Below are 252,179 nucleotides of genomic sequence, written 5' to 3' on the forward strand. Positions count from 1 at the left end.
ATCAGAGACTTGGGCAGGGCATCAGCTAAAACCATGCTTTGACTGGTCAGCTTAGGGCTTTGGGGGTCCCTTCTGGAAATCTGCCGATGTCCTTGGTCCTAGGCCACCCAGAACTCAGACTCGAAGGAACTTCAGAAGGACTCTTGATGTCAGAATGGGTTAGTTCAGCATCTATCTTGTGATCAGCAGTTTGTACTCCAGGATAGAACAGGGACCCAGGCTCCTTAGGGACCCCAGATTGGGCAATCCTCACCAGCACAGCAGGACAAGGCAGGTGGCCCAGGGATCTGTGACTGTCACAGACACAGGCATGCCTCCTCTGAGCTCTGGCTCCTGTCTGCAGATTGTGGTTCTCACAACCACTCGCTTCCTCTGACGGCATCAGAGACCATCGAGGAGCCACCTTGCCCAAGTTCCTGTTTCTAGGGTAGCAGTGGCTGCCTCCGTATGATCCCAGAGCAGGAGGTTCTTCTCCGGCTTTGTGGCTTGGTCCGGGTCTGAGAGAAATGAGCAGGGGTTTCCCATGCTGGCCTGACCATAGTAATCACTGAAGCAACTTAATTTTAGTACTACTGTTTCTGGGATCCTTTCATGCCTTCTGAATTTAGGTTGTCAGAGGAGAAGCCTAGGAATTAAACTTTAAATATTCCAAGAGAATCCTTTGGTAAGTTTGGGAAGCATTGCCTTCCCACACTTTACTTTTTTGTGGTGCTGGGGATGGAACCCAGGACTTCATGCATGCTAGGCAAGTGCTCTACCGTGGAGCTGCATCCCCAGCCCTAAACTATAGATTCTGCCTCAGTTGGTCTGAAGTGGGGCTCAAATTTTGGCATTTTTCTTTCTTTTTGTGGTACTGAGTATAGAACTCAGGAATATTCTACCACTAAGTTACATCCCAAGCCCTTTTGATTTTTTGAGGCAGGGCCTCACCAAGTTGCCCAAGCTAGGCTTGGAATTTATATTCTGATGCTTCAGCTTTCTGAGTAGCTAGGATTGCAAGTGTACGACACTGTGTGCAGCAAGATTTTGCATTTCTTTCTCCCTCCTTCCTTTTTTCCTTCTCTCCCCCTTTATCTTCTTCTTTTCTCCATCTCTTTTCTCTTTATAAGTAATTTAGATGGGCACGGTGGCGCACACCTGTGATCCCAGCGGCTCGGGAGGCTGAGGCAAGAGGATCACGAGTTCAAAGCCAGCCTCAGCAATATTGAGGCACTAAGCAACTCAGTGAGACTCTGTCTCTAAGTAAAATATAACAAAAGGGCTGGAGATGTGGCTCAGTGGTCAAGTGCCCAAGTTCAATCCCCAGTACAAGAAAAAAAAATTTTTTTTATTTGGCAGTACTGAGGATTAAACCCAGGGGTGCTCTACCACTGAGCTACACCCTCTGCTCTTTGATCCTTTTTAGTTTTTTGAGACAGGGTCTCACTAATTGGTCCGGGTTGACTCTGAACTTGCAATCCTCCTACACCAGCCTCCGGAGTACCTGGGATCATAGGACAGGGATCAATGCTCCTTAGGGAGCCACTGTGCTCACTTGAGATATTGCATTTCTAGCAAGCTTCCAAGATGATATCCATTGTGCTGGTCTGGGAATTACACTTTAAAAAGCAAGATCTGGGAGCTGAGGCTATACCTCAGTGGTAGTTCTACCACCAAAGTACTTAACATATTTAAGGTCCTGGGTTTATTCTCCAGTGGGAAAATTCCCCTGGGTTCCATCCCCAGTATTGGGTGGAAATATCAACAGTATTTCTCAAAGTATGGTTCCAGATCAGCAGCCTCAGCATCACCTGGGAATTTGTTAGACATGCAAATCCTCAGTTCCCATCAGATCTACTGAATCAGAAATGCTGAGGTCAGGGCCCAGGAATGTTGCTTTTAAAAATTTTTTTTTTTTCATTTGTAGATGGACACAATACCTTTATTTTTATGTGGTACTGAGGATTGAACCCAGTGCCTCACATATGCAAGACAAGCCTCTTCCACGGAGCCACAACACCACTCTCCCCCGAATGTTTTCAAAAGTACTTTAGGTGATTCTGATGCATGTCTTAGCTTGAGGATCTGTGGTGTAGGATAAAGGATCTGACAGAACTACACTGCCCACAGATCATTAAAATTTAATGCAGCCACCTGCTGCCTCCCCCTCAAGGGGCCTGATACTCCTGGAGACAGCTGCTCTTTAACTCAAAAACTTGCATTGTACTGAAATGCTCTTAATCTAGTTCAGACTCTGCAGCCTTATCTGGTTCCTTGCCAGTAAGAGCTCACTTCTGCTGTTTTCTGCTGATCCCTTGCTCCCAGGGAAGGCTGGTTTGATATGTATCAAACCAGGGACTTGGTAACAGAGCTCAAAGGGTCAGAGGAGAGGAGCATCCTGTTTTTGGTAATGGGACTGAATCCAGTGGTGTTTAACCACTGAACCACATCCCTAGCCCTCTTTATTTTTTTAGACAAGGTCTCAGTAAGTTTCTGAGGCTGGCTTTGAACTCATGAACCCCCCCCCCGCCCCCACAAAGTCGCTAGGATTAGAGGTGTGTGCCACCATGCCTGGCTTATCCTTTTTAATAAACTAGTAAACACCTTTCCTGAGTTCTGTGAGCCATCAAAACAAATGGCCAAGCCTGAGGAGACAGCTGTGTGAATCAGATTTGTACCCTAGTTGTACAGAGGTGTGAGTAACAACATGGGATTTACTACTTCCAACTGGCATGTGAAGTGGGGGGTGCTTGTGGGACTATAGGGTCTGCACTAACTTTAGATAGTGTTCTAATTGAATTGTAAGATACCTAGTTGGTGTCCAAACTGTTAAGAGAATTAGTTGGTATAGGGAAAAACCCCACAAATTTGTCACAGAAGTGTTGAATGGAGTAAAGGGAACTTTCCCATATAGTCAATTATTAGTTTCGTGACCATTTGTAAACTAACTCTGGGCCCGTTTCTGTATCCATTTCATTGGGTCAACAGAAGGCAACTTATTGGAAGGTGCTAAGGGCCTTGCCTATTAAAGGTGTCAATGAAAGGCTGAAGAAAACATAAAAATGCATTGATTCTGGAAGAACTAGAAACTACTTTTTCAAGCTAGGTGACTTTGGTCAAATCACTCAACTTTTCTGAATTGTTCCTTGTCTGTAAAACAGATGCTCCCACTTTGCAGGGCTGCCATGAGAACTTGATGAAGTATGTGAGCCTTTCTTTCCTTTGTTTGGTGCTGGGTTCAAACACAGGGCCTCACACATGTTAAGAATGCATTTTACCACAGCACCACACCCTCCAAATCCCCCTTTTCCATCATTCATTCGATTCATTTATTCAGAGACAGGGTCTTGCTAAGTTGCTCAGACTGGTCTTGAACTCGTGATCTTCCTTCCTCAGTCTTCTGAGGAGTGTGACTACATGCAGGCATGCACCACTGAACCTGGCCTGAAATTATTCTTGATGGATGCAAATTCAGCCATTTATGGAGGGACACAGCCTAGTCTCTTAGAGAACCCCAGAAAAGTGGTTGCAGATTATTACCTGATGGGTGGGATCCAGCAACTCCACACACATGGCAGAGCCAAGATGTGGAATGCCTTTCCCAGACCTCAACTCCTCCTCCATCAACAACAGCATTGTCAGGTGGACTTGGATTTAGTCTAGGCTACGCTTACTAGCTGTATGACCTTGGACAAATTATCCTGAAGCTTCATTTCTTCCCTATAAATGGACAGTGTTACTGGGTGGGATAAGTGATCACAAATGTGAAAATGTAGAGCATAGAACCAGGACACAGTATTCAGCCACTCCCTGAGCCCCAGTGAGTGGCTTGAGAAAAATAACACCAGCAATCGGGTAACAATGAGACATATACAGCTTTATTTAATAATTTGTAAAAAGTTGTACTCTGGCAGAGTGATGCATTCCTTATCTTGGCAGAAAGCAAACAATGTGTCTGAAAAGTCTCTTCTCAAGATTCGGAACTGTGTAACCCTGAGCTTGCATCTCCTGCTTCTGAGAGCTGGGCTCCTGTTTATGGCATGGATTTCCACAGTTATCTCACCCTCCTCCCAGCAGTGACCCCCTTGCTGACAGCAGATGGAGGCTACAATTTTACCTGGATATGACTGCCCTTATAGACTGGCCCCTCCCCCCTCTATAAAAAGGGAGTTCATAGGATTAAGAATCTTTCTCAGAAGTGGGTTCTATATCCATTTAGTTTGGCTTCCATGAGTCTGCTGAAATCATGGCTACAATTACTCAACATGAAATTGTGTTAATGGTCATTGCTCTTGCCCCTTTCATGTCCTCACCATATTTTTCGGCCATACCTCTCCCTTTTTTTGGGACTGAGGAATGGAGAACCACTCTCCACCACAGACTTGGGAGGCACTTCTTGTAGATGTGTAGATGTCTGATAAATGGTAACAGATGCTCAGCGACAGCAGAGCGGAGGCCTGGCATTTTGTTTTCCACCTTTCTGTGCTAAGATCTAGTAATTAAGTCACTGCTTTGGAGTAAACTCCCTGTTGTATTAGAACCTCATTGATCATGGGCTCCTAGTAGGATATATCCCTCCCTTTTCTCTATAGGATGCATATGTGAATCCACTTGGACAAAGGGAGGTGGCTGGCCCCTTTGCCTCCTCTCTATGTGACAGGCAACATTTCTACCATTGGTCACAATCAATCACTGGTACAAACAGTAATTATGCTTTTCCACATTCCTCAGAGCTGCTCTCTTCAGAAATCACTCTGCAAATCTTGTTGACCAATTTGGAACCAGATGAGAATCTAGTGGCTTTCCCCACTTAAATATCTGTTCTGCACGCTTTCCTCAAAAACACCATTGGGAATGCAAAAAAAAAAAAGTCCCTTTTTCTTTTTTTGCAGAAGCGCCACAAGGAAGCATGTCTAAAATCACAGAACTATGCACACACAAACACAGACACACGTGCTCGCACACACATGGAGTTGGGATAGAAGAATCTTATCAGATACATCGTTAGGGGAACATAGGAAAAAGCTGGCAAGAGAAGATGTGGAGATCAGATCAGCTAAAGATGCTGGAATGTTACAGTAATGGCATGAATGTGGTTCTTGGAAGATACAAAAAAAGGGTAGGTGGGCAGAGAATGATAAATCCAGATTACTAGGAGAGGTTCAGTGGCCATGCATGAGTTAAAGATAGAGGAGGCCAGTTTACGGGATGAAATGTTATATTATGGAGTGTCGTCTGAAGAAGGGTAGACTTGCATGGTCCGGGGAGGAGAAATTGCTTAGCAGGACACCTCCATGGTCTGGTGTCTGTCCAGGGCATCAGGGGACTCACAGGATTCTTGAGTTCCATCTGACTGATTGCTGGTGACAGACCGGCTGAAGGGACTTTCTCCAGAGCCAATGCTACTCGAGGTTGAGTGGGTTCGGGATCGGGCGAGCCGGGTCATGCTGGCAGATGGTACTGTAACAAAGAACCAAGAGGACTAGAAGATGGAGCCCTAGTTAAGCTCAGCTAATTTACATGTTTCACCAAAGGCTTTATGTTTAGCTTTCCCAACCCACTTACAATGACACCCAGGACAAGATATAGCCATCCCCACTCTCTAGTATTTGCTCTAGATTAGTGACTGAATGCAAGGCTGCTTTAATTCTCTGGGTTTGGCTGGAATAGCTCTTCTAGTCAGTAGAAGAAAGGGAAGCCCTAAGACCAGAGTAGAGATTCTTAGCTGTGCCCACACAGTTCAGTGATTAGGAGGGAGGCTTTGGGAAAGCCAAAACCTGCAGTACATGCAGACTAAATCAAAAGAAAAGAAAGACAGACCACACATATATGAAGGTGTTTCACAAACACAGTGCAAGCCCGATACAACGAGACTACCATCCGTGTCCACAGGCTACCCTGGCTATCTAGAGTGTGTGGAAGGCATGGTGGAGGCCAGAATAGGTGGGACAGGAACTGATCTCTATACAGATTGCCTCAGAGGAAAGAGCTCTGGGGATGTTTAATTCAGACTCCTGTTCTGCCTTGCTTTGACCTGAATATTCTTTTTTTTTTATATATACATATGTTTTTTAGTTGTAGTTGGACACAATACCTTTATTTCACTTATTTATTTTTATGTGGTGCTGAGGATTGAACCCAGGATCTCGAACTTGCAAGGCGAGCACTCTACCGCTGGGCCCCAGCCCCAGCCCTGACCTGAATGTTCTTCTATTTTGGCCTGGGACAGGACCTTCCCTACCTCTCAGCCTCAGGCACCAGCCTCCACCCGGCTGTCATTTCAATACTGGAGTCAAAAGATACCATTACCTGTGGAGTTCTCTTGGCATAGGTACTAACATTTCTACCTAGAGTCAAGGCTATCCCTTCAATTCCCATGTCTGGAGGTTACCTCAAAGATTAGTAGTAGGTGGCGGAAGAGGGGCCCTGCCTATCAAGTTTCAGTTGCTGCTGTGACTTGGATTTAGAAAGATGAGAGGAGGCCTAGGCATTATAACTGGATCCTTTCTTCCTCCTGGAGCACCAGGGCAGGATTAGTAGGCTAAACTCTTGGAGCACAATGAGCCACGTTCTATCAGGCTCTCACTGCACAGAAAAATTGCGGACATGCTGCAGGCAGCCAATGCAGCCAGGAGAGCATGGCGGGGAGCGGGTAGGGCCAGCACAGAGGAAGGTACCTGACTCGGTGCTGAGATGACTGAGCTGCACATACGGGACTGGAAGCAGGATGGACACAGGAAGAGGAAGGTTAGTGATCTAGAGTGCGAAGTAGCAACCCTGGCTGCCTAGTAGACAGAATACTCTGAGCAAGGGATCAGTTTATTTTATGGTCCCAGAGAAGAGGAGAGGTTGAGTGTCACTTTAGAATCATCTTGGATGTCATTTCTCTCAATTAGACAAACTATTCTCCCCTCCATTCTACATAGTCACCCTACTTTGGATCAGAAATGAGCTACAAGATCAGCTGTTTCTTAGGAATGGATAAGAATAGGTTACTAAGTTAGGCCCTCCCAGTGAGCTAGAGGGCCATGGATGTGGGCTCGGTTGGTAGCGACTCACAGATGGGACGACACAGCAACTCTAGACAAGACACACACGGTCTGCCTGGTGGGTACAGGGCTCTACCCAGGTCTAGTTGATGAGAGCAGCTGCCCAGGCAGCTCATGAATGGCCATTTCCACAGATACCAAAGATGGGGAAAAAAAAATATCACCTGATTGGGTAAAGAGCTCTATATCTGGGAGCAAGTGTGCATTTTTTTGCAACAAGGCTCAGGGGTCTCACAATACATGAGACCAGGACAGCAGCATATGATATGGACACATCCTTCACTTGCTTTAAGATACTCTGCAAGTTCATCTCTTGTGGTGGAACAGATTTCATTGAGGACACTACCCTTTTCTTCTGGAGTCTCACTTCTGTTTCTCTAGGCCAGTTATTAACCAGCTGAGTTCAAATGCAAATTGTAACTTCTGATTAATGACTGGGACAGGCTAAGCTTCGGTGGTTAAAAGTGTGGGCTCTGCAGTAAGACTGCCAAGGTCTGAACCATGGCTCTGCAGCTGCACTGTTATGCTGGGAATGTGCTTAGCTTCTTTGATCCTCAGTTTCCTCTTCTATAAAATGGGACTAATAACAGAACTTACCTCTTAGGTTAAGCGTATATACTGCCTGATAAATGTGCTTAATAAGTGCATTATTATATATGTGCAGATATGTATATATATGCACAAATGAATGTTCCACAAACGTTTCAGTTTCTGCTTTAGTCAATGCTGGCTAGCCCAGAGGATGTACCCTAAGAATTATGGCCTCCCGATCAAACTGACCCATCTTACATAAATCTTCACTAGACAGAAAGTTGTGTACTACTCACTGTAGCCCATTCCCTGCAAAAAGTACTTGAAGGCCTCTGTGAGCTTCCCGGGCTGGGGGATAAAACAAAAACACATTATTTTTTTCACAGGCAGAGAGGCAGAACAGAATGGGTGCTTTTTTTTCTTAAAAAACAAAATTTCTTACCTGAACTACTTGGGGCAGTCCCCCACAGTCTGCCATCTAGAAGAGGAAAAATATGTAAGTCAGCTGGGACTTACATTTGAGGGAAATGCTCTAAACATCCCAGTCCGTTCAAACAGGACAATATTGAATTTTGGATTCTTCAACTGTTTATAGGTTTACATCTCCTCAATGTACTTTTTTAAAAACATTTTTTAGTTGTCAATGTCTTTAATTAATTTATTTATATGTGGTGCTAAGGATCAAAAACCCAGGGCCTCACACATGCCAGGCAAGAGCTCTACTGCTGAGCCCCAGCCCCAACCTTCAATGTACTCTTTATAAAGATGGAAATGCTAGATAGAAATTGGAAAGAATTACTCAGTCCTTAATTATCCCAAGAAGCTGGATCTGGCTTTCTGGCTCATGGCAGGGTGAAAGAATAAGCTACTAAACTTTCAACCCTGTTCTCCCTCTACCTGAAGAATGTTACTTATGGAGTACTCAAATAGGGTGACCTTGACTTCTCAGTGCTTTGTGATTCTGAAGTCCCCATTCAACTCTATATACTGTTTTCAGGGGAGTTCCTGATCAAAAGCAGAAGCTGAATCCCACCAATTCATTTGGTGCCACTGTTCTCTCTAGCAGGATATGGTGTGGTTGCTTTTTACTTTATAAGCCTTAACACCAGTTATTCTTACAGGCTGGCTAGTATACATCAGAACTACTTGTTGATTCTTGGGCTGGGGTTGTGGCTCAGCAGTAGAGCGCTTGCCTAGCACGTGTGGGGCCCTGGGTTCGATCCTCAGCACCACATAAAAATAAATAAATAGGGTTGGGGATGTGGCTCAAGTGGTAGCGCGCTCGCCTGGAATGCGTGCGGCCCGGGTTCGATCCTCAGCACCACGTACAAACAAAGATGTTGTGTCCGCCAAGTACCAAAAAATAAATATTAAAAAAAAAAAAATTCTCTCTCCCTCTCTCTCTCACTCTTTAATAAATAAATAAATAAATAAATAAAGGTATTGTGTCCAACTACAACTAAAAAATAAATATTAAAAAAGCAAATAAACTCTGATTCTTGGGGTTAGGGTTTAGCTTAGTAGTAGAATACTTCCTTGCATGTGCAAGGTCCTAGGTTCAAATCCCAGCACCACTTAAAACAAAAACAAAAGCCCTCAGATTCTTGGGTTCCTGCCCTAGAGATTCTGACTGAATAGGTCTGGGTAAGGTTTAAGAACCAGAATTTCTAATAAGCTCTTGGAGATTCCACGAGTCTGTTCACAGGGCATAATGGCTACATAGGAGCTTAGGCTTTCTCTTCCAGTTGTTGTACACTTTCAGACACTGTAGGACACAGGCTGACTGGCCTTTATTTATTTATTTTTTTTGGTGGTGTTGGGGATTGAACTCAGGGCCTTGTACATGTGAGGCAAGCACTCTACCAACTGATCTATATCCCCAGCCAACCTTTTTGTTTTTTAAAAGGGACATGAACCCCGGGGTTTAACTGACACATTAAAACTTTCTTAACAAGAAACAAGTCTCCTCAAAATTCCAGGCATAAGATGAGAAACAAACATTCAATTTGACAAATAAATATAAAATAGACCACCAAACTGGCATAAACTAAATTTTCATGAAGTTTTTTTTTTTTTTTTGAGAGAGAGAGAGAGAGAGAGAGAGAGTGTTAGAGTTTTTTTTCAATATTTATTTTTCAGTTTTTCGGCGGACACAACATCTTTGTTTGTATGTGGTGCTGAGAATTGAACCCGGGCCTCACGCATGCCAGGCGAGCACGCTACCGCTTGAGCCACATCCCCAGCCCCAATTTTCATGAAGTTTAGAAGCTGAAAACTGAACAGAACCATAAAACAGTTCCTATATGCAAGGAGAAGATACTGGATGTAACTAATTCTAAGAGTGATACCCATATCAAACTGCTTGAGAATCAGAGTTCAGTCAGCCATAGGAGCTATCCACTCTGCCCCATGCTGTAGCAGATGGGCATATTTGCCCAGAAATAATCTTATCTTTGGCTATTTCAGAGTTCATTTGGTGCTGTTAAATATTGATTCTAATTTGAAACCACAAACTTTTCATTCATATTTTAGACAAGCCCATCAAGATCTGGAACCAAGAACAGTCTGAGTTTGGGCACTTCAAAGCATTAACCTCATGGTCTGTTTCTAGAAACTATGGGCTACTTCTGGTGACAATGCTTCCCTTTTAAGCACATTTCAAAGACAAACGGAAGAAGGTAAAGATCTTTCAGACTGAAAACAGCAGTAAGCAAAGAAGATCAGCATTTAACTCTCCAGTAGTCCAGGTAGCAGATTAGCTACCTATTAACAGAGGTTTGGGGAAAACTGGTTGAGATAATGCTAGGATGGAACTCTTAACTGAGATACATTTGAAATGTGGAGAAACTTGATATTGTCCTTAGAAATTTAGTAAGAGTCACTTTCTACTTGTTCTAAGAGAAAGAAAATACATCCACTCTCACTACTATAAAAATTGTAATTGGAAGCTTCCTTACCTATTCAGCAAGATTTAACATGTGTAGAATATTTCCATCTATTACCTTAATTCTCATAACACAATAATGCTTATGAAATTTTTAAGGCATGGAAAAACGTTTATGTCATAAATGTGAAGAAAACAGATATAGGACAACAAACATCCTCTTATTTAATTTTTTTTTTTGGTGTGTGTGTGTGTGTGTGTGTGTGCGCGCATGGTATAAGGGACTATATCCAGAAGTCCTCTATCACTGAGCCACACCACCAGTCCTTTCTTTTGACACAGGGCCTCACTAAGTTGCCCAGGCTGGCCTTGAACTTGTGATCCTCCTGCTTCAGCCTGGAGTTGCTGGGATTATAGGTGTGTGCATTGTGCCTGGCTCCCCCTGCATCCCCGCCATCAGTATGGGAATGGAACCAGAAGCACTCTGACACCAAGTTATAAACCCAGCTTCCTTTTCTTTCTTGTTTATTTATTTATTTATATTTATTTTTGAGGTCTTTTTGAACTCAGGGGCACCTGACCACTGAACCGCATCCCCAGCCCTATTTTGTATTTTATTTAGAGATAGGGTCTCACTGAGTTGTTTAACACCTTGCTTTTTGCTGAGGCGGGCGTTTAACTTGTAATCCTCCTGCCTTAGCCTCCTGAATTGCTGGGATTACAGGTTTTTCTTGTTTATTTTGAGACAGGTTCTCACTAAGTTCCTAAGGTTGACCTCAACTTGTGATCCTCCAGCCTCAGCTTCAGAGTAGCTGGGATTATAGGCATGAGCCATTGTGCCTGCTAAATATACTCTGATCTTAATGATAAAAAACATATAGCAAAGAGATACCAATATTTTACCAGAGGCAGTTCCCTGTGGGCAGCAGACTTATGAAAAATTAAAAAAAAATTAGTACTGGGGATTGAACTCAGGGGTACTCCACTGAGCTATATATATCCAGTCCTTTTTATTTATTTATTTATTTTTTTAAAAAGAGAGAGTGAAGAGAGGAGAGAGAGAGAGAATTTTAATATTTATTTTTTTTTTAGTTATTGGAGGATACAACATCTTTGTTTGTATGTGGTGCTGAGGATCGAACCCGGGCTGCACGCATGCCAGGCGAGCGCACTACCGCTTGAGCCACATCCCCAGCCCTAGTCCTTTTTATTTTGAGACAGAGTCTCATTAAGTTGTCTGGGCTGGTCTTGAATTTGCAATCCTCCTACCTCAGATTCCTGAGTTGCTGGAATTACAGTATGCACCATTGTGCCCAGCTATTTTTCAATTTTCTGCAATGAGAATGTGTATATGTGTATATATGTAAGTGTACACATACATATTTTTTTGGAAGGGAGGGGGATACTTGTGATCGAACCCAGGGCCTCATATATGCTAAGCACACAATTTACTACCGAGCTACACTACACCCCCAGCCCCACAATTAGAATATATATTGAGGGAAAAAAAAGAAAAAAAAAAAAAAAAGAAAGAAGAGAGCATTAGAAACTAATAGAAAAAGAAGTTTTACCTCTTTTTGGGCAATGGTTCTAGCAAACATACTAAAATTTGAAGTATGTATAATCTACTCACAAGTTGTTGGCAGTGAAGGAAGAAGATATATTACCTTTAGCAAAGTTGTATTTATAGGGTTGAGACGAGAATTGCATTCAACCTAAAAAAAAGGCAGGCGGGGAGAAAACAATTTTATGAATGGCTTTAAAAAGAAATAGTTTGGCATGAGAATGATCTTGCAAGACCAATCACTCAGTTTGGCTACTGGAAGATATATATGATAAATTTCATTTTTTAGATTTTGCAGTGCTGGTTATTGAACCCAGGACCTTGTATGTACTAAGCAAGTGCTCTACCACTGAAAATAACAACCTTGGCCAATATGATGTATTTTATGTGATAAATTTTATATCTGAACAGATCTAAAACTCTGGCTAATTTCATTTTCTGAATCTGATACAAGTAGAAACAACTATATACTGAATCTAAAGATTTTTTTTATTGGCTACACAGCCTGAGGGCAGGGTATCTTACTTATTTGTGAACTGGCTCGCTCCTCCTGGGATCTCTTTGATGCCTTCCCAGCAAAACTGGCCATAATGACTGAGCCCTGTGTACCTCCCCTGGCTCTGCTTTTCACTCCTCTGTGGGGCCCTGGTATAGTGGGTCTGCCATTCCTTATAATCTGACTATGGTTCTCTAGTCCAAAGCTCAACTCCTCTGTGATCTTTCTCTCATAGCATTCATTACAATGTAGTATTAAAGCCTGGTATATTTACATATTTGGCATCTTGTACCCTTATACCCATGAAGCCAAGAACCTTAAAAAAAAAAAAAATGCTCTGGGGAGGAGAGTGTCTCTGGGTTCAGTGATTCTTTTTTTGGTGGGGGAGGGGCGGTTTAGGATTGAACCCAGTGGCTTTGTGCGTGCTAAGCTCATGCTCCATCATTTAGCTACACATCTCCAGCCCCACAGGTTCAGCAGTGTTTTTCTGGGGGTGTGGCATGTGGGGGTTTTGGGGATCCAACCCAGGTCCAGCACACGCTAGGCAAGAGCTCTACCACTGAGCTACATACCAGCCCTCAGAAGTGTTTTATGGCTAATTTGATCAACTGAATCTCTCCTTTACATGTCTGCAAAGAATACACACATAAAATCTGTGCTAAGAGTTTAGAATTCAGTGGGGTGAAAAAATATAGTACAAAGCAAAATGAAATCACTTTAAAAATTTTTATAACTTAGTTGAGTGGACAGTGAAAGACAATAAGAATTTCTACAAATAAATAGCAGAAGTTGGTGTCTGAAGGCTTCCACAGTTCCAGAAAACGTGAATGTACAGAGCCCAAGTGGGTCACAGAGGCAAGTGTGAAGGGAGGATGCCCACTGAAGCAAGGCTGGGAGCAGGCTGGAGCTCTGAAGAAAGCAAGAGGCCACAGGTTTCGAAGGTGACAGGATGTGAGTTGTTTCAAGAGAGTAGCTGTCTATATAACAGACTGCAGAGGCAGTTAGCCACTTAGGGAATTAAAATCACCTAGGCAAGAACCAGTAACTGGATTCAGCTGAACTTTTGATCTGGGGACTGCTGATGGGAAGGTATACAAAACTCTTCTAAAATCAGGGAATGATCTAAATGCCAGGACCACTGAGTCAGAGTTTGCACAAGTTTACTATGAATATGTATTAACTTAGAAGTTAATATTTAGAAACTGAATTCCTCACAGTGAGGCACAGTGCTAAGAATATAGTGGATATGCTATAAATATTTTCTGGAAAAATTAACAAGTCTGATTTTAATCTAATAAACCATGTTTTCCTTGGCTCACTAGTTTGTAATTTCTATAATATTATAAGATGTCTTAGTATCTGGTAGGTCACTGATCATCTTTTTGTGTGCATGCTAGGGACTGAACCCATGGCCTCACTCAGGCAAGTGTGGTACTACTGGGCTACAACTCAGCCTCTAATTGTTAGTTGCTGACATGTTTACTCTTCCAACTCCCCAAATACAGAGATTCCATCTTATTTTCTCCATAGCATTGAGCAAATAGGAGGTGCTCAAAAATGATACTGAATGAATAAATGAGCTGGCAAATCCTGCCTAGGTTTTGCAGAGTTTCTCATTGCTCTTCTTCATTGGAAATCCCACTACTTGTGGGCTAAAATGCTCTGGCAGGGGAGACAGGTTTGAGTGAATAGAAGAGTTATCTAAGCTGTGCTATAGCTGTGACTCCTGAAGTTCTTCTCTATAGATGCTGGGAAGTGAAAAATCAGAAAGAAGAGATCTTATTTATGTGGCTACTTTATAATCTTGAAAAATAATTGAAAATATTGCAGTTAAATCCAACTTTTTTTTTTTTGAGACAGGTCTTGCTATGTTACTCAGCCTGACTTTGAACTCTCAATCCTTCTGCTTTGGCTTTCTGAGTAGTAGGAATTACAGGTATGCACAAATGCATCTGGCTCCACACAATTTTCGAAAGACAAATAACTTCAGATCTAAGATTCATGGAAATACTCCCTCAATACTGATTCTGGGTATTTTCTTTAAAAAAATCCTATTTTCCTGTTTTAAGTTCATATACTTTCATGGCATGCATCACCATCACCTTTATAGACAGAAAAGCCTGACCTTTACAGAACTACTTTTTGATGAACTGGAATCGTTATCATATGTCTGGGGAACTTTTTAGGGGAAAGGTTGGGAGTTGAGGGTTATTGCCTCTATGCACAAGCTATTTTATACCAGATACAGAAAGTTTTACAGAGAAGTTGAGAGAAGGAAACATATTGTATTTTCATATCTATCTAACCCTACAAACACTACCCTACCCCCAAATCTTCTCTCCATGTCTATACTTTTTCCCTGTGGGGGGTGGGAGGGGTGGTACTGGGTATTGAACACAGGGGCACTTAACCATTGAGCCACATCCCCAGCCCATTTTATTTTTTATTTTGAGACAGGGTCTCACTGAGTTGCTTAGAGCCTCGCTAAGTTGCTAAGGCTGGCTGTGAAGTTCCGATCTTCCTGCCTCAGCCTCCTGAGCCTCTGGGATTACAAACATGCACCACCATGCCTGGCTCCTGTGCTTCTAATTAGTTATCAGACTCCATTTCCAAAGAGCCTTACTCTTTAACACTTTGTCCTAGATACAGAAGAAGTGAAGAATGCCAAAGAAAATCAACTAATTTCACATAGGTACTTAGTTAAGTTAAACAAGGAAAAGATATAATGGTTATAAAAAACTGTCAACTTGGGGCTGGGGATGTGGCTCAAGTGGTAGCAGGCTCGCCTGGCATGTGTGCGGCCCGGGTTCGATTCTCAGCACCACGTACAAAGATGTTGTGTCCGCCGATAACTAAAAAATAAATATTAAAATTCTCTCTCTCTTTAAAAAAAAAAAACAAAAAAAAACTGTCAACTTTATTTGTAAATAAACAAACGCAAATTAAACAGTGAGATGCCATTTTAAAAAATATTTATTTTTTAGTGTTGTACACAATACCTTTATTTTGTTTATTTATTTTCATGTGGTGCTGAGGATGGAACCCAGGGCCTCGCACATGCTAGGCAAGTGCTCTACCGCTGAGCCACAAACCCAGCCAAGAGATGCCATTTTTAACCGATCAAATCAACAACATATATATATATATAAAAAATCAGTGGTGGGCAGTGTAGTGAAACAGGCTAGTGACAATAAATTGGAGCAATTTTTTTTGGAAAGGAATCTGACAAAATATATTGAAAAACTTATAAATGTTTATAATTTTTTAATATTTATTTTTTAGTTGTAGATGGACACAATATATTTTATTTTACTTTATTTCTTATTTGGTGCTGAGGATCAAACCCAGGGCCTCGCACGTGCTAGGCGAGCACTCTACCGCTGAGCCACAACCTCAGTCCAAATGTTTATAATTTTTGACACATTAATTTCACTTCTGAAAATGTATCCCAAGGAAATAACCAAAGAGTCAAAGATTTTATAAGCAACATTTCAACTGCAACATTAACTGTGATGTAAAGTCAAAAATAATCAATAGGAGAATAAAGTTAAATAAATAATGTACATTAACAAGACAGAATGTTATACAAACATACTGACTTTATAATATGGAAAAATGTTACCAACAGTGTTAAGTAGCCAGGCATGGTGGTGTACTCCTCTAGTGCCAGCTACTCAGGAGGCTGAGTCAGGAGGAATCCAAGTTTGAGGATAGTCTGGGCAACTTACCAAAACCCTGTCTCAAAATAAAATAAAAAGGGCTGTGGTAGAGCACTTGCCTAGTACACACAAGGCCCTGGATTCAATCTGCAGTACCTCAAAAAAGAAAAAAAAAAGTTGTCAAGTAGTTAGGTTCTAAATCTCATATATTGAATATAGTTCGGGTCTATGTTAAAGACAAAGATAACCATTTGTGTAATGGGATCATGATTTTCCCCATTCTATTTTTAAAATTTTTAAATATTTTCTAAATAAGTATATATCACTATTATCAGTATACTACGTGCTTGACAAGAAGGTAGAAAAAAAGCACACAGGCTCTTGGCAGCCTTCCAGCCTGTTGGATTTATGGTGGTAATCTATTGCAGATGCAAAGCTGAGGTTGTCAGAAATCTGACAACAAATAAGTGGTGTTTCATTGTACTATTTGCCACAAAGTGAAATGCAAAAAGCAATTGAGGGCCACAATGATCCCATCTGATGAAACCTAGTGAGTGATGACCAATTACTTTTCCAAAATGTCTAACAAAGAGCAAACCCTGGCATGTGCAGCCAGAAAATAACATAAGCTAATCTTTATCAATTTTTCTGGTATGCAATAAACATTTTATTACATCTGAATATCATCTTCCTCACAACATCAAGACACACTTACCACAGCCTCAACAGCAGGTGAATTGTCTCCTACCACCAATAAAGTAGAACACCTAGGTACAGAAGGAGAGAGCAAATAATCACATACACTGCACCGAACACTGAATTAAACATAATAGGCAAAGATGCTAAGCAATTCAATGGGGAAACTGAGGGACTTACTTTAATGTTTTTAATCTGTTATCATTTTGGCCCAGTATGGGTCTTTCAATCTCTAGGTCTCTGCGTCTAGAAAAACAAAACAGGATCAGTGCATTTTTGAAGTAAAAATCATGACAACTCAGGTTATTTTGTAGTCATGAAAATCAAAGCATTATCAAGGACTGTGAAAACTCTTTCCTTCACACCTGAGCAGCAGTGGTATCCTGAGTGGCAGCATGAGGAACTTGGTGGGATGCTAAACAGTGACCAAGTCCTAAGTGTTTAATTTTCCAACTAGTTTATAGGAATAAATTTCTTAAGAGAAGGGAATGACTTACACTTTTGTGTGTGTGGAGGATTCTTCTTGTAACACTTTAGCACAGGCCTTTATCTTTCTGATTTCAACTAAAAACAGGGATGTTTTAGAGACCAGGTTTAAGACCTGGCTTTGCTCCCTACTGGTTGTGTAACTCTGGGAAAAACCTTTTCCAGGTTTCCAGAAAGCTAGGAGTTAACACTCACTTTGGAGAAGCTGTTCCCAAGATAAGAACTAGTGCTTTCCCCTCACCCTGCCTGTGACCGGGGGAGATGGGACAGTGGATTTTGAAATACACAAACAAGAGAACTGAGTAGCATCTACATGTTACTCCTAATTGACGACAAGACATCAGCCAAGACCAACTAAAAGGTCCAAGTCTTCTCTCCTTTTTCTTCCCTACATGTATTTTCCTGTGCTACTTCACAACATTTGTGTGCTTCTGTCTGTGTACTAACTTAGGTTCCATATACGTCAAAACATCTTGAAACTACAACTGGTATTTGAACATGTCCCAAATGTCTTCCAGTTTACTCAATGTTCCTCAAAGCTTTTTTCACATCTGCCTGAAAGCACTTCCTTTTCTACTGAAACAGCATGGAGTCGACCCCATCACAAAATTATGGGAGAAGTCATTTATTTTTCCTTCCCCCTCTCTTAAAAGTCCATTATCCCTTTAGACCTGTTCTATGATTAAGTGAAGGAATGGGACAACAACTGTACCCATTATAGGAACCCAGGAAGAGCTGTAGGTTTTCTTGGTTGATATCTTGGGCAATATGTAGTCTGTATGTTTGAATCAAGTCCAGGTTGGCCTGCAATTCTTCCTAGAACAAGTGAAAGAAGACACAAGTAACTTTCTGAGCTACAGAACAAGCCCATTTATTTGGTTTGCATTTTCAATACCAAAAGCCAGCTCTCACTATCCATAATGAGAACTGGGGTGAGGCCTGGGAACTACTAATACACTGCTAGGACGAATGGCTAAAATCTTTTCATTTGCCTCAGTGTAGTGTGGTGTCATATTCTCTGTCAGAAGGGGGAACCAAAGAACCTATTATGGATTCAAGTGCTAGCTGGGAAACTAGGTCATCTAATCATTCCGAACCCTAATTTCCTTATTTGTGTGTTTATGTTCTGTTGTTTCTCATAAAAAGAAAGCTGGGTATAGTGATGCATGCCAGTAATCCCAGTTACTCAACAGGCTGAGGCAATAAGATGCAAGTTCAAGGTTCATCCAGGCAACTCAGTGAGACCCTGTTTCAAAATTAATAAAAATGGCTGGGAGCCAGGCAGAGTGGTGCACACCTATAATTCCAGAGTCTCGGAGGCTGAGGCAGGAGGATGGCAAGTTCAGGATCAACCTCAGCAACTTCATGAGACCTGTCTCAAAATAAAAAATAAAAAAGACTGGGGATATGGCAACCCCTGGGTTCAATCCCTAGTACCAAAAAAGTGATGGTGATGTAGCTTGGCTTGCTTAGCCATGTGGGAAACTCTGAGTTTGAACCTGGTACTGCAAAATAAAACAAAACAAAACATTTATCTAAGTGCTTAGCAATATAAATAATTAGTGAAGGAATGGAACAGCAACTGTACCCATTATAGGAACTCAGGAAGAGCTGTAGGTAAAATAAAAAAATGCTTATTTTCTCCCCACCTACCACTTTCTTCCAGATGCATTTAGAATTAGCTATACAGACTGCAATTTAGAACACATCACCCCTGGTTTTATTGTTCTCTCTCCACTCCAGGCACCTCACAGCTCTATTTTGTTCTTGCTCATTTAGTTCATCTCCCCTTCATGGGTCACTTCACTTTTCCCTTTGAAAAGAGGTCTGGGGTCTCCCACTAGCCAGTGACCTCTCCCCCGAACCCAACAATTATGCGCATGATGCTACTTCCTCTGTAGACTTCAGATTCTTCATCATTTCATGGGACTAAACAAAGTAATTTCTAAGGTTCTTAGGTTCTTTGTAGCAATAATAGTTCATGATTTTTTTCTTTTTTGGAAACTTGTGTTTCTATGAAGCCTTTCCCAGACCCTCCCTGCTGGCTCTAAAGATGTTTGGTAAAGCACAGATGTTGTCAAACATTAACAGATGGCATGCTACTTATAGGGGACAGGTGGCGGGAGACACTGTTTTCTCTCATCTCTCCAAATGCTAAGAACCATATTGGTACTGAATTAATGCCTCCCCATAAGACTGGCCTTTGTAGGGCTATATGCATCTCAGACTACCCTATGTTATCTGCAAGGATAACTTTAAGGTATCTCTTCTTTCTTGACACATAATTAGGCTTCACATGCAAGCCAATGAACCCAGTTCTGACTGCATAGGCACTTACCTGCCCAAAGTGATGAGCCAAAATAATATCCACAACATTGGTTGTCAAACCTGAGAGCTAGAAAGATTAAAAACTCTGTTAAGGGAATAAGCACATGTAAAAATTTACCAAGCTGTCCACTTAGGGTTAGTATATTTTACTGTACATATGTTCATATGTTATCCTCCCTTAATGACAATTCAGTGCATACATTTTAATAAGATGGTGGTTTCAAAGAAACACAAGAAAAAGAAATGAGTTAAAAAAAAACAAACCCAGAAAAAGACCCCCCAAACAACAACAACAACAACAAAAAACAACCTAAGTTGCCCTTCCAGGGTAATAATAGAACTTGCTTTGAAATGGGGCTGGGGCTGGGTTTGTTGGAGCTAATACCTATTGTTCCAGCTACTTGGGATGCTGAGACAGGTAGATCACTGAGCCAAGGAGTTAAGAGAACAGCCCAGGCAACATAGCCAGACCTCAACTCAAAATAAAAAGAAACGCAAGAAGGCTGGAAGAAACACTAGCTAGTCCTTCTCTGAAAACTTGAGATCTGGAACTCATGGGTATTTGCTACTTCATTCCTGCCTAAGGTTCTACATTTACATTGGATTGATAAAGGACAAGAATCAACTTACAACTACTCCCAAACCATCCAAGAGTCAAAAGCGAATTTTTTTCTTCCCTCCAGTTTAGCTATCTTTATTTCAGGGAGTGGGAGGAAATGGGCTAAATTTACAAAATGTTCCTACATTTTTGAACATTTTCTCCCAATTCTCTCCATTTCAAAATGATGCACCTCATGGTCTAATAAACACAGCAATCTGTGTAAACCTGTAGACTGTTAGTCTATTTTCAGAGAAACTTCCAACTCAAATTATGTTGCTGATTCCCCTTTCAGCCTTCTTTCTTGTTTTTTTTGGTGAAATTTCTACTATAGTCTTAGATCATCAGTAAACTGATTTGGGGATAGGTGGTAAGGGAGACAGACTGGACAGGTGAACAGGATCACATAGTCCCAGAAAGATTAATAAGTAAGTTCTGAAATCTTCATGTGGGTAATCAGCAATCCACAGATTATAAATTAAAGATAATCAGAATTAGTAACCAATCTTTCTAACTCGTAAGTATTCATAAAAGTTAATAAATCTGCAGAGTTTTATGGGAATTTTATCAGGTTGACATTGAGAATGTTCAGGTAAGTGCTGATACACCTATATACTTGATAGGAACTAGAACAAATTTTTACATAAATCAGGCTGTGAGAAAGAATTTCTCAGCATCATTAATATATTTCATCCAAAGCTAGGAAATGTATTGCTTCTCCAGAACTAAAATGTAGGCAGGGATGGTCTGCTGGTAGGTAGAATATTTTTAAATAATTATAAAAGTAATATAGCTTATTATAGAAAATTAGGAAAATAGAGAATATGAAAGAAAATTTATAATATTAACAGAAAAAGACATAAGCACTAGTAACATTTTCCCTCTTATGCATATATGCATTTAACAAAATGGGAATAATATCATATGGTTTTATGTCCATTTTTTTATTTAACATGAGAAATTTTCTTAAAAAGCTGAATAACAACATTATTATTGTTGTTATTATTATTATTATTATTATTATTATTATTATTATTATAGGGATTGTACCTAGGGGTGCTTTACCACTGAGCTACATTCCCAATCCTTTTTATTTTTTGAGTTTATTTTTTAGTTTGAGTTATATTCTGGGGATGTGGCTCAGTGGTTAACCACCCCTGGTACCAAAAAAAAAATAAATAAATAAAATAGGACAAGGAAGTGCTCTAAGGAGCTGGTAATCATCTGTATACATGATTGGTGGTGATTACATATGTAAACTTTAACAAAGTTAAAGAATATACTTTAACAAAGTTAAAGAATATACTTTAAATTTCTTGTCTTTAATTGTGTATCTAGCTCAATGAAAAAAAAAAAAAATAAGCTGTTTTTAGAAAGTTCCAAGAGATGAGCAGATGGCACTTACTTTGGAAGCTGCCCAGTCAATCCAGCCTTTAGCACATGGGTCAACGTTAATGAGCACAAGGCCTTCCACTAACTCAGGATGATTGAGCTGAAGGGTGACACAAACACAAGAGTATGAAACTTCCACTTTTAAAACATCTGGGACAAAGTTAGCTAATACATTTTTTCTTTTTCTACAGTGGTGGGAAAAGAATCCAGGGTTTTGTGCAAGATAGGCAAGCGCTCTGCCACTAAGTTATAAATCCAGCTATAGCTGATTTAAATCATGCTATAATGCCTTGTATTTGAAAGTATCACTCCAGAGAGGTACTCAGGAAAATACATGGAAAATAGCTCTTGAAATCTGACTTAGCATCTGGAAACCAGTTTCTAAAAATGCTACTGAATGATCTTTGCCACAATTTATAAGGAACACAGGTTTTCTGTTTTTACAGCAGAGGACAGCACAATGTAGTTATTCAACTCATGATAGGTTTTCCTTGCTGGGCAAATGCCCTTGAAACCTCTTGGTACAGGCTTGGATGGGTTGTTTCATACTCATCTAAAATGTGATGAGTTGTTTCCAACAGGGGCTTCTGAAGTTCTTCATGAAATCCCCAGAATAGGTCATGCCATCCCCAAAGACTCCTATGACCAGGAGCCATTTCAGAAAAGTTCCTTAAAAAGGAACACTTCCCTACAAACTCAAAACTCCCCAGTTTACTTTTTCCTTCTGAGTAGGCTCATTGTAGAGTCTGACGAACAGAGAAATTATAAAAAGCAGAAAACAAAATCTTGTATTATTTGCCATACATCAACGCCTGTTAATATTTTGGTAATTTCCTTCCAGTCCTTTCCTCAACTTATGATAAATTTTATGAAACTTTGTGTGTGTGTGTGTGTGTGGTGGTGGTGGTGGTGTGGTGCTAGGGACTAGAACCCAGGGCCTTGTGCATGCAAAGCAAGCACTCTACCAACTGAGCTATATCCCCAGTCCATGTAACTTGTATTCTAACTTTTCTGTTACATTATAGCATATGAAAATCACAGGGCTGGGGCTGCTGCTCAGTGGCAAAGCACTTGCCTAGCATGTGTGAGGCACTGTGATTCACTCCTAGCACCACATAAAACAAAACAAAACAAAACAAAAAAATAAATAAAGGCATTCTATCCATCTACAACTACAAAAAAATAAAAAGAAAATAACGTGTCATTATAAGCTCTTCTTAAACTTGATTTTAATGGCTATAAAAATTTTATCATAAGCTGCTTCTAGGACTTTTTACAGATGAGATACTGCTCTCATTTAGGTTTTTTGATGTTCTACAAGTACAAAGCAAGGCTTTATTCAAACCTGGACCTGGAGATATCATTTACAGAAAAACTAACACAAGACCCAGAACACTGCCTGGTCATTTAACACAGCAGTAATAGCTGTGATCCAGGCAGTGTCTCAAGGGCATTGAGACTAATCCTCCATGTACTTACTGCAAATCTGCTGAGGATGTAGGCTCCAGCTCCAACTCCAATCCCAATGATGCTTTTCAGACTGTAAATGGAAGAGACGGACAAATGACAAACGGACAGTCAACTTCATTAGCAGGTAGCATTGTGTATGGAAATAATAATTCTGGATTCATATTTGGGTTCTGATACTATCTGTGAGAATTTGGGCAAAAATTTTCAACTTTTTGAGCCTTAGTTTCCTTTTTAACTTGCAATCCTCTTGCCTTAGCTTCCCAATGTGTGCACCACTGCATCAGGCTCGAGGCTTTTTTTTTTAGTTTTATGATTATACACAGTTGTTGGATTCCTCCCAACAAACTCATTCATGCATGGAAATTGACTTTAATTCATCATCCCTCACCTTTCCCTCCTCTTTTCCCCGGTCTCCTCCCTCCCCTCTCTCATTCTCCTTTCTCTGCTCTACTAGACTTCCTTTTGCTCATCTATTAATTTATATTTGATTGGTTCCTTAGGTCATCCTTTCTTTTTTTTAAAATATTTATTTTTTTAGTTGTAGGTGGACACAATATCTTTATTTTACATTTATGTGGTGCTGAGGATCGAACCCAGTGCCTCATGCATGGTAGGAAAGCACTCTACCACTGAGCCACAACCCCAGCTGCCCTCCACCCCTTTTTAAATATTTGTCAATAGACATTTTATTTTTATTTATTTATATGTGATGCTGAGAATCGAATCCACTACCTCACACACGCAAGGCAAGTGCTCTAACACTGAGCCACAACCCTAGTCCCCTGATCCCTACCTTTCCTTTATTTTAATCTAGCTTCTGCAGATGAGAGAAAACATTCTAACTTTGAGTGTCTGAGTTTGGTTTATTTTATTTAGCACGATATTCTCCATTTCCATCCATTTATCAGCAAATGCCATAATTTTATTCTTTTTTCTGACTGAGTAAAACTCCATTGTATATATCAACACAATTTCTTAATCCGTTCATTTGTTGTCGGGCAGCTGGCTACTGTGAATTGTACTGCTATAAACATTGAGGTGGCTGTATTGCTGTAGCATGCTGGTTTTAGATCTTCTGGGAAAACAAAAAGTGGGATACGTGGTTCCATCCCTAGTTTTCTGAGGAATCTCCATACTGCTTTCCAGAATGGTTGTACTAGTCTGCAGTCCCATCAACAATGTGCAAAGTGCACCTTTTCTCCACAACCTTGCCGGCATTTATTGTCATTCATATTTCTTTTTTTTTTTTTTAAAGAGAGAGTGAGAGAGGAGAGAGAGAATTTTTTTAATATTTATTTTTTAGTTATCAGCGGACACAACATCTTTGTTTGTACGTGGTGCTGAGAATCGAACCCTGGCTGCATGCATGCCAGGCGAGCGCGCTACCACTTGAGCCACATCCCCAGCCCCATGTCATTCATATTTCAAGGAAGTTTTTAATGGTTAAGTGAGATATGACTGAACCTTGCACGACATCCTCACTGTCCTACCACCTCAATATCTAACCCATCAGCAAATCCTATGAAGTGTATACCAAGAATATTTCCATTTATTAGTGTCCATTTCAGTCTATCCTCCAACAGCACTTAGTACCAAGCTATCATTATCTCTTGGCAGAACTACTGTTACAGTCCAAACTATTACAGCAAGAGTAATTCTTTGAAACATTTTTTAAACAGCTTTAATGATGTATATACAATTCACATATCAGGGTGATTACTTTAAAACAGTAAATTGTATATCACTCCTCTGATTAAAATCCTTCAGTTTCTTTGCTTTACACTTAAGAATAAAATTATAAATCCTTACCTGATCTGTTAGACCTATGTAATCTGGCCTTTATCTATTTCTGGAATTTCACTGTGTCTTTCTTCCACTTGCTCTTATAATTCTTCTTCTTGTCTGGAATCCTCTTGCTCTGGCACACTATCTAGATAGCTCCTTTTTACTTCTTGGGTTTCAGCTTACATGACTTTTCTTAGGCATTTCCTGACTGGCCTTGTTTATGAGGATCCTACCCTTCTCTTTATAACAATACCTCCACTGGCTTCTATTTATTGTTGTTTAGTGCTAGGGATTAAACCCAGGCAGGGCCTTGGGACAGGGTAAGCAAGTGCTCTACCACTGAGCTATAAAAGCTCTGTTCATTCCACTTTTATGACACTTTATTAGAATTATCTATTTACATGTTAACTACCCCCCCACAACTAATCTCCATGAAGATAGGGGTATTCTGTTTGCTCATCATTGTATTAGCTGAAATAGAAACAAAGTAGAAAGTAAAGACATACAAAAAAGAATGTGAAGGGGCTAGGTGTATTGCTCAATGTAGAGCATTTGTCTAACATGCATGAGGCCCTGGGTTCCATCCTTGGCACCACAAAATGAATGAATAAATGGATGAATGAATAGATAAATAAATAAATAGTTAAAGGCTGTATGATGAACCTACCTTAAGTGGGTAAGAACAGGAAGCAGCATTTCAGCCAGCTCATCCATTGTGGGATACTGGTACCTGAAATCCAGAAGGAAAACTCCTGAATTAGAAAGCACCCACACAGTTCCCAGTTACTAGAAAAGCAAACATAATGCAGTAGTCTTAGAGAAACACATTTCAAAGGAGGTGAGGTGCCTGGAAATGACTGCAGCATATTGTATAATTCTCTATGACTGCTATGCTAAGAAAAAAGTAAAAGAATCCACATGTTAACAGGGCATGGTGGCACACACTTGTAATCCCAGTGACTTGAGAAGCTTATGCAGGAGGATCACAAGTGAGGCCAGTATCAGCTACTTATGAGGCCCTATATCAAAACAAAAATGGGGATATATAACTCAGTGTTAGAGTGCCCCAAGTTTCAATCCCTAGTACCAAAAAAGGAATCCACATGTTTCTGGCACTAGAGGAAGCCACATGTAAACAACTGGCAATATAGCCGGGTGTGGTAGCTCATGCCTGTAATCCCAGCAGCTTGGGAAACAGACAGGAGGACCACAAGTTCAAAGCCAGCCTCAGCAAAAGTGAGGTGCTAAGCAACTCAGTGATACTCTGTCTCTAAATAAATACAAAGTAGGGTTGGGGGTGCGGCTCTGTGGCCAAGTGCCCCTGAGTGCAATCCCTGGTACCAAAGGGGAAACAAACAAACAAACAAACAAACAAAAAAAAACTGGCAATATGGTCCTCTCTTATGATATTATTTTCAAATTCCTAATAATCATTCAATGGGATCTAAGCTCAGTTAACTTCGAGCAGTAAGAGTCAATTCAGGAAGTAGCTCTGAATTTAAGTAGCCATAATGTGCTGCTTATATTCAGGTCATTAAATGCAAAGGTAAACAAAACTTTTCTGGGTCTAGGCATACAGTTATAAATCTTGGGCTCCTCAGTTATGAGTATTTGTTTCACTTAGGCATAGAATAACATTAACTGCTTTTCATGATATGAACCATCTGATCTTAAAATGGTCAGGCAAGTCCAGGAACAGACCCAGAGCAGGTCTCCAAGAAAATTAAGGAGCAAGATACAGAGATGAAAGAGATCTTAAGATAATTTCCAATATGAGATGAAATCTGCTCTTCTGCCTCTGCTTGAATACTCTAAGGGATGATATGTTCTAAAACCATTTGTACACAAAACAAAAAAAGAGGACTGGATCAAAACCACTGGGTGTCAACAAGATCACTAGCTGGTTTGCATTTGAGATACAAAAGTACTTGGAAATAGTCAATACAGATTCTGGAGCCGGATGGACTGGGTTCAAGTCCTAGCCATGCTATCTCATTTATTATGCAACCTTAGCCAAGTTACTAATTTTTCTGGGCCCCAGTTTCCTCACCTGTAAAATGGGAATAAAAGTAAAACTATCCCAGAGGGTTGGGAGGATCAAGTGAGTTAATAAACATAAGTTATCCAAAGCAGCGTGTGGAACACTGGGTTCTACACAAGTGCTAGCGATCAGTTGTTTGCAATGTCTACTTCATGGCAGTCACTGGCCAAAGGCAGTGCTGGAGATGCAGAGAGGGGAAGAATAAGCACTTCACAGTGTGTACTCCCACTCCCTTTCCCAAGGTCCTCCAACTGGGCACGCTGTCAGGGAACACTGTGACCCCACCATGCAAAGCAGGCACCTCCATCTGTCAAGGCAGCTCTAAGAGTAACTGGCTACATGGATTTCCAATTTCTACCACTAGACAAGGAGCTAAGACTGGGCAAGTGCTCCCAGGGAAGCTCAGAGGGATCTGAGGTTGTACCTGGATAGTTGGGAGTTTCAAGGACAGACACAAAAATGACAAATTTAAAATAGATGAGGAAGGGGACAGATAAACAGTGATAAGTGGGTTTTTCAGACACTTATGCCTTATGATTATAGGTAAGCAGGTTCCTGCCATGGAGAATTATTCCTGAACATGAGAAAACATGCAGTTTCCCTCAAGAGACTATAAATACAGTTCTTTTAGATCAATGTGAAAAAAACATGAAGACAGTGGGTTAGGAGTATAACCTTAGGCTGTCATAAAATCAATGGGAAAGAAGCATACATTCTGCTCCCACTAGAACTCAGTCATTTGCTTTTCTGAGTGTATGTCTTGCAAAAGGTCTTGCCTATGGCCTTACCCTGTTGGAAAAGAGGGTGCACCTTCCTGCTGGCCTGGGGCATCCACATGACAGACAGCAAAGTGCTGGGTGATCTCTTGCATATCTTCAAAGTTAAAGAACGTGTTGAAACAAGATTTATCTGCGAGATAAAAATCCCTGTGAATCACATACTCTTTATTTCTCTCCAATTTTTTTCTCCTCAGTCAATGTTATATCAGTATTCTTTTTCATTTTCTTTTAATCACATTCCACTAAAGTGAGGTGTCTGAACAAACCATCTAATTCAAGCTGCCCTAAAGGGTGAACAGGAGACATCTCGATGATTTGAGAACAAGTAATTCTGAAGCCCACACAATATCTACAAAAAGGAGATGTGGAGAGATGCTGGTTTCATGGTGTTGCACCCAATAATCTCATATACACAGTGCTGTTGTTTTTCATGCACCTTATTCCCCTGTCTGATAAAGAGACACTGACTATACCCCAAGAGCCTGGCTAAAGTGAGTATTTTGAGCTGCTTACATTTACCATATGGGAGGAGTTAGCTTCATGCCAAAATTGCTTGGGTGCTAGGGGATGAGTGTTCTGCTGCTTCGATTTCTACCCTCTTAGTATGACAGCTTAAATCATTTCTCATGCTGGTGGCTACAAAAGCCCTACCAGTGGAAGAAGAATGGAAAAAAAACACATTTATATAGACTGTACCTGTGACTAGAGCTGAATCTTATATTACTGGTTGAATATTCCTTATCTAAAATGCTTGGGACCAGAAGTGTTTCAGATTTTAGAATATTTTCACATAAATGTAATAATCTTGGGAGTAGGACCCAAGTATAAACATGAAATTCATTTGTCACTAATAACAAGCTGTAGAAAGAACACATTTATTAATTTGCTGAAATGCCTACAACCAAGTTAAGTTCAAAGTCTAGATTTTCTAACCTGAAACATGAAAAACATCAAAGTACAGACTTAAAAAATAAATGTTCTTCTTTCATTGCACTCTCTTCAATCCTTAAGCAGCTAGGACACAAAAGCATATATAATTCCAGTATTCTCCAAAAAACATCCCTCTGCACACTTCACAGGAACCTGAACCTCCCATTGATGAAAATAACAATACAGAGGGAAGGTTAAGACAGAGGGGGAAAAAAATCTCTGCTCTATTAGAATATTTTTGTTTATACAATGGTTAAGTATTATGATGAAGAGGAAAGGTATAAAATAAATACATACGGTTCAGCCCAATGTCATGATAGGTCAGGATGACTGGTCTGTTTCCCTTTGGTAAACCTCTTATAGTGACATGGACCATACCATGAGTTGTTTCTATGTCATGTTCCTGTAACAAGAGAACATAAATATAAGGTCTCAGGAAAGGTAAAATGAACTTTCCAGTTTGCACACGTTTCACAATACCTGCTTCCCTGCCATTTCCTATTAGCTGGGGCAGGACACATTAATGAACTATAAGCATACCAGAAAGATACTGTATTACACATGGTATTTGTATTTTCTAATCCTTCAAACAGATAAGCAAACAAATAAGTAGAATACATTTACATTTGCAATTGGTTATGGGAAAGAGATCAGCAAGTTGGAGAAGGAGCCAAGTAAGACTTGGTGGAAGAAAAGTTAAGGAAACACTGATATGAAGAAACTGGTGGATTAAAAAGTCAGAGGCTTCAAAGCTTCTGAACACATGTTCAGCTATGGGTAACTTCAGTAGAGACCTATGGGTGTATCTACCTAGAATCTCTGTCATTTCTTGGGTGCTGTCCTTCTGTGTCCTCTGCATGTTGAAGGAAGATTCTTAGATACCACGTTTGTAGAACACAACTTTTGGCCATAATTTCTCCTCCCATAGAAATTTGTAATTAGGATTAAGAAATTTCATCCTCAGCTTGGTTCTTTTCTTGAAAAGATAAGTAAATGTGGGAGCTTTTAGGAGGCATTTCCACCATGCTAAATCCTGGTTCTTGCTTCTGTATGTGCTCTGCAATATTGAGGCATCCCTGGATTGCCTCTGGTTTAAGCCAGATTGGATGTTTCCTAGATCCCAGAGGATAATAATCAAGGCAATGAGTAAAGTTTAAGATGTAGCCAGAGCAGAGCTCCAGATTGAAATAAGCTGGAAAGGGAAGTAATCAGTGCTGCTGGGAAAGGACGCAGCACTAAGAATAATGGGATAGAGTAGAGCATGGTGGCTCACACCTGTAATCCCAACGACTGACTCATAAGGCTGAGGCAGGGGAATCACAGGTTTGAAGCCAGCCTCAGCAACTTATTGGGATTCTGTTTCAAAATAAAAAGGACTAGGGATATAGGGCAGTGGTGGGGCAACCCTGTGTTCAATCTCCCATGCTGCTGGGATTGGGGGAGGGGAAGAATGATGGGATGGAAAAGAAAAAGACTACTGAAAAGTTAAGTCATATTTATTCTAGTCTTTTCCAACTTTTATTTCTCAAAAAAAAATAATAATATCATGCCTAACCCAGTGAAATTCCACTGATAAAGTCTGCATCTATCTCAGAAAGTTTTATATTAGATAAGATTAACTTTGTCAATAAGAATACCAACAAACGCAAATGGCTTCCAGCTTAATTTCCTATCTAATAATGAACCTCATCAGAGCTTTGGCTTCTTCTCTGATGTGGGAAATGGAAGACAATTTCAGGCTAAGTTGATATCAGTATATCTCAAATCACTGGCCTCAAGGTCAAATAGAAAATAACTCTATCAAATCAAGCCATGTGTGACTTAATATGTCTGTGACTCTGTTACTGATCCCTCCTATTCAAGGCTTGAGTAAGGGAAAAAATGAAGGACAGAATCATATACAGTGAACTGGCTAAGCAATAAAGCCTAGGGTTTGGATAGGAGGAATATAAAGACACAAATCCCTGTTTACTGTATGAGTGTCTCTCTTATAGTAATGCTAGAGCCATTGAGGGAACTGCTCCAGGTTTATTCATTACTTATTTACTAAACTCTTACTATATGAAAGAACCTGGACTGAGCTCTGAGAATAAAACAGCAAACCAAAGATATGCGACTCCCACTTCTACAGATATTAGGAGGCAGGCAATGAATACACAAATCACCAATCCATAATAATGTCTTGTGATAAGTGCTATGAAAAAAATTTAGAAAATTAAGAAAGACATTAACTTCACTAAGCAGTCAGGAAAGTACAAATTAAATTCAATGAGATGTTGTCAAATACACATACATTCTACACAGAATGTAGAAAAATAACAACTCACATATACATATACATATTGGTAGGTATATACATATTGGTAGGTATGTACACTAGAACAATTACCCTGGAGAACACATCTGGTAATTTTTAATGAAGTTAAGAAGTGCCTACCCTACAGCAATCTTACCTTCAGGTATAAACTAAAGAAATTCTCAAACATGGTCACATACAAAAAGTCATATACAGAGATGTACTTTGCAATCTTGCTTATGTAAAAAAAAAAAAAAATTTGAAAAACAGGTGGGCATGGTGGTACATGCCTATAACCCCATACACTCTTTCTGGGAGGGGGAGGAGGAGGATTGCAATTTTGTGGTCAAGTTGTGCAATTTAGCAAGACCTTGGCTCAGAATAAAAAAATATAAAGCGGGGCTAGGTTTGTGCTTCAGCAATACAATGCTCCCCTAGCACCTGCAAGGCACTGGGTTCGATCCTCAGCACCACATAAAAATAAATAAAAAAAGGTAGTGTGTCTAAATGCAACTAAAAAAATTTAAAAAATAAACAAAGGACTGAGGATGTAGCTGAGTAGTAGAGTGTCCCTGGATTCAATCCTCAGTGACACGGTTGGTGGAGAAGAAAACAGCCCACATATCTATCAACAAGGAAATTGATAAATGAATTATGATATATTTACATAATGAAGTATAAATAAAAATGAATGAACTAATAGTATAAGCATTAACACACAAAAAATCTTGAAAACACATGCCAAGTAAGAGCAAGAGGCAGAGGATGTATATGTATTATATACCAGTTATGCAGTTATTCTGAAAAGCAGAACTATATATCATATATGTTCACAGACATATATTTAAAGTATAAAATCTTGGAGAAAGAATGGACACTAACTTTAGGACTTCATTTCTTTCTGGAAGGTGATGAATTCTGAAAGTGAACTCAAGACAACTTCTCCGTTTTGTTTCTGAAGGTTTATGCCCAAACCTTCAGTAGAGTCCTGCTTGAATATTTCAGATTGGCCTCAGCTGTGCGACTAACAATTGAGGGAAACACTAATTTATATTTTGGTTTTAAGCAGAGGACCTCCCCGAGGCAAGGGAATTGGTGACAGTGTGTCTCTGTGTGTGGAGTGAATGGTGAGGTGTCAAAGAAAGCCAGGAAAAAGATGAGGAAAAAGGAGATAAAACAGGTGGGATAAAAGTGAACACTTTTAAAAAATAGATGAGGGAATAGGGCAAGGTAACTACTTTTCATCATTCATAATTTAGATGAAATTCAGAGTTAAAACTAGCTCCTTAGAAAATCAACCTTCTAGGGAGATCTCAGTCCCTACCTCCACATAATATGGCTTCAAATTATTAAACAACCCAAGTATCAAAGAGCCAAGAAGCTGGGTGTGGTGGCGCACGCTTGTAATCCCAGCGGCTCCTGAGGCTGAGACAGGAGGATCATGAGTTCAAAGTCAGCCTCAGCAAAAGTGAGGCACTAAGCAACTCCCTCTCTATATATAAAATACAAAATAGGGCTGGGGATGTGGCTCAGTGGTAGAGTGCCCGAGTTTAACCCCTGGTGCCCCTGCCGCTGCACCCCCCACCAAAAAAAAAAAAAAAAAAAAAAAAAAAAGGAGCCAAGAGTCCTAAGATCTGCTGTTGCTCTTTCTGGAGCAGTTCTTCATTGCTTCATTGCCAAAGTCTCATAATGTTCCTCTTCATTTTCAAAAGTATGGAAATTAAATGTTCTGAGCAGAATAAAGAATGAAGATAAAGGAGGCACTCACCTCCCCGGGGATTTTTACACTCGTCCTTCTCAAACCTGTTCGTGAACAGCCTGTACAAGATGCCATCTGGAGATGAGGTGCAGAGACCTGGGCTATGAGGCTGATTCAATGGTCGGGCCACTGCAGGGAGTGAGTTGTCGCCACCTTTCTGCTTTAGTCAACTATCATCTGTCTTACAGGCTTTCTCTAGTTACATCATCCCCTGCCCCAGGATTCTAGAGTGTGACCCCACAATGAGCCTGTACTCAAAGGGCGTAGCCCAAGGTAGCACCTCGCAGGCTCTAGTTACCTTCGCCAAGGCTGTGTGCTTTGTGAATATGATCCTTTTATTCTCCAGGCTAATAAACAACCTGAAATCATATAGGCCCATAACATACATCTCTCTCCTCACTGAAAGATGTAGTCTTTTTTTTCCAGTTGTAGATGGACATAATACCTTTATTTTTTAATTTATGTGGTGCTGAGGATCAAACCCAGAGCCTCACATGTGGTAGGCAAGCACTTCATCCTTGAGCCACAATCCCAGCCCAGAAAAATGTAATCTTAATCAGTATCCTAAGAATTTAGGAGTTTAGAATTTGGGTGGATATTGCCATTATTTGAGAATATCTAACTTTTCACTTTTTTTTTTTCTTGAGTTCTCTTCCTTCAGCTAAATGTACTGTTATCAACATGATACATTTTGACCTGTCATATACCTCAACACTTGGTTAAATGATGATCACTTCATGTCTGTTACAACTTCTTTTCCTGAGCCAGTTTGAAATAATTCAGATAAACTTGTAAGATTTTATCAGTATAAAGTTTTATTCTGTTTCCAATAAGTAGGATACAGTTTGAGTCTTAGGTACAGTTTTCATTATTATATTATTATTATTATTATTTTGGTGTTGGAGATCAAACCCTGAACCTCAATGAATTACACACTTGCCTGATATATCAATATGAAGGACTTTTTTGATAAAATACCCCCACTTCTTTACTCCTGTGTGCAGGTATGAAGTTCATCTGCACAATCTCTTTTAATCTCATGGTAAAATAATCTGCCAATTACTCAGCCTTCTGCCTATCAGTAGAACACATTTTCCTTTTTCAAGTTTTCTAATTCATTCTCCCTGACTCTAGCCTCAACTTTTCTGCCCCTGACTTCTTATACCTTTCAGCCTAGTTCAATCAACACTTTTAGACATCTACTTTTACTTTACAACCACCTACAATTCTCAGGCTTCTCATATATCACACTCTTCATTTGAAAACCTCTTTTGTAATATATGTTAATCTAAAATCTGCCTTTTTCTCCATTAAAACCAACTCCTAGTTGGGTATGCGGCTCAGTGATAGAATATGCCTGGCATATGTAAAACCCTGTTTGATCCCCAGCACCACAAAAACAAAAAGGATAAAACCAAAATAACTCCAAGCCCAGCACAGCAGTGCACTCCTGTAATGCTAACTACTTGGGTGCCCAAGGCAAGAGAATTGAAAGTTTGAGGCCAACCTCAGCAACTTATTGAGAATCCTGTTCCTCCTGTCTCAGCTACCCAAGCTGCTAGGAATACAAGTATGTGCCACCCACCACACCCAGCCCTCAGGTGCCTTTAAAAAAAGGGATGCCAAGAGACCCTTTGCACTCTTGCCCCTCCCATACTCTCCTTGGGAGTTTTTACTTTCTGAATCTTAACCTCCTCTTTAATCAATTTCTGCTTACTTATCTTGGTGTTTGCAGTGTTCATTCTTCAACTCCTTGGAACATGGACCCAAACCTGATTCCTACTGGTAACATCTATAGGTAGCAGGGTTATAAGCAACTTTTATTTTCATGCTTTTCTGAATTTTTTAAATTTGTGTTTGATTGTTCTCAAGGTTTTTTTTTTTTTTTAAGCAATATATCATATTCACAGAGAAGCTACAGCATCAAGGACATACTTAAATGGACAGTGAACAGCCTGTTGATTCACTGTGTCATTCGGCTCTTCTTTCTCATCAATTCTAAGTATGTCACTTTGAGCCATTCTCCTTCCCTCACTACTCATGTCCATATTATAACTGTTTTTTTTTTTTTTTAAAATCAGAGGAGCTATAAAACAACAATACCACTAAGGACGATCAAAAAACCAAGAAAAAGGCACACTTTTAATTAAATTATTATTGAAAAAAATTAATGTAGTTGATTAGTAAAGAAAAAAACAGAGGGAGAGACTGGGGATGTAGCTCAGACGTAGGTGGCTTGCCTAGAATGCACAAGACCTTGGATTCAATCCTCAGTACCAAACACACACACAGATACACTCACACAAAAACCAGAGGGGAAAAAAGGCAGTTTAAATTCAAGTTGTGAGCTTAGTGGTTAACTTCCTGTGATAATTTCCTGGGGCCATCATCAAAGATTCCTTAAAAATTTTCCTTAGGCAAGGCAAAGACATCAAGGAAGCCCTGGTTAGGATGCTTCAGTTCACCCAATGACATAGCTGTGCTAGTGGACAACACCAATACCAGGGAAATGTTTTTCCATTTGGTGACAATGGTGGTTTTATATTTGTTCTGCTTTGTCTCCAAGAATGCCCAAGGATGTCTAGGAAACTCCAGGCAAACTGGGCCATTCTAAACTAGACTTCTCACATCACAGTTCCTATGTCCTTGTTCTTCTATCAGCCTGTTGCTAGACTCTGACCCAGCTGCCCCTTGTCTCTAGGACATCCCATAAGCCTTTAACAAGGAGATGGACAAGAACGGCAACAGAAGAACACTCATAAGCACCAGAAGGAGGAAAAGAGAACAGTCTTTGGCTTATTTCTTCTTCTTTTTGTACTGGGGTGCTTTGCCACTGAGATACATCTAATCCTTTTCATTATTTATTTTGAGAGAGGGTCTTGCTAAGTTGTTGAACCTGGCCTCAAACTTGCAATCCTCCTACCTCAGCCTCCTGAATTGGAATTACAGGCACCACCATGCCTGGCTTCTTCTTTATAAACTAAAGAATCTATACATTCATAACTAGTGACAAACAAGACAGTGACAAACACTTGCCATCATTTTATCTTAATAGAAGAACTGAACTAAAAGGTATAATTCACAGAAAGAATTTTTGTCAGGCTATTTTTAGTCCTTAATAGTCAACTCTATTTTACTTATATTTATAATTATGTGTGGAAAAAAGTCTCAAAGGATATAATCAAAATACTATTACATTAACATTTTCTTATTTATTTTGCAGTGAACATATATGATTTTTTAAAATTCTTATTTTTGGAGGAGAGATACTGAATTTAATGAAAAGCAATGCTTCCACACTTTCAGATAGGTTTACACATATGTTATTTCTGGAGTACCTCATCCTGAATCTTATTGTCATCCTGTCTCAAATGATCTCCTTATAGACAAATTCTATCAAATATCAAACACAATTGATTCAACCTAGGAGTCAACCATAAATGAATTAAAAACTACTAAACCCAAAAACTACCTAAACCCAAACCTAATTTTTTTTTTTTTAGTAAAGAAGCCATTATCTATAAATAATCACCTAACAGCACTAGACTGATTATGTTATATATACAAAGTCTCAAGTAGTTACACCAAGGGTGTTTGGAACTGGGATTCTGAAATCTACAACAATATTATGAGTATGCCCCTTCCACAATGAATCTCATCTGTTCTACCAAGGAAGCCTAGCTTTAAAGACAATTTAACTCTTAATAACATCTCAGCTAGGGACACACACATAGGTGAGAAAGAAAGCTATTGGGTTCAGGAAGAATGATATTTTTCAATTCCAACCACTCAATGGCAAATTATGAACCCTGATTCTCAATTTCCTTACCTTGAAAAAAAGGATAATAAAAACTACCTCACAGGGCTGGGGTTGTGGCTCAGTGGTAGAGCTCTTGCCTAGCATGCATGAGGCACTGGGTTCAATCCTCAGCACCACATAAAAATAAAATAATGATACTGTATCCACCTAAAACTAAAAAACAAATATTAAAAAAGAAAAGCCTACCTCATAATATTGCTTTAAGGACTGGAGAAACTATATGTTTAGCAGGTAATCCATAGTAGGTACCCAATAAATTATCTTGTTATAACTGGTTTGCCTATGCAATAGTTATCAGTTCTTCCTTTTGATGCTAACAATATAGAGGTTCTAAGGTACTTAACATAAAATACATACTTGAAAATACTATTTGTCTATGGGTATACAGGATGGGTAGAATACTAGAAGCAAGGAATTTGGTTTCTCAGAACCCTCATTACTACTTTTTCCTTTGAGTCTACTTCATGTCACTACTATGATGTCTATCCCAGAAGTGGGAAGGACAAGCTGCCTAGGCTTACAAGGTTCCCATTTCTATCAGGATCAGTTAACAGATAAAGCAGGTAAATTGAGAACTGCTGGTTCATTTTACTGATTTTCAAATTGGCAATAGAGCTACAGGCAAAAGTAGACTAAGAAGAACTTTATCATAGGAAAATACTAACGAGTCAGGTTGAATTCTGCATTTTCAAACACAAAACCAAGAAAAATGTTCATTCTGTACTGATAAAAATTTGCCTTTTTCTTTTAGGAGAAGAATTTGCTGTTGAGAAACCTCTCCTCCAAACTTGCCCATGCTCTACCTTCTCTGCACTCAGGTGACAACATGCCATCTGCCAGCTGTGACAAATGAGATTTCCAATATCATTCGAGGAAAGGAGATCTTAATCACAAAGAGACAGCTCAATCCACTAACCTACAGTCATAACAAAGCTACCTGGCAGGCAATTTTTGAACATGATAGCAAATCATTTTAAATAAACTTGATCGAAATGACCAAAAGAACATTAAAGAGTCACGATTAGCTATGGAAAGAGATCCACTTCTACAAGACCACCACCACAGGAAGAGAGGCACTGCAGAGATCCTGTACAGAGCCTCTTTGTGCTTGTACAGTCCTTACCTGACAGTCAAAGTCCTGGAAGTTTCGTGTACCATTCTGTCAACAGAAGGCAGAAAACAGAGTCAGTTTCCTCATGTGGTTCCCCAAATGTGCAGCAAATTCAGTTCACAGTGAAAGCAGTGCATGTGCAGTTTCCTGGTTGCCATCAACCTAAAATGGTTTTCACTGAAAGCTTCAGAAGCAGGGTGGGTTACTGACTTGCGCTAGTACCAGCTATGTCTTCAGAAGTGAGATTATGCCTTGGATGGATTACTGTGAAGATAAAGGGAAGCAGAATAGTTTCCCAGCAAAGCTTGGAACTTCATGCCTTCCTACTGAAGGAAGCAGTGAGAATTTGTGGGAAGTTACCTGGGAAGAAAGGCCTTAGATGCCAACCTTGAGAGGGATGAAGGAGAGGAAGAGCCAAGGTACCCAGGTCTAGGAATTAAAGAAAGGATTAGGAAGAGGACAAGGCCATGAACGGATCAGAAATGGAAGACTTAAAATCTAACAAAGAAGTAAAACAATGTCACTGAAGAAGGGAAAGAAAGAGAATAGGGCTCCTAACACCCTGGCATATCTATTGCATCCTATGGAACTGGAGATAGGAAAAAAAAAAAAGAAAAAAAAAAAAAAAGGACAAATCACTGAAACATATAAAAAGCAGAACTTAGACAAAAGATTCAAGGAAAATTCCCCAAATTTCTAAAAAGAGATTATATGATAGTAATATCTGATTGAGGAAAAGAAATCAATGGTGATGACTCAGGCATTTCTGCGGCATTTCAGATGCCGGAGTTGCAAGAGTATGATATCAGAGTACAAAAAGGGTAACAAGTAATATATTAGGGAAGAAAAAACACTTTTACTTGATTTTTTTCATAAAGTATAATTCCCTCCCTGAGAAGCCTCTCATTATTTAGAAATTGTTTTATCATGACATGTTTATTCTGTCTCTACAACAGCTTCCAGAGGTATGGAACTGCTAATAAGTACCTTTCCAAGAGCTGCCCCTCCAGAGAATCTCTAGATATGTGATTCTGAGAGAATACTAAGTAGTATCATCCTCTTCCAGAAGCTCCTCATAGAAGCAGTTCTTCCTGATCCTACACTGCTGGCAGGACAAAACAGAGCACAGTGGGTACAAACAACTAAAGAATCTAACTGTCCTCCCCAGGAGAGGAACTCAAAGAACCAGCTGGGATGATCTGGAGTTGCACTATCCAATAAGGCAGCCACCAGCCACATGTACAATTTAAGTTTAAAATTAAAAGTTCGGTTCCCCCTGCATTAGCCACCTGTGGAATTCTCATATAACTAGACAGCACAAATACAGAACTCTTGCATTACTGTGGAAACTTCTATTGAAAAAAACTGATCTAGAGAACAAAAACTTCTAAAGGATTAAGGTTTTTCTTAGGGTAGCAGTAAGTCACTGTAGATCACCAATAACAGAAAGACTGTAAATGTCATTAAGAAATAGGCAAAGCAGTGGTAGAGATGGCTAGTCTGAAGTATTATCCTTTTATTTTCTTTTTTGCATTACTGGGGATTGAACCCAGGGCTTCATGAATGCTAGATAGGTACTCTACCACTGAGCTAGATCCCGAGCCCCTAAAGCATTATTCTTGACACAAAACCAGACTCAGAGAAAGAAAGTCTGATGTAGTACAGATGGGGCTGGGTAGCACACTCCAAGGAATGATGTTATTGGTGAAAAGAATCATAGTGTTCTACAGCTCCCATTAGTCCCATAAAATGTCTGAGAGCTTCTTCAGAGAAGTCATTGTGTTTAATTTCCAGTTTAGACTACGAGAAACTGAAGGAAGGGCCTGCTCATGGACTATGGTAGATTGTTTCAGTACGATATAAATGACTACTAGGTGAGTTTTTAGTTCCTGATTCAACTCGTACCTTCCTCCAAATAAAGTACAAGGCCACTATAAATCAGGTGCCTGATGTAGCTTTCTAAAATAAGCCAATATAAAAAAGTAAACATTTTAAAAGATTTTTATTAAACATTTATTGAGGAATTTTTGTTAAGACTTTGGGTTAAGGGCTGGTGTTATAGCTCAGTGGTAGAGTGCCTGCCTAGCATGTGTGAGGCATTGGTTCAATTCTCAGCACCACATATAAATACATTAAATAAAGGCCATCAATAACTAAAAAAAATTAAAAAAAAAAAGACTTTGGGTTAAGAACAAAACAAAACAGGGGCTGGGGTTGTGGCTCAGAGTAAAAGCGCTTGCATAGCATATGTGAGGCACTTAGTTCAATCCTCAGCACCACATAAAAACTAAATAAAGGTATTGTGTCCACCTACAACTAAAGAAAAAATGTTTTGTTTTTTTTTTTTAAAAGAACAAAACAACTTACTGGGCCTAATGCTGGTGCTGCATGCCTGTAATCTCAACAGCTCAGGAGGCTGAGCCAGGATGATTGCAAGTTTGAAGCCAGCCTCAGCAACTTAGGGACACCCTAAGCAACTCAGCAAGACCCTGTCTCAAAATAAAATATAAACAGGGCTGAGAATGTGGCTCAATGGTTAAACGCCCCAAGATTCAATCCCCAGTACCCTAAAACAAACAAAAAAATTTTACTGCATTCCAGTTTAAGTGAAAAAAAAATAGTAGGGTACTAAATGGTCTTTATAATTTGATCTCAACTACATCAGATTGTGCATTAAAAAGACTAGAAGAATCCAGGAGTGCTGGGGCAAGCCTAAAATCCCAGCAACTTGGGAGGCTGAAGCAGGAAGAACTCAAGTTCAAGGCTAGCCTAGGCAACATGAAATCATGTCTCAAAACAAAAAAATAAAGCTGGGCACACAGATACATGCCTGTAATCCCAGCAACTTCGGAGATTGAGGCTGGTGTATCACATGTTTGAGGCCAATTTGGCAATTTAGCAAAACCCTCAGCAATTTTGCAAGACTGTGTCTCAAATAAAAAAATAAAAAGGACTGGAGATGTAGCTCAGTGGTAAAGTGCCCAAGGGTTCAATCCCCAGTCCTGGGGACAGGGGGATACTAAAACATTAACAATAGCAACTCTATCTGCAATTGAGAGATTACATTTTTCTACATGACCATGTATTTCCCCTTTTGTAATTAGAAAACTAGAAAAAATATTAATAGTATGGTTTAAAAACATGTTTGCAATTTAGCATTTTATAACATGAGATTTAAAGATTTACTTAATCTTTTGAGGACTAATTTATAATGATGTCCAAACAGATTATATTGGGGCTTCAATCTTACAGGATTCCCAAAGGTTCCTTTGGGGATTATTCAGAAAGATAAAAGAAAATGACTCTAGTCTGAACTGAAATTTTGGTCAGAGATTCTGATGAGCTCTTTGGGAAGCAGCTGGCATTGTATGCATGAATTCCTCTTCTTCACAAACATGTGATCACAGTCATGAAGCATTTTAGTGAGGCAGGAGCCTCTTAGATGAGCACAAAGGGAAATGCCAAAAGCAGAAAAAAGCAATTCCTTCCAGAAACACTAGGTATCTTGTTTGTCAACTACCTGGCAAAAAGAAAAAAAAAATTATGTGATCATAACCTAATGTATATAGCTAGACTCCCAGATAAAAGATACTAATAACTGGGAAAGAAACTAACTCTTGCTTTTTATTTTGCTTGAAAATAAAAAGAAATAAGAATGGCTGGGGATGTGGCTCAGTGATTAAATGCTCCTGGGTTTAATCCCTGGGACAACAAAACAAAATAACAGAATAATTTGGAGGAAAAACAACAACAAAAATATATCAAGAAAAAAAGACTGATTATCACTGAAAATTGCACTCAAGGTAGAGGCCAGTTAAGGGGTACATTTTCTGGTGGAGCCTCAGTGCCAAATGCAGCTCAAGAAGGTAAATTAAGAGCTGGGATGGGGGAGCGGGCTCAGTGGTAGAGCGCTTGCCTCTCACGTGTGAGACCTTGGGTTCGATCCTCAGCACCACATAAAAATAAATAAACAAAATAAACATATTGAAAAAAAAAAGAGCTGGGATCATAACTCAGTGGTACTTTATCTCAGCATCACAAAAAGAAAAAATGCAAAGTAAAAGCAGGTAATTTTCTCAATACAAGCCTAGAAAGTAAGCAAATGGCAACTAAGACCCAGGTGCAGCCCTATAATTCCAGGGACTTGGGAGACCAAGGCAGGAGGATTGCAAATTCAGGGCTAGTCTCAGCAACTGAGTAGGGCCCTAGGTAACTTATTGAGACCTTGCCTCAAAATAAAATAAAAAGGGCTGGGGTGTGGCTCCGTGGCAGTGCACTCATATAATAAGCACAGAACCCTGTTACCCAGCATCCCACACACACGCACAGCATACTGTGCTAATATTATACGTCACTAATCCCTGCATTAAAATTTCCTTGAGCACCTTGCTAGATCATGGCTAAGGCTTAGGCTCTTACCAGTCTCCTTCTGCCTCTTGAAACGGGTTTTGAGAATCATATGGTCTTGTCACAGAGGCATTACTACTTGCTGAGGAAGTAACTTTTGCTCCAGTCCCATCTAGGTCATTTCAGACAACAGATATGACAGTTACCCCTTAGCGCACTAAGGGATTCCCGCTCTGTAATCCATACCAAATATAGTACCTCAGGAATATTCTATGATGAAAATGTTGATAAATCTGTTTTTCATCGCAGATACTACTTTTTATTTTTTTTGGTGGCGCTGGGGATTGAGCCCAGGGTCTCATGTATGCTAGGCAAATACTTTGCTACTAAGCTATATGTTTAGCCTCCACTCCTCCTCCTTCTTCTCTTTTTTAAAAAAGTGACCATGGTATAAATCTTTCTTCTGTCTCTATTGCCCAGGAGGTTACAAAAATATTGATCTCAGGGTCCCCCTTCTTTTGATTCTAATATCCTCCTCTTGCAGTAGGATTTACCTTACTTTCTACTGTAATAACCAAAATAGAGTAAATGAGTTGTTTCCATTCTTTCTAGTAGGTATTTATTCCCCTTCCTGACTTTCTTCACTTCTTCAGAAGACAACTAGGACTTCCTATTTGTTTTTTCATGCCTGACATTTGGCTTTCACCAGGTTCCACAGTATCTACACTAACAGGAGGCAGGAGGAGGCAGGGAAAATGAAGCATGGTCAGCTCTCTTGCTTGTTACAGATCTGCTGGGTGAGGCCTGAACAGCCTGCAACAAAGGAAGCATGAAAGATGCAGGTTCTAGTTCCAGCTTCACCACCTTAACAGACACTAGCTTTGGACAAATCAAATAACCTCTAGGAGCCTCATTTTAAAATGGAATTAAAAATGCTTCAATACTTACTTCCTAAGAGGTTAGGGCATTAATAGATGTAGAAAAATACTCTGAAAAGAGTTAAATGCTATTTTTAAAAATTCATTTCACACATCTGAGCCATTTCTGCATACCAAACAATGTAAGTACTGGTAGTTGCTTTTTTTTTTTTATCACTGAAACCAAAACAAGAATGGCAAAAATCACCCACTTCTTGACAATTCTGAGCTATAGACAAAATTACAGGCATACTAAAATAAAATGGGAAAAATACCAACAGATGACAAGAGACAAGTTAACATAATCCTCACTTAAAGCTATTTTGAGAATGCTTCCTTAGTCATCTCAGGACAAATTTCTCCATAATAGGTTGGGTCTAGATTTTCTTCAGCTCCCTAAGCCTGGAAGAATATAGCAATGTCTTTGGCTAAGAGTATTTATAAGGACAATGGACAGAAAGAAATAATACACATTTCTAGGCTTCTCCTTAAAGAGGGCAAAGCACAAAAGTGATGCCCAAATACCTCCAGGATCAGCATAGTGGGAAGGGCTCAGGTTTCAGAAGAGAAAAGATGGTTTCAGTCCCAGCTCCCCACTTCCTGGCCAGGCAAGGCAGCCTTTCAGTTAGATTTTTCATCTGCTAAGTGATAATACTGTCTACTTCAAAGGGATACTCTAAGAATTAAGAGAGAGAATGTATATAAAGCACCTGGCACATGAAAAGTGCTTAATTAATAAATGAAAAATGGCAGGTGAGGCATAAAACACAAAAAACCACCACCAGAAAAGAAACAAAACAACAACAACAAAAAACCGTTAAGGTATCTACTCCTATTCAATCTGGAGATTTTTCTCCTATACCAGTGGTTCTCAAGCAGATTTTTAACTCCTTACAGGACATTTTGACAATAACTGCAGATATTTTTGGTTGTCAGCATTAAGAGTGCGATTGGCATCTAGCGAGGACGTCAAAGGTACTGCTAAACATCCTCTACTGAAAAGCACAGTTCGTGGCTTTTGGTAGAAAGTAAGGTAAATCCAAGCTGGGCATGGTGGCACATGCCTGTAATCAGAGACTCAGGAGGCTGAAGCAGGAGAATCATGCATTTGAGGTCAGCCTCAGCAATTTAGCAAGACCTTCAGCAGCTGAGTAAGACTGTGGCTCAAAATTAAAAACAAAAAGGGACTGGGGGGCTGGGGATACTGCTCAGTTGGTAGAGTGCTTGCCTCATATACACAAGGTCCTGGGTTCAATCCCGAGGAACACACACACACACACACACAGGGACTAAAGATGTAGTTCAGCGGTAAAACACCTCTAGGTTTAATCCCCAACCCCCACCCCCAACCAAAAAAACAAGTAAGGTAAACCTTACGGTAATTTCAGGTTTCCTTTCCTACTAATGACTGAATATTTAATCAGTGGGGAAGGAGAAGGATGTTAGAATGGGAAGACAGAACCTTGGGATCAACATTTTTGTTACTCTATTACTTATCATCTGATCCAAAACAACAGAGTCAAGACTGAGAAATTCTGTTACATAGTCAAATGGACAAGAGGCATTTTCCTCATTATACTTTTTATGACATATGCAAAAACACCCACTTGCTGGGCAAAGACAGCAGCATTCATGAGGCAGGCCCAAGGCTAATGGGGGTGGGATTCTTTGTTTGGGCCTTCTAAAGGGGACTCCTGTCTATCTACCTGCTTAGCAGGAGCAGGGGAGTTCTCATGAATAGTATTGGGACAGGAGAGAGGGGGCAAGATGGAGTGTGGGAAGTGGGTAAAAACAGTACAAGGATATAGAAAGGAGCTAAAAGATGTTAGAAATGAAACATTGCTTGGTTTCTATCTACTTTGGGCTGCCATAACAAAATCCCATATACTGGAAGGCTTAACACATCATAAACTTATTTTCTTGAAAATTCAAGAGTAAGGTTCAAGCAAGGTTCTGTTTTCAATGAGGGCTTTTCCTGGTTTACAAACAGCTGCCTTCTCACAGTATCCTCATATAGCAGGGGTGTATAATTCATATAATTCAGGCACATTGCTTTGGGGACAGCCCTTCACATACACAAAAATATGGTACTTCAAAGAGAGTTTTCTGGAAACAGGAGGGGAATTCGTAGGAAAAGCCAAGGGGGGTTAAAAAAATATGCACCTTGCCAAAGGAGAGAGTAAGAAGTTTGGTAAAAGATAAAGGAAAAGGTGGAAGTAGGGACAGAAGAGGTCACAAGGATGAAAGTGGGGCTAGCAGGATTCAATAAAAAATTAGTAAACACATAATAAGTCAGGAGCCCTGGGAGTTTTGAAAGGCTTTGGTCTCAGCAGAAGAAGATAATAAGCAACAGCATCTTCTGGTGGCCCCCCACACTTACCCACCTTATCCATATTCTCCATCAATTTTTTTCCTCAAAAGGATGACAAGAAAACATTCACACTATGCTATAAGAGTATTTTAATAGGAGACAATGACAATAAGCCAAAAGAATAGGGTGGAAAAGAAAGAATTTCCAATACACTTTCTGAACAAGAGGGACCAGCGTGTCTGAACTTTTTGGTACCTCATATCACAGCATTCCACTTGTTGGGTCCAATGGCTGTCAACTCTGCTGGTCATGATGAAGTTCTCTAACACTAACATAAAAATGAGGTACATTATTAACATCTATGCATCCTTGATGAAAACTGTGATTTTGACAGAAAGGTCACATCACAGACTTGACAAACTTCAGGAAGAGGACTGCAGCCTGTGTATATCACCAGCCATGCGTGTATAATGTTCCTTATAGAAATTGAAAGTCACGGCACTTGGACTGTAAGTCAAATACCACCCGCATGTTTCCAACTTCACTGTATTATTTTTCTCTTGACTTCTCTATTTGTAAAATAGGAAAATCTCAAAGATAACTTGATTGAATTTGACCCATGGACACAAAAATAAGGAAGAAAAGGGAAAGACATTAAAGAGCAGGTTAAGAAATATACTTTAAGAAGCATTCCCTCCAATAAAAGTCAAGTTTAATGTTTAAGTTATTTACTACTCAGATGATACAGAAAATGAACCAACAGGAGAATAAAAGTCTTATATGTGTTTTAATGAGAACAGAGTTATCTTTACCTTATCATTTAGAAGTGGCTTGATCTCTGTGAGTTGAACATCCTGAAGTTCATCCATGAGGATAGATGAGACAGAGGCGTCTCAAGAATAAGTCAGTAACCCTGAAACAAGGGAGAAATAAAAAAGGTTTAAGCCAGGAACTAGAAACACAATGGCCATCCTATAGCATCCATTCAAGTATTAGAGCTTACTCTGCATATATCACACATTGCTCAAGGTGCTAAAGACACAGGGAAGGCAGATAAGACTGCAATCTCCCCTGACTCTTGTTTCCTAGTAGTCACACCCTTGTATAATCCCTTCCATTGAGTATGGGTGGAATCTATGTCTTGCTTTTAACCAACCAAATATGGGAAAGTGATGGGAATGTACATGAGTACCTGTACATGGCTACATTACATAATTTTTTTAAAAAATTTATGTTTTAGTTGTAGTTGGACACAACACCTTCATTCTATCTACTTCTATGTGGTGCTGAAGATCAAACCCAGGGCCTCCCATGCACTAGCGAGTGCTCTACTGCTGAGCCACAACCCCAGCCCGCTACATAATATTTTAACATGTGTTTTGCTGAGAGACACTTGTCCTTTTAGCTTTGAAGAAGTAAGCTGACGTGTTCTGAGAACTACATGGCAAGGAACTGAGGGTAGCCTCCTGCTGAAAGAGAGCAAGAAACCAAGACCCTCAGTCTAACAATTTGTAAGTCTGGATACTACCAACAACTCTAAGAACCTGGAAATATATCCTTTCTCAGTTGTGCCTCAGATGAGAGACCAGCACTGATTGACACCTTGATGGCAGCCTTGCAGAAGACTCAGCCAACCTGATCCACAGAAAATAGGAGATAATAAATATATATTGGGCTGGGGATGTGACTCAAGTGGTAATGCACTCACTTGGCATGCGTGCGGCCCGGGTTTGATCCTCAGCACCACATACAAACAAAGATGTTGTATCCGCCGAAAACTAAAAAATACATATTAAAAAATTCTCTCTTTCTCTCTCTCTCTTTAATAAATAAATAAAATAAATATATATTATTTAGGCTGCTAAGTTGGTGGTTTTATTTTTATGAAGCAACGGATAATTAATATAGCTTTGCCCTCAGGGAGTGTATATTTTAGTTTTTAAAGAGGGGTCAGTAAGGGAACAACATACTCAGAATTATGCTTCTGGAAATAATATGGAGGATGGATTAACAGGGGGCCAAAATTTGAAGGTTAATGTTGTAGGATAAGACTGTGAATTAGGAATGGCAATGGGAATGAAGAGGGAAATTAACCAAGGCTGAGCACAATGACCCTTCGGGGAATAACAGCAGTGGATAAAGATTCGGCCTCCCAGATGGCTTCCTATGAGCCCATGATCTTTGACTCCTGATATTTACACTCATGTATAATCTCCCACCCAAATAAATTAGAGATGGCCTGTATAACTAATAGAATATGGTAGAAGCAACAACTGTGACTTTCAAAGCTATATTATGAAGGCATTATAATGTCTTGAGCCACTGTCTCACTGTGACATCCAGCACATTGTAAAGACACTCCAATAGCTGTCTGGAGGTCCCTGTAGAGAAGACCTAACATGTTGGTACCAATCTGCCACCCAGGTGAGTGATCCATTTTGCAAATGGATCCTCCAGTCCCAGTCAAAGAGTTCAGAAGACTATAGCCCCAGAGACTTCTGACTGTAACAATATGAGTGACTCTAAGCCAAAACTGCCCTACCAAACCTGTTTCCAAATTCCTGATCATGAGAGATAATAAATAATTTTGTTTTAAAGTGATTTATTATGAATGAATAGATAACCGACAGAGAGAGGGAACAGATTAAGGAGTTCGGAAAGAGGAGGGAAGTTAAAGGGAACATGCAGAATAATCAGCCAGAAATCTTTCCTCCATCTCACTGCAGAGGAAGCTGTGGGGACAGGCTGCAGACACTGGATACTATAGACAGTAATTCCCACACAGACTTCAAAGCTCAAGGCTTCATGTGTTTTGCCTTGGCCCTAAGCCATCAAAAGGGAAAAATGCTAATTCAACATTTATTGAGAACCTACTGCGCAGAGCACTATGGAAAATATGAAGAAAGTTCCTGCCTTATTTAGGAGCTTACTAAAGAGTAGAGATAATAGCTATCCATAAAATGATAAAAAGAAAAGACTTAAGAGTTCAAAGGATAACTAATTACTTCTAAATGGTGTGAATCAAAAGAGCCTTCAAAAGATATTAGTCTACTATAGATATTCAACTTATGATGGGGTTATATTCTGATAAACCCACTGTAAACTGAAAATAGTATAAGTCAAAAATGCATTTCAGATAGGCATGATGGTGCATGCCTGTAATCCTCATTTCTCAGGAGGCTGAGACAGGAGGATGCCGAGTTCAAAGCCAGCCTCAGCAAAAGTGAGATGCTAAGCAACTCAGTGAGACCCTGTCTCTAAAAAGACAAAATAGGGCTGGGGATATAGCTCAGTGGTCCAGTGTCCCCAAGTTCAATCCCTGGTACCCCACCCCGCAAGATGCATTTCATACTCCTAGCCTACTAAACACCACATGGTAGCAACGTGGTACAACACGGAGTGTCATCTGTTGACCCTTATGATCACATGGCTGACTAGGAGCTATGGCTTGCTGTCTCTGCCCAGCATGACAAGAGAGTATCACCAGAAAAAGATAAAAATTCAAAATCCACAGGGTATGGCTCAGTGGCAGAGCACCTGCCTAGTATGCGTGAGGCCCTCCCTGGGTTGAATCCCAGGACTGAAATTTAAAATTTGGCCTAACTGGAATCTATTCATTTTGTGCTTATTAATCACAATAAACTGTGTACTGCTTTACATTCGGATTTCACTACTAATCAATTATTTAAAGTGGCAATTTTAAAGTTTTTTTCCTCTATTTTAAAAGCAATATACTCTCTTTAGAAAATGTAGAAATCATAGAATAACGAAAAGATGTTTTATTCACAATTCTTCCATCTAAAGACAATCATTTAGTCTATTTCCATTTGTTCTTTTTTTTACATATAACACGGTGATCTCCTGAAAATTTTTTTCCAACCCACCTTGCTTTATTCTTTAAAAATTCACTCCTGGGAAAACAGGCACTCTAGAGATGTTTGTTATTCAAATATAACTCCATAGTGGGTGGGTCTATGAAGGAGCCTCAGGGCCAGAGGAAAGCCTAAGGTGCCTTCAGGTCCAGAGTGAATGGCATTCACTTAGTGTTCCCAGCTTTTTAAGATGAAGAATAATGTAATGTTTGTGCCAACAAACACTTAAAGACACAAATTAAATGAGAAGCCTGTCTCTATCAGCTGGGCTCAATGCAGACTAATGCAAGAATTCTGGGTAGGACAGTAAGCTGCTCCAGGGTGACTTAGGAATTGGCAACAGGACAGTAGACATTCACCTTACACATTCTAGGGGACCTAATGCATTCTTCTGGAGAAACAAATTTTTCTTGGCTTTCATTGCCTTAAGTCTTTGCCAATGAGCAGTTTTATAACATCTATAAGAAAACTAGATCACATGGTGGAAAACTCCATCTCCAGATCTCTTAGCTGCACAGACTGGCTCCCTCCTGGGGATCTGCGGCCTGCAGTTCTAGCCATCTGCATGATAGAATCACTGTCAGGTTCTACCCTGGCATAATGGCTGCTAATATTTTCAAAAGACTAGTAGGGATTTTTTAAACTATAGTAGACAATAAAATGTTGACTCTCTTTCCTAGTCTCATGAAGAAGAGAGAGAATAGACAAGTAAAAATCCAGCATGCCTAAACTGAAGGAAAGGGGGAAAGGAGGCCACCAACTCTGACAGGAATTTTCTAGGCATCTCACGTTTAATCCTCATAACAATTCTCTCAGAAAGACATCTTCATTTCTTACTTTATAAATGAGAAACTTAGAGAAGTTTTCCAAAATCCTACATGTAAGGAACAGGGCAAGAATTCAAACATCTTTGCTTTCCTCACTGTACCATAATGTCCTGCATGGAAACCTGGAGAAGTTCCTTCCGGTCCACCCACACTGTGGCCCCCCCTTCAAGTAAAGGCAACAGATGCCTAAAGCAATCCTATACATACCAACAATGACTCAGGCCTTGGAAACAGAGGTCTGAGTCATCACACCAGGATAGGAACCCTCACCATCTCATCAGTTAGCTAAGGGCAAGGAGAACATGGGAATGAATGAGAAGAGAAAGAGAAAGGAAATTCCAGCTATGACTTGGTAACCAGTTTCAGAAGCAAGGGCTGATTCTCACTTGTTAGAACTCAAATGTACAGACAACCTGGCATGCGTGCAGCCCGGGTTCGATCTTCAGCACCACATACAAACAAAGATGTTGTGTCCACTGAGAACTAAAATAATAAATATTAAAAAATTCTCTCTCTCTCTCTCTCTCTCTCTTTAAAAAAAAAAAAAGAAAGTCTAATATGTGACTTCATTGCAGAGGAGTGGAGATCATCTGAGATGAGGAGATGAAGAACTGAAAGGCTTAATTATTAGCAATCATCTTTAATAGAGATAGTAAGAATGGGGTAGAGAAAATTTCTATTAATTTTTATCCTGCTTTCTTCCAAAAAGAATTTCAGTAAACCACACAGGATTTTAAAAGACTCAACCTTTTAAAAGACAGAAAATATACTGGAAAGACTGAATAGTTAGTACAAACCTAGCTGAAGCTGGGTGTGGTGGCATATGCCCGTAATCCCACTGATTTGGGAGGCTGAGGCAGGAGGCTTGCAAATTTGAGGCCAGTCTCAGCAACTTATTGAGATCATATCTCAAGATAAAAATGGCTGGGGATGTAGCTCAGTGGTAAAGTACCCCTGGGTTCAACCCTCAGTACCAAAAAAACAAAAGGGGGGAAAAAAAAGAAACCTAGCTATAGGGAACAGGCTACTAGAATTAAAATGTATAAGGAAAAGAAGGGGATGGAAGTGTAGTTCCGTGGTAGAACACCAGCTTCGCATATACAAGGCCCTGGGTTGGATCCCCAGCAATACCCAAACAAACAAACAACAACACACACACAAAAAAAAAAAAAAAAAAAAAAAAAGAAAAAGAAAAAGAAAGAAAGAAGAAAGGAGACTAAGGTTGATAAAAACAGTACAAGGTCAGAAAAGATTCAAATTTTTAAGTAGAACAAGTAGGAGACAAAGAAAAACGTTCAGAGACACTGGAGGAAAAGCAGAAAGCTAATGTCAAAGAAGTCAATAGAGAAGAGATTCACAGAAGGGAAGGAAGACTATCAAATGTTTAAGAGAAAGGAGGATAATAAAGGCTAAGAAGGGACCATTAACTTCATATAGATTTTAATTGTAGGTGGTCATCATACCTTTATTTTATTTTAATGTGGTGCTAAGAATTGAACCCAGTGCATACACATGCCAGGCAAGCACTCTACCACTGAGCTACAACCTCAGTCCAGGACCATTAACTTTTGACAATGAAAGTCAATGGTATTAAAACCTAGGGACGGGGACTGGGTTGTGGCTCAGTGGTAGAGCGCTTACCTGGCATGTGTGAGGCCCTGGGTTCGATCCCTAGCACCACATATAAATAAAGAAATAAAGTAAAAGATCCACTGGCAACTAAAAAATATTAAAAAAACAAAAACAAAAACAAAAACCTAGGGAGGGCTGGAGTCATGGCTCAGTAGTAGAGCATTGCCTGGCATTGTGAGGCCCTGGGTTCAATCCTCAGCACTGCATATAAATAAATAAATGATCCACTGACAACTTAAAAAATTGAGAATTACTTCCCCATGCTGAAAAGCCTGTCACCATGTGGATCACCTTTCAGAAATACAGAAACAGGCATTTCTCAACTGAAGTGCAAGTTACTAGGAGAGTTACCAGAGGTTTTTGTTTGTGCCTATACTAAGGTTCATCCCAGGGGCGTTCTAACTCTGAACTATTTTGTAATTTTGAAATGGGGGTCTTACTAAGTTGTCCAGGCTATTCTCAAACTTGTAATCCTGCTGCATTGACCCTGGAGTAGCTGGGATTACAGGTGTATACCACTACAACTAGCCAACACCAGTGTTCTTTGACACATAGAGGGCAATTATGGGAGGGCTTTTAAAGATTATCAAGACCAGTGACTTTTAAGTTTTCTACCAAACCTGAAATATACAATAGAAAAAAAAAAAAGATAGGGTCTCTGCTGAAATGGTATTAAGACCACCAGGCTTTGCAGAAACACTTTAAAGTCTAATGACATGTGGCTAGCGGAATAACTCAGTGGTAAAGAGCATGCCTAACATGTAGGAGATGTGGTACAATCCCCTGTACCACAAAAACCAGTCTAATAATATAGAGTATAAGTCTTTGTTCATTCATAGAAAACACATGCCTTGAGATGCATATATTCCTTCAGTTATAGAAAGGGCCCATAAATACATTAGAAGGGAACTCTAGCCCAATATGGGCCCCTACCCAGCTACCTGACACTGGGCAAAGCATTTTCCCTTTCTGAGCATCAGTTTATCTATAAAGGGAAGAGATTGGGCAAGATGACCATTTTGGGTCATTGATAAGGTTAAAATTCTGTATAACTCAAAAGCTCCCTATAAATGTAGTACTTTACATTCTTCCCCAGGGTGAGCATTCTTCCTTGCCACCTCATATGGGCCTCTACTGAAATCCTAAGAGTTCATACAGTTATCAACTTGGTGAAGTTCAATGGCTTGCTGAAGGTCACTTGGCAAATCAGTAAGAGGGTGCACTTGGCCTGACTCCAGGAACATAAGAGTCTCACTCTTCACTGTGTCCATTTAGGGAAAGTTCACTGAGATAATTAGTGCTTAAAAACATTGCTGTTTTCAAAAAAGAGAAGAATATTAAGAAGGTATTGGCTTTCTAAACTACAAACCATCTTTATAGCTTTCTCCCATGGTGAAGGTAATTTGTTACCTTTGGCTTTTCCAAGATGTTCAGACACCAGGCAACTAGTTTGTATTCTAGAGACAGAGTCAGTCAATTTTGGTTTTGACAAGATGGCAGACAAACCACCCAAACAGAAAAAAAGTGCAGCAAACAAGGAAGATACACCAGGGAAGAACAAGCTGAAAGGGGTCAGGTGGAGCCAGTCATGAAGCAATTATGACTAAAAAGAGTTATAGGAAGTGGCAGGACACCAGCAAGGCAGACAGTCAGCAAGCAGTCCTCTTTTTTTTTTTCAACCTATCAACATTGGCTAAATAAGTAGACATGATAGCACTTTACAATTCACAAACACTTTCACATCTAACAGCTCACTGGATTATCACAGTGATACCATGAAAAACACTGAGGCAGCAGTACCATCACCCAAAAAAGCTAAGGCTTAATAACTGAAATGGGCCAGGTGCTGTGGCACACACCTGTAATCCCAGAGGCTCAGGAGGCTGAGACAGGAGGATTGTGAGTTAGAGCCAGCCTCAGCAAAAGGAAGGAGCTAAGCAACTCAGTGAGACCCTGTCTCTAAATAAAATACAAAATAGGGCTGGGGATGTAGCTCAGTGGTCGAGTGCCCCTGTATTCAATTCCCAGTACCTCCTACCCCGCCCCCCTGCCACACACAAAGAAATGAAATGGACTGACCAAACACCACAACTCATAAATGGACACAGCCAGAACCAAAACCAAGTCTTCTGATCTCAAATGTTCACTTTTATATCACACTGCCTCCCCAAAGAGAGCAGGGGTGAAAGGAAGAGAAATTCAACAGACAATCCTGCTACCCATTTGCTATGAGGACCTCTTTATTTCTGGTTCTAAATTACACTGAATAGCTACCATCAGGCTGTAGGCTCTAAAATTAAATCCCGACACATAGTGAGTAACAAGAAAACACAGATTTGGGCCAGGAGTGGTGGCACGTGCCTGTAGCCCTAGTTATTTGGGAGGATGAGGCAGGATGATCCCTTGAGCTTATGAGCTCAAGACTAGTCTCCACAACATAGTGAGACCCTGTAAGGAAAAAAGAAAGAGAAGAAGGAGAAGAAGAAAAGGAAAAGGGAAAGAAAGAACAAGTGAGCAGCATGAATTTGAACTCAAGTTCAACTGAGTGGGGAAGACAGTCTATAAACAAGTCACTACAGTTCACAGTTACACATGAGTCTATGAGTTGGACGAATTTAAAGGCAATTTCTCAGCATCAGCATCACTGCCACCTTAGACCAAATCATTCCCCATAATCTCTCATACTGGGGATTGGACTCAGAGAATTGCACATGCTAGGTAAGCACCAAGCTATACCCCTACCCCATTTTCTAATTTTATTTTGAGATAGTTCTTACCAAGTTTACCCAGGTTGGCCCTGAACTTGTGAACCTTCCTCCTCAATCTCTTGAGTAGCTGTGATTCCAGGTGTGCACCACCGTGCCCAACCAGATCACTCTTTGTTGGGGGTGAGGAAAAGCTGTCTTGTATGCTGCAGAATGTTTAGCAGCATCCATGGCCACCACAACTAGAGGTCAATAGCACCTTCCCCCAACAGCAGTGACACCTGAAAATGTCTCCAAACAATGCCAAATGTATTCTGTGGGCACAATGATCCCACAGTGCTCTAAGGCTTACTGAGGTTTAGGATAAAGATCAGTCAATGCAGGCTGTGGGTGCTGAAAATTTCATGGAAGAGGTAATACTTGAACTGTACCTTAAAGGACAGATTAAAATCCCTATTGGTGAAGATAAGAGAAGAATAAAAAAAGGAATTCTGCTAAATGCAATGGTGCATGCCTGCACTTCCAGTGACATGGGAAGCTAAGGCAGGAGGATTGCAAGTTCAAATCCAGCCTCATCAACTTAGCAAGGCCCTGAGCAACTGAGACTCTATCTCTAAAAAAAAAAAGGAGGAATCCAAGGAAGAGAGGATAACTTAAAGCATAAGATCTGCTGGAAAATATTCCATTTCGGCAAGAACAGAGGAAATAGAAGATAAAGCTAAAAATGACAATTTGAGGTAGCTCAAAAATACCTATCCAGGGCTGGGGATGTGGCTCAAGTGGCAACGCGCTCGCCTGGCATGCGCAGGGCGCTGGGTTCGATCCTCAGCACCACATAAAAATAAAGATGTTGTGTCCACCGAAAACTGAAAAATAAATATTAAAAAAATACCTATCCATCTGCTAATTTACAAAATATACACACATAATGAGATAGATAACAATATGAGATGCCACACAGATGTTTAAGAGTACTCACATCACACTAGTGGCATTTCCATATATTCTACCTTCTCAAGAAGACAGAAAGCTGACAGAGTCACATTATGTCTTACACTGCGTTCAGTGCTTAGAACATATTCTGAGGTAAATGAAGCTTGGACCCAGTGCAGAGGAAAAATGGAGAACCAAGGGATGTCAGGAGGTTTAAAACAAAGGTGAGAATGAAGAAAGGGTATGTTTTAAATAGCTGGAAGGGAGAATAGGACATTCCAACTAAGGATACTGGGGCTGGGAAAGAAATATACATAACATATTGAGACAACACCAAGAACAATGTAGTTGGAAGAGAAGACAAGCTGCAAAAGTAGGCTGGGTTAGACTGGGTTAGGCTGGGCACGGTGGCACATGCCTGTAATCCCAGCAGTTCAGGAGTCTGAGGCAGGAGGATCACAAATTCAAAGCCAGCCTTAGCAAAAGTGAGGTGCTAAGCAACTCAGTGAGACCCTGTCTCTAAAAAAAACACAAAATAGGGTTGGGGATGTGGCTCAGTGGTTGAGTACCCCTGAGCTCAATCCCTAGTACCCCCCCTCCCCAAAAAAGTAGGTTGGATCAGAACACAGGGCACCTGAATCAGACTTTACCAGGCAAACAACTACTTATGGTGTCTTAAAGTTATCTTAGCAACACTCAGAAAGTATACAGTGGTCTACTGTTTCATCCTCTGTTGAGGAAAAGAGACCGGCACCTTTAAGCCATTTTCCTAAATTCATATAGTCTGCTAGCATTTGGACTCCCAGCTTGGGCTCTGAAAGATATTCCAGAGTTTGGGCTAGATTCCATTCTCCAGTCTATAAGAATCACAATATCTGATGACCTAGCTCTTAAGCTTTGTCAAGGTTAAAGTCTGAATTAATCTAATCATATATCTATTGACTTAAGCATCCCTTCAAGTGTCTAGGGTAATGGATGTTGGTTCCATTGCCGTCTCCTGGGGGCCCTTAGGAAAGCAAAACACCTCAGGAGACTCCCAGGAAGTTGGATAAACAAAACAAAGCACGCAGCTCCATGGAAGAAACAATGACTTTTTAAAATACAAATTCACTCAGATTTTTGACTGAATAAAGGAAAGTCTTGGTACCTCTTTAACAGAAGAAATACTCTCAGAGACTCTATGCCCTACCTACCTAAACAAAGGTGGGGAAATGGTCAAAGGCAGCTGCTAAGACATGCCCACAGAGCCCATTATAACAGGAAACAGCCCTGTTCCTCCTCAGGCTTGATAAAGACCATCCATGTCCCATACTACAGGCCCACCTCCCTGTTGTGTCACGCCAAGGTTCCAGAAAGGCAGTAAATGGGTGGTCTGCAGAATCTGAATCTGTGAGAACAAAGCAACACCCATCAAGGGGCCTTCTTGTTAATCCTAGTCAACTAAAGCTTTAACACTGGGGTCTTATGTAAGTACCTTTAGCAGTAGAAGCTCAATTTTCTGCCTTCTGCCCTTGAAGGATATAGCTCAGGACACTAGGAAAGCTACTGCTGGCAAGACCCTGGCACAGGCTTTTGGATGGGCTCCGGGTTCCCACAAGCTATAGGGCATAATCCCTGGAAACAATTTGTTCTTTTAGACAGTCTGAATGAGGTAAAGGACAAATAAGAGCCCTAAAATGCAATACTTAATACTCACACTAGCCAAGTTTATTGAGTGCACACACTTTGTGAGGTACCATAAGCACTTTATCTATTCATTATTTCACTTTATTTCCCAACACTCTTATCAATGAGGTACTGTAATCCTCCCCATTTTACAGAAAAGGAAACTGAGGCTTGGAAAGGTTTTGTTATTTGCCAGCTAGCAAGCAACAAAGCAATATCTGAACATGCAGTCTGCACCCATACCTTAGACAGTCCTCTAATAAACAATTCTTCCCACTTGATGCCAGCTGATCAAATGAATACTTCTTGTACTTATTTTTTTTTCAGATTTGGTTTCTGAACTTTACCAGAATCTTAATGATTAAAGAATTTTAAAAATTGGGGCCTGGGTTGTGGCTCAATGGTAGAGCGCTTGCCGAGCATGCGTGAGGCACTGGGTTCAATCCCTGGCACCACATAAAAATAAAGAAATAAAATAAAGGTATTGTGTCCATTTACAACTAAAAAAAAATTAAAAAAAAAGAATTTTGAAAATTGAAAAGCACCAAAGTTTGGGTAATATTATTATTACTTTAGTACCAGAGATGAGGACCTATCTGGAGGTATGAAAAAAGCAACCTACCCTGTGACTATCTGACTATCTATCACCCAAAATTAGATTTTAGTCAACACTCTAGTAAAACCATCCCAACATAGTGACTTAAAAGAAGCAACATCTTCAAAAGTTGAAGAAGGCAGAAAGAGCCCTGCTCCCATAGTTTTCTGACTGCAGGGATAGAGACAAAAGCTTGATCTTTCTCTTCTCTCTGTCCAGTATTATAATTTCACGGGCTGGGGCTGGGACTCATCGGTAGCGCACTTGCCTGGCATGTGTGAGGCACTGGATTTGATTCTCAGCACCACATATTAATAAATAAAATAAAGGTTTATCAACAACTAAAAAAAAATTTAAAAAATAATAATTTAGGGGCTGGGGATGTGGCTCAAGCGGTAGCGCGCTCGCCTGGCATGCGTGCGGCCCGGGTTCGATCCTCAGCACCACATACAAACAAAGATGTTGTGTCCGCCAAGAGCTAAAAAATGAATATTAAAAAAAAAAAAAAGTCCCTTTCCTGCTGGGCGCAGTGGCTCATGCCTGTAATCCCAGTGATTTGGGAGGCTGAGGCAGGAGGATTGCAAGTTCAAAACCAGCCTCAGCAAAAAGAAGGTGCTAAGCAATTCAGTGAGACCCTGTCTCTAAATAAAATACAAAATAGGGCTGAGGATGTGGCTCAGTGGTTGAGTGCCCCTGAGTTCAATCCCTAGTACCAAAAAAAAAAAAAAAAGTAGCCGGTCGAGGTGACACAAATCGGTAATCCTAGTGGCTCCAGGGGCTGAGGCACTAAGCAACTCAGTGAGAACCATCGAATCCCAGGGTCTTAAGTATGCTAGGCAAAAGCCTGACCACTGGACTATACTCCAGCCCTATTCAACTTTTATCCATGAGTTGAAACTTCAGACTTAAAGACAGAAGCATGGTAAGGATAAAAGTGTCATTTTAAATAAATTGTGTCTGTTTTCAAAGCAAGTGACATTTCTGGAAAGATGTCAATTGTGAATTAAAGGAAAAGTGTGACATAATTTCAAACCTTATTATCTTTAGAAATACAAAGCAACTTCATACTGTGTTGGATTTATGAGTTTGTAGGCCATCAATCACACTAATAGCACCCTAAAAATGATTGCTATTACACCAAAATTTGAGATAGCATCATCTTCTTTTTCTTTTTTCCTTTACCTGGGATTGAACCTAGGACCTTGTGCATGCTATGCAAGTATTCTACTAAGTGTTCTACTAAGCTATCTAAGTTTTTATATATATACTACTAAGCTATATATATATATGTGTAAACATACACACACACATTTTTTTAGTTGTAGATGGACACAATACTTTTTATTTATTTATTTTTATGTGGTGTTGAGGATCAAACCCAGTGCCTCATACTTGCTAGGCAAGTGCTCTATCACTGAGCCACAATTCCAGCCCCTAAGCTATATATTTTGAGACAGGGTTTCACTGAGTTGCCAAGGCCGACCTCAAACTTGTGATCCTCCTGTGCCACTAAAATAGCATTTTTTAAAAATATATACTGCAAAACATTTAAAAAAAATCCTAACAAGTAATAAAATCAAGTATGAAAAGGGAATTTATTCTTCATCAACTGAAAAGTCCAGACTGCAGACTATGGGTAAGAGGATTATACGAATATGAATATAGCCCAAACCTGGGGAAAGCCATCCCCTATTTAGAAAATTAATCTTCATTTACTGTATAAAGTCTCTGGGGAAGACAGTAAGTAGCACCTCCACACAAAAAGCTAGGGATAATAATGGCTTCATCTCATGTTCTATCCATATCCAGGGAAAGCACAGACTCCATATTACATGGCTCCACATAAAGTTAAACAGCATGGCCTGTTTGGTACTGTAATTAGAGTTTATACAGAATTAAATGCAGCATGCAAAGAAGTCGTATTTCCTCTAAAATGCACTCCCTTCAGCCATAACAACAAATATTTACTTAGAGCTAATAATATGTCAAACTCAGCCAAGTAATGTTGGAAATATTATAGAATTTTGAGTCAACTATATCCAGAACTTTACATGTGTTAAGCACACACTCTACCACTGAGTTATTCTCCAGGTCAAGACCACTTTTTTTTTTTTTTGGTACCGGGCCATAGCCCCAGCCCTACTTTGTATTTTGTTTAGAGATAGGGTCTCATTGAGTTGTTCAGAGCTTCATTTTTGCTGAGGCTGGCTTTGAACTCACAATCCTCCTGCCTCCTGAGCCACTGGGATTACAGGCATGCACCAATATGCCAGTAAGACCACTCATTTTTATATAAGCATTTAAAACATCTTTTATATATCAATTAACTTCACATGAATAAATAAGAGAAAAAACTAGTGGAAAATTGTAAATATTATGACTACAATATAATTAGTACTGTAATTAAAAACAAAAAATTTCCTTTACCTAAGAAAGCCCTGAAACCTGGCAAATACTTATACTCAATCGAGGTAAAATTTTCAAACACTCTTTTAAGTGGGCGGGTGGGGGCTGTGGTCTAAGCCTGTCTTTCTGAATAGATAATTCAACCTCCTTTCTGCATTAAACCTAAAATATTATTAATCTTTGGACTTCAGAATCCTTCTTGACACACCTCTTCCTTTCATTATGTCTGTTTTTTGTTTTTTAATTTCAAAATCTTCCATCTTTCCTATTATCCTCAGTTCTTGTCTGGATTTGCTCATTCATTCATCACTTACCTTACCAAGTGCCTATTATCAGCCAAATGTCCATTATCAGAGAGCTAGACACTGGTCCTTGCTCTTAGGAAACTCAACTAAAGTTGCAATCTGTGATCTTAATCACCAGACTGCAAGCTTTAGCAAAGGCTTTGTATTTCCAGAAGCTAGCAGCATCTGGCATATAGCACTCTAAAAATGCTTGTTGTATGACTAGATTACTTTAGCAAGCTCTTTTTATAATCCATAAATATTTTAGTATGTATCCTCAAAATGGACTCTTACTTTTTAAAACACAAGTGCAATATGTGCACACAATGCAAAAATAGCACAGAAAGGTATAAGGTAAAAAGTGAATTTCCCAATTTCCTAAATTCTGTTTCCAGAAGTGACTACTATCTTATGTATCTTTTCAGAATGCTCCCATGTTAGTATAACACACACACACACACACACACTTTTGAAACAAGTTCTTTGACAGTTTCTGACTATAGTTTTTCAACCTTCTAATCCAGTAGTTCTCGAAGTTTGGTCCTTGGATCATTAGCATCATCTGGGAACCTGTGTGAACTGCACATTCTCAGGTCCCACTCCAGAGCTGTTGAATCAGAAACTCTGGGGGAGGAGTTGTCCGGATTTCTGATGCACACTGACACTGCTCTAATACAGTTATGCCAATTTTTTTGAACTGTCCTACATATGGCAGGCATTGCTATCTTGTCTGTTTATCACTCCTGATTCCAAATGCTTTCCTCTTCTTTTTGACTGAATCTGGACCTATCAATCTATCAAGCCCAGAAAGTCTTGGTTCTTTTCCAAAGTGGTCACTATCACAGCTCACACTAATCCTTCTTGGCCCCTTCCCTAAACTATCACGACACACATAGTGCCTCACCATACAACTTAACAATTAGCTTTATATCTTTGATGTCAGAGAACAGTTCTTTACTCTTCTCCAACAGGCCATAAGCTCCTTGAAGACATGAACCGTATTTTTGTATCTCTTTCCCTACCCCTGAACTGAAGACAAAATGAATTCTTTTTTTTTTTTTTTTTGGTGTGTGTGATACTCAGGATTCAATATAGGACCTTGTTCGTGCGAGGCAAGTGCTCTATCACTGAGCTATAGCCCCACCACTCAAAATTTTATTTTGAGACAGGGTCTTGCTTAGTTGTTCAGGTGGGCCTTGAACTTAAAATCCTCCTGTCTCAGCTGAGTAGCTGGTATTACAGATATGTGCCACCATGCCTGGCACATAAATGGAATTTTAATAGACCTGCTGGTTAATGAATTCCCCAAGATAAGAAATGCTGGTAAATCTTTTTTGTTTGTTTGTGGTGCTTAGGATCAAATCCAGGGCCTCATGCATGTTAGTCAAGCGCACTATCACTGAAGTACATTGGTAAAATTTTTTTTTTAATCTTTTTTTTTTTTTTGAGAGAGAGAGAGAGAGAGAGAGAGAGAGAGAATTTTAATATTTATTTTTTTAGTTTTCGGTGGACACAACATCTTTGTTTGTATGTGGTGCTGAGGATTGAACCCGGGCTGCACAACGTGCCAAGCGAGCGCGCTACCGCTTGAGCTACATCCCCAGCCCCGATTGGTAAATTTTTAATAGATAAAAATTATGAAATTTTAAGCTGTAGTCCCAGTTCTATAGCATTGGATAAATTCAGTTCTCAGGATGATGTTTATGAAAGTGTCAGGGTTGGACTCAATACTTATTTTCAGTTTGAATAATATATGATTTTATAAAATGTCTCATGTAGGAATACCTTAATCTGTTATTCTCTCATAATGCTTTGCATAGAATACTAACAGGACAATTTTTAGACGTGACTTGTTAAATGCAGTTAGACAGTTAGATGCAGTGTTTCTCAGTTAGCTAGTAAACTCTTTCAATAGGAAAAATATTTTACTCAACTGAAACTAGCACCATACATAATATTAGCTTAAGGCCTGGTCTGGTAGCACATACCAGTAATCCCAGCAGCACCATGTCTCAAAATTAAAGAAGGGCTCAGGGAGTAGCTTGCCTAACACACGTGAGGCAAACCCCAAAATCACAAAATAAAACAAACAAACAAAAAACAGCTCAATATATCTGCAGAAAATTATATGGAAAAAATCTTTAAGCTTCATTTTAGTAGAGAACCTATGCATATATCTGCTGCCTCCCAAAGGGTCCTTCTGAATATTTATTACAAATACCATGCATTGATATACAGTAAAAAACTGCTTTTATTCTGATATCACCAGGGTTAGTCAGTCACATAAGGCAAAAGAATGTGACAAATGTATATCACACGTACTAAGTAATAAACTGAAAAGGCAGTAAGCCTTAGACCATCCTCCTGCAACATGTAAATAAAAATGGCTCTGTAGGCTTAAGCAGCATATACCAACTTAAACTATTGGGCATAAACAGGCTTCTTGATACAAGACCCTTATTTGCAAATTTTCAGAAACATCAGGGTGGACTGAGGCCTTTGAGAGGTGAGTGATGATGAGAAGTTGAATCTAACAGGAGACACAGCAAAGAGAAACTGAAGGGCAAGATGAAGAACAGAAGGGCAACAAGAGACCATAACCCTTTGAGTGATGAAAAGAAGCAATGGAAATACACTGATTTTACCACTAGTCCACTAGAAGCCAGGCATCTGGGGTTGCAAAGACAATCCCTGATCTCAAGGAGCTAATAGTCCTAAGGGTAAGACCTGGCGTATACCCTACTGTGTGTGCTTAATGCTAATTGGGAAAATCAAGCAGGTAAGGCTTCACAAAGAAGGGAGTGATTTAGTGTAGTCTTTGAAATGTGGAGGAGGATTTGCTAAGGGAGAAAAAGGCAGTTTGAGCTAGTTATTTTGAGGGCAAAACATTCACATATTTTTACAGCTGTTCATTTGGGACTTCAAATCAAGGGCTTCTTAGATGCGGCACCACTGTCAGTGATCTTTCTCCCCTTCACATTATCTTAAATACTGAAATGTTAAAGCCCAACATTGGAGCAGAACCAGAAGTCCCAGAGTGAGGTGAGCGCTCGCCAAATCTGCTCTGTCACCTCCAAGGCCAGCTAGCCCAGCTACCCCATTCCTGCTTTCCTGGCAGCTAGGAAAAGAAGGCTAATTATACTCACTAGAAGAGATAGGCTGAGGGAAAAATCTGGATGCAGGCAAGCAAGGAATACCCTGTTCTGCCACAAAGCCACCATAGGAGAGCTTTCCTACCTCCCAAGTCATGAGGAACCTAGTTTACCTGTGACAATGTGGCCAGCCATGCAGCGGGTGGGGAAGGAGAGATTTCATGAAAAGGAAAGGGGAAGCACTGTATTAGGAAGTGCTGAGGTATTAAGTGAGATGATCTTAATAAAATGCTTAGCAAGATCCCTGACACACAGCAAGTACTGGATGGATGTCAGCTCTTATTAATACCACATTTTATTACAGTAACACCTCAACTGTACTCCGACAATAAGATATTCTTCCTGCAGCCCACTTTATGACGTTTAAGAGCAACTCCGCTAAACACATGACAAGTGTTTTTTCGAAAATATTTAAAGGCTTGGGATCAAATTCCATCTCCACTGGCCTTAAGAGCCTAAGCACCTGAGTTCGGCAACCATCCCTGCCACTGGTCAGCCCCGTGACCTTGGATACAGCACTTCACCAATTGGTGCCTCAGTTTCCTCGGCTGTGAAGTGCGGCTAAGGAGCCCTCTCCCCGCAGGGCGGTCGTGGGGTCCCAGCAGTGGCCATCCCCTGCTGCTTCGGGGCAGCACAGGACAGGGCAAGCCAGGCCCCTCTTCCGTACCCCCCCCCCCGCCCCCGGCTCTAGGGCGGCCGGAGCAGATGGATGCCCAGTCCGGGGAGACTGCCGAGCTCTGCCGCCTGCAGAACGCGAGCAAGAAATGGGGTGGCCCTGCAGGGGTCCCTGGGACTGTGGGTGTCGGAAGAAGGCTCGACCCGAGTCGTTCACACGCTGTCGTCCCCGGGCAGGGCGCGGGGAGCCGCGGCGGGAGGGCGGGCTGACCCGGGGAGGGGCGGAGAGTAGGGGGCCGTAGTTGGACGGCTGGCATTGCGGACCCCGGGCCCTGTCGACGGCGACCGGAGCCGAGGGCAGGGAGAAGGAGCGACGCCCCCGCATGCCGCGCCGCACGCCGGGGGCGGGTAGGGCTGAGGCGCTCACTCACCTGAGGCGCGGACGCCGCGGTCAGTGCAGCAGTAAGCAGCAGCGGCAGCGGTGAGGGGTGGGAGGAGGAGCGCGGCGGGCGCGCAGGCGCACTGAGGATGCTAGGGCTGCGCAGGCGCACTACGCTCGCCTGCCTCGGGAACTACCAAGGAGATGGCGACTGAGGCGGGAGGGGCTGGCGGCGCCATACAGGGTGTAGTTTTTCTTGCTGCGGAGTCTCCTCCGAGAAATCTGAGGGGCTGAGAGGGAGGGGTGTGGAATGCTGTGTCTGCACAACCTCCTCCCCTTCCTCTGAGTCACATCCTTATGAAATCCCTAAGATCCACGCGTGCCTCTTTTAAGGAGGCTTGAGGCCGTACCCAAGGTCACAAGGCCCCCAGCACAGTGCGTGGCTTGTGGAAGGGGCTTGGTAAATTTTTGTGAATGAACAGTTATCTTCAAAACTAGAATTCGAGACTCGCGGCTCCTAATTCCCAATCCTCTTTTACATACCCTCTAGAACTACCAGTCACACTATGTTTTTTTGAGTGCAACATGAGAGATGGATTTTTTGTTTTCCAGAATCACTGCACACATTAAACTTAATAACCCAACAATTTAAATAACGCTAAAATGCACAGGACATAATCCCTCTCCCTTAGGAGTTTTATTCGTTGATCTATTATTTCTTTTAATGTTATGTATCTGGGACTAGAGACTATTCTCTGAACTAAATGACGGCAAATGGAATAAAAACAACCAAATCTTTCAGAGGCAGTGATATTGCTATTCATCACGCACAATTCCTGAACCAAATTTGGATAAAGGAAAAACTGATTTTTGAGCACAACTCTTTATTATACACTTAGGTTTGATCATTAACATTTACTGAGTGCCAAGTTGGCTGTACTTAGCCCTCCACTGCCCATATGTCTATGGTTATATTATTAAACCATGCCTGAGTTCATTTATAATGACAAAAAAAAAAAAAAAAAATAGAAACCACCTCATAAATTTATGATAAGGACTAAATGATGCTTAGTGCTCAATAAGTATTATTTTTCTGGGTTTTATTTAGCTGTTGAAGATAAAAATCACACTTCCAATCCTTCAGTTTGAACAAGTACTCATAACAAAATACACAATATAAAAAGTAAACTAGAGGAGGTGTGATTACCTTTGGAAGTGATCTATCCTCATTTTATAGGTGAGGACGTTTAGGATAAAAGTTGAGGATTCACTTCAAGCTCTGTATTCTTACCATTACACTACTCTGCTTCTGCAGGAGTGGGTAATCAGCACCATTCTTTTCATTGTGAAGTTAGTTTTCCTTGAGGTTGAAATTTCCCTTCTTGTTCTACTATGGACAACATAATCCATTCTTAAATCTTCAATAACTAGACATCTCTATTATTAATTATCTCTATTCCAGACTTCTCTACTCAGTTTTCCCCCTTTATGTCTGACAAGACTAGTTGAATTCTCCATTTGGTATCCCAAATTGAACCACTAGGTTTTCCATCTCATGCTCTACCCACTTGTTCAAGCCTTCATCCTCAGGAGCAAACTGATAACCAATGTTCTAAATCTGTTACTTAATCTAATCCTTACAGTATCCCTGTAATATAGATTCTGTCCTTCTCCTGACCTTACAGGTAAGAGGTTAAATAGCTTTTTCCCAATAAGATAGGAAGTGGCAGAGTTGGCTTTTAACACAAAGGCTCCATGTCTGCCATGTTCCAGACACCATAAGTTGCAGACAGTTCTGCCCCACTCATTCACTGTCAACACCCAACGCAAGCTGTTATTTCTCACCTCTACTACTTCAGTAGCTTAAGTGATCTTTCATATCCACACCTTGCTTGCTTCTATTATTAGTTCTGGCCTGGCTCAATGGTACACACCTATAATTCCAGCAACTTGGGAGGCTATTTTTTTTTTAATTATTATTATTTTGCTTTTACTTTTTTTTTTTAAACTAATACTTAAACACTTTTATTAGACATAACTGGCTTTTTCTTTTTTAAAGAGAGAGAATTTTAATATTTATTTTTTAGTTTTCGGCGGACACAACACCCGTGTTAGGCGAGTGCTCTACCACTGAGCAACAATCCCAGCCCTGAGGCTCCTACTTTCTTGAGACATTGAGGCAGAAAGATCAGATCACAAGTCTGAGGCCAGCCTGCATAGTTTAGTGAGACCCTGTCTCAAAATAAAATTAAAAGGGCTAAGGATCTAACTTGGTGATAGAATGTTTATGTAGCATGCATAAGGCACTAGGTTCAATTCTCAATACCATAGAAAAGAAAAAAATGCTGCTTTTGCCTAGAATACTTGCCCAGTTTAATGTCTTTAACCTTTCCAAGGTAGCTATATCATCTCTCTGTGTTCCTGGACTGGGGACATAGGTTGGTAGAGTGTTTGCCTTGTATGTACAAGGCCCTAGGTTCAATCCCCAGCACCACACACACAAAAAAAAACCCCCCCCAAAAAACCAAAAAAACACCACTTTCCTTGTTTCCAGTACAATGCGCATGAAGGAATTTCCCTATGTTCTTTGTACTCTCCCCAGTGCCTAGAAGTGTTTAAAAAACAAACAGAGGGCAAGGTGAGGAGATATCACCTCTCCCCAATGGGTGTTTAATATCTAATATTTTGACTGAATGTCTAAATGTATAGGTTTTTGTCCCATTAGTGGGATGAAAATTTTTTAAAAAATTAAAAATAAATTAGCTATTTTATTGGTAATAAGTTCTGAGGCATATTTTCATACTACTACTCACTTCTCTTTGATAAAGAATCTTATTTTCTGGGCTGGGGTTGTGGCTCAGTGGTAGAGCATTTACCAAGCATGTTTGAGGCACTGGGTTCGATTCTCAGCACTGCATATAAATAAATAAAATAAAGGTCCATCAGTAACTAAAAAATATTTTTTAATATTTTCTATTAAGCATTCTTCGCCTTTAATCATTTTTAGAGACTGGGGCATAGCTCCATAGTGGAGCACACTGTTAGCATGCACAAAGCCTGTGGGCATAATGCTCAGCACTACAAAAACAATATTTTAAAAATACACTCAAAACATATATAAAGACAGGAAATTTTTTAATTTTTTATAATTTTATAGTTTATTCATAAATACAAAGAACTACTGGGAAACAGGGGGTGCAGCTTGGTGGTAAAGCACACTTGCCTAGCATGGATGAGGCCCTGAATTTGATCCCCAGCACAGAAAAAAAAAAAAAATTAAAAGTAGCACTTAGTTCCTCTTGCCATGAATTCAATGCTTAGTATATCAACTCAATATTAAAAACTAAAGTGCACTCAAGACATAAAAAATGACTAGTATTTTCTTTTAATTGGACATTTTGTGAAGTGATGTATGTATCCCCATGATGAAAACAATGCTCAATGCTCTTCTATCTAAAATCCCCTTCATAGCCATACCTTGAAAACCAACCTGACCCCTTTATGACCAGAACCCAACTTGGCCCCTAAAATGTTTCATTAAACTTGGCCCTAAAAAACTTTGGTTTCAAAAGCTGAAATCTTCATACTATGAAGGATATTTAAAAGAATGGGCCACTGGTTTTGAAGTCTACTTCAAAAAGGAAGTTTCAAACATTTTGCATATTCCTGGAAAAAAATGTGTTTCTAATTTTCTTTTGGATGCATGAATTCTATCATTCAGAAAAAAGTCAAAGTTCTCTACAGTCAGCTAGCCAGTTATCCTCCATAGCAACAGAGCTGTCCAGCTCAGACTGCTGTGCAGCTGCCACATACTGGGGCACTCTTCCCAATCCTCTCCTTTGAGTGTCTTCTGGCAAAAAAGCTGGGCAAGATCACTGACAAGATCCAGAGCAATGTGTGGTAGATGGCTTCTGTAGGTGAATTTTAAGCAGTTTTCGAGCAGGTGAAGTATCTATCTGTTGCATGCTTCTCTTCTCTGCAGAGGAAATGAGACAAAACTAAATCTCAATTGAATTTACATAAAGTTTATTGAAGAACTAAGGGTGTAATTCAGTGGTGGAATACTGGCCTAGTACTCGTGAGGCCCTGAGTTTACTGCAAAAAACAAACAAAAAACCAAACAAGCAAAAAGCAAAAAAAAAGTGTGAACACTGTTAGACAGTGAATGACATTACAATGACAACTCAGTTCATGGGGATTTAATTCTCAGTCTACTGTTCTGCGGAATTTACATCTAGAAATTTCCCATCAACAACCAGGCACAGGGGCACACACCTATAATCCCAACTACTGTTGAAATATGAAAGGCTGAGGAGGAGGATTGTAAGTTCAAGGATAGCCTAACATATTGAGACTCAAACATAAAAAGCCAGAGGACGTTGAGACGTGGAGCAAGAGCTCAGTGGCAGAGCTCTTGCCTAGCATGTGTGAACCAGTGGGTCTGATCCTCAGCACCACATAACAATAAATAAATAAAATAAAAGTATTGTGTTCATCTACAACTAAAAAAATAAAAAGTTGGGGGCTGGGGCTGAGTGATAGAGCGCTCGCTTGACATGCGGGAGGCACTGGGTTGGATCCTCAGCACCACATAAAAATAAAAAATAAAGGTATTGTGTCTACCTACAACTTAAAAAAAAAAGTTGGGCACAGTAGTGCATGCCTATAATTCCAAGTGACTCAGGAGGTTGAGGCAGGAGGATTCAAGGCCAACCTCAGCAAATTAGCAAGACACTGTCTGGAAACAAAAATAAAAAGGACTTGGGGAGTCTGTGGTTGGAGCTCAGTGGTAGAGTGCTTGCTTAGCATGTGTGTGGCACTGTGTTTGATCCTCAGCACCACATAAAACTAACTAACTAAATAAAAGGTATTGTGTCCATCTGCAACTAGGAAAAAATAAAAATTCAGTGTGGTGGCTCACACCTGTAATCCCAGAGGCTTGGGAGGCTAAGGCAGGGGGATTACAAGTTCAAAGCCAGCCTCAGCAATTTAGCAAGTCCCTAAGCAACTGAGCGAGAACTTGTCTCTAAATAATATATTAAAAGGGCTAGAAATAGGGCTCAGTGGTAAAGCACCCTGGGTTCAATCCCTAGTACCTAAATTTTAAAGGGTGGTGGGAGTGGTATGGCTCAGTAGTAGAGTACCCTGGTTAAATCCCCAGTATAACAAAAAAAAAAGAAAGAAATTTCCCATCAACATATTATTTATTGTGGGGAGAAAAACAAATCCCCTGATATAGGTCATACCTCAGGACCACATGCTTTGTAGGGCAGTTTGCATCCCAAAGGCCATCAGATATAGAAGAGCCTAAGCTCCAGTCCCCTGGAGACACTTACCAAGCTGTGCTGACACCTTCTGGAGGCACTGGGTACTTTCGTCCATAAACGTTTGCAGCTGTTTTACTGATCCTTGCAGCTCATCCATCTGCAGACAAAAGACAAGACAGAGCTGCAGAGCTCCGTGGCTTCTCTGATATTCCTCCAACCTCCCTGGGAGGCTCCTGCTCAGCTTTGAGCCTGCTAGTCTTTCAGCCTGGAATGCTTATGCTAGACAGTTTCTATTGACGCCTCCTGAGCCATTCCCTACTTTTCTCCAGCCTGCTCTGTGCCTTCCCAGGCTGACCCCTATGACCACTAAAAACAGGTCTGAGGCTGACACCTATGATCTCTACCAACAGGATGCCACATCCTCTAGTTTCTGGTTGGGTGTAGTTATAAGGGAGCCCTAGTGGGAGGGAGCTCAATGAAGCCAGGGTATTTATTACCCAGGATTGTTCCCAGAAAGGTCATCTTGAGTTGGCTGAATCCCTCAAGCCTTGAGGTCATAGCTCTCTCAAAGTATGTGTTGTCCTCTCCTCAGATGCCACAGTAACTATTCCTCCCTTCAGGCCAACAGGTAGGATGAGCTCAGCTACCTCTAAGCTACGGGTTACTCCACTAGCCCTTGTGGTTCTGTGGTACCCTCATCTTTATCCATAGTTGCATTGAAATAAGGTTTTGGAAATTCCTCAAACTACCTTATTTCAAATGCCCATCTGCTTCCTGTTGATACTAGAACTGACAAAACACTGTTCTCCCAAATGTCCTCATGGCTCACTTTCTCATTCCTTCAAGTTTCTGTTAAACTGGCACCTTGGTGGGGCCTTTGATAAGTGCTTTATGTGAAAAACAACCTGAAACCTTTTCTGTACTCTCTATCACCCTTACCCTGCTTTATTAGCACTTACCCATATATTTACTTTTTATTATTATTTTTTTAATTGTCTATGGTGCTAGGGATGGAACCCAGGGCCTTGTGTCTACAAGGCAAGCACTCTACCAACTGAGCTATATCCCCAGCCCTCTATATTTATTTCCAAGGATGATGCTATAGTTGGATTTTGAATGTCCCCCAAAGGCTCATATGTTAAAGCCTTGGTCACCAGCTTGTGGTGCTACTGGGAGGTAGTGGAGGTACTGGGAGGGAGCTTGAAGGGATACTGGGTGTGTGCCCTTGAAGGGTTACTGGGACTCAGGCCCCTTCCTCTTGCACTTCCCAGCCACCACAATGTAAGCAGCCTCTCTGTCATGTGTTCCACCATGGTGTACTGTGCCACAACAGGCCCCAAACAATAGGGCCATGCAACCATGGCCTGAAATGTTCAAAACCGAATCAAACTAAATCTTTCCTTCTTGTAAGTTGATTATTTTCAGGGATTTTGTCACAGCGATGGAAAGTTGACTAATAGATAACTAGCAGCAAAGCTAGAAAGCTCAATCAAGTAAGACTGAGCCAACTCACCACCAGCTCCATACGATCAAATACTTTGTTTTGGTTCTGTAATATTTTCTGATAGTCAGGTTTTGTGTTAAGAACTTCACTCTGAGAAGACCCAAGATATGTTGTAGGTTCTACTTTGACTTCAGTAATTTCGGTTTCAGCTGATTCTCTAAAACAACCAAAAAAGAAAAGATTTTCAAGGAATTTTACAGTCACTTTCTGGAAAAGATATCAAAGATTATTTCTGAAAAAACCTACCACAAGGTCAAATCAATATTTTTCTACCCCACTCTAGGTATGGGATCTCTCTCTCTCTCTCTTTTTTTTGGTAGTAGCAACTGAACCCAGAGGCATTCTACCCCTGCGCTACATCCCAGTCCTTTTATTTATTTATTTATTTATTGTTTTGAGAAAGGGTCTCACTAAGTTATTTAGGCTGGCTTCAAACTTGTGATCTCTTGCCTCAGGCTCCTGAACAGCTAGGAGTACAAGTATGTGCCACCATGCCCAGATGTCCTTTTTCTTTTGCAGTAGTGGGATCAAACCCAGGGCCTTGCACACGGTTAGCCAAATACTCCACACTGAGCTACACTGCCAGCTTCCAGTACAGGCTGTCTTCACAAGGGGCTCTGAAACAACTGTTCTGTATTAAAGTTTTTATACCACTAGACTCTGGGAAATGCTAAAAGTTTTAGGTCGGTTAACTCCACTGAACAGTAAGTATGTATATGAACAAAAAGGGCTATCATTGGAGTAAAGGGAAGCCAAAGTCTGCTACCCTAAAGTCAATGTCTATAACATTTACCAAAAAAATGCTGATCTACCTTGAAAACTGATGGAAACCTTTTCAAAACTATCACTACAATTTACTGAGTGCTTTGTAGATGCCAAATGTTGCTAGTCACTTTCCATTTAACATAACAACCCAATGAGAGGTAATATCCCTGTTTTCAAATGAGGAACCCCAGACTCCAAGAGAATGACCTGCCTGAGGTCACAAATTTAAGTAGTCAGACTGCTTCTAGAAGCATTTCTCTTAAACTATAAACTTTGCCACAGAAGTTTTTATTCTGAAACTGCCATCTTATATAGAGTCTATCCTCAGAAATAGAATAGGTGTTGGGTAAATAAAGTAACTGATAACCCCCACTCCTTGGATTAGAAAAGTTTTTCAAACCATTTTCCTCAAAGCCCCTCTCTACTGAGAGGCCACTTTTGCAATTATAGAGTCTTGGCTAACATTTTATAATTGGCTTTCTAGCTAACACTACTGGAGGGGGAAAAAAAAGCTTAAACTTACTTATTTAGATGCTCAATTAAATAAAAATTCAGCACTTTCCCACTTTCAAGATCCAGACAAAGACCTGGATCTTTCTTTCCTCCTCTAACACTCCCCTTGCATGTTTCTGTGTCTCCATGAAAGCCCTTCAGGATGCATACCTGCATCTCAAAGTCCATGTGCTCACTCAGGTCTCTTGACTACTGTACTTGGCCCAGACCCAGGTGGACAGGTGCAAAGCAGAGATGTGCCTGTCTCCCTAAGGATGTGAAACCACAGCCAAAGTCACAGGACAGAGACAATTCTGTTCTGAGACTAAAAATAGTGATGCCAACTTTTCCTTCCTTCTCTGCCACACTCTGCTTATGTCAGAGAGTACTAATAACACACTTTTACAGAGTTTTGATGCGTTTACTGAACTGTGAGAAAGGATTCACCATTCAATTTGTGCTAAAAGAACTGAAATAAATGCAAATCAAATTCCACACGTAAAAAGATAGCTTCCTGTTTACAGATCTAACCTGGACATGGCTTCTGGTAGTACTGCTTTCTGGTAGCGCAGCAAAAGCTGATCCCAAGTCTGACTTTCTAAAGAAAATCTACACAATCGGGGAGAAAAAAAATCTGTTAATTTTGATCATCTCATTCATAATCACTCAGGGCAACAATAAGTACCTTAGGAATATAATCTGGTTATAAAATGTGAATAAAAAAGTCATTAAAGGATTAGAAAGCTAAACTGATCAGAGGATATTAATTTAATCAAATAAAACAAGAGTTCTTAAAATGAAATTAATATCCTTATATTCCCCAGACTCCTTCCTATGAAATTAGCCATCAGTAGAGCCATAAACTTTTCAATATGCAGCCTTTTAATTTTTATTGTTGATATATTAGTACTGAGCACCATGTTTACAATTCATTTTCCCCAGGATTATATTCCCCAGATGAAGAATTAATTTAGACTTTCCCAAATAAGTTTCACTCATTTTTACTTACTTTGTTATATACTCCTTCATCTCAGTCACTGACTTCTCCAGAGACAAATCTGATGCTTTTCTGGAATACAGATAGGATTATGAGATTAACATGAATCTTTCAAGAAATACTTGTTTTTAATATGATGTCCTATATAATTTCTTTGCAGTGCTGGGGATTGAACACAGGGCTTTACACTTGCTAGGCAAGCACTCTACCCCTAAGCTACATCCCCAGTCCCTACATAATTTTAGTGGCATAAAAACATTCCTAACTTTTTATCTTTCACCAAATATTTGTTTTTGAACTTATATCTCACTGGTATGTGTGTGTGTGTGTTTACGGTACTGGGATTGAACCTGGGGGCCTTCTACCATGAGCTTCATCCCTAGTCCCTTTTTAAATTTTTTTATTATGAGACAGGGTCTCACTAAATTGCCAAAGCTGGCCTGAAACTTGCAATCCTCTTGCCTTAGCCTTCTGAGTTGCTGGGATTATAGGCATGTACCACCATGCCTGGATCTGTCTCACTTTTGTCTCTTTATATTCCATTTCTCTCATCCATTGCAATTCACACCATGGCCAAATTAACTTTTCTAAAAATAGTCCTTTAATTTTTTTGCCTTGCTTAAAAACTCTGTGATTAGCTGGGTTCAGACATAACTACGGGTGGCATATATCTGTTTTTGTTTATTAATTTTTATGTTGTGTTGAGGATCGAACCCAGTGTCTCACATGTGGAAAGCAAGTGCTCTGCCACTGAGCCACAACCCTAGCCTCAGATTATAGGTGGCATATACCTATAATCCCAACAATTTGGTAGGCTGAGGCAGGAGGATCACAAATTTCAGGCGAGCCTAGGCTTAATCCCCAGTATCATATTTGAACCTCTGTGACTACACAGCTTACAGAAGAAAAGCCTGAACTCTTAAAATTGGCACTTAGGGTTATCTGTTTTGGCTCCACGCAATTCATCAATTTTGATTCCTACTGTTATTCAATGGCTCAGCTAAGTTGATTAATTCTAACAGAAAGAAAGCTGGCACTAAAAATGCCAAAATATTGTAGATGCTCTTGGTACTCTGCCTGGCAAAGACAATTAGTACCACATTCCTGTGTTTCTGCCTAGGCCTGGGAAACTCATAAGATGCAGTAGCCTGTGCTTAAATATATTAAAAGAGATGCTGTGTTGAGCTAAAATAGCTTTCATTTCCTGATTAGAAATGTCAATCCTAAGGACCTATGGAAAAGTAGACCTTCATGAAATCCAAACTTAAAGTTCATGATGTAAGTCTAAGTGCTTGGCTTGTTGCAGAGCACAGTTAGCAGGTTGGGGATAACCTTGAACCTGAAGAACTACCAATTTTGGAGGTGGAACTTTTAAATTTATGCTAATATTCTTGCTTGTCAAGATCCAAAGAACATGATTTTCTTTCATCTCACCTGACTAGCAAAGATCTGAATTGAGCTTTTTTCATCTTTCCATGACTGGTTCCTACTCATCATTCAGTCTTACATGTTTTAGTCCAGAGGTCAAATCATTAGAGAATTTCTCTGAACATTCTACCTTAAGTTGCTCACATCCTAAAGTCATATTTTTTTAATTTTCTTTTTTTTATATTTATTTTTTTAGTTGTAATTGGACACAATACACTTATTTTATTTATTTATGTTTATGTGGTGCTGAGGATTGAACCCAGGGCATTGCACATGCTAGGCGAGCGCTCTATTGCTGAGCCACAAGCCCAGCCCCAATATTTTTTAACTTTCTTGATCATCACTATCTGAAATCACATTTTCTCTGTATTTGACTGTCTCCTTTATTACCATGTATGATTAAAAGATTATTGTTAGGCTTATTTATCATTGTATCCCCAATACTTGAAAGATCCTGATACATACGAAAATGCTATATAAATGTTTGTTGAAGGAATAAACAACTGTTTAGTAATAATGAAAAGTCCTAATTCAGTTATAATTTAGGACAGAGGGGAATTGCTCTTACTCTTTTGAATCTTCAAAACATTTTTGTAGAGTTCCATCACTTTCCAGTCTGTCAGCAAAATGTTTCAACTCCTCAGAAAGAGAAGATGCTAGAGAGAGTAAAATGATGTCATAAAATAGAAAGAATATAAATTTTCACAATGAGCTAACAAAGATACTTAAGGTGTTCTTAGGTCTAGAAAACACCTTCTAGTGTTCTGTTACATTCTGGCCCTCTCATTCACTCAAAAAAAGTGGTCCAAGTATGCAGAAAAATGTTGTCTATTTTCTCTACTATATATAGAAAAAATGAAAGATAACTTTTTCATGTCATTTTTAAGTGGTTTTATACTTGACTAGTGAAAAAGGAGTTAAACAGGTATATAAGTACTGATAACTTCATTTTTTTCAAGAGACATGAACTCCTGGCTCTAGAAGGAAAAGCATTACAGAAGTCAGGAAATAGGCAAGAGTGTAATGAGAGATAATGATGGCAAATAAAAAAAATACATGCACACAGGAAGAGGTGGCACATGCTTATCTACAATCCCAATGACTTGAAAGGGTAAGGCATTAAGATCCCAAATTTGAGACCCTCTCAACAACTTAGTGAGACCCTGTCTCAAAATAAAAAATTAAAAGGGTTGGGGATATAGGCTCAGTGGTTAAGCTACCCTGGGTTCAATCCAAACAAACAAACAAACAAACAAAAACAAACATGTGCTCAAGGTAAAAACAGGTCTCTGCTAGACTTGAAAGAGCCTACTGTAACACTCAGATGAAGAAAGTGAAGGGGAAATGTTAATTATCCATCAAGCTAACCCGGATGTGTCTACTCTAATTATGGTGCAATTCTGAGATAAACAATCTCTGCTGACAGGTAAATCTGAGTATTTTCTAGGTCTTTTTAAAAATGAAGTACCAGGTTCAAAGCTCACTCATCTATTCTTAGTAACTTACCTTTTGCTCTAAAACTTTCAAGACTGAAGCCTTTAGTGTTCCTTAGGAAAGGTTCAAGTTTCTGTACCGAGAACTAAAAAAGAAAAGTTTTTTTCAGTACAACAACAAAAAAATTTCCAGGCCAGTCCTATAGCTTTGTAATGTTTAATAAATATAAACTAAATATGATTTAATTTTTTTTCACCTAAGACTTTTCATATAAACAGAATAAGTCAGGAATAAAACACTTTGTTGCTCAGACTACACATTTTAACTCAGAAAAAAAAAATGTCATTTAATTCACACAAATTATTTGCTTCTCTAAACTGCCATAAGCACCAGTGAACCATAGCATAAACAATATAATTAGGGGCTGAGGTTGTGGCTCAGAGGAAGAGTGCTCGCTTAGCATGCTTGAGGCACTGGGTTCAATCCTCAGCACCACATAAAAATAAAATAAAGGTATTATGTCCACCCACAACTAAAAAATAAATATTAAAAAAAATTAAACAACAAAACTATATGACATATATCATATATTGGTTTAGCATGTAATCATACCTCCAATGTTTGTAATAACTTCAATTTTTACCTCTACCCACTTTAAATTCCCATCACTTGCTGTCCATGGGCAAAAGATACTGTACTGGGGAAATCTGTTGCTGCTCAGTTAGTACAGCAGCAACAGTGAGACTAGTAGAGAATTTGGTCCAAAAAGAACATGCTGCTGGGGTTAAATCTGGCTTTTACATTAATCTCAACCTGAGGAAAACATCTTTTAATCAGTTCATTGTGTACTAATATCTCTCTTTTTTTTTTTTTTTTTTTTAAATATTTTATTTTTTAGTTTTCGGCAGACACAACATCTTTGTGTGTATGTGGTGCTGAGGATCGAACCCGGGCCGCACGCATGCCAGGCGAGCGCGCTACCACTTGAGCCACATCCCCAGCCCGTACTAATATCTCTGAAGTTGGAAAAATAACAGTTGAAACAACAAAAAAGTTGAAAGCATTTCCCAATCCCAAGAATCTCACCTGAAAACTTGAAAGCAGGAGAGCACCAAGCCGTTTGCTTTCTGCTAAGTCAACACTGATGGACCTGCTGAGCTCTAAGATAAAATATCACCACATTTAAGGAAATGCATACTTACACAGCCAGCAAAGTAAACAAAATAAAAATTTCCTCCCTTGATGCAATCCAAGTTAAAGCAAGAAGGAGCCTTCTCTGATAAAGGGAGAATTCTAATTCTTCCAGAATCCCAGAGGAATGAAGTTTTCCTATTTGTATATCCAAACTTAAAAAAAGTTTTAAGAATCTTTCTTAGGTATTACATTAAACTTTTATTTTGTTAAACAAGGTAGATATAAAATAACTTTTTATAATTCATATTCACCAAAGAAAGCAGATGAGAACCTTTGAGCATTTTTATATGACAGGCACTACAAGGTGCTTTAAAGACATTAAGAGTCTTTTTATAAATTCCACAAGCTCCATTTTAGAAATGGGGAAACTGAAGTGATTTGTCTGAAATCAGAGACTGGAGGAGTCATGATTCAAACCCAAATCTAACACCAAAATCAGTGTTTTACCCACTAGGTACCATGCTGCCTCCCTAAAATGACCTACTCAACATGAAGAGCTAACACCTATTGAACACTTGCTATATAAAAAGCATTTTATTAAATGCTATGTACACCTCATTAAACTTAGAGGCAAGTATCTTATCAATTCCATCTAATGAAAGATGATGCTAAGGAACAAAGCAGGATAACAGATAATTTACTCAAGGTCACATAGTGAGTTATGAGACCACATTGACTGGATGCTTTCCATAATTATGCCATTGATTCCTCAACTGCAAAATATAGATATTATTGATTTTAATTATTTCCATTTAAAAATAATTATATAGAGCTGAGGATATAGCTCAGTTGGTAGAGTGCTTGCCTTGCATGTATAAGGCCCTGGGTTCAATCCCCAGCACCACAAAATAAATAAATAAATAAAAACAATTATATAGCTGAGTGTGGTGGTGTACACCTATAATCCCAGTGATTCAGGAGGCTGAGGCAGGAGGATTGAAAGTTGAAGGCCAGCCTCAGCAACTTAGCAGGACCCTGTCTCAAAATTTAAAAAAAGACTGAGGATGTAGCCCAGTGGTAAAGTGCCCCTGGGTTCAAGTCCCAGTACCAAAACAAAACAAAACAATTTATATAGCCAAGGATGACTGCTTTGAGAATTATGAGAGCTACATGTCTTTTTGCCCTCCAGCTTTAGCTTGCCATTTTTTAAAATCCTCAAGACTCCTCTCTTGATTCTTACTGTTGTTAGTCAAGAAAAATAGGATTCTTTCTGCCTGTAACCAAGGAAACCTGGCAGATGGCCAGGAACAACCAGATAATAAGCAATCTTATTACATTGGTGATTTCCTGTTATACAGAGTTTTAAGTCTAAAAATGCTCTGGAATTAAATGAAGTTAGGGGTAATCCTAAGGAACTACTAATGTTTTCTTGGCACATCTAGGGAATAAAGTACATGGGCATTGAGTTGGCAGCAATTTTCTGATGTGTTAAATGGCTGTTTTTATGCAGTTTCCGTCTATAAATCAGACCACTTGGATGGTAGTTATCTTTATTTATTTATTTATTTTTTCTGTACTGGGAATTGAACCCAGGATGTTCTACCACTTAGCTACATTCCTACCCTTTACTTATTATTTTGAGACAGAGTTTCACTAAGTTGCCAAGGATGGCCTCAAACTTGCCATCCTCCTGCCTTGGCTGAGATTTTAAGTGTGCCACCACGCCTGGCTAGAGGGTGATATCTTAAAGTAATTATAATAGCTTATCATTTGAGATATTACTCCATTCCAAGTACATGTGTACTATGTTATACATCAACTGATTTAGTTCTCATACAGCCCTGTAAGATAGGTATTATTTCACTCCCAGTTTATTGGCAAGGACCTTAAGGCAAAGGAGGTTAAGTAATTTGCTCAATTTCATACTAGATTTTCCATATTATATTCTATATTTTGATGCTCAGATATAAATTCACACAAAACAACATTCAAATATGGTATCCTTAAGAACTACATTTTCATTTATTCTTTTTTTTTTTTTTTCGTGTAGGGGATTGAGTCCAACACCTCATGCTCCTTAGCGAACACTTCACCACTGAGCTACACCTCAGTCCAGTCTAGATATTTTTATGTGTATCTTCACTTTTGAGTTTTTTCCTAGTTATAAAGGCTAAAATCAGGTATTAACCCATCCAACTTCTGTTCCACTTTAGGTATGAGGCGAAAGCTACAGGAAAAACTCTTTAATGCCTATCATCTGAGCAGGGGATAAGTGTTGAATAATTAGCAATCAATTAGAATATGCACATGGTGGATCATATGACATAAACATCAATAACACTGAATACTTAATAGGTCTGACATGAGAATTTATAAACATAGAACATCCTTACACAGTAGGTATTATTGTCTCCATTTTATAGGTGAGGAACTGAGGCTCAAAAAGGTGAAGTGATTTGCTCAAAGTCACATAGCTAAAAAGAAGCAAAGTCAAGTCTATTCTGTTATACTTTGTCATTCCTGTCCTTCCTCACTGCCTCTTATCTGAGCTGGAACCTGTTTTATGTACATAGCACCCCACCTGTGATGCCCTGATGGAAGGGAGGCAGTGACTTCCGTCGGTTTATTTCATTCATACTTGCTCGCCGCCAGGACTGTCTCCTGTCTCGATGATGGACAGACTGTTCTTGAGTGGACAAATGAAGGGACCTCAGCTGAAGTCCTTCCTGGTAGCTGACATCAGAACTTTCCCCTTTTTCTGGGCTAGAGCCAAGGTGAATTCTTTCCTTTGCTTGAGTCATCTCCAAGGAGACAGATGATTTAGTAAACACTTCCACAGGGTTGAAACTTGATTGCAATTGATGATCATGTATCTTAGACGTCACTGGTTTCTCTTCTAGCATTTGTTATAAAAAAGTCAAAATACAAAATCAAACCCACCACAACTAAGTATATGAGCAAAAAGATGGAAAAAGAAAACCTGCCCCTACACAGAGGCATATGCCTGTGGTCCCAACTATTTGAGCAGCTATTTGGGAGCCTGAGGCAGGAGGATCAACTGAGCCCAGGAGTTTGGGCCAGCCTGAGCACAGCAAGATGCAAGAAGATGAAAGAAGAAGGAAGAGGGAAGAGGGAGGAGGAGGAAGAGAAAGAGAAGAAGGAGGTGTGTGTGGAGAAAAGAAAAGGAGGAAAATGCACTCAGATCATGGAAACACTGAGGAAGCATTTCTGCAAATACATGAATGTGACAATAAATCAACCAGTATCCAGGAAACAATTAGGTAATAGCTCAGAAGCCTGAACTCAAGGCAAGAGGCCTTGGACTTTCTCAATACTCACCTTTTATGATGTCTGATTCAGTCACTGAAGTCATCCTAGGTAGAAAACTCTGAAAAACAGGAAAACAAAGTGATCTGTTCCTTTACATTTCAGGTCTAGTGTCATTGGGGCTTTTCTACCCTAGAATAGACCTGTGCTTCCCATCCTCTTTGAATTGCCTTCACCCACCTCCTGCACAGAGTATAAAGAATAGGTCATTGCTCTCTATTCTGAACTTATACAGAATTTATTGCTAGAAATACACATATTTCTCTATCTTCCACTAGCTAAAACTTTGTTTAAGTAGTCCCTAATTCCTTAATTCAGTTGATAGCATTAGGACCTACTTGGTCTTCCAAACTAGAAAAACCACATTATCCTTTATTCCTTACTCTTAGCTTTCCAAAAGGCATATCAGTTCTACCAGGTCTCTAAATCGTTCCTCCATTGCCACCATTACTAGTTTAGTTTTTTAAAAATTTTTAGTTGTAGATGGACACAATATCCTTTTTAAAATATATTTTTTAGTTGTAGGTGGACACAATACCTTTATCTTATGTGGTACTGAGGATCAAACCCAGTACTTCACATGTGCTAGGCAAGCGATCTTCTACTGAGCCACAATCCCAGCCCCACAACATCTTTTTTATTTATTTTTATGTGGTGCTTAAGATCAAACCCATATGCTAGGCAAGTGCTCTACCACTGAGCAACAACCCCAGTCCCTACTAGTTTAAGTCTCACAATTTCTGCTCTCTCGCCACCTCATTATCAGTTTCTTCACTGTTTTTTTTTTTCTGCATTCAACAATGCTCCAGTGCAATCCATTCTTTAAAACAACTGCAGAAAATTTTCCCACCTTGCATTCAACAACTTTCAATAAACTAGTCCCAGCTTAACCGGTTGGGATCTCTGTGATACCCTTTCCCTGTAGCACTTTTGAATCTTTGCACATATCTGTCCTTTCTGTATAACATTCATCCTTCCCAACCTCACTTAAATATGAAGCCACTTCTGCTGTGAGATTTGGTGGCCACATCCCTTGGTCTCTAGTCCTGGCTGTAAAGTTTGTTAACATATCTGTCTCCCCGGTGTCTGTCACAGACAACTGACTTAAAGAGGGCAGGGACACAGCTGAGAGAACATCTCTTCATCGTTCATGCTACTAGCAGCCATCTGGATGTGGAGGTGCTTGGTAAAGAGAAATGAACAGATGCCGAGAGACAACGTGGGAAAGGCAACACAACAAGGAAGGGTCCTTCAAAATCTAAATCCTCACCCTCCTTATGACTTATCACACAGACCAAGCTAGGACAACAGCACCAATTTGTCACCTAAGCTCTTCCGATCCGCTAGGACCTGTGCCATGAAAGCGCTTTACTCACTTCATGGTCCCGCTTCATCCCTCCCCCAACTTTGGGTGCTAGTACACACTCCACTTTGAAGAGTGGGGAACGAAGGTTCGGAGGGGGCGGAAAGCCTGCCCCAGCTGTCCCGCAGCCAGCCCCTGCGCGCCCCCCGGTCTCCTTTTTTATGTGTATCTTCACTTTTGAGTCCATATTTCAGGACTCTAGGCCTCGGCCCTGCCCGAGCGGGAGGCGCACCAGCCCTCGGGTTTCTTTACTTCCAGAGAAGGTCGCAGCGCCCGGAGGCTCCCAGTCTCGAGCAGCGACAGCGGTGGGCTGGCTGCACACAGAGGCTGGGAAGGGGATAAGCAGGGGAGAGGTGTGCGACTTCCTGACCTCGGTGCGACGCCCATGCAGCTCGGAGCCTCCGTTCCTGAAACACCGGCCACGGGTTACTCAGTCCGCGGCCCTATCTCAGCCCTGGACCCCGGAGCCACTGAGGCGGGTCTTCTCAGGTGCATCTCCGCGCGCGGTCCGCAGTCAACGTCATGGTTGCCACTTCCGAAGCTTCCCGCCAACCAACGGCGCAAGCGCGGCCGACAGGCTCTCGCGCGCAGGGAACGCCCTTCTGCGGCTTAGCGCATGCGTGCTGCGGCGTCGACGCTGTTGCCCGCCCCGCCCCCTGTCCAAGTCCTTCCTTTCTGTTCCGACTGCTTACGTCACCACATCACCATCTCGCCCGGTGACAAGCTCTGGAGTCCCCTCCTAGACGTTCCAGTTTAAGGTGTCCTTTTTGCGCCCGACCGTCCCAGAACCCTTCTTTGATGGGGAAACAGGTCCAGATAGATACTTGAGGAAGGCAGGCAGCGCATGAGAGAGCATCAGTTGTCATGTGCTCGTCGCTAGGCCATGGTCTCCCCTCCTTTTTTTTTTTTTTAACCTTTATTTTATGTATTTTTGTGTAGTGCTGAGAGTCTAACCCAGTGCCTCACACCACTGAGCCACAACCCCCCCAATTCCCCCTCTCTTTATCCCCTATCTCCAAAAGCTCTCTCTCCAGGGAGAATTGGAGCTCTGAGCTTGGTTTGCCCCAGCCTATCCCGCTCCTGTTCTTGGGGCCCCTTCAAGTATTTGGCAAAGTTGGAGAACTCTTCTTTTCACCCCCATCCCAGGCTACCCCTCCCCAAACCCCTTCCAACTCTTCTGCCCACCTGGTGAGATGTCTTCTTTGTTCAAGCTGTGCTTTTTGTGTTGGAAGCCATTCCCTGCTCTTCCTAGCAAAATTCCCCAATTTTAAGCCTCATCTAAAGAACCATCTCTCTCAGAGCCTTCTCTGTGCTCCAGATGTCCCTTCTGAGCTCCAGGATCCCAACCAGTGCCTGCTCCACTATCCCTGTTGGTCTGGAAGGCTCCAGAAAGCAGGCTGCTTCCTCAGCACCCAATGTAGTGCCATCAAAATGTCCCCTTTGATGAATGCAGTCCTTTCTTTTAGATCTAAAACCTGCAAATGTTGAATTAAGAGCAGTTCACAAGGCCTGAAAAAGGAGTGGGTAAAGGCAACAGAAGCATGACTGGCCATCCTTCCATAGCAGGTGTGGCCATTAGTCAATGGTCTCAGTGGAACCAACCAGGACAGGCCATCCTGGGACATACTGAGAATATTGCCTCATGGAATCCAGAGCCAGAACATCCTCTATGTCTTTTCTGTGCTCAGAATTCTCCCATGGCTCCCTCCTGTCCACAGGATGTATAAAAATCCTTTCTCTATAAAGGCACTGTGTGATCTGACGCAGCCTCTTCTTTCATCATTCCCCATTCCATAGACACCAAGCTTGTTTAATTTCTCTAGTTCTTCTCTGCTTTCTTTTCTTTCTTTCTTTTCTTTTCTTTTATTTGGTGGGGGGGTAGTACTGGGGATTGAACTCAGTAGCCACTGAGCCACATCCCCAGTGTTATTTTGTATTTTATTTAGAGACTCACTAAGTTGCTTAGTGCCTTGAAGTTGCTGAGGCTGGCTTTGAACTCATGATACTCCTGCCTCAGCCTCCCAAGCTGCTGGGATTACAGGTGTGTGCCACCACGCCTGGCACTGCTCTGCTTTCTTTTGCAGGACTGGGGATTGAAGTTGGGGCCTCATACTGATGAACCCAACCTAATTCCATTTTAAGATTGGAAGTCATCTCATCTTGTCACAAAGTTATGAAAAGCTCATTTCTGTTTTACCATAAAATACTAAGATTTCTATTTGGCCTGACAATCTGATGTTTAAATTTGTTTGAAATTCCTGTGTGTACCCTGAACTCACTCATGCCTGGCTCTCCTTGACCAGATAACAACCCTCCTAAAACCTCAGCAGCACCTCATAAATTCTAATGTTGGAATCTCAATGTACTCCCTACCTTGAAATGTTAAGCCACGTAGATCATTAACCTGCTATCTGCCTTTGTATTTTGCTTGCCAGATCCTGTTAACTGTAAGTTCCCAAGACACCTCCCTTTGTAACTCTTTGTGCTATAAAACCTTTTACAGGGGCTGGGGATGTGGCTCAAGCAGTAGCATGCTCGCCTGGCATGCGTGCAGCCCGGGTTCGATTCTTAGCACCACATACAAACAAAGATGTTATGTCTGCCGAAAACTAAAAAAAAATAAATAAATATAAAACAAAAATAAATAAATAAAAAGTAAAACCTTTTACCTGGAGAGCTGGGGGTTGATCTCTAGCCCGTCTTTGGGAGAGACAGTCGCTGGCCAGTTCACAAAAGCTGTTTTGTGAACACAATCCAAGCTTGCTTTAATTTGATTTAAAATTAGAGTCAGTGGGCTTTTGTTTGCATTGTGGTTCAACAATACATGCTTGGCAAAGTACCACTGAGCTACATTCTTAGCACTTTTAAAATTTTAGCTTGAGATAAGGTCTTGCAACTTTGCTCAGGCTGGCTCAAACATGTGATCCTTTGCCTCAGCTTCTTGAGTAGTTGTCTGCTCTTTATACTGGGCTTTCATACACGCTGTTCCTCCCTCTGTACCATCTCCCCTTAGTCTTTTGCTTGTATTGTAGTCCAACACCATCCCCTTCATCTGGTCAGCATCTCAACCTTAGTGTCAGTTCAGATTTCCCTTCCTTTGTGAAGACTTTCCTGGTTCCCCTGGGCTCCCCAACCCCTTGACATTAGATATCTTGTTTTCTAGACCCATCTAGTGTGTCCTCAGTGCCTGGTACAGGCCTGGCTGTCATTAACCCCTTATAAAAGAAGAGATCTCTCAAATATTATGTGATATTCAGCTTCCAAGATGGCCTAAGTGATTCATTTCCTGGTGTTTATGCCCTTGTACTGTCCCTTCCCACACTAAAATGATATGGTTTGTATAGCCCCTGCAGCTCTCAACAATATTGTAGAAGCTGGGCATAGTGCGACATACCTATAGTCCCAAACATCCTGTTTCAAGATAAACTGAAAAGGGTTGGGGATGCAGTTGAGTGAAGCTAGCTGCCATGTTTTTGACTATACACCAGCAGGTCTATGGAGAGGTCTGCCTGTTGAGGACCTGAGGCCTCTTGCCCATAGCTAGCACTGACTTGTTAGGTATGTGAATTAGCCACCTTTCAAATCGCCCTTGCAGCCCTTGTCAGGCATTTAGACAACTGCAGCCACGGTTGGATGGTATGAATCGTGGTACAGTGTTTGTTAGCATGTGTGAGGTTCCATCGTCAGCATCAAAATAAATAAACAAAGTGTGAATAACTGCAGCCTAATTGACATCTGACTGCAGCCTCCAGAGACCCTGAAGCAGAACAACCCAGCTCCCAAATTCCTGACCTACAGCATCTGTGAGAGGTAAAAGATTTTTAGAGATAATTAATTACAGGACAATGTCTTAATTGTCCTCTCTCTCTCTTTTTTTTTTTTTAACCATAATAAATTCTTTTAAGTCTTTTGCAGAAAAGCTTAATCCTGTTTTTCTTCTCCAAGTGGAAAGAATCCTAACTCTACAAGAAATGTTCTGCATTTCTTACTGGTCATAACGCACCTCCTGGGAGACACTGAATCAGCCATGTAAGCAGCTTGAACTCCTGGTGGTCCCTCCCAAGTGACTCCTAGTATTCCCGTCTTCCCAGGCAAATGCAGGTGGGGTGGAGTCATGTTTCAAACCTGCTGCCCCACCCCCACCCTGCTAGAGAAATCAGAGAGGAAGCCAAGTCATAGCAACTGTTCATATGACATACTTTATTTCCAATCTACAACCATTAAAAACGTTTTGTAAGTTTACACTGTACAATTATTCTCATGTCTGAAATAAGACACGGGGGTGGGGGGGCAGGGAGAGCTGGTGGATTGGACTGCAGTTGTCCTAGCACCCAATCCATCCTGGGAAGGAGCCTTTTGAAGACAAAAGAGAGGAGGAGAGAACAGTGGAAAGGACAGGTGGACAGTTGGCCCAAGGATGCCCTTGGTCCCTTCCCTCCCCGGGGGCCTTTCCCTGGGGGTCTCCCAGGACCCACAGCTGCAGGACCCTCACCAGGCTGAGTAGGAAGGGGGCTTCACAGTATTGGCAGGAGCTGGGGAGGGACCAGGATGAAGAGGAAGGACAGCTTCTGGCTTTCTTCCCCAGGTGTCGGGATTTGGAGCTTTTTTGGCACTATCTATAATAAGGTCTTCCTAGGGTTGGGAGGAAGAGGAGGAGCTGGAGACTTAGGATTTTTTTCTTGTAGAGTTAGGATTCTCTCCTCTTGGAGAGAGACCATCTGGCCTATGGTGAGGTTCCCAAGGGACAAACTAACAGGGTCCTTTGCCTCTTGCCTCTCCAGGACTTCCACCCTTGCCTGCTGCCACTGCCCAGACAGCCTTTTGTAAAACCCAGGCAAATGGGAGAGGGTGAGCAGGGCTGGCACTGAGCCAGGGACAGGAACGGGAAAACTGCATGTCCTCCCCAGCCCACCAGCTTCCTAGGAGCAGAGACACCAATGGTTGTTTTTGTTGTTGTAGTTTTACCGGGGGGGGGGGGGGGGGGGGGGGGGGGGGGGGGGGGGGGCGCTGCAGTTTTACGGGGGGGGGGGGGGGGGGGGGCGGCGGCGCTGCAGGGGCTCCGGTTCTTTGCCAGCTCCAGTCCATTCCAGCCTGCACTCACTGCTAGCCTGGGCCAGCAGTTGGCCTTGTGCATATGGGAATGACCTGGAAAACTCTTTCAAATCCTAACTTGCTGTTACTTGCCTGGGAAGTTCTAATTCAGTATCCCCCGGGTGGGGCCCAAAATTTGCACTTCTGCCCAGTTCCCTGGTGATGCTCCTGCTACTGGAACACAATTTGAGAGCTAGTGGTCTGGAATGGTGCCCCCAGTCACCTTATCCTTGGCAACCTGGTACCTCCAGGCAGGACCATGGCAGGCAAGGTCCAGCCATAGAGGCACCAAAGGGTCTGGAAAGATCCTGGGAATGGATTTTTGGTGAGCCCCCCTGTGCAGAGAAGTAAACTAAGGCACAGAGATCAGTGGCGGAGCTTTGGAGGGTGCTCTGGGGCCCATAGGGTCATCCTAATGCTCATGAGAAGACCGTAAGACTGAGAAGGTTAGAGAAATTAAGAAATCAGCCCAGATTTAGGCTAGGTTTCCAGACGGCTAGCTGAGATGCTTCTTCATGGGAGTGGTTTAGGTGGCTTCAGAATGGAGTGTTAACAAGGCAGCCAGGTTCAGACTGCCTCACCCTTTCAGGAGAGTTAGAGGAAACCAAAGTTCCTTCCCTGTGGGTCTGGAGTCCAGAGAGCTGGTGAAGGGCAGAGAGTGCAGGGAGCAGGGCCAGTGGGATAGCCAAGGGGGAGAGAAGGGTCTCAGGATGGGGAGGAAGGAGTGGGCAGGGCAGGTGGTGGAGAAGCCTTGAGGAGGGTCTCAGGCCTGGCATTATGTCCTCGGTCGCCTTTGGATCTTGGGTCTATGGATTCTGCACATTGGGAGTGTAATCCAAAGGTTCTTCCAGGGTAAACTATTCTGGAGGTGACGATACCCAGGGTTAGAAAAAAATGGTTAGACAAACAGATGTACAGATGACCAGAGAGAGGGAAAGAAGAACCGAGTCAGACTGAATCTGTCTTACAACCAGGGCCATCCAGGAGGGGGATCCAAGTCCACATCCACCATAGCCCCCCAGTGAAAAGTGCCGGGAGGCTGCAGAGAGAGAGAGAAGATAGTGTGGCTCAAGGGGGAGACTGGGGGATATCCTTCTGGACTTTGGGGTTGCTGGGGTGGGGTGAACCCAATGGGAAGGGCTGGCAGGGCTGGTGCTGCCTGATACATGAGGGCAAGGGGTCCCCTCTGGGGTGAGGAAACAAAACAAGCATGGAATGCAGGACACCAGATCTGAGAGCAAATATTGAAGTTGGGAGATGACAGGGGCACTCCCCTGATAGGAGGGAACATGAGCTTGACGGGCAGGGAGGGCTTCATTGAGGTTGTAAGAAATCCGTAGGAGGAACAGTGCTGTGTGTGGGGGGGGGAGATGTCCCGGGAGGGCTGAGAGCTGGCACGGCAATAAACCTGGGGCCCAGAGGAGGAAAACCTGGCCATGGGCCAAAGACTCTCCATCTGCTGGAAGGAATCAGCTTGGGGGGGAGTGGGGGAGGCGGACGGGTGGGGGTCTTTGGAAGATGAGAAATGAGAGGATGAGTGAGAGGATGGAAGCAAGTACACCAAGCCCAGAGAGAGAAAGGGGCTCAGCCAAGATCATGAAAGGCACAGAGGTGCCTCATCAGGGATACAGGGCCTGCTGGCAGTCAGCCCAGGACCTGGTCTTGGCTCTGCCTCTGGTGTGCTGTGAGGCCCGGGGTGAGCTACTCCCTTCTGTGGGCCCGATTTCCTCACCTAAAAATCAAAAAGCCTAAGACAAAGGACTAATATGGTAGGATTCCACCTCCATGAGGTTCTGAGAGTAGGCTGACCCAAGGAGGAAGAAAGGAGACTAGATGACCAGGGGCTGGGGAAAGCAGGGAGGATGGGAACTAGTGTTTAGAGGATACAGAATTATAGTTTGGGATGATGAAAAAGTTCTGAAATGGCTGGGAGTGAGGATTACACAACACTGTGTGCATACTAAAAGCCACTAAAAATAAAGTGAAAGTAGCCAATTACGATATGTATATTTTGCCACAATTAAAAAAATAAGTGAGGAGGTTGGTACAGATTCACATGTAGTCTCCTTTTTATTTATTAAAAACAACGAACAGATGAGGTGGTGTCATCCCCAGCACCAGGGCACTGAGGGGCTGACCTGGGAACAATGAGTGTGGTCAAACCATTTACATTAGTATAGAACCTCGCACTTTTCCAGGTAGACCTGCAGGCACAGTGTTGTATTTGGTCCTCTCTACAGCCACAAGAGGTAGGCCATTATCCCCATTTTATAGCTGGGGAAACTGAGGCATAGGCTAGTCACATGATTGAGCCAAGGTCATCCAAGTTGGTGGCAGTTTGTTATTTTTTTTAACAATAGTCTCCTGGAAAACATCCTTGCATCTTAGCTTAACTTGTAAAAACACTAAGTGGCTCCATGGCCTTTGAAGAGAGGACATATATATATAAAATTAGTAGCAGAAGAATTGCTTGCTTGCCATGATTGGATGATGAAAGTTACAAAATCATATGATTTTTTTTTTCTTTTTGCTATGGCTGTAAATTAACACAAGAGTAATGGGAATTAAATCAGGCAGATATGAAGAATACATTATCTTGCCTTTTGATTTTCTATTTTTTGCTGTCTCATTAAATGTGTATGACTAAGGGGCTGGGGTTGTGGCTCAGTGGTAGAGCGCTTGCCAAGCATGTGTGCTGGGTTCAATCCTCAGCACCACTTATAAATAAATAAAAATAAAGTTCTATCAACAAGGTAAAAAAATTATTAAAAAATGTATAAGATTGTTCATTGTTTCTGAATTTTTTGGAAATCTTCAGGATAATTAGACCAAAGCAGAGTCTCATGAAGGACCAGGTTCTGTAAGGCCCAGCTTGGCACTCAGTACTCTTTTTAAGAATATAGTGTTACAGGCTGGACATGGTGGTGCTTGCCTGTCATCCCAGCAGCTCAGGATGCTGAGGCAGGAGGATCACAAGTTTGGGGCCAGGCTTAGAAACTTAGAAAGATGCTGCCTCAAAATGTAATAAATAAATAAATAAATAAAAAGAGCTGGGGAGGTGGCTAGGTGGCGGAGGGCCCTTAGGTTCACTCCCCATTACTGCAAAAATAAAATAAAATAATATAACATTGTAATTACTGATGAAAAGAATGATGGCCTAATGGTCAGGCTGTGGCCAGGAGTGCTTGGGATCCCCTGGGGACTGGCTAAGCATGCAGATTCTTGTCTCAGAAGGCTGAAGTGGAGTTGAGGAATTTGCATCTTGCACATGCCCTCAAAGGATTCCAATGCAGGGGTCCTCGGAACACCCTCTGGAACACATGTCCGGTGATGGGGTAGACGTGTTGGTGGCATTTTGGTGAACATGCTATGGCATGTTCTGGGTGTCCTAAACCTTGCCAGTGCTCCCAGTGACACAGTGGGTTTGCATAGCCATCAGGACAGAGTGGGGCTAGGGGATCCACTAGACCAAAGTTCTTGTCTAAACTTGCTGGCTTCCCAGGTGGGTGCTCTGGAATGCGGCCTGTACCTCAGTTTCTGTCCTCTGGAAAGTTGTCTTTGAGAGACCTAAAGGAGATGGGGAAGAGGAAAGTGATCTCCAAATAGTAAAGTGCTCATGGTGGGATGTATAGGGGACTGTTGTCATTATTAGTGAAGAGGTAGAGGGACTTGGTGGCTGATAAGGCTGGAGCAGGGAGACACCCTGGATGGGCAGGGAGAGGGAGGAAGAGCGTTGACATTATCCGGGCAAAAGAGGCTGGGTGATAAATCCATGAAAAGTACCTGAGAGCAGGTATGATGGCTCCCTACCAGCATCAGGGTGTAAGAGGATCAAGTCTATGGGCCCTCAGCGTTGTCACCTGGAGGCCAGATAACAGAAGAGCATTCCTTTGGGGGCCAAGCGATAGGGCTCTTTTTTTGTGGTCATAGACAGCAAGACCTCTTGGAGGCCAGCTTTTGGTGAAGAAGGACTGGGAGAAAGGGTTGGTAGGACTGGGAACTGAATTTCGATGACTTGTGCGTGATCCCGGCCTTAGAGCCAATGCACCAAAGTGGTTTGATTTATTTTCATTTCAAGTACAGTCACCGCTGCCTCCAGGAGGGTCTAATTTGGCTCTGGGAAGAGGTCAGACACAGGAAATGTGAAGTCACCCAGTTTGGGGTCAATCATGGAGTTGGTCCCACACCTCCCCCAACTAACTGATGTCAACCCATGCACCCACATCAGGCAGTCTGTAGGAGATTAGGACCCCAGGGTTCCTTGGGACTTTGGTTGAAAAGAGAGGAAATGGGGCAAAGGAGGAAGAAAGCTAAGGGAGGAGGAGGAGGAGGAGGAGGAAGCAGGTAGGAGTAAAGGGTAGATGGGAACAGGAAGGGGAAGAAAGGGAAGAAGGGCAGCATTCCTTCCTGGCACCCCAATCCTCCAGGGGAGCCCCCACTTGTGGGTCAGGCAGTTTTCTGCTTTGGGAATGTTACCAAGACATAAAAAAGGCATTTGAAGAAACAAACTTAGAAATTACATTCCAAAAGAGTAGAGAGTTTTTACAAACCAACCCTCCCACCCCCAAAAAGAAAACAACCAGTTACCAAGTAAAATGCTAAAAATGAAACCAAACCAGTATTTACACATAACACTTTAACCCCACCAAGCCCCATGTCCAGAGGCTTCTGAGGAACAGTGACGAGTGGCCTTGCACAGTGGCATGCAAGGAGTGGAAACTGGGACTTCACTGAAAACCAAGACCTGGAGCCTCCAACACCCGCTGGGGGCTGGGGGCGGGGGTTAGATGCCCAGACAACGAAGATGGCACGACAATCTCAGATGAGAACGATGGTAAGGCTGAGCGGCCCGTAGGCCCTGGGGTGAATTCAGGTCTCATGGGGATTTTTCCCCAAGGCTGAGAGCGCAGCCTCCCTGGCCCTCTTCAGCTCGGGAGGTGGCAAAAGGCCTCTGGTGGCTTGTGGCCTGGTGTGAATCCTCTCACTGCAGATAACCTTAGAGGGGCCTCCTGATCTCTTGAGTGGGAGGGTCGGCATCTCAGGGGGGAAAAGCCCCACGGCTCCATGGCCTGCCCCTGATGTGCTGCCAATAGGGAATGGGGGTGAAGAACTAAGTGGTCCAGATGACCCTGAAAGGGTAGGCTGGGAACCAGCAGGAGGGAGTACAGAGGCATCTGCTGAGTCCAGGGTCGGGGGAAAACCTGCAAAGCTGTTGGCTTTTCCGATGGGGAATTGTGTAGACGAGCCAACCCAAACTGTGATGTAACTCTGGGTCCCCAGTCAGTGAGAGTGGGGCTGTACATCTGTGTGTGTAGGGGGTGGGCATGTGCACAACCAAAATGGCACCAAGGGAGAGACCACATGAGACCTTCCTCAAGGGACTGCAATGAGCTACGTTCAGTCCATCTGACGGTGCGGGCAGCTGCCATGGGCATGGGAAAGGGCAGGCGGTGGATCCAAGGCTGGGAGAAGAGCCGTGAGAGGCCATAAGGCTGAGGAGACAGGCTGGTGAAAAGGCTGGCAGGTTGGTGAGAACTGAGGCAGGCGAGCAGACACTCTCAGATCCATGTGCAAAACGGCAGTAAACAACATTCTTGAAGTCCATCCTGTTTTCCTGCGAGTTCTCACTTAGGGAACTTGGAGGGATTTCTGTGCTCTTAATAGAGCTGTCGTAATCCATGTTTGTCTCATTACAGAAGGTTTCAGAGACAGGAGGAAAAGGAGAAGGGAAAGGGAGAATGCCAGGGGAGTGGTGACAACAGTCTGGCCCACCACCCCATCCAGAGCATTTACAGACTGACCTCTGGGGGCTGGGCAAGGACCAGGTGCTGGAAAGTAGTGCTCTGGGCTAAGGGTCAGCAGTGTTGGGGGAGCAAGCTACAGGGCACCAGGTCTGGTGAGGGGCCCTCCTTAACTGACCAGGAGACCAGAGCGTGGCTGCTGAGCCACCCGGTCCACACTGGGGACTCCATGCCTGTCCATGGTGTTACAAGTCCCACATTGTCCCAGTGGCAAGAACACGTGTCAATCTCCAATAAATTACCTTAAGGACTTTGGGGTCAATTAAATTATTAAAATAAAGTAAACCACCTTAAATATTTATAGTACGAAAAATTCAAATAAACAATCTAGGCAAGAAATGTGTTCCTGGGCTCCAGTCTACCGTGAATTCTCCTTGGCCTGATGTGACCAATTGGGAGTCTCCTGTTGGGAGTCTCCTTGCCCTCCACCAGCTGCAGATGTAAACACAGAGGAGGTGTAGTCTCCTCCAGGGTGCTGGGGAAAGAGGCCCCAGGTCAAGGCATGGGCATGTAGGCATTTTTTTTTTTTATGCACCAGTTCTTAAGACTGACTCTACCTATTTCTGTCTTCATGGAGTCTCCCAAAAGGTTCCCCCCACCCCCATCACTTTGACAAGGGAGGAAATTCCAATGGCTCCCTGACCTGAGCCCTACTCATTCCCACTGTCTCCCAGTTCTTACTGCTCCAGGTATGAGCAAGGAGATCCAAGGCTCCAGGACTCTGAGCATATTCTTGGCCCTGGTTACGGCCCTATCATACCCCTAGAATCCCAGCAATCCAGAGCAGCAGGGCCAGGAGGAGGGGATGGTGGCTAGCCCAGCTCTGCCAGGAACCCAAGGTGGGCCCTAGAGCAGAGCCCATTTTCTCAGTGGTATCTCCTCCCCGTGAAGGGTTACGTGGTCAACAGGGAACATCTCTGTGAGTCCCCTTCCATGAAGCATGACCAGAGGTGCATCTCTTCCTGGGCTCTTCTGAGAAGTGGGTATGGGTGGATCCAGGCAAGGGTCTCCTTTAGGACCCAGGGGTTGGTCCCAATGGAGCTCTCTGCGGATGCTTCTAAGGCCCAGTTTTGGTCTGTCTCCCACTCAGTGCCTTCCCTTGGGAGTCAGAGATCACCACCCACTGGTCAGCAGGAGACCCGCTTTACCTTGATGTGAAAGCTCTTCTCTGGCAGTGGTATAGCTGCTGTCCCTCCAGGGCATGGCCCCTTGCCTCTCCACCTCCCAGGAACTGGGCTGGTCGAGGCAGGGAGCCGGGCTGCTCTGTCACTCACTGGCAGGGGCCACCCTTTCCTCCATGCCCCAGCCAGACTCAGAGGGATGCAGCCTGCACTTGGAAGGAGAGTGGCGGAGAGCAGAGCGGGACGGCCTGGCAAAGCAGGAGGCAAGAGACTGGGCACTGCAGTCACAGACAGCATCCTAAGAGGAGGGAAAGAAGAGGTCAGGAGTCAGGAAGTATGGACAGCTACCACTGGGTGACCAGCCAGGCATGGAATTGGACTCAGCCACGCCCACAGACCAGTTCCCAGGGGCTGCACTCCCTCTCTGGAGCCATTTTTCCGTTTTCCTCCCTTTTGGACAGTAATGGATATTCATTCTAATGTGATCCAGAAGATACAGAGAAAAAAGTGAATGTTGTCAAAGTCCTGCAACGTCAAAAATAAATTCTCAACACACTGCATATATATACTGACTTCATCACCTACATCCTATTTTGCAATTGCAAAACATGAACATTTTTTTTTTGCCACTATGTATGTCCTAGATCTCTTTTAACCGCTGTATACTATTCTGTATTTTTTTTTTTTTTTTTTGGTGCTGGGGATTGAACCCAGGGCCTTTGCATGAGAGGCAAGCACTCTTCCAACTGAGCTATATCCCTAGCCCCAGCTGTACACTATTCTGCTAAATAGAAATAATTTTTAAAAAATGTCTTAGTTGCCAATGGACCTTTATTTATTTACTTATATGCAGTGTGAGAATTGAACCCGGTGCCTCACAGAGGCCAGGCAAGTTCTCTATCACTGAGCTTTAATCCATCCCTGAATAGAAATAATTTATATAATCAATTCACTTTTTTCTTTGGTGATGCTGGGGGTTGAACCCAGAGCTTTGGGCATTCTAGACAAGCACTCTATCACTGAACAACTTCCCCAGCCCTAATTTTTTTGGGGGATGGGGTGGGTGCAGGTAACAGGGATTAAACTCAGGGGCACTCCATCACTGATCCACATCCCCAGCCTTATTTTGACTTTTTTTTTTTTTTTGGTGCTGGGGATTGAACCCAGGGCTTTGTGCATGCAAGGCAAGCACTCTACCAACTGAGCTATTTCCCCAGCCACCTCCCTGTGCTCTATTTTTGTAATTTATTTAGAGGCGGAATCTCACTGAGTTGCTTAGTGCGTCACCATTGCTGAGGCTGGCTTTGAACTCATGATCCTCCAGTCTCAGCCTCCCAAGCTACCGCTCCTGGCTTCCCCAGCCCTTTTTATTTTGAGATAGGGTCTCACTAAGTTGTTGAGGTTGTGTTCGAACTTGTTATCCTCTTGCTTCAGCCTCCCAAATCACTGGGCTTACAGGCATGCACACCACGCCTGGCCCCAATTTACTTTTGATGTTTGTTTGAGTAGTTTCTGATTTTTTACTATTATCAACACACAGAAAAATGCACCTGTAGAACAAGATTGCTTGGCTCAAATCCCAGTTATCACTTACTGTATGGCCTTGGGCAATTACTTCTCAGAGGCTTGATTTCCCCCATAAGATGAGAGACATGATACCTTTTTCAAGGTTGTAAGGGTCAAATCAGATATGATATGTAAAAGCCCTAGGCAAAGGACCTATTAGACATTTAACACGGGTCAACAATTTTTATTAATAATGCAACAAATTTATTTTTATTTTTTTCCTGAGGTGCTAGGAAGGGAACCCAGGGCCTTGTGTGTGCCAGGCAAGCACTTTACCACTGAGCCACAACCCCAGCCTGCAACATAGTCTTTTATGCAAGCTTCATCTTCCACCTCTGTGATTATTTCCACAGGCTACATTCCTAACAAGAGAACTACTGGGTCAACAGGTTACCGGCACATTAACATACTGAAAATTATGTATATCAACTTTAAGATCAACATTTAAAAGCCAGTTAGCTGTGTACTGTTGTTTCTTGGTGTGGTACTGGTTTTATGGATGTGATAATTAATTTTATTTGTCAATGTGACTCAGCCACAGGCTGCCCAGACATTAGGTTTGAACATTATTCGAGGGATTTCTGTGAGGGTGTTTTTGGATGAGATTAATTGGCAGAATGAGTAGAGCAGATCCCCCTCCCTAACGTGGGTAGGCTTCATCCAATCAAGTAAAGTTCGAATAGAACAAAAATGCTGACTCTCCCCCAAGTATGTCAATTCTTCACGACTGACAGCCTTTGGACTGGCACATTAGATTCTCTTCTGTTTTCAGACCACGGGTACTTCCTGGGTCATGTGACTGCCAGGCTTCAGTCTGAAATGAAATCATTAACTTAACCAATTCTCAGGCCTTTGTGACTCATCATACAGACCTTGGGACTTGCCAGCCTCCATGACCATGTGGGCCCAATCCTTAAGATAGATATCTGTCAACTTCCCCCACACACTATTGGTTCAGTTTCTCTGGAAAATGTTAATGCAATGGCTGTATTTGACTATATTCAGGTGTATTACAGTATGCTCAGCATGAATATTAAAGTTAAAAAATAGAAATAAATTAGTTAAAAATTAAGTTAAAAGTTTAAAAAATATAAATAAATAAGAGATTTTTAAAAATTAGAGCCAGTGTAATCCCAGAGGCTCAGGAGGCTGAGACAAGAGGATCATTAGTTCAAAGCCAGCCTCAGCAATTCAGTGAGGCCCTAAGCAACTCAGAGAGACCCTGTCTCTAAATAAAATACAAAAAAAAGCTGGAGATGTGGCTCAGTGGTTAAGCACCTCTAGGTGCAATCCCTGGTACCAAACAACAAAAACAAGACAGCCAGCTGAGTAGATGTGTGAAGAAGAAATGCACTCCCCCTGCACTACCGAGGCTGTAAAACTGGACAATCTCTCTCTCTCTCTCTCTCTCTCTCTCTCTCTCTCTCTCTCTGTCACTCTCCAGTGCTGAGGACTGAACCCAGAGCTTGTGCATGTGAGGCAAGCACTACCACTGAGCTATACTCCCAGTTCAGCAAAAAACTTTTTTAAAAAATTTTTTTAGTTGTTGATGAACCTTTATTTTCTTCATTTATATATATATGGTGCTGAGACTTGAACCCAGTGAGTGACTCACACATGCGAGGCAAGCACTCTACCACCGAGCCACAACCACAGTACCCCCAGACAAACTTTTTTTTTAATGTTTTAGATGTTGATGAACCTTTATTTTATTCATTTATTTATATGTGGTGCTGAGAATCGAACCTAGTGCCTCACACATGCTAGGCAAGTGCTCTACCACTGAGCCACAACCCCAGCCCCCAAACTTTTTTGAAAGACAATTTGGCAACATTTATCAAATACCTTACACATTTTTATATCCTTTCATGCTATAATCCCATTTCTGCAACTGAAACCTAAGGAAATAATCTGAAATGTAAAAAAAAAAAAATTTTTTTTTTGCACCAAGATATTCACCACAGCACCATTTACATTAGGGAAAAACTAGAAACCACCTAAATATACAATAATAGGGAAGCTGACCTTTTGGGCCAATCCCAGCCATCTCACACAGTGTTTTGTGTCCCTATCTCCTCTGAGCCCAGAGCAGACCCCGTGGACCTCTGGCCACAGCTGACTGGACCAAGGGGTACACCTGACCCATGCTGGACCAGAGGTTCTTCCTCCTGGAAATGTGGAATTGGTATAAGAGGCTCGAATCAGTGTCTCTTAGGTGCTTGAATTGAAAGATGTGGTTGGTATATCAAGAGCTGAAAGAGCTCACATGGTCCTTGTGCAAATACAACAAAAAGAACGAGAAGGAGGAAGAGGACATAGGAGCAAATAAGGCTCAAAATATAGGAGAGGGAGACAGGGAGAAGCTGCTAGCCCTTCAGTCTCTGCTCTTGGGTTCCATGCAGTAAGTACTCCATCATTCTTCAGAGAGGTTTCCTTCTCCTCTGCAATGCTAACTTACATGCCTCCTTTGCTAATAGTCAAGTAATCCCTGACTTATCAAAACTGATATCAGGAGGGGGGCATCCAGAAAAAATTCACAGAGACAATATGAGCACCTAGGTATGAAGTCTTGCTGGGCTGGTAGGCAGGTTAATGTTTTGTTTTATTTTGTTGCAGCAATGAGAATTAAACCCAGGGGCACTTTACCCCTGAGCTACATCCCTCATCCCTTTTTATTTTTCGAGACAGGGTCTCACTAAGTTGCCCTGACTAGCCTTGAACTTGCAATCCTGTGGCCTCAATTTCCTAAAAAGCTGGGATCACAGGATTGTGCCATAGCAGCTGGCTCAGGCAAATATGTGTGTGTGTGTGTGTGAGTGTGTGTGTGTGTGTGTGTATGTGTGTATTCATATTTGCTTCCAGGGGTGCTTTACCACTGAGCCATATCCCCAGTCCTTTTCAATTTTAATATTGAGACGGGGTCTTGCTAAATTGCTTAGGGCCTCTCTAAGTTGCTGAGGCTGGCCTCAAACTTGCAATTCTCTTGCCTCAGCCTCCCAAGTCACTGGGATTATAGGCATGTGCCACTATGCCTGCCTAGGCAGGCTAATATTTAAAAATACTTACAATTAGCTCTCCCGAGCCTAACAAGCCACACAGCATACTAGTGAGGGCAAGAGAGCTGCGGGCACACTCTTTCCCTGGAGGATGCTGGAGGTCTCTGCTGTATAGTAGTCAAACCCCTGGTTAAGCCACTTACTAGTCTCTTGGCATTCAGACCATGTGGTCTCCAGGTTTGTGTTGTTCCAGGTCTGGGACATCCATCCCCATGTCAGACCAGCATAAGAACTATTTGAGACATACGACTATATTTCTTGAATTAAAAAAAAAAAAAAAAAAAAAAAAGAGCTAGGCACTGTGGTGCAGCTACTTGGGAGGCTAAGGCAGGAAGATCAAAAATTTCAAGCCAGGCTTGGCAACCATAGCAAGATCCTGTCTAAAATAAAAAGTAAAAAGAGGCAAGGATTAGCTCAGGGGTGTAGCACCCCTGGTTCAAGCTCCAGTATCCAATAATTTAAAGGGTTGGGCATGTAGCTCAATGGGGGAGTGCTTGTGTAGCACATGTGAGCCTCTGGGTTTAATCTCCAGCACGACCAAATAATAAAAAATAAATAAAAACAAAAATGAATAGAGCTGGGTGCTGTGGTGCAAGCCTGTAATCCCAGAGCCTCGGGAGGCTGAGGCAGTAGGATGGTCAGTTCAAAGCCAGCCTTGGTAACTAGGCAAGGCCCCAAGCAACTTTGGGAGACTGTCTCAAAATAAAATATGAAAAGGTCTGGGGATGTGCTTCAGTAGTATAGCACCGATGGATTCAATTTCCAGTACACACACACACACACACACACCAAAAAAAAAATCCACGTGAGGTTGGACCCTGGAAGCCAATCCCCGCTCCCAAGAAAAAGGGCAAACTCCACCCACCTACCTCATTGGGAAGAACGGAGGTGCCATCGCCCTCCCGGGGCACACCGTCCTTCCCCACCTGGGGAAGCAGGGTGGCTCTGGCCTCCTCGCTGCTGCCTGACTTGGTGGCCTTCTTGCTCAGGATCCTGGCCACGCCCTCCGGCTGATGGTAACTGGCCGGGGAGAGCGGCTCGGGCTTCTTGGCGCCTTCCTCTCCCGCAGCCGCGGTGGGGCTCGGGGCGCGGCCACACACGTTGCGGAAGAACTCCTGCACGATGCCGTACTTGGGAGGCTCGGGCTTGGCCCGGGTCTCGGACATGCCCAGCTTCCACACAGATTCCGTGCTCCCTGAGTGCTCCACCACACTGAAGAGGCTGGACAGCCCGTCGTTGATGTTCCTCAGCACCGGGCTGTCCCGCGTGGTGGTGGAGCGAGCCCAGGCCGAGCCATTCTGCTTGCCCTGGTGCAGGTTCCAGAGGCTGCGGTCCTTGGTGCTGTCCAGCTTGGACACCGAGCGCCTCTGGAGCTTTGGCGAGCCATACTTGGGCGAGCAGCAGGGCCGCTCGATGCGGGAGTGGACCTTGTCCAGGGAGGAGGAGATCTGCTTGCTGCGCACGGACACCAGCGACGAGCTGCGGGGTGACCAGCTCTTGCTGTGGAGGCTGCTGCGGGGCGGGTCAGTCTGCAGGCCCACGCTGACCGTGCGGATCGTCTGTGTGCCCACGCTGGCCAGGCCCACCGTCTGGCTGGACGTGCTTTTCACTTTCCTCTCCAGCGAGCCCGAGCGCATGGCCTGTCGCACGCAGTTGGTGATCTCCTTCATGTCATCGCTCATGTTGCCCGACATCTCAAAGTCATGCAGGGCCGCAGGGAAGGCGGGCCCGGCTGCCGAGGCGCTGCCCGCTGAGCCCCCATCCAGGCGCTGCCGCGAGAAGTTGCACAGCCACCGGCTGTAGGAGCTCTCAGCCAGCCCGTCGGCCTCAGCTGATTCTTTGGGCTTGGCTGTGGTGAAGAGGAAGCCGGGCTCAATGAGGATTTTGCCCTCCTTGTCATGGACCACAGGGACACCCAGGCGCCGGGCCACTGGGGGGCTGTAGTAGACTCGGATGCCCGTCTTGTCTGGAGCCGTATAGCTGCGCTGCATGTGCCTCCCTGCAGGGTCCTGGCAGCCCAGCGCACCCAGGCGGTTGGAGTCCTGAGGCTTGAGCCCTGCCTTTTCCTTGGTATCTTTCTCTGGATCCACGGTCTCAGTACTCACAAAGGTAAAGGCAGGGTTGTTGGGCAGTTTCTTGCCTCGGGCATCTCCACCAGCAAGGTAGGGGGAACAGTCAAGCAAACTTTCAAATTCAGACATGGAGGAAACAGATTTGGTCCTGGGAAGAGCAGAGGAGGAAAAACGGTGTTAGAGGGAAATAACACAGACTGCGCACAACCTGGCCTACTTCCCTGGTGGGTGGGAACTGCTTTAACTGGCTGCTTTCCTCTTCCTGTCTTACTTTCAGGTATTTCCTGGAATCTTCTCCCAAATAAACTATTTTTATATAAACCCTCATCTCAGGGTTTGCTTCTGGAGGAACCCAAACTTAGATGCCATTAAATCTTCAACACAAACAGAAGCACAGACGAAATAAAATAGCATAGAGAATCCAGAAATGAGTCCACACATCTTTAATCAACTGATTGTCAACAAAGGTGCCCAAAACATCATTAGAGAAAGGACAGTCTGTTCAGCAAATATTGCTAAGAAAACGGAAGATCCATAAGTAGAAGATCAAACCTTGATCCTATTTCTCATCCGGGACAAAAAATCAACTCAAAATGGATCAAAGAACTTAAAGTAAGACCTGAAACTCTGAAACTACTAGAGGAAAACACAGGGGAAACACTTCAAGATATTGGCACAAGCCATGATTTCCTGGATAGGGCTCTAAAAGCACAGGAAACAAAAGCAAGAATTGACAAATGGAATTACATTGAATTTAAAAGCTTGTGCAAGAGCAAAGAAAATAATACACAACCCAGAGTGGGAGAAAATCCTTGTAGGTTACTCATTTGACAAGGATTAATATCAAAAATATGTAAAAACAAATAAAATAACAGAACAAGTAATCTGGTGAAAAAAATGGGCAAATGATCTGAATAGACACTTCTTGTAAGAAAAAATGCAAATGATTCATAAATATGGGGAAAAATGTTCAATAGCATTAACCATCAGGCAAATCAAAACTACAATGAGATCCACCTCATTCCAGTTAGAATGGCTATTATAAAAAAAAAAAAAAATCAATAAACGCTGCTGGGAATATAGGGAAAAAGGAACCCTTATACATTGTTGATAGGAACCTAATTAAACAGTCACTATGGAAAACAATAATAGAAGATACTCAGAAAAACTAAAAATAGAACTACCATGGCTGGGGAATAGGTAGCTTAACTCTATAGCACTTGCTTTGCATGCACCAGGCCCTGGATTTAGTTGCCAGCAACAGGCACTGGAGCAAACACACACTAAGGCACGTGCATGCCCACGTGCTTCTAAAAATAGAAACTACCATATGATCCAGCTATCCCACTCCTGAGTATACAGCCAAAGGAAATGAAGCCAGAATACAAAAGAGATACCTGCAGACCCACATTCATTGATGCACCATTCACCATAGCTAAGATAAGGTCCAGCCTAGGTGCCCATCAACAGATGAGTGGATAAAGAAAATTATGGTATATATACACCACGGAGTATTAATCAGTCATAAGAAAAAATAAAATCCTGTCATTTGCAGGAAAATGGATGGAATTGGAGGATATCACGTTAAGTGAAACAAGTCAGACACAGAAAAACAAGTATTGCATATTTTCTCTCTTATGTGGAAACTAAAAAGAAGAAGGAAAAAAACCCCGCCTGAAAGTAGACGAGGGCTTACTAGGGATTGGGAAGGGATCCACGGGTAAGAGAGAGAGAGAGAGAGGAGTGGGAGGAGAGGTAGAAGAAGAGTGGATGGACGTGATGAACACATTTCTACAATTAACATGTTAATACACGTTTTTAAAATATAATATTTTAAAAATCCCAGCACAGACCAGGCATATGTTACCTGGAGGCCTGAAGTACCAGTCATGTGTTAGTACGTCACACAAACTGGACGACTCAGACAGCTCTAGAGGCAGCTGTCGAGAAGGTGGAAGAGACAAAGGGAAAGATTGGGCAGGGAGGAGCTGCCCAGGGTCATGGACTAGAAGCCACACAGCTGGAATTCAAAGCCAGCCTCTGGCTCCAGTGCCCATCTCCCACTCTGGGGCCTCCTTGCTTCTGGACTACTCTGTGTGGCTCCTGTGAGGTTCCATTTCCCTCGCTCATGTGTTTCCTAATGGTAGAGACAAAGTCCTACTAGTCTAGGGGGGTCCCCTTGGTCAAAGCATGTGACTGGCCCAATGGATGCTGCTCATAGCCCCAGGAATGGATGTCCATGGTGACTCTCCTACCCCAGAGACAGAAAACAGAACCCCAAAGAAGCTGGTTTCTCTGCCAGCTAGGATGCACTGGGGCCCTGGTTTTCCAAAGAAACACACATCAAGCTGCAGTCTGGAATCCCCCTGGCTCCGGGCTTTCCAGCTCCTGAGTGACTTGGGTTATGTAGAAACCACATCCTGCTGCTCTCCCAATTCTGATGGGGCGCAGGGGTGGGCACAGGGGGCAGGAGAGGGGCAAAGGGGCGGGCAGGGTGGGGCTGCCAGCACCTCTTTAAGCCGGTTCCCCCCAGCTCAGCTTCAGAAACCGTCTCCTTGTCGTGGATCTTCTCACTGCGAGTCTGTCAAAGAAGAGACAGGAAGGGTCAACTCTGGCTACCAGCAGGCAGAAGGAAGGTGACTAGAGGCCCTCCACACTTGACTTCTCATCTGAAGAGCAGTAATGATGTCAGCAACGATCCAGAACAATTATTGGTCAAGTTTCTGGCAGCTCTGCATGTAACTCCCCCACCATAAGAAAGTGACACACGCTGTGCTAACTGTACTGTTAACAGTGACCCCCCCAAAAAAACAAAACAAAACAAAACAAAAAAACAAGAAAGACTACTCATGGTGACAGCATTGACCATGCAGCTACTGCCTGGGCTTGTCCATTCTGGTTCTAGAGGCACAATTCCCAGCACCTGCACCAGTTATCACAACTGCCTTCCTTGGCTGCCAGCCCTGGTGAGCCCCCCTTGATACCTTCCCCCTCAGTTCCCCAGAATCAGTGTTCATTGTTTGCAATCAAGCCTCCTAAGTGGCGCCCCACTTCCTCTGGTGGTCATGAACTAGGGTGATGCAAATGGCCGTACACTGCCTTTGGTTACTCAGCAAGCTGCTCTCTGACAGTGCACCTGAGCCTTAAGTGCAGACTTCACCAATGTGATCTTCCTGATCTCCACGCCGACGGAAGGTTTGCTTTCCACAGACGCACAGGTGAAAGCAAGAGAGGCTGGGGGTTTCTCCCAGGCTTGGAATTACAACCCTGACAGAGGACACTTCCAAAATCCCAAACCATGGAGAGGACCCATGAGGCATAGGGGCCCCAGGGCCTGAGGTGCCTGAGGTGCAAGGCTGTGTGACCTGTGGGATAGGGTTAACATCCTCCTATCACATCCCCACAAGCAAGGAATTTATGGCCCAGCCAGGAGCCCAGACAACACGGGTGACCCTCACCTCTTTCCAGCTGTTGTCCTGCTTCTCGAGATCTGAGTGCTTCAGGACCCAGGGGTCGGCAGCCTTCTGCAGCTGAGCAAGGGCAAAGAGCACGCATCAGTGATGGGCATGAGTGAGCAGAGGCCCAGAGCAGGACCATATCCCAGGCTCTGCCCTGCAGCTGGGAGGAGCATCATGGGCCAGGAGCCAGAGGGTTCCTTCTAGAGGGTAGCAGCTCTGAGCTACCTGAGTTGGACTGGAAAATGATAATAAGAGCAATTTCTTGCAGGCATCCTGATGGATGTCATTATATCTAATATAGTAACCATTATTGCTGTTAATTCATGCTGCAGTTCATGGATCAGCTAGCTGAGTGGCACCTTGGTGTGCCTGACCTGTGGGCCGATATGTTTCCCCACGTATGTTATGGAACTTATCTCCTAATTTTAAAATCATTTAAAATATCCTATTATTAATATAATAAAAAGAAACTACTTTCCTACAGACAGGAATTTGTTTGATGGTGCAAATGGATGCATCTGATCTGCTTTCCAACATGGTACATGGAATGTTCTGGAACTCATGTTAGTGTGCCATCCTCCACTCACCACGCACAAGCTCCTTAGTGGGTATGACCCTCAGGGGAGCTCTATCCCTGCAGGGAAGGAGTCAGGGCCCAGGAGTGGAACTTGCCAGATGTGAGAGTTCTGCTAGATTCCAGGCCTGTCTCTTACTCACTTTATGACCTTGGACATATCACTCTGCCTCAATTTCCTCATCTGAAAAAGGGGGTTAGTGACTGTGACCTTGCAGGGCTGCTGGCGGATTGGAGACAGCAGTAGGAGAGGAAATGCAAAAGATCATAATGATGCAGGCCCTCATTAGGAATCAGAGAAAGGCAAATTAAAACAGTAAGACAGCATTGTACACCTGGAGATAAACAGATGTTTCAAAATGGCAAAGATAAAGCAAAACAGGCCCTTCTCACTGTGCTCCCGGTGGAGTGCAACTGGGTGAAGCCTTTCTGGAGGGCTGGCTGGGCAGTTCCCATCAACTATAAATGCACATGCCCTTGAACACAGCAATTTCACCTCTGGTGATCTATCCTATTGAAATGTTCATGCATGTGTGGAAAAATGTGCATTGGGGTTATTCACTGGGGCACTACTTTAAATAGAGAAAAACTGGAAACAATCTAGATCTTGTCGATATGGAATACTAAATTCTGGTGTCCCCATGCTCGGAAGGTCAAGCAGCAGTCAGACAGGATGAGGTCTCCTCTAGCCTGTTGTGAACAGCTCACCGTGAAAGAGGCAAAGTGCAAATAACATGTGCATTATTCAATTAATCAAAAATGGAAATGAAACTCTGAATATAAATTGTTTAAATATCAAGAAAGGGAGAGAATAGGCTTTGTAATATTTGGCCCCCTTTCCCTTTTCTTCTGTAGTACTAGGGATTAAACCCAGGGCCTCATGCCTGCTAAAGCATTCAACCACTGAACTACATCCACAACCCCCTCCCCTGGCTTTTTTTTTTTTTTTTTTTCTGGTACAAGAGATTGAACCCAGGGGCGCTTGACCACTGAGCCACATCCCAAGCCCTATTTTGTACTTTATTTAGAGACAGGGGCTCACTGAGTTGCTTAGTGCCTTGCCCTTGCTGAGGCTAACTTTGAACTTGTGATCCTCCTGCCTCAGCCTCCCAAGTGGCTGGGATACAAGGCTAGGCCACCACACTGGGCAATATTCTTCTATGAAGATGAAGTACTGAGTGCTGTAATTAAAATTAAAAAATAGAAGAAAAGAAAAAAGTCAAAACAAACAGTACACAGGATGACAGGTGTGCCAGGCACGTGACACGAAGCATAGAGGAGCTTACTGCTCACTAGCTGTTTTTCATCCACCCACCATATTAGTCTAAGGACTACAATTTCCCCATGGCAATCACTCTTACTCCTCCCTCTTGGTTCCTTGGTGTGGGGCACATGATTCACACCTGGCCAATCAGAAACTTGTGGGAAAGAAACCTTTCCAATTTTTGCGATTGCTAAACTGTAAGTTACGCGCATAAAACGGAGAGTGGTCATATTTGGAAATAGTTTGCTTAAGAGTAAAGTGTACACAAGCTGGACACGGTGGCCTATGCCTGTAATTCCAGCTACCAGAGGCTGAGGCAGGAGACTTACAAGTCTGAGGTCAGCCTTGGTGACTTAGCCAGACTGTGTTTCAAAGTAAAATTTAAGAAAAGAGTAAAGCGGCTGGGTGTGGTGGCACATGCCTGCAATCCCAGCAGCTTGGGAGGTTGAGGCAGGAAGATTGCAAGTTTGACGCCAGCCTCAGCAACTTAGTGAGACTCTAAGTAACTTAGCAAGACCCTGTCTTAAAATAAAATAAAAATAAACAAAACCCCCAAAAAACAGTCTGAGGATGTGACTCAAAGGTTAAGTACCACTGGGTTCAATTCCTGTTACCAAACAAAACAAAACCAGAGTAAAGCTAACAAGAGGGCTGGGATTGTGGCTCAGTGGTAGAGCGCTCACCTAGCACGGGCGGGACCAGGGGTCGATCCTCAGCACCACCTAAAAATAAAGGCATTGTGTTGTGTCCATCTACTCTAAAAAATAAATATTTAAAAAAAAAAAAAAAGGCTAACCAGAGGAAAGCAGTCCTGAAAGACTGAGGCAGAGAGAGACCTGGTTCTTACTGCAATCTCTAAACACAAGGTTCCAGCTACATCTGAAAGAGATTCTAGACTTCATTGTCTGAGCACCTGGATCCAGCTATACCTGAAGGAGATGCTACCCATGAACTTATCCTACAGTGACTCTCCCTTGTGGTTCAAATCAGCCTAAGCTGGGGCCAGCCTCACCTGGCTCAGGCGGTTCTGCAGCTCCTTCACCTGCTGCTCCACCTGCTGCTTCTCACCCTGCAGCCGCTCCACCAGCTGCAGCTTCTCCTGGCTCCAGTTGCGCTCGCTGATTTGCAGTTGCCGTGTCAGTTCCATGACTGCGCTGTAGGACTCGGCCAGAAGGTGCTGCTGCTCCTCTCGCTCCCTCTGCAGGGCCGCCTTCCACTCGGGCCCTGCCCGCTCCCCGGGCCCCTTCCCGGCCTTCAGCTCCATCTGTGGGTGGGAGCAGTCTGGGCAGCTGGCACCTCGGGCCCCTCTACTCTCCCTCCTCCCTTCTTGGGCACCAGCAGGGGAAGGGGAGAGAGGCTCCTTGGGGGCCGCCCCCTGGGAAGCCTTCGGTGACCTCCCCCTCACAACCAGCCCTCCTCACAGGATGGTGTAGAGCTCTTCCCACCAGCCAAGCTGCACTGTGGGGTTTTCAGTCATTTTCTCTGCAATTTAACTGCCACTTTGTGTTTTTCAGAGGAAGAGGTTCTAAGGGGGTCAAGTCAGTTTTGTCCCAGGTCACGTAGTCGGTTCCTAGTTATCGCTTGTCACGGTATTTATCTACTTAGGTACAGTGCAGGTTCTGGTTAATGGGGTTGTGTTTTAGCTCCACTCCTGGAAAGCTGAACCCCACCTGTCCCTCATGGACCTTGCATGGGGACATGCACACACATGCACATATGCAGAAATCACTCTGCATGATGCCTTTTTTGGCCGAAGACCTCAGGGTGGCAGGATGATGCACACCTGTTTCCAGCTCATGATTCAATGCCTCCCACCTGCCAGGCTAAGGTCAGGGAGTCGAGCCCTGGAATGGCTGAGCTTGGGGGCACAGCAGAGCAAAGGACACTGGAATATGCAGATGAGCAGGAGCTGGGAGGTCTGCAGGAGGCCTAGGAGGGATCGGAGGACCCAGGAAGAAGTCAGGAGTCGGGGTGCAAGGTCAGGTCTGCCCTGGGTGACACAAGACAGGGACTCAACCTCTCTGTGCCTGTTTTGTCATGTGTCCTGCAGAGACCATCTGAGTACCACCTCCCAGAGGTGGCAATGCCCAGGAAGTCGGCCTGCAGCAGGGACGGGGTGGAGGAAGAGGGAGCCCAGCCCCACACTGTGGAATCAGAGCATTCTCTCCAGGTGGGAGGCCCACCCTTCTCATTTTTCAGACTAGAGTAGGGCAGCAACTTGTCCCCACACACAAAGCAGATACCCAAATCCCAGGGATCCTATTTAAGTTCCTTTGGTCCAGCTGGGCTATTGTAGGGGAGGGAGCAAACCACAGCCAGGTGTCAGGGGTCCCCTCAGGTAGGAGGCAGCAAATAAGGACAGCAGCAATGAGAGACCAGGCATTGCAGGGACCGTACTGGGTACAAATCAGGCATGTCACCCGGGAGCAGAGGGGCAGAGGTGCCTGCCAATCCTCCATCTTCCTTCCCTGGCCCACTGACTCCTGAACCCCACTATCTTGCTCCAAATAGAACTAATTAGTCTGGATGATTCTAGGCAAACCTCTGTCCTCTCTGGGTGACAAGGTGAAGGGAGGGGCTCCTGTCCCTCCAAGAGGTGGCTTGGGTGTCCGGTTCCAGACCTGACAGCTGTGGGCTTGGCTGAAGACAAGAGGCAGAAGACGTGTCTGGGGAGGGCTCACCTGGGTGGTGTGGCCCTTGAGCTCCGCCCGCTCTGTCTCCCAGGTGGCCTTGGCCTTGGCAAACTGCTGCTGAAGCTCCGTGAGACCCCGGCGCTCATCGCGGAGCAGCCAGCACAGCTCCTTCAGCGTCACCTTCATGTCGGCCAGGGTCTTGATGTACTCGTTGGGCTGAGACAGGGAAAGGCCTGGGTCAGCAGCGTGGGAGGTGGGAGGGAACCCAGCTCGGGGCTCCCTGGGCCTCCAGCAGGTCCCTCTCCAGATGAGCCCAGCCCTGGCTCCCTCCCAGGCAGTCATAAGTCCCAGCCTCACACGAACAAAGACTCCCGCAGTCATAGTAATAACTATTCCACCTAAATTGAGCTGAAAGATCTGGCCTCCTCAAGGTTCTGCAGCCTCTAGCCTCCCTCGGGATCTGCCTCTCTGACCCACTGGAGGCCTCCCTAACTGTGCTGAACCCAATTCCAAATCTTCTTTCCTAGGCCCACGACCCCATTTCCCACCCATACCCAGCTCACTGTGTGTGGCTCTAGAAGTCTGAACCTCCTCTTCTCTCTGATATGTGGTTTGATAAGAGAGTTCTTAGTCCCAGACCATAAAGGCCCCTCTTTTATTTATTTTATTTGTTTACATGGTGCTGAGGAGCAAACCCAGTGCCTCACAGGTGCTAGGCGAGTGCTCTACCACTGAGCCCCAGCCCCAACCCCAAGACCCCTCTTCATAGGAGCCGAGCTTGAGAGCTTTGCCCCATTATATCCCTCCCAAGCCACAGCCAATTCCAGAACACCTTGCCACACCTCTACACACACAGTTCTATGTGTTTAGAATGACTTCTCTCCGTTCTCTAGTAGGTAAGCTCCTATTCATGCTTCAAAACCCACCATCCATAACCCCTTTTCTGTGATAATATCCTCTTTTGCTCCAAATAGAACTAATTAGTCTCTTGCTTGTGACCCCATGGTCCACCACCTGGCCTTCTGTCACTGCCCTGGAATGATCTGTGTGCCACAGAGGATAGAGAACAGGAGGGCAGTGACCAAGCAAGAACAACCTTTGCAGCTCTAGTGTCCAGTGCAGAGCTGAAGTCAGAGGACGTGACAGAAAGTGATTATTTTGCTTATTTATTTGTATGCAGGGCTGAGGGTCACACCCAGGGCCTCAGACCCAGGACCTCACACATGCTGGGCAAGTGCTCTACCACCGAGCCACAGCTGCAGCCCGGAAAGGGATATTGAATGGACAAAGGAACAGAGCCGGGAAGGGCTGAGAACGCACCGTGTTCTGGGTCCAGCCATCTCCCGCGCAGGCCTTGTTATCAGAATGCTGGGCGCTGATCTCCTCCTCCTCCACCAGCAGGTACAGCTCCTTCATGCTGTTCACCTGTTGGTCAAAACCACACTCAACCAGGGGTGGGAGGAAGTCCTCACTGACTTCCCAGACCTTAACTTTGATCTCTGGGCACCGTCCAGGCCAAGCAGTGTGACCCATAATATCTTTTCTGCCCCAAGGACCATGAGGCATCCTGAAGAGTTACTCAGAAATAACCACGGTGACTGGGGCAGCTGGAGCCACGCTGCACAGCTGCAGGGGCACCGTTCACAGGGCATACAAGGGCGTGGCTCCTCCTGGCACCCTCTGAGCACAAGATGCTTGGTGGGAGGATGTCAAGGAGAAGCAGGGAGACCTGTTAGGAGGCAATGGCCAGAATCCAGGCAGGAAGTGACCATGGCTTGGTCAGAGGGCAGTGGAGGATGGCTCAGACTCTGGAGAGGTGGACAGATTAGACGAGGTGTGAGAGAAAGAGAAGGGCAGAGGATGCTGCCACAGCTCTTGTCTGAACAAGAGGAACTGACCCACTGGGCGAGCAGGGCTGGAGGAGGAGCCTGAGTTTGGTTTTGGACATAAAGTTTGCAAAGCCTATCAGACACCCAGTGGATCTGTCCCACGGACAATACACATCTAGGGTCCATGAACGACACCTGGACAGGACGTATACACTTGGAACTCAATGTCCAAGAACGGCCAGTGAAGCCTGGATGAGCTGCCCCAAGGCAGTCAGAGCAGGTACGGGAGAAACGCAGTCCAAGGACTGAGCCCTGGGGACTGTGAGCTTGCAAGGTGAGGTCAGGGGGAGGAGCTCAGCGACAGAACACCTGCATGTGCAAGGCTCTGGATTCAGTGCCCAGGACCACCAAAGAGAAAAATTAAAAGTGAGGTGAGGTCAGGGAAATAAGAAGGAGCCAGAGAGGTAGAAGGAAAACCCAGAGCTTGCTGTCCTAGAAATGAAATGAAGGATATTGCAGTTTGGATACCAAGTGTCCCCACAAACCTCCTGTATTCCTGCAAGAATATGCAGAGGTGAGATGACTGAATTATGAGGCCTGTGGCCCAGTCAGTCCGTCCTAGCTTGGCTGCACTAACTGGCCTGCAGGCAGGTGGGCGTGGCTGGAGGAGGTGGGAACGGGTCGGAGAGGGGGTGTCCTGGAAGGGTGCATCTTCCCTGCAGTCCCTTCCACCCTTTCTCTTCCCTTTCTTTGCTTCTCAGTTGCCATAAGCTGAGCAGTCGACCTCCACCACGCCCTTCAGCCACGATGTTCTACCTCACCTTGGGCCCAAACCAATGGAGTCAGTCATCCATGAACTGACACCAGGAGCCCCAAACAAATTTTCCTTCTCTAAATTGTTACTCTCAGACATTTTGGTCACAGCGAGGGAAAGCTGACTAAAACAAAGGAGGTTTCCAAGCGCCACTTATCTGGGAACACAGAGAGGCTGGGAAGAATGCTGGGAGAGCAAGTCTACAGGGATCAACAGCCCAGTTCCTACACGGGTCACAGGGATGGATACCTAGAGTCTTTTGATGATCTACACATATGCGGGGAACAACCTGTTCTCTGGAATCCTTGGGGCCAGGTGTGTGTCTGTTTTTATTTTTCTTCTTTTTTGGTGCTGGGGATGGAACCCAGGGCCTTGCTCGTTCTAAGAACACACTCTACCACTGGGCTACACCCCAGCTTTCAGGTGTGCTGGGAACTGAGAATGTTTCAGGATCTAGAAAGATATAACGTGTCCTACATGTATTATGTCACAGCCCCAGTAGGGACTGGAGCACACTGATTTCCCCTACAAACATGTGGATATGAATATGAAGTGCTATGTCCCTCGCCTCCCATGTTCCTTTCCCCCTACCTTCCCGAGGCCCAAGCCCAACCATACCTCCAAGAAGTCATCCCCCTCATTGGGCAAGACCTTGCCCTGCCGCCAGCGCTTCAGGAACCACCTGAGCTTCATGAAGAGCAGCAGGAAGTTGTGCTTGAATTGCTGGGACTCTTGCACCAGCATGTTTTTCTCCTGGCTCCAGAATTTCTGCTCCAGCCGCCTCTGGAGGCTCAGACTCTGCAGTTCAAACTCCCGCCTCAGCAGCGCCCTCTGCTGGTCCTCCTTCAGCTGCCGGGGACAGGAGATTGAGCCAGGCCAGTTCAGGGTCCCACCACTCCCAGCCCACTCCAGGCCCAGGTCAAGGTAGGGGGAGAAGTGGGTGGGTCTGTTGGTGATCCCCGCCAGAAATTCCACCACAAGCAGCTCATTTTATCCATGGAAGAGTAACTCATAAAAGCAACAGCAGCCCACGGGAGGAGCTGGGATTTAAACCAGCATGGTCCAACTAAAAAACCCTCGTCATCATTCCCTGAGCACCTGTGAAGCGCTGGATGTTTCTCCTGAACTCTCACACTGAACAAGGAATCTCTGGGGGTGTGCGATAATGACAGGGAGGGGTGACCCAGGGAGGGAAAAGGGCATCCTGGGGCCCAGGAAGGCTGAGGAATATGAAATACTCATGCTGGGTCGTGGTGAAGAGAGCCAGAGCCCTGGGTTAGAATCCCAGCACCACTTGACCCTGCACATGCCTAGATAAAGCGTTTCCGCTCTCTGGGCCCCAGTTTCCCCATAGGTAAAATGGGGGGACACCTTCTGGGGGAAGTCACAGGATTAAAGCACAGAAGGTATGGAAAGTGTGTGACATGGTCTGGCTACAGTCAGGGCTTCACAAATGCTGTTAACAAACTACCACCTTGATTACCAGCTAGGCCCAAAGCAGGCATTTCCCATTTCACAGATGGGAAAGAGGGCCTGAGAGGAAACAGACCTGGCCCAAGGTCACACAGGCAGCCAACAACACACCCAGGACTCCAGCCCAGCTCAGCTGATGTACAATCACAAGCAGGAATTGCCCTGGCAGGGGGCCAGGACTGGAAGACTTGAGTTTCCTCTGACCATCTCATCTTCTGAGGACCCATGGACCCCCAAAGACCTCGCCTTCAAATTTGTGGTGCTAGGGATGGAACCCAGGGTCTCACTCATGCTAGGCAAATGATCTACCACTGAGCCATGCCCCAGCCCCTCAGCCTTCAGTGCTGGGAGCAGATGGAGTAGGTTCAGGAAGACTGGGCACCGCCCACCTGGACCATTTTCTGGTTGAAGTTGTCAGCCTCCTCCTTCCGTAGCTGCCGCTCCTGGGAGAGCTGCTCCTGCAAGCCCCGGAGGCTGTCATGGGCCTCGGCCAGCACCAGCTGCAGCTCCTTGATCTAGGATGAGAATGGGGATGGGACATGGATGAGGAGGGAGAGGACACAGGCTGTGGTCACAGATCAAAGTGGCTGGGGGGCAGCCGTAAGCAGGACCTGAATGGTCCTAAAGTACAGATCAAGCACAAGGGCTGTCCCTACCTCAGTGGGTTATCGAGGCAATTAAATGAAACAGTGCAAAGCAAATCTAGTTACCATTAGTTTTAACTTGATACATTTTTACTCTGAAATTTATTTGAAAAAATAATATATTATGAAAGTTAAGTTTGATTCAGGAAGATGTTCACTCTCTCAATGTTTCTTTCTTATTTATTTTTGAGATAGGGTTTCCCTCTTGCCCAGGCTGGCCTTGAACTCCTGGGCTCAAGGGATTCTCCTGTCTCAGATTCCCAAGTAGCTGGGACTACACACCACTGTACCCAGCTAGCTCATTGTTTGTAATTGCAAAAGTTTAGAAATGACTTAAATCATAAATGCTGGGGATTAAAATGTGTTTAATGGGTATATGTGTGTTATTTTTTTTTATTATGTTGTAATAGATAGGTACACCCACTCTAAAAGTACATGATTTTGTAATCCTGACTTTTCTTCTTTATATCTTTATGCATTGCTGCTCAGAGATTTTGTTGTAGTTATTTGTTATTTACAACAACTATACAATAAGATCTTAAGAAAAAGATGAGATTTTTACATTTTGTGGGGAAATGGTATTGAGAAGTCTCTGCAGCTGAACAGGCAAAACTAGTCTATTCTTTTAGAAGTCCAGATGGTGAGTAGAAGGGAACACAAGCGGGGAATTTCTGGGGGGTGGGTCATGCTCTGTTTATTGATCCTGATGCTGGTGCTGATTACATAGGAGTGTTCAGTTTGTGGAAATTATCTAAGCTTTTAATATGCGCACTTCTCCCTTCCACCTCCCTCCCTCCCCCTCCCCTGGCCTCTTTCTTCCTTCCTTGCAATGCTGAAAATTAAATCCAGGGCCTTGTGCATGTGAGGCAAGTACTCAACCACGGAGCTACACTCCAACACTCATTTTCTCCCCCTTTTTGCTAGGTTATTAGGAAGCTCAGACCACATCACTAAAAGAGTTTGCTCCTTAGCTTCAAGGGAGCTTCTTCTGTACAGTTGCAGGCAAGCCTTCCTGGACCACAAAGCTGTCTTCCCAAGGATGCTCACAAAAAAGCATGCTCAGGCTGTGCTACACTCCTGAGCATGTGCTAAGTCTCCACGTGCAATAGTCCCATGGATTCCCAGCCCAGCCCACATGACCTTCTCCTACTTCAGGTTCATTAACAAATGCTGAAGAGGCTTATGTGTTGGATAAGGAGGGGACTGAGGAACACCTAGAGTTCCTCAAGAATCAGAGAATCCTAGCAATTCTTTTTCTTTTCTTTTCTTTTTTTTTTTTAAAATAATATTTTTTAGTTGTAGATGGACACCATTTATTTATTTATTTATCTTTATGTGGTGCTGAGGATTGAACCCAGGGCCTCACACATACTAGGCAAGTGTCCTGCCACTGGGCCACAGCCACAGCCCCGACTCAGCAATTCTATCCCTCCTGTGTTAGAGGTGGGAAAGCTGAGACTTGAGGGTGGGAGTGTGTCCAGGGTCATACAGTCACACTGGCAGAACCAAGACTTGCACTCTGGTCCCTGGATCCCAAGCAGTATATCATCATTCTCATGCTCATCCTCACCCAGGCACCAGGCCTTAAATTAAGACTTTTCACATATTTAATCCTTTCAACCACCTATGAGGTTTATAGATGAGACAGCTCACAATCAGAGAGGTAAAGTGACTTATCCAAGATCTCACAGCTGGTACATGGTGGATCTATAATTTGAACCCAAACAGCCTGATGATGGAGATTGTTGCCTCCCAGCTACATAGATTAGTAGGTCCATCAAATAATATAAATTCCCAGTGGAATTTAGAACAGGAAAAAAAAAAAAACTCTTTAGATGAGCTTTTAAACTTCCTTCAACTAGGCCAAGAAAATGACCCAAATTTCCTTATTTTCCTTTTTGCCCTGGCTGCCAGGGAGTTGGAAATTAAGGGAATACTCAAAACCCGCTTCTTCACTCTCTGAGAATCTCTGCTTGGGGAGGCCCCAGCCACCTCCTCGCACCCGGCCTCCCGCTCCACTAGGCCTAGACCTACCTCAGAGGCATAGGAATCATTGTCTTCAGCTCGATAAGGCCTGAAGCTCCTGGGATCAGGTTTGGAGTCCAGGTCACCCGTGCGGAAGGCCTCTCGGATCCTGGGCTCCCATTCTGGCAGATCCCTGAAGTCAGATGGCTGCACCAGAGGCACAGGCAGAAGAGAACAAAGACAACCATGGGGAGAGGCCCACAGGGTGCCAGAAACAGCTCCACCCCAGGGCTCTGGGCTCCAGAAGAGGCTATGACCACCCACAGGAGGGCAGGATCCAGGTATTCACCTTGCCAGCCAGGCCCAGCGGCTGTCACTCAATGAATGTTTATTAAAAAGATGAATGAGTAGATAAGCGGGAAGTGAAAATACTAATTTGAAGGAAGTCTGCGTGGTGCACAAACCTTCTGAAACAGCTCCAACTGTCCTACCACCTGTGTGGTCCCAGCTTACTCCTACTTCAAGAAAAACCAAGAGGGAGACTCAACAGGGGGCCATCTTTTTGCCTTAAAAAGCCAGATCAAGCGGATCAACAGGACATGAGTTACAGAAATCATGGCACAGCATCACTGTGTGGTTGTTAGAAAGAGCTGAATCTCACTCAGCCAGGCACACCTGTAATCCCAGAGGCTTGGGAGGCTGAGGCAGGAGGATCGCTTTGAACTCGCAATCTTCCTGCCTCAGCAATGGCGAGGTGCTAAGCAAGTCAGTGTCTAAATAAAATACAAAAAAAGGGATGGGGATGTGGCTCATTGGTCAAGTGCACCTGAGTTCAATCCTCAGTAACAAAGGGGGAAAAAAGATACCAGAAAGAACTGAATCTCTTTTCATGACAAGGAAAGACCCCTGCACGGCTCTCAGGATGTGATCTCACCTCCCAACACCCTCTGCAGTCCAGCCCCATTCCTCTTTGCTCAATTTCTTATACCAGGACATACTAGCTCTGGTCTGAGAAGCCCTGAGGGTCTAGGTCAAGTTCCTCATCCACATACCTTCCCTTCAGATTCCCCTTCTCAGTCTGTAACTTCACATTCACTGTCTTTCTTTTTCTTTTTCTTCTCTTTTTGTTGTTGTTGCTATTGTTTGTTTATTTTTTGTTTAGGAATGCTGGAGTGAACCCAGGGCCTCAAACATGCTAGGAAAGTGTTCTACCACTGAGCCACAACCCCAGCCAAGTGTGGCAGAGGCTACAATACTGGACAGCACCCCTCTGGACCTTTAACAGTGGTCTCAGTAGGAAGTGGGAGGCAAGGGGGAGAGATTTCCATCTTTTCATCTCTGGTGCTTCTGAAACTCTTTGAATGTTTATGAATTACTTTTGCAATAATGCTTTTTTGTTTGTTTGTTTGGACAAAATGCCCTTGCTATTTTAATTTTTCTAAGTAGTATCTTATGGACATGAAGGCTGGAAGCTAGTCACCTTTAGAAAACTAAGTTCCTTGCCTTTGCATGGGAACTGGTCAAAGACTTTAAAAAAATAACAATACTTGGTTTAAAATACAAAATTACTAAAGAAATAAGAAAAGGCAAGCAGAAAAAAAAAAAGGCCTTAGAATCAATTTCTGTCCTTAGTAAGTGAATGATTTATGTTCTACTCAATCAATGGGCTTATATTTAGTAATAAAAATAAATACAAGTTTCCTCCAAGCAACAATGTGGAGAGAAAGAAGCCAGGCACAGGTGAGTTTGTATTGTGTGATTGAATTATACACAGTTCAAGGACAGCAGACAAACCTAAATCAAGAGAGGGGTTGGCCTAGTGCCTGGGACTGTAGCTCAATGGCTCAGCACTTGCCTGGTGTGCATGAAGCCCTGGGTTCAATTACCAGTGCCCCCCCACACACACAAAAAGAGCAGGGGCAGTGACTAGAGGGGGTGAGAAGGGGCTACTGGGGTGCTCGACACTTAAGAAGGTGATCATATAAGTGTTCATTGTGGAAAGTTCATAAAGATGCTGCGCTTAATTCTGTACCCTTCTCTCGTGTTATGATTCAGTACAAAACTTCTATGAAATAAGAGTGACAGGACCTATGACTGGACATCTTACCTGAAACTCCGAGGCAAGGTCTTTGGCCAGAATGATCTCCTTGGAGGGTCCCTGGGAGCCCAGGGTGGGCAGCGGAGAGAAGGGCTCTGGCTGCTCCTTGCCAGAGCCCCCGAGGACGGCGTCTGCCTTCCGCGTGAAGGCGTTGAGCTCCTGCTGCAGCACGCTCAGCCGCACCAGGATGGCGTGCATGAGCTTGGCGTCCCTGGGGCCCTCGCTGTTATCCGGGGCCTCGTGCAGCCTGAAGTCTGCACATTCGTTGTCCAGACAGAGCCGAAGGCCCGCAGAGAAGCCATTGGCATCGGCCACCAAGACGTCGATGGCTTTACTGACCAGGACCGCCTGCTCCCTCAGCCCAGGCAGCACCTCGGCCTCCCGGGCTCTGCAAAGTCGGGCTGCGTGGGGCTCATGCGCCTCCCCGAGGGGAGCGGGCACACACTGCGCGGAGTCCCCTGCCTCGGCGTCCGTCTCCAGCATGGGCCGCGTGCTCTGGCAGGAGGCGAGATCGCAACGCTGGAGGTTGGAAAGAAGCACGCGGTTCTCATATTGCAGCTTCTTGACCTTGCCGCTGAGCTCGCCGATCTGCAGCTTGGCGGCCGCCAGCTCCTCCTGCGAGGGCTCGCTCAGCACCGAGCAGCTGTCCTCCGACAGCGTCACGTCCAGCTCGTGCTCCGAGCGGTACTTGGCCAGCTCGCTCAGCAGCAGCTTGTTCTGGTCCTCGAGCTCCGCCGAGGAGCGCCGCAACAGCTCTGCCTCCTCCTCCACAAACTGCAGATGTCGCCGCAGCTCTGCCAGGCTCTCCCCGCACTCGCTGCCGCCCAGGGCAGAGAAGGCCAGCCGAGCCTCCGGCCCCCCGCAGCCACCACTGTGATCCTTCATGTCGTCCATCTCGGCCCGCAGGCCCCGGTTCTCCACCTCCAGCTCCACGATGCGGCGACTCAGCAGGTTGGCCTCCTCCTCCACCAGTTTCAGGTGCACCTTCAACTCGGTCTCCCGCGAGTGCGGAGCATCCGCCAGCTCCTCAGCCGACAGGGCAGCGTCCAGGTCCCCATAGAGGGAGCGGTACTTGAGCAGCTCCTCCTTCATGCTGTCGTTCTCCTTGGCGAGCTTGGTGAGCTTCTTGCACATGAGGGCCGACTCTTCCTTCGCAAAGTGCAACTGACACTTCAGATCTGCGCTGTCCTCCTGGGACCAGATGGGCACGGGGACAGACATGACCCAAGAAAATTAGTGTTGCTAATTACTATCCTTAGTAAATGAGTGATTTATGTTTTACTCAATCAATGGGCTAGTACCAATTGATTGTACTAGCCACCGCATTTGGGGGAGCACTGAGTATGTGCTGGGAACACAGGAATGGGTCAGACACAGCCTGAGAGAGAAGGAGCTGGGGGGTCAGAGGAAGCAGAAAGGGGTCATTGATGTTGCAGCAAGAATGGAACACCACCCAGTCTGGGAGTCTGGGAGCAGGTGACATTCTGACACCATTCCTACTAGTTTCCCCATGTGTAAAATGGGGCAGTCCCACTCCCCTCCTCCTGCAGCCGTGGAGAGGATTAAATGATAATATGTGACCCTGGCAATCCAGTACCACTAGCAGCTAACAGAATTCTTTCTGTGCCTGGCCTGCACAACAAAGAGCACTTTAAGTCATACAACTAACCCACAGATACGGACAGATGAGAAAATGGAGGCCAGAAAGTTGAAGCAATCACCCTGACAACATAGGAATCAAGTGGCAGAGTCAAGGTTGAAGGCCTTTGGTTCTGGACCTTTGGATCTGGTCACTGCACTCACTATTGGGTGACTCAGTCTGCTGGGCCTGGGGGAGTGTGAGCATGTAAGAACCATGGGCTCGGAGTGTGGTCTTGGGAAGTAAGGTGGGCCGTGAGGCCAAGAAAACAAACAAAGGTAGCTCGGGGTAGAAGGTGGAGAGGGCTGGGCACCTCAGAGACTCCCCAGGCCTCTTCAGTTAGGCTCACACCTTCACACTACAACCTGCCTGTGGGGGCTGCCGGCAGTACCTGAGCCGAAGGCTTCTTGTCTGTCTTCCCCAGGGAGCGGGTACCTCTTTTCTTCAAGGAATGCTGGAAAGAGAGAAAAAGTAAGAACTAACACCCCCATGGGTGATGTACATCCAAAGAGCAGTCACAAGGCCAGGGTTCACATTAAGGGCCCCACCCTAGCCCAGTCACATCCAGGCCTTGACCTGCACCTGCTGCTGAGCCAGAGGGGTCCTCAAGACCATCCGATAGGCTATAAATGACAGACAGACCAGATATACGCAAGGAGATGACTCTGAACACACTTGCCAGGGCTCCCTCCCCTCTGCCACCCCCACATTGTGATCCAGTTAGCCTGGCCCAAGACCTGGAAATCTTGAGTTTCTGTTCTTGTCTTTTGCTCATTCATCAGATATTTCCTAAGCCCCTGTTGTATGCCAGGCCCAGTTAGAAGCACCTACCATGTGCCAGACACAATTAGGTGTAGAGGACACAGCAGTGAACGAGACAGATAAGGTACAGGGAAGATGCTGTGGTGGCCTGCCCAGACCCCCCACTTTAGGACAGAGACATTCATTCCCCCAGATAAGACATCTAAGTTGATGGTCCCTACCAGCTATGACTACTGAGAGCCACCTTGTCCGAGGTCATGTGCCCTCCCTAGCTGAAGCCCACATCCAAAGACTGGTCCATGCCCCTTGCCTCAACTCCAAAGGACCATGCAACCTCCAGAGCATCCCATGAGGCGGGCTGAGGCTATGAGTCAACTTCTACCTCTGCCTCACTCCTGCTGGTACAGCCAAGGATTCGTCCCTAAACCTCTGCATGCCCATCTCCACCCCACAGGGAATCCCATCTTCATGGAACTGACATCTTGTGGGAGTTTGAATTCAGAATGAACACTAATAAATTAAATGAATACGGGTGAAAAATTAAAAATTACAAAGGAGACTTAGAAATGATCATGAGAGATTGATAATAAGGATTCAAAATTCCAAGAGCATTTTTTGGGGGAAAATTGGTATACTTGCCTATACAAGCAAATTCTACATGGAAAAAAACAACAAAGTAAGCAAAGTGAAATATAAATGACCAACTGAAAATAAAGATTTGCAGTTGACAACACCAATAAAGGGCTGATACCCTAAATATGAGTTCCATAAACAGTGAACAAAAGACCAACAAACCAGGCTGGGGATATAGCTCAGTTGGTAGAGTGCTTGCCTCATATGCACAAGGCCCTGGGTTCAATCCCCAGCATCACAAAAAGAAAAGAAAAAGACCAAGAAACCCACAGGAAAATGGATTGGACATATGAGCAAGGGCTCACAGGAAAAGAAAACCAAATGGATGTCAACCATGTGAAAATGCTCATCCCCACCCATGATGGAGAAATGCAAATAAAAACACACAAGGTGCATTTCTCACCTATCAGACTGGCCAAAATCCAGGCCACCTGAGAATACATTTCTATTGGCGAGGCTGTGATGAAAAGGAATGCTCATCTATTGCTGGCAAGAATGCACAGGGCACGAGCTCTATCGAGAGAATTTGAGGAAATGCTACGATCCTCATTACTGAAGTTCCTCACTGTTTAAAAAAAGCCATTCAATGAGATGCATGCTTCCACTGAACACTTCCTCCCAAGAGGAGGGTGATTCATGCTGGCGGTGTTTGAAACCACACTTCAGTTGTTTTGGACTTTTCCAGCCCGGCTGGTATACTGGGTTTCTGAAAATGCTCCCAGATGATTTGGATACATGCACACCCTCACCTCTCACACCTCATCTCTGAATATGAGAGTCACTGGGCTAACCCAAAATTAGTATACTTGACTATACCCCATTTTACTGAAAGCAAGAGGGGGCAGGGACTTGTCCCAGGTCTCACAGCAAATCCATATCCAACCAGGGATCAATTCTTGGCATAGCTCTTGATCAATTTCCAAAGAGAAAATGTGCCTTTAATGAGGGCCAGAGTGGCCAGAGTGGCTGGGGACACATCAGGACCATCTAGGGGACTTACAGACAAATACTGATGCCCTAGATGCCACCCCCAAAGATTCTGATAGAATTGGTCTGGGGTTAAGTCTCAGGCATATTTAAAAGTTGTTTTAAATAACTTTCCAGGTGATTCTGAAGTGCAGGAGGCGCAGGGAGAGGAGCTCTGGATTAAGTCTATCTTAAAACCCATCAGATCCTAGAGACCCTTTGGAATGCAAATGAGGCAGGAAGTCAGAGACTGATCTACAGGAGCAGGGGCCAGCGTGAGAAGAGTTGGCCTGGGCCTTTCAGAAAGGAGAAAAAGAGGGGTCGGGTTGGCGGCCACAAAAAAAAAAAAAAAAAAAAAAAATCCTTCCACAAGAGCCAGGGTACCAGGCTGTGGGGTCCTAGAGAGGTTGCTCAGAGGGAGACCTGTATAGCATGGGAGGGTTGGGGTTCTGGGTCAGACCTTAGGATGGAGAACAGTCTTCTGGATTTTTTTTTTCCTTTAAAAAAATATGTTATTTTTAACAAAATCGATTAATATACAAAAATACATCACTGTAAAAAATGTATGCCAAGTGATAAAGCCACAGCACCCCTTTTCACACCCCCCAGCATGCCTCCCCTCCCTGAGGGCCCCTGCTGGCTGGTCTTGGGGAGCTCCTTTGAGACCTTTGGCTCTGTGTTTAAAGCACTAAAATAGATGGTGCTGTTTTAGACTTTCTTTCCTTCCTATGTTTATTTGATTCTGTGATCTTTGCTTTTTATAATAAGCACATAGGCAGAACAAAACCCCCAAACACCTAGCATTTAAAAAAAAGTTCATATCCATGCTACATGATGCTGTATGTTACAGAAAGTATATGCAATATAATCCCATCTTTATTTAAAAAACAAAACAAAAGAGAAATGTGCATTGTCTGAATACAGAGAAAGAGCTAGAAAGATACTAAGCAAACTGCTAATCCTGGGTTTACCTGAGGAGTGGAATGGAGAGAGGCAGTTAGGGAGGGCTTCTTTTTATTTCGTGTATTATTTTATTAGTTCTATCATTTTTGAATAGATGCCACATTCATGGGGCTCAAAATTCAGGGCTCAAAATTCAAAGAGTACAAAGAGCAATACAGGGAGCCCAGCCCCCTGTTCTGCCCCCAGGCAGTCAATGTAACCAGAACCTGCTGTAGCTCCCTTAGAGGTATGCCAGGTATGTGTTAATGTGCTTCCTGACCCGCTGTGCTCCACTGAATTTATATTACTTTTACATAAAACACACATACATACATATACATTAAGATACGTGAGAATGTATATAGAAAAACTTATTGGAAGTATATGTGTCTCCCACCCAAATAGAAATGCCCTCTGGATATTGGCTGATGGGTGAATTTTTTTGTCTTATGGCTTATTATATTTTCTAATCTTTCTCTGTTAAGTGCACAGCACTACCAGTGGGGGAAAGGGAAATGTTATAACGTGTTTTTTAAGTGTACTTTGCCCAAGAAATTGTTGAACCTCTTTCCAACAGGCAAAGAAAGGCTCCAGGAGGGCTCTGGCTTGAACCTGTCCAGAAAGGAGGGAGGAGGCTCAACAGCTGCCATCTCAGGACTAGAGGGGCTCCTGTTTAGAACCCACCTCTCCACCCAACCACGCCACTCGGCTCCCACACTGCCCTGCGGCTCCGCAGGGAAAACAAGGCAGGCTCAGAGCACACCAAGACCTCCCTCCCCACTGAGGGCAGCAGCTGGCCAGGCGCTGGGGGCTGTGCGCCCCTCATGGGAGCCAGGGTCTGTCAGAGCCCCTTTGTGGAGCCCGTAGGGGTAGAACTAGTCCCTGCCCAAGAGGCAGATGTTCTGGCCCTGGGCCCTTGGAGGCGGGACAGGACACCAAAGGGATTGCAGCCGCAAAGCCCAGGAAAGAAAGACACAGCCTGAGGGCACACTCTCTGGCCTGGCAGGCAACAGGCCCTCATCCATGAGCAACTCACAAGGCCACCTCAGAGCAGCCAGGGTGGCGCCTCCAAGCATCCCTGACCACTCCTAGTAGGAGCCTGAGCTCCTGTCCCCAGGAGTCCCCTTGCAGGCCAGCACAGGGAGCTAACTAAGTGCAGCCCTGGAGGGACCTCTGCTCCAGCTTCCACACTGACAAGACTCAAAAGGAAAACCTTCCAAGGGACAGAGTGGAGCCCTGCCACCCAAGGGACAGAGTGGAGTACTTTCACCCAAGGGACAGAGTAGAACACTGCCATCCAAGGGACAGAGTGGAGCCCTGCCACCCAAGGGACAGAGTGGAGCGCAGCCAAGACAGCTGGACAGCTGTTCACCAGACATGGGGAGGGGGATATACAGAAAGGTCTCCCTGAAAACAGACTTCTGTGTGCACAAAAGTTACTCCAGAGGGACCTGGGGTGGGAATTTTACCTCAAAGACTGAGGCATTTTTCTCCAGAATGGTGGAAACAGCCAGGCAGACAGGCTGTGTGGGCCCTGTTAGTGGACGATTATTAGGGGAGAAAACGGAGGTTTAGATCGGAGCCCCAAATCCAATACCAGCGGGGCAGATAGTGACAACTGCAGGTGATGGTTTGCAGTGTAGCTACTCTACCGTGGCACCTGGAGCCCCACCGGGAAAGCTCTCCAGAGAGGCAGTGGAAATGTAGGAAATGTATTGATTCAACTAAGGCAAAGGGGTCTCCAGGTCCAGAATCAGCACAGTGCTTGCGATGGTGCCGATAATAATGCAGACTTAACAGATTCCACTCTGTGCTAAGCACTTTACCAGCCCATCTCATTTCATCCTCACAAACACCTCTGAGAGTAAGGATTCATATTCCCATTTTTTAAAATAAGCAAATTGAGGACCGGGGCATTTATGCGATTTGCCCAAGGTTACAGTTAATCGTAATAAGTGGCAAAGCCAGGATGCAAGCCCAGGCTTGTGTGGTTCCAAGTCCAGGTTTGTCCTGCAGCACACTGCCCAGGCTAGATTGCCTCAGATAGCAGCAGAATCAAGATTCAAACACAGTAATCGGGCGCCATGGTCAGCGCCCTTCCTACCCTATCAGGTGGGAAATCCACAAGAGGAATCTGGGCCAGAGATTTTTAAAGGTTCTGGAAACATAAGTGCATCCTGGGAAAGCCACTGGAGGGGGCTCAGGAGGCATGGGGCATCACCAGAGGAGTCAGTGTGGATTTGGGAGACATACAGGTGGGGGGTTCAAATCCCATCTCTGACTTTCCCCAATCCCATCCAAATACAGCAACTGGACTCCTAGGTATGTACCCAAGAGAATTCAAAAAACATATTTCTAGACACTGGAACATGAATGTTCACACTAGCATTATTTATAATAGCCAAAAAGTGGAAACAATCCAAATGTCCACAAATGATAAATGAACAAATATAATGCTGTCTAGCCATACAATGGATTATTAATCAGCCATAAACAAGAATGATGTCCTGAATCAGGCTTCAACATGGATGGCTAAACCTTGGAAGCCTTACGCTAAGTAAAAGACGCCTGTCACCAAAGATCACATACTGCATGATTCCATTTGAATGAAATATCCAGAATGGGCAGATCCAGAGGGACAGAAAGTGGATTAGCTGTTGCCAGGGGCCAGAGGGAAGAGCGGGAGTGACTGCTAACAGGTATGGGGCGGTTTTGGAGGGTAATGGAAGCCTTCTGGAACTAGGTCATCGTACAATATCGTGAACACATTAAAATGGTGAACTATATGGTCTGTGGATTAAATCACAACTTAAATATTGTCAAGAAAAGAGAAGTGCCTATAAAATGGGACAATGCCCTGGGGCTGCGTGGGGAGTGGGGGGGTTAAACGCCACGAAGACTTAAGTTCGATGCTGGGAGCAGTGCCTGGTACGGGAAGTGCTCAGACACAGCAGCTACAGGCTAACAAATGGCGTCAACACTGATCCTGGCTTTCTGCCTTCGACCCAGGGAGGGGGAGTGATACTGAGGCTGCTGTTATGACTCTTGAGCAGCAGCCCAGCTGGGCCACAGTGCCATCGCAGAGCACAGGGAAGGCATGCCACCCTCCCTTCTCTCTCTCCAAGAGCTGTCTCCATGGCAACTGCATCGGCTCAGGCCAGGGGCTCCCCATTCCCAGTCGGCTGACAGCAGCGCCTCAGCAACTTGTCAGGATAGCAAAGCAGATCTCCATGAGGGGACCGCAGCTCCCGCAGAACTGCTAAGGGACCCTCGTCTCCATAGAAACCATGTCAGGAAGGAGAGGGAGGAGGGAGAGGACAAACAGCAAATAAACACAGGCTCCTGCCTCCTGCAGGCGATGCTGAGACACCGCGGGCACTTGCTGACATCTGCTCAGAGGCAGAGGACAGTGTTTCCTCAGCACCTCCTCCCGGCCAGGCTCCACACAGGGCTCTTTATGTTCACAATTTTTAATTCAAATTTCACAAATAATACCCAAGCACATCCATTTCTCTCTCTCTTCTTCTTTTGTTTGAAACGAGGTTTTGCTATGTGGCCCAGGCTGACCTGCAACTCTTGGTCCCAAGTGATCCTCCTGCCTCAGCGTCCCTTGTACCTGAGACTGCACCTGGCCTAAGTACATCCTTATTATTAGACAAAACAAAACAAAAACCTAATGTGGGCTGGGGTCGAAGCTCAGTGGCTCAGTCTGATCTTCAGCACCAAAAACCCAAACTGTAGAATTAATAGACAAGCTGGGCACACCTGTGATGCCAGTAGCTTGGGAGACGGGAGCAGGAGGAGAGGGTTCAAATTAATAAAAAATAAAATAGAAAAGGGCTGGAAATGGAGCTCTGTGCCCTGGGTTCAATCCCAAGTACCACCCAAAAAATAAAAATAAAAACAAAATAACAGGATAAAAAGCAGAAGTCAGATTATCTCTCCAGCTCCCTCCATTTCTCCCTCCTCAGACAAGCCAGTCTTCCTTCCTCCAGACTTTGGCTACACATTCCTACGTAGGTAGACACGTAGGCTTCAGAACTACTCTGGTGTGTATGGCTTTCCAAAATAACTAGTAGGATCACACAAAATATGCAGTTCTACAACTTTCATTTCCTGCTAATAATATCTCTTGGAGATCTTTCTATATCAGTGTGTTATATCAATGTGTTATATATATATGTGTGTGTGTGTGTATGTGTGTGTGTATATATATATATATACACACTTTCTTTTTTATTTTACTGTGGTCAAGGATACATAATACAAAATTTATTATCTTAACCATTTTTTAGTTGTAGATGGACACAATACCTTTTTTTAAAATATTTATTTTTTAGTTATAGTTGGACATAATACCTCTATTTATTTATTTATTTATGTGGTGCTGAGGATCGAACCCAGGGCCTCACACATGCTAGGCGAGCGCTCTACCACTGAGCCACACCCCAGCCCCTACAATACCTTATTTTACTTAATTGTTTTTATGCAGTGCTGAGGATCGAACCGAGTGCCTCCTGCATGTGAAGCAAGTTCTCTGCCACTGAGCTACAATCCCAGCCCTTAACCATTTTTTTATTGTGGTAAAATACACATAAATGAAATTTACCATTTTTAATTTTTTTGGCCTTTTATATACTGGGAAATCAAACCCAGGGCCTTGTACATGCTAAGCACATACTTAACACTGAGTTATACTCCTAGGCATAACCCTTTTAAAAAAATCTTAATAAGGGGCTGGGGCTGTGGCTCAGTGGTAGCACCTAGCATGCACAAGGTACCGGGCTCAATCCTCAGCACCACATTAATTTAAAATAAAGATATTGTATCCACCTAAAGCTTAAGAATAAATATTTCTTAAAAAATCTTAAAAACTACACACTTTACCACTTTTTAAGTACACAGCTCAGTAGTATTAAGTACATTCCTATATGCAACCATAATCACTATCCATCTCCAAAACCTTTGCATTATCCCAAACTGCACTGTAGCTATTAAATATTAATTCCTCACCTCCCCCCGCACCAGGCCTTGGTAACCTCTATTTACTTTCTATCTCTATGAATTGGACTACTCTAGGGATCTCGTATAAGTTGAACCATACTATATGTGTTCTTTTATGTCTAGCTTATTTCACCTAGCATGACGTTTTCAAGGCTTATCCATGTTGTACCATGTGTCAGTACTTCACTTATTCTTTTTTTTTTGCTTTTAGTTGTAGATGAACACAATTATCTTTATTTGTTTATTTATTTTTATGGGGTGCTGAGGATCAAACCCAGGGCCTCACACCTGCAAGGCAAGCACTCTACCACTGAGCTACAGCCACAGACCCACTCTTTCTTTTTTTTTTTAACCAAATATATATTTAGTTGTTGATGGACCTTATTTTATTCATTTTTTATATGTGGTGCTGAGGATCAAACCCAGGGCCTCATATAAGCTAGGCAAGTGCTCTAGCACTGAGCCCCAGCCCCAGCCCCATTCATTCTTCAGGTTGAACAGTATTCACTGTCTATCAACACACACATACACACACACACACACACACAGAGTTTGCTTATTCATTCGTCTGTTAGTGGGCATTTGGGTTGCATGAGTCTTTTGGCTATTATAAATAGTGCTATTATGAACGTGGGATATAAATATCTATTCAAATCCCTGCTTTTAACTCTTTGGTGTACATCCCAGCATTGGAATCACTGGATCATAAAATAATTCTACATTTAATTTTCCAAGGCTGTGCCACATTACCTTCTTCTGTGTTACTCAATCTGAGGTTTTTTGGGTGCTGGGGATTGAACCCAGGGACTCACACATGCTAAGTACATCAGGGGCACATGCCTGTAGACTTAGCTACTCAGCAGGCTGAAGGAGGAGACCACTTGAGCCAGGAGTTCAAGGCCAGCCTGGGCAACAATAAGAGTGCCCATCTCAAAAAAAAAAAAAAAGCTTAATAACTATACACTTTACCACTACCCTCTGGTTACTCAATCTTATTAATGATCCAAAACAAAACAACCTCACAGACTGGGTACTATTATCAACCTGACATTCAAAGGAAGGAAAGGACTTGGAGGGGAAGTAGCTTCTGGTTTGCAGCATGTCTCTGCTAAGGAAAGGCTGGGTGAACTCTGCAAGCAGGTCCTCTGTGGGCCTCAGTTTCCTCACCTGCACAACAGGAACAGACTGAGTTCTAAGGTGTTTTGTGAAACTGTCTCTCTCCCCTTTTCACCATCAAGGCGGCAGTAACCAGTGTGAGGATGTTGCCCAGCACCATGGGCCAGGCCATGGAGTGCAGGAGGCTGCAGGAAGGGAGAAGCCTCTCTCTCCCTAGCCCTGACAGCAAATGCCTCCTCTCCACACAGAGAAGGCACTAGAGCATCACACCACTGTAAAGACAGCTGAAGGACTCTTCTGTCCTCAGAGTCTAGGATACCTTCTGGGCAGCCAACTAGCTGAGGCCCAGCTGAACATCTGGGACACAGGCCACCCTGGACGCTGAGCACAGGCCCCTGGAACCAGGAGGACTCCAATCTGAGGGTTCCCCAGGCTGATGGTTTCCTAATGGTGTTCCACAGAGCCCCCCTGGGTCCTGCCAGACCTTGAGGACGCCCCTCTCTCAGGAGCTGCTTGCTCATCCTTAAAATGGATCACAACCTTGTTGGTCCTTTACAAAAATATTGAGATAAACTGTCTGGCATGATGCCTAACACACAGCAGGAGAGGGTCTACCAGGAGGAGGGCCTGCCATGGGCAGTCCCATTGCAACAGTCCCATTGGAGAGGATGGTGCCTAGGATCACATTCAGGAAGCATCTAGTACCTAAAGATAGCGGCCCAAGTCCCAGGCCCAGTACCTACCCCACATCAAACGGCAGCAGCCGGCAGTCCCTAAAAGATCTCCACACCAGCTAACCCAGTTGGCTCACAATGATGAGGCACCACTGCCCCATTTCACAGATGAGGACACTGAGGCACAAAGCCCAGGTCTCACACTGGGCATGGTGGCATGTGCTTCCCATGAGTCCTACCAGAGGCAGTGGGGTGACCATCTCTCATGTTGTCCTGGGAACTCCTTGAGGACAGGACAGGGTATGTATCTTGTTTACTGTTGTATCATTGGGGACTAATGCACAGTGCACACAGTAGGTGCTAAGAAAATGCATTCTGGAGGGATGAATGAACAAGCAACCCAGCTAGGGAGGCCGAACCATGCCCGTTTCCACAATCAGAGAGACACCAGCTAGGTGGGCTGCATGTGCCCGCTGGCCCAGTCAGCACAGCCCTGAGGCAGCACAACTCACCTCTCTGGGTCGCTCCAGCTCCGTCTGCAGCACCTGCTTGGCCAGCTCGGTCTCAATGAGCCGCTGCCGGAGCTCCTCGTTCTCCTCCTCCAGCCGTGCTCGCTTCTTCTCCACCACCTCGAGCTCCTTGTGCAGCCGCATGGAGATGTCCTTAGAGACCTGGTCCGGGGGTGAGAAGAAGGGTGTGAACTGGCTCCTGCCCCACACCACTGACAGCTTCAGGCATGTCCCTGTCTCATCAGTCCCACTTAGCAGATGAGGACACTGAGACACCAAGAGGTCAAAAAATTCACCAGGTGTTCTGCATCCAGGAGGCAACAGACTCAAACCTCAAAACCAGATGCCCCCTGCTCCCGATGTGCTGTCCCCAAAGCTGCAACAGTCCCATCTGTTCTTAGGAATGCCTTTCCACTTATGTGGGGGCTTTTTATGCTTCTCAGAACTTCACCAAGCCACCCCTGGCCTGTCCTCTCAAGGGCCTATGGTAGAGCCCAAGCTTATCTTCAGCAGGGAGTAAGCCAGAGTAGAAGCCCAGAGCAAGGTGGGCGACGTGTGGTCCTGGGCAAGGCATTTCCCATCACTGAGACTCAGTCTCCTCCACTATAAATTGGGTATAGCCATAACAGGACCAACCTCATGAGCCTGACAGGAGGAGCATATCAGCTACTGCACACAAAGGCTCAGCCCAGGGCTGCCACAGTGAGCGCTGGGTGAGTCGTGGCTGCTGTTCTGAGAAGCTAATGTCCAGAGAGAGGCATGACTTACTGGAGGTCACCTATATCCAACTGTCTAGGATATAGAACAAGCCCGAAATGACAAAGGCTAGGCAGAAGTCCAAGTCATCCCTACACAAGGAGCTGAAAGAGCTGCAGTCTCCCACCCCAGCTCCAGGACTCTGCAAGCAATAGCACCCTGTTTCCTAAAAGATGTTCTCGGTCCTGTCCCCTCCACTGGCTGAGTGCGGGAGGCCAGGGAAGGAGGCCTTTGGGGGATGAGAAAGAGTCTTTTGAGCTGGTAAAGTGCATCTCGACTCCATTCCCAGGTGGGCTGGGCACTCCGTTGGCCAAACACCTACTGGGTGCCAGACTCGTTCTCCTCCACCCCAGTTCTGTTGCCATGTTACAGATGAGGAAACTGAAGCTCAGAGTGGAAGTGGCTTGCTCATGGTTCCACACAGCAGGTGTGGGCCGAGCTGAGCAGGGAGTCTGTTTTGCCTCCGTGCATTGTTAGACAGAGGAGCCAGTGCAGCCAGGGCTCCGCCAGGGATATGAAGGCTTTGCCAGCAGGACCTACTCATGGGGCCAAGAGCCCAGCACCCCATGCCCGCCAGTATCGGAAGTGACCATGATGCCTCTTCCCTGCCGGAAGGGAAGGGGGCCCTCCCTGGCTTCACCCTCTGCCTGGGCCCAAGCCCAGCTCAGCACAGACCCCTTGGCAATGTGCAGGGCAGGCCAGGAAAAACAACAGCCAGAGAGGAAACTGGCACTCCCCCTCCCTCCACTGCCCACTGTCCCCTCTGCCCCTGAAGATCTCCAAGGAAAGGCAGACACTGGCCCTGAGCCTCCCCTACTGACTCTCTGGGTCACCAAACTGCTTGTTCCTGAAATGGGATGAACAATCGGCCCCTCAATATCAGAACAGGACTTTGCAGAGGGGAAAACTAGACCGGAGCCTGCCTCCACACTCTCTGGCCATGTCACCCAGGACAGTTGTTTAACAGCCGAAGTCTTGAGTTTGGTCAGCAGTAAAAGGGGTTTGAAATAGTCTCCTCATGAGAAATCAATGACTAATGCTTGAGTGGTGGCTGGCACATAGGAGGTGCTCAAATAGTTTTTATATTTTATTATTTTTCAACAATTTAGTGCATTTCAAAGATGTGTTTATTTAGCAGTTTCATGAACTTGGTTGACCCATCTTTAAATTGTTTTTAAGAATTATGTAGCCAGGTATGGAGCTACATAATCCCAGCTCCTTGGGAGGCTGAGACAGGAGGATTCAAGTTTGAGACCAGCCTGGGTAGCTTAGTGAGACTCTGTCTTAAAATAAAATCTGAGAAAATGGGCTGGGGGTGTAGCTCAAAAGTACAGAGAGCTGGAACAGTGGCACACACCTGTAACCCAGAGGCTCAGGAGGCTGAGGCAGGAAGATGGAAAGTTTGAGGCCAGCCTCAGCAACTTAGCAAGACCCAGTCTTTAAAAAGTGCTGGGGATGTGGCTCAGTGGTTAAGTATCCCTGGGTTCAATCCTGGTTACAAAAAAAAAAAAAGAATAGAGAGAGCCACCACCCTGGGTCCAATCCCTTATACCACAAAAAAAAAAAAAAAAAAAAAAAAAAAGTCAACAAAAACAAAACAGCTACACAGAGCTGTCAAATGACTACGTGTTCAAGGTGACAGGATACAAAGATTTTTTTTTTTTTGAAAAATTTTTGTAGTTACAACCACAGATGAACAAAATACCTTTATTTTATTTATTTATTTTTGTGTGGCACTAAGGATCGAACTCAGTGCCTCACATATGCTAGGCAAGTGCTCTGCCACTGAGCTACAGCCCCAGCCCCAATACAGAGATTTTGGATGCTTTACCAAGATGACTGTTTTGCATTGTTTATCCACCTTGACCAAACTCTAGGGTTTTGGCTGGACATGTTCAGCCCCAAGGCTTCTGGCTAAAGTCCCCGTTCTGGCTCTCGGGTCCTCCAGGAAGCCTCTGTCCTGATCACTGCTCCATCCACGTTCATCAGCACTGGGGCAGGAGGGGTGGGGCACACAGATGGAGATCCCAGACCCTGCCTAGACATACACATCTGTGTCCCAGGGTCAGCACAGGGTCTGGCACATGCCAAGAGGCTAATAAATGCTTGATGGATGAACAAACAAATCCCAGGCTCCAACAAACAGAAAGAGAGGGAGACAAGGAATGAATGACTGAATGTACACTAGAAGCAGCACCTGCCCTGGGAGGTCCCCACCCTCAAGGCTGCTGTGTCAATAAAGCCCACTCCAGGTAGCTGTAGGAGTCCAGCAGGGAAAAAAAGCCCATAATCTACCAAGGGGACCAAAGCATCTGTGTGACGTCAACGGGCACAAAGAGCATTGCTGCTCACATGCTAGGGTCGTATGGCCTGGGTGTGTGTGTCCCTCCCCTCGTGATCCTCAGTGGTCATACACAGACACTTTTTTTTCTTTTTTGGTGTGGTACTAGAGAAGAAACCTAGAGCTTTGCACATGCCAAGCAATTTATCACTGAGCTACATCCCCAGGCCAATGTGAGCCCTCCCCACAAAAGCTTGGAACGTTCTTTTAACCCCCTTCTGAGTCTCAGAAAGGAAAGGTCATTTGCCCAAGGTCACAGAGTTAGGAATCTACCAGACCAATATAGGAAATTGAACTCAGGTGGGTCAATCTAAAGTCTTGCTCTCAATCTGGTCTTGATGTGGGGGAAAGCTTGAAGATATATTGCATTACTAGCCACAGTAAAGTTTTAGCAGGGGATGGCAGTGCCCGCCTGTGATCTCAGCATCTGGGGAGGCTGAGGCAGGAGGCTCACAGTTCAAAGCCAGCCTCAGCAATTTAGCAGGCGCCTAAGCAACTCAGAGAGACCCTGTCTCTAACTAAAATATAAAAAATGGCTGGAGGATGTATCCCAGTGATTAAGTGCCCCTGGATTCAATCCCCAGTATTTAAAAAAAAAAAAAAAAAAAAGTTTGTTTTTTTTTTTAAATAATTTTTCCATGCAACTTTTTTTTTTTTTTTTTTTTTTTTTTGGTACCAGGGATTGGACTCAGGGGTGCTCAACCACTAAGCCATTAAGCCACTTTTGGTTTGTTTTTTGGTGCTGGGGATTGAACCCAGGGCCTTGTGCATGCAAGGGAAGCACTCTACCAACTGAGCTATATCCCCAGCCCCAAAACAAAAAGTTTTAAAAATAAGCCCCAACAGTGGATTCACTGTGTCAGGGCGTCAGGGCTTGAAGGGCCCCACGTGCCTGTCTCATCTGATCTCAGCTTCCCCTAGCGAAGGGAGGCTGAGATAGCACAGGCAGCAGCCGGAAACCAGGGCAAATCCCCAAAGCACAAACAAACGCGCTCAGCCATGAGGTCACTGTTTACAGTGCCAGGGCCTGGCTCCTGCCAAACGCTATCGCTATCCACAGTCTCCTGTCCCCGGCTCCCTGGAGCATCAGCTTCAGAATGTCCCTGTCACAGTGATCTGCAGGAAGAGGGACAGGAACTCTTGCCAAGAAGCCCTCCCTGGCCAGGCAGCATTCTGGGCTGTTGGTGACTCCTCCCCAGAATTCCAGGAGGATGGGAGTGCTACCCCTACTTTACAGTCTACACAGGTCACCCAAAGAATAAACCCAAAGCCAGAACAAATATCTGTGTCTAAGGAAAGGATGTTACTGATGAGTCCTGGGCCCTCCTACAGGAGCCTCACTTCGGGTGAGAATTTGGATCCTGGAGTCCTTGGACCTGACACTCTTTCATCAGGTCCCAGATCTTTAGAAAGTGGTCTTGGAATCAGCATTGTGAACAAGCCCTGCAGATGATCCTCATCCACCCTGATCTGCCCATCACCCCCACCTGCCGCCCTCCCCAGCCACCAGTTCCATTAGTACCTGGTCAATTCTCCTGCTCAATAACAAAACCACAAGCCACCCATGCTCAGGGGCTGGCTGAACACTGTACTGTGTCAGAGCTTGTGCTCAGCACTCTGCACTTGTTTCATTTAATATTCACAGAGGTCTCTGCAGGGAGGAACTAGTCTTCTCTATTTTACACATGGGGAAACAGGCTCAGAGATGTGAAGAAGTTTACCCAAGGACACTCAGTAAGGAAGTGGCAGAGGAAGGCTCTGCCCTCCTGTTGCTGGGCAGTGAGGCCACTCAGGTTCTGTAGGTCCTGTCAACTGCATGACCCAGCAGCGTGAGAGAAGCTGGAGGTGGGGTAGGGGAAACCAAGCCTGAGGTTTCTTTCATGACGCCCTCCCCAACAATCCACCTGCCCAGTAAAACCACTAGAACCCCAAACCTGAGGATTCAGCTAGTCTAAGCCCTTATTAACACATGGGGAGGCTGGGACAGAGTTCTCTGGTAGAGCTCTTGCCTAGCATGTCCCAAGGCCCTGGGTTCGATATCTAGCACCACAAAAACAAGATAAGGGGAGGCTGAGGCATCTCAAGTGGTGGGATCAGTCAGGGCCGGGTCCAAGGACCTGACTGAGCAAGTCAGCAGAGTCCCCAGGGATACCCTGCTAGGGCTCCACTTGGGCCCATCAAGCCCTCTTAGGCGATGGCAGGGAAGTCAACATTCTGAGGACTTTCAAAATTGCCCCGGGACATCCCCTGCACACTGGCGTGTGTGTGTGTGTGTGTGTGTGTGTGTGTGTGTGTGTGTCGCGGGGGGGGGGGGCGGGGGGGGATGGCGGCCAGAGGCGGCCAACTCAAGCGAGGCCAGCGGAAGGATGAGCTCAGCCCTGCAGCTGCAGGGGTGGATCGAGGAGGGGAGGGGGCAAGGTCGATGCTGATTGGCTAGTTCAAATCCCAACCGAAGGGGGCTCCGCTGCGCCCCGCCTCCTGGGAGCCTCCCCCTCACACCCACCCGCTGCTGCGGCCCCGCCCCCCAGGCGCCCGCGCCACCCCGCAGCCCCCGCCCCGGCCCTCCACCCCTTCCTCTCCGTCTCCGTCTGTTTGCATGTTCCTTCCAGAAATCCTCGACGCCCTGCGTCCAAACGTGGCCTCGCAGCCCGGCTGAGCTTCCCCAGCTCGCTCCCCACCACCCACTCTTCACCCCACTCCGGAACTAGGCGCGTTTTATTTTTGAAAGGGGGCGGGTGGGGAGCCGGTGTCCCCCTGTGTTGCCCGGGCTGGCCAGGAACTCTGGGCTCAGGTGATCCTCCACAGCCGCCGAGGCGAGGCCGGCAGTGGGACTATGTGTAGCCACTAAGCCCAGGAGCTGCCCCCCAGGGTAGAGGTGCAAAAGCTGCTGTTGTGAGATCAGTTTCCTCCTGTCCCACTGCGCGGTCAACATAACAGGGACGCAATCGCCTGGGGGAGCTGGCAGCCTCTGTTGACGCTCGCTGGCCCTGCAGACCTCTGAAATCACTTCTTGCTGTCCTTCAGTATTGTCTGGCTCTAATTTGCCAGTGCCTTCTAGCAGAAAGGGTGTAAGGGGGAGGTTCTCTCTGGGTATGTGTGTGGCTAATCCCCAACTTACCAGCTCCCTGGGCCCTTTCAGGAGCCCTCTCCATGGAGTGCTGCTCCCTCACCTTCCCTGGGACATGCCCACTTCTCCCTAGGACTCCTCAGACTGTGCCAGGTGACTCCATCCCCAGCTCCTTCATCATCCCCCTGATCATACTGGGCTGAGTTCAGAGAGCAAGACCCCCAAGGAGTTCCCCACCCCTAGATCAGGGCTTACACAGGCAAGGGTGGGCTTCTCTCCAGGGGGCCCCACCTGCGTGCCCCTCTCCTCCCCACTCTCCCCCATGCTTCCCCTCCTTTCTCAGGTGGAGAGCAGCAACCAGACATTGAGGCTTGGGAGGCACAGGGGCCTGAGCTCTGCCACCTACACACAGAGGAAGCCTGTGACCTTGGACAGGAACTTCCTTTCTGTGGAGCCTTTGATGCCTCATTCAGAAAATGGAAATAATAATAGCTAACATTTTGGGGGTTTTATGGTCATTTTATCTACATTACCTAATTTAATTCTCATAGGACTCTGTGAGAGAGAAGCTATTCTTTTTTTTTGAACCTAAGAACCAAGGAGTTTATCTGGGTGACCTGAGGGGGCCCTGAACCTAGAAGAAGGTGTTGGGCTTCTTGGTGGTGAAGCGTGACTTGTGCTGGTGACATAGGACCCGAGAGAGAAGCTATTCTTACACCCATTTTACAGATTAGGAAACTGAAATGCAGGTGACTTGCTCAAAAATCACAAAATCCAGACATTCTGGATCCAAGATCTGAACAAGTGCTGCCCAACTCCAGGTCTGATTAGCATGAAGAAACTTCCATGGAACCAAGCAGGGACTATTCAGAGCCCCAAACCAGGTCTGTAACTGATGCTCAATAAACAGCTATTTATAGAATTCATATTATTATATCACTTTGGGGTGCCCCTGGCAGAAGGCCTGTTGGTTCACTAGGGGTGACCACTTTGCAGATAAGGAAACAGATTGAGGGTATTGCATAGCCAAGGACACACAGGAGTGAGTCACAGGACTGACTTAGACCCCACTAGGGCTCATGGCCCGAACCCCCATCAAGGGCACCTGTGAGGGTCAGGGGAAGCCCCAGGGCTGACCTTGACATCTTGCTCCAGACCTCGGATGAGCTCCCCGTCCACCTGGCCAGTCTGGGCAGCACGAAGGCTGCGGCGCTCAGCTTTGCGCAGCCTGTATTGCAGGATGCGGCAGGTCTTGCTGGCCTGATCCAGCTGCTGCCGCAGCTCCTGCAGCTGGTACACATCTTCCTCCATGTAGACGTCCCGCATCTCCAGCATCTCCGCCCGCAGCTCCTCAATCTCATCCTGCAAGAGGAAGGAGCGATCAGAACCTTGGGCTCCAGGGCCGTGGCCAGGGTGCTGGGCCGCTGGCTACTCCCAGTGCTGAATCAGCACATGGAGGCCTGGGAGTGGCCAGCTGAATCACAGACCCCAAAGACAGCCACAGCTGAACTCCCAGAATCTGACTGTTACCTTACGTAGCAAAAAGGACTTTGCAGATGTGATCAAGTTAAGAATCTGGAGAGAGGGAGCTTATCCTGGATCGTTTTGGGGGCCACTCTTATCACAGGATTCTTTTCAGAGGAAGGCAGGTGGTAAAGGTGACACAAGCCTGGAAGGAGAGGTTGCAGGGTACGCTTTGCAGAGGAAAGAGGGGACCCGGCCGTGAGCTGAGGAATGCAGGCAGCCCCTAGAAGCTGCCAAAGGCAAGTGAAAATATTCTCCCCTGGAGCCTCCTGGGGACCCAGCCCTCTGTCACCTTGATTTTCAGACTTCTGACCTCCAGAATTAGAAGATAATCTTCCAATCAAAGTGGCTTCTTGGAAGATAATCCACTGTGATGTCTGTATCTTAGATACACCTCAAAGGCCACGTGTTAAAGGCTTGGTCACCAGCCTGCAGCACTACTGGAAGGTGGTGGAACCTTTAGGACATGGGACCTAAAGAAAGGATATTAAATCATTGGGGCTTTCTCCCCCCCCCCCCACCTCTCTCTCTTTCTACTTCCTGGCTACTGCCAAAGGTGAGCAGTCTTCTTTGCTATGCACTCCCTGCCATGATGGGCCTCACCAAAGCCCAAAGTGATGGAGCCAAGCAACCTTTGAAACCTCTGAAACTGTGAACCAAAATAAGCCTTTCTTCTTTTTAAGTTGACTATCTCAGGTATTTTGTCACAACAACAGAAAGCTGACTAACACAGTTACTAAATTGTGGTGATTTGATATAGCAGCAACAGAAAACTAATACACTGGGGAACACCAACCAACACTTATGAGTGCCAACTCTGTGTGAGGCCCTGTAGTGAGCACAGGGGCAGGGAGGGATAGTAGTGACCAGTTCCTTCAGGATCTTCTGCCCCAAGTCTCATTAGGAAAACACACAGTAAACAAAAATATTTTAAAATTCATATACTGTTAAGTGCCATGGAGGCAAAACAAAATTAAAAACGTAGCATTGTGCGTAATATAATAGAGTGGTTGGTGAAGGTGATACATGGTCAGGGAGGTCATTTTAAAAGGTCATTAAGCTGAGGCAAGAAGGGAAGACACACAAGAGTGCCAGGGAGAGACTATTCCAGGCAGAGGGAACAGTGTATGCAAAGGCTCAGAGGCAGGAAAGAACTCAGTGCATTAAAGACACAGCAAGAAATAGCCTCAGGGTAATTTAAGATTGGGTAACACACACGGATCAGCCTTAATAGGTCCCTCAGGGGCCAAGAGAAGAGTCTGGGTTTGAGTTTTAAGTGGAAGGGATTGAGAGGTGACCTCACTTCCTCAGGGCAGCTCCTGCCACCTCTGTCACCAGCTCCCAGCTGTCCCTCACTTCTGCTTTGTAATCATTGGCACAGCTGCTATACTCTGTGGAACAGTTTGCGACCCAGCGACTGTGAGAGCCTGGAAGGCCACCCCTCCCGCAGTATCCCCACGTCAAGCGCGCAGCTCAGCATCCCACAGGCTCCTGACCGACACACCGCAGGAACACACCAGTGCAGGTCCAGGTGTGGAGACCAGGACAGGTGAACGATGCGAAGTGCTGAGTGAGGCGGTGTGCGGGGACCCGGCAGCAGAGGTGCGTGACTAGTCTGTTCTGTGACACAGGTGAAAACTGAGTCACGCGGGGGATAATGACATCTGCTTTTAGTGTGAATGACTCCTTAAATAACTCTGCACATTAAAAAGAGAAACGGAGTCGTAAGGGATCGCCAGAGAAGGCCCCCGAAGCTGGCGCTGATGGAAGCAGGGGGCAGCGGGGTGGAGGGGTCCCAGGAGGAGAAGGGACACTCCAGAGAGAGGACCAATTTGGAGAGCTGGAGGCCCCAGCCCTCAGAGCCCTCCTTCCCCAAAGAACACGGGAAGGAAGGGCCTGGGATGCGGGGCCCCAGCTGACTGGAGTCCAGGGGAGGAGCAAGCACTCAGGGGACCAAGGCAGCCCGTGCCATGGGGCGGCTCCCTGTGGGGACCGGGGAACAGCCTGGGGTTTAATTCCAGGAGAGTAGGCGGCAGATCCTCCAAGCGGCTCTTAGAGGTCTTCATCATCTGATGCCCGGGACTGTTTCTTAGCAGTTCTGAACCCCAGAGAGGATGGCAGTGGGGACAGGTAATATCTGCATCCCCACAGATGCTGGCTCACTCTGCTGTCCCCTAGGGGCTCAATCCCCACTTGCCCCAGGGCCTCTGTTCTGGGCGGGTGTTCAGCAGCACCCGCTAAAGTGGATGCCCTCCCCTCACCAGGGCACCCCGCGCCAAAGCAGCCAGACTCACCACCCACCACCGCGCCAAGCGGACGGGACAGAAGTGGGAAAGGAGGAAGTGGGACAGTCAATGATCACACCAGTGAGAGAAAAGAGGAAGTGAGGGGTCCCGGGCCCATTCAGTTGGCGGAGTAAGGAAGCGCAAAGGGACCGGCACTCAGGAAGTGCGAGCAGACGCTGCAGAATCCAGACTAAGCTCAGCCTCTTGGGCCAGAATTCAAATCCTCGCTACACCATTCCCAGCACCTCACTTATCCAACTTGTTAGTGGGGAGCATGTGGGGGTCTGAGTGGACACTCAAGTTTGGATTGAGACAAGGAGCAGTAACCTGTAAGCTCCTGACACTGGGCTATATTACCAGGTGTACAGCATTTAGATCGTGGAAGGTGACATCTTTCCGCAAAGGCCCATACCCAGAACACTGTAGTCATTTTTGAGACCCGCATATTTAACTTTTAAGTAACTGTTTTTGCTATAAAAGTAAAACAATCATAGAAACACAAAAATACACAAAACACAAACCATGCATACTTCCTCCACCTGACCTTGAACCACAGTGGCTCTCAAAAGTGTGGTGCCTGACTCAGCATTGGCACCACGGGGAACTGGTTAGGAATTCTCCCTGGCAACCCAGGCCTGCTGAAGAAGAAACACTAGCAATTCCATGTTCCTTCCAGTCTTTTTTCCCTAAAAGGGCAAGAGTCCCACCTCTCCACACAAGTCCCCGCCCAGAGCCTGACCCAGGATAGGTCTCAGTAAGCCCAAGGGCTCTCCACTACAGAAGTGAAGGCGAGAACATTCTTTCTCCATGAGCAGCTGCCTCCCTGCCCGCCCGGCACCACCCCAGCACCACCGTCTGTTTCTGACTGTGCAGGCCACTGCACTCCTGCCAGCTTTGTCTCTTCCCGTGGGGGCCCAGGGGACCAGGCCTCTCAGGGACTTGTCCCAGCTGCAGGCAGAATGCTGGTTAGCCCCTCCTGACGGAGCCCCGCATGAGAGGGTGGCTTCACAAAGGCTGGCCTGTGGCTGGGGCTGTCTGCTGGGCTGTGGGTAGTGGCTGGTGACGGCAGGACACAGGCAGGGGCTCTGAGCTTCCAGGGCCTGAGGTGGGGGCTGGGAAAGGGGCTGCTGGGCACTGTGGGGCTCCCAGAGGGCAGGACCCTGTTCGACTGCAGAGGCTGGGTCCACACTGAGGCCGGGAATCTTCTGGGCCGTCAGTCCTGCAGCTTCAGCCCAGGGAAGCTCTCCAGTGACAAGTCCAACCAAGGGGTGCCTGTGGGGAAGGCAGTGGGGGGCTCAGACTTCCCAGCCACTCCCCAGACAGCCCAGGGGCCTGCAGAGCCCCACCCTTCCCAGCCGCCCTCTGCAACAGGAGTGGGAGGGGCCAGACCCCCCAGGACTTAGCAGGCCTTGTGGCTACACCAGGTTGTTGGAGTCTCCCTGCTCCCTACATGGGGGGACCTCAAAGCTCATCCTCCACTGCAGACACAATAGGTCACATCGCCTGGCAGTGCCATCTCAGAGCTTTGAGAGCCCAGTTCTCAGTCCCAGAGTCCAAAGGCTGCCTTGAAGGAAAGAGGGGCAGCCCAGGAACAGCCTGCCAGTCTCCCTTGGTCCAGCTCTGGTACAAGCTGCCTTTGTCCCTGTGAGGGCTACCCTTGAAGATACCCTCACCATCTAACCCAGACGGCCACCAGAGAGCAGACTAGGAGGACAGAGACAGAGACAAGGCACCCACACTGCAGCCAGGGCAGTCCCTGATGAGCAGGCTGCTTATTGGAGGAAGTTGGAAAAAAGCGGTGTTTTCTGTCTCCTCCACTTTTCTCCTCGCTTCTGCATCTGGACCTCAAGCCAACTCCAGGTCCCCTGACTACTGTCTTGTTCCTGCCCCCAGCACCCACATATACCATGAGTAAAAATATGGCCATCGCCTCCCAGGAGGCTCAAAACACCAGGCCCAGCCCAGGTGCACACAGGCATGACTGATAGTTTAATCCTCTCACCAACCCTGTGAGGTGGCTGCTGAAAATGTTTCCATTTTGCAGTTAACGAAACTGAGGCTCAGAGATTTCCCAGAGCTGCTTAAGCAAGGGAGGAGCAGAGCAGGAATCCACACAAGTCCGGTGACCCTGGGCCTATGCATGGTAACTGTGTCTTCTTCCAGGTTCACTCGGGCTACTACCCATGCTAGAATGGCCTTCACCAGGCTCACTCCTAACTATCTCATCCCTCCAGAACATTCCCTCCTCTCCTAATCTGATTCAGAACCCACACTCTTAACTCCCAGGTCCTTTGTGCCAACAACTTTGGGATGTATTTGTCTATTTTCAAGTCTTTATCTTTCCCGGAAGCTGGGGGGAGGGCTGGGCTGGATCTGATCCATGTCTGGTCCCCAGCATCGCCCAGGGCAGCAGATGGGCAGGTGAATAAGTAAGTCTTAGTAAATCTTCCTGACCCCAGCTTCAGGCCAGCTACAAAGGGACAGGGGAAGCCTGGGCAGATCCAGAGCTGATCTCGGACCCCCACGCCACCCGAGGAGAGGGGTTAAATCCGTCTGCCCAGGGAACCCCCTGCTCCCCATTCACTCCCTGCCCACAAAGTGTCTTTCCATCCAGCCCTGGTGACCCATGAGGGCAGCCTGCAGGAAGCAGCTCTCAGAGGCAGAACTGGTTCCCAGGAGTCCTGGGGGACTGGCCAGGAAGAGTCTCTTGGTCCAGGCTGGGCCAGAGGGCCCAATATGAGCTCACGCTGCTGCTAATAATAGGAGACCACAGTTTACAAAGACATTCCATCTGGATCATCTCATGGGTCCTTGCAGAAAACCTCGGGTCCGGTGAGCCAGAGCTCATCCCTCTTCTACAGATCAAGAGCCACAGAGAAGCAGAGGATGGGCTGTGGCCAGGCCTAACCCGGCCAACGAAGAGAACTCCAAGCAGGACACAGACCTCTGCCCTCGGGATCCCTCCTCTGTATCACAATTCAGGGAACCCATGAAGTTGAAAAATCTTATCTTTGATTTCAATAATCTCTAACTGAAAATCAAAATTTTCTTCTATTCTGAACTCCCTGAACACATCAGGGTTGTGTTAGCAGCACCTGTGACTTTGCTGCCAAAAGAGATCACAAAAGTTTTCATAGCCTGTAACGGTTGTTGTAGAAATGTCAAAACATTGCTTATGCTCATCAGTAACTTTCTTTAAAATATTTTTTTTCAGTTGTAGATGGGCACAATATGTTTATTTATTTACTATTATTTTTTAATGTGGTGCTGAGGATGGAACCTAGGGCCTCACACGTGCAAGGCAAGCACTCTACCACTGAGCCACAATCCCAGCCCCATCAGTAACTGTATTAACTCAGGAGCTTGGTGACAGGCCTGTGAACTACTATAATTCCAAAGTTATCAATACATTCCATACATTCTGTTTACCAACTGAGCTGTATCCCCAGCCCCTCCTTTGCATTTTAGAAGATTATCCTGAGGCTTATTCTTAGCAGGGAATTTAAAGGGGCCCATAACTTGAAATAAGGAGAAGCCTGTTTCCTCACCTGTGGGACACAGGTCACGGTCCCAGGTCCTTCCCTCCACCATCAGGGCATATATGGGGGAAGCAGGGCTCTACTTTCAAACCACATTTTAAATGTTCTAAGGATTCCTTTCTGCAAAAAATCTACACAGACACAAGATGATGAATCTTTGTCTAATGAGGATGGCGGGGCAGTTTAGATTCGGGGTTCTCTGGAATCTTCCCACGTGACCATGTGTGCATGAGCACCACGCAGACTGGGCTACGGGAGAGGACAGTGACCAACACTAGCCCCTCTGCAGAAACACAGCAAGTGGCAATGGATGATGCAAACCCAGCAACAGTCCACAGCTGGCCCTGAGGGGACAGGGAGAAACCCAAGAAGACCCGAGGTTCCTGAAGGCAGGAGGCTGGCTGTTACCAGCCACCAAGAAGAGACTGCAGGAGTGGAGTCCCCCAGCTCCCCCCACCCAGAGTCAGCTCCCTGAACTGAGGGATCTCTACATTCTGGACTATTGGGACAGAAAACAGGTAAGTGGTTCTCAGGTCTAAGGTAGAGGAAGGGAATGACCTCAAAGAAAATTTGGGAGGGCTATGGGACTATTGTTTCATTTTGAGGTGCTAGGGGTAGAAACCAGGGCTCTGCCACTGCTGAGCTGCACTGCCAGCCCTGTTTTGGAACTAAGGACTGAACCCAGGGGTGCTTTTCCACTGAGCCACATCCCCAGTCCTTTTTATTTTGAGACAGGGTCTCGCTAAATTGCTGAGGCTGGCCTCAAATCTGGGATCCTCCTGCCTCAGCCTCCTGAACTGCTAGGATTGGAGGTGTGTGCCACAGTACCTGACTGAGTTCTATATCTTAGCTGGGGTGATGATTACAAACTGGGTTGTCAAAACTCATTTTACCGTATGTAAATTACACCTTAATACATTACCTGACTGAAAATGAAAAGCAAAAGAAAGCAAAACCTCACCCATGCTGGTGGACTCATCACCACACTCAAAATGAAACCCAGTTGCACAGGCCCCAGCCCCTACCCCCCACCTCTCCCGTTCATCTCCCCAGCTCTACCTCACACTGGCCACACTCCAGCCACTGGGGCCACACCTGGCCTGTCCCACCTGCCCTTGCCTTGCCCTCAGGACTGCCCCCCTTTCCTGCCAGAGGTGCCCACTGCAAGGCCACCTCCGGAGACCTTCCAGACCCATGAGCCCATCTGTCTGGCTTAACCCTTTCTTCCTCTCACAGTAAGTATCACAGGCTTGGGTGGGACTGGAATGTCCCTTCAAGGGCTGGGATGAGTGGCCAGAACCATGGCAGGAGACAAATGGCCCAGAGCCAGGGTGGCAGATGGACAGGCAGCCTGGGCCTTGGCCTGAGGGAGAGAGCATGGTAGCCGGTGGTGTGTTGGAAATGAGTGTTTGGGACACTCATTTACTTTTCTGTTTGCTCATGGAAGGTCGGTCAGCCTCTAGGCTGCGAGGGTCAGGAAAGCGGAACCTAGGCTGGTGCCCGGGACACGCAGGGCAGCTCAGTAAATGGCTGCCGAGTCATAAAGGGGCCTCAGAGTGCGAGCTGACTACCCCATCGCACCCCTGCAGAGAACTCCTTCCAGTTGGTTTGTGAATCCACTTCTTTGACTCTGTGAGGCTAATGTCCACGGTGGCTTCAGACGCCAGGCCACTGACACCCAGGCCCCAGGCCTGCCAGATTCCAGACCTTACCCAGATCTGTCACCTCATCCCAGGTCCCAGGCAGACCCAGGCAGGACGACAGAGCCCGGACTCTGCAGGATGGCAGCCGTGCCATGGAGAACAGGAGCCCCTGCTCGGCTGCCTCTTCCCACATGCAGCCTGGCCACCATGCTCCCTCCCTCTGACCAAGACCGGGCTGCCTGTCCATCTGTCTCCCTGGCTCTGGGATACTTGTTTCCTGCTCTACTCCCCGCCACTCACTCCAGCCCCAGAAGGGCTGACCAGCAGGGTGGGCCAGCAGTGGCCACAGGGGCACATGCCAATCCCACCCAAGGGGCCAAGGCTGCCATCTGCTATCCCTTCTGCCAGTCCCCAGGGGTCTGTCAAGGTTCCAGATGAGATCATCACACTTGAATCCAAAGGAGGGGACGGCAAAAGCCTCCATGTCCCTTTCAGTTCATATGCACTCTGCACAGCAGCAGGCGGAGGGGAACCCAAAGACCCCATCCCTCACAGAGGGACACTGAGGCCTAGAGATGGACAGGAGACCATCCCATGGTTCTCTAGGAGGCCCAGAGTTGAAGAGGGAGGGACTCTGAGCTCCCGTCTCCCAGCCCAGAGTGTAATGCCACTTAGCCTCCTTGGGTGAAAGCTCTTGTTTGGGAGAGTCAGGGTCAAAGGTCCTGGAGGAGGGTCAGCCAGACAGCTCTGTGCCACCCAATGTCCCTGCAGGCTGCCTGGTCCTGGAGACCTCCGAGATCCCACTTCTCTTATGAGCAATAAAGAGGGAAGTACCCGGCTCCGTTCTGTCCTGGCATCCTGAGCAGTCCCAATGGGTAGGGACCTGGGGTCAGAGAGACCACACATGTTGCCCAAAGTCACACACTAAGTGGCCCAGCCAGCATCCCGTTTGAGCTCTCGTAAACTAGAGGGTCTCTATAATGGGGTGACAAAAATACAGACATTTTCAAGGACTTGGCGTGTGCCTCACACCAGGCAGAGGCTGGACATCTCTTGCTCAGTGATGATCCTTTCAAAGCAGGCACTGTCCCGATCTCCTGCCCCTTCATAGAAGAGCAATGAGGGCCCCATAGCCAGTCAGGAACCAGCCTCCCAGACCTGTGCACAGAGCTGTGTGTGTGCGTATGGCATGCACGTTCGTGTTGGTGATGGGAAAGCCCTGGAGACTGCTGACTTGCACACCTAGTTTGTCACCGTCCCACTGAAGGACTCACAGGCAGAACAGGGAGCCCCTGCTGCTTCTGAGGGGCCGTCACAGAGGGAGCGCCTGACAGTGTCCCTCTGGTCCTTTCCTTGTGAACAGGAAGGAAGTCAGCTTTGGATCTGGATATGTGGAAAACATCCCCCAAATTGCTTCTGGGCTTAACCAAGAGAGAGCAGGGAGCTGAGGTCTTCGGAGATGGAAAGGAGGCTGCAAGTCAAGAGAGTGGCTCAGGGCCACACAGTCTGACCTCTGGCACCCTGGAGCATTTCACACCCGCATCTCAGCTCCTGCCAAGCCCCTGCCTGGCATTCCAAAATGTGCACCACAAGATCCTCATCCATGTGTCACTTAAATGCTGTGTGACCTCTGGCAAGCATGCAACCTCTCTGGAGATAAGAATCCAGGATGGTCCCAGATCCATGCAGAGAAGGGGGGGAGGGGCTGATAGGAAACCTGAAATTACCTGATTAGTAATCTAATCACTATCTGGTGAATTCCCCAAAGGAGCCTCTGAGAAGCTCCAAGGTGTGTCTGACACAGGGACCTGGCCTGGAGCAACCCTGAGGAGAAGCTGCCAGACTCACAGGGGGAGGGGAAAGCGGGAGAAAGAGCAGGGAACTGCAAGGGCAAAGGCCCTGGGAGGGAAGAGCCCAGGACAGGGTCGGGGGTGTGTCCCACAACAGCCTGGAACCTGGGTGGAGCAGGGCTGGGAGGTGTGACCACACAGGCACTGGGGCCCGGCTAGGGAGGAGCGGGCAGGGAGAGGTTGGTGCAATCAACCAGGGCCCAGGGAGCCAAGCAGGCCCAGCGCAGCTGGGAACCCAGACTTTCCCCAGAGCCCTCGTTTCTCTTTATGGCCCTGGCGATGGGAGACCATCACCTCCATTTAACAGTGGGGACCCCAAGGCCGACCTCCATCAGCAGAGGGCCCAATAGGTTCTGTGTCTGAGGCTCTGACTTTCGAGGGAAAGAGTGTCTGGGGTGCTCACCAGCTCAGCTCCACACACCCCTCCCAGACTAGAACTGAAGAGGCACACCCAGAGCCAGGCACCGCTCCTGCCACCAAGGGCCCAAGCTCCATGGGAGACCACTGCCAAGTGATGATGAAGGGTTAAGGCTGAGCCTGTAGGAGTGACAGTGAGGAGGGCTGATGCCGACATACATGCTTTCTCCTATTTAATCCTCACACACCTTGCAGGGCAAGTACCACCTATACACTGTTTTACAGATGAGGAGACTAAGGCTCAGAAAGCAATAGGTCAGAGCTGGGCATGGTGGTGCACGTGGTGGGATTATGCCTGTAATCCCAGTGGCTTGGGGGGGCTGAGGCAGAGGGATCGTGAGTTCAAAGCCAGCCTCAGCAAAAGAGAGGCACTAAGCAACTCAGTGAGACCCTGTCTCTAAATAAAATACAAAATAGGGCTGGGGATGGGGCTCAGTGGTCGAGTACCCCTGAGATCAATGCCCGGTAACCCTCCCCCTGCCCGCTAAAGAAAAAAGATCAGAAAGGAAAAGGCAGAGGCAGGATCCAAGCACAAGTCTTTGGGGTCCAGACGCAATGCTCTTAAATCCCCCAGGCTCTGGAGAAGGGAGGGCTGTCCCGCCTCCTCGCCTGCCTCAGGGCGGCCAGCAGACGCAGAGTGGTGCTGACCTGGAGGCCTCCAGCGCACCTGGGGCAGCCAGCCCGTCCAGAACACTTCATGGTCTCAGGCTCTTTCCCCAACCCAGCTCCAAGTTCCTCCCAGTAGCAAAGCAGAGTGAGTGTGACCACAGGTAAGGTCACACACAGGAGGAGGGTGGTACTGTCTATAGATCAGGCCCTTGCGCTGGACTTCACCATGCCCCTCCCCGGGTCTCCTCTGCCCCAGAGGCTGTACAGGATGGTGCTGGGCGCGACACATACCTGACCACTAATCCTCCCAAACGCCAGCGAGAAAGGGTCGCAATTCCCATTGCACAGATAGGAAGACCGAGGCTTGATGAGGGACCTGGCACAGGGAGATTTCGCACAGGGAGGAGGCAGCAAAGTGAGATTTGGCCCCAGAGATCCCAAAGATGGAGTTTGTCCAAGAGATTTCTGAGTCTTCCTTCCCTCCCTCTCCAGGCCCTGACCTAGGCCAGGCCTTGTGCCCTGTGCTTCAGACACATGGGGGAAGCAGCCCTGCCTTGCCACAGGACCCTCCTCTTAGCAAGGTGTCGACAGTGCCCAGCTGGGTCCACTCCCCTTCCCAGACTCTGCCCCATCGCCATGCTCTCCAGTTATGGCTCTCAGCACTCCAGCTCTTCTTGCAGGCCTGCAGCCCAGCCCCAGAGCCGGCCACTGCCTTTCATTCCCTCACACACACCTCTATGGATTGAGCCCCTCCAATGTGCCAGGCACAGTTCCAGGCACTGTTCCTCAAGCACAGAGGCAGTCACTCAAAGGCTGACTCCCCAGCTGCCATGCCGCCTCCAGGAAACCTGCCAGCCCCTCCTGAGAGCTTAAATCTCCCCGGGCTCCTCCACCATCTCCAGCCCAGAACTGGGCACACAAAACTTTACAAATGGGGACGGCGTGGCCCTCTGTAGCCCCCAGCAAATGAGAAGCAGGGAGGAAAGATGGGCCAGCAGGAAATTCCGAAGAGATTAGAAGGGAGTCACCCGGGGGCAGTGTTCCTCCTGCAGCCTGCAACTGTCAGCCCCACCGGGCCCAGGTCCAAGAGCCTGGCCTCAGAGGCCTGGGTGCAACTTCTCCTGACCCAGAGATCCAAAGGCCCTACCCACCACCTCCCGGCCCAGCTAAGCTCCTTGGACCTCACTTCCAGAAAGTTACAGAGCCAAGGCCCTGACCCTGGCGTGCCCTCACTGTTCCCATCTGCCCTGTGGAAGGAAGCCTTGCAGAGGAGCTGAACACAGGAGGAGTTTGTACACACTAGCTCCAGGGAAACGCTGACCAGGATTTCCTGTTTCTGTGTGGGAGTGACACACACATGTCACTGTGTCTGTGTCTGGGTACACTTGTTTGGCAAATGCTGCATCCCTGACATTTGCATGATCTGCACTTGTGTCCATGCCTGTGGGTACAGGATCTCATGTCACCTCTATGTGAATGTTTATATCTCAGTTTGGATCCTTTCGAGCCTGCCCGAGGGATGCTTCTGGAAGGGAATGACTTCAGTGTGTCACAGGATGTGTCTGTGAGGTCAGTGTGAGTGGCTTTGGTCTCTGAGATTGAGCTATAATGTTTGTACATAAATTTGTGTGGACGAGAATAGATGTGGCCGGGGGTGGTGGCACATGCCTGTAATCCCAGCAGCTCAGGAGGCTAAGACAGGAGGATCTAGAGCTCAAAGCCAGCCTCAGCAACCCAGCGAGGCCCTGTCTCTAAAAAAATACAAAAAAGGGCAGAGGATGTGGCTCAGTGGTTAGTTAAGTGCCCTTGGGTTCAAAAAATAAAAGTTGGGGGAGAGAGAATGTGCCTGGACACAGGCCCAGCCCCTCCACAAGGAAAGCTGGCAGTCCTGGGTGTCCAGAAGTCCCCCCAGGGCACAGCAGCCTCTGCTCACATTTTCCATCTTGCAGGAGCTGTCCCCTCCCCGCTGACAGGCAAGTGCTAAGAATTCTTAAAGCCCCAGGTCTCAGAGCAACCTCCTCCAGGCTACCTTTCAGGCTGGGACTCCAGGTAGGGACCAGCTGGGCTTTGTTGACCAAGGTGACCATTCCTCTCCTCTCCCCACTGACAGACTGGAGCCCTCCCTCTATCCAGGAGCTGAGAAGAGCTACATACAGTGACCTGCTGTGTGGACTGGCACCACCCAGGAGGCACTCAGAAAACATTGCTGATGGATGGATGGGTGATGGATGCCTGCAGGAGAGCATTAGGGAAGGCCACGGTGGGTCAGGCAATAGTGTTGACTGAGCACTTCACCTTCACCTTACAGTGGAGGGCCCCCACGACCCTGGACAGCATGCCTGTCCTCCACTTTAGAGAAGGATTGGTGTTAGCAACAAATGCTCAGCTCTGGTCACACTGCAGGAAGAACAGGACCCCTAGCTGGGAGCAGTCAGGCACTCCTGTCGTCCCAGAGACTCCGAGAGGCTGAGGCAGGAGATTGGCAAGTTCACAGTCAGCCTGGGCAACTTAGTGAGACTCCTCAAAATTTAAAAAGAAATAATAAAAAGGGCTGGAGATGTGGCTGAGTGGTAAATTGTCCCTGAGTTCAAAATACAAAATAAAGATGGAAAGAGCAGGAGGAGGAAGGAGAGGAGGACTTCTTCTTCAAGAAGGAGATGGAGAAGAAAAGAAAGAACAGGACCCTGGGTTAGACCAACAGGCGTTGGAGTCATGGCTGCAAGACCTGGAGCCTGCATTGATCCATCTGTATAAGGGCAACTGGGGTCAGTGGGGTGCTTCCTGAGCAAACACCTAGACACAGTTAGAGCCTCCAAGGAGGCCTGGTCCCCAGAGCCCACAGAGCAGCAAGGAGTGCATCCTACCTTCCGGCCCTCCCTGGAGTAGCTCCTGCTCTATTAACATTCTAAAGCTAAGGAAATCCACCCTCCAGTCTTCTTCCAGTTCTTCTAGAAGGAACACATGGATATCCTCTCTGCTCCTTGGCTAACAATAATAACAGTTCCCCATACGTTGTGGGATTTCACTTTCTGCAAAATGTTTTCTTGTCTATTCATACCTCCAGGATTGATGAAAACAATCCTTTGAGGTTGCCCTGGCTGGCTCCAGAGTCTTCATCATACAGCTGAGAAAAAAGCAGCTGGGAGAGGCCAAGTGACCTGCCGTGGCCAAACAGAAAATAGTAAAACCAGGTCTCCAAGCCAGGTCTTCCGGCTCAAGCTCTCTGATTCTTCCATCCACACCCAGTGGGTTCCTAGCCTGTCCTCGCCACATGGGACATGGTAACTGTTAGTGGTCATGGTTGACTTCAGACCACTGGGGCTTTGAAGGTCAAACATAGTTGACGTGTCTATTCTGCAGTGATAGTTCCATCTCTGGATTCTGGAACTTTGGCAGTTAATAACCTTCAGACTTCCTTGGCTAGAAGGGACCCGAGGTCAAGCAGCTCAACTGTAGCCACCACATAAAATCTCCCCAGGAACGTTCCTCAGGAAATCACAACCACCAACGTTTTGGACCACTTACAAGCTGCTTTCCACAAACTCTATCTATATCCAAGCATGTGAGGTCATCTAGCCTCTTTTTGAATAATTCAAGGGACAGCAAGCTTAGGACCTCCTCTGTAGAAAGTCCTTCTAGCTTTTCTTAGGGAGAGAGTTATCCCATTAACACTTCCCTGGATGGGCCCTCCCGCCGACAGGTTCTCCCTAAATGGGAAATCCAGGAGATCTACAGTCATCTGATAGCCCTTCCCCCTGCTGATAGTCCCCAGTGTCCCCTCAGCAGCTGGGAGGTGAAACTGAACCGGGACACCTGCTGGACTCAGGGGCACACCCCTCAACCTGAACAGTCAGTCTGCAACAGGCACACTGGGGTCTGAGTCTTTTCCCTCATTATCTAGGCTGCACCTCAGTAGCAAAGCAACCCAAAGAGGTAAGAAAAACATCAGTCTAGCCTGTTCCCACTCCCAGCCCTGGCTGCCCTGAGACCTGGCTCTGGGACCTACAGCCAGTCTCTCCCCTGCTCTGGCCACAGTTCACCTATCTGCAGAATGAAAACAACTACCATCACCACAACAAAACACCCTGTCATAAGTCCTATATTTACGGCCACATGCACCATGTCCAGGGTCCCCCTGCCTCTGGGAGGCTGGCAGCTGAGGTTAACAAACCTCAGAGAAGTGATGCGCGGTCCCACCGCACACAGCAAGAATCGGTACTGTCAGGTCTCACTCACTGCTCTCTCCAATCCTCCTCAAACTCAACAAGCTTTTACCCACCTATCCTTAGCCTAGAATGTTCTTATGACAGCTCCTCAGTCTACTGGTTCCATGTCATCCTTCAGGTCTTGGCCTCCCTGAGCCCCAGCCCCCACCCTCACGTGCTCCTGGCACCCTTACACTTTCCACACATCCCTGTGATCCACAATGTGCTTTAGAGTATGACTACTATTGTACCGGGTCTCCCCAAGGTTCCTGGAAAGCAGACACTTTGGCCTGTTCACAGTGGTATCCCCACCCTCCATCTGTGTTAGTACACAGGCCGAAGACCCTGGTTAGCTGGTGAATGAATGAATGAATGAATGAAAGGCCGGAGAAAGCCCAGCCTGCTCCAGGTGGGGAGGAGGATCTATGCTGCACCCATAGAATCCACAAGAGACCCAGAGAAGTACACATGGAAACCTGTCCAAAATCGCTTGGGAATAGACATGATCTCAGCTACTGTCATCTGAGATTTACTATACACCAGGCACTCTAATGGTGTTTGCACACATTATCTCATTTAATCTTTTAAGAGTGAAATGTGGGGCTGGGGTCCTGGCTTAGTGGTAGTGCACTTGCCTAGCATATGTGAGGTACTGGGTTCAACTCTCAGCACCACATACAAATAAATAAAATAAAGGTCCATCAATAACTAAAAAATATTTTTTAAAAAGAGCAAAAGGTTGGGCTGGGGATGTGGCTCAAGCGGTAGCGCGCTCGCCTGGCATGCGTGCGGCCCGGGTTCGATCCTCAGCACCACATACACACAAAGATGTTGTGTCCGCCAAGAACTAAAAAATAAATATTAAAAAGAGCAAAAGGTGTAATTATCCTATTTTTACATATGAAAAAAAACTGAATTCCAGAGACTTGCCCAACTTCACAGTCAGGAAGCTATAAACCCCAGACCCAACAGCGCCTGAGGCTTGTGCATGAAGCCTGAAACTCAGGTAGAAATTAAAACTCAGGTGGAAACTAAGGTGCAGGCCTGTCCCAAGCACTGCCATGTCCCCAGCTGGGCCTGGGTGGACAGGAGCAGGTGCATGAGACTAGAAGCAAAGCACTGTGAGCCCTCCTCCTCTGCAAGTGAGCAGTGGGGGGTGAGGGGCTCAGGATCCAGCTTTGGGGCAGGCAGTGTGGAAAGCAGCCCAAAGCCTCCAGAGGACAAGCGCAAAAGGTCCTCTTTTGGCCTGTCGTTGTAGTCTCCCTCCTCCTCCCCCCTCCACTTGCCTGCTTCTTCCCACTGGCTTCCGCACACAATAAGGCCTGATGGAACCCTGATTGTCACTGGGGTCTTTGGGAAGACCCACCCTCCCATTTAATAGTTAAATGGGAAGGGCCAGGCACTTAAGGGCTAGGTCGTCCTGCCTCAGGCAGACCCTGTCCTATTCCACAAGCGTTCACCAAACAGTGCCTCACAAGTCCTGAGGAAAACGGGGAGCAAGAGACACAGCTGGGCAAGACCCCAATACTCTAATGAGTGAGAAACCCCTTTAGAAGAACCACAAGGCAAAGTTAAGTGCCACAGGGCAGACATAACTCAGCAGAGTGCTGTGAACTCCGTGGCTCTTGGCCAGGGATACTTTGGGTGCTGTGCCAGGCCATCAACAGACAAGTGCAAGCAACATTTCAGTCTCTTCCAAAACCATGCCCAGTCTGTAAAGCCCATGAGAGTCCGGCCTCCAGGCCAAGGTCAACACCCCAGAGCCAGGCTGCTCCTTGGGCAGCCAGGGAACTAGGCAACAGGCAGGGGGAGCCTGGCCTGCATCCAGGAGGTACTCATGTCCACTGAAAGGGCCAAGGCAAAGCCTGCTCTCCCCAAAAAGCTCTCAGGTCCCCACATGCCCAGAGGGAGAGTCCCTTTCAGGCAGCAGTTTCCCCCCTCCCACTGGGAGTATGGGAAGGACATGGGCAATGGCCATTACTGGCCGGTCCAGGGCCATTGTATACAAGGCCTGTTGCCCAGAAGGCAGAAGACAATATCCCGGGATCTAGGGAGCTGCCTCTGAACCGGTTCTCCCACAATATCATCCTCCCAGGCTGTGGGACCGTTAGACTGGGCGGAAGTGGACTCCAGCCAAGGGGATGTTCCCAGATGTCATGCTTTCAAAGTGGACCCGCCCTAAAAGGCAGGCGGGGACAGGCCTGTGCCTGGGGAAGCCCTGGGTAAAGACTCAGGATTCTGTTCCAGCCTGTCCTTGGCAAGGAATGGCCACAGGTTTCCCCGGAGGCGGAGCACACTAATGGCCCCAGAAAGGAGAGTCAGGGAAGGCCTGCAGGTCTGGGGCAGGTTTTGAGCCGCTGAAAGCAGAGAGCCCCTAACTGACTACACACCCCACCACAGAGCACCCTTCAAAGCAATTTTCTCAAGGCCCCGTCCCCAAATCAGGGTTCTTTGATCACTGTCCTATCCAAGTTTCTCCTCCGAAGAGGGCTTCCCAAAAAAAGTGAGAAGAGGGAATGTGAGGGCCCCCTAGATCGATCTCAGAGTGGTCCCCAGAGGCTTTGGGCCCCTTTCCCCAGTTTGTTCAGTGTGAAAGAGGCCTGAGGGGCCGTGTCAGCACTCGTAAGGCTGCCTCCCTTTCCCCCTGGGCGCCCCCACCTTGAGATAGTCGTTCTCGGAGCGCAGCTCCTCCAGCTCGCGCACGAAGCCGCCGGGCCCGCAGTCCAGCATCTCCTCGGTGAGGTCAGAGAAGGCGAGCGAGGCACTGAGAGGCAGACGGCTGCTGCCCACCGACGACGCGGCCATCGATGGCTCATCCGGGGAAGCGGGAGGCCGCGGAGGCTGGTGCGCGGACGGTGCGGGCTGAGGCTGCTGCCCGGTGCGGGCCCCCGCCGGCCCCCCGGCCGCCGACTCGGCGTCGCTGCTCAGCGCCAGCTCCAGGCCCAGCAGGCGCGCCTCCTCCGACGCGCAGTCGGACACCTCGGAGCTGCTGTCTGTGAGGCTGGGCGGCGGAGGCGGAGGTCGCTGCCCGGCACCCGGGCGCGGGCGGCCCTTGGCGCGGACTCCGGTGCGAACCCCGGCCACACGCGTCCCCGCGCCTCGTGCCCCTGGCGCCGCCGCGCGCCCCTTCTTGTCTGGCCGCGCTGAGGACGCGGCGCTACAGGCTGCAGCGGCGCCCGGGCCTGGGCCACGGCGGCCCTTGGCTAACGACCAGCCGGCCACGTCCTTGGGCCGGGCCGGCGACGGCGCGCGGTGGCTCTTCTTCCTCTCCAGGACCGGCGCGGGCGGGGGAACGCAGCCCCGCGCTGGGGGCTCGTCCGCCAGCGCCTCCATCGCGGCCTCACTCGGCCTCAGCGAGCGGCGCGCATGGCCGGGGCCCGCCCGGCCTCGGCGTCCCTGGGGAGGGTCCCGGTGCAGCTCCGGCCGCTCGAGCTGCGGATCCTCTCGGCCCACCACAGCTTGGGGGCTGCGCTCCGGACCCGACCCCCGCCGCACAGTCTCTCCACTGCTCTGAGCTTTGAGAGAGCGGCCCGATCGCCTCCAGGCGCCACGGCTCCGGCTCCGGCTCCGCCCGGCGCCCGCCCCCTCGGCCTCGCCGCGCCCCCGGAGCGCGCCGGGGCCTCGGCCGCCCGCACGCCGATCGCTGCCTCGGGCTCCGAGTCCGGCTGCGGCCAGGACTCCGGCTCCGCCCGGCGCGGCCCGCCCCCCGCGCAGCCCCGCCAGCTCCGCGCCCCGCCGCCTCGGCTCGGGGGCGCGCGGCTCCGCGAACAAAAGGCGGACGCGGCGGGAGCGGCGGGGAGGGACGCAGGCTGGAAGCGAGGGAGGAATCTGCGAGGCAACAGCGACCCCCTCGAGGGTCAGGCGGGCCCGGGCAGCCGCGGCCCCGGCTCCCTCCTCCTCCGCTCTTCCGCCGCCCCCTCCCCTGCGGGCCAAGGGATCGCACCCCCGGGAAGCGCCCCGCTGCCCAGTGTCCTGGATCGGGCAGCGTGAGCGGCAGGAGGGGGGATTCCCCGGCCGAGGTCCGCGGGACCTCAGCACACTGTAGCCAGCATCCATGCACACCCGGCGCCTCGCCCCTAGCCCCTCGCCTTGTGCTGAGCGTGCGCGAACTCCGCCCCCTTTAACCTTGCCAAACAACACCAATGATCCCATCGTACAGATGCATAAACTGAAGCCTTTGGGGAACTAGCGATCCGCTCACGGTCAACGGCAGAGCCGGGAAGGACTCAAACCTCACGCCTCCAGGACATGCTCGGGCTCCTTCTGCCTCAGTTTCCCTCCCGCTGCCCTAAGGACTGTGCAGCGCTGGTGAACGCCCACTCTGCACACCTAGAGCCCCTGCGGTCCTAGGCATTGTCCCCTCTCCCCTACCTCGGTTTCAGACTCTGTACAGCAAAAATGGAAACGACACGTTACTTAGTGTCACACCAGTGGATGCTTTAGGAGTATTTTTGGATTCCCCCCCCCCAAAAAAAAAAAAACAGGAGCAGCTCCGGAAGGCCCTGGAGCCCCGGCTGTCGTGGTTGTGATTTCTTTCCCTCTGGGACTGTCTCCCGAGCTCCTCTCCGCTTTGTGGAGTCCATTACAACTTCCTCACCCTGCCTGGCGCCTTGCTGCCACTGCCCACCCTAAAGCACCGCAAGGCAGAGCCAGATTAAGTTTGTCTGTTGGCCCAGGGCGGTCCCTCACCCTCAGGGTGGGCTCCCTTGCCCCTGGAGGGCAGAGCTGTGTTAATCCCTCTGCAGCCTCCTCTTCCTCCCGTTATTCCCTCCTCCCAGTTTTTCTCCTCCTTTTCCATGCTTTTCTTTTCTTTCCCCCCTTTCCTCCTCCTGCTCCTTTTTCTTCTTCCTCTTCTTCCTCCACTTTTTTCCGTGCCCTGACACACGACACAGCTAGCACCAACTCCTCTTCCATGACTCTTCCCGTGAATACATTGCCCACGAATACACTCCTGGAGAGTCTCCTCTCACCTAAGGCATGACTTCATCAGGACCCAGGTGTGTGAGCGCCCCTGCACCCTCAGACCCTGCGGGTGCCCCCATGGAGAGAGAAGGGCTATTCAACACTGCTTCAGGGACATGCACATTGGCTTCTGGGAGGCTCCTACACACACACACACACACACACACACACACACACACACACACGCCTCTCCTCCCCAACGCCCTCTGCTGAGGGTGTGCAGACTCCTTCCCCTTTCACTTTGCAAAGGGAGGCCAAGGATCCCATCCCATTGGACAGATGCATAAACTGAAACCTAGCAGGAACATGTGATCCATTCATGGTAAATGGCAGAGTCAGGATACAACCCACACCTCACCCACTCAACCCTGTTAGCACAGGGAAGTCACTGAAGACACTGGTGGGCTTGCCAGTGCCTGGACTCATGGAACACACAGTATAGAGGGAGATGGACCAAAAATCATAGAGCAAGACTACTAAGCAGTGAAGGGGCACCCTTGGGCTAGTGACCCACCGTAGGGCTTCCTACTTCTGGGCCTCAGAGTCCCCACCTGGCCTGGTCTAATGTTCTAGTTGACTGAGTTCTTCCAGCTCTGACACCCCTGGTCTTGTAGACTGGTCCTGGTGTGGGACATAGAGATGCTACATAGCCCTTGGAAATTGTTGCCATTCTCTCTGCTTCCCTTGCTCCTACATGGAACTTGGAGGTATTAGCTGGTGTGAATCCACACAGGGGACATACCGCCATATCAGATCAGGCTCAGCCACCCCTGACACACTCTTGGCCACACAGGTGATCCTGAAACTAGAGCAGCCTGCACCTCCCCTCCTGGATAGGATCTGATCCTGACTCTATCACTTATCTTTTCTGGGTCCCAACACCCCTGGCTGAGCAAAGAACTAAGGGTCCTTCCTGCACTGAGATTTTTTTTTAGATTTGGGGAGATAAGACTCTGCTGCAGCTCTAGGGGAGTACCTCTACCACTCACCCTGAGAATCCAGCCCCAAGTGGGAAGGAAGCCCAGGCCTCATGGAGTAGCCACATGAAGGGGCTCCAGCCAGCAACTCCAACTCTGGTCCCCACTGACCACCAGAAATATGCGAGCCTGAAGGTACAGATGACCCAGCCCCTCCCTCAGCCCCCACCTTGCAGCCACCCCAGCTAACACAGAACCTACCCAAACAGCAAAGCAAGATTTGTGACACAGCATTGGGAAACTAGAATGCATGACCAAGGTCATACAGCTTGGAAGTGGCAGGACTGGGGTTGGTTTGAATGCAGGACTACCCAATTCCAGAGCCTGCTGGATCGGATGATTGGCTGCAAACTGTCCAGCTCAGCATCAGCACGCAGTGTGTTTTATATAAAGAAGGAATGAAGAGGGGGTGAGGTTGTGGCTCAGAAGTGGAGTGCTTGCCTAGCAGGTGAGGCACCACATTTTTTTTTTTTTTTTAAAGGTTAAATTCTTGGGGCTGGGATTGTGGCTCAGCGGTAGAGCGCTCGCCTAGCACAGCGGGACCGGGGTTCGATCCTCAGCACCACATAAAAAATAAAGGCATTGTGTTGTGTCCATCTACACCTAAAAAATAAATATTTTTTTTAATAAAAAGGTTAAATTCTTAAAAAGAAGGAGAATGAAGGGGCGGGATGTATCTCAGTGATAAAATGCCATGGTATTCAATCCCCAGTACAAAAAAAAAAGAGGGAATGAAGGAGGGAAAGAGGAAGTACTAGGGATTGAAACAGCAAACTATGTTATTGACATTCATGGATGTGTCAAAATGAACCCCCACTGTCCTACATAACGATAATGCACTAATAAAAAAGAAGGAATGATGTATTAAATGATTGTAAGGATTATATAGCAGATTGTAAGCAAGGAAGGCGATGATTACCCAAGTGGAAAAATGGTTTTATTTCTCCCATTCAACCTGTTATGTTGACCAACGTGATAGAAACCAAATAGGGGCTCACTCCTGTGGTTTTTGTAACTAAAGTAAAAGTTGTTTCTTATGCAAATCATGAAAGAAACAAGCTCCTGACTGAAGGATTGTAGGGAAACCTGCTTAAAATAGGGTAATTGGGGCAGCCTCTGGTCTTTAAACTTGGTTATTCAAAGAGCCAGGGAAAGAGGGAAGAGCAGGAGTAAAGGCCTGAAGGAGGAACAGGTCGGGTAGATGTTGGAGGAAGTGAGAAGGTCAAAATGGAGAACCCATTAGGTAAAGGAGAAGATAGAGGTGGGTGGGGAGCAGGAATGAGGGCAAACCATGGGCAGAGGATTTATTATTGACTCATTGACAAGTCATTAGAGATGCAAGCCAGGGAGTAATACAATCTAATTTAGGTTTTAAAATAGATTACTTTGCTGCTGGCGAGAATGGATGAGAAGATGGGTCAAGGGGCTACTGAAGCTGACAGTGGCTTGGATGAGACTAGAAGCAGTGGAGAGGGAAGAAAGGTTTTGGCTTTTGTTTTGTTTTGCTTTTGCAGTACCAGGGATACAACTCAGGAGCATTCTATCACTGAGCTACATCCCCAGCCCCTTTCATTTTTAATTTCTTTTAGTTTTAGGTGGACACAATATCTTTATTTTACATTTACGTGGTGCTGAGGATCGGACCCAGTGCCTCGTGCGTGCTAGGCGAGCACTCTACCACTGAGCCACAACCCCGCCCTCATTTTTAATTTTGAAATGGGGTCTCGCTAAATCGCTGAGACTGGCCTCAAAATTGTGGTACTTGGGTTGGGGCTGGGGCTCAGGGACAGAGCGCTTGCCTAGCATGTGTGAGGCACTGGGTTCGATCCTTAGCGCTGCGTAAAAAGAAATACATACAATGATTTTTTAAAAATTATGATCTTCCTGCTTTAGTCTCCCAAATTTCTGGGATTATAGGCAAAGATGGGTTCTTAAGATGTGTTCTGGAGCTTTGAAGAGTCAGACACCCTTGACTGGGAGTGAGGACCCAGAGAAACAAAGTCAAGTCCCACTCCCTGGTTTCTGGCTTCAGCTAGGGAGCGAATGGTGGCACTATTGACTCCGTCAGGAAAGACAGGCTTGGAGGTGGTCAAGGACACGAGTACTACATTAGGAGGGGGAAATAAAGAGTTCTTTTTGGTCACGTTCAGTTTGAAGTGTCTATGGAGGCATCCAGTGGAAAACTCAGGCAAGGGACATGGGAAGGAGATAGAGCCCCGCCTAGCAGTTAGGCCTGCGGCCATGAGAGTCACTGACATTTAGGTAACAGTCAAATCCGTGAGACCCGCTGAGGTCACTGGGGGAGAGGGTCTGTGGGATGAAAATCTGGTCCTAGAATCAGGGAGATAGGAATTCCTGGTTCTAGAAAGTGGGTCAAAGAGGAGAAACCAGCCTCAAAAGACAGGGAGCCGAAGCCAAGGAGCTCGGAAGCAAGGAAGGGGCTGCCAGGACCTTGAAAAGAGCCAGGGTTTGGGGACAGAAGCCACAGGGAGTAGACTGAAGAGTGAACAGGAGGTCAGGGCAGAGTGTAGGGAGAGGGCTGTAGGGAGAGGGCCGGTGAGGCCAGCAGGGAGAAAAAAGAGGGACAGGAGAGATGAGCTAGGTCTGCAGAAGCAGACACATCCAGGGCTGGGACTGGCTTTGGAAAGCCGCAGGGACCTGTCTTCCATTGCTCTGGAGGGAAGACAGAAGACACAGGTAAGATGCAGGTAGAGGTGGAGGGTGGGCGTGGCCGACATTCACAACAGGAATGAAGTGGCTAGCTGAGGGCAGCAGGAGTGCCAGTCTGTGAGGACGGTATGTCAGAATGACCTCAGAGAGTGGAAATCTGACCTCTGGGGACAAATGAGGGACGATGTCAGGCCATCATGTCTGGCACCTGTTTAACACTTGAAGTGAAACCAGCCCCAGTCACCCCAGGGAACAAGGGGCGTAGCAGCTTCTTATTTTCTCTTGGTCTTTTCAAGTTTCTTTTGTGTGGCTGAAATTGTCCCGCAGGTGCCGTTCCATATCTTTCTTTCTTTTTTCCTTTTTTCTTACCAGGAGAGTGGAAACATTTCCCATTCACACCTAAACTCTCTGCCAATGTCACTGAGGCGCTGAGTGGATGCTCCATGCCTGGGTCACTCACCTTTCTCCCTTTAATTAAAGGGACACTCCAGTTGTTTCCTGGAGATGACTACGCAGTTTGAGTGGGAGGTGGCACGCAGTCTGCAGAGGAGAAAGGAGGCCGGCTGTAGGGCAGAGTGGGGGTGGTAGGGCAGAGTGGGGGTGGTAGGGCAGAGTGGGGGTGGCAGGCCCCCTGGCACCCGATGCCCACTACTTCCCCTTTCTGGGGGCTGTTATCTGACAGGTGTGTTGCTGCCAGGTCATACGCTGAATTTTCCTGGATTTGCAGACAAAGAATGGGAGAGCTCAGCAACCCTCCCTGACTTCTCAGAGTGTCCAGTGGTCAGGCGTGGAGAATGGGGGAAACGTGGATAAGAGGGATACCCAGGCAGGGGCAGCAGGAAGTGCCCGGCATGTGACCCTGGGCCGTTTACAGCTTAAACACACTTTGCAACAGCCATGTTTGAAGTGGCAACAGGACTCTTCACTTGGTTGTTTTTCCCAAAATAGAAGTCCTTTGGCATCCCCGGATTCCTGGAGGACACCTGGTCTTAGGCAGAGTAGGAGGGACCCAAGTCCTCTCCACCAAGGCCAGAGGGACAGGGTCTCTTTTAGATGGGTAAAGAGGGGCTGCCTGTGAGACATGTGTTCACCCACCCAACACAGGCTGATCAGGGCTACCCGCTTGGGGGCCAGCTGAAGTCCTTCTGGCTCTGACTTTTATGATTGAACAACACAACAGTCACCAAGCCAGGATAGAGAATGCCCACCGACAGAGTGTCTTCTGGGCCACACTGGGCTGTGCGCGACCTCCCTGTCTGTACTCAGGGCCAATGAAGAAAGTCCTCACACCATCTGAGGGGGAGCCCGCAGGGCAAAGCCCGGCCCTGGGCTCCTGGGCTTCCCCAAGCAGAGCGTTGACAGAGAGCGACCGCATTGCTCTTTCCCGCAGCATTTGCGTATCACAGATTTTACCCTTAAGGAAAGGGTCCTCAGTAGTGGGCATCAGACACCAGGTGGCCCCTGGGAGCTCCTGGTAAGAGCCAAGGAGCCCAGTACCCCCCACCTTTGAGATCTTGGGGACAGAGCAGGGGCAGAGGCCTGCTGAGGTTTTGTTTGTGTGTGTTTGTGGATCTGAGTTCCTGACGCAGGATAATCACCAACAGGTTGTCCCCGCTGGAACCGGAGCTGGCGCAGGGCCAGGGCCTGCCACCTTCTGGGTGAGTATAAGAGCCGCCTGGGGCAGAGGTGCCAGCCACCTGCTGGGAGACAGGAATTCGGAGCCAAAACTGCTGCTGTCAGGTGGGCAGGGTCGGGTGTTGATGTGGCCAGTTCTCCTCAGGATCAAGGATGGACACTAAGGAAACTGTCGACCAGAAAGCCGGAGGCAACTAGGTGTTCAGGGCCTGGCAGGGTGAGTCCCTGCCTCCAGGGTTCTCGCCTTTCCCTCCCCACGTCGAGCTTCTCACCTTGTGAGGGACTGAGGGACTGAGTCCCAGAGGCCCCCAGGTGGGAAGCTGGCCTCTTGTTGGGGAGTCGGGCCTGGATTTCTAGAGGTAATGTGGGGTCGGTAGTAAGCACTGCGATTACCCAGCACACTGGGGTTATCTTATGGAATCAAGGATGTGAGGATGGAGGCCTGGCTAAGGATCTTAATTCAGGCATTGCCTTTATTTATTCTTTTTTTTTTTTTAATTTTATTGTTGTTGATGGACCTTTATTTATTTACATGTGGTGCTGAGAATCGAACCCAGTGCCTCACACATGCTAGGCAAGCGCTCTACCACTGAGCCACAACCCCAGCCCCACTTTAATTTATTCTTACGACAGTCTCTGGAGGTAGCTATTAGTGTTTCACAGAAATGCAGACCGAAGCACAGAGATGTTAAATAGCTTGCCCAAGGTCACACAGCCAAGTAAGTGTTAATATTGGAACCTTGACACGCAGCCATGCTCCCCACTTCCCACTTTCTTTCTGGTGCTAGGGACCAAACTCAGGGCCTTGCACACTACGCGAGTGTTCTACCACTGAGCTACACCCCTAGCTCAAAAAAATTTTAAAGGACCTGCTCCTTTGCAAATGGGCTTATCCTGGTCAAGCAGGGAGTCAGAGGCCCTGGGCCCCCAGCCTGGGCTTCAGGCATCCCTGGAAGAGCCGTGGTCCCTAGGCGGTCAGAGGGGCGAGGAGGAGGAAGGGAATCACGGCTAGAATCTGCTACATGTGGCTGATGTATTGGATGCTGTCAGGGCGGCCTGGAGTGCCCAGTTGCTCACAGATCCACCCAGGGGACACCAGGGGTGACAGGTGAGAGGAGGGAGCAAAGGGCAGCTGGGTGGCACGGAGCCAGCGAGGTGTGCCCAGGCGCCTCCCTCCTGTCTCGCGGCCTGTCATAGCACTTCCTCCCTGGACAGGGCTGGGGACTGGCTCCCGATGCAGGGCTGCGACAGAAGAATGCAAGGTCTCCGCTGGCGTTACACGAGGCTGGTAAGGGTCCAGCTCGGGCTGTGGGTGAGGTTGGGATGGAGTGAGATCTCGGCTAGGGAGGGGCCTGGGCTGGGGTTGGAGGCAGGTGGGTGCTTTGTTCCCCTCTCAAGTCCCTTCCTGGCTGTCTAGGAGTTTAGAGCAGGGCCTGTGGCCCGTGTTCCCTGCCCCGTGGTCCTCAGATGGAGCTGTGTCCAGAGGCACCCCCACAGTGAGGGGCGCTTGTTCAGCCTGGGGGCAGGGGCAAGCAGGAGCCCTGGGCATTTCTGTCCTTTTTTTAAAATTTTATTTTTAGTTGTAGATGGACGCAAAACTTTATTTTTATGTGGTGCTGAGGATCGAACTCACACGTGAGAGACAGGCGCTCTACCACTGGACATTTCTTATTCTCTAAGGGGTCTCTCCTTCCTAAAAGCCTGAAATCATTTTGTGTAGGTCTGCATGCATGCGCAAGTGTCCATACATGTAGGGACACACACACACACACACACACACACACACACACACACACACTTACACACCAAGTACTCTGGTACAGAGCGGAAGCTCAAGGGAGTGAATGATACACCAGCACACACCCCACCCACACACCCACACCTTTACACACTCCCAGCTTGCCCTCAGAACACAGTGACATGTAACACACCGTGTAATATACTCACCTACACTGCACACCTTCTCACACTGAGAAGCCAGAACAAAATTCACATGAAGAAACACATTTTATAACCACCTATGAAAACACTGTCTCACCTGTGACTACACACATGGTTCCACTGGCTGACAGGGAGAAATTAGAAGCACATTCTTTGGATTCTGGATGAGATACAGAGAGCTCATGCATGGCGAGCACACAGCACCGCCCAGCCCAGCATGAGCCGTGCCAATGTCATTACCACTAGTGTTGTGTGGTCCTTAATTCAGGCACTAACACCAATGGCTGCATCTCATAGGATGGGCTGCCACCTGCCCTTCTCCCCTGCCCCACACGGAACTCAAAAGCCAGCGTTCACTCTGGGTTCAGCGGAAACAGGTGGACAGGTGCAGGGCCACGGCTCCACTGGAAGCACTGTGCCCTGGGGTGTGTGACCCTGCATCTTCACTGGTGGCAGCCAGGGAGGAAGCCAGCTGGAGGCAGGGCAGAGTCCTGTCTGTCACGGGCACCTCCTGGCTCTCCTGGGCTGGGCTGCAGGGTCCTGGGCAGGGGGTGGGCAGTCAGCCTGAGGCTTCTGGGTTGGGAAAACAGTGCAAGTTGGTCCCTCAACCCATTGGCGACTTTGTATCTTCACAGCCCAGCCAGATGGAGGACACCATGTCTGGGGAGGAGGGTGAGGAGGAGGAAGAGGAGAAGGAGACAGCTCCAGCCCCAGCTCCTGCCCCTGCCCCAGAAGACCCCGTGGAGCCCCAGCTGACAGAAGCCAGCCAAGTTCTCGGTGCCTCGGAGATAAGGCAGGTTCGGACACTGCCCTGTCCCAGGACTTCAGCCCTGGACCTCTTCCCCACACCTGCCACTCCCAGGGACACTGGGGTCACAGATCTCTGTCTCCAGCTCTCTGTGTCACCTTGGGCGAATCAAGTCTTCTCTCTGGGCTTCCCTTTCCTTTCTAGTAAAAGAACCCAGTAACGTTTCCAGCAGCCTCTGCACGGGGCTGAGAGGCTGAGAACCCAGGAAAAGACGTTAATTCCAAGATGGAATCAGTCTTGGGAACTGAAGCCAATCTGGGGTGTTGGTGGGACAGGGAGGAAGGATGCAGCATCCGTGTAGTCTCTGGCCTCTTGAGGACAAAGTGACCCAGGGGAGTGAAACCCTGCCTGCGTTTGGCTCCTGGCTCTGCCACTTACTCTCCTGCGGGTTTGGGGCTGGTTGCCCCACCTTGTTGAGGCTCAGTTTCTATAAAATGGGAAGAAAAACTCGTGTCTCCAAGGGCTGTTGCCAAGAGGCACGAAGTTCCTGGAAATAGTGAGGCCCTGTGCCCGTCGGGGGTGCTGAGCCCAGTCCTGTGGGTCCTGAGGTCATGATGGAAGGAGGACAGCGGGGGAGGACCCCCGCACTCACCTCCAGCCCTGCCCCCAGCTTAGCCTCCACCTCCCCGCACGAGTCACCGGCCACCCCTGGAGTCTCGTTTTCTGTACGTCGAGGGACGGCTTTAGTCTGCGGAGCCTGTACCGGCAGATGGAAGGCCACAGTGGGCCAGTGCTGCTGCTCCTGAGGGACCAGGATGGGCAGGTGAGTTGGGCTGGGGTTCCGGGGGACAGAGCCGGACATCAGTGGGTCCAGCCCATGACAGCCTTAGGGACGAGAGGCAGCGGTGATAAACCAAGCCACCTCTAACAGACCCTGCTGATGGCGTGGAGGCCTACCCCGCTCAGAGCCAGCCCACGACACGTGATCCTAAGCTCCTTCTACATCCAGGCTAGACGGAATCACCCCAGAAAGGTCCCGGCCCTCTTGGAGCTAATAGTTTAATGGGGGAGGGCTCAGGCCTTAAGCAAATAATCATTTGACCATAAAACAACTGCATTGTTAGCCTCAAAGCACAAGAAACTATGGAGGGATTTTAAGCAGGTGATCCACAGCTTAAATATCAGTGTATTTTTTTTCTAATGGACAGCATGCCTTTATTTTATCTGTAAATTTTTATGTGGTGCTGAGGGTCAAACCCAGTACCTCACACATGCTAGGCAAGCATTCTACCCCTGAGCTCTACCGCCAGTCCAAGGCCATGGCTTGTTCGGAAATCCCCCCGTAACTGGTGGGAGAAGGATGAGTTGGAGGAGCCGAGAAGGGAAGCAGGTCGGAAGAGGCAGCTGACTCCTGCTTTTATAAGAGGAGGCTTGAGGTAGCTATGCCTGACTTCCATGTGGTCCTTCCAGTGGTGGACTTCCAAGAAGGTTCTCCATATAAAAGGAGGGGTGGAACTCGAAGCTCATTTCAAATGATGATCTCCTGCGGAAGGAACATACTAGAGCTGGGAGAAGTCTCGGGGATTCCAGAGGATGCACCCCTCCACTTGGGCCAGAGTGCCTATCTCCAAATGCAGATGGAAGGAATCCCTGCCTGAGGGCCAGGAAGCTCACTCTCTTCAGAGGCAGCCCCTTGTGTGGCAGAAACCCTTGACTATGAGGAAGTTCCTCCTAATATTGAACCCCTGACCCAGCTGTTCCCAGTGATCCTACCTCTGCCACCCAGTGCCATTTATAATGGTGACAATCCACAGCCCACCTACCTATCCCACCAGAGGATGATGGCTAAGTCAATACAAATTCCTCCACAGAGTGAATGAGGTTTCACTCTGTACAGTGAAATACCAGGCAATCAAGAAACATGATGTAAAGCATACCTATTAAGTGTGTTAAGTTTTTTTTTTTTTTTAAGTGTGATATTAAAGGCATTCTTGGGACAACTGGAAAAAGTGGATAGGAAGTAGCTACTAGATGACATTATGGGATTATTGTTAATTCTCTCAGGGGGGATGGTAGTACTGTGGTTATGTAAGAGAAAGTCTCCATTCATAGGAGATGAACTATTTGGTGTGGTCATAGTATCTGCTGCTTATTTTCAAATGGGCCAGAGAAATATATAAATGAAGAGGGAGAGGGAGTGGGTGGGGGAGAGAGAGAGAGACAAATATAGCAAAACAACTTTATGATTTTGAGTCTAGTGGGGGGATCTGTACTGTGCATTGAAGTTTTTTATGTTTGAAATTGTTAAAGAAAAGTGAGCATAACAACTTTAAGGATTTTCAATTTGAAAAGATGCAAAGGCACACTCCTGTAGTCTCAGCTTCTCAGGAGGCTGAGGCAGGAGGATCAGCAATTTAGCAAGATCCTAAGCAACTTGATGAGACCCTATCTCAAAATAAAAAATAAAAAGGGTTGGGGATGTAGCCGGTGGTAAAGCACCCCTGGGTTCAATCCCAATATAAAAAGGGCGGGGGAATAGAAGTGAGGGGAGCAGTGCCCCAAGCCAGCCCATTATATGGAACCTTGCTTTCGGGTGGAAGTGTGCACACCGGCATTAACCTGAGACTAGAGGAAACACACCAAAAATATCATGAAAAATCACCCTGGGGAGCCCGAAGGGGATCTGGGAGGGTCCTGTTTTGTCTTTGCTTGTCTGTGACCTCCGGTGTTTCTGGAAGTACTTGTGTAAAGTAAGTGGGTTTGAGAAGCGGCGGGAGGGCGCTGACACCAAGAGGCCCCACGGGCTCTCCTGGGGACTGGCAGGGAAGGGGTGCAGGTGAGAGACGTGGTGGGGGGGGCTCCCCACCTGCTCTGACCCTGGCTCCCCTGGGGCCTTGAGGACAAGCCTGCCTCACCGAGTCTGCAGGACGGGGTTGCCAGAGACCCCAGCTCCCTCCCAGCGTCAGACCCCTGTCCTCTGCCTTCCAGATGTTTGGCGCCTTCTCCTCCTCAGCCCTCCGACTCAGCAAGGGCTTCTACGGCACAGGCGAGACATTCCTCTTCTCCTTCTCCCCACAGCTGAAGGTGAGGTCCTCATTTCCTATGGGGCGGGGGGCTCTATGGCAGGCCATAGTTCCCAGGGTCCCAGTGGCCCCCAGCTCCAACCCCCATGCTGGGCTGCTTGGTGTCCCTCTCTCCACCCAGGGGGTCGCAGCAGGGCAACGAAGAGCAGAGCATCCCCTTGACCTGTCCATCTTTAAAAAGAAAATGCTCTGTAGGTCTTGAGTGACCACTGATGGGCTGAGGGGAGGGGTGCCGCTCTCCAGGAACAAGCTGGAAAGGCAGCAGGGGCCCCAGAGCAGATGGTCCCGAGGTGTGGTGGCAGGAGGATGTGGCCAATGGCTTCTTGGGAAGCACAGGTGAGGTCCTCAGCTAAGAGTGAGGATGGAGGAGGGGCGTGAAGGAGAGGGAGGGAGTCACACAGGATCCGCAGCGTGGGGAGGGGGCCCCAGAGGAGACTGTGGGACAGGACCGCCAGGCTGTGGCAGGTGGAGGTTTGGGCCTGTGAGTTTCAAGGCGGGACAACCCCTCAGCCGTGTCCATCACCTCTGCCAGGCCTGGAGAAAGGGGATGGGAGGGTCCTCCAGGATTGGGGTTTTGCCAAGTTGGTTGAGCTGAGGCAGGAAGGGCGCCGGGCATGGTGGCACACACCTGTAATCCTGGCAACTCAGGAGGCTGAGGCAGGAGGAGTGCAAGGTTGAGGCCAGCCTCAGCAACTTAGCGACTCCCTATCTCAAAATTTAAAAAATAAATAAATAAATAAAAAGTGCTGGGGATGTAATTCAGCGGTAGAGCACTTGCCTGGCATAAGCAGGACTCTGGGGCACATCCCATCTCCCTGCCCTCAACCCCCCAACACACAAAGGCAGACAGGGAAGAGCAGGTTGAAGGAGAGAAAATACAAAATGCACCACATGGGACTGGGGTGTGGCTCAATAGTAATGCCCTGGGTTCGATTCTCAGAATCACATACAAATAAATAATCGAACCCAGGGCGTTACCACTGAGCCACTGAGTTTTTATATATATATAAAAACCCAAAATGCATCACAGAACCTAGGGAAAGAGGCAAGGGAAGCCACCAGAAACTGAGGGATACTGGGACAAAATTGGCCTCAGTAGAGGACAGGTCTCCCTGAGGAGCAGGGAACAGTGTGTTGACCTGGTGGATATGGCATTCAAGGGACATTTGAGCTAGACTCTGGAGAAGTTCTCTATCATCCCTGATGAGGACAAGTCCCCCGAGGTGACCACGGAAGACAGTAGCTGAGAACCCTCTGGAGGTTAAGAGAAAAAGACTGTAGGCAGGGACAGGGACGGAAGTTCACCCAGGAATCAGGAAAGAGGAGGGGATGGTGAGTGATGGGGGTGAAGAGACCGGTGACCAACGGCCACAGGTGGCTGGTATCTCAGGTGGCACCATCTACCAAGGAGCTGGGGCTCTTTCCTTATTTATTTATTTATTTTTGGTACCAGGGATTGGATCCAGGGTGCTTAGCCACTGAGCCACACCCCAGCCCTTTTTATTATTTTATTTTATTTAAAAAAATATTTTTAGTTGTAGATGGACACAATGACTGTTTATGTTTTTTATGAGCAAGCCTCTACCACTGAGCCACATCCCCAGTCCCCTTTTATTTTTTCTTTAGAGACAGTAAGTTGCTGAGGCTGGTGTGTGATCCTCCTGCCTCAGCCTCCCGAGTCGCTACGATGGAGCTGAGGCTCTTGAAGGAGGGAGAAGCTGTCAGAAAGACCAGGTGGTCTAAAGTGACAGACTCAAGCTCTTGCTTCCCGTCATGGGGTTTCTGAAGGACAATAATAATAGTTCCAAACATCTCCCATCCCAAACATCTTCCATCCAACAATTTTCTGCCTCTGGGTCCCTTATTGAAGGAAGCCACCGAGCTCTGCTTGCATGGCAGGGAGCACCCTACTTTTAGCATGAATCAACATGACGGCTGCTGGTGGGTCAGCTTCCTTCACCAGAGATAATGGTACCTCCATCTTCTCCGCCACTGTGACCAAAAATCTTGGAGAGCTCCCTCTTCCTCTCATACCCGCATCTGGGCTAACAGCTGCCTCTGCCTATGTTCAGAATCCTCCACGTCTAGACACGTGCTTAGCTGTCACCCTGGTTCAAGCCTTCTTTGTTCCTGCTGCAGTATCCTAATGGGTCTCCCTGGTTCTACCTGCAGTCCTAACAGTTAGCTGGAGTGATTCTTTTGAAAAGGAAGTCACAGCATGTTGCTTTTTGGCATCCTTTTTCACTTGGAGAAAAGCCAAAGTCTGTACAAAGACCATGACCTGGCCTGTCTCTGATATTGTTTCTTACCACTTTCCTTCCCGTTACTTTGCTCCAACCACACTGGCCTGAACTGGCATTTGAACATAGGTCTACTCTGTCTCAGGGCCTTTGTACATGCTGTTCTGTCCAGAATGCCCTTCTCTTAGGTCTCCACATGGCTCCATCCCACAGGACTTTGTCCTAATGTTGCCATTTCAGTGACCACCCTGCCTAGGTTATTCAAAATTATCACCCCCCCTATTCCCTGAAAACCTTTTTTGCCCTTCTCATTTCTCTCCCTAGCATTTTCACCTTCTAACATGCTATTTCTTACTTTATTTGCTTCCTTCCACTGGAATGTGAGTCCTTTGAGGCAGATATTTTAACCTACTGTGTTCACCATTGTACCTAGTACTTAAACCATGCCTGGTGCATAATGCTAAAAAAATTACTGAAATGAATATTTTTTTCTTCAGGGGGACACTGTCTTCCCTGCCTAGGTTATGGAATCCCGACTCTTAAAAAACTGGTTAATTCTTTACCGTCTTTGGTCTTCGGGCACTTCTGTGTCCTTCATGAATTCCCAATGCTTCATCCTTTGATTGCTATTCTAAGCAGCACCATGAACTTCATCTTAATTTTTCCTGTAGCAATATTTATCTTATGGTTTCAAGTCTGGAGGTCATGTCTTTGAAGGAAGTTGAGGAAGTGTTCAATAGTTCTTTTTAATTTTTTTATTTTTGAATCTGGGGATTGAATCGCAGGGGGTGTGGTGCTTAACCACTGAGCCACATCCCTGACCTTTTTATTTTATTTATCTTTATTTTATTTTTATGTGGTGCTGAGAATCGAACCCAGTGCCTCACGCATGCCAGGCGAGTGCACTACCACTTGAGCCACATCCCCAGGGTCTCACTAAGTTTCTTACAGCCTTGCTAAGTTGCTGAGGCTGGCTTTGAACTTGTGATCCTCCTGCCTCAGCCTCCTGGGTGGCTGAATTACAGGCGTGTGTCACTGTGCTTGGCAACAGTTCTGTTTTCCTGTGGTCACTTGCTAATATTAAATCTCATTCCTTCTGAACCAGGACTTATCTTTTAATTAGTCCTTTTTAGGTTTTGTTTTTACAACTAATTGCTGGCAATAATATACCTTTGTGGCCCTTTAGAAGTCCTTTTATTGCCTAATTTGACTCTTAAATAATGTATTTATTTAACAAATGGATTCAACCACAGCACTCCACTGTGCCGGGGACCAAGCTGCCCTCTGGACCGTACATTTCAGTGGGCGGATAAAGGCACACAGACGCCGCCGAATGAGTGCTCTCCGAGGGTAAACGCCAAGGAGGACAAGACAGGGCTGGAGGAAGAACGGCCTTAATAGGGATGTCCAGGAACGTTTCTGGGATGACCCTTAAGCTGAAAGAGAAGAGGGTCCTAGTAGACCTGGGGGAAGAGCCCTCTGGGCAGCAGGACCGATTAGCACAGAGATCTAAGCAGGAATGAGCTTTGGATGTTCCAGGGACAGCAAGGCCAGAGTAGCTCATGTGCAGTCAACAGGGGGAGAAGAGATCAGAGAGAAAATCGGGGTGCAGGGAGCTGGGCCAGGGGCTCTAGTAAGGAGCCAGATTTCCCCCATTACTGTGGAAAGCCACTGGAGGACAAATTAGATTCCAAATAGAACACTCAGGTCACAGTGTGGAGATGGGCTGGGGCAGGAGCTGGTGGGACAAAAACATTGGGAGGCTGTGGCCAGGGTGCGGGGGAGGAGGCAAGTTGTTGGGGACAGGCAGGCTTGGTGTGACCTGAAGTGAGAGATTCATGTTCATGGTAGAATCAGCCCCTGCTCCACTTCTTTCCAGCTTTGGAAGCAGGAAGCCTCAGAGGTTTCTGTTAGAGCGAAGGCGCTTCTAGGCTGTGGAAACTCAAACTACAGGGTGTGAGAGGTGAACAACAAGGAGAAGAGAAATCTCAGGAGCCTGGGGCCCAGAGTTCCTGCAGCTTGGTTGGGCCCTGGAGGCCTTATTCCCTCCACGACGCTGCCACCTAGTGGCTTGGAGTCAGACTGCACAACCAGGACTCACCAGTAACCCTGAGCTTTATCACCCCAGGTCTTTAAATGGACAGGAAGCAACTCTTTCTTTGTGAAAGGAGACTTGGATTCCCTGATGATGGGCAGTGGCAGGTGAGTGTCTCCATCCTCCTGAGTCTTGGGGTGGACTCTGTGTTTGGACCCTTTCTCTCTCCATAACTGCAGGCTGTAACTGCTCCAGATGAAATGGGGAGGCTGGGGGTTCACTTTCTCCTTCAGTCACTGTCCACCCCCTGGGCCAACCTCTCAACCTCACGGAAGCCAAGGAGTGAGCAAGAAGATGCACAAACTCCCCCACCAGTTTATACAGCTGAGTCCGAATTCATGTGACTTTGGGTACAATGACATGGTTGGATGAGGGTGGAGCCAGAGACAGCAAGACTCAGACTTGCCAGTCAGCCCAGTGATCCTAGGGGACCTAACTTTAATTAGAGGAAGGCTACATCTGCCCTCCTCTAATAACCAGGGCTTCTGTATATGTGTCTGGGAGATGGAGTTAGGAAAAAGGAGGCTGGTCTCACTCTTGGTGTGACCTTCAAATGTAGCCACATTAATGAGTTTTACCCTGAGGGCAGAGATGAAAGCATTGCTTGATTAGTACCAAATTCTTTTGCTTTCCCAGCTGCCTGAAAAGCCTCCTTTGAGAGGCAGCTTGGCACAAACACATCAGCCATTGCTGATTTGCAGTAATTCACTTCTTGGCTTCAGCCTAGGTTTTCTGTGAAATGTGGGGATCAGAATGTTCCAAGTGTCTGGGCTGTGGGGATGGCTGTACCACTGAATGTATTTATGAAAATCCTTGAATTGTCTTTAAAAGTGCTTTAAGCCCCACAAGGAACAACATGCTGAATCCCCCGAAAAGTCAGGATAAGTTGGTCTAAGGAACAATGAGGAGCAAACTGGGCAGCTGTGATGGCATGGCTAAGGGCTGGCGGTGGTGGATTCTGAGGCCCGACATACAGGGCTGAGTCATGCCAACATCTTCTTCTTTCCAGCGGCCAGTTTGGGCTATGGTTAGATGGAGACTTGTATCATGGGGGAAGCCACCCCTGTGCGACCTTCAACAATGAGGTGCTGGCCCGGCGTGAGCAGTTCTGCATCAAGGAGCTGGAGGCCTGGGTTCTGAGCTGATTCCCTGTGCCAGCAGCTTCCTGGGCCACAGGGACTCAGACCTGCTCATGGATGCTGTCCAGGTCTTCCTCACATGGGGCAGCCCCTTCTGAAACTAGGATGACATACTCATGTTGACTCTGGCTGTTGGACAGCCTCCTTGTGGCTTGAGGACAGACAGGTATGGGGACAGACACTGTTCTGCATAAGTGATCTGAATATGTGAAAGACACACCTTATCCAAGAAGCAAAGAGTACCTCATGAAAATTACTGTTATAGGAATTCAACAGTGAATACATGTTTATTGTAGAAAACCCAGAAGACACAGAAAAAATTTTAAATTGCCAGGTGTGGTGGGACACAGCTACTTGAGAGGCTGAGGCAGGAGGTAAGCAAGTTCAAGGCCAGCCTAAGTAACTTAGCAAGATCCCATCTCAAAAATAAAATAAATTATATATGTGTAATAAGAATTGTAGGGGCTGGGGCTCAGCAGTAGCGCTATTGCCTTGCATGTGTGAGGTACTGGGTTCGATCCTCAGCACCGCATATAAATAAAAAAAAGTCTATCAACAACTAAAAAAAAAAATATATATATATATATAAAGAATTGTAATTAGAAAAAAACAAAGCATATGTATAAAGACATGAATTAGCATGAATATACTTTATATATAAAGATATGAAAAAATTGTGCTGTATATGTGTAATAAGAATTGTAATGGATTCTGCTGTCGTGTATTTAAAAAACAATAAAATCAATTAAAAAAAAAAAAGGATTGGAATTGGCTCAGCAGTACAGCACTTGCTGGAGGCCCTGGGTTCAACACCTGGACTGCAAAAATGATGAATGAATGAATGAATGAACGAATAAATGAATGAATGAATGAATGAATAAATAAAACTGTCTAAAATGCAAACTCCCCAAACAGTAATGTTTTCATGTATATCTTTCAAAACAATTTTCTATGGAGATACATGTATATATATTTTTTCTTACAAAAACAGCATTCTTGTCATGTATAACTAATTAGAACAAAACAAACAAACAAACAAAAAACCAGTATTCTCTTACATGGATGGTGTTGTACCTTGTATGTTTTAAGAATTATTTTAATTTAAAGAACGCTGTCAAACCTCAGAAACCTGGGCTCAGCCCGAGGAACTAACAAAGACTCTAGCAGCAGTATTCCTTCTCTTGTCCCGTGCCTATTCTAGAACTCTGGGGGTCCTGCATGCCACCAAGGTACAATGAAGATATGAAAGCAGCAAATGAACAGTATGCTTATTTGGGCAAAGATGCTGAACCTCTGTGGATAGAATTTGAAGGAGAGGAGAGGAGAGAAAGGAGTGTTTTCTGGTGCAACAGGAGCTCTGCAAACTAAGAACACTCCTTAGTCCTCTCCTCCCACGCCAGGGCCTGCCTTCTGCTAGAGGGAAAGATGCTATTCCTTGCCCTTGCTGCACGAGGAGAGCTCCCTGCCAGGGACCTTGTTACTGTCATGCCTCTCACTGACCCCACAGTGTGGAAGGACTAAGCAACATCAGAGTCCTGCATGGCCCGCATTCATGTGCACAGCAGGGTCAGACTGGCACACAACAGGGTAAAGAGAAAGTGGCTCAAGAGCACACGTCCACACTGGAGACACATTCGTGAAGCTTTATTGCAGCCATTTCCCTCACCCAGCTGAAGGAACCAGTCGGTTCTATTCACAGTCTTAAGGTGACAATGTTCAGGAACTCTAGAGACTAAGCTGTAAAAATCCCTTTTTTATACAGAGTCAAGATGTTTCTTAAGAAAAATTTAGCCTTGTTAATGGCACATGGTTCTCATAATAAAAACAGTTGCAAACAGCATAAAGTGCAGCTGCCTTACATGTAAGGAAAGAGGCAAAAACAACAACAGATTCAAGTCGTTTCTCAGTCAGCACAATGATACAATATTAGGATTACAAAACTGCAGAGTAAACCACAATGATTTAAAAATAAAAGTGGCAGGAAAAATAAATCTTAGCACAAAAATATTACATTCTTGACATTGAGTCTGGGCACAGGAGCTGAGACCTCCAGCCGTTTCTCCTGCAGGTTTTACAGGCACCTCGGCTGAGCAGTTCCAACCTGGAACCTCCCCTATGCTTTCAGGAGCCCATGTGTAAACTGTCCCCACCAGGGCACCATGGAAGGGGTGATGCTGCCACTTTCAACTATAACCAGGGGCTGTTCCATCCACATCAGGTGCAGGGCATTTGGAACAGTTGGACCCTGGGCTGTCACCACTTTTCATCCCTCAGTAGAGAATCAAGGGTTGACTATCATTCCCAGGAGAACAGTGGAAAGTGACAGCACAGATACTTCCTGGCCTGTGGCCTGAGCTCCCCACTCACTCTGGCTGCCCACTGCCACCTTGCTCCAGGCTGCCAGGGGAGCATCAGTGTGTAAGAATTCTCTCTGTTCACTGCCCACTTTGGTCCCAACCCCAGACTTTGTTCTTGGTGAACTTCTACACCCTGGGGGTAGGGGATCCCCTGGGCACAGGAGCACTGCCTGACCATGATGGTACCCTCTCTACTGCTGGGAACATCAAGTTACAAAGGGGAAGCTGGGACCCACTTGGTAGTCACCAACCTCAGGAAAGGCAGTCTAGTCTGCTCTGAAACCTGTAAAATGCCTGGAGGAAAATGCGAAAACAAAGTTCCAGGTGAGAATAGCCCCAAGGACAGACCCTGTGACGACCTCTGAGCAGCTCAAAAGGCAGATGAGGAGACAGGCTAGAGGGAGGCCTCTCCAGGCTGGGCAGTGGTGAGGCCCTAGGAGATGGACGGTGAGAATTCAAAGAAAAACAAGCTGCCGGGTCTGAAGCCACAGCAGACTCCAGCGACCTGGCTGGAAGGATCCTCTGCCTTTGCAGATTCCTGAAAGAGGTTTTTATGCTCAAATACTGAAGAGGAGAATGGAGTGTGGCTCAGTGGCAGAGTGTATACCTAGCTGCAAGAGGTTCTGGGTTCAATTCCCAGCACCACAAAAAAAAAAAAAAAAAAAAGAAAGACAAAGAGGCTGGAGCCCTCAGGTCTGCTCACCAGAGCTGGAGCCGACTCCTGGCCTTGGCCCTGACTCCTGGCCCTGGTCTACTGTTTACCACAGCCGTGCAGCTTGTAGGGGCTACCAGAGTGAGGGCAATGTCTTTCACTGGTAAGTTTAGGTATCATTTGAGAAGCTATCCTCAGTAGAGAAATTTTGGGTTTGAGAGACATCTCTCAGGGGACGGAGATTTTATTTATTTTTAATCATGTCTGTTCATGACACTTTCAACTTCAAAGTTGTGCCCTTGTCTGATTTCTAAATTAAAAACAAAAAAACAATCACCTGTCATAGGAGTTCAGAGTAGATAAAGAGTTGTTATTCTAAGAAAATAGACTACTAAAGGAGAAAGTTAATGTTAAAAATAGGCAAAGTAATGCTTTTCATAGCACATATAGGAAGATTTGCCCAACAGCATTTTTTAAATAAAATTACTTACCTTTAGTATATGTATATATTCAAAATACAGAATAAAAGCACTAGTTACTAAATTTGTGAAACTATGTGATTAAATCCCCTAAATTGTGTGGGGGAGGGCTTTTTGTAAGTGTCCGATTACATGCCAAGTCATCTTTAAAATTGAAGGCGTTTGGCTGCTCCTGGGAAGTGGGCTGGACTGTGGGCTGAATCCCTGTAATTCCACTCTGGTTTTCGAGGTGTAATAAGTGGGGCTACAACATCACCATCCTATCAGGAAGAGAGAATTGGAATTAAAGAAAATCCAAAGCCTGGTGTAGTGGGGTACACTTGTAATCCCAGTGGCTCAGAAGGCTGAGGCAGGAGAATCGCAAATTCAAAGCCAGCCCCAGCAAGTTACCAAGGACCTAAGCAACTTAGTGACAACCTGTCTCAAAATAAAAACACAAATAGGACTAGGGATATGGCTCAGTGGTTAAGGGCCCTGAGTTCAATCCCTGGCACTAAATAGGGCTGGGGACATAGCTCAGTGATGAAGAGGGGAAGGAAGGAAGGAAGGAAAGAAAGAAAAGCCAGTTTCCATCGTTTCATTTCTGAATCTTAGGCATACATATGTCCTTAATGTCCTTGGCTTGCAGGTAGATTGCTTCTGGATATACTTTCTCTTGGGAAATTCCAAATTATATATGCCCTGTGCTTGGTCAACTTGAAACACTATAGTCCTAAGCAGATAAGGGCCTTCATGGAAAAAAGCCACCAGACCTCTTTTCAAAGACGGGTGGAGGCAGCACACTGCTGCCTGAGTCCAGGCACATCTCCTCTGCACACTTCCATGAAACACAAACTCTATCCTGTTTCCAGGGGAATGAGCAGTTGCACTGGTTTCTTGCTTTTCTCTTGCCTGGTCCCTTCTGAAATAAATGACCTAGGTCTACAAAATGGCAAAAAAAAAAAAAAAAAAAAAGAGGAAGGACAGTATGTACCTGAACTCGAATTTTTCTCTGCAATCAAAGTTTTTAGCTGGGTGTGGTGGCTACTCAGAAAGCTGAGACAGCAGGAGGTTGGCCTCAAAGTAACACCATGGCCTGAATGCAGAGAGCATAAGCAAGGCCCTCCAAACCAACTGTCCTCATCTGTTCTAGAATGTGTGGGTGGATTCTCTTTGGTTATAGGAAGGTGTACAATCTTTGCGAGTCTCTAGTACACTAGGGACAGGATGCTTGAAGCAGGACACCTGCTCCTCCTCTACTGAGCTGCTCTCAGATCCTCTTCTCCTTCCTCCACTCTACCTTCATCTAGGCACTCTCGTGCTGAGCACCTTCCAGCCTAGGTTTGACCAATGGGAGACTCAGTGGGAGACTGGAGGTGAGAGGACAGCAGAGGCCAGCCATTCCCCCTCTTCTTTCTGGCATGGCAGCAGTGGCCATGACCCATCTAAGCTTCTAGCTTCTGCCAGGGCCCCAGTTCCTGGACCCTTCCTGCCTGCTCTCTGGGTCTTTCCTAGGAGGGGAGCAGCTTCCGCTGTAGCATCCCTGTCCTCGGCTCATTCTTTTATCTCTGCCAAAACTTTTGAATTTTATCTTCCACGTTAAATTCCCTCTGTTGAAACTATAATGGATCTGACTTGACAGAGACTTTATAAGCAGCCATTTAATTGCCATGATGTCACATAGAAAGACCTATCTCGAAATAGGCATTATTTATCTTCAAACTCCCCTCTACTACTTCCATCACACTTCCTTATTCTAACCATCCTGATTTCAACTCTAGTGAATTTTGTAAATGCAAATTTAGAGATGTCACTCTCCCTGATTTGATGGCTCCTGGTTGTTCTGGCTCACAGGACTGCAGAAAGCTCCAGACACCTCACACTTGATCCTCCTCCTCTGGTGCTTTGAGGCATGCTCTCTCCCCTCTTCTGGCCCATCCCCATGCTGCCTCTGCCCCCAGCCTTTCCAGAGCAGAATCTTCTCACTCACCCTTCAGGTCTCAGTTTCTAAGCCTTTTTTTTTTTTTTTTTTAACATTGAAAAAAATTTGTTTTTAGTTATAGATGGATATAATGCCTTTATTTTGTTTTTTATTTTTATGTGGTGCTGAGGACCAAAACCAGTGCCTCACGCTTCTTAGGCAAGTGCTTTGCTACTAAGCTATAGCTCAGCCCTCTAAGCCCTTCTTTTCTTTTAATTTTTATTTATTTATTTTTTAGTTTTAGGTGGACACAATATCTTTTATTTTATTTTTAATGTGGTGTTGAGGATTGAACCCAGCGCTCCATGCATGTCAGGTAAGCACGCTACTGCTTGAACCACCTCCCCAGCCCTAAGCCCTTCTTTATTCAATTTTTTCCAGACCAATGAATTATGGCTAAATCCTCCTCCTTTTTTGTGCTGAGGATCTGCACCAGCCCATGCTGAAGCACTTCCCATGGTACTGCAATTGTTATCTACCTGGATATTGTTATTCCCAAGAGTAAGACCTGTGGGACTAAGTAACTATGTCTGTCTTAGGTACTTGTTATGGTTTGGATATGCGGTGTACCCTGAAAGCTCATGTGTGACACAATGTAGGAGGTAAAATGATCAGTTTTTGAAAGCCATAATCTAACCAGATGATTAATGCATTTGATTCATAATTTGAATGGATTACTGGATAGTAACTGTAGGCAGGTGGGGTGTGGCTAGAGGAAGTGGGTCACTGGGGGCATGCACCAAGGATCATATATTTTCCCTTGTTCTTCTTTCTCTCTGCTTTACCTCAGATCCAGAGCAATGGAACTGACTGATCATGGACTAAGAGAACTGTGAAACCATGAGCCAAACTAAACTTTTCCTCTTCTAAGGTGTTCTGGTCAGGTATTTTGGTCATAGCAACAAAAAATTGACTGACATGGTGATGTTCCACCCCTGGTACCTACCAGGGCCTGCACCCCCCCGCCCCGAAAAAAAGTACTCACACTGAGTGAATGAATGTACCTAGATTTAGGGGAGTTATCACCACATAACCACCCTTTCATAGTCCCTTGTCTCTCTGCTTCTGTTTATCCAAGTTCTAATCCATCTTTGGCTAGAATTTTCAGTGGTTTAAGTTTTCTTAGCTGCTAGAGTACCTGAGATGGACTGACTTCCTTATTCCCTGGGGCCTTGCTCTACAACCACATAAGATAACAAACACACAAGTAAATAATTCCAGGAACAAGATGGGTCTTGAATACTCTCAATGATTCCATCCCCACTGCACACAGGGAAAAGTCCTCAGCCAATTATCAAGGGTGCTCCATAATCTAGTCTGTTTTCCTACTTAATCTTGCGCTACTGAACAGTAAGAATCTTCTGCTCTGGTCAGAGGGGTCTCCTTATGCTTTTCTTGGACTGCCAGACACGTCCTGCCTGCTACAGCCTAACACATCCAGCTCTGGGGTTGACCGGCTCCTCCCTCTTTACAGGTTTCCCTGCAGCTCACCTTACCCTTGGAATCTTGGCTGGATGAACTGGTATCATGCCTCTGGCACTTGACAAACTGCTGGCTTACTGAGCTAATCCTCCACGTGGGACCCTGTGTTCTGCTCCTTTTAGCACCCAACACAGGGCAAAAAGACCAACGCCGGTTCTGTGAGGGAGAGAACTAGTCCAGGAAGTAGAGTGCTACTGTCCACCTGCCCACCTAGAGGAGCACGGAAGCATGCTGGGCGGGCAGGGTTAAGGGCCCCTCCAGGAGTTTACAAACAGAGTGGACAGTACAGGACCATTATGCCACTGGAGCCTGAAGACAGGCACTGGAAAGTTGAGCTAGTCCCTGAGGTGAAGCTGCAAGTAATCAACACCCTGACTGGACGAATGCCCTGGTATAACTGGACTCAAAGACCCACTTCTTTGAAATTTCTAGCCTATGGTCTTCAAGGCCACCTATCCCTCCTCTAATCTTATCATACAAACCCTAGACAACAGACCAGTAGGCAACCCTTCTCTTGGGGATCCCTCCTGCTGCAGGACCTCTGTTTTCTTTCTATTACTTTAATAAATCCTGTTTCTTTGCTTTCGTGTCCATAGATCTCATTCTTTGAATTTGTGACACAAAGAACCACACTGACCCTTGCATCTCACTACCAATTACATTCAGTCAACATACACGGAGTGGCCACTCTCTCTTTGCTGGTCGCCTCCTCCATGTCAGTCAATTTTAACAACATTCTCTATAGGGTTGGCAACTGTACCTTGGTTCTTCCATCTCTCTATTCTCATTCTAGAAAATATAAAAAGTTTATTGGCATACCAAATTAACCACGTTGGGAACCCTGAACTTGAAAAAGCAAGTTAAAAAACTTGTTATTGAGCAAGGGGTAGAGATTAGAAATAGAATTCTTGCCAAGTACACTTGAGGCTCTGGGTTTGGTCCCCAGTATTGTCAAAAAACCAATAAAACAAGTTATCAATTTTATGTGGCCTTAAACAAGTTAACTACTCAGCTGTAGAAACCTTTAAAAGATGGGGACACTATGACTCATCTGCCAGGATCATTGGGAGGCCTGGATAAGACAACTAGTGAGACTATTATAAAGCACTATTCACAGGGCTGGGGATGTAGCTCAGAGGTAAAGTGCCCCTAAGTTCAAATCCTAGTACGAAAAAAAAAGCCCCCAACTTTTCAGTAGATGGAAAAGATTCCTATGACTTTCCTTAAAAATTAAAGAATGTAAAAAAAATAAAAGTAAAAATTTAAAGAATATGCCAAGTACGTCAATAAGGCCATGTACCTTTGGCTTGCTGAAGTTGTTGATTAAACACCAATGAACGAAAAGTTGTCGTGCAGCAAACAAACTCTTTTCATCTTTCTTCTTACAATACACCCGAATCACCTGCTCTGCAAATTTCTCTGGTAGAAGCTGTGAAACCTATTTAAGAGAGAAAAGATTTCACTGTCACCTTGAACTCATAAATTAGAGGTGTCAGCTGTTCCCCAGGTGCTTGAGCATCCCCCCGCAACATCCCCCACCCTGGGGACTGAACTCAGGGCCTTGTGCGTGCCAGGCAGGTACTCTGCCACTCAGCTATACCCCTAGCCCTTTTTATTTTGAGACAGGGTCTCACTAAACTGCTCAGGCTGGTCTCAAATTTGTGATCCTTCTGCCCCAACATCTCAAGATTGGGATTATAGGTATATACCACCATCTCTGGCCTGAGCACTGTTTTTGAGGTTTATTAAAAGTACTATATATCGGGGTTGGGGATGTGGCTCAAGAGGTAGCATGCTTGCCTGGCATGCACAGGGCGCTGGGTTCGATCCTCAGCACCACATAAAAGTAAAATAAAGATGTTGTGTCCACCTAGAACTAAAAAATAAATATAAAAAAATACTATATCACTTTGCAATTTTATCCCAGTTATAATCCAAAGAAAAATTTAAGCTGAGACTCCAACCATGCAGCATCCATCCATCTCCCACCAGAATCATCACTTGACCTTTAAACAAAACACTGCATTATCACTGATGTTTAGCAAACAGGAAAAGCTATTGTTAAGATGGTCTCATCTAGATATGCTTTAAAAAAAATAGTTTTAGTTGCTGATGGACTCAATACCTTTATTTTATTTACTTACATGTGGTGCTGAGGATTGAACCCAGTGCCTCACACATGCTGGATGAGTGCTCTACCACTGAGCTACGACCCTAGCCCTAAAGATAGACTTTAGGGGTTGTGGCTCAGTGGTAGAACATTTGCCTAACATGCATGAGGCACTGGGTTCAATCCTCAGCACCACATAAAAATAAAATAAAGATTTTGTGTCCACCTAAAAACTAAAGAATAAATATTAAGCATGGACTTTAGAATCTTACCTGCATGTAAAATGCAATTTTACTATAAAGGTTTGCCAAATGTGTACCACTATAATGGTATTTATTTTACATAAGTAGTTACCTGACTTTTATCTATACTGACGGTTCTGCTGAGGTCACTCTTACAATAGAAGCGAACATGATCAATTGGATTCTTGTCTTTCATCCCATAATCCATGTTGATAACCTTAAAGCAATAAGTAATCACATAATCATAAGAATTGAATTTACGATCATTGTAAGAAATAGATCAGAGTCCTCTGGGGGTTCAGAAGTAAGAATACTAGTAAGTTGCCATATGGTAGAATAAAAATAACTCTAGTGCATGACCAGCTATAGGAACTTGGTTTAAAAACTTAAATCAAGTTTAAGTTTTTAAGGAGGAAATATATCTGCATGTTCAACATATTATAAAGTTATTCTACTATGTGATAAGACACTGGTAGACACTAGATATATCACATTTTTTTTACAATTGCAGCCACCACAGACCATGTGGCCTAGACTGAAACTGAAAAAACAATTAAAAAGTTACAAAGCAACCACATCTGTTATATGAGCTAACAAGAAAAGCAAAGGATGCTTTGAATCTTTCTAACAGTAGACCTAAGGTATAAGGTAGCCTGGATGCTACCAAATGACTAGAAATGTTTTCCTGGGAAAGTGGCTTTACTCAGAGGGCAGTATTGAACCAGGCCTACCATGGTAGGAAGATATTTCTAGGAAGAACAAACAACTCCAAAGCTGCAGGGCCAGAAACTTCCTGATGGATTTAGCAACAAAGTTATTGTTGATCTTGGCAAGAGTAGTTGTAGTATAATAATGGCGACAGAAGAAAGATTTAGGAATAAATGAGAAAATAAAAAAAAAAAAAAAAAGAAGACAACTCTTAGATGTCTGTTACACAGAGCCAAAAAATACAGGTTGAGCACCCCTAATTGGAAAACTCAAAATCTGAAACTTTTTGAGTACTGACATGAAATTCACATTTTTGGATTTTGAAACATTTTGAAATTCAGATTTTTGGATTAGAATGCTAATAAATGCAATAAACTCTTTGCAAGTATTTCCAAATCTGAAAAATTTTGAAAGCTAAAACACTTCAGGTTTCCAAGAATTTTAAATAAAGAGTATTCAACCTGCACCTGGAAAAGGATTTGGGACCCTCAGAAAAGTAAGGAGAGGGGGCTAGGGTTGTGGTTCAGCAGTAGAGTGCTTGCCTAGCACAAGTGAGGCTCTGGGTTCGATCCTCAGCACCACATAAAAATAAATACGTAAATTAAAGATATTGTATCAACTACAACTAAAAAATAAATATTAAAAAAAAAAAAGAAAGAAAGAAAAAGGTAAGGAGAGACAACTTTCAAGAATTTTACCCTGAAGGGCAGGAGAGGGATTAAAAGGAATGTGGTATTTGGAATTTTCTTAAGATCAAAGACTGTCTAACTTCTGATGGGAAAGTTCAAAGGAGGCAGGAGAGAAGTGAGAGCAGAGGTTCCACAAGAAGTGATGCACTGTGGAGGCTCTCCAGCTGCACTGCTGGATGCAGTGGCACCAGCCTCATGAGGTTCCTAGATTTTCATTTTTAATTTATACAAGGTCGAGGAAAGCAGTGAAGGCAGGGCAGGCAGGCAAGAGCCCAGGGAAGACGTTCTGGCAAGTGAAGTTTTTCAGAGTCTCAGAAAGTCAAAATAAGAGATCCCTTTATTTCTAGTGGAACTTCCTCTAGTTAAACATGAAACTGCAGCTTGACCTAAAGATCCCAGGCACTTCACTATGAGCCAGATGAAAAGACAGTGGGCTCATGGACCACTCATTTACTCATCCTTTGCCAAAAAGAATGACATGGAGAGACTTCCCTTCACTCAAGGATTTGCCAGCAGGAAAGTAACAGAGGAGAGGCTTAGGGAAAAACAAATAAAGGGAAAACTGTCCTCGAATTTCAGAGGAGCAGAACTTTAAATAAAGCATTTCCTATAGAAAAAATAACATAAGAAAGCTATTTGGCCTTCTCATCAGATACAAGAAGATACTATGGCCTCTATGAAAATAAGAATTAAAAAAACTAAACTTTTTCCTTTGCGTATTTATGTAGGCAATTTCAAAAACTAATTGGCATGTTGTACTTCTGTGATCAAAGAAATTTTTTAAATCAATATACACAGTGTTCTATTAATCACATGACAATTATATTAAAAATACTGATAAAACAGCACAAAGAAAAATTTAAAACCAGTAAATAATGTTGGTTCTGAGACCACAGGTGATTTTCTTCCTTCCTTCTTTCTGTATTTTTCCAAGTTTTTACAACGAACATGTACTAATTTTATAATGTGGGGGAATTGAGCCTTTAAAAAAAAAATTCTTCATTTAGTCTATTTGGCCGATTACTTACATCCACTATGAAATCTTCAGCCTTCATTTCAGCCTCCAGGAATATACCATCAGGTTTAGCATTAGCAACCTTTTTTGGAAGGTGTTCATAGTCTTTCTAGAAAAGATGAGATTACCATATTAGAAATCCAGTTTTGCATCATTTAGTACTTATGCCACAAACAAGTTCCTTTTCTCTGGGTGCAATGGTGCAAGCCTGTAATCCAAGCAACTCAAGAGGCTGAGGCAGGAGGATGACAAGTTCGAGGCCAGCTCAGCAAATTAGTGAGGCACTAGGGAATTTAGCAAGACCCTGTCTCAAAATAAAAAATAAAAAGGGCTGAGAATGTAGCTCAGTGGTAAAACATCCTGGATTCAATCCCCGGTACCAAAGCAAACAAGCAAACAAATAAACAAGGTTCCCTCTCTAAAAATGACATTCCATACCAAGTGTAGGGACAAATGTCTATAATCCCAGTGACTGGAGAAGTTGAGACAAGAGGATCACAAGTTTGAGGCCCAGTCTAGGCAACTTGGTAAGACTTGATCTTAAAATGAAAAAATAAGGCCGGACACAATGGTGCATGCCTGTAATCCCAGCAGCTTGGGAGGCTGAGGCAGGAGGATCACGAGTTCAAAGCCAGCCTCAGCAATGGCGAGGTGCTAAGCAACTAAGTGAGACCCTGGCTCTAAATAAAATACAAAATAGGGCTGGGGATGTGGCTCAGTGGTCCAATGCCCCTGAGTTCAATCCCCAGTTACCCTCTAGGAAGAAAAAAAAAAAGGCTAAGGATCTAGCTCAATGGTAGAGTGCCCCTGGGTTCAATCCCCAGTACTGAAAGGGGAAAATAGCAACAAAAAGTTACTTCATTAAGAAAAATGTTTAGAGTTGGGCAGGGTTCATGCCTGTAATCCCAGTAGTTCAGGAGACTGAGGCAGGAGGATTGCCAAATTCAAAGGCCAGCCTCAAGCAATTTAACAAGGACCTAAGCAACTTAGTGAGATGCTGTCTCTAAATTGCTGTCCTATTAAAAAAAATAGAACAATTTTCATAACAAAACTTCACATTAAAAAAAAATATATGACACTAATCTCTTAGTCACACAAGGGGAAATAAAATCTAACCCAAGAAATGAATATGAGGTAGGGCATGGTTATCAGTTGACTCATGTATGGCTTTCTAACAAACAAACAAAAAAAACCTTACTAAACTGGTGGTGAAAACAGACATTTGAACTAAAGGAGAAGGCGGGAGCAATTACCTCTCTCCAGGAAACTGCTTACTGAAGTAAAAAATATGACCTCTCCAAGTTCACTGTTCATGTTATCAGAAAAGTCAACAGCAGGCTTTTATTAGTAATTAAGTTTTTTTTAAAGTTGTAGATGGATACAATAGCTTTACTTTATTAATTGATCAATTTATTTATTTATGTAGTGCTGAGGAGCGAACCCAGTGCCTCATGCATGCATGGCAAGCTCTCAACCACTGAGTTACAACCCCAGACCAGTAATTAAGTTTTATAGAAAGACAAAAATCATAAAAAAATTTTTGACTGATGGGGGTTAATACCCCCCAGCCCTGGCACTGTTCAAGGGTCAACGATAGTTAAAACAGATCCTCAGAGACTCAATGACACTCATACAGGTACATTATTTTGAGGGTCCTTAGATATATTCCCTTATGTTCATTTTTCTGTGCTTGGATCTAGTCAAAATCTGAGGACCCCCGTCTTCCTGGATGAGAGAGAGAAGGTTTGCAGTCAGGCCTGGCTTTGAATCCTTGCTGACTGGTGCACATGAGCCATTTATTAACCTTAGCCAAGACTCAGTTTCCCATACAGGACAAAGGCCTAAGAATACTGTGTTGCTGTGAAGATTAAATGAGAATAAATACAAAGAGCTTAGTACCGAGCACGAGTATTTTTTTATTTTTAAAAAATATTTATTTGAGGCTAGGGTTGTGGCTCAGTGGTATAATACTCGCTTTGCATGTGTGAGGCCTTGAGTTTGATCCTCAGCACCACATAAAGATAAATAAATAAATTGTGTCCATCTACAACTAAAAAAAAAAAAAATTATTTTTTAGTTTGTAGATGGACACAAGACCTTTATTTTATTTATTTATTTTTATGTGGTGCTGAGGATCAAACCCAGGGCCTCACATGTGCTAGGCAAGCGCTCTACCACTAAGCCACAACCCAGCACCTTCCTGCGGCACTGGTTTCCTCTTGGAGGACCGAGAGTGCAATAACTTTTCACCAATGGGAAGATGCTTGATAATTCAACTTACCCTTTCAATCTTCCTTGCTTCTCCTGGCTGGGTTTCACCCACATACTTGTATAGATTACGGTATTCAATATTTTTTAAAACCTTTTGTGCTGCATCCAATTTGGGATCAGAAGAGTATAAAATCTCCAGAAAAATGTTATCTGCAAATGTGATGAAACTGCAGTCATATTAAAATGAAAGAGCAAGGGCTGGGGATGTGGCTCAAGCGGTAGCGCGCTCGCCTGGCATGCGTGCGGCCCAGGTTCGATGTTGTGTCTGCTGAAAACTAAAAAATAAATATTAAAATTCTCTCTCTCTTTAAAAAAATAAAATGAAAGAGCAAGATTTAAAGACATGCCTACCGCTCTACTCCTGAAATGGTTTCAAGAAGTAATTCACAAATGTAGGCACTTTAGGACTCTAGCAATGTATTTAAAAAAAAAGAAAAGAAAAATGTTCCAGTTCGTGTTTTCTCTCATAGGATGGAAACTAGAGAGAAAAAAAAGGTGTGTGTGTGTGTATATCCCATAAAAATAGAAGGGAGGCCAGTAGAGGAGAGGTGTGTTGGGGGGAGAAGAACTGGGGAATTAAATTGACCAGATTATAGTTATAGTGTGCACATGTGTGGATTTGAATCCTACTGTTACATATAATTATAATGTACCAATAAAACCTGGAAAAAATGTTCCAGTTGAAGACTTGGATTTACTTCAAGGTGATCCAGTGCATGGGAAGGAGAGAGATAAAATAAGATGGCACTAGAGTTGACTGATGCCTGTCAAGCTTGGGAATGGGTATACAAAGTAGATTGATTTATTGTTGTTAGGCTTATTTACAAAAGATAATTATCTCTATATATACACAAATAAAATTACATCTAGGATCTGCTTCAAAATAGTCTCATAATTTTTATGGGAGTGGGTAGATATGGTGGATAAAAGTAAAATTGTTATGTTAATAACTGTTGAGGCTAAGTGATGAATACACAGAATTTTGAAAATTTCCTTCATTAAAAGCTTCATTAAAAGTTTTTTTTTAAATGTTTTAAAAAAATATGGACACAATATCTTTACTTTTTTTATTTCCTTTATTTTTATGTGGTGCTGAGGATCGAATCCAATGCCTCACACATTCGAGGCAAGTGCTCTGCTGCTGAGCTATAACCCCAGCCCTGCTTTTTTTTAATAATGGAGAATGGAGAATTTTTTTAAATATTTATTTTTTAGTTGTAATTGGTCACAATATCTTTATTGTATTTATTTAATTTTATTTTTTATATGGTGCTAAGGATCAAACCCAGGGCCTCGCACATGCTAGAAGAGCGATCTACCACTGAGCCACAATCCCAGTCCCCATTAAAAGTTTTTAGCCAGGCCGAGTGCAGTGGTGCATGCCTATAATACCAGTGGCTTGGAAGGTTGAGGCAGGAGGATCGCCAAGTTCAAAGCCAGCCTCAACAACTGAGTGAGGTCCTGAGCAACTTAGCAAGACCCTGTCTCAAAATAAAAAATATAAAGGGCTCAGGATGTAGCTCAGTGGTAATGAATCCCTAGGTTCAGTCCACAATACTACACACACACACACACACACACACAGAACAAGAAATTCAATACTGATATAAAAGCATTATCTAACATATAATCTACATTTAAATTTGTTTACTTGACTCAGTAATTTAACTTAAGGATTTTTGTTGGATAGAGAAATCAATCAAGTATAAGGACAATATTAGGGGGTCATGTTTTTTATGGATTCTCTTAATCTGGAACTAGATTTGTTTATCAAAATGTTGACATTTAGAAAAGTTTAGGTAGTTGTATTATAAAGTATTCTGTTACCATGAATGGTTATGCTAAATTTTATCAGTCAGTACAAGTAGTGATCTTCAGATTTTTCTAGTAATTTCTTCTTCTTCCCTCCCTCCCTTCCCCTCCCCCCCCCCTCTCTCTCTCTCTTTTTTTTTTTTTTTATGGTGCTGGGATTGAAGCCAGGGCCTTTCTAATGTGCTATGCAAGTGCTCTACTAAGTTACACCCCAAGCCCCAGTAATTCATTTTTACCATATTTTACAGAAAGTATCAATTTACAAGGGGTTAGAAACTTTAAAAATTGGTTCTTCAAAGACAGTTTGAGAAGATCTGGTTCAGTTTTGTTCTGGTGGTGGGCTGCAAACAGAATCTATGCATGTTAGAACAGTAGGACCTTGGGAAGCACCTGGGCAAGCAGCAGCTTTTGTTTTGTTTTGTTTGTTTTCCTATTTTGGTGCTGGGGTTTGAACCCAGGGGTGTTCTACCATTGAGTTACATCCCAACCCTTTTTATTTTTAATTTTGAGACAGGGTCTCACTGAGTTGCCAAGGTTGGCCTCAAACTTGTGATCCTCCTGCCTTAGCCTCCTTAGTGGCTGGGATTAGAGGCAAAAGCCAGATCTGTTTCTTAGGCCACTTGGCTTCTGTTGTTTTTGTCCATTTTTAGAAATTCTCATCTTTCTACTGATTCTACTGATTGCTTTCTAGTTGCATTTTTAGTTGAACAGAGTCAATTTTGCGACTTGCAACCAAGAACTCTAGATTGAGACAGGAGGACCGCAACTTCAAAGCTAGCCTTGACAACTTAGTGAGGCTACTTTTTTGCTTTACTGATCTTTATTTCCCAATCTACACTTTCCAAGCTTAAAAAACTAGCTGCCACATCTTCACCTATTTTCTCTCACCCTAAGCTGCAGATATTGTTTCTGCCAAAGTATGGAGAGATATGCCTATCATCCCATGTTTTAGAATAAAAATAATGTTGAAAGTTTTTTAGTAGTCTAGTTTTGTTATAAACTAAATAATAATGAATTTTGAATACTTACTTTCCAAGTATATATTAGGAACTCTGCCTCATTTAAGCATCACTACAGAACTATATGCTAGATAGATAATATATATCCCTGCTTCATACTCAAGATTGAACCCAGTGCCTTATGCATGCTAGGCAAGCATTGTACCATTGAGTTACATCCCCAGCTGTATACTTTCTTTTTATACGTGAGGAAACTAAGGTTCAGAGAGGTTAAATCACTTTACTGTGGTTGCCTTGTTACTAAAAGGCAGAGATAAAACTCAAATCTAAGAATATATAATCATTTAGGAGGGCAAAATATATTTGAACATTTGGAAAATAACCCATTTGCAACCCAGGGACAGCTTACACTATCTATGAGATGGGCCATCTATGTTATCTTCTAGTTCTTACCTGTTAGCTTAGTGAAGGCTTCCATGTCATCAATTGCTGTAGAAATGTGGTATTTTTTTCCTTGAGCACCTGTAATCTCTATGTAGGGGTCAGCTTTGAGGAGAGCATCTGTAATCCTAAAGTAGATTGTGTGAAAATTACTTAGAAAGCTTTGAATACTTGCTTTATGCCTCATTGAAGGTTATCTTTCTACTTCAGAAAAATAAAATCTTGAAGTACAATGTTCTAAAGATACCTGGTTCTTTTTTGTTGTTTAATAACTTTATTTTATTTATTCTTTTTTTTATGTAGTGCTGAGGATCAAACCCAGGGCCTCACACGTGCTAGGCAAGTGCTCTACCACGGAGCCACAATCCCAGCCCCAACAACTGGTTCTTGATTATATTAAATAAGTGCATGGAGATCTGTGAGTTACTGTGCTTACTAAGCTCCAGGAACTATGGCAGGGTTTTGGATACTACTATCTTATTTAACTTTTCTAATAAAAAGACAGGCATAATCAGCTCCAATTTTACAGACACAGAAATAATGTAATTTTCCTTTAAGCAAGCCAGGAAGAAGCAGTGCCAGGCTTTGAACTCAGATCTCTCAGGCTCTCTGATTAAAAAACAAACTTTTATCTAAGTATCAATCACACTAACATGATAAAGAATATGTAAAAAACAGAGGTAAAGATAAATTTCTATGGGTTAAAACACTCAATTTTTTTTTTTTTTTTTTTTTTGTGCTGGGGATTAGAACCAGGGCCTTGTACATGCTAGGCAAGCACTCTATCAACTGAACTATACACCAGCCCCCAATTTTTGATTGGGGTCAGAACTCATGGGCGAGTCATGTACAGACTTTGCTATGGTTCTGAGTGAATCAGGAAAAAAGAGATGAAATTCCTGTTGGTTTTACTATATGTATTAATTAAAAAAAAATTTTTTTTTTTAGTTGTCAACGGACCTTTATTTTTATTTATTTATATGTGGTGCTGAGAATTGAACCCAGTGCCTCACATATGCTAGGCAAGCGCTCTACCACTGAGTCCCAACCCCAGCCCAATATGCTATTAATTTTGATAAATGTTTGACAGCACAAGGACAGACATCACTCTTACTTCTTAAAATTAATTTTTGTTATTAATCTCACAACAATGTCAGTTGTTCATGTCCTGCTTCCTATTACCTTGGTGACTAAACCTTGTGTGTAATTAATGGGGCAGAGGTCCACTGCAGCACTGCCTCTTCATGTCTAGCCTGGGCCAGCTCTACTTTCCTTCCTCCTTCTACACCCCATACACATTTTTCTACTCTTCCTCCAACTAAGTTTATGCTAGATTTTGTTTGTTTAAGGAAATCACTTCAGATTTACTCACTTAAAAATTCACTTGATTTTATCTGGAAATCTCAACTGGCAAAGTGCCATGGAGAATTTTGTAGGGAAGTAACAATTAAATTTCTTACATTGTATCAATGATGTTGCTAACTTTGTGTTGATAGGCTTTGTGGTGTAACCGATTCCGTGTGTGGAACATATCATATAGATTCCCAGCCTCCTGCAGGAAAACACAAAATAAATATTAGTGTAGAATTAGATTATATAAATCTTGTTAGTAGATAAGTGTATAAGACAGGGAAATAGTGGCTCAAGCGGTGGCGCGCTCGCCTGGGATGCGTGTGGCCTGGGTTCGATTCTCAGCACCACATACAAACAAAGATGTTGTGTCCGCCGATAACTAAAAAATAAATATTAAAATTCTCAAAAAAAAAAAAAAGACAGGGAAATAGGATGATGCTAGACAAGAACATGTGTGCAGCTATTTCATCAAAATCCCTGAGTCCAGTTAAAAAAAAGGGGGGGGGGGCTAAAAAAGCAGATGCAGTGGTGCACATTTGTAGTCTCAGCAAACTTGGAGGCTGAGGAAGGAGGACTGCAAGTTAAAAACCAGCCTCAGCAACTTAATAGACCCTGTCTCAAAATAAAAATAAAAAGGACTAGGGAATGGATGGATGTATGTAGCTCGGTGATAAAAACATCCTTGGGTTCAACCCTCAGTATCAAAAGCTATTTACTGGTATGTAATTTTCATTCATTTTTTAAAAATTTTTGCTTTGAGTTGTAAGGTGAACCCAATACCTTTATTTTATTTTTTATGTGAAGCTGAGGATTGAACACAGCGCCTCACATGTGCCAGGCGAGTGCTCTACCACTGAGCCACAGACCCAGCCCTGAAACTTTCATTCCTAGTAAATAAAAATATATTGTGAGTTCTAATTCTGTAACAGGTTCTGTTTTTGATTTTGTTTTGGTACTGGGGATTCAACCCAGGGTCTCATCATGCTAAGCACATTCTTTACCACTAAGCTACACCTCCAGTTCACAGGTTGTTCTAGACATTTTAAGTATATGCTTTAATCCTAATAACTCTAGGAAATAGGTATTAATATTCTTAAGTTCTTCATTTTTTTGGGGGGGGGGTGGGTGGTGGTACCAGGGATTGAACTCAGGTCACTCAGCCACTGAGCCACATCCCCAGCCTATTTTGTATTTTATTTAGAGACAGGGTCTCACTGAGTTGCTTAGCACCTTGCTGTTGCTGAGGCTGGCTTTGAACTCACGATCCTCCTGTCTCAGCCTCCCAAGCCACTGGGATAACAGATGTGTGCCACTGTGCCTGGCTAAGTTCTTAAAACCTTTCTGTCATACCATACCACTCTTTTGTTACAAGACTGTCATCTAGCAGGGACCCAATGGGGTTGAAATGCCAGTTTGACCACTTATTAATGTATTCCTTCTCAGTGCCTCAATTTGCTACTTGTTAAGTGATGGTATGGTTTAAGTATGGGTTGTCCCCACCAAAATTCATGCTAAAAGTATGCCCCAAGTAACAGTGTTATGAGGTAGTGGGACCTTTAAGAGGTAACTAGGTTACAGGGGCTCCACACTCATGAAAGGATGATTATTGTAGTTTCTGTGAGAGTGGGTTAGGAGAACGGTGATTACAAAGTGAGCCTGGCACTTCCTCTCACTCTCTTTAGCACATACCTGCCTGTCCTGGTTTTCTACCATGCCTGGAGCAGCACATAATCCTTAACAGAAACTGAACAGATGCCAGTGCCATGTTCTTAGTCCGCCAGAACTGTGAACTAAATAAATAAACCTCTTTTCTTTATAAAATAGCTAGCCTCACGTATTTTGTTATAGCAACAAAACAGTGACTAAAGCCAGGCACAGTGATGCACACCTGCAATCCCACTTGGAAGCCTGAGGCAAGAAGATCAAAAGTTCAAAGTCAGCCTCTGCAATTTAGCAAGGCCCTAAGCAATTTAGTGAGGCCCTAAGCAATATAGTGTGACCCTGTCTCAAATTAAAAAATGAAAAAGACTGGGGTTGTGACTCGTGGTTAAGCATCCCTGGTTTAATCCTCAGTATCAAAAAACAAATAAAGAAAAGAAAGAAGAGACTAAAACAAATGGGATAATAATAACATCTTTCTCTTAGGCTTCTTAAGGACTGAGCTGATCCATCTAAAGCACTTGAAACAGTGCTTTAAGCCAACACAGGTACATCAAGTGCTGAAATTAACTTTATCATTATTATCTACCAATTTTTTTTTAATATTTATTCTTTAGTTGTAGGTGGACACAATACCTTTATTTAATTTTCATATGGTGCTGGGGATCAAACTCAGTGCCTCAACATGCTAGGCGAGCGCTTTTCCTCTGAGCCACAAACCCAGCCCCATCTAACAATTATTTTAAAAGTAAAAAGAGCCTCTGGGTATTTATAAATGTTAAACATTTAGTAAAGAGAATGATGGTCTACCAATTTTTCCAAATTGTTGAATGGTTATTTTTAGATTTCAGACCAGGAACTACATTATTCTTGTTTCTCGGGTCATAGCTTACCTTATCTCTAATACAAATACACTTCTCGTTACCTTCTTCACAGACACGGGCAAACATAATAAAGCGGTTGTAATCAAAATTATTTGGGATTCCAAGATGATGACAGTCCCTAGAAAGATTCCAAAGCAAAGAGATGAAATTTTTCAACTAAGAAACTACTTTAAATAAATACTAATGCTAAATCTGCAAAAAGACTTTAACCAATTTTTCTAAAGTATTCAGTGCATACCTGGCAAAATAATCCCATTTATCCACATCAATGCCATTTCTTTTATTAGACACTATCTCATAAAGAAAGCTTTTCTCTTTAGGACGTCCTTTATATGGCCACTGGAAGAAAAGAAAAATCCACTAAAATTTTTAGATTGGCAACAAATCTATTTATAAAACAAATCAATTGTATTAATTTGCAAATTATAAATAGATATTGATTGAGAATAATGGATAAGTTAGAAGGTTCTACTCTTTCTTCCTTCCACTAATTTCTTATACAAGTAGAAAAGGAAAAGAAATGCTAAGGTATATATCCTATTAATACTAAAACTTCAGGCTGGGGATGTAGTTCAGTGGTAGAAAGTGTGCTTATCATATGTGAAGACCTGGGTTCAATTCCCAACACTACACACACACACACACACACACACACACACACCACTGTATATATTATAGTCTATGAACATGATATATATCTACAAATATGATATCTATCTACATACACAAATATATTACATATAAATGAAATGCTAAGACTATTGAAAGGGTTTTAATATCATTATATTTTCCAAAACCAGCAACTTTCTTATTTTCTTTGTTTAAAAGCTTTTTAAAAATATAACATTTAGGTTGGGGATGTGACTCAGTGGTAGAGCGCTTGCCTAGAGTGCATGAGAGCCTGGGTTCAATCTCTGGAACCTCCCGCCTCACCAAAAAAAAAAAAAAAAAAAAAGATTTAATTATGAGCTAGGAATAATATTCCTTAGATAATAATGTTCAAATTTATTATTTAAAATAGCATTATTTGGGGCTGGGGTTGCAGCTCAGTGGTAGAGCACTTGCCTAGCATGTACAAGGCACTGGGTTCAATACCCAGCAGCAAATAAAAAATAAACAAAATAAAGTTATTTTAAAAATAGCAGTAATTTTTAAAGTAGTTATAATCTAGACTAAATGATATGTCTGTTCAAAGCATTTTTGGAGCTCCATTTTTTTTGGGGGGGGCTAAGATATTTGTTGAAAAGTTCAATTCCTTCAAGTAGATTTGCATGTACTTTGAGGTTAAAAAAAAAAAAACCTAAAAAGTCTCAATTATCTCCTTATTTTCCAACTTCTTTTTTATTAGGAAAAATACAAAAGATCAAAGAGGGAACCAAACTGATTTCCCCCTGAACCAGTTCAACTTTTTTCTAGGTCTTTATATACTTTCTAGGTCTTTATACACTTTGGTCGAGTGCCCCTAAGTTCAATCCTCGCTACCAAAAATAAGAATGCCTATATATATGCATATGTATATATTTAAATTTAAATTGTATTGAATTTGTATGCAATATTTTATATAGAAACCTTAAGTAACTTTGTTTGGAAATATAAAAGTGTGCCTGTGTCACCATATTTAAAAATATTTAAGTATATAAAGACAGAAAAAAGTTGAACTGGTTCAGGGGGAAATCAGTTTGGTTTCCTCTTTGATCTTTTGTATTTTTCCTAATAAAAAAGAAGTTGGAAAATAGGAGATAATTAAGATTTTTTAGGTTTTGTTTTTAACCTCAAAATACATGCAAATCTACTATTTTATTGAACTACAAAATTTTTACAAACCATGTTCATTATTTCATTAATATATTACAGATATTTTATGAGAACTCAGTTAAGAGATGGAAAACACACAAATGTCATTTTTTGTATTAAAGGGTAGAAATATGCAACATATTTTGCCATTTAGTTCTTCTACAATAGGCAAATGTATAGCTCTGAAGGAATCAAGAATAGCCTAGATAAAAAGTGCCAGTCAGTTCAAATCAAGTTGAATACAAACTTACCACAGAATCTTTTACTGGTGTTTCAAGTGGTCCTATAATTTGTTCCTTGATAAAGCAAATATCTTCCTCAGGGATAAGACCATACTGTTCCATGATAGGTCTGAGTCCATTAGAATTTACTAGATGCTCAAACATTTGAACTGAGCCCTGTTCATGCTAGAAAAAAATCAGGATAACATGGCTTGTTATAGACTCTAGCCAATTAGGGGCCCTAATTATACAAATTATTCTTGATTCTAGGTAATTCTAAGTTAAGATTCTACTGCATGTCAATAATGCAGTTTCCAACCATAGTCTTGCAGGTTTTATCAATATTCTAAATATTTTATTGAACTACAGAATTTTTATAAACCATGTTCATTATTTCATAAATATATTACAGATATTTTATGAGACATAATCATTTGTGATATCTTGAAGAATATTACCAAGTTTTACAGGAGAATCCTACTTTAAGGATGATCATAAAATTCAGTTCTGTTTTTCATCAGTATTGGAACATGTGAAGTAAAAAACTGTTAGTACTTCCATCTAGTGGTGAAAAAGAATAAGAGCAACCTCATGGGTAAAGTTAAGTGTCTTAGATCTCTGAAGTCAAGATCTGGGTCCCCCTTAGTTGGCTCATGACTCTGCTCACTCATTCTTAATCAATGTAAAGAGCAAATGATTCCCTGGAGACCTCTGCCCTATTTCACACCTTACAAGATAAAAACCAAAACCTGAATGAGCCCGTAACTGTGTGTGTGTGCCGGGGACTGACCCATAACTCTTCTTAAAATTAAATCAAGACATGTATTAATTACAAAAGGAGGGAAACCTGTAACTGTACAGTAGAAAAATGTGGTGGACACTGCTTTACCCAAGCTAAGTTAGTATCACTAGCAATGGTGCAAATACATTTTATGTGCCTCCTGAAGTGACACATTAAGAAGAACACATTGCTTCTTTGGCATTCTGCCAGAAATACATAGCCTAACTACATGAAAACAGACTAAATGAAAGTTAAACTGACATTCCACAAAAAAGCTCACCTGCCCTTAAGAAAATGACAAAGTCATGAAAGATAAATACTAAAGAATTAGCTAAAGCATGGTGGTGCATGGCTGTGGTAATCCCAGCAGCTTCAGATGCTGAGGTAGGAGGATCTAGAGTTCAAAGCCAGCCTTAGCAATTTGGCAAGGCCCTAAGGAACTTGGCAAGACCTTGTCTCAAAATACAAAAAAGGGATGGGAATATGGCTTAATGGTAAAGCGGCCCTGGGTTCAATCCCCAGTACCATTAAAAAAAAAAAAAAAAAAAAAAAAAAAAAAAGCCTGTTGAACTGTTCAAGATTCAAAGAAATTAAAGAGAAATGGCAACTAAGTGCAAGATTATTCGGGTTTTTCGGTGTTTTTTTTTCTTTGGCAGGGATTGAACCCAGGGGTGTGTCGGGAGCCATTCGTGGACTATGTGTGGACCAAATTGGCATGGAAGCCCACTGAATGGGAAAATCTGGTATTTGGTAACTTCCATAACTTCCAGCGGCAATCCTACTGGTAAGATCACTCAGATACATGAGTCCTATTCAGCTCTGCCAGGTTCCATGTAGCACCAGAGATGGGGTGACCTGCTGTGGCTACACAGCCTCTCAGAGATGGGTGTAGCCTGCCAAGATGCCAATCAACCTCTTGACTGCAAGACATGATGAAGAAAGACTCCCCCCAGAAACCTTATCCCTTCCTTTGATGTGCCCCCTTAAATAAATCATCAGAGCCATTTTCTAGTTGTTCAGTTCTAGCTCCTGTGTAGGCTGGACTTATCAGACACTCTGCTTTTAAAACCTATTCTTTGACTCTGCCCCTTATTTCTTCACTAACTATTTCAGACTATTTTCTCAGATGGCTTATCCTCTCCTGAGCAGAAAAAATTACCCTGGCAAAGTGCTGGCTGCCTCTTGATAGGGGTGTTTAATTGCTGAGTCACATCCCGAGTCCTTTTTATTTTTTATTTAGAGACAGAGTCTCACTAGGTTGTTTACAGTCCTGCTAACTTGCTGAGGCTGGGTTTGAACCTGTGCTCCATTGCTGGGATTACAGGTGTGTGCTAAATGCAAAATTATTCTGTATCCTGAAAAAGAAAAAAATTTCCCCTTTATCTATATGCATAATTGGTGAAATATGAAGGTAAATCTATAAATCAGATGATATTTCTACATTAATACTAATTTCCTGACTTTGGATAACTGTGCCAAGGTTATATTCTTTCTTTTAGAAATGCCCACTGAAGTATTTGGGAGTGAAAAGTTATGCCCAGGGCTGGAGGTTGTAGCTCAGGCAGAGTTTACTTGGCATGCACAGGCACTGGGTTGGATCCTTGGTACTGCAAAAACACAAAAAGGCTGGGACTGGTGGGATATGCCTGTAATTCCAGCAGCTCAGGAGGCTGAGGCAGGAGGATCACAAGTTCAAAGCCAGCCTGAGCAATTTAGCAAGGCCCTAAGCAACTCAGTGAGACCCTGTCTTGAAATAAAATACTAAAAAGGGCTGGGGATGTGACAGTGATTAAGTACCCCTGAGTTCAATCCCCAGTACCAAAAACAAAACAAAACAAAAAAACCCCCAAAAAACTATGGGCTAGGATTGTGGCTTAGGCTGGGGTTGTGGCTCAGGGGTAGAACGGTCGCCTAGAACGGGTGGGACCCTGGTTCGATCCTCAGCACCACATAAAAATAAAGGCATTGTGTTGAGTCTATCTATACCTAAAAAATAAATATTAAAAAAAAAAAAACACAAAACAACAAGGTATGTCTAGCCAGATATGGTGGTGTGTGCCTGAAGTTCCATCTACTTGGGAGGTTGTGGCAAGAGGATCACTTAAGCCTCAGAATTTCAGACGAGCTTGGGCAGTAGAACAGTGAGGCCCTCTCTTTAAAATAAAAACAAAACAAAACAAAACAAAAAAACAAGTATGTCTACAACTTATTTTCAAATGATTCAGAAAAGCATTTGTGTACAAAAGAGAGCATGTTAAAAAATACAGCAAAACATTAACATTTGGCAAATCTCAGAAAACATTTCAAGTTTTCTGTGTAAAATTATGTAAAAATTAAATTTAAAAAAAAAATTCAATGTGTGGCTGGGGTTATGGCTCAGCAGTAGAGCACTCACCTATCGTGTGGGGCGCTGGGTTTGATTCTCAACACCATATAAAAATAAAATAAAGGTATTGTGTCCAACTACAACTAAAACAGAAAATTTAAAAAAAAAATTCAATCAGGGGGCTGGGGTTGTCAGTGGGAGAGTGCTTGCTTAGCACGTGTGAGGCAGTGGGTTCGATCCTTAGCACCTCATAAAGATAAATAAATAAAGGCATGCTGTCCATGTACAAATGAATTTTTAAAAAAAATTCAATCAGGGGGCTGGGGATGTGGCTCAAGCGGTAGCGCGCTCGCTTGGCATGTGTGCGGCCCGGGTTCGATCCTCAGCACCACATACAAACAAAGATGTTGTGTCCGCTGAAAACTAAAATAAATAAATAAATAAATATTTTAAAAAAAAATTCAATCAGTAATTATAAAAGCATTTCCCCTAAAATCAGTAATAAAAAATAGTTGTCTAGGGCTGGGCTGTAGTTCAGTGGTAAAACACTTGCCTAGCACGTGTTAGGTACTGGGTTCAATCCTCAGCACCACATAAAAATAAATAAATAAAATAAAGGCATTGTATCCATCTACAACTAAAAAAAATGTTTAAAAATATATATAATTGGGGCTGGGGATGTGGCTCAAGCACTAGCACGCTCACCTGGCATGACGGGGCGCTGGGTTCAAACCTCAGCACCACATAAAAATAAAAATGTTGTTCCCATCAAAAACTAAAAAAAAAAAAAAAAAATATATATATATATGTATATATATATATATATGTATATATATATATATGTATATATAGAGAGAGTTGTCCAATATTATGTCTTCTATTTATATTTTATTGGAAGTCTAAGAAGAATGGTAAAGGAATAAATAAAGCAATTATCCATATTAAATGGAAAAAATTAGATTTCTACTATTTGTTAACTAATATAATGAGCAGTAGAATGTAAACCAATAACACAGCAGGGTCCTGGGGTTTCTTTAAATTGTCTTTAAGACTAAAGAGTAATTGAGTAATTTGTGGGTCAGGATATGAAGGAGGTCAGGTGTGGTGGCACACACTTATAATCCCAGTGACTCAGGAGGCTGAGGCAGGAGAATTACAAGTTCAAAGCCAAGTGCAGCAACTTAGTGAGAATCTGTCTCAAAGTAAAAAATAAAAAAGGCTGGGAATGTGGCTCAGTGGTTAAAAGCCCCTGGGTTAAAACTCTGGTACCAAAGGTGGGGCAGAGAAAGAGAAAGGAAAACAACAGGTGTGCTAACCCTGAGAATAAACAGGTGGAAACAAAGGGAACCAATTAATAAATACCTCAAGAAGGAAAGATCCATGGGCTAACTCCTGTTAGGGAGTACTGAGATCATTATATACACTTAGGATTTATGGCCATAGGCTTCTCAGTGTATCAGAAGAGAAATTTCTTTAGTAGGGCAGGCATAGGAAGATGAAATTTGTCCTGACACTGACCACATCACTTGCATTAACATAGGGCTGACTCATAGATGAAGCACTTGCTAAATGAGATGGTCATCATGACAACTCCAGAAAGAACCAACTAAGGTTAAAAAAAAAAAACCCACCCAAGGTGGAGGAGGAGTCATACACGGGATTAGTGAAGACTGCAGAAGGTGGACCCAGCTCCTTTGGCAAATATAAATCAGTAATAAATTTGGAAGTAGCATCAAGTTTCCTTGTCATTCTCCGCTCTAAGATGACTGGCTCTCCTTTCTTTTCCTTTAATAATTTTTTAGCTGTAAATGGACTTTACTTTTATTTATTTATATGTGGTGCTGAGAATAGAACGCAGTGCCCTTCATACATACCAGGCAAGTGCTCTACCACTGAGCCACAACCAAGTCCTCCTTTCTTGAGAGTGTATTTTGCTTGACTTTTTGTGTCTGCCTTGAAATGTTCTCTTATTAGGACACAAGAACCAAGGTTAGGAGCTTTGGCTCCCCATTCACCTATGACACCATTACATACATAATTAATTCTATATAAGCTAATAAGTCTTAAATGGGGAAGGCAAATACAAAGAAAAGGACTTGGTAATAGCTGACCCACTGTGGTGCTGGAAAAAACAACCAAACTCTGGACAAGTAACTCCCTGAAGGTCTGGGTAATGACCAAAAGCAAGCAGATGTTAGTGGAGAGTCAACACTCGGAAAAAGACACTAGGCAATATTTCAATATTATGCTTTTATCATGAGGGCACGCCCCAAGGCAGCAAAACTATTGAGAAACTATCCATTTTACTGGCTTGAAGAACCAGAAGACTTCATAAAAATTGAAAACTCGTTTTCAAAAGGCACCATTAAAAAATAAATTGATATGGGGACGGCTGTGGCTCAGTGGCAGAGCACTTGCCTAGCAGGTGTGAGGCACTGGGTTCGATCCCCCACACCAAATAAAAATAAACAAATAAAATAAAGGTATTGTGTCCATCTACAACTAAAAAAAAAATTAATAAATAAATAAATTGACAAGCCAGACATTAGGAAAAATTCACAATATATATATCTAATAGCACATATTTAAAAAAATTCCTGCTGTGGAGGCACATGCCTATAATCCCAACAACTTGGGAGGCTGAGGCAGGAGGAAAGTTCAAGCCCAGCCTAATCAATTTAGTGAGGCCCTAAGCAACTCAGAGAGTCCTTATTTCAAAATAAAAAATTAAACAGACTGGGGATGTGGCTTAGTGGTCAAGTGTTCCCGAGTTCAATCCCTAGTACCAAAAAAAAAAAAAAAAATCCTACAAATCAATAAAAGGTAAACAATAAAATTACTTTCTTTTCTCTCTCTCTCTCTCTCTTTTTTTTTTTTTTGCAAGCTCAGAATCTTACCCATGTTGGCAAACAATCTGCCAATGAGTCATACTTCCCAGCACTCAAATCAAAATTTTTAAATGGGTAAAATACTGAATTAACTCTCCAAAAAAAAAAAAGAGAAAAAGAAGTAGAATAACAAAGTGCCAAATACAAGTTACAGGTAATGGTATTCAACATATATTAGAAAATGCAAATTAAACCAGTAAGCTATCATTTGACATTCAGAAAGTCTAATCTGAAACATTAAATGTTGGGGTAGGGGTTGGGGTATAGCCAAGTGTTAGAATGCATTACAAGCATGTACATGGCCCTAGATTTCAAATGCAGCACCATAAAATAAATAAAACAAAAAAATGAAAAGTTAATGAGGCTGAAAAACAACTGCAACTTTCACACATTGCTGATGGGAATGTACAACCCTGTTTGAAAACTTTGGTAGTTTCTTATAAAGTTAAACATGCAACTCCTATTTGGACCAGTTTCTACTCGTAAGTATTCACTTAAGAGAAATGAAAACATATGTCCACAAAATTCTTGTACAATAACGTGAACAATAATCTTATATGTAAGATTAAAAACATATAAGCCAAAACCTACAAACAATCCAAATTCCATCAAAAGGAGAAAGCAGAAACAAATTGTGACTTGTTCATATACTGGGATAACGACTCAGTAATAAAGAGATCAACTACTGATCTCAAAAACCATTTTTAAACAAATTTTTTTAGTTGTAGGACTGGGGATGAGGCTCAAGCGGTAATGGGTTCGATCCTCAGCACCACATAAAATAAAGATGTTGTGTCCACTGAAAAATAAATATTAAAAAAAAAATTTTTTTAGTTGTAGATGGACACTTGCCTTTATTTTGTTTATTTATTTTTATGTGGTGCTGAGGATTAAACCCAGTGCCTCTCACATGCTAGGCAAGTGCTCTACTGCTGAGGCACAACCCCAGCCCCTCAAAACCATTTTGTTCAATAAGTAAGACAAAAAAGAGTACCTACTATCTGATTCTACTTATATCAAATCTAAGAACAGACAAAACTAATCTGTTTATGAACATCAGAAGATGATGATGGGGAAAGAAGTGAGAATTGATTTTAAAAAGGAACAAAGGAAAAGCTAGGAGTAGAGTATGTGCTTAGCATGTGTAAGGCCCTAGGTTCAATCTCCAGCACTGCCACTAAAAAAAACACTAGGGTGGGAGAGTAAGAAATTTTCCTAAAAAATGAAAAAGTATACACTGGTCAAAAATCACTTAAAATCTATACATATTATTATATGTGAATTATGCTTCAAAGAGAGAAAGAAAAAAAGAAGAGAAAAAAGTGGTTGACGTGTAATAAGCTTTCAATTTATAACAATATCCTTATTTACTCCAGGTTCCAGAAATATAGTATAATAGGACCTGTGGGGGCCAACCTAACTTGACTGCTCAAAAACTGATTCCAGTAGCTCAGTGGCAGAGCACTACTTGCCTAGCACGTATGAGGCATTGGCTTTGATCCTTTGATCCTCAGCACTTCATAAAAATAAACAGATAAAATAAAAGTATTCTGTCTGTTAAAAGAAAAAAAAAGGATTCCAAAAATATACATCAGCCTCCAGCAAATGCCTAATTATAAAATGGTTCATTTAAAGTATTTTTTGAAACTTGTTGGTAGCATTATTTTAGGGTCATACAAAATGAACAAAAAATGGAGTTGGCCTATTTTGTTTTATAGTAGGTCAACAGAATAGAAAGAACATCAAACTGACAACTAGGAAACCTGGTTTTTCCAGTGCTGGCTCCACCTTTCACTCATAATGTTGTGAATTTTGGCACATAAATAGGATTCTAAGAGCCTCAAGTTTCTTCACTGGTAAAAAAGGAAGATAACAATTCCTTCTTTGCCGACTAAGAACCAAGACAGCACGTACAGACGTGCTTGGAAACACCCTTAAAACTAGAGTAAGGAAGGATATTACAACCAAGCAGGAAAAACCAAGCAGAGAATCTCGCTAAACAGCCCATTTAAACAGTCTTGGTATCAACTACTGACTATATGAATACATACCGTCCATTTCACTCCTGGGCGAGCAAGTGGAATAAATCTCCCATCAAACATATGAGAAAATGGCCCATGACCTTAAAAACAAAAGCAGCCTTAGAACAAGAAAAATGTTTGTAAATTGGTAAGAAGTGAATTCTTTTAAAAATCGTTTTAGTTTAACTTAAGTATCAACAGACACTAATAATCTATAAATAAAATGTTCTAAGACAACAGAATAAGAAGCAAAAATTAGGGGCTGGGGTTGGGGCTCAGCGGTAGAGTGCTTGCCTCACACATGTGAGGCCCTGGGTTCAATCTTCAGCACCACATTAAAAATAAATAAATAAGGGCTGGGGATGTGGCTAAAGCGGTAGCGCGCTTGCCTGGCATGCACGCAGCCCGGGTTCGATCCTCAGCACCACATACAAACAAAGATGTTGTGTTATGTCTGCCGAAAACTAAAAAATAAAATATTAAAATTCTCTCTCTCTCTCTCTCTCGTAAAAAAAAAAAAAAAATACAGGAGAGTTGAAGACATGTTAAAAAAAAAAAGAATCTGTCAGTTAATGTAGCATAATGAACAAATGATATAAAAAAATAAGTAAAATAAAGGTATTGTGTCCAACTACAACTAAAAAATAGATACCAAAAAAAAAAAAAAAAAAAAAGGAAGCAAAAACTAGCCGGGTGCAGTGGCACAGGGTTGTAATCCTGGCAGCTCTGGAGGCTGAGACAGGAGGATTGAAAGTTCAAAGCCAGCCTCAGCAATTTTCAAGGCACTAAACAACTCAGTGAGACCATGTCTTGAAATAAAATACAAAATAGGGCTGGGGATGTGGCTCAGTGGTCGAGTGCTCCTGAGTTCAATTCCCAGTACCCATCCCTTACCCCAAATAGCAGCAAAAACAACATAAGAAAGTAAACTCTCCACAGAGAGGTTTCTAGTTGCCAGAGTTTACATAAATCTGATGAAAAGATAATTATGTGTTACCTAAAAGGAATGATGAAGGCTTATTATTTTTTCAATAAAATACAAGTTTATTTATTTAGGGCTGGGGATGTTAGCTCAGTGGCAGAGGGCATTCTCTGCTTGAATGGGTTCCATCTCTGGCACCAAAAAAAGAAAAAGAAAAAAAAATTTAATTGGCATGCAAATCAATGCAAATCATGGGTATTTTACAAGCAAGTTTTTTGTGTATGAAATGACAAACTGAAAGTCACATTTTCCTTTTTTCTTTGGTAACGTAACAATCCTAAAAGTATATTATTTTGAAATATCAGATTTACAGAAAATTTGAAAATTCAAAGATATTTTCCTCTAAACCATCTCAAGTATAATTTTTCTATTACCTTAAATATATTAAATATATTAGTATGTACTTTACACATATAAGGACATTCTTATAAAATAAAAGCATCAAAATAAGGAAATTAATAATGATGTATTATTATCACCTAAATATCATACCCTATTCAAGTTTTACCAGGTTCTCCAATAATGTCCTAAAAGGAATGTTAATTCCAAAATTTTTGGAATCTTCAGATTGCATATTTATAGATTAAGAAATCAGTTTTAAGGCAATCCAAGGGGTGCCACCAAAAAAAAATATTAGAATTTTATTACTCTCAAAGTTTAAAACATCTATCTTCATGTAAATTGTATAATATATATTTTACAACAAACATACAAATACTGGGGCTGTATTTTGGCATTTTTACTGGTGATACGCATGTCATAAGTAGAGACCACTAGTTTCTTACTCATAAGTGTGAATGTGTTTTGTTTTGTTTTGCAGTGCTGCAGATCAAATCCAGGGCCTTATAAAAGCTAGGCAATTATACTACTGAGCTACATCATGGGTCTTCAAATTATTAAATGTTGTGAAACTTTAAAAACACTTACGGAGTTGGGGTGTAACTCAGTGGCAGAGTACTTGCTTATTATGTGCAAGGCCCTGGGTTCAGTCCCCAGCATTGCCAAAAAAAATTTGAAACTTTGACATTGTTCGAATTTTTTCAGAAATGAGTTTTTTGGCTGCAGAGGGAGATAACCTAACCCAGTCCTGAGCCACTGCATGTCACAGTCTACACAAAAAGACTCATTTAGTACCCGGCTCAGGCTCCTGGAGACTGGCAAAGTTTTCATATTGATTGTCTCTAAATATCAAGAGTCCGGGCCCCCCAGCTCAGATGTAGAGCGCTCATCTAGCATGCACAAGGCACTGGGTTTGATCTTTAGAACCACATAAAAAAATAAAATAAAAATATTGTTTTCACATATAACTAAAAAATAAATATTAAAGCTCTGGATTCAATCCCTAGCACCAAAAACTAAAAAATAAAAAAAATAAAAATATAGTAAGGAGACCGAGTGCTCTAGCCCCTTTAAATATCTGATGACTGAAACACAGCACATCCAAATTCTCCTGTGATTAAAAAGGTCAGGAACAAGGCTGGGGTTGTAGCTCAGTGGTAGAGTGCTTGCCTAGCACATGTGAGGCACTAGGTTCAATCTTCAGCAACACATAAAAATAAATAAATAAAATAAAGATGAGTGTCCATCTACAACTAAAAAAAAAATAAAAAATAAAAATAAATAAATAAAAGTGTCAGGGACAGATCCTTTTCTCTTTTCTTTGTTAAAGGAAAAGAATGATATTCTTCTACTTGGATTTAAGTGGCCCAAAAATCTAATCTGAATCAGGGAACAAAAGGAGATCTCCAAATCTGTTTTAGGTATTCAAGGAATAAACTTGACAAAGTAACTAAAGAGAAAAAAAAAAAAAAGTCCTGGGAATGTGGCTCAGTGGTTAAGTATCCCTGGGTTCAATACTGGGTACAAAAAAAGAGAAAGCCCTTTCATGTAACGTGTAGCAAAGATATTTTACACAGGAAACTCATTAAAGACTACAAGAAAATAGAAGAGCAATGTTCTGCACTTACATGTCCTTCCAGAAAAAAGCAAAATTCCATTTTATATTAGTGTCAACTGAAGAGTCAAAACAAAACTTCCACATTTCTCTTGGTTAGTCTGATTTCTAAGTCACACAGAGAGGTGACCTATGTTATAATTCTACATAATAACTTTGACTGTCTGTATTGCTTACCGAGATCATGACAAAGCCCAGCAATCTGAACACAGAGTACATCTCGATTACTGATCTGCAGCTCTGGCTGTTTTTCACGCAGTGAGCGGACCAGACATCCTCCTAAGTATGCCACCCTGTTGAGAAAACACCAAGAGCCTATATTTTGTTTGAAAGTTGAACAACACTTCTGGAACTCAAGAGCTTCAATACATTTCCTGAACTAATATGTATTTGGGTAACTTTACAGAATATAGTCTATTTTAGAATACACACAAACAAGAATCTCAAAGCAGGCCCTCTGCCTCAACATCATTAATCATGAGGAAAATGCACAGCAAAACCATAATGAGACACCATTCTTACCACAGCTGTTAGGATGGCTACTATCATAAAGATAGAAAATAACAAGTTTTGGCTATGTGAAGAAATTGGGAAACTTTGGACAAGCTTATGTGAATGCATAACGGTGTACTTACTATGGAAAATAGTATGGTGGGGCTGGGATTGTGGCTCTGAGGTAGAGCGCTCGCCTAGCATGCATGGGGCACTGGGTTCAATCCTCAGCACCACACAAATATAAAATAAAGACATTGTGTCCACCTATAACTAAAAAATATATATAAAGAAAACAGTATGGTATTGTCTCAAAAAATACAGAAATAAAAAATACAATTGTCATATGATCTAGTAATTCTACTCTGGGTATATATCCCAAAAAAGTGAGAGTAGTGTCTTAAAGAGATGTTTGCACACCCACATTCACAGGAGTACTATATTCACAATAGCCAAAAGATGGAAGCAACCCAAGTGTCCATCAAGGAATGAATGGATAAACAAACAATAGAATATTATTCAGCCTTAAAAAGGAAGGCAGCGTGTTCCTATAGTCCTAGTACTTGGGAAGTTGAAGCAGGAGGATCTGTTGAGAACATGAGTTTGAGATCAACTCAGACAACATAGCAAGATTCCATCAAAAAAAAAAAAAAGAAAAAGAACACAAGGGCTGGGGCTCAGTGGTAGAGTGCTTGCCTCAAATGTGTGAGGCACTGGGTTCGGTCCTCAGCACCACATAAAAATAAATAAATAAAGATATTAAAAAATATATATTATAAAAAAAGCAAAACAACAACAAAAAAGAAATCTGACACATACTATGATATGGATAAGCCTTAAGGACATTATGTTAAGTGAATAAAGCCACTCATAAGAACACAAATATTGTATGATTTCACTAAGATGATGTACCTAGAGTAGTCAAATTCATAGACAGAGAGCACAATAGTTACCAGAGGCTGGGGAAAAAAAGGGAGTGAATGGGAATTATTGTTTATTGGCAAATAGTTTGTTTTGCAAGATATACAGTCTGGCAATCGATTGAACAAAAATGTGAAAGTACTTACCTTTACTGAAGTGCACACTTAAAAATGACTACTGTGGGGTGGGGTTATGGCTCAGTGGTAGCGCACTTGCCTTTATATGTGAGGCACTGGGTTTGATTCTCAGCACCACATATAACCAACTGAGCTGTATCCCCAGGCCTATTTTATATAATTTTTAAAAAGGCAGTAATCTCTGGCTTTGAATGTTTACCACACAGATTGAAGATGAGATGTTTAACAGGGCTGAGGATGTGGTTCAGCAGTTCATTGTTTGTCTAGCATGTTTGAGGTTATGGGTTTGATCTCCAGCACCACACACACACACACACACACACACACACACACACAGTGCTTAACAAATATTAAATGTACTTTTAGCACTTTCCTCTAAAAGCAATTTCTAAAAGAATACAATCTTTTTTTTCCCCTGAACTTTGAGCTTCAGGAGGAGCAAAATAATTTCTATCTTGTTTGTGATTTGTTGAAAATTGATTATAAATACATGTGTTCTGACTAATTAAAAATCCTACGGAATAGACAGACATACAGAGTAATACACTGTGAGTATAGCATGAAAATCTGGACAACTGTCCATTTTTTCGCTCCCCAAGTCCTTTTGGCTGTACATAATGGAAAAGCAGACCAAAGATTCAACTTCATTGTACATAACACAGGAGGCACCTTCTGCAAACTTACAAATGTTTTTCTGACTTACAAATTTCCTGATAAGTAAGAAAATTATCTAGTTTCAAAGAGTAAATTTATACAAGACTAAGTAGGGACTAAAGGAAAATAATCAAGTTTACAGAGTTTAAAAAAAAAAAAAGTAAAACCCATTAATACATAATTAGTTCTACTGGAAACCAACCTTATTAACTTTTAAACAGTATTTAAATACAAATATTTAATCCAACACACCTAAACACTTTCATTACCTTTTCAGGAAGGATGAGACAGCTTAACCATACACAAAATAAACAAATTATAGCAGGGTAAATCAAAAGTCTCAATTTTATCTTCAATAAAATAAGGATATTACTACCATTTTGTAAAATTATTTATTCTCTAAGAGATGAGACAACTATTTGATGAGACAGAGGAGGTAATTAAAAGCTGTAAGTTCCCCACCTTCTTTCCCTTCTTACCCTAGACTATGCTCAAATCGATTATGTGAAGCTCCTGGAAAAACATAGTAACCGCCTCCCAACTGTTTAATGTATCGAAGACGCTGAAACTGAGGAGTGTCAATGATTCGGATAAGAAGAGGGTGGAACTCAATGTGGCCATGGACAGGATCATTAATCACCTGGAAAATTATGTTTAAATTAGTAACATAATTAGCAACATAACTCCATCTAAAATTTTTGTGTAGCCATTCCTAACTATAGTACAAAGAGTTATTTAACTGTTCAAGCAAGAATAATATTAAAGAGCTAGGTACAGTGGCACATGCCTGTAATCCCAGAAGCTCTTGAGGGCTGAGGATATGGTTCAGTGGTCAAGTGCCCCCGAGTTCAATCCCTAGTAAACACGCCCCCCCTCAAAAAACCCCCACAAGAATAATATTAAAGAAAATGACAATATATTATATTACCTTAGATACCAGACAGATCTAGTATATTAGATTTGGGTATACTTTACTTTTTCCTAATGGATTCTAACAATGGAAAGATAGAATTTTCATTTTTGGATTAGGTATGTAATTTCAACTAAACATATTCAATTAAATATACTCACTGGACTAGAGGTGTAGCTCAGTGGTAAAGTACTTGTCTAACACATACAAGACCCTGAGTTTGATCCTAAGCACCACAAAAACAACTCCACACATCTAACATACTCATCTAGATATAAACATATTCATTCAGATCATGTGAACCATGCTGCTATGGCCACTGTGACTACATTTTTTTCTGACTGTACCTACATCACTAAAATCCTTAGAAAGAAATATAAATAGAAAAAAAAAAAAAGAAAGAAAGAAAAAGATAGAAATACCCAGGAAAACAATTATTCATTTCTCTAAGCTAAAACAGGGGCTTTAAATATAGGAAAAGACTTACTCCTACATGCATCTTTAAATAAAGATAGAATTCAGGGGGCATATAGTGGTAGAATGCTTGCCTATTATATGAGACCAAAGGATTGATCCCCAGCACTGCAAAAAAACAAACAAACAAACAAAAAAACAACTTTATCTGTCCATAATAACTGCCTCCGACACACCTTTTTTGTGTGTGCTGGGGATTGGACCCAGGGCTTTACACATGCTAAGCAAAAACCACTGAACTGCACTCTCAGCTAAATAACTGCTTTCAAAAACAAGTCTATAGAATAAATAATCTGACAAGCTATCTAAGTCATGACCTTCAAACTATTTCAAAAAGTTTCTTAAAAGTGCACAGAGTACTGGGCATGATGGTGCATTGGGAGGTTAAGACAAGGGAATCGAGAGTTCAAAGCCAGCCTCAGCAAAAACAAGGTGCTAAACAACTCAGTGAGATCCTATCTCTAAATAAAATACAAAATAGGGCTGGGGATGTGGCACAGTGGTTGAGTAATCCTGAGTTCAATCCCCAGTAACCCTCTGTCCTGCAAAAAAGTGCACAGAAGATCTGAAGGTATAGCTAAATGATAGACTGAGTACTTAGATGTGTAAGGACCTGGGTTTGATCTCTAGCACCAAAAGGGGAAAAAAAAGTATATGGAGTTCTAGGAGAAGAAGAACTCTAGCTGTCTTGTTTAATACATTCTCAGAATGTATCACACACTATATTGCCTGACAGTCACTAGAAACTCAAACATGTTTTGAACAACTGCTGCCGAGCTGTTACTGAAATGTAATATATGTTAACATGCTGAACTATTACAGTTAAAGTGTACCATGTCAGGTTGGGGAAGTAGGTCAGAGGTAGAGTACTTTGCATAAATGAGGCTGTGGTTTCCATCCCTGACATCTCTGTCTCTCACATGTACATGTACACACAGATGGTAAATTATGTTAATTAATAACAGAAATATATGGAAATATTAATTACAAAAACTCAATGCTGTAAAAAAAAAAAAATGCTTAAAGAGATCACCAGGCTCCACATTTGAACATACTACTGATAAGAAATTCATTTCCTGTAAAATTAGCTCAAGTCAATTTGGGTGCTGCCAGCTTCAGTCAAGGACTATTATTTCCAACTTTATGAGACTGGTTGATGTTTGTTGAGAAACCATAATCGATAAATATTTGAAAATCACATACTGGTCTATTCTTTCCTCCTAAACCAAGATCAATGTAACCACTATAAATGAGAATCTATTTATTCTTAAAGATTATAAAAGAAAAATTTCATAATCTATTTTTAATTCACATAAAGGCCTAAAAGTCTTTACCATTAATTTTTCAGATTTAATAACCAGTCTTCAAATATTCATTTCACTCACCATTAAAACAAAATAAATTTAAGCTACTTACAAATGTAAGGGTCCGGCGAAGCGTCCGAGAAAGAGACCACAAGAGACCAACTTCATGCAATTAGCAGGAGGGGAGTTTTATTGAACCAGCATGCTGGGGCTCCGGTGAGCAGCCCAGAGCCCAGAGCACAGGTCAAGCAGAGCTTAAGTACACTTTTTGGAGAGGGCGGGGGGCTTTGCATACATCAGAACAAATCATCATGAGGCCCGGGAAAATTGAACAACAATTCTGAGACATGATTAGTGCATTCATTGGCGGGAGCAGGCTGGGCAGGGGTGATTGGTCACTTCTAAGCGAGGTACACATTTAAACTGATTGGTTTTGGGGCCTGGATGCCTACATGCTGAGCTACTCAGAGCCCTTAGCTATTAAACAACCAAGGAATCAATGGAAATATTTACTGGGCAGTACCAGTATTGTCCTAACAGCTACAGAGATTACATGTTCCGGGGGTAGCAGAGGAATTTTAACAATACCTAATCTTTTACTTTTTAGCCCAGGCCTTGCAATTTAGGAACTTCACAATGCCTGGTCTTTTACACTTTATTTTTATTTTTATTTTTTTTAAAGACTTGAAGGAATTGTTTTTATTTTTAAAGAGAGAGGGAGAGAGAATTTTTCGGCGGACACAACATCTCTGTTTGTATGTGGTGTTGAGGGTCGAACCTGGGCCACACGCATGCCAGGCAAGTGCACTACCACTTGAGCCACATCCCCAGCCCGGTCTTTTACACTTTAACTCAAGCTTTGCAGCCTAGAATCAGCTTAGAAATTTTACCTTTACACAAAAAATCAGTAAAAAGTATGTAACCTGGTTAATATACATATATTTTCATGTCAAAATGCATACGGGAAAAAATGCATAGGGAATGCTTTTTCATGTTTTTATATATTTTTTGTTCCAGATAGGTTCTTTTGCTAAATTGCCAGACTGGCCTTGAATTTGTGATCTTCAGCTTCAAACCTCCTGAATAGCTAGAATTACAGGTATGCACCATTGTGTCCAGCTCCCACTCTTAATAATTATTATTTTAGCTGGGCGAAGTGGTTTATACCAATAATCAGCTACTCAAGAGATGAGGCAGGGTTGGGGTTATGGCTCAGTGGTAGAGTGCTCGCCTACCATGTGCGAGGCCCTGGGTTTGATCCTCAACACCACATAAGAATAAAGAAAACAAAGGTATTGTGTCCAACTACAACTACAAAATATATAAATAAACAAACAAACAAACAAACAAACAAATATAAAAAGAGAGAGAGATGAGGCAGGAGAGTCACAAATCTGAGGTCAGCCAGGCAACTTAGCAAGACCCAATCTCAAAATAAAAAAAAAAAGAGCTGATGTTATAGCTCAATGAAGGGTGCCCCTAGGTTTAGTCCCATTATGGGGGTGTGGGTGGGGGAACACTAGGACAGTATGAACTCAGATTCACCTTACCTTAGTAGTCTCAACCTGAGTTTTACTCAATCGTTGGATACAATGAAGCAGCTTATTCCTCTCCCTGAAGGAACTAAAATTACAAGATAAGTAAATTTATCATCATTTGCTTAATAATAACCCCAGGAGTATATAGTATATAATCAACTCTAGATTAGCTATATCGACAGATTAGATAGGAAGGAACCAGCAATAATTCCTAGGAACTCCCTTCTTCCTTTGCTTTTTAACTAAGAGCAATTAAGTTCCTACTGACTCAGGGGAGGCCTGCCCTAGGGTTCTGCCTTGATCCCCACCCCTCTTGGCAAACTCAGACTTTAGCATCTCTATAAAAATCATCTTCACAATCCTGTACTGGTTTATGAGCATCAGGTATGATCCAAATATTATAAAGGCTTTAGCTTTATTTATATCCATCTTCCATTGTCTTTAATCCATCATAACACTTCAGTTTCTAGAAATAATTCAATAGGAATTAAATTTGAATAGCCCCAAATCTTGTTATGCTCTGCTTTATTTACAACTATTCATGATCCAGGTATACTGGCCTAACTCCTGGCTAAGTGTCAACAAAACAGCAGGCAAGGGTCTACTTAGCTGTTACTGATCTACTAGCTAATCAGATTAAAAAAAAAAAAAAAAAAAAAAAAAAAAAAAACTTTTGCTAAAAGTCCTAGATTGACATAAGTCAGAAACACCACATTGGCCTCCATGCTATATACCCTGAGACCCATAACAATAATGAATTTGAGAATGACTTTATTAGCTGGGCTCAGGTGGTGCATGCATGTTATCCCTGGTACTTGGGAGGATGAGGCAGACGGATAACAATTTTGAGGTCAGCCTGGGCAATTCAGCAAAAATAAAATAAAAATTAAAAAGGACTGAGATGTAACTCAGTGACAGAACATTTGCCTAGCAAGTGCAAGTCCTGATTCAATCCCCCATGCTGCAAAACTGGAAAAATAATAATAATAATGATTTTCTTGGGATGTGTAGAGGCATTATCATAGATTATAAATGATTGAAGCAGGGGGGCTGAGATTGTGGCTCAGTGGTAAAGTGCTTGCCTAGCATGTGCGAGGCCCTGGGTTCGATCCTCAGCACCACCTAAAAATAAAGATATTGTGTCCAGCTACAATTAAAAAATAAATATTTTTTAAAAAATTGCTGAGAGCCATTAGCCAAGTAGGTATGACAATTTCCTTGCCAGCGTACCCCATGTTGCTTAGAGGAAGGACTCGTGGAAATGGACTTGCCCAGGTCATTTGCAGTGACATTGCATGTAAGGTGACCTTGCTCAAGAACCAGGGCGGATCGGGTTTAGGGCGGTTCCAGGTTTAAGGTGTATCCTGCTGGGAATAGGGTGTATCCTGCTGCCTCAGGCGTGCCGCTCCAGTAGTTCCTATTGAGTTCTCAAGGGATTCAGAAATTATTTGGGCAAAAAATGATTGAAGCAGCACACTGTGTTTTACTTTTTTTTTTTTTTACTATTCCCCTTTCCTCCTCATCATTTTGACATAATAAGTACAGCACAAAGCCAGGCTTCAGGAAATACTTACAAATGTGCTAAAACTGACAAGTTGAGGGTTATCACTTAGTTGACAAATACCAAACCTAAACTAACCTCACTTCAGCCCAATATTTTCCTGAACTGATACTCAGTATTCATCACTTAATTAAAACCCAAAAAGAAACTAATTACAAGGAAACCACTGATTAAAAAAAAATAGAGGGAAATAACCATGAAAAACTGGAGTATGCTTTTATTTAGCAAGGATATGGCATTAAATAAAAATTTAAAGTAGTCATAAGCTATGATACTTAGACTAAAATAAGATTTTCTGTTTCACAATATTTCTTCAATCTAATGCTTCTTACAACTATGTACATTTAATGTAACAAGGTTTATTTCCTAGAAAAGCCTTCATAAGTCAATAATCATAAAATTGAGAGAATACTAGAATTATTTATCTAAACTGGATTCCCTCTATAACGAAGAGTCCAGGATGAGAACTTTCATACAGGTAATTTATTTTGATGTACACACCCTGGAATAGGAATAGGGGAACTAGGAAGGGTAAAAGGTGATAGGAGAAAAAAACAGAGGGTACAAGCTGGTGGCACTAGTATTACTGTGAGCAACCATGGCTATTAGAACTGTCATCCTGCAAGGTCCAGCAGAACTTTCCGCAGTGATGGAAATGTTCTGTATGTGCTCTGTCCAACACAGTAGCCAAGTGGCTACTGAGCACCTGAAATATAGCTACTGTTACAGAGGAATTGATTTTTTAAAATCTGATTAATTAATTTAAGCCTGTGGCTACTGGCTACCATACAGGACAAGACAGCTCTAAGGAGTCCTGCAGAACCTATCTCAGAGTCATAGATGTGCCTTCTGGAATTCTGGCCCATAGTAAGCCTGCCATAAATATTTGCTGCATGAATCAATAGTATTTGGGCTCACAGAAAATAATATAGTTCCTTTGAAAAAAAAAATACATCATTAGGACAATTACATTTAGTTCAAATGGTAAGCAAGTATTATACACAAAAAATAGCAAGGGAGAGCCAGGAACAGCTGTGCAACACCTGTAATCTCAGTGACTCAGGAGGCTGAGGTAGGAGGATGCACGTTTGAACTCAGTGGTAAAGTGCCCCTAGGTTCAATCCCCAGTACAAAAAAAAAAAAAAAAAAAACTAAAAAACAAAACCAGTAAGAGAGACTTTGAGAACTGAGGTAGTCGAAATGTGGTTTTAAAACAGCCAAGATGAGGTCCTGAAGATTCTGAGTCAAAGGATGATTACTGAAAGTGCTATATAATCATTTTTTCACAATCTACTTCCTTTAACAAATTCTAAGCAATAGTGCATGAAGTAATTCAGTATAATCCTTTGTTTTGCTTCTTTGGTTACTGTTACCACAAACAACATTTAACTAAGTGAAATTCTACAAGAGACCATATTTCATCACTGTTGCCAATTTCCTAATAGAAACAAAATCTCCATTTTGAGGAATTTGTAAGTGGCTGGATTCTGAACTGAGATCTTTAAGTGTTCCCACTCTAATCCAGACCCTGGAACCTTGAGCCATACTAAAAATATCTATGTATGTGTGTACAATTTATTAAGGCCTAATCGTGTACTTCAACATTTTTTATACAATTGATACATCACAATCTTAAGATAGGTTTAGGAAGACCTAAGATATGTTAGGTCTTGTTCAAGATAAGAGTTTTTTTACTTGCCAGTATTTTTTCTTCCTATTGGTTCCTAAATATTTTCTGGTATGCATAATTAAATAATTTTAAACTTGAGAGCAAAACATTAGCCACAAACTTCAAGAAAGCCAGTCAACAAAATTTTTTAAAGTAGGAATCATCAGTAATATTAAACACAAGATTTGCACACCAGAACAAATAGCAAGGGATACTGCTCTAAAACACTTCATAGATTTAAAATGAGAACAGTTAGTATCAGAGATATTAGGCTTTGTCCCTCAAAGGTGAATAAAATGTTTGGTTCCAATGTGAACTTTATCATACTTACCTAACTCCAAGATTTTCAAGAAGTGATTCATCAAGAAAGGGCAGCAATGAACCTGTGATTTTATTGTCTATGGAAGAAAGAGGAAGAAAAACAAATTCAACATTTACAACATAAATTTTTAAAATTTCTTTCAACTTGAATCCATCAGAATTTACCCAGACCAATGTTTACTGAGGACCCACTACAGGCAATGGACCGTGCCAGATATAGTTGGTCCTCTATCCATGGGTTCTATATCTGGTGTGATTGGAAAATACTGCATCTTGTACTGAACACGTACAGACTTTTATTTCTTGTCATTATTCCCTATGCACTACCACATAACTATACATGTAGCATTTATATTGTATTAGATAGAGAGTAAACCAGAATGAAATGAAATATTTGAATGGAGATGCACACAGGTTATCTGCAAATATGACAGCATTTTATATAAGGGACTTGAGCATCCACAGATTTTGGTCATCTGCTTGTATCCTGGAACCAAACCCCCTCGGGCCCTAGGGCACAATGGTATCATTTTTTTTTTTTTTTTTTTTCTACTTGTAAAGTCTTAAACTTCATAACTAAACCAAGAAGCATTTTTCTGATAAATCAAGTAAAAATTTATATAGTATTCATATAAATTGTTTGCAAAAAAAGCCAGTAGCAAAAAGTGAAGTGAAACCTGATTATTTGTTGAGGTTTCACCAGGTCAGTGGCTTCCTGGCTTTTAAACAGGTAGATTTGGGGCGTGGAGGCAGGGAAGGAAACAAGCCTATTTTTTAAATGACTCAAAGTGTTGAATTATTTCTAAAACCTCCTGGTAAAGCACATAATATTTTTTGTTTTGAAAGATATAGAATGACAACTTAAATTCTCCTGATTGATAATGACTACTAACATTTTGGATAATACATTTATCTATACATTTGGTAATTTTACATAAATTAAACTGTCTTATAACCTATTTTCCTTACCCAATGTGGTAAACATCTTTCTTGTCAATTATTAAAACTCCCACATCATCATTTTTAATAGTTATTTTGTATTAAACAATGTAAATGGATCATAATACACTTAACCCTTTTTTCCCTAGGCCTTATTCTCCTTCCCTCTAAAATGGATATAAATGGATCCATATCACCAACTTGTAAAGATCTTTTTTTAAAAAACTACATTTTTATTATTAGTTGACACATAGTAATTATACTTATTTAAGGGGGACATTGTGACATTTTAATACATGTATACAACATGTAATGATCAAATCAGGGAAATCAGCATATCTCTCACCTCAGACATTTGTCATTTCTTTGTGTTGGGAACATTCAAACACCTAAGGCCAGGTGTGGTGTCATACAAGAGACCAAGGCAGGAGGATCACAAGTTCAAGGTCAGCCTCAGCAACTTAATGGAACCCTTGCTGCTTTATCTACTGAAAACGTGTGTTTCTCGGCCACTATATAAAATATATTTTGTTCTGAGTCACAGTTTAAAAAGTTTGAGACCATTCTCCTGAAGTCACATTGCCTGTAGGTTGCAGACAAAAACTTCATCGGGATACCAGGTGTGCCCATTTTCTCAGCCCATGCTCTCCTTTCTTGGCATCTGAATTCTTTCAGGTGTGCACCCAACTTGTAAAGATTTTATAAGATAAAACATGTAGGGGCTGGGGACATAGGTCAGTGGTAGAATATGTGCTTAGCATGCACAAAGCCCTGGCTTCCATCCCTTGCATCACAAAAACAAACAAAAAAGAACTACATAAAGTACAAAGTGCATAGAACAGTACTTCACACAAAGTAAACACTCAGTATTTTTTATTATTATGGCTGGATATTTGGATCATTTTTACTTTTTCTTTTTTGCTATCTATAACCAATGGTTAATTGGTTAGTTCTACTGGAGTGTTTTTTTTTTTTTTTTTTCTCTTTTAATTTTGTTGTTTTGTGACAGGTTCTTGCTAAGTTGTCAGGCTGGCTTGAATTGGCAATCCTCCTGCCTCAGCCTCCAGAATTGCTGAGATTACAGGTGTATTCCCTCCCCATCCCCAACCTCCAGTTGCTAAGGAATAGTTGGCAAAATCCAGGTGTGGTGGCACTGGATGTAATCCCAGAGGCTTGGGAGTCTGAGGCAAGAAGATCGCAAATTCCAAGCCAACCTCAGCCTCAGGAAATAAAAAAATAGAAAGGGATGGGGCTATAAGTCAGTGGTAGAGCAACCTCGGTTCAATCCCCAATACCACAAAAATAAATAAATAAATACCCAGCTCTGTGTTTTTCCTAGTGGTGTGACCTCTGTAAAGATACTTAACACTGGGGCTGGGGATGTGGCTCAAGCGGTAGGGCGCTCGCCTGGCATGCGTGCAGCCTGGGTTCGATCCTCAGCACCACATACAAAGATGTTGTGTCGGCCAATAACTAAAATAAATAAATATTAAAAAATTCTCTCTCTCATCTCTCTCTCTTTAAAAAAAAAATAAAGATACTTAACATCTCTGGGCCTCACAAAAAGCATCTCTAAAAAGTGTGAATTATAGCATCTAATTTCAGAGTTCTTGTGAGTCTATATTCCATGAGGAAAAGAAATCAGTACCTTGTGCTTGGTTTTGTATAAAAACAAATCTAGATACAGATACGTTTTAACTAGAAAGAAATACTACTGCAAACAGGCAGAAAACTCCAATCTCAGAAATCTGCAAATGGTTCAAAATCAAACAGAAAAAGGCTTTTCTTTTATAGGATAAAGGAAGAACAAGTAAAGATAGCAAAACCTTTGGAGGGAGCTGGATAAGCAAGAGGAAATGACCAGTGGGGTCTTATAGAACAGTGTCCCACATTGATCAGCAGGGTTCCCAGGAGAAGCTGATGGGGGTGGGGGGCATGTTCCACATCCTTAGTGCTTAGATCTGGGGACATGGAAGAGTTCAGGGGCCTGTAAAGCAAGACAGAAACTTGACTAATGTTTATTCAAGACAAAGCAGCCAATGAGATATGAGCAAGAGGGGATACTTGGTTAGTTTCAACCAACTGAAAGTACATAGTGTTTTCTGCTAGCCTTAGAAAGTGGGTTCAAGAGAACACAAATCATTCTGGAGGCTGATGAATTAACTGACAGAACACCACTGAAACAAGAGAGCCACAGCATTGCCAATCCCCTTTTAGAGATAGAAAATATAAAACTAGAGTGGGGCGAGGTGGTGCTCGCCTGTAATCCCAGCAGCTTGGGAGGTTGGGGCAGGAGGATGGCAAGTTCAAAGCCAGCCTCAGCAATTTAGGGAGGCCTTAAGCAACTCAGCAAGAACATGTCTTCAATAAAATACAAGAAGGAGCTGGAGATGTGGCTCAATGGTTAAGTGCCCCTGGGCTCAATCCCCAGTACCAAAAAGAAAATATAAAACTACTTCATCCCACCTGTTGCTCATCAAAGAAAAAGCACATCCCTGTAGTGGAGAAAAACAAAAGGGGGAAAGGGAAAAAGAGAAACATGGGGGCTGGGATTGTGGCTCTAGCACAGGCGGGACCTGGGTTCAATCCTCAGCACCACATAAAAATAAAGGCATTGTGTTGTGTCCATCTACACCTAAAAAATAAGTATTTTTTTAAAAAAAAGAAAGAAAGAAAAGAAAAAGAGAGGCATAATTCCCTTTAGGTCCTGAACCATTGAAGTTCTTTCCAACCCAGTCTTCAACCTAAGCAAACCAGGCTCCACCCCACAAACACCAAAAAAATTACTGAATTTGCAAGTCAAAGCCACCTTCCTAAAATCACCTCAGAGAATGAGGCAGGGATTAAGCTTCACACCACCACAAAAAGCTGAGCAGATTTCAAGTGGATAATGGATACCTGAACATGAACTAGCAGACCCAAACTGTGTGGCCATATGGGATCCTGGGGTTTGGTGGTCAACAACCCCAGTGTTCAGATTTAGGAAGGGAAACTGCTAACAAAGAGTAAAACATGCAGGGCATGGTGGTGCATGCCTGTAATCTGAGCAGTTTGGGAGGCTGAGACAGGAGGATCACGAGTTCAAAGGCAGCCTCAACCAACAGCAAGGTGCTAGGCAACTCAGTGAGATCCTGTCTCTAAATAAAATGCAAAATAGGGCTGGGGATGTGACTCAGTGGCTGAGTGCCCCAGAGTTCAATCCTGGTACGACTCCCCACCCCCCAAAAAAGAGTAAAACATAATCATTACCCAGCTTTGCAAATCTAATCAAACGTTGAGCCCCACTGGGTTGAGACAGTAGTCAGGGGGGAATTCAGAGATTCACAAACCAAGTTCCTTCCCCTTAGGAAAACCCCAAATTCGGGAGGGGCAATGTGGGAACAGAAACATAAAAGCATCAAAACCTCTCATGTGGCAAGTGTTCAAGGAGCTGCGGTTACACATCGGGGGTCCCCTGAGCCTGGTAAGACTGAATGACAGCAAACCTCCCATCAAGGTCTGGGGAAAGACGTCTTCTACCTAAAAGGGGGACCCGAGCCGGGCATGGCGAGCCGGCAAGTAATCCTAGCTACTCAGGAGGCTGTGACAGGAGGATTGCCAGGCTGGAGGTCAGCCTCAGCAATTTTGGGAGACCCTGTCTCAAAACTTAAAAAGGGCTGGGGGTGTAGCTCCATGGTAGGGTGTCCCTGGGTTTAATCCCCAGTACCAAGAATAGGGGAAAAAAAAAAAAAAAATCCTGCAATGAGTACCTCATATGTGCTGGGAACATAAAACTCAAGTCAGGCTGAGTCCCTGTCTTCAGAGAGTGTCCAGTCTAGAGGAAAAGCTAGAGGTGATTAAAATCTCGTTTTGATGATGTTCTGACAAAGAAGCTGAGGCAGGGTGATCTATCTCAAGTTCAATGTCAGCCTCAGCAACTTTGAGATACCTGGTTTCAAGATAAAAAATAAAAAGGGCTGGAATGTGGCTCAGAGATAGAACACCGCTGGATTCAGTAAAATCAAACCAAAAAAAGTATTGGCGGGTGGCAAGTCTCCCCCGTTCAGCTCTTGGGTGGCAAGTTCCTGAAGAAGGTCATCAGAGTAAGATCCAAATCCACATTTGTCCCTCCCAGGCTCACAATCCCCAACCCCGGAGCTCCCGGCCACAGGTCCACCCTCTGGGTAGCTCCCGGTCGCGTCCCGCTTCCCCGCCTCGGGCCCCTTCTGCGAGGGCCTCCCGCCCCTGACGTCCCTTCCCCCGAACCCCCGCCTCAGGTCCACCCCTCTGGCGCCTCCCGGGTCAGCCTCCCCCGTCTCAGCTGCGGGTCCTCTCGTGAGGCCCTGTCTCTCACGGGGCGTCTCCTCAGGCCAGGCCGCCCCCCGCCTCGGGTCACCATCCCTCGCCCCTCAGCCCGGCTACCTCGGAAGTTTTCCAGCAGTTTGGGCTCCTGGAAGCCACTGCGCGCTAGGAAGGCGCACACCTGCTCCGGGCCCCAGGTCTGGTGGTCCGGGTGGAGTTCCGGGGTCCTGTCCGCCGCTGCGGAAGGAGTGTTTGGTGGGGTTCTCGGGCTGCCATCGCATCTGGGCCGCTTCGAGAGCTGCTCAGGATCGGATCTCCGCATGGCTACACCCGGCGCCGGGCGAAGCCCAGTTAAGAACCGCGGCGAGCAGCCCGCGCGCAGGCGCACTGACCGCTGAGTGCCGGCTGCAAGTCCACTCAACGTGCCAATCTAGGGGCCTCCGGCGCAGGCGCACTCGCAGATCAGCGCTTGAGCCAGATGGCCCTGCGGCTCTAGCCCCAGGCTCGACGCGCAGGCGCAAAGACGGTCCGGTCGTCAGTTTCGCTCGGGTGTTTACGGGAAAAGGCGGAGCTAGAAGCCATCTCGGGGTTGTGCTGGGGTTGTGAGGAGATGCTAGCAAATACAGCGCTGGAGGGGAGCGTGGCTGGGTCCAAAAGAAGTCTGGTCACACTCCGGATTAGGGGTTCTTCTGGTGGATGGAGAGTACCCTCCTCCAAATGTGTACTAGGTTTCCCCTTGGCGTTTCAGACACCCCCAAACCCCTAAAAGACCGCGCAAACCTGCCAGTACCTTCCCGACACAGATAAAAATGGGTAGGGGGAACCATTGGAAGACTCCCAAAATTATTTCAAACCTCATGCGAGAGGGTGTTTTTGTATTTCACAAATTCTGCAATCTTGCTGGGTAGCAAGAGGACCCTGGAGATGCTGTTTTCAGGTTGCTATGCAGGGCAGACTTAAAATGTTCCAAATGGAGATGGATTCCCGGAAAGAAGAATCCTTGACCCCTCTCTTGGTCCTAAATCCCCAGATAAAGGGAAGTGGTCAATCTGATTACCTAAAATTTCCCCACCAGGACTTTTACTAACTGGTACTAACAGCATTTCCCCTTCATTTTAGCCACTTCGGGGCATGGCCCAACTCCCTCTTTAAATCCTGGTCCATGCATTATTGGTAAAAAGACTACAACTACCACTAATAGTGAAGCCAATACACCTTTCCAGCAATCAAACCATAGATTCATCTATGGAATGAAGAACGAATGAGGCGGAATAGCTTATCATCAGCAGTATGAATTAGTGGTCCGGTGGTTAGCCAAAGGGCTTGGGCATAGCTCAGTGATACATCACAAGTGCAGGGGAGGCCCTGGGTTCAATCCCCAGTACCAAAACAAAACAAAAATTGACAAGCTGAAATATTGTTAGCCAAAAGCTCTACTATGTACCAGTCGCTATTCTGAAGGCTTTATAAATACTGATTCATTCAGTTATCACAATAACCTCGGAATGTAGGAAAGTGAGATACAAAGACAGGGTTGGAACTCTTGGTAGAGCACCTGCTTTGCATTAGAGAGGCCCTGAGTTCAATCCCCTCCACCAAAGAGAGAGGGAAGAAAAGAAAGAAAAAGTAATTTGCCTAAGATCTCACAGCTAGGAAATGAGAAACCTAGATTCAAACCCAGAAAATGGAGCCAGCCATGCTTTTAATAACTAGCCAACCATTGCTTGTCAATGAGAGTTTTGGTGTAAAGTTGTTTTCTACTAGCTAGCCCAACTTTTTAGGTTGCTTGCTGTTCCCACAGACCCTTGGGGGAAAGTATAGGGAGGGTTCCATTTTCACAGAAGACCAGGCCCAAAAAAGCATGCCCTAACCAGCTAGAACACTGTGGAAAGTACCCAGCAGTTGCCAAGACTTATGAAACTGAAACAGGAAGGTAAAAGAGAAAACAAATAGCATTTGTCTGAGTGAGATATTATAAGTCAGAAATAATTTATTTGGAAAACTGTTTATAAGACTTGTGGGGAAATCTTCCCCCACAGAAGGTTTCCTAGGCAATAAAGATAATATAAACAGGGTTTTTAGTTTAATCACTTGAACTTGTTCAGTTGCTTTTCAGAATTTTTACTTGGTTTTTGTTAGTTAAAAAGCACAATTTCTGTCAGGCACTGTATTCCATGCCTATAATCCCAGCTATTCAGGAGGCTAACATAGGAGGATTCCAAGTTCAGGGTCAGCCTTGGTACTTTAGGAAGAAACCATCTCAAAAAATAAAAGGTGGGGTTACAGCACTTACCTAGTATGTGGAAGGCCCTGGCCTCAATCCCTAGTAGCACTGAAAAAAAAAAAAGTGTAATTTAAGCCATGTTTATTATTTCTTCCCATCTTCTATTTCTCAGGGGCCCCTGATATTGTAAAAGATGCTTGGTTACTTGCTCCAGGTCACAGAGCTGGTGAATGACAGAGTGTAAGCAACAGTTGAGATTCTAAGGCAGTGCTAACTCCAAATCTTAAGTTCTTTCCAGTTTGACACTTCACTTAACTCCACTTGCAGTCCTGTGATTCTGTTGCATCTAGGCATTCTACACAATGACAGGAACCCCTGGGAACAATGACAGGAATCCCTGCCCTGCTCTCCTTTTCTCAAGTTAAGCTTGCCATCCTCAGTCCTAGAAAAGACAATATGATCAACTATTTTGAGGCCCACTGCCCAGTGACCTTGAATACTCTCAGCAATTCTTCCCTGATGTCCAACTAGCTGTCACCCAACTAGCCAAATTGTGCAATTTTATCCTGGGAGCATTAACCTTGTGGTTTTACATCTCTCCACAACTTCCTCTGCAACCAGTACTGCTGGTTCTCACCTCCAGCTAACATCACTCTCTGGTTCTTATTTTCACTTCCTTTTCTCCTTTTATTGAACTAGGCCTCCTCAAACATTCTTTTCCCCAGCTGTGCAAATCTCAAAGCCAAGCCAAAATCTTTTAAAAATAAAAAAGTAAAAGTACTGTGCTGGTGGTGTAGCTCAGTGGTAGAGGACTTACCTAGCATACATGAAACTCTGGGTTTGATTCCCACACGGAAAAAAAATACTGATTTCTGATGTGATTAAAAAAGCACTCAAGAGGCTGGGGTTGTAGCTCAGTGGTAAAGTACTCACCTAGCATGTGTGGGGCCCTGGGTTCGATCCTCAGCATCACATAAAAATAAATAGGGGCTGGGATTGTGGCTCAGAGGTAGAGCATTTGCCTAGTATATGTGGGGCATTGGGTTCAATCCTCAGCACCAATAAAAATAAAATAAAGATATTGTGTACACCTATAACTAAAAAAATATTAAAATAAATAAATAAAATAAAGGTATTGTGTCCAACTACAACTAAAAAAAAAATGCTCAAGAAGGAAAACCTGTGAAGTAAAATGTGTACATACATAGAACATCTCCTCAGATGTTCTCAGAATTCCACTTTTGCCTTACTTTATAATTTCTAATCTTCATAACAATCTCCATGAATAGATATTATAGTGTTAGGTTCCTAGGGTTACAAATACGCTAGTCAGCGGGGTGCAGTGGTCCACCCCTGTAATTCCAACAATTTAGGAGGCTGAGATAGGAGGATTGCAAGTTCAAGATCGGGCCTCAACAATTTAGCGAGGCCCCAAGCAACTTAGCAAAACCCTGCCTCAAAATTTAAAAACAAACCAGGTGCCATGGCGCATGCCTGTAATCCCAGGAGCTTGAAAGGCTGAGACAGGAGGATCGCAAATTCAAAGCCAGTCTCAGCAAAAGCAAGGCACTAAGCAACTCAATGAGATCCTGTCTCTAAATAAAATACAAACGAGGGCTGGGGAGTGACTCAGTTGTCAAGTGCCCCTGAGTTCAATCCCTGGTACCAAAAAATAAAAATAAAAAATTAAAGGACTGGGGCTGTAGTTCAATGATAAAGAGCCCCTGGGTTCAATCTCTAGTACTAAAAGAATGCAAACAAACCAAAAACCCCAAATGCACTCATTAATTCACCCATCAAATATGAACATTTACTGACAGAGACCCCTTACCTAGTAAAACTTATATTCTAGTGGGAAGATGCTGGCAACAAGTGATGATATAATTAGCAATGATAAACTGATAGTCAGGAGTTGGCACTGTGGGAAAAATGTAGAGCAGGATAAGAGACTAAGAGTAGAGGGAGTTAGGTCCCCATTTTGCAAGGGGGTGGTCAGGACTGGTCTTTGGAAGAGGGGACATTTGAGCAGAAACTTGAAGGAGATGGAGTCAGCTATGCAGGTGGAGGAAAAGAATTCCAGAGAGAGTGAACAGTAAATTTCCTGAAGTAGAAACATATGTGGAGTGAGAAATAGCAAGGGGGCCATTGTGGCGGGTGCAGAATGAGTCAAAGTGGGAGCAGTAAGAGATGAGGTCAAATAAGGTGCATAATGTGGGAGCCACAGGCGCTGGGAGGGTCTCATCCTTAGGGATCCATATCCAGATGTGAGAGAGAGAGGCTCTACTCCTCCAGGCCCAATAGAAAATTGTAATAGGATGACTTCAACAAGCCTGGGTTGCATCCCTTCCTGAACTAATCCCTGTGGACAAGGTTATAAAAAAGATTGAGCCAGTCAAGTCACATGTTTATCCTTGGGGCAAAGGTGAAGTTCTAGTTCCATGAGGAAGAGAATTAATTTTGGGCAAAGACGCTAATGTTATCATAGCCATGTAATAGATGCAAAGTTCAGCAAGCTGAAGAGACTCACCCAGTGTTGCATACAGGTCCTAAGTGTTCTGGGCTTGGCCTCTGGTTAGGCCTTGAAAATCACTATTCTGCTTCCTTCCTTCCTTCCTTCCTTGTCTATTTTATTCTGCTGTCCTTCCTTTCCCCCTTCCCCTCCCCTCCCATCACTTCTGTCTACCCAATCTAATGTGACATACTTTTTTTTTTAAATCTTTCTGCAACTTAAGAGGACCTTAAAAAGTCTGTTGCTTTTAAGCTCTTGCAGAGACAGGCCATCTTATCCTATGGAGTATAGAATGATTCCCTGTGACACAGTGTCTGGGGTAGGAGTAGCCATGTATTTGGAGGTTGGGATGCTCAAACATATAAAAAGTGAGCAGACTTCCCTTAGTGGGGTGAGGCATCTCCAGGTTAAAAAACAAAAACAAAACAAACAAACAAAAAAACCTCATAGATCTTTTTATTTTATTTTTTCCTTTTCATTGTGCAATACTAGGGATTGAACCCAGGGTCTCTTGCTAGGCAAGTGCTGTACCATTGAACTGCAACCCTAGCCCACTCATAGTCTCTTTTAAAACTCATTGCTAAGCTGGGCGTGATAGCACATATCTGCAATCCCAGTAACTCAGGAGGATGAGGCAGGAGGATTGCAAATTCAAAGCCAGTCTCAGCAACTTTGCAAGACCCTGTCTTAAAATAAAATAAATAAAGAGAGATGGGGATGTGGCTCAGTGGTTAAGTGACCCTGGTTCAATCCGCAGTACAAAAACAAAGAAGCAGGGGCTGGGGATGTGGCTCAAGCGGTAGCGCGCTCGCCTGGCATGCGTGCGGCCCGGGTTCAATCCTCAGCACCATATACAAACAAGGATGTTGTGTCCGCCAAGAACTAAAATAAATAAATAAATAAATAAATATTAAAAAAAAAAAAAAACAAAGAAGCAAAAACCAAAACAAAACAAAAAAAAAACTCATGCCTAAGAGTCAATCATACTTATATTTTAAACATGGCATTGGCTCCTAAAAATTAAAAATGGTAGTTGCATTAGTTGATCTTATTTCAGTGTAGATTTGCTTGATAGCCCTGAATCTACAACAGAAAAGGGTTTTGCAATTGCTACAGTTAGCTAGCTCCAAACTATTGAAGAGGGGCTGAGGCTGTAGTTCAGTGATAAAGTGCTTGCCTCACATATGTGAGGCACCGGCTCAGCACCACATAAAAATTCATAAAGACACTGTGTGTTCATCTACTCCACAGATCCAGTATCATATGGCTGGTTTTTCCCTTGTAGTGACTCTTATATCCCATCCAATCTAGTCTGATTCCTCGTCCTCTCATGCAATGCCTTCTCCAGTGCATGCCACTCTTAGCCAGTCAAGTTCACAAAGATCCTTTTCTCTAAGAAATTCCTTGCTGCTCAGTGAGGGAACCCATGCTATTGAGAAACTAATGAGACTCCATTTTTGAGAAACCAGCCTCTACCTCAGAGCAAAGCCTGTCCAAGGAAGGGAGCATGATCTTTGTCCTTGGAAAAACCCACAGAGCACTCCTAAGCACATACCCATCCTGCTGAGTTGTTTGTAAATAACAGGGGAGGTCTGTGGCGCCAGGTGTCCCTGACTCAGTTAGGCTAGGTGAGGACCCATAGCAACCCCCCTAGAAACCTCCAATCAGCATGAAACAGGGAAAATACCTGGGATGCCAGATGACCCCCAAGTAGTTTATGGTGGTTGATAACATGTTGGTAAAGATGGAATCTGGAGTGCTTCTCTTCCAGGAGCTCAGGTCCATGACGCACTGAATGGCACGTGAACCATTACCTCAAATCCCTGTGAATGGCACAAACTTTAAATGGCGCAACTCCAATCCCTGAAGTGGCGTGAACTCTGGGCCAATGAAGAGGTAACAACCCACTCGCCCTGCTCCTCCTCATCCTGCATTGAGCCCATGAATATCAACACCCTGTTAGTGCTCGCTCTCTAACTCTCCTTCTCCCTCTCCCCTCTTTTACTCTCCCCTTCTCTTCTCTCTCTCTTCCCCCTCTCCTCTCTCTCTCTTCCCCCTCTCCTCTCTCTCTCTCCCCCTCTCCTCTCTCTCTCTCCCCCTCTCCTCTCTCTCTCTTCCCCCTCTCCTCTCTCTCTCTCCCCCTCTCCTCTCTCTCTTTCCCCCCTCTCCTCTCTCTCTCTCTTCCCCTCTCCTCTCTCTCTCTTCCCCCTCTCCTCTCTCTCTCTTCCCCCTCTCCTCTCTCTCTTCCCCTCTCCTCTCTCTCTCTTCCCCCTCTCCTCTCTCTCTCCCCCCTCTCCTCTCTCTCTCTTCCCCCTCTCCTCTCTCTCTCTTCCCCCTCTCCACTCTCTCTCTTCCCCCTCTCCTCTCTCTCTTCCCCCTCTCCTCTCTCTCTCTCCCCCCTCTCCTCTCTCTCTCTTCCCCCTCTCCTCTCTCTCTCCCCCCTCTCCTCTCTCTCTCTTCCCCCTCTCCTTTCTCTCTTCCCCCTCCTCTCTCTCTTCCCCTCTCCTCTCTCTCTCTTCCCCCTCTCCTCTCTCTCTCCCCCCTCTCCTCTCTCTCTCTTCCCCCTCTCCTCTCTCTCTCTTCCCCCTCTCCACTCTCTCCTCTTCCCCCTCTCCTCTCTCTCTTCCCCCTCTCCTCTCTCTCTCCCCTCTCTTCTATCTCTCTCTTCCCCCTCTCCTCTCTCTCTCCCCCCTCTCCTCTCTCTCTTCCCCCTCTCCTCTCTCTCTCCCCTCTCTTCTATCTCTCTCTTCCCCCTCTCCTCTCTCTCTCCCCCTCTCCTCTCTCTCTTTCCCCCCTCTCCTCTCTCTCTTTCCCCCCTCTCCTCTCTCTCTCTTCCCCTCTCCTCTCTCTCTTCCCCCTCTCCTCTCTCTCTCTTCCCCCTCTCCTCTCTCTCTCACCCCCCTCTCCTCTCTCTCTCTTCCCCCTCTCCTCTCTCTCTCTCCCCCTCTCCTCTCTCTATTCCCCCTCTCCTCTCTCTCTCTTCCCCCTCTCCTCTCTCTCTCACCCCCCTCTCCTCTCTCTCTCTTCCCCCTCTCCTCTCTCTCTCTCCCCCTCTCCTCTCTCTCTTTCCCCCTCTCCTCTCTCTCTCTCCCCTCTCCTCTCTCTCTCTTCCCCCTCTCCTCTCTCTCTCTTCCCCTCTCCTCTCTCTCTCTCCCCCCTCTCCTCTCTCTCTCTTCCCCCTCTCCTCTCCCTCTCCCCCTCTCCTCTCTCTCTCTTCCCCCTCTCCACTCTCTCTCTTCCCCCTCTCCTCTCTCTCTCTCCCCTCTCTTCTATCTCTCTCTTCCCCCTCTCCTCTCTCTCTCTTCCCCCTCTGCTCTCTCTCTCTTCCCCTCTCCTCTCTCTCTCTTCCCCCTCTCCTCTCTCTCTCTTCCCCCTCTCCTCTCTCTTCCCCCTCTCCTCTCTCTCTCCCCCTCTCCTCTCTCTCTCCCCCCTCTCCTCTCTCTCTTTCCCCCCTCTCCTCTCTCTCTCTCCCCCTCTCCTCTCTCTCTCCCCCTCTCCTCTCTCTCTTTCCCCCCTCTCCTCTCTCTCTCTCCCCCCTCTCCTCTCTCTCTCTCCCCCCTCTCCTCTCTCTCTCCCCCCTCTCCTCTCTCTCTCTCCCCCTCTCCTCTGTCTCTCTTCCCCCTCTCCTCTCTCTCTCTCCCCCCTCTCCTCTCTCTCTCTCCCCCTCTCCTCTCTCTCTCTTCCCCCTCTCCTCTTCTCTCTTCCCCCTCTCCTGTCTCTCTCTTCCCCCTTTCCTCTGTCTCTCTTCCCCCTCTCCTCTGTCTCTCTTCCCCCTCTCCTCTCTCTCTCTTCCCCCTCTCCTCTCTCTCTCTCCCCCTCTCCTCTCTCTCTCTTCCGCCTCTCCTCTGTCTCTCTTCCCCCTCTCCTCTCTCTCTCTCCCCCCTCTCCTCTCTCTCTCTTCCCCCTCTCCTTTCTCTCTCTTCCCCCTCTCCTCTCTCTCTTCCCCCTCTCCTCTCTCTCCCCCCTCTCCTCTCTCTCTCTTCCCCCTCTCCTCTCTCTCTCTCCCCGCTCTCCTCTCTCTCTCTCCCCCCTCTCCTCTCTCTCTCTTCCCCCTCTCCTCTCTCTCTCTTCCCCCTCTCCTCTCTCTCTCTCCCCCCTCTCCTCTCTCTCTCTCCCCCCTCTCCTCTCTCTCTCTTCCCCCTCTCCTCTCTCTCTCTCCCCCCTCTCCTTTCTCTCTCTCCCTCCCCCTCTTTCTCCCCCTCTTCCCCGCTTCTCTTCTGCGACTGGCCGCTATGGTCCTGCTAATAAAATCTCGGACAGGTAAATGGTTGTTTTGGCTTGTTGAGTTTACGGAGCTTTTCCATTGTTCCTTTCATTGGTGCTGAAACCTGGGACAGGGATCCCCATCACTCAAGGTGGAACCCCGTTCCCAAACTCCGAGCCCAACCATTCCTGTCGTAGTCCACTCCTCTGATCGCCTGCCTGACATCCACCACCAGCCTGCAGATTGGTGAGTTCCCCCATCCCATGAGCGCCTGCACCCTAACTCGCAAGAACAAAGAAATTGGCCGTTGAGTGTCCGGCAATCCCTCCAGGTGTTTTAGGGGGGAATGCACCCCCCGCCAGACCCATCAGGGTCATGGTGGACCCCGGGCGCTCTGCTAGGACACCCCTGGGAGTCAACCGCCTGGGACGTAGGATTAATTCTCTCTTTCTAACTCCTCCTCCCTTCACTCTCATCTCCCATGAACGGGTTAGCGTAATTGCTACAGCCCGTCCAGTGGAAAAACTTTCCTGAGGTCAGGTTGCCCGCGGCCCGGCCCTATTTGGGTCTCACAGATGGCACTTCACTGGTGATGACCCCGTAGTGCCCTCTGTACTTCCCCGCGGTGGTTGGTCATTTTGGGGACGCCCACTTGAACCTCCATTCACTCCGGAGCTTACAGGAAGCTCTTTCCGGCCTGGGTTCTCTCTCTCTCTCTTACTCTTTCTCTGACTCCCATCTTGCGCTTCCAGCATGGGAAATTCCTCGTCCCTCCCAGCCGATTCTCCTTTGCAGTGCCTCTTAGATAATTTGAAAACCCTGAGCCTGGCCCCAGATATTAAACCGAAAAGGCTCATAAAATTCTGTACCCAGGACTGGCCTACATACTCCTTAGACAACCCAAACGTTTGGCCCACGTGGGGGTCTCTGGATCCCAATTTACTCTGGGGTCTTTTTAATGACTGTGAGTGATCAAAGAAGTGGAATGAGATTCCCCATGTGGAGGCTGTTTCCTTACTTCGATCTCATCCAAATCTCTGCACCCAATGCGGGCCTCAACAGCTACTCCTTACTCTCCAACTTCCTTCCTCTTCTTCTCCACCCTCTGCCTCCACACTTCTCCTCCTCTTTCCTCTCCTCTGCTCTCTGCCTCCACTTTCCATCAGGCCGATGAACCGCCTCCGAACCGCTCTCCCCCGCCCTCAGCCCCGATATCCCCATTTTCACCTCCTCCCAATTCCCCATCTTCTACATCTGTGGCTTCTTTTTCAGACCCTCCTCCTCTTCCTCCCGACACTTCCAAACAAACTCCTCCCACTTCCAAACAAACTCCTCCCACTTCCGTTCCTTCCGCCCCGTCCCTCCACCTCAGTTTTTAGTCCACCCGCCACCCATTCAGCCACCCGTTCACGCACTAATACAGCACCTAACCCACAAGTCACCACATCTTGTCACCTGACTCAAATTTCACATGTTATGGCCCCCCTTCGAGAGGTCACTGGGCCGGACAGGGTTTTAAGGGTTTATGTTCCTTTTTCTATGATTGACCTTTCTCAAGTAGAAAAAAATTGGGATCTTACACTGCAAACTCTGTCTCTTATATTAAAGAGTTTCAATACTTAACTCAAGCCTTTCATGATCTCTATAGGATTCTGTCCAATACTCTCCTCCCTGAGGAAAGGAGAAGGGTCTGGGACCAGGCTAGGGCCTATGCAGACCAGGTTCATCAGACTAATGCCCACCATCCCTTAGGGGCCCAGGCGGTTCCAGATCAAGACCCCCATTGGGATTATAATGACCCCCAAGACCTGGGATGTAGGGACCACCTTATTACCTGTCTGATAGCTGGCCTAAAAGTGGCAGCACAAAAGGCTATTAACTTTGATAAACTCCCGGAAGTCATCCAGGAGAAGAAAGAAAACCCCTCAGCCTTCCTAGACCGACTAACAAAGGCTCTCCTTCAGTACACTAATTTGGACCCTCAATCCCCGGATGGGAGGCAACTTCTTTTTTTTTTTTTTTTAAAGAAAGAGAGAGAGAGAGGGAGAGAGAGAATTTTAATATTTATTTTTTAGTATTTGGTGAACACAACATCTTTGTATGTGGTGCTGAGGATCGAACCCGGGCTGCACGCATGCCAGGCGAGCGCGCTACCGCTTGAGCCACATCCCCAGCCCGAGGCAACTTCTTATGACAGATTTTTTTTTGTCACAAAGCTACCCTGACATCTGAGCAAAGCTAAAAAATTAGAGAGTGGGCCCTTGACTCCTCAGACCCAGGTGTTGGCCACAGCCTTCAAGGTCTACCACAACAGAGATGAAAGAGCAAAATGCCCAAAATGCCAGATGTTGGCCCAGGTGTTACAGGGCTGCTTCCAACCTGTGGAAAGGGGGCAACAACCCCCACAGTGAGGACCCCCTGGGCCCTGCTTTAAGTGTGGTGATGAAGGACATTGGGCTAGGGCTTGCCCTAGCCCCAGGGCACCACCCAGACCATGCCCCAGATGCCAACGTCCTGGCCACTGGGGATCCGACTGCCCCAATCCCCGGAGGGGAGCTGAGGTCAGTCACCCCGCCAGTGACTTGCTGGGCCTAGCAGCGAGGATTGATGGGGCCCTGGGTCTTCTGTCCGACCTATTCAATCACCAAGCAGGAACCCAGGTTGATATCCGAGTGGATGGGCGTCCCATAAACTTTCTGGTAGACACCGGGGCTACATTCTCGGCTCTGAGAGAGTTTGGGGGAACTACCTATCCCTCTGAATCTCCTATTGTCGGGATAGGAAGTCAAACCATCATCCCGCGCAGAACTCCTCCCCTCACTTGCTCCTTATCTGAGTTCTCCTTTTCACACCATTTTTTGGTTATGTCTCAGTGTCTGGTCCCCTTGTTGAAAAGGGAATATTATCCATCTTGAAGTCCTCCATAACCTTACCCTTATTGTCCTCCCCTACTTATATCTTCGTCATGGCTTTACTCCCCGACGAAGAAGAGACTTTACCCCTTTGTGTCTGGTGTGGAGACCCCAGCGACCACCAGAACACACATTTTCCCCTCCCCTGTAAAATGGTAGATCCAATTGTATGGGACACTGAAACCCCGTCCTCTGCAAATTGCTCTCCCGTGGAAGTGCATCTTAAAGACCCTAACCACTTCCCAGACCAGTCTCAATACCTGCTGCCAACTGCCAGTCTTAAGGGCCTAAAGCCAATCATTCAGAGCTTACTAAGAAAGGGATTCCTCTGTCCCACACACTCTCCATTCAATACCCCAATTTTAGCAGTAAAAAAGCCTAATGAAATATACTGTTTGGTGCAGGACTTAAGGTTAATAAATTCTTCAACCAGGCCCATACATTCCCTGGTTCCAAACCCTTATACTGTCCTTTCCTCCATTTCTGCAAATTCCACCTGTTTTTCAGTTATTGATCTTAAAGATGCCTTCTTTTCAATTCCACTATCTGTCTCTTCCCAAGACATTTGCCTTCACCTGGACTGATCCAGAAACTAGACATTCCGACAGTTAACGTGGACTGTCCTGCCCCAGGTGTTTTGAGACAGCCCACATATTTTTGGACAAGTCCTCGCTGGAGATCTTGAGGATTTTTTTTCCTCTATGTCCCGACTCAACCCTCCTACAATATGTTGATGACCTCCTCCTCTGTAGTCCCTCATTAGAAATCTCAAAGTCGGACACAGCCCCCCTCCTGAAATTTCTTGCTCACCAAGGATATAGGGTTTCTCCGCGAAAGGTGCAGCTCTCTCTCTCTCTCTCTGAGGTTGTTTACTTAGGGTTCCACATTTCCCCAGGGAAGAAAGCGATCACAACCGATAGAAAAGGCCTTATTGAAAGCCTCCCAGTACCAAAACTAACAAGGAGGTTCTCTCGTTCTAGGTCTGGCAGGTATTTTAGGGCGTGGGTACCAAATTATTCATTACTTGCCAGACCATTATATGATCTAGCAAAGGGGATCAAGCATGAACCCTTGTTACTTTCAGCTGCACCACATTTCAGAACCTTCCAGAAGGCCCTCTTACAAGCACTGGCTCTACACCTGCCAGATGTTAATAGGCCTTTTACTCTCTATGTCCATGAAAACAAAGGGCAAGGCTTGGGGGTGCTGGGACGAATGGCCCTACACCTGCCAGATGTTAATAGGCCTTTTACTCTCTATGTCCATGAAAACAAAGGGCAAGGCTTGGGGGTGCTGGGACGAATGGCCCTACACCTGCCAGATGTTAATAGGCCTTTTACTCTATGTCCATGAAAACAAAGGGCAAGGCTTGGGGGTGCTGGAACAAATGGCCCTACACCTGCCAGATGTTAATAGGCCTTTTACTCTATGTCCATGAAAACAAAGGGCAAGGCTTGGGGGTGCTGGGACGAATGGCCCTACACCTGCCAGATGTTAATAGGCCTTTTACTCTATGTCCATGAAAACAAAGGGCAAGGCTTGGAGGTGCTGGAACAAATGGCCCTACACCTGCCAGATGTTAATAGGCCTTTTACTCTATGTCCATGAAAACAAAGGGCAAGGCTTGGGGGTGCTGGGACGAATGGCCCTACACCTGCCAGATGTTAATAGGCCTTTTACTCTATGTCCATGAAAACAAAGGGCAAGGCTTGGAGGTGCTGGGACGAATGGCCCTACACCTGCCAGATGTTAATAGGCCTTTTACTCTATGTCCATGAAAACAAAGGGCAAGGCTTGGGGGTGCTGGGACGAATGGCCCTACACCTGCCAGATGTTAATAGGCCTTTTACTCTATGTCCATGAAAACAAAGGGCAAGGCTTGGGGGTGCTGGGACGAATGGCCCTACACCTGCCAGATGTTAATAGGCCTTTTACTCTATGTCCATGAAAACAAAGGGCAAGGCTTGGGGGTGCTGGGACGAATGGCCCTACACCTGCCAGATGTTAATAGGCCTTTTACTCTATGTCCATGAAAACAAAGGGCAAGGCTTGGAGGTGCTGGAACAAATGGCCCTACACCTGCCAGATGTTAATAGGCCTTTTACTCTATGTCCATGAAAACAAAGGGCAAGGCTTGGGGGTGCTGGAACAAATGGCCCTACACCTGCCAGATGTTAATAGGCCTTTTACTCTCTATGTCCATGAAAACAAAGGGCAAGGCTTGGGGGTGCTGGGACGAATGGCCCTACACCTGCCAGATGTTAATAGGCCTTTTACTCTATGTCCATGAAAACAAAGGGCAAGGCTTGGGGGTGCTGGGACGAATGGCCCTACACCTGCCAGATGTTAATAGGCCTTTTACTCTATGTCCATGAAAACAAAGGGCAAGGCTTGGGGGTGCTGGGACGAATGGCCCTACACCTGCCAGATGTTAATAGGCCTTTTACTCTATGTCCATGAAAACAAAGGGCAAGGCTTGGGGGTGCTGGGACGAATGGCCCTACACCTGCCAGATGTTAATAGGCCTTTTACTCTATGTCCATGAAAACAAAGGGCAAGGCTTGGGGGTGCTGGGACGAATGGCCCTACACCTGCCAGATGTTAATAGGCCTTTTACTCTATGTCCATGAAAACAAAGGGCAAGGCTTGGGGGTGCTGGGACGAATGGCCCTACACCTGCCAGATGTTAATAGGCCTTTTACTCTATGTCCATGAAAACAAAGGGCAAGGCTTGGGGGTGCTGGAACAAATGGCCCTACACCTGCCAGATGTTAATAGGCCTTTTACTCTATGTCCATGAAAACAAAGGGCAAGGCTTGGGGGTGCTGGGACGAATGGCCCTACACCTGCCAGATGTTAATAGGCCTTTTACTCTATGTTCATGAAAACAAAGGGCAAGGTTTGGGGGTGCTGGAACAAATGGCCCTACACCTGCCAGATGTTAATAGGCCTTTTACTCTATGTCCATGAAAACAAAGGGCAAGGCTTGGGGGTGCTGGGACGAATGGCCCTACACCTGCCAGATGTTAATAGGCCTTTTACTCTATGTCCATGAAAACAAAGGGCAAGGCTTGGGGGTGCTGGGACGAATGGCCCTACACCTGCCAGATGTTAATAGGCCTTTTACTCTATGTTCATGAAAACAAAGGGCAAGGCTTGGGGGTGCTGGAACAAATGGCCCTACACCTGCCAGATGTTAATAGGCCTTTTACTCTATGTCCATGAAAACAAAGGGCAAGGCTTGGGGGTGCTGGGACGAATGGCCCTACACCTGCCAGATGTTAATAGGCCTTTTACTCTATGTTCATGAAAACAAAGGGCAAGGCTTGGAGGTGCTGGAACAAATGGCCCTACACCTGCCAGATGTTAATAGGCCTTTTACTCTATGTCCATGAAAACAAAGGGCAAGGCTTGGAGGTGCTGGGACGAATGGCCCTACACCTGCCAGATGTTAATAGGCCTTTTACTCTATGTCCATGAAAACAAAGGGCAAGGCTTGGAGGTGCTGGGACGAATGGCCCTACACCTGCCAGATGTTAATAGGCCTTTTACTCTATGTCCATGAAAACAAAGGGCAAGGCTTGGGGGTGCTGGGACGAATGGCCCTACACCTGCCAGATGTTAATAGGCCTTTTACTCTATGTCCATGAAAACAAAGGGCAAGGCTTGGGGGTGCTGGGACGAATGGCCCTACACCTGCCAGATGTTAATAGGCCTTTTACTCTATGTCCATGAAAACAAAGGGCAAGGCTTGGGGGTGCTGGGACGAATGGCCCTACACCTGCCAGATGTTAATAGGCCTTTTACTCTATGTCCATGAAAACAAAGGGCAAGGCTTGGGGGTGCTGGGACGAATGGCCCTACACCTGCCAGATGTTAATAGGCCTTTTACTCTATGTCCATGAAAACAAAGGGCAAGGCTTGGGGGTGCTGGAACAAATGGCCCTACACCTGCCAGATGTTAATAGGCCTTTTACTCTATGTTCATGAAAACAAAGGGCAAGGCTTGGGGGTGCTGGGACGAATGGCCCTACACCTGCCAGATGTTAATAGGCCTTTTACTCTATGTCCATGAAAACAAAGGGCAAGGCTTGGGGGTGCTGGGACGAATGGCCCTACACCTGCCAGATGTTAATAGGCCTTTTACTCTCTATGTCCATGAAAACAAAGGGCAAGGCTTGGGGGTGCTGGGACGAATGGCCCTACACCTGCCAGATGTTAATAGGCCTTTTACTCTATGTTCATGAAAACAAAGGGCAAGGCTTGGGGGTGCTGGGACGAATGGCCCTACACCTGCCAGATGTTAATAGGCCTTTTACTCTATGTCCATGAAAACAAAGGGCAAGGCTTGGGGGTGCTGGGACGAATGGCCCTACACCTGCCAGATGTTAATAGGCCTTTTACTCTATGTCCATGAAAACAAAGGGCAAGGCTTGGGGGTGCTGGGACGAATGGCCCTACACCTGCCAGATGTTAATAGGCCTTTTACTCTATGTTCATGAAAACAAAGGGCAAGGCTTGGGGGTGCTGGGACGAATGGCCCTACACCTGCCAGATGTTAATAGGCCTTTTACTCTCTATGTCCATGAAAACAAAGGGCAAGGCTTGGGGGTGCTGGGACGAATGGCCCTACACCTGCCAGATGTTAATAGGCCTTTTACTCTATGTCCATGAAAACAAAGGGCAAGGCTTGGGGGTGCTGGGACGAATGGCCCTACACCTGCCAGATGTTAATAGGCCTTTTACTCTATGTTCATGAAAACAAAGGGCAAGGCTTGGGGGTGCTGGGACGAATGGCCCTACACCTGCCAGATGTTAATAGGCCTTTTACTCTATGTCCATGAAAACAAAGGGCAAGGCTTGGGGGTGCTGGGACGAATGGCCCTACACCTGCCAGATGTTAATAGGCCTTTTACTCTATGTCCATGAAAACAAAGGGCAAGGCTTGGGGGTGCTGGGACGAATGGCCCTACACCTGCCAGATGTTAATAGGCCTTTTACTCTATGTTCATGAAAACAAAGGGCAAGGCTTGGGGGTGCTGGGACGAATGGCCCTACACCTGCCAGATGTTAATAGGCCTTTTACTCTATGTCCATGAAAACAAAGGGCAAGGCTTGGGGGTGCTGGGACGAATGGCCCTACACCTGCCAGATGTTAATAGGCCTTTTACTCTATGTCCATGAAAACAAAGGGCAAGGCTTGGAGGTGCTGGAACAAATGGCCCTACACCTGCCAGATGTTAATAGGCCTTTTACTCTATGTTCATGAAAACAAAGGGCAAGGCTTGGAGGTGCTGGAACAAATGGCCCTACACCTGCCAGATGTTAATAGGCCTTTTACTCTATGTTCATGAAAACAAAGGGCAAGGCTTGGGGGTGCTGGGACGAATGGCCCTACACCTGCCAGATGTTAATAGGCCTTTTACTCTATGTCCATGAAAACAAAGGGCAAGGCTTGGAGGTGCTGGAACAAATGGCCCTACACCTGCCAGATGTTAATAGGCCTTTTACTCTATGTTCATGAAAACAAAGGGCAAGGCTTGGGGGTGCTGGGACGAATGGCCCTACACCTGCCAGATGTTAATAGGCCTTTTACTCTATGTCCATGAAAACAAAGGGCAAGGCTTGGGGGTGCTGGGACGAATGGCCCTACACCTGCCAGATGTTAATAGGCCTTTTACTCTATGTCCATGAAAACAAAGGGCAAGGCTTGGAGGTGCTGGGACGAATGTATGGGCCCACCTTCGCTCCGGTGGCATACCTTTCCAAATAGTTAGATCCAACTGTCCAGGGATGGGCTCCTTGTCTCCGCGCCCTAGCGGCCTTCTATGTTTTATTAAAGGAACCGCAAAAGCTTACCTTTGGAGCCCAAATCACTGTCACCTCCCCTCATCACCTCAAGGACTTGCTAACATACAAAGGACTGCAAACCCTCCCTCCCTGTCGAATTCTCTCCCTCTTGGTCTCTTTCCTCTACGAGTCCTCCGTGTCCTTCCAAACCTGCACCCCTCTCAACCCAGCAACTCTGTTACCCATTCAGGCTCAAGGTCAAACACAGTCCCCAATACATAAATGCAGGGAAATTCTAGAAACCTTCCTCCCATGCCCAATTAATATCACTGAGGGACCGTTAGACCAACCTGATTACACCTGGTTCACTGATGGCAGCTCCTTTATGCATGAGGGAATCAGAAAAGCTGGATATGCCATAGTGTCCCTATCACGAGTAATAGAAGCCAGTCCCCTGCCTGCAAATACCACCAACCAACAGGCTGAGCTCGTAGCTGCAATGCGAGCCTGAGAATTGGCAGCGGGAAAAAATCTCATGCTTTATACTGATTCCAAATATGTTTTCCACATTCTCTTATCTCATGCAGCAATTTGGAAGGAGAGAGGTCTCCTGAACTCAAAGGGCACCTCTAACCAACTCCACATACATCACCCAGCTACTACAAGCCTCCCAGCTTCCTAAAAAATTTGGAGTTGTCCATTGCAGATCACACCAAAATGACTCCTCCTCCATCACACAGGGGAATTCAAAGGCAGATCAGGCAGCCAGGTGTCAGACCCTCTCAGACCCCACTGGATCTCTCATTGCCACATGCTCTCTATCATTACTCAATAACGGAGACCCACCTACACATGCCCTCTTTACTTACCTCCACTCCATTTCCACACCAGTCCGCAGACTCTCAAAGCCTTTCTCCCACTCTTTCTTTACTCTGTCTCCCCAGGATAAAGAAGTGATAGAGCACATCACAGCCTCATGCCAGATATGCAAAAGAGTGAATCCCAATACATCTTTAAAACCCGGAACCTTCCCCTCTCATCAGGCTAGGGGCTATATTCCTGGGGCAGATCGTCAAATCGACTTTACCAACATGCCCAGAGTAAAAAAACTTCAAATACATACTAGTTTTAATAGACACATTCTCGGGTTGGGTAGAGGCCTTCCCCACTTAAATAAGCGGGCTACCATAGTGGCTAATATCCTCCTAACCAAAGTAATCCCTCGGTTTGGGATGCCTGTTTCAATCCAACCTGACAACGGGCCTGAGTTTGTCTCTCAAATAACCCAGAATGTGGCAAAGACGTTGTCCATCCCATGGCACTTTCATTGTCCCTATCACCTCTAAGCCTCAGGTAAGGTTGAGCGAGCTAACCACACAATGAAAGGCATCTTTAGATGATTCATTTTTATCTTTAGAGACTCATTTAGATTGGGTTAAACTCCTCCCTCTTGCCCTACTACGCATGAGGGCTTTACCAAAAAAGCCATCCCTTGCCTTCCCCTTTGAGATAATGTATGGTCATCTCCTTCTCCCCAGTCGTCACCCCCCCATCTCACCAGAGCCTTGGCCCCTCCCCGACCAATATGCTTTTCCCCTCCTCTTCCTTATATGCTCTGAGCTATGGAAGCAACAAGATTTGTTGCTTCCGGATCCAGAGAACTCAGCTGCCTCCTTTCTGCTCAAACCAGGAGAATGGTCTACTTTTCTTCCCCAGGGGAAAGATCCCCCCAACCCCAAAATGGGAAGGGCCATTACAGGTGGTCCTCTGTACACCAACATTACCATTACAGGTGGTCCTCTGTACAAAACTCCAACAGGGAGGAAAGAAGCTAACCCCCTGGATTCATATTTCTAGGTTAAAACCAGTGGCAAGCTCTCCAGAGGATAATCCCACTACAGCTCCCAACCTTGCAGGACCCTCACAATCGCCCGGATTTACCTGTGAGATACCCCCAGATAACCCTCTCGAGCTCAGTTTTTCACAGTCACGCACCACTCTCCCTCCCATTCCGGAGAAGAACATTCATAAGAATGGGCCTCCTGATAAGATCTAGGAACCCACAGCAACACAGTACACCACACACTTTTTAGAAATCAGCAATTGGCACAACAATCCTATTGGGATCTCTTCACAAACCCCATCAGCCGCTGGATTCTCCTGATACTGGGACCTCTAGTTGGTCTTTTTATTCTGTGCCTTCCTTCCTTGCATTTTAAAAATTCCTTCAAGGACATATTAACAAAATATCTAACCAAACTTTCTTTTTTAAATTTATTTTTCGGTTTTCGGCAGACACAACATCTTTATTTTTTATTTTATGTGGTGCTGAGGATCGAACCCAGTGCCCTGCACATGCCAGGCGAGCGCGTTACTGCTTGAGCCACATCCCCAGCCCTCTAACCAAACTTTCAATCAGCTCCTCCTCAGGGATTATCAGCTACTTGCCAATGAGCCAGACAACACACACATCCACTCATCCCAAGAAACCTCCACCAAGTGCTGAAAGATGAAGATACCAAATGACAACTCCACCGAAGGGCCATCTCTACCTCACCATGCCAAAAAAATAAGCCCTTGGTTTTCAGCTTTATATGTTCTAATCTGCCTTCTCCTGGGCATAGGCTTTTTCTACCAGCCCTACAGACTGGACGACATGGCAGAAATTAATGCTGTTTCTTTTCATAGTTGCAGGGCATGTTCATGAACTTCTCCCCAGAGGAAATCCATGCCTTCAGTGCATGGATATGGGGCCTCCGGGCCCTTCTTCTCCAACCAACTGACCTACCTCCCTCCCTCTAAACGATGCCCCTACTCAGCAGGAAGTAGCCAGATGGAGTACGATGCCCCCCAAACCAAAACAAAGGGAGGAATGTTGGTAAAGATGGCGCCCAAAGCGCTTCTCTTTCGGGAGCTCAGGTCCATGACGCACTGAATGGCACGCGAACCATCACCTCCAATCCCTGTGAATGGCACGAACTTTGAATTGTGCACCTCCAATCCCTGAAGTGGCGTGAACTCTCAGCCAATGAAGAAATAACAACCCACTGGCTTTGCTCCTCCTCATCCTGCATTGAGCCCATAAATATCAACACCCTGTTCGTGCTTGGTCTCTTACCCTCTCCCTCTCCCTCTCCCCTCTCTTACTCTCCCCTCTCTTCTCTCTCTCTTCCCCCTCTCCTCTCTCTCTCTTCTCCCTCTCTTCTCTCTCTCTCTCTCTCTCTCTCTCTCTCTCTCTCTCTCTCTCTCTCTCTCTCTTTCTCTCTCTCTCAACCCCCATCTCTTCTGTGATTGGCCGCTATGGTCCTGCTAATAAAATCTCGGACAGGTAAACGGTTGTTTTGGCTTGTTGACTTTACGGAGTTTTTTCCACCATTCCTTACAGTTTAGCACGTACACCCCTTGTGGCCTAAACTAATCAGTTCAAAGGAATCCCCCTCTTGTACTGACCAATCACCCCTACTAACTTGTTCCCCCAGTGAATGTGCTAATCAATGTTAAGAGTTGTTGTTTGATTTTCCTGCGGTATGGAATGATTTGCTGTGTGATGTTGTGACGCATAGAGTATCCCCCCAAAACCTCTAAAATCTCACTGAACAAAGGACCGGGACTCACTCCCTGGGACTGCTGTGTCGGGAAGGGTTGTGAGTCCAGGCTTGAGCTTGCAATAAAGACTCTTGTGTGATTGCATTGGATTTGGCTCCTGGAGGTCTATTGGGGTCCCACGAATCTGGCATAACAGTATAACTGAGTTGCATCTCCTCCAGATTTCATCTGTTGAAGCTCCAGATTCCAGTGTGACTGTATTTGAAAATAATTTCTTTAAGGAGGTAATTAAGGTTAAATGAAGTCATAATGAGATAGGTGAGAGAAAGAAAGTACATGAAAACCCTGATCTATGTGCGTGACCCAGCCATGGTTGCCTCTCTAGTTAGATGAGCAAAACCTTCTGTGCATGCTTGTACCAGATCAACTAGGAAGAAAAACCTCAATTACTTTAAACACCCCCAGATTCAGTGTGCTCACAACTGATTAATGGTTAGACTGCTTCTCCAAAAGGAAACATTCTGAGCACCAAGTATCAAATGATTGACATGGGATTTGATTTTCAAAGGAAGCTTCCCTGAGATTCTATCTGTTTCTGCCCAGGAAACTCATGTATAATCAGGGGTCAACCCTTGTCTTCTTTTACCTCCACCTGCATATGTGTCACATGTGTCACTTGTCTTCTCTGAGAGGTGAGAGATGCCTGCAGGCTGCTTCAGGGTGTGTATACCTTTGCTGTCCTTTAATAATCTTTGCTTGTACCTTGTTTCTGATGCATCCTGGGGTTAGTAACCCACAGGGTCAAGTTGAGGACCCATGGCTCTTGGAACTCCTTAGATTGCTGTCCAGTGACAATAAGGATAGGACACGAATCTGCCAGAGGGTGGGTATCCTTATAAGAGACACCAGAAATCTTTCTCTTTCTACTCACACAAGGTCATGGGAAGGGTCATGGGAGTACACAGTGAGAAGGCAGCTATCTGCAAGCCAGGCAGAGAGGCCTCATCAGAGCTGAGTGTGGTGGCACACGCCTGGAATCCCAGCTACTAGGGAGACCAAGGCAAGAGAATCACAAGTTCAAGGCCAGCCTCAGCAACTTAGGGAGACCCTGTCTCAAAATAAAAAGGGTTGGGGATTTAGCTTGGTGGTAGAGTGCTTGCCTAGCATTCAAGAGTTCCTGAGTTTGATCCCCAAGATCCAGAAAAGAGAGAGAAAAAGAGAGAAATCTGAAATCTGAGAGGCATGCCTCACCTGAAACAAAATTACTGGCATTTTTTGGTGGGGGTGGGGGTTTGCTGGGGATGGAACCCAGAGCCTTGTGCAAGCTAGGCAACTGCTCTGTCACTGAGCTACACCCCTACTTGCTGGCATGTTAACCTTGGAATTCCAGCAAAATAAAGTATCACATATACATGTCTGTTTCTCTAAGTACTCTGTTATTCACACAACACTTATTGATTCAAATGCATGGGGGTGGTCAGGACTGGTCTTTGAAAAGGTGATATTTGAGCAGAAACTTGAAGGAGATGGAGTCAGCTATGCAGGTGGAGGTAAAAAGTTACATATTTGTTTGAATATTGGTCCTTCTCTTTACCCTTATCTCAAGGAGAAGGTCTTGAAGGCATTTCTGTGCTTTGGGAATGTCTTAATCACTGTGATTCAGAAAGTAAGGAAAATAGTTTCAGAATTTCTACAGTTTCTTTCTTGCTTTCTTTTTTTTCCACATCAGTATTTCTGCCGTTTCTTAAAACCAGTAACCTAGGTGAGACTGGAAGATTTGTCTTTAAATGTGAATTTGCAATAACAAGCATAGTGTGTTTATATTGCATGGTACAGTAGACAAAGAGACATAGTAATGTTTATGATGTTTTTGCCCCATGTGGCAACATGTTCCTGTGATCCCAGCTACTTGGGAGGCTGAGGCAGGAGGATAGCTTGAGACCAGGAATTTGAAGCAAATTTGGACAACAATCGAGAAACTCCCCATCCCCCCTCCCCCAAAAAAGTGGTAATCTGGATGGGGGCAAGTGTAACTTTTACGTATTTTTTTGTGGGAATACAAAATAGCATAGTCACTTTGGAAAAGAATATAGCAATATCTTATGAAGTTAAACGGACACCTATTTTTTTGACCCAGAATTTTAACTCATAAGAAATTAAAGGGAAATAAAAATATGTGTTCAAAGAATGCATGCAAATGTTCATAATTATTCATAACCCCAAGCTGGTCCATCAACTGGTAAATAAGTAAATTGTGTTATTTTCATATTAAGGAAAATTACTCAGCAATGAAAAGAAATATACATTCAACATAGATAAATCTAAAAAAAAAGTATATACCAAGTGAAAGAACTCACAGGCAAAAGACTACATACTGTGTGTGTGTGCATTTATATGAAGTTCTAGAAAAGGAAAAATCATAGCAACATAAAGCAGATCCATCACTGCCTGGGCGTGTGGTGGGCAGAATGCTAGAAGGGCAGGGAAAGCAGTCACAGGGCACAGGAAACCTTTTTGGAGTGATGGAAATGTTCTATACATTCTGGTGGTGGTTATACAACTACATATAATTACTAAAATTCAATAAACTTAACACTTAAGGTGATAAATTTTATTATATGTAAACTATACCTCAATAAATCAGGAAAAATTCATCACACTATACAATTTAAGATTTGTAGCTGGGGGCTGGGATTGTAGCTCAGTGGTACAGCACTTGACTAGCTTGTGTGAGGTACTGGGTTTAATCCTCAGCACCATATAAAAATGAATAAATAAAATAAAGATATTTGCCCATCAAAAAATTTTTAAAAAATATATTTTTAAAAAAAGAGATTCGCATCTGGACAGGATGGTGCACAACTATAATCCCAAAGGCTCAGGAAGGAGGATTATGAATTTAAAGCCAGCTTTAGCAACTCAGCGAGACTCTTGTCTCTAAATTAAAAAAAAAAAAAAGTTTGTGGGGATGTGGTTCAGTGGTAAAAATGCAGGCTAGGCACTGTGACACATGCTTGTAATCCCAGTGAATCAGGAGCCTGAGTCAAGAGGATCCCAGTTTAAGGCCAACCTGGGCACCTTAGTCTCAAAATAAATTAATATAAAAGGGCCAGGGGTGTAGTTCAGTGGTAGAGTATCCCTGGGTCCAATCTTCAGTACCTACACTTGTTGGAGCAACAGTAGGGTGGATATTTGAATGTTGCTCTCTAGACCCTTGGTCATTATACTCTGTTGAACTCTGAACAGGTTATTTCCCAAGCTTCTCTGATATGAATAGCCTAGTGTTACAGTTTGGATCAGATACATCTCCCAAAGGCCCATATATTGAAGATCTGGTCCCTGGAGTGGTGCTATTGGGAGACTGTGGAACTTTTAAGATGTGGGGCCAGGGTTGCTGGCAGTGTAGCTCAGCAGCAGAGCATTTGCCTGGCACCTGCAAGGCACTGGGCACTGGGTTTGATAAGCAGCAAAAAAAAAAAAAAAAAAAAAAAAAGAATAGGAGGCACCTAATGGGCGGTCCTCAGGTCACTAGGTGTGTTCCCTTGAAGGTGATGGTGGGATCCTTTCTCTTTCACTTTCTGGCCATGAAGTGAAGAGTTTTGCTCTGCTATGTACTCCCACCACAATGTACTATCTTGTCACAGGCCCCAAACCATACAGCCAATTGGTCATGACAGGGCAACTCTGAAACCATGAGCCAAAATAACCTTTTTCCTTTTATCAGTTGACTATCTCAGGAATTTGTTAGAGTAATGGAAAGCTGTCCAATACACCCGGGGTGCATTGTTGAGTCAGAGATTCGAGGGGATAGGCCTAGTAATGTATATAATTAATGTGTTAGTTTTTCCTTGCTGTGACCAAAATACCTGACAAGAACAACTTGGAGGAGGAGAAGTTTATTTTGGCTCACAGTTTCAAAGGTTTAGTCTATGGGGGCTGCCTCCATTGCTCTGAGCCCAAGGTGAGGCAGAACATAGGCAGAAGGGTGTGGTGGAGGGGTCTGCTCTGACCAGGAAGCAGAGAAGAAAAGAGGGGGAGAGTACTGCAGGGAAGATGAACCCTTCCAGGGTATTTCCCCAGCAAGCCACTCCCTCCAATCATGCTCCATTTACCTAAGTTACCACCCAGTTAGTCCACACAAACTAGGACGGACTGATAAGGTTACAATTCTCACAGTCCAATCATCTCACCTCCAAACATTCCTGCATTAACGCAGGAGCTTTGGAGACATTCCTCATAGCCAAAGCATAACATTCCACCCTTGGGGCCCCAAAGCTCATGTTCATCTCACAGTGCAAATGTATTTAGTTCATCTCCAAGAGTTTGCATAGTCTTAACAGTTCCGGGTGCTGTTCAAAAGTCCAAGCTCAAAGTCTCATCTGAGACCCAAGGTAAACTCTAGCTTGTAGAGCCATTGTAAAGATCAAAAGTAAATTACATATATCTGATACACAATGCTGATAGGGTTCTTGTGGAGATAGGGATGGAGTTTGTGTTTGAGAACAGCAAGGCAAGCAAGCATAGCAAGACTGATTCAAGAAACTGATAGAGGAGACTGGGACTAGGACTCAGAGGTAGAGCACTCGCCTAGCACTTTGGAGGCGCTGGATTCGATCCTTGGCACCACATAAAAATAAATTAATAAAATAAAGGTCTTGTGTCTGACTACAACTAAAAATTTTTTTTAAAAAACGTGATAGAGAACAGACTCTTCCAGATAGCAGGGGACCTCAGAGCCAAATCCTGTGGGAGGGGTGCGACGTACCTTCTCCTGCTCCCGGGGGTGCTGGGGATTGAACGCAGGGTCTTAGTGCGTGCAAGACAAGCACTCTACCAACTCAGCGATATCCCCAACACTGTGATTTGCCTTTTTAGAGCCCTCAGAATCTCTCTGTCATGAATCATTCTTTCCTTCTTTCCCCTGCATATGTGCCTAGGAGCTCTAAAGTTGCCTAGGAGTCAGAAAGTCTCAGATGAGACTTTGAGCTTGGACTTTTGAACAGCACCCAGAACTGTTAAGACTAAGCAGACTCTTGGAGATGAACTAAATACATTTGCACTGTGAGATGAACGTGAGCTGTGGGGCCCCAAGGGTGGAATGTAATGGTTTGGCTATGAGGTATTTCCCCAAAGCTCCTGTGTTAATGCAGGAATGTTCAGAGGTGAAATGACTGGACTGTGGAGAGGTTCAAGGTGACCACCTCGGAAGTTTTTTTGATTTTTTCTTGAAAAATAACTACAGGCAACCCTTTGTTCTTTCATTGATAAACAATTGTCACCCTCCTAACCCTTATTATTTTTACCCATGTTGACTTCCTGATTGAAAACAATTGTTAGCCAATTTTCTCATTATCAGACTTCATCATTCTTACCTACGCGGGCTGCGGGGCCTTTCCCCCTCCCTCAGTGGCACAGGGTAAACACTCCCACTCCAAAGGGAGGAATGGGGCATAGAAAGAAGGGATGGGATCAAAGTATGACTAAAAAACAGTGGGCCCAGTATTTCTTGTAAGAAACTGATGTGACTCCATTTTTTAAAATAAATAAATAACAGCAGCTTCTATCCTCAAGGCCTGTCCAAGGAAAGGGGCATGACCCTTGTCCTGGGAAAAACCCACACAGCACTCCTAAGCACATACCCACTCTGCTGAGTTGTTTGTCTGTACATAACAGGAGAGGTCTGCGGCAGCAGGTGTCCCTGACTCAGGCTAGGTGAGGACTCATAGCAACCCCTCTAGCAACCTCCAATCAGCATGAGACATGAAAAATACCTGGGATGCCAGATGACCCCCCAGTAGTTTATGGTGGTTGATAAAATGTTGGGAAACCATGTAGTTTAGCACGTACACCCCTTGTGGCCTAAACCAATCAGTTCAAACGAATCCCCCTCTTGTACTGACCAATCACCCCTACCCAACTTGTTCCCGCCATTGAATGTGCTAATCAATGTTAAGAGTTGTTGTTTGATTTTCCTGCGGTATGGAATGATTTGCTGTGTGATGTTGTGACGCATAGAGTATCCCCCCAAAACCTATAAAATCTCACTGAACAAAGGACAGAGACTCGCTCCCTGGGACCGCTGCATCGGAAACGGTTTAGAGTCCAGGCTCGTGCTTGCAATAAAGACTCTTGTGTGCTTGCATTGGATTCGGCTCCTGGAGGTCTATTGGGGTCCCACGAACCTGGCATAACACTTGTAGCTACAACTCCGGGCATCTGGGGCAGATGAAGGGAGATATTGTCTCCACAGGGCTTGGGCTGCTCTGCCCCTTTGGCCTTGCTGGTTGCAGTCCACATGGGCTCTTCATGGGGCTCCCTCCACAGCCACCAGCTTTCCTCAGCAGACAGGCCATGCTTCTGGCACCTCTTATTCCTAGGGTCTCCATTCCAGCTTCAGCTTCAGCTTCACCGCTTTATGCATCTCCCTCTTGGATGCCAACCCTGCTACACTTTGCCTGCCACCCCGCCCCAGGTCTTCCTTTGAAATCTAGAAGGGAACTTCCATGACCCCCTGACTCCAGCATCCTGCTCATATGGATGATGCCAAGGTCTGCCTCCAGCTTGACCAGTGGTCAGGCCACCTCGGACCTGTCACAGGAAAGTGTGAGGTCAGGCAACAGGCGGTGACCAAAGGAGGCAGATTTAAAAAGGCCACTGAACGAGGCTTTATTGAGATATCACTGCCGGGCGGAACTCGATCAGACCCGCAGACTGGACAGGGGAAGGGTCTGAGGAGAAACCGCGTGGGAGCTCGACCGGACTGGACTTTTATAGGGTTTACAGCAGGAAGGGAAGGGCTTGGGGCAGGAAAAGGTGTTTTTAGAGTCCCTTGTCCTGCTGGAGTTGGCCGGGGGAGCTGGCTGAACTCCAGGATTGTCCAGGAGATCCTGCTGATTGACAGGCGATTCCTGCGGCGCCTGATAGATGTTTCTATGGCACGCGGGCTGCTTGGTGCTTTGTTCCTAACTCACCACCACCGACCTGAATGAAAGCAGGGACCTGAAACTCCAAACCTCTGTTTTTGTGTTCTGACGAAAGAAAATTTAAAGTCAGACACCAAAAGTCATGCAAGAGAACTTTATTACAGGTGAAACTAAAGTAAAAGCAAAATGAGGCTTAAGCAGAGAGCACTCTCAAGAGAGACAGAGAGAGTGGACTCCAGGAAGAGGACAAAGGAGACAATTTATTACTGCTTGATGTTTACCAGGAGAGCTGGGGAACATCTTCTGTATTCTTTGCCAACCGGGTGTTCAACTCCTTTATGTCAGGTGTCAGGCCATGGAGGGTTTTTTTTTTTTTTTTTTTTTTTTTGGTGCTAGGGATTGATTGCATGTGAGGCAAGCACTCCACCATCCAGCTAGGTCCCCAGCCTTAGGCCATCCTATTTAGGGCAGCTTCATCTACAAGCCAATCGCGTGTTAATGGGGGCGCTGGGGTCAATAGCTGGTCAGAAGTTACCTTAGTGCACCTGCGCTACTAAAAGACTCTTCCTTCCCAGACAACTGGAGTCACTTACAGCCACATCAACATCAGTGCACCCTGTCAAGGGTTAGTCCCATTAATGCTTTTCTCTTGAAATGTTTTACAAATAGCTCCCTTACTTTTGTTTGCTTTCTACAGATGAACTGCCACCATTTGATTTCTCAAGATAGTTTAAAGAAGGACCCTGAAGTAATTTAAAGGACACTCACTGTGCATTCCATGCTCTTTGTTAGCTACCACCTAACAGACTCAGGCTGAGAAGGCCTCCAGTGCCTGAGCAGGGGGAACACCTTCCCTGGCCCCTGCAAGCAGGGTGCCTCCTCTTCTCAAAGTCTCCCCCTCCACACCCTTGAGACTGCAATGAATGTGCTCCTGCCAATTTCTGAGATGCCCTCAAGACATCTTTCCCATTGTCACTGTGTGAATTACTAACTTCTCTTCAGTTGTGCTAAGGTATCTAACTACACCTTCCTTGGCCCCAATTTTACATGCACTTTTCCGGTCCCAAACTGTGATGTTTAAAAATCCTTCAGCTCTGCTTCCCCCTCCCAATTCTCACAATTCTTTTTTGCAAAGAAAATATGTAGGGTCAGTACAGCGGGCCCACTGCTTGATTCAAACTAGCATGAATTGATTAGTTTATAGCTCTTTCTTATAATCCAATAATTTCACCTTCAACATTCCTGAATTAACACAGGACCTTTTGGGGGCTTTATTAGATATGGAAAATGACAAACCCCAAAATAGTGTGGGCTGGAAAATCGGAGTGAAAAAGAAAGCCATACATGGATAGCATTGATCCTTTCCCAATGCGTTCTTTCCCAGTGAAAAAAGAAG

At 44.6% G+C, this 252,179-nt stretch overlaps 5 protein-coding genes and 2 non-coding genes across 13 annotated transcripts; 2 read left to right on the plus strand and 5 right to left on the minus strand.

Annotated features, from left to right (window-relative positions):
* Nucleotides 1-3,835: 3,835 nt before the first annotated feature.
* Nucleotides 3,836-64,425, minus strand: Ndrg3 (NDRG family member 3). Of its 3 annotated transcripts, XM_076851810.1 has the most exons (17): nt 64,346-64,425; nt 46,041-46,141; nt 37,666-37,701; nt 28,965-29,070; nt 27,747-27,867; nt 25,585-25,647; nt 23,142-23,202; nt 21,676-21,762; nt 19,683-19,739; nt 18,057-18,160; nt 17,039-17,104; nt 16,878-16,929; nt 12,111-12,158; nt 8,002-8,037; nt 7,856-7,907; nt 6,657-6,695; nt 3,836-5,439 (listed from the first exon to the last, which is right to left on the minus strand). In XM_076851810.1, exons 2-17 carry the CDS (start codon nt 46,095-46,097, stop codon nt 5,258-5,260), a joined length of 1,167 nt encoding a protein of 388 aa, XP_076707925.1. In that variant the 5' UTR covers nt 46,098-46,141; nt 64,346-64,425; the 3' UTR covers nt 3,836-5,257. The 3 variants fall into 3 exon arrangements, with proteins under 3 accessions (XP_076707925.1, XP_076707926.1, XP_076707927.1); XM_076851811.1 differs by lacking the exon at nt 37,666-37,701; XM_076851812.1 differs by lacking the exon at nt 6,657-6,695.
* A 3,005-nt stretch (nt 64,426-67,430) lies between these two features.
* Dsn1 (DSN1 component of MIS12 kinetochore complex) lies at nt 67,431-82,576 on the minus strand. Of its 2 annotated transcripts, XM_076849075.1 has the most exons (11): nt 82,375-82,576; nt 80,654-80,702; nt 79,896-80,210; nt 77,267-77,340; nt 76,253-76,325; nt 75,315-75,402; nt 73,331-73,390; nt 72,853-72,930; nt 71,074-71,221; nt 69,630-69,717; nt 67,431-68,269 (listed from the first exon to the last, which is right to left on the minus strand). In XM_076849075.1, exons 2-11 carry the CDS (start codon nt 80,685-80,687, stop codon nt 68,166-68,168), a joined length of 1,062 nt encoding a protein of 353 aa, XP_076705190.1. In that variant the 5' UTR covers nt 80,688-80,702; nt 82,375-82,576; the 3' UTR covers nt 67,431-68,165. The 2 variants fall into 2 exon arrangements, with proteins under 2 accessions (XP_076705190.1, XP_076705191.1); XM_076849076.1 differs by lacking the exon at nt 82,375-82,576 and having other exon boundaries at nt 80,654-81,215.
* A 4,484-nt stretch (nt 82,577-87,060) lies between these two features.
* Nucleotides 87,061-155,536, minus strand: Mtcl2 (microtubule crosslinking factor 2). 2 transcript variants are annotated; one of them, XM_076851813.1, is made up of 15 exons: nt 154,603-155,536; nt 137,010-137,234; nt 129,712-129,870; nt 119,494-119,556; nt 117,473-118,654; nt 115,435-115,572; nt 113,146-113,271; nt 111,902-112,132; nt 109,961-110,065; nt 108,689-108,856; nt 107,020-107,271; nt 104,170-104,241; nt 103,222-103,292; nt 99,509-100,859; nt 87,061-94,315 (listed from the first exon to the last, which is right to left on the minus strand). In XM_076851813.1, exons 1-15 carry the CDS (start codon nt 155,275-155,277, stop codon nt 94,163-94,165), a joined length of 4,971 nt encoding a protein of 1,656 aa, XP_076707928.1. In that variant the 5' UTR covers nt 155,278-155,536; the 3' UTR covers nt 87,061-94,162. The 2 variants fall into 2 exon arrangements, with proteins under 2 accessions (XP_076707928.1, XP_076707929.1); XM_076851814.1 differs by lacking the exon at nt 87,061-94,315 and adding an exon at nt 95,942-96,397 and having other exon boundaries at nt 154,603-154,785.
* Nucleotides 120,665-120,738, plus strand: Trnam-cau (transfer RNA methionine (anticodon CAU)). The gene has a single exon. It is a non-coding gene; the product is annotated as a tRNA-Met (tRNA).
* Trnaa-agc (transfer RNA alanine (anticodon AGC)) lies at nt 126,785-126,856 on the minus strand. Its single transcript has one exon. It is a non-coding gene; the product is annotated as a tRNA-Ala (tRNA).
* Nucleotides 155,537-163,443: 7,907 nt separating the features above from the next.
* Tldc2 (TBC/LysM-associated domain containing 2) lies at nt 163,444-173,440 on the plus strand. 2 transcript variants are annotated; one of them, XM_076851819.1, is made up of 6 exons: nt 163,444-163,476; nt 164,765-164,926; nt 165,548-165,700; nt 167,866-167,961; nt 172,329-172,402; nt 173,305-173,440. In XM_076851819.1, exons 1-6 carry the CDS (start codon nt 163,444-163,446, stop codon nt 173,438-173,440), a joined length of 654 nt encoding a protein of 217 aa, XP_076707934.1. The 2 variants fall into 2 exon arrangements, with proteins under 2 accessions (XP_076707934.1, XP_076707935.1); XM_076851820.1 differs by lacking the exon at nt 167,866-167,961.
* Samhd1 (SAM and HD domain containing deoxynucleoside triphosphate triphosphohydrolase 1) lies at nt 166,313-223,068 on the minus strand. 2 transcript variants are annotated; one of them, XM_076851818.1, is made up of 16 exons: nt 222,796-223,068; nt 217,466-217,532; nt 213,917-213,989; nt 210,158-210,318; nt 207,652-207,767; nt 204,569-204,639; nt 196,553-196,708; nt 194,746-194,846; nt 194,517-194,625; nt 192,072-192,163; nt 190,624-190,739; nt 187,410-187,549; nt 185,142-185,237; nt 182,829-182,933; nt 181,665-181,802; nt 166,313-166,420 (listed from the first exon to the last, which is right to left on the minus strand). In XM_076851818.1, the coding sequence occupies exons 1-16, from the start codon at nt 222,995-222,997 to the stop codon at nt 166,406-166,408; spliced, it is 1,758 nt and encodes a 585-aa protein (XP_076707933.1). In that variant the 5' UTR covers nt 222,998-223,068; the 3' UTR covers nt 166,313-166,405. The 2 variants fall into 2 exon arrangements, with proteins under 2 accessions (XP_076707933.1, XP_076707930.1); XM_076851815.1 differs by lacking the exon at nt 166,313-166,420 and adding an exon at nt 175,064-177,182.
* Nucleotides 223,069-252,179: the final 29,111 nt, after the last annotated feature.

The sequence above is a fragment of the Callospermophilus lateralis genome, chromosome 3 (genome assembly GCF_048772815.1).
Source record: "Callospermophilus lateralis isolate mCalLat2 chromosome 3, mCalLat2.hap1, whole genome shotgun sequence".
Classification (NCBI taxonomy): domain Eukaryota; kingdom Metazoa; phylum Chordata; class Mammalia; order Rodentia; family Sciuridae; genus Callospermophilus; species Callospermophilus lateralis.

What these genes read in the sequence shown, in the direction of transcription:
- Ndrg3 (XM_076851810.1), bottom strand. Translation starts at nt 46,097, where the DNA reads ATGGATGAACTTCAGGATGTTCAACTCACAGAGATCAAGCCACTTCTA. An exon ending in GCACCCTCTTTTCCAACAGG is followed by an intron (nt 25,648 to 27,746) that starts GTAAGGCCATAG and finishes TCTGGATTTCAG; the next exon opens with GTACCAGTATCCCACAATGG. An exon ending in AACAGATTAAAAACATTAAA is followed by an intron (nt 16,930 to 17,038) that starts GTAAGTCCCTCA and finishes TTCTGTACCTAG; the next exon opens with GTGTTCTACTTTATTGGTGG.
- Dsn1 (XM_076849075.1), bottom strand. Translation starts at nt 80,687, where the DNA reads ATGACTTCAGTGACTGAATCAGACATCATAAAAG. An exon ending in CTACCAGAAGCCATGTCCAG is followed by an intron (nt 71,222 to 72,852) that starts GTTAGATCTGTA and finishes TGGTTGTTTTAG; the next exon opens with AGAATCAGCTGAAACCGAAA. An exon ending in TTGATCGTATGGAGCTGGTG is followed by an intron (nt 69,718 to 71,073) that starts GTGAGTTGGCTC and finishes TTTTGTCTGCAG; the next exon opens with ATGGATGAGCTGCAAGGATC.
- Mtcl2 (XM_076851813.1), bottom strand. Translation starts at nt 155,277, where the DNA reads ATGGAGGCGCTGGCGGACGAGCCCCCAGCGCGGGGCTGCGTTCCCCCG. An exon ending in AGGGGGATGACTTCTTGGAG is followed by an intron (nt 110,066 to 111,901) that starts GTATGGTTGGGC and finishes TTTGACCAACAG; the next exon opens with GTGAACAGCATGAAGGAGCT. An exon ending in GGGGGAACCGGCTTAAAGAG is followed by an intron (nt 100,860 to 103,221) that starts GTGCTGGCAGCC and finishes TGCTCTTCCCAG; the next exon opens with GACCAAATCTGTTTCCTCCA.
- Tldc2 (XM_076851819.1), top strand. Translation starts at nt 163,444, where the DNA reads ATGCAAGGTCTCCGCTGGCGTTACACGAGGCTG. An exon ending in GCTGGCGTTACACGAGGCTG is followed by an intron (nt 163,477 to 164,764) that starts GTAAGGGTCCAG and finishes GTATCTTCACAG; the next exon opens with CCCAGCCAGATGGAGGACAC. An exon ending in TGAGGGACCAGGATGGGCAG is followed by an intron (nt 165,701 to 167,865) that starts GTGAGTTGGGCT and finishes TCTGCCTTCCAG; the next exon opens with ATGTTTGGCGCCTTCTCCTC.
- Samhd1 (XM_076851815.1), bottom strand. Translation starts at nt 222,997, where the DNA reads ATGCGGAGATCCGATCCTGAGCAGCTCTCGAAGCGGCCCAGATGCGAT. An exon ending in CTCAGGTTGAGACTACTAAG is followed by an intron (nt 210,319 to 213,916) that starts GTAAGGTGAATC and finishes ATAATTTTCCAG; the next exon opens with GTGATTAATGATCCTGTCCA. An exon ending in CACCAGTAAAAGATTCTGTG is followed by an intron (nt 194,847 to 196,552) that starts GTAAGTTTGTAT and finishes CTTTTCTTCCAG; the next exon opens with TGGCCATATAAAGGACGTCC.